Source organism: Acomys minous, assembly GCF_964271855.1.
Source record: "Acomys minous genome assembly, chromosome: 15".
NCBI classification, from domain to species: Eukaryota; Metazoa; Chordata; class Mammalia; order Rodentia; family Muridae; genus Acomys; species Acomys minous.
Window position 1 is genome coordinate 73,403,973 of NC_140497.1, and position 288,358 is coordinate 73,692,330.

At 43.4% G+C, this 288,358-nt stretch overlaps 1 protein-coding gene and 2 long non-coding RNA genes across 3 annotated transcripts; 2 read left to right on the top strand and 1 right to left on the bottom strand.

The window, feature by feature from the left end:
* Positions 1-10,742: 10,742 nt before the first annotated feature.
* On the top strand, positions 10,743-16,503 carry LOC311584471. The gene is made up of 3 exons (XR_014774899.1): positions 10,743-10,819; positions 10,958-11,117; positions 15,618-16,503. It is a non-coding gene; the product is annotated as an uncharacterized lncRNA (long non-coding RNA).
* A 46,616-nt stretch (positions 16,504-63,119) lies between these two features.
* PARM1 (prostate androgen-regulated mucin-like protein 1) lies at positions 63,120-163,543 on the top strand. Its single transcript, XM_084760405.1, has 4 exons — positions 63,120-63,485; positions 128,322-129,017; positions 148,625-148,703; positions 159,687-163,543. Exons 1-4 carry the CDS (start codon positions 63,443-63,445, stop codon positions 159,769-159,771), a joined length of 903 nt encoding a protein of 300 aa, XP_084616531.1. The 5' UTR covers positions 63,120-63,442; the 3' UTR covers positions 159,772-163,543.
* Positions 163,544-223,859: 60,316 nt separating this feature from the next.
* On the bottom strand, positions 223,860-236,072 carry LOC311584867. Its single transcript, XR_014775022.1, has 3 exons — positions 235,771-236,072; positions 224,019-224,057; positions 223,860-223,905 (listed from the first exon to the last, which is right to left on the bottom strand). It is a non-coding gene; the product is annotated as an uncharacterized lncRNA (long non-coding RNA).
* Positions 236,073-288,358: the final 52,286 nt, after the last annotated feature.

Below are 288,358 nucleotides of genomic sequence, written 5' to 3' on the forward strand. Positions count from 1 at the left end.
TGTGGGAAGTGACTCATTTTAAGGCAACAACTAACTGGAGAGACTTCCTTCCTTCCTTTTTTTTCCTTCCTCCCTCCCTCCTTTCCCCTTCTTTCCTTCCTCCCTCCCTCCCTTCTTACCTCCCTTCCTTCCTTTGCATGCGTTTATTTATTTGGATGGGGTTACAGACATGCCATGGTGCTGGTGCTGTGAGGAGGCCTAGAACACTTGCAGCAGTCAGTTCTCTCCTTCCACACTGGATTCCAGGCCCAGAACTCACATCAGCAGCCTCAGTGGCACAGGCAGCCCTTTACCGCTAAGGCAACTCCTCAGTCTGGAGAAGCTGGGTTACTTGATTGTTTCCTCTTCACATGTCCTTCAAGTAGAAGGAAATGAGTGTTTCGGTTTTGAGAATCGTATCGGAAATTCACCTTAGGATAAAAGTTCTGGCCCATAGGTTCAGCAAATGTTGTCAAGGTTTCACCGGTTGGGGGGAAGAGAGAGGTCAGGGACTCTGAGGTAGAAGAAGAATAGGAACAAAATGAAACTGAGCGATCTTTGTCAGGTGCTTAGGAGCCTGCATTGCTGAGCACTAAATGAGGAGACAAGTGAAAAATTAAATGCCAAATGCAATTGTAGAATTTCAAGTGTAAGAGAGAATTTAAGTCTGGCTTAATAAAAATGGATGAAATCAGGAGAAAGTACAGACTTTGAGGGATAAAGACTTTAAGATTTACAGAATCTTACATTTTAAATTTTCTATTATTCCATTAAACTAACGTCACCTGCTTCTCTACGAGACTCTCTAAGGAATTAATGTAACTTTCCAATAAAACATACATAGTCGTGTGCGTGCACGTACAACACAAAGAAGGAAAGAAAGAAAGAAATGGAGGTGTGTATGCTTTAATCTTTAAACTTAAAAAAAAAAAAGTATGACCTTCCTGGAGAAAAAAAAAATCTTTCTCCCCACAAAAGAAAAGTAATTACTACTACTAGCCTAATTCACTGATCTATCCAGTGTGTATTTAGGTCTCATTTTGGGTCCCAGGATGCTCCACGGAATGAGACTACGGATATGGAGAAGAGCGGACAGCATATTGGAATGGGTATGTAAGGACACTACCATGTTTTAAAGGGAGATTCACTATGGAGAAAATGCAGCAAGATAGAGACTTGCCGGGCTGCTGGCCGTCTGTGGATGAGTAGGACAAGGAATTGCCCTCTCACAGGGGAATATCTGGATGCAATGAGGAAGTGAGGTCTGGTGAGACAGATGAAATTGCACTCACACATTCCTAAGCCTGGTGTTTGTGCCCCAGCTCTCTGCTCCTTCTCCATAATTTCAGTCTGGGCAGACATTACTCCTCCCACTAACTTCAGACTTGGCCATGTATCTTTCATTTGCCTTACTTCTCTGGAATCAGATATTCTAAGATCATATCCACCCAGAGTTTTTGGATCACTCTCATGTGTTTGTCATCTGCCATCAGAAGACATGCTCTGATGGCTGCTGTGCTCAGAACCAAAGGCACAAGGACCACGCATGAATCTGGGCTACAGTCTTTTGATGCAGGGATGCCTTGACCAGCCCACAAGAGTGAAGTTTTGGCTTCCGGCTATTACTTCATCAGAAACGTCATTGTTGCGGCAGACATTAGCTTCAGTGTTTGTGGAATAAGGAAAGGCCAGGGTATTTCAAGATCTGGGTCCAGAACAGAAAAAAAAAAAATGCTGAGTCTAAAGACAGGGAGAGTGAAAGGCCCCTTAGGCTACTTGAAGTTCAAGTTTGAAGCATCCTCTAAGTATGATGGGAAAGATTTTATGGCTTATGTTTCTCAAATATCCTTCTAGATGCTGTGTGAAGAATAGGATACAGAAACCAGCATGGGGAAACAGGCATCAGATGCTTCAAATTGTCCATGTGAGAGATGACAGGGATAGGAGCCAGGATGCAACAGCGGATGGGGTGAGAAGTGAGTTTCTATGACAGATACTGGAGAGTTCAGTTAGCAGGACTTGAGAACTTGTTGGCATTGACATGATATATACGTAATTAGATATAGGGACATTAATTCCCCAAGGTCTTGGCTCTAAAGTTTAAGTGTCGGTCTTAAAGGTTTTAAGTGTGGGTATCAAGAAAAATAGAGCGTCAAGAAGAGAGATTAAATTTGGGAGGAAAGTTATGTCAGGTCTTAGATGTGTCATTCATATGGTGATGGCAGGGTCTTTGTTGGGTGGAGTAACAGTACGAAGAGAGAAAGAACTAAAATAATAATCACCAACTAGCAGTCTGTGAGCCTTCCCAGTTGCTGGGCAGTATCTATACACTTCCATGCCCTACCTTAGCTGGATCACATGAAAAAAAAAACAATTAAAAAATAAAAAAGAAAAACTCTAACAACCAAATGTAGTGGGAGTTTTGCATTAGGTTTGTCCTAAATTCAACAATCTTTAATTGTATCTGAAAAGACACAGAACAAAACACTCTTCATCAGGAGCCACTGGTAGTGAGTAAACCCTGTCTAAACTGGGGCCTGGAAAAGTTGGAGCTCTTAGGACTGGCCACTCACGGGAAGCAGAAGCCCAGTCCAGCCATCACCTCTGCCTCTGTTGCTCATGCACTCTGGTCTATCTAGGTCACCAGTATTCTCTCCTGCCATGGACTAGGCTGTCAGTAAGACTAATGGCAGGGCCATGACAGCATCAACTCCTGTATCCTTCCATCTTCCTGGTCAGAAAAGAAATAATGTCGCTCCATTATTTTGGCCCTGGAAATCCTCAGACTGTGGTAAAGGGATCTTGGAAAGTGAGATATTGTAAATGTTCTCTTTAAAGACTCCATAAAGGAACCAAAAGGGCTGAAGTCATTACCAAGGTAAAGATTCAAACAGCACTGTTTGGACTTAGAATATTTCATATCTATTTATAAAAAGGAACTGTTGTTCTTTTGATAAGGGAACAATTTAAGACATCTTAAAGAATTAAGGCAAAAGTCAAAGGGAGCAATTAATTTGGCTGATGGGAAAACACAAGCTAGGCATCCATCTTGATGCCTAGGACAAACTAGAACTTAGCTTTTTAAACTGAAGTTCCCCGTGGGCTCTCCATTCTGAACTCCCTGCATTAGGGAATGAATAATAAGGGTTGGGTGATTTTTCTCTGGAGGTCAGACAGTGAGTATTTTAGGCTTTGTAGTTCAAGGGGCAAATATGAAGATATTATACATTATCATAATCATTTAAAATATGATAGTTTTAAAAAGATTATGAAAACTCTTTCTTAGCTCAAAGACTGAACTACAACAGCTGGCAGGCTGTATTTGCTTTGGAAACCCCAGCTTTCTAACATCTCGGCTATTCAAAGTCATCTTCTTAGTTGACTTGGGTTTTCTGTTCCTTTCTTTGTTTCAAGACGGGGTTTTTCTGTGTAGCTTTGGCTGTCCTAGACTCATGTTCTAGACCAGGCAAGCCTTGAACTCAGAGTTATCCACCTGCCTCTGCCTTCTAGTGATTATAGGCATGCACCAATACACCCGGCTGACTTGGGTTTCACAATCGCAATCAAATAACCTTTAACATGGTTATGGCGGTAGCAGTTATGCAGTTTTGCTTTCCCCTTTTATCCCTAAGGATACGGAGACTAAGGAGCAGCTGACATGCAGCTCCTTAGCTCTAGGCTGCATCAAACCCACAAAGAGGACACGGGTCCTGACCGCCAGCCCCAGCCCTGCACCTATTCCATGAAGACTTCCCAGAACCCTTCTTCCCAACTGAAGCCCAAGAGCCTCCGCCACATAGTGAGTCTCCCTCCAAAAATGATTAAGAACAATGTAACAAACTCAAACTTGAACTTGTCACAGTGATGACAAGAAGGGAGTTGGTATGTTGGAGAACACATTGGCATCCTCGAGGTAGCTGGTACTACAACTCCATCAACCTCCCAACACCCCCATAAATGGCAATAATACCATTAATGGTGACAACAAATAATAGGCAACATGTCCTCTGCACCCACACAATCCTAAAGCACCCAACCATCTAAAAATTTCCAAAGGAGAACGTGTGTGTGTGTGTGTGTGTGTGTGTGTGTGTGTGTGTGTGTGTGAAGGTTTGCTTTTACAGGAGACAGCATCTGAACATGTTACCAAGGCATATCACATGACCTAATTCACTCATCATTATTGAGGCTAAGGTTTAAAGCTTATAATTTATGGCTGCTGCCTGCCTCTATAAATTAAAATAGGGAGGGTGTCCAACCTAGCTCACAGGAATGGCGTTCCACCCATGAAGCCACACACTGAAAGATGGAGAGCAGCCAGCGTGGCATGGAAAAGCTTTTGTGTGATAATTTCTTGCGTTTCTTGGCATACAGTGCATTGATTCCACAGCTGACCCCTCTCCTCCATCCTCTCTAGAGGGTGATTCACTCTCCTGTTATGAATTTTGATGGTATTTCATCAAGGCCCTGCACCTGGTACCAGATGCTCACTGTGAGACCACCATGGAAACAGAAATCCTCGCTGAAGTGCTGCTGGCTGCCATGCTAGCAACAGGAGAAGGAGAAGGAGGAGGAAGATGAGAAAAAAAATTCATTTCAGACACTAAATATAAATAGTCCATTTTAACACATCTGAGCAAAATAAGCAGCATTGTTTTACTGACAGTAAAATAAGCATCAAAGTTGCCCCTGTGCTGTTCCAGTCTTACATTTTAGTCAGTTCAAAGTACTGTCCCTTCTTCTTAAAGTCCATGTCCAAAACTACATAATAAATAAAATATAATTAATAAAAGATTAATAAAATAGATAAATAAAAACATAATGAATAATAGAGTAATAAAATAATAAAGAAATATAAAGTATAATAAATTAATGAGAGAGGTGGGAAATCTCCTTCTTAGTTCAAAAGTCCGACCAAAACTGCAGCTGCCTCCACTTACTTTGGAGAGAGCTTTCTAACCTCTGGCAGAGGTCTTCTGTGAGAGAGCCTTCACAGCTGCCTGCTTTTACGTTTCATTTGTCTTTATCAAATTAAAATCTTGCTGAAGCTCCTCTCGTGGCAGAAGACTCTTCTAGCTGGCTATCACGCTCAGCAGTTCTTGACTTTCCCCTGACAGACTCATGGAAATGGCTCACGTTCATCCTGGAAAGCATATCTCCAAAAGAGCAGATGGCATTTGGACACATTTCCCGGACTGTGGGAAGGCTAGATAAACTCCATCTGGAGAATCTGTAGTCGGTGTCATTGTTTCTCAGCTCTACCTGTGCATCAGGGATCCCCAAGAAGCTAGTGGGGAGAGGGGTGCGCTATCAGTACCCAGCCCCAGGCAAAAGGAGCTCCCTCTGCGGGAATGCGAGCATGCTTCTCTGTTGTAAGAGCTCCGTGTGCGATTCCATAAGGAGTGAGAGCCACAGAGCTATGTTCTAAATTCTACCCCATCTCCTGTGACTCTCTAGACCCCAAGTAGAACACTACTGTATACTAACTTCTCTGAAGCCATGAGGACAGATGGGTCTCTTCAGAAATTGTGATTGTGTGTGTGTGTGTGTGTGTGTGTGTGTGTGTGTGTGTGTGTGTGTGTGTGTGTTTAAGTGTGTAACACCCCCGGAAGAGCCTAGAGCTCACCCTATAATCAAATGTATTAACATTCTGCAGCCAAACAAACACCTGTACGTTGAATAAACAATATCTATAAACAGCCTTATCTTAGCTGAGGTCATTTCCACTTCAGAGCATCACAATGTGAGTAAGACAGTCTGTATCTGGGCTATCCAGATAGCAGTAGCCAACCACAGCCAAGCCAGTTCTCGAAGAAGGCTCAGTGGCATACACGTTCCCAAGAACCTAACCAAATACTAATATGCTTAAACGAATAGAATGTGCTGAGTTACAGCAGTATCCCAGATAATTACATTGGCAGAGACAGTGACCATAGGCCTATTTTAAGTAGGTAATAATTTTAATGTAATCATGGAAAAAAAGGAAATACCATGAGAAGGGGGCAATCAAATTCACGTGCTAGCACTGATGTTAACTGCAAATGGGTTTGAAGTGTGTGCCGACCTAGCTTTGAATAGATGAGTAAGGAGTTGGAAGAAAGAGGAAGGCATTGAGAGCTGCGCCACAGTAAGAAACCATCGCTGAGACAGAGACACTAGAACTGCTTTTTAAAAGCTCCGGGTGCTGCTTCTTTCATCGGATCCATGCTTCTCCATCAGTGGGACTCACAGCTTAACCTTTTCTGAGTCCTCACCCGTGTCAGCCCCATACTCCAGCTCCCATCCCGACACCAACTAAACACAGTACCAGCTGCATCTAAATCTCTTGCTGATGTGACAACCCATCATAGACCATTTCGTAGCATTGGATTGATTGAGCTGTGCCATGCCACTTGCTGTGAATTAAGGCTTTCCCCACTTCTATGCTTCATCTTCTAATCAGATTATAAGCTAGTTTTATAACCCTCACGTTCCTTCCTCAGTCCCTACCACAATGCTTTATACAGTTGACACTTTCAGCAATTCAATTTCATTTGACGCCTTAACATAGCCTGTGAAAACTGGAAACAATATAAATCAAAGGAAGCAAGGAACATATAAATCACCATTTTTTTTTCTGATTTAAGATGATGAGTATGCACAGGACCTAAAAAGAGGATTGGGAAATATAAAATCCAAAGGTAAGCACCAATTCTAGAAATCAAGTACAAAAATATAAAGTCTAAAACACAGATGAGCTTTTTGAATGTCTTTTCCAAATCCAGATGAGCTATTTTATTTGATTCTTACAAAGGAAAACTGGATGAATGATCTCCAAGTAACAAAAGGAAAACTTGAAGTTATTTTAAAAAAGAAAGTCGTAATTAGACAAATAGTACAAAGGGGCATGTCACTGCCAGCTCAGCAAACAAAATCAGAAATGTGAACGTGTCTTTTTTTTTTTTTCAGAGTCTTAAAACATTTTATAGGGTTGAAATGATCCTTTCTTCCCCATGAGAGATCAATACCCTAAACACTTGCACTGAGGGGAAACTGGTCACAATCACATTAAAAGAAATCTTCAGGGGCTCAAGAAATGGCTGACCTGCTAAAGTGGAAACCATGTCAAGTGTTCTTTCTCTTAATCTGGACAGAAAGGACAACAGCTTCTAAAGGCGAGAGAGCCGAGACCTTGAGCTGCTGGTGTGGAACACAGCCATCACCACCTTCACAGAGCAGCTGTGAGGACAGGCAAGGGAGCCTCACAGAGGCCCAGTCTGTAGACTTCCCCTTGCTGAAGGAGAGGTTGGGGAGGTCATCAGAGCCTCACCTGGAATCCAGCTGCCCCCACCTCTAACCCTTTCCAGCTGTCTGCAATTCTGCTCCAGCCTCATGTGGTGTCTGAGGGGCTGGGGCATCTAGAAGGTGAAAGCTAGTAACAGGGAGACTATGCAGCTATAGGAAGTGGTGAGCACAGCCCATTTGCTGATGTGGTTGTTTGGGGACAACCAGTACTTAGGCTCTTGGAAGTAGTCCAAATAAATCCATTTATTCCTCAACCTAGACGTAGGTAGAATTGCTCACTTTGCTGCTGGTGCCCAGTGTAGGCCATCAGACATTTCTTTAGGCCTTTCCAGAAATGGCTCATATACTCACTCAAAAAACAGTCTCCTTGGGAGTCTCTGAACAGCTTCTGAGCTTGGCTTCCCTGGTGGACCCCAACCTGCCACCTGCTCACACTCCTTCTAGAATGATGTTCTCCTCTGCAGTTGTGTCCCCAAATACCTCTCAGGAGTAGGAGTAGGCCGAAGGAGAGCTTCCCTCAGTCCACTCCCTGAGCATTGGGCAAAGCATTTACCCAATCCAAACACAGGCAGAAGCAGTAACGAAAACAACAAGGGGCAAGAAACACACTCACCAAAACCAGAAAGACCAACCCCACAGTCAGACTCTTGTAGCCCTTGAATTGCCCCATGAACGGATCCAGGCAGCCTAGACTCTTGTTGAATTATGAATGCACGTACAGGCAGATCACATGGAATCTTAAGTTTAACAGGCTCTCCCAGATAAGAGGGTTGACGCACTCTGTTGCCTTCCAATTTCCATGAACACGGTCACATGATACAGCTACACAACGTCCAATAGAGGAATAGAGGAATAGATGTACTGCCCACCCTTGTTGCCGAACTGCAGCTGGCTCACAGGATTAATTTCTTACTTTCTTTACAATTATTTTTCTTATTGCCTCTACACCCACTAGAATTATGTGCCAAAAAGGTATTGAAGTTTATGCATGTTATAATTCTCTGCAATGATCTGTAACTTCTTATTTACAAAAAGGAAAGCAGAGACTTGAAAATGATGGAAAGTACAAATTTTAAACAACTTACTGGTAAAGAGCCTATAGAAATAATTGTGCCACTAAATAAAACTATATGGACTATATGTTCCACACGATACTAATTGGCAGGTGCATTAGCATGTTCCTCAAGATACATAGAGAATCATTATCCAAAATATTTTCTTTTAAGTTTTTTTATGATAACTCATACATATTGCCCACAATTACATCTAAATATAACCTAGAATTTGTTTACTATGATTTCACAGATGCCTTTTAAAAGGACAAGGAACATATGTTTTATATGAAATTCCACATGCTCACAAGAAAAGAGTACCCACTCCTAGTTGTACAGCTGAATGGTCTAAACCCAACACAATCAATCAATTTTTATTAAATGTTTCTCAACCATTGAATATTTTAACTCACCTCATATATGAACGTGTCTTGACATCAACAAAATGACACATCAAGAAAGATGGCATAAGCAGACTGTGCCCCACTTTTTTTTTACATAACATGAAAGAGATGACATAAGCAGCCTGTGCCCCCATTCTTTGCTGTACAGCTCACGAAGGCATCTGGCACAGAGAGAAACACGTTGGGTACTCACTCCGAGATTGACAGGGAGACAATGTAGATGCTTGCACGGCTCTGGTAACAGGGCATCCTAGGATTGCTTAGGGAAGCCAAACAGGGGTCTGATTAGAAGCAGAACACTAGAGAGAAAAGTAAACTAAGAATATGTTGTTATGTGGAAGAGAGTGAAAGAGACACAAGACTTTCTGTGGGACTCTGACTGGCTGTCAGAAATGCAAAAGGATGAAAGGGCCTGACAGGAAACACGAAATAGAATCCTGAACTAAGTACTTAGCCTAATCCTGCTGCAAATGTGGGGCTCTGTTCTTTACAGACACGATTGCTCTGAAGCAGGGTGCCCAGGATAACAAGTTGTTGCCTGTAACTCACCACAAATATGTGGTTCCCAGAAAGCTGCTCACCATATTTCCCTTGGATTCCATTCCTAGTAATTTATCCTAGTAAGTCACGAACTTCTTAAAATAAATAGAAGTGGAAACTGCACAGGTCAAAGACAGGAAACAAACTCTCCACTGGGCATTTTCTTTTGAAGCCTGCCTTTTCTGCAGGACTTGAAGGAAACTATTGAAACTTCTGGAAAGCCTCCCTAAATCGAGATACCACAGTCATGGTGTTTCTGTGCAGTCTAGGTAAATGTTAAGACTACATTAAGGTGGGGCAGCAGGAAGAACAGGTCTGAAAGGAGACGCTATTTCACCCTTAACGACCACAGGTATCTTGTGTGTTTGTGTAGCATGGGCATATACATGTGAAAAAAAACTCTGAGAACCAGGTTTTCTACAGCAGGGACCAACATACATGTTGGCTCTTTCATGTTATAAAGTGTTTACAAAACCCTTTGCCCATAAGCCCATGCCCCCCTCTGACTTTTAAAAGCCAAGGTGGCCTAGCCTTAACCTGCCACAGGGAACGCAGTGCTCAGCACTCCGTATGCCCATTATGTCATCATCTTCCACAAAAAGCCAATGAAACTATCAACACCTCTTTTAGCAGTGAAAAGAAAGGCTCGATAACTCCGCCCAAGTGCCTCTGATTCCACAGGATCTTGATAACTACTGCATTGCTCTACCTTCATTTGGCTCTGGTGAGCCTAGAATCTTCCTCGGCTTGCTAGTACCAGGCTTTACTTATGGGTGCAGCAACCTGTGAAGGACACCAGCTTCCATGATCATTGATTCTTCACAGTTGCTCCATGATCTGGGGATGACTATGAAGAAGGTAAGTGAGATCTCTGAACTTTCCATGGAGAACAAGAAGACAGTCGGGTTACTATAGTGAAGGGAAATGATTTGGATCCAAGAGTCCCACCACCTGCCGCATCTTTATTGTACTTATTCAGATTATCTCAAGCTCATGCGCTGACCCCCCTAGTTTCAAGGTGCTTTTTATCACTGGCCTTGGTGTCATTTCAAAAAAAAAAATCCTTCAGGCTCTTTTGGGTTGCTCAGTCAGTATACATTTGAGGATCAAGTTTGGGTTTTCTACACTTGACTCATCTTACTTTTAAAAACTTTGGTTGTTTCTCAACCTCCAACAGTAAATACACTCCTGATAACACATGCAAAACATTGCACATTGGCATCTGAGGGCTCTAGCCTTTCATCCTGCCCTTGTCCCTTTATAGGTCTGTTAGGACTCAAACCAGGATTGTCCCTGCCCAAGTACCAACTGCAGCCCAGCAAGAAAATGCCTAAGGCAAAATAGAGCAAATAAAGAGAATTATTTTACATTTGTGTCACTTATTTATAAGAGCATTTTAAATTTAGTCATGGGTACTGTTTCCATGTCAGAGCATCCATCACACCCAGTCATGTGTCTACTTTATATTTTGTTTCCATTACAACATCCGTGGAAAATGTCCATCTGCTCACATGTATAGAGTGAAGATAAGAGAACAAAGCTGACACTTGCCAGTATTTAGTAGGTTTCACATTGGGCCACTGAAATTAATCTTTGTGTTGTCATGAAAAACAAACTTCTTAATATAATTTATTAGTTCATTTTATCTTGTGTTATGTGTGCTTTGCCTACATGTGTGTGTACCTACTGTCTACACAGGCCAGAAAATGGTGCAGGGTTCCCTGGAACCAGAGTCACAGACACTTGTGTACGGCTGTTGAGAACTGAGCCCAGATCCTCTGTAAATGCAGCATCCCTCTTAACCACTGAGCCATCTCTCCAGCCACACCAAACTTCTTCTCTTCCAACAACCTAGCCGGTACAATTATTCACATTTCTTCAAGGATTGATTTGTTTATTTAAATCAACTGTAAAGGTCTTTATTTAACTCTTGTCTCTCGTGCATAGATCTCTAATTTATCTGTAGCATGAGGATGTGGGAAGATGGCTATCGTGTGCTGGGCAGCATAGGCCAGCACCACAAATGGACTGTGTACAATAACCTAATGATGCATTTGCAGTCCGACCCTGTGTCAGAGCACGCACCTTGCTCTAGGGTCCCTCCGTGTAACTTTTTAGGACTTTTTGACACATTTACTTTCTCTTTCTAAAACATACCATCTCAAAACTTACAAGAAAGCCTGCTTATTTCTTATTTATTTATTGTAAATGTGTTCTAGTCAAAACACATTTCTAGGGCCACGTTTCTGCCCATCTCAGCCATTTATAGCACCTCAAAGAGTACAAGACTCTGAAGTGGTTTCCACAGTCTGGGAAAGGCCAGTGTTGCCTTAAAACCTTACTAGTTGAGCATTTAAATGGCTGGGATAGTACATTAACTAAAAGCAAATAAAACAAGCTGTTGAGAAAGCTAACAACCAAACTTCATCATGGATCTCCACACGGCCATTAGTGCTGATCCAAGCAGAAGTTTCCATCTGTGGAGGGTAGTGTTTGAGGGCAGAGTCTGGCTGTCATTGTGGTTACAACCGGAGGACACACTGCAAGGGTCCTGACAGCCCTCCTCCCTGATGTCTCTCATGAGATGTATTCATGCTTAGCTCCTTGGAGCTTTTTAATGATGCTGTTCTTGCATGTTTGACATAGATAGTTTGGGCGCCTACTACATAGCAAGCACTCTTCTAGTTCATGAGAGTGTAGTTGTTGGGAATACAGATGCGGACCTTATACTGTGGTGAGGAAGAGAAGAGTAACAAGGAAACAAATGTAGAAGAGAAGTAAAGTGTCTGCAAGACGTTCTGTCACTGCCCTCGGCTTCCCTGTCACAGCTGCCACTGGCCAGAATGGTGATTTTAGTTGAAATTGAGGAAATTAAATAAAGTTTTTAAAAAGTTGTCCCATTAATTTCAGTAGCCCTATTTGAAGTCCTTGGTGTCTACACATGGCAAGTGGCTCTGCTGTGTTCGGTTACTCGGGTGCAAAGCTTTGCCATCACTGTTAAATGAACTACTATATAGCACTACTAAACAGAGCGAGGAGGAGCAGGCTCACAGGGCACAGACACTTTTAAGCAGTTAGCTCATGAAAAAAATGCTATAGTAGGGATTCAGCACATTGAACTATCATAGGAATATATATATATATATATATATATATATATATATATATATATTTCACTTTCTCCCCAATGTGTAGGTCCTGAGAGCCAAGTTCTTCAAATGTAACATTTTACTTTCTAATAGTGGCCTAATGATATTTGAAATTTTAGGTTACTATTTCCACCTCAAAATATATAAGTGAGGGAATTTTTTTCTTTCTTCCATGGTTTCTTGGTCCAAAGAGAAGAAGAAATACAACCTCTTAATTTTGAAAAAACAAAAACAAAAAACGATACCCTCAGAAAGTAAATACATAGAGTAACCAAGGCAGAAAGGATTGTGGGAACAATTTCTGAAGGCCAAATGTTTGATTTTAAGTCTGAATAAGAAAGGCTTAAAAAGAAGAACTTAAAAGATGCTTTCCTTTTAGTTTCCAGTAACTTGGGCACTGGTTTTCTCCGTCTTTCACATCTGTTGCACCCGCAGAGCCTGATACTAAATGATCGTCTCTATAATGTACATTATAAGTTAATATATAAGTTGATATTTATGCATGAGGTATATCTCCTGACGAGTGTTACTTCGAGAATGTGTTTTACATAGACAATACATTGAAAAACAGGTGAGTATGCATTGAGTTTTTAAAACATTTCCTATACGAAAAGAGGAAACACTCTATAGTTTTAATACACACTTAACAGTCTGCTGCTAAGAGTCACTTTATACGTCTTAAGAGATAGTAGGTAACTGGCCCACTTACATTTCCACACTGGCCTCAGAAGCACACAGCTAGTGTTCACCACTCGGATATTTTTATTTCTTCACAGATGGAAAGCAGTCACACTAGGTCTGCCACAGCTAAGAATTCACTCAACGCCAGCCTTGGAACGTGTGTTTCCAGCCAGAGCAGGAGATTCTTGTTTATCAGTCTCGGGGGCCACGGTGTAAATGCCTGTGCATGGGAATCATAAACTTCTCTGTAATAGACAGCCCAGTTGTGTTGACCAACCGACTAACAGATTAATCATGTCATCCAAACAAGTCCAAGGCGCTGACTAGGCTATCAGGGAATGATCTGCCTCTCAGAGCACACACCTGGTACTTGCAAGGTTGACCCAAGTGACCAGATAATCATTCTGTAGAAATCTTGTCTGAAAGTATTAAGCAAACCAATGTGAGAGCTAAAAGGCCTTATGAGGGCCCCTTCCAGGTAGGTCTGGCCAGCCACAAGGCTCCACCGGTGGTGGCTTCCAGGTCTTCGAAGAAAAACTGTGAGCGCCCTTTGCCTCTCTTTTTCAGGGCTACAGACCCAATGAGGCAGGCAAAGCAATCTATTTATGCATCTCTATTGTTTGAGATGCTCAAAGCCATGTCTCAAAACTACTTAGAGAGATGGACAGGCTTCCCTTCTAAGCTCTGCTTACTGGAATTGATGCACAGTGGTTGGTTGGTCACACATCTCCTTTCGCATCCCAACCAACACACGGAAGAAGAACCTACGCCAAATTAATGGAAGAAATTCACGGGAGTCCTTGGGGGCTGTGTAATAAGTAGCATGCTTTGGTGCAGCCATGAGACCCATTAGCTGCCTAAAGTGGCAGCTGTGCTCGTGTGAGCGCCCCTGATTACTTCTGCCTCCGAACAACGAAGCCATTGTTCATGACCTTTCGCACCAATATTCTATATTGGCACCGTCTGTGTGCCCAGTTTCAGGAGCAAGATTGCAGGAGACTCATTACTTTGAGAAAGAAAGGAGACCAAAGTCTCCCGAGCAGTTAACTATGCACTTAAAGTATTTATCATATTGGGTCCCTTTGTTTCTGCTTTCAGAATGGCTAGGTCTATGCCTTTGAAAGGGAGAAATATACAGAAGCCCCACAATGAGACTGTGAAGTCACTTGCTTTTTCATTAGCCGTGTGCACTTCATGGAAGCTATAAACATTTCCCTGTGCCATTATGCATTTTCTAAAGCAGAGAGTTAAGAAACACTGACTTTAAGAATCCCTATTTTTTGAGTATTTGGGGTGTTCCAAATTTGCTGGTATAAATAACACTGAGAAACATGCTTATACATAAATCTGTCTGCATGTTTCCTTGAGACACTTTTAGAAAAGCTGAAGCGCTCCATCAAAATGCTTTAAATGCTTTTAAAATCTTTTGAGAAGCATAGTAAAATCCCAGCAGCCACTCTGATTTATGTAACAACAGAAAATTAAAAATAGATAGCTATGCTTTGGAATAGGTACCGGCAAGAGCTGGATACAGATCTTTGCTTGGATAAAATTCTTCACTGTCCGGACAGTGGCTGATCATACGTGACCACCAGATGTCAGTCTAAAACAGAGGAAGCTGAACTGGACATAAGAGGAGGAAGTTTCTCTAAGATTCCCAGACCTGCACATCCTGGTTTCTACCACCACCACCACCCTGGGAAAGAGCTAATAGAGAGTTTGGAGCTTGTTTAAAAAAAACTCAAAACAAACAAACAAATAAGTAATAAATACCACCCACAGTCGCCCTCAGCTGGTTCTCAGGTTTGTAACTGATTATGAAATACCAAGGCAACAAAATGAAAGCCAAGGCTGCCGGAAAAGGGAATGGGCTCTCATGAAAGTCTCTAACGTCTTGAAACTTCATCTTGGCAAGAATATTATAAAGGAGGCTCTTGATCCAGGAAGAAGCCAATCCACAAAGGTCCTGGCAACTCTAAGGCTCGGGATGTCCTTCAAAACCAACCAGGGAATCCCAAACCTAAACTAGAACACCTTGGAAAACAGTTTTAGGTGACACTCTTAGGGAAACAGCCACACAGAGACAGCCAGAGATGCATCCGCGTGGATCTGCATCCCTGAGTCCCTGATGCAGTGGTGATGTTTAAAGTCAGTAGAGCTTCTGGAGTTGGGGATAAGAATGGGGAATCTCAGGCAGCGTTGATGAAGAGTGTTGCTTGGCGCTGAGAGCAGGAGTGAGCATGGTGAAGTCAGTTAATGGAAACAGAGTGTAAGAGCCAAGGATGTAGGGGAGTGTCAGACCATCTCCACTCCATGGTTCTAGAAACACCAGAGAAAGGCTGCGGGTGAGAGCATTCCTTCAAATAGCTTCTGGGTGCCCAGCTGGGGTAATGGAAGCCTTTACGAGGAGAGCGTCTACAGCTGCTTCAAAACTCTTCCCCCACCCCACCCCATGCCCCCACTTCTTTGTCTTGGCTACGCTGCTTTTTTTTCTGTTCTCTGACCTTTTCTCTCTACCACTTTCCTAGACTCCAACCACACAAGATGCCGGAAATTGCATGATGGAATGTGTTTGCCAGGATGCTGTACTGAAACGCCCTAACCGGCATGGCCTAAATCATAAAATGGTGTTTCCTTATTACTCCAGAGGCTGGAAGTCTAAGTTCAGGTGCTGATAGATCTGAGGCCTCCCTTCCTGGTCTGCAGGTGCCCACCTTCTCTACCACGCCCTCACGCGGTCCCTCTCCTAAGGACATTAGATTGAATGAGAGTCGAGCCTGACTCTCGTTTTAGTGCGGTCACCTCTTTAAATGCTTGATCTTCAAAGTCAGCCATGTTCTGAGGTCCTGGGGTGTGAGTTTTTAGGGGACACAAATCAGTCCATACATAACAGCAATCTCTACGCTTGCTACTTCCCCTGCTGGGAAAAAAGCTTGGTTAAGGAGAGCAGAGAAGACACGGGGCACTTTGTGGAAGGAGAGTGTCTGAGGGGGCAGATTGAGGACCGGAAACAACAGCAGCAGCGGGGAGTGGAAACGAACAACATGGCAGGTGAATACTGCTGAGCTCACCAGCTTGCTAAAATTAATGTCCTCCTCGGGAATGAACGGGATCTGCCTTTAACTGTAGCAAAGAGTGGCGAGAGGGGAGATCACCCTCATGAGTGAATGAAAAAATAACATTAAGTACGCAAGGCAGAAGCTTCTCTTGTGAAGACAAGTTTGTGACACAGAAGCAAGCCCCAATGCCAGCTGTGGCCTTAAGTCTGAAAAATGGAAGACACTGAAAAGTTCAAACTGTCACTGGGCATGATGGCGAACATCTTCAATCCCAGCATTTCAGAAGCAGAGGCTGGCAGATTTCTGAGTTTGAGGCCAGCATGGTCTACATAATGAGGTCCTGGTGTGTGTGTGTGTGTGTGTGTGTGTGTGTGTGTGTGTGTGTGTGTGTGTGTACACTATGTATATGTATATATACTATGTATATGTGTGTATATGCATATACTGTTGTGCTCAGTATGAAAGTTGTACCAAGTTGTCTTTGCTGAGGTGCATCTACTCAGCAACATAAGGGGAAGGAAATAGCTGTACACCTCCTCAGAGGGACAATAAATTAACTTTCAGAAGTCTTCTCAACCTCCTTTAAGTTATTGCTATTCTGTGAGGGAAATATAACTGATCAGATATGTTTATCTGTTCAGGACCAATACTAACAAGTTAATGAAAGTAAGTGTGGGCCAGGGCCATGACTCCTACAAGTTCCTTGTCATTGTTCTTATCAGCCTTTGCTAATATCTATTTTTAAATTTAAAAATATAATTAATTTTTTTCACACCAAATATTTTGACCATGTTTCCCCTCCCCCAGTTTCTCCCAGCTCCTACTGATTGCCCTAACCCACCCAAACCTCTGTCTCTCTCTCCTTCTGTGTCTCTCTTTCTCTGTTTCCTTGTCTCTCTGTCTCTCTGTCTCTGTCTATCTGTCTGTCTGTCTGTCTGTCTGTCTGTCTCTCTCTCTCTCTCTCTCTCTCTCTCTCTCTCTCTCTCTCTCACACACACACACACACACACACACACACACACACACACCCCTCAATAACAACAATAACATGAATGAAAATCAAAACAAACAAAAATTAAAACCAGAAAAAAAAAACAAAACAGAACAAAACAAAGCAAAAATCTTACAGATCAAACAAACAACAACAACAAAACCATTCAGTTCATTTTGTGTTGACCAGCTACTGCTGGGCATGGAGGCTGACCTGGAGTTAGGCTGACACACTCAGCAACACTTCATTGGAGAAAGCAGAGTTTCCCTTTGCCAGCAGGGATCGACTGTAAAGAGCTTCCTGGTTAGGAACTTGTGTCCACTTCCTTGTTAGGGGCCGGGGCGTGTGTCCACTTCCTCCAGTCAGTGCTTGGTTTGAACCTGTACAGCTTTTATGCATGTTGCCACAGTCTCTGTGAGTTCACATGTGCCCACTAGAACCTTTACCTCTCCCAGCTAGCATTCATGGCATTAGAAGGTTCTCTGCATGCTACTGAAGAAGAAAGTTAATCACCACTATCACCCTCCTACAAATCCTGTGACCCACAACAGTGACCTGCCTGCAAAATATACTAATGCAAAAGTGGCACAAATCTTATGGGAGCAGCCAATCACTTTCTGGTTGAATGTAACACGCACTCCATGAGATGGAAACCATATCTGACATTGCCGAGGTGGCCAAGGACCTGACACGAGATAGGTCATGGGCCTAGGGGAAATTATTGACCACTGCTATGATACCATCTGGCATTTGAATACATCATTCACACACATTGTGTTTCTTGAGGCTCATAACAATTAGGACAATTAAATCCTCAGGTTAATGCATACGTTAGAATAAAGTAAGAGCTTGGATGCATTTGTATGTAATCTGGAGTCAAAAACTTTAATAGGCATGCCTAAAATGACATTAATAAGTGGAGATAACAGCTGAGCTACATGTCTTACATGAAAACCTATTGTCCTTCTTACTCCATAATGTGTTTGCCCATTTATACATTTCTACAATGGCGTGACAGTCTTTATAGCTACTGTGGACACAAAGATGCACACAATTCCTAGCCACATTTTCTCTTCTCTTCTTCTACTCTTAAAACTAGAAAGCAAAATACCAACATTCCCATCTGAATGTTACCTCATCACACAGTTCTGGCCAATGATATGAAACTCTAAGTCTGGTTTTTGCCTTTCTGTGAAAAAGGAGCTGGTATGGAGAGTGTAGACCTATTTATTTCCTCCTGCTTCCTGCCTGCAAGCTCAACAGTATACTAACTCTCTGTCAAGTGTGAGGCAAAAACAGAAAAATCAAAATAATTAAGCTAAGGATGATAGAGAAGAAGGGTAGAACATACTGTGAGCCATGATGACATTAAGGTATAGTGTGGGGTTGAATTAGAGTTCTCAAAATCGTCTGTTGAAGTCCTGACCTCTAGGGCCTCACAAAGTTAACTTCTGTAGACATAGAGATTTAAAGTAGAAATAGGCAATCAAGGTTAAAAAGAATATCTTTAGGGGAATCTTAACCCAATTTGATAAGTTGCTCTTTAAAATTAGATATTTGACCAAACACACATATATACACAGAGAAAGAGACAGACCAACCGACAGACAGACAGATAATACAGAGACTAAGAGAGAAGCTATGCTGTACTATAGGAAGATAAAGGCAGAGACAACAGCTGAAGAATGTCAAAATGTCCAGAAATCCAATGGCAACTAAAAGGAAGATGGCGTATTTTTCCCCACCTAACTGTAGCACCATGACCTTGGATTTTCAATCTCTGTAATGATATGTATATTAATATAATATAATCATGCATGACATATACATAATACATATATGTGTGTATATAGTATGTATAACATAAGTCTGTAGTTAAGCCACTTGGATTTGTGGCACTTTATTGCAGCCTCCCTAGCCAACTAAATACAGAGTTTGTAAAACTCTCATAAAAACCTTCTACTTCTAAGATTTCTGACATAGGAGACAAAAAAACCCACTGTGGTTTCACCCAGTGGTGAAAATATACCACTAACTGAATTTTTTCTTATAATAAAGTAAAATCTGAATGGGGTATAAATTAAGTCAGGATTTCAGAAGTACAATTTCAGTGAAGTTTGGGTAAATGTAGAATTTCAGAGGTAGAACAGTTGCATGTGATGATATGGTCATGGGGAAACTGTTGTGGCCTATCACTAACTGTTGAAAACAAGGCTGTCAGGCAGCATGGAATCAGAACAGTAGACTGGAGCCACCCATGCTGATGAGATGAGAAGTGTCGTGGGAACCCTGAGACCACAGAGAAAGACACAGCCAACTTGAAGAACACCAAGGAAGCTGATGCTATTTGATATAAGGAATCTCAAAAATGGGAAGGATTTTGCTAGACTAAAAAAAAATGAGAAAAAAACTCATTGTTTGGAACCAGTGAAGATGCCTAACAATTGGTAGTACCCCAAAGCACCTCTGGGCTCCATGGAAGCTAAATCAGAACAGTGCCCTTCATGAAAGCCAGGCGTGGTGGCGCACACCTTTAATGCCAGCACTCGGGAGGCAGAGACAGGTGGATCTCTGTGAGTGCAAGGCCAGCCTGGTCTACAAAGCAAGTCTAGGACAGCCAAGGCTACACAGAGAAATCCTTTCTAGAAAAAAAAAAAGAAAGAAAGAAAGAAAGAAAAAAGAAAAAGCTACAGCAAGAGAATGGCCTTGACTTCAATTATGTACATACTATAAACATTATAATCCTGGCTACTGACGTAATTGAAGCCAAAAGAAAAATTGGAGGTTGACTTATTGGAATAAGTATGCCTCAGCTGTGGAGGGGAAATTAGAGATGTTAGTTAAATCTCATATCATAAAAGCCAACTCCTACGTTTTTACCTCAAATGGCAGATGTATACCCTGTGTTGAGGGTTAACCTGATCGCATAGAGCGGATGCAGGAACATTCCGAGGGATGATGGATGATGGGGCATTACTTCAAGAGTGTGGATCCAGCGATTGTTTTTAAATACACACACAAGTTAAACTCTTATTTTTGCTTCCTTCAGATTCCAGTACAAAGGGGCCTCTTTCCAAACAGCAAGCTCTTGTTACTATAAATATACACTGACTCGCTGCATACAGGACATCTTAGAAAATAGGTCAGAATACCAGAAAGCACATATGTCACCACATGAAAAAGACAAACAGTTGGATGTGTATGCATGCTTATACCCACAGCATTTGGGAGGTGGAGGCACAGAGTGCAAGGCCAGGCTGGGCTGCAAGAAACTCTTCTCTCAAGAAAACCATAACAATAAGTATGTGTTTATCACATGCCGCTTTGTTCTGTAACTTTGAAAATATTGCCATCTCCCTTTAAGATCAAAGGACGGGATAGTTCACCTTTAAAAATGAGGTCATCTTGCTTAGTCATTCAGAAATCTCCTAGCCCGGAGCAGTGAAGGGAATAGTATCACCCTGCATTGGGAAGAATGACTTAAAACCAAACAGACTGGGGAAAGGATGCTGCTGTCTCTTCCCCTCTCTCCCCTTCTTCTATTAGAAATCGGGGTAGAGGACGGCTAAAAGCAAAATGATTCTGAGAGTGCTCACTGTAGGGAGGAGACACCGCTCTGGCTTGGGCAGTCTATCACTCTGGTATTCTTTGACTGATGAGCATCAGCTAGATAAACTGCACCAACCACAGACTGACTATGACAGGTCTTTTCGGCTATTAATAGGAGAGCTCATAAACACAGGTTTTCACTGAGGTTAGATTTTTTTAAAGAATTAAAAATAAGATACTAATTAAGATCATGCTAATTATGTGATTGAGGGACATACCTGGGCTATAAATGCTTCATTTTTTTTTTAATTAGATAAGAAATGCTTACAGGGAAGTAACTAAGCCGCTGTGACTCCACTTGAAACAGAGGGTCGGTGATGTAAGGCAACCAAGTCTTAGTAACCAGCCTTTGCAGAGGATGCACTAAGTTTTCCTGAGGTCAAGAAAAACTAATCTACAGGTGACATTTAAAAAAAAATATGTGATTCCTAAGTGAACTGACATAACTAGGGAACACTAAACTGTCAGCTTCCTTTTCTTTTCTATATCTAAACTTGGTTTCCAAGCTCCAGTTTTCAGAAATATTTAATTGACCATTTTAAGACAATTCTCATGGTTTACTACTCTATCTCTCTTGGTTAAGTTCTCTTCAGTTCATAGTTTTCCTCTTCTCTTACTTTTATAGAATATTTCAATATCAGAGGAAACTGTTACACAACAGACCTCCACACATGTGTCATGGTACCTACATCTGAACACATACGCGTACATAGGTAAATATAAGAAAAACAAGCCTCCATGCATTTCTAGAGGGTTGTACTACTCTGGAGAGATGATGAAGAAAGTAAGACTATAAACCTGCCAAACTTTACCTCTTATGTGACAAGGGCACCCAAAAACCTCATGACCTGCCTAGAGTAAGGAGAAGAAAGAACAGACCACCTTCCCTCTTTTTCTTTTTTCTTTTTTCTTTTCCAGTTGACAGCATTACCATCTGGATTGGTAAATCTCTCAATATATGGATTGTTCTGAATAAATTCTGCTGTCTTCGTTTTTGGTTTTTTTTTTTTCTTACAGATGTGTGTATAGTATTACTTCATTCTAAAAGGAGGAAGTAGTTTCCTGGGCGTGGGTATAACTACCGTGCGCTGTCATCGGGTAAGGACGCGGAGAGCATGCGCCAAGGCCTCAGGGTATTTTTGAGCTCTGCTTTAGCTCTGCTCATGACAAGTGGATGATCCGGCTCAGAGTATTTCACCTCTGTCAATCTCCATTGCTCCTCCTGGCAAGGGATAGAGATCTGCATACATAAGCTGCTTTTTTGGTTGACTCTTGATGACTTTATTCCTGGAAGCTGGGCTCTCCAGCTTGAGCATGCGGACGTGTCTGAGCACATTTAGTCAACCTCGGTGGCAGTCAGCCTGTTGGAAGCTACAGGAGAACACAGGTGCTTCTTGGGAAAACATGACCCCGGAGAAGAGAGACTCTGACTCCTAGGGCAACGAAGTTCAAACATCTGAACGCATAAACATGTTTATTGTCCTTAATCACCTCCTGCTCTCATGTTTGAGTTCAATAGAGAGTTGAGTAATTATTTAAATTAGCTTAATTAAATGTAATTACTAAAACACGAGTGGGCTTATTAAAAAAACTATTAAAAATATGAAGTCAAACTATTTTGTGACCCTTCTGACAAAAAAAGGAAGGTGAGCATTTCTTCGCTTTCCCACATTCATGGCAGAATTTTGGCCCTGAGAGTCCTTTGCGCGGGGGCAGTGAGGCCACAGCTGCAAAGAGACAGATACGCCCTCAGAGGAGTAGTTGCACCAAGTAACACCAGACAATTAATCGCCAGTGGCTGTCACCAGGAGTAGGAGGTAATTGGCCTGGATGTAGTAGTTCTTGAATTCTGATGAGAATAACAGAGATTTGAGTGCCTATGAAAAACTATGTATCAGACCAACTAGTACAGAGAAGAGGAAAGCCATTGTGAAAACTATGCAAAACTCAGAGCTAAGGCAAACAAGCCTCTGAGGTTTACACATCCTCCCAGGAAGGCACTGGGATGAAGGCTGGCCAGGTCTGCCTGTGGAAACAAACTTGGCTTCTCTCTTGTCTGCAGCTAATGCAGATTCAAAAGCAAAGCACCATTATGAGAAAAACAATTTCTACCCAGTGGGAAGGATCATCCTAAAGGTTACAGTGAATAGCCCTGTCGGATATTAACCAGGTTGGGTTTTTTTTTTTCTTCCTCCAACTAGCAATTTTACCTTAGTGTGTCTTTATTAAGTTGCCTATAAATTCCTAGCTTCTCAAGAGATTTTTGAAAGTTATGCTGTCTTTTAGGTTTTCTCATTAATTGATGAAGGAAATAAAACCTTGGAAGTGCTTTCAGTTTGTATTTGCCTACAAGTAATGGTTTCCTTTTAATTATGCTTTACAATAAGAGATGAAGACTAAAAAGGACACATGGGAAAGGCCTTGATTCCTCACTTCATACTTGGGCCACACTAGCACTACTGCGGCATCTCTTGAGTTGATTTCCAATCCTTCATCAGTCTGTGTGAGCTAGGTTTCTATGTCCTGCATCCATAATAGCCATGGGGAGTATAGAGCCAAGGACAGGGCGCTTTGAGGACAGCCTGTGTGTATAGCCTAGTAGGGCTGAGCAAACGAGGAACTGAAAGGTCAAATAGATAGGTTTTTCATCTTCACTTCTGCTAATGCTCCCAAAACCACAGATACCACAGATTACACACACACATATACATACATACATAATACATACATACATACATACATACATACATACACACACAACACACACAGCATAACACCATCAGGACCACAAAAAGTCATTTCCAAAATGAAGTCTTGGTGGACCATGGTGGGCCAGTAGCACTAACCCATGAAAGGGAGTTCAAGTGGCTAAGAAGTTTTGTATATCAGACGATGGGGTGCTGTGGGACAGTGACACTCTACTGGGAGCCTTCATCTCGTGGATGACATTATCACCATGGTTGCCTTCTTCTATCTGGAGTTTGAAGGCACAGTCGAGGGCCATTGAGGCAAGGGGCACAGTCCTCGATGGCTACAGCTTTGGTAGAAAATTGGAAGTTCAGTGTCTGCACTGGGTTAGCCTATGTTCCTAGAGCTGTTGGGGTGAGGAAAGCACAGATAGATTTCTGGTGGTTTACTATGGAACACTACAGGAAAGCCGCTGTGAAGATTTTAAAGACTTTGACCCAAGGAAACTTCCTGACCTCAGAGAAAGCACTCAGAGGGTCTACTGGGTGCTCTTGGGAAAGCGAAAGGGATATGGCAGCCAGAGGGAAGGTTTCCTCTCTCTCTCTGGTAAGGGGCTTGTGATGATGTCACTGAATTCCTCAACTTCTGGCTGGACCTGGACAATGAAAAGCCTCATGAAATTGTATTTTGGAACAATGCAGGGTAACAGAATCCATGGGCCTTGGCTGAAGTTTAATTTAAGGGGAAGGGGGAAAGACACCAATATAACCTTCAAGGGGGTTTCAACTGCCTCCATTTTAGGGGGTACGGGTGCCTTTTCATGTGTTATGATGAGAATATAGGCAAACGTATTTGTGCCTTTCTACAATGTCGAATGTTACTGAACAATAATAATTCACAAGATATGCTTGGAGCTTTTTTGGCTGGTGAGCAATAATTTGCAAAGCTGTCCCAGCTTCCTTGATAGCCAGCTGAGGTAAATGTGGGCTTCTTTGTTTTTAGATCCATTTAAATTCCGAACCCCAAATCTCAAATCACACATGATAAATCATACAGTAAGAGTATGTGTGTGCGTGCATGTGTGTGTGTGTGTGTGTGTGTGTGTGTGTGTGTGTGTGTGTGAGAGAGAGAGAGAGAGAGAGAGAGAGAGAGAGAGAGAGAGATGGCAATAATGAATTGAAGAGGCCACATCAGAGTTCACGAAGCGTGAAAGACTGAGAGTCTGAAGCAGAAAGCAAATGGGGATACAGAATCAAGTCTGTGCAGGTCAGTTAATGAGCTCTGTTGGAGATGCTATTGGAAAGTCAAACCATAGGGCAATAGTTGAGGTTGGCGTCATGGTCAAGTTGAATTGGAGTAAGGTGAGAGGCTAACAGGGGTGTGGAGGTGAAGAGCGAAGTCCAAGACCAGAAGGGGTAAGCATGCAAATGGATGGATGCCAACTAGAGAAGACAAGGTCAAAGCAGGAGCAAGCTAGGACCATGCAGAGTTCTCTGCCTGGCAAGGGTCTTCATCATACACTGGGTGGTCTGACGACAGACCAGTGGGGACCATTGTCATCAGTGCTCTGTGGGCCCAGGTGAGGGCATTACAGTCTTCCCTCAATCCGGCTCTCAGGCCTGCTTTTCCTCCTATGATTTTCAGACTCCTACATGCTCACATGACCCTCCAGTCCCAATTCACTCCAGTAGAGCTATAAGGCAGCACACTTTCTACTCTGGGGTATGGTCACTATGAGTCTGTGCCTCTGGTGTTGGACATAGGCTGTTGTTCAGATTCGCAAGGTGCAGAACAGCCTACGTCTGCATTTACACGCAGGATGAAGTCAAATGCTGCTTGTGAAATGGAATCCCTTGGAGCAAGTAATAGTCCCTCCCCATCCCCTCCCCCCAAAACCCTCAAAACAGTAAACATTTTCACACCATATGGAATAACTTAGACCTGGACACATCTTGATCTCAGTATCATCAGTCCTGCCAGACCAACATAACCATTACGTATCCCCAAAGTCCTCCTATTTCCTTGATCACTAAATGAAGTGGGGACATACTTTTTGATCAATGAACACATTTGACATTATGGCGACAGTGACATTTTTCTTCCTAACAGTGCATTAACTAGCACCCTAAACAGACTTTATATTAAAAGCAATATGGTAATATGGACAGATGCTCTTTTTAACCCTTCATTCCCAACACCAGTTAGGACGTGCGCAGACTGCTGACAGCCTTGGTGAGGAGCAGTGGACGTTCCACCCTTAGTTGATTAACAACCACATCTGTAAAATCTTTTTTTTTTAAGTGGATTAATCCTTCTTTTTTTCTCCTTTATTAATTTATTCTTGTTACATCTCAATGGTTATCCCATCCCTTGTATCCTCCCATTCTTCCCTCTCTCCCATTTCCCCCTTATTCCCCTCCCCTATGACTGTGACTGAGGGGGATTACCTCCCCCTGTATATGCTCATAGGGTATCAAGTCTCTTCTTGGTAACCTGCTGTCCTTCCTCTGAGTGCCACCAGGTCTCCCCCTCCAGGGGACATGGTCAAAGGTGAAGCACCAAAGTATGTGAGAAAGTAATATCCCACTCTCCACTCTACTGTGGAGAGTGTTCTGTCCATTGGCTAGATCTGGGTAGGGGTTTAAGAAATCTTAGTAGCTACAGCAGCTGAAGAGCCACCTTGTGCTGAGCCAGGCTTTCCTGACAGAAGAGGCTCAGAGCCTGGCTCATTCCTTAAGCTCTGTTACTGATTCTGGCAACTTTACTGTGAGGGAACCCAAGGATCACTACCAGCTTCCTGTCATCAAGCTGAGGTGACAGGGCAGGGCAGAGCCATGGAAACTATCTGAGAAACTGTAGCGCTTTCTTCAAGCCACATAAATGGATCAACAGTGGCAGATGACCAGGAACTGCCCAAACAGAACAAATCAGCTTTATTAGATTTTGAAGGTAATGGCTGATTAAAAGTTATTACATTGCTGATTAAACTCTGAAAGAAACTCCTCTTTCATGAGTCAATGAAACAGTAAAGCAAGCTTTTGTGGGACTTTGTGTGCTACTCTGTCTCATCTCTCAGCTGAGCAGTTGAGAACCTATCTCTCCCCTCCTGCATTGGGCGTCATGAGAAGTAATAAAGAAGGGTCCAGAATTCTTCCCCTTCTGCCCCATCATACTTTGGCCTCCATGTCTTCCTCTACCTTTAAGCCACAGTTAGAAGCATCCCTTCTACTCTGACAAATGCCCAACTTTGAATCCAGGCTGAAAGAATTAGAATTCATCTGCTTTCTGTTAACATACCCTTCTAATCCTTTTGCAAATCTGTCAATCCCAGCCCAGGAAAAAAAAACTATATATAAGTAATAGTTTTGTCCTCTTGGTGGCAAGAAAACATTTGAGAGATGGAAACAGTCAGTTGAGAAAATGTCTCCACGAGATAGGGCTACAGGCAAGCCTGGAAGACATTTGAATTAGTGACTGAAGAAGAGCCAGCCCATTGCAGATGCTGCCATCCATAGTGGTCCTGGGTTCTATAAGAAATCAGAATGAGCAAGCCATGAGACGCAAGGCAATAACTGTAGCCCTCCACAGTTCTGCATCAGCTCCTGCCTCCAGCTTCCTTCCCTGTTCGAGTTCCTGTCCTGACGTCCCTCAGGGATGAATAGGGATGCGGAACTGTAAGCCGAATAAACCCATTCCTCCCCATGTTGCTTTGGTCATGAATATATTAAACCATCTTTTCTAGTTGCTGTGGTAAAATATTGACAGAAGCAATTTAAGGAAGAAAGAACTGACTCATAACTCCAGTCATGGCTGGGAAACGAAGGCAGCAGGAGCTTGAAGCATGTAGTCACAACATAGCGATCGTCCACTCTTTCAGATCCACACAGGCCCTGTGCACGATGCCTCCGTCTCTGTGAGTCCACATGCACGTTGATCCTATTGCATCTCAAAGGCTTTATTTCCTTAATGTTTTCCTTTCCCCCTCTGCTTCTTACACTTTCTTCCTCCTCTTCTGCAGGATTCCTTGAGCCCTGAAAGGAGGAATTTGATGGAGAGCCCATTTAGGGCTGAGTCTTCCAAGGCCTCTTACTCTCTGTATATTTTCTGGCTATGGGTCTCTGTATTTGTCCCCCAAATGCTGCAGGAGGAAACTTCTTTGATGAGGGGCTGGGCAAGGCGCTGATCTACGTTTATAGTAGAACGTCATTGCAAGTATTTTATTGCTATATTATTTTAGTAGAACAATAGTATTTGGGTTTTTTCCCTAAGTCCCTAGGCTATCTAGTCTCGGGTTCTTAGTCACCCAGGCAGTATCAGATATAGGTCCCATCTTGTGAAGTGGACCTTAAACTGCATCCATGTGGATCTGCATCCCTGAGTCCCTGATGCAGTGATGAAGTTTAAGTCAGCAGAGCTCCTGGAGTTGAGGATAAGGACGGGTAATCTCAGGCAGCTTTGATGAAGAGTGTTGCTTGGCACTGAAAGCAGGAATGACCATGGTGAAATCAATGGAATCAGAGTGTAAGAGCCAAGGATGTAGGGAAATATCAGCCCATCTCCACAACATGGTTCTAGAAACACCAGAGAAAGGCTGAGGATGAGAGCATTCCTTCAGATAGATATTGGTTGGTTATTCCCACAAGTTTTGTGACACCATTGCACTAGCGTATCTTGTAAGTAGGAAACTATTGTACATCAAAGGGTTTGTGACTGGGTTGGTGTCTAGGTTTCTCCTTTGGTAGTATGCAGATTACCTTCCTCTACCAAAGATGCTAGCCTGTAGGGGGTGAAGGCTCTAGAAAAGCATGTGCTTGACTTCTTCATAATCAATGATTCGTGTAGCTGTTGTATTCAGCAATAGGACCTCGCTATCAGTTTGTGGAGAGCAACAGTCATGGGAGCCATGAAGGTTCCCATGGGAGTCCTTTGGCCAACAACTAAGTTAGATATAACTCATTCCTGATACTAGATGCCTTTAGTTGGGGCTGTCTCTCCCTCATTATTTTATTTAGATCATCTTCATTTATGTATATGTTTTAGGAAGTTCTACTGTATTGGATTTCCATACTACCCCTTAAATGCCCCTTAATTTTAGCTGTCTCTCCTCATATTCCCTTGTTTTGTTCTCCTCTTTCCCACTTGATTCTCCTTTTCTAGGCCCCTTTCATCCATAACCATCTATTCTGCTTCCTTTTTCTCAGGAAATCTATCTACCCCTATTCTCCCCTTCCTTTATACCTAACCTCTGCAGTTCTACAGATAAAGGCCTGAATTGACTTATGAGCTAATATCCAGATATAAGCAAATATGTGCCATATTTGTCTTTCTTGGTCTGGACTACCCAACTCAGATTTTTTTCTAGTTCCATCCATTTTCCTACAAATTTCATGATTTCATTTTTAACTACTGAGTCACATTCCATCATGTATGTGTACCACATTTTCTTTATCCATTCTTCCACTGATAGGCATCTAGGTTGTTTCCAGTATCTGGCTATTATGAATAGAGCAACAATGAACATGGTCAAGCAAGTATCTATCTCTGTGGTAGGATGAAGTGTCCTTTGGGTATATAGCCAAGAACGGCATAGCTGGATCTTGAGGGAGTTTGATTCTCATCTTCCTGAGGGACTGCCACACTGATTTCCATACAGGCGGTACAAGTCCTACCAACAATGGATGAGTGCTCCCTTTGCTCCGCAACCTTGCCAGCATGAACTGTCATTTGTTTTATTGATCTTAGCCAATCATGTAGGAGTAAGATGGCATCTCAAAGTACTTTTGATTTGTATTTCCCCGATGACTAAGGATATTGAACACCTCTTTGGGTGTTTCACAGCCATTTGAGTTTCCTCTTTTGATAATTCTGTATTTAGACCTGTACTCCATTTTTAAATGGGTTGTTTATTTTCTTAGGTACTAGGCCTCTATCAGATGTCTACTTGGTAAAAATCTTTTCCTATTCTGTAGGCTGACACTTTGTCTGAATGACGGTGTCCTTTGCCTTACAGAAGCTTTTCAGTGTCATAAGGTCTGTTTATTAATTGTTCATCTTAGTGTCTGTGCTAATGGTGTTCTGGTTGGGAAGTCTTTTCCTGTGCCAAGGAGTTCAAGGATATCCCCATGTCTAGCAAAAGGCAGATTATAAGAGTTAATTTTTGAGCAGGGTGGTAGTGGTGCATGCCTTTAATCCCAGCACTTGGGAGGCAGAAGCAGGCGGATCGTGGTGTGTTCGAGGCCAGCCTAGTCTACAAAGTGAGTCCAGAACAGTCAAGGCTACACAAAGAAACCCTGTCTCGGAAAAAAATGTTAATTCTCTTCTTCTAGCATGGATCTTGGGTATTGAACTTGTTTTCCCCCTGCGCCATCTCACCAGCCCTGCTTTTGTCTTATTTCTGAGGAGTAAGTAAGAAATTAAGTTATTCAGTGTCGTTTAAAAGAGGCTGGAAAGTATGGGCAGCACAGAGCTTGTTCCCTTTGGTTGTCTCTGGGCAGTAACAATGGAACAGAACTAAGGGAAATCTGGTGATGTATCCAGTGTTAAGAACTGATACATTGTGAAAGATAATGGCGAAAGGGGGCAGAGTCAAGTTCAGTAAAAGGCTGGGTTGAAACAGTAGAGTCAGAGGCAGCACACAGATGAGGAGAAAAACACAGCAAAGGTCTGGAGAGGAGAGAGAGACAATGAAGGTTCAAAGAAGAGAAACACAGCAAAGGCAGAGAGCATGGACTAGCACCAAACAGAAGAACACTGAGAAAAGATGAAACCGTAAAAGCACAAGTACAGTATACTTAAGACATGAATCGTGAAAATTATATATTCTAGTTTAATTACAACTAATAGATTTCCTTCTTGTTACCAATATGTATGTAATAAGCTAGAATAAATTATTCTCTCTCTCTGTTTCCCCCCCCCCCCACATACACACACCAGCAATTTCCTGACAGGTAAATGCATCCTCCTGCTCTTAAACCAATTCAAATCATGTGCTGAAGCATTCCAGACTTCTCAGGCATCTTCTCTGAACTGTCAAAGCACACAGCACGCTCTGATGAGGTCTCCATAGTGACTGTTGGAGCAGGGTATCATTTACACATGTAATGGAGGGCAGGACTGCAGTGCTATTTAAAGTTGACATTGACTGGAGCCATGTCTCCACTTTCGGCCCAAAGAGAGAAGTAAAAATGTCTCTGGTGAGCACAAAGTCTTCTACTGAATAAAGCTGTTTTTAAGAGGAAAGAGGCCTCCAGAGAATGAATTTGAACAGTTCAGTGGAGCAAAAAGGGAATAAAGTTACTTTGCCTACAAAATAAGTAGGGATTTGGGAGACTGGACCCAGATAGATCAAAGGAAAAATAAAAGAGGAGAGTAGACATGGCCAATAACCAAACAGCTTCCCCAGCTAGGGATGAGAGGGGTAAAGCTGACCACGCCCAGCAATGGAGAAAGAGACTGGGTAACATCCACAGCTAATTCTTTCCTCTGTGGTCCTTTATCATCTGTTACTCACAGCTCTTTAATCACGTGAGTGCCATACACATGTTTGTCTGATAGGAAATCCAGGACAGGACGCCTTACCCCACACCTGGGTCTATGCAGACCATAGGAAATAGGAGAGTCATGAGAGGTAAGACTCAAAATCAAGAGTTTAGCATCACCAGGAAATAAGAGTGAGATGACTCTAAGACTACAAGCCCATAGAACCTAAAGTAAGAGCCATAACAAAACCTCGATGAGGACAATGGCCTCTCCTGGCCTGCCACACCCAATCATTTTTTTTAGTAATTTCACTTAAATGTTTAAGGAAAGAGCATCTGAACTGCCATTGATTTATGCATGTTGATCTCTACTAGTTCACCGTGAATTCTTCATGCTAAGAATAAGGCCATATCTCAAACAGTTTTGCACCCTTAGCACCTTATGTACACATAGCGAGTGACCAATAAGAACTTTTTAAAGATACATGGCTAAAATTTTGTGAACAAAAAGGTTCTATTTTATCAGAAAAAAATTAGACCTTTTCTTGGTTGTATTACAAAAGTATTAAGAAGAAAAACGTAAGTGGGGAACCAAGTGAGGCAATCTTGCATTTTACACTCCAAGACCTGTGACAGGGAAGGAACTCATATTTACATATCACATCTGGCTCTGAAAAGTGAGAGTAACAAATCGAGGTGTGTGACTAATGAGAGAAAGTAAAGCAGAGGGGAAATGAAGTGCTTTTGGAAAAATATAGGGATGTGCAGGGATTATCAAAGAACTGTCAGCCTGGCAGATGAGCTTAGTATGAGCAGCATACAGGGCACCTTAGGCAATTGATTTCTGTTTCTCTGATGGCAGACAGCAGCAGCACTCACACACAACAGAAACCCTAGAGGGAAAAAACATCAGAGACAATTCGTCTACAATATCCAACAAGCCAGCAGTGATCCCCAAGTCCTGTGTCCCGCTCCAGAGCTGTCACTTTGGAAAACAAGGCCATGAAGAAAAGGCCGGCTTAGGAGGACCCTCTGCCAAGCTTCTGGAATGTAAAGTCCTCGTGGTATTTTATTTTATTATACACGTCTTTGCCTTAAAACATATAAACAAAAACAACCTTAACAAATGTTTGCTATCGTTTTCAATATAAGGGGATATTAGCCCAACATAGATGTCCTCTGAGAGACTCTACCCAGCAGGAGAGCAGGAGAGATGCTGGGACTTGCTGCTGGACTCTGTGTGGAGCACTGAGAGTGGTATGGAAGAGTGGGGGGATGAATGGAAGGACCCAGTGGGTTCAGATGCCCCACAAGGAGCCCATCAAGGCTGGCAGATCTGGACCTGGGGCCTGGGTATGCACAAACTGTTGCACCAACCAAGGACAATGCATGCAGTAAACCTAGACCAGCTGTTTAGATCTAGCCAATGGACAGCTCATTCTCAATGGTTGTGGGGAGAGTGGGGACTGCCTCTGACATGAGCTCTGGTGCCCCCCAATTTGATCACTTCCCCTTCTGGGGGCACACAGAAGAAGAAGAAGAAGGAGGAGGAGGAGGAGGAGGAGGAGGAAGAGGAGGAGGAGGACAAGGAGGAGGAGGACGAGGAGGAGGAGGAGGAGGAGGAGGAGGAGGAGGAGGAGAAGAGAAGAAGAAGAAGAAGAAGAAGAAGAAGAAGAAGAAGAAGAAGAAGAAGAAGAAGGATGTCCAGAAGAGAACTGATAGGCTGTGGTCATGTGGTGGGGGAGGAGGTCCCTTTTAGTCAGAGGTCTGGGGGGCGGGGATAGGGGAGAAAAGGGAGGGAGGAAGGGTGGGAACAGGAAGATACAAGCGAGAGGATAACAATCTGGATGTAATCTGAATAAAATATAATAAATTTTTAAAAGAGAGAGGAAAGAAAAGGTCAGATCATCTACAGCAACTTGCATTTTTTTTATAGTCTTAGTGTTTTATTGTTCTAAAGAGACACCATGAACATGGCAACTCTTATAAAGGAAAACATTTAATTGGGGCTGACTTACAATTTCAGAGGTTTAATCTATTGTTATCACGGCAGAAAGCATGGCACCACTTAGACAGACATGGTGTAGGAGAAGGAGCTGAGAAGTTTACATTCAGATCCTCAGGCAGCAGGAAGAGGGAGACACTGGGACTGGCTTGGGCTTTTGGAACTCAAAAGCACAGCCCCAGTGACACACTTCCCTCAACAAGGCCACACCTACTCCAATAAGATCACCCCTTCTAATCCTTCTCAAGTAGTGTCACTCCATGATGACCATTCTTGTTCAAGTCACCACATACATATGGCGGTCTAAGTCACTTTTCACCAAAGGAGGAAAAAATTTTTCTGATGAAATCTAAAGCAAGAAACTTGGCTCCTAAGAATTAAAGGGCAGGTTTTAATATTAAAGCAATTCTTCCACACAACAGCAGATAAATGAAGACGATGACAATGATTCTTAGGTAGTGTTCCCTTGTAGAAACAAGGCAGAAAGAATAGCCCCAAGACAATAAAAAGCATTGCCCGTGGGCCAGGGGAGGAATTGCTCCCAGCCATAAAATCACACTATATAAACATGTAACTTAGCACCAGCATTCTGTGTGTAGTAGGAAGAGACACGTCCAATTTGGAAGCCAGTGACTCCTCACTGAGCTTTCTATTGTTAGGAGTTGGCATAGCATGAATAAATAATATATAGAAGACTGCCATACAGACTAGCCTCATTATACCAGAATAATTACTTCAATAGCTAATAGGGATGCACAAAAATAATTTATGTTATTCTCCTCGAAAGATTAACTGTACTCTCATTTTTTATTTTTGAAAAGGATTTTTTGATCCTTGACACTGGATGATTTTTTTCAAAGTGCTTTGAGAGCTCACAGATTGCTCTCAAACATAAAGTGGTGAGCATTTTTTCCCTCTTTCTTATTGTAAAAAATAAGGATTCTTCCCAGCCCATCAAATCACTTTATAAAGCCAAACGAATCACTTATTTTCCTCCCTTTCATATTTTCCAGAATACTTCTAGGCAATTTTTCAGAAGCTATTTGTTTTCTTTCACTTTAACAAAGAGGTCTTTCTTTACTATCTCAAGTCACCTTTCATGTTTGAGGGTGCTTTTATGATTTTTCCTGCCTTTATGTCTATTGTTAGGGACATCATAAAACAGGGCTAAGCCACTTCTGGAAGCTATAGAAATAAACAAAGACAGCTGAGACGGGGACTAATTGAGGCAAATCACTCACTGTTCTCACAGGGAAGAGCCACCAACACCTTCGGCCCATTTAGCAGAGGTTCAAAGATAGGCAGGGAAGTGGGAGCTCTTGATGGTGAGGTAGAATCTGGTTAAAACAGTTGGCACTGGGAGCCTGGAGGAGGGATGACTAAGCTCACGTCACCAGCATGCAATGAGTCTGTGTCTATCATTGCTTGATCCTGAATCGAAAGCAAAGAGGGAAAAAAGAGAGAAGCTTTTAGTATTGGATATCCTCTTCCCATTGTGGCACAATGACAGCAGAGGTTGTGGTTTGGTTTCCTTGGCTGCTGCCGCAGAGGCTGCGGCTCAGACCTCTCTTGCCTGGCTACAGTCTGGCTGCCTATTCAGTTCCTTGGTCTCCACTGTTTCCATCATTACTCTTCTTGTAAACTTTAACATAATCACAGACAGCTAGAGGTACAACTTCTATTGCTTTAGAGAGTGTACACTCTCCTTGTAGTCAGTGCCATGTGAAACCACTTTGAACTGTTTGTCATCACCACTGTGGAAATCTGAGGAGAGAAGAGCTCCTCAGAGCAAAGCATAAAGATGGAGATAATGACCAAAGTGACAAAACCAACAGGAAAAATAAAGCAGTTCCTATAAGATACATGGACCTAGGAAAGTCTAGTTAACAAACCCAGAATGATTTATTTGGGTGTTAGAGCTTGGAAATTGAATATCGCTTAAAGCCCATGCATTCTGTATGCTTGGTCCCCAGCCACTGGGCTTTTAGAAAATGGTAGAACCTTTAAGAGGTGGAGCCTGATGGAAGCATGTTAGGTCAGTGGGAGTATGGCCTAAAGGAGATGTTGATAAATATTTTTTTTTGTTAAAACTTAGAATAACTTGGGTTCTCTTCGCCCACCCTCCTCCTTCTCTTCCTCTTCCCCTTCTTCTCTTCCTCTCTTCCTCCTCTCCCCTTCCTTCTCTTCTCCCACCCTCCTCCTTCTCTTCCTCTACCCTCTCCTTCTCTTCCTCTCCCCCCTCCTTCTTCTTAGTACCACGATTGGACAGGTCTCTTCTGCAAAGCACACCAGCCATAGAGCACTACACTATGACCAACCTAAAGCAGGCTCAATCACTAGGAACTGAAACTTCTGAAACCATGAGCCAAATGGGTAATTCTTCATTTTCAGTTGATTATCTGAGTTATTTCGTCATAGTGATGAAGATCTAGGCCATGAGGACCAAGCTTTGAGAAGTGAGTTGCCTTTTTCTTGTGTATACAGCCTGTTCTACCTGGACTGTTTCATTGTTGTCAGTTAAACAACAACAACAACAAAATAATGCCACAGATACCGCCATGATCAGCCAGAAGAAATCGAGAGTGATCATTCACCAGTGTCCATGCCAAGGAGGTGAAACTGATCTGTGTTCTGCTGAAACAGAGGCGATGCCTTTAAAAATGTCTGCCAATGTTAGCGGAAGTGTTTACGGCGGTCTTTTCTAGTTGCATGATTCCCACAGGTGAGAACAAGGCTCCAATTGTTCGCATAAACAATGAGTCAGAAATGTCTACACATAAAAATGCTAACTAATCAAGGGGGATGTTGTGGAGCTGGTGACTGAGTCGGAATATCAAGTCCTGGTGTTTTACAGAACTCGGGCCTTTATGTTCAGACACGTCTCAGAATACTATTCCCAAGATGTAGGAAGGACTTGTCTGAGAAAAACAGACTCAAACACTGCATACAAAGGCAACGGTTTCTAGTAGAGGTACCGTGGGGAAGGAGGAAGAAAGGAGTCATTCATGGCTTAAGGTCAGAATCAAAACCTTACAGCAGATGTGTTACATGATTTGAGTCTTTATGACTTTTATAGGTTACAAGTCCTTGGCTCACTGCCTAAGTACTTGAACAACATACTAAGGTTATTAAAACTTGGAATAACTTAGGTTCTTATCATCCGTTAGACAGTCTCGTTTCAAGTCATGGGTCACATGGTACAGGTGGAAACACCATAAACTATAGTTCCCACGTTCCTACTTCATCAAACCAGAATTTGTGCCGGAAGTTTTCTGTGGGGACCCATGGTGGACTGTCCAGCAGTCAATCAATGGGGCAATGACTACTCTTTAGAACAGTGTCATAAAAGAGAATGACTGTGTTCTAATCATAAAAGTGTCCTTGGGAAGAAGGAAGGAAGGAAGGAAGGAGACAGTGTAAAAGAAATACAACAAAGGAGTAATGAACAATGGGGAAAAAAGAGTGACTATAAACAAGTTGTGAAAAACAAAGCAGAAATCCCTCAGGAATTCTGGCTCAGCTACACCACCTTTCCTACCCGTGTTGACTTAGGTATTGTAATCAGCTTGCTGTGGGGGTCAGTTAGTTAAAGTCATACTTCAGTTGGACAGAACAGCCTACCAGAACATTGACTTCATTGTCTCTTATGGCCATCGGTTCCTCAACCTTTTCAGTAGCCACATCTCTAGGAAGCAGTCATGCATTTGAAGTTCCTTACCTTGGTGCTCATTTTTTATGTGTGTGTGTGGGGGGGGGGACGGGATGTCAATGGTAGTGAGAAACCCTGTTTCTAAAGTAATCCCAAGTCACTGCTTCAAAAGCTGTATCTGATTTAGCTGTAGTCTATACTTTATATGTACCCATGTAAAGTCCAGAGTACAAATATGCATGGTACCTGCTTGGTACCACAGGGAGGTTATAGAGTCCTTAAGAGCCATGGCCCACTGTGAGTTCTTTGGGTTATTGAAAGTGTGCCCTTAAAAGAAATCAGTAATGGGACCCAGGTCCTTCTCCTCTCTCATCTCCTCCCTCTTCCTCTCTCTTCTTGGCTATGAGTTGAGCAATGGTGGGCAACCAGCCATGAACTGAAACCTTCCAGGCTATGAGCCAAAATAGCCCATTTTTCTTTGAAAGCTGATTGTCTTAGGTATTTGTGATTTATATATATATATATATATATATATATATATATATATATATATCACTATATATACACATATATAGTTATTGTTATATATAAACACACAATTTGTGCTTTATATATATATGGTGTGTTCATATATAACAAATTATATATAATTATATATACTGTAAAGCAATGAACACAGTATATTTACATTTAATGCATTTTTTCCTAGTCTTTCACTGATAATATATCTAAGAAGACACTTATCAGCAAATACGTACTCATGTGCATTTTGGATACAGTAGTTTAAGCACAAGGTCTAAGGAAATCTGAAGAATTTAAAAGAAATCTGGCTTTGCAAAGTGCAGTCTGGAATTGCCTGTGAGATTCTAATGAACAAGTATTTAAGCTTTGGGTTTAAAACTCCCCTTATCTTATGATTTAATATATATATATATATATATATATATATATATATATATATGAAATTAAAATGATTAAATTTTTAAAATAAGGTAGAAACAGAGGAATATACCTGCATTGTCAACTTATGTTTTTCACACAAGATATATATATATATATATATATGAACATGACACCTGAGTACAACATATATACAAAATAGCAAATTCAAATTTTAAAAATGAAAAAGGATGGTCAGGTCTACCAAAAATACAAAACAATTCAAAGTGAGTTTAAAAAAAACTATATATAAAATTTTGAATAAATATCTAAAGACAGAATGTAAAGAGTCCCAGACCTGATGTCAGCTTACAGAGCTGATGTGGACGTGCCAAACCATATAAGTTTCCAGGGACAGGAGCCTATGTGGGCACTGCACGTGGCTGAATGCTTGGTCCCCAGCACTGTAAAGTGCATGCTGTATCTCTTTGTGAAATGTCAAGGAAAACACATATGACCAAAGGCCATCCAGATACTGATGAACAGGAGGTACATACTCAAAGGAATGGACATTGTCACCTGCATTGGCTCAGCCCCACAGACAGGCCCAGCACTAGTGAGAAACAGAGAGAAAACTTCAGGTATGATCTTTCTGGAAGGCATCCGGTCAGGGAACCTTGAGAAAACCTAACTAGGTAGAAGGCATGCGTGTAATTTACTTAGGGATGCAAACTGGCTTTACTTGGTAGATGGTAACTTTGTGTTTGAGGCCAAACTAAAGTAGCTAACTCTAACTGATCAAATAGGTCTTCATTACTTTGGACTGGTTGCCACAGAGATCGGAGGTCAGAGCTCTGTTGTCATATATTATTTGGCCATTATTTCTGTGCTGCACATTCAGTGTGTGTGTGTGTGTGTATGTGTGTGTGTGTGTGTGTGTGTGTGTGTGTGTGTGTGTGTGTGTGTGTGTGTGTTTGTACAGCTCCTGACTTTCAGTAAAAAGTACTTTGTGGGTGGCATAAGTATCACATTTGAGCAGAGAAGCCAGTTTGTTGAGTGTTAGAACAGGAAGGAAATGGGATTTTTAAAGGAACATCCCAATCTTGACATATGTATAGCTAGTTGTTCTATTAAACAACAACAATAACAACAAAACCTATTTGTTGGTAGGAAATTATGTTTATCTGACATGATTTTTATCAAGTCAAGCTTCTAATTAAAAAAAAAAACTCTTGCTATGATTGCCAAAATTTGAGGTGGTTAGAACAAAAATAATTTTAATGTAATAAAACCTCATTAATATGCTTAAGTTTAAGGCATAATTCAGATTGGAACAATGCTGACATCATTTCTCATCTGCAGAAAAGTGTTTTTGATAAATGAATCATTTCTTGATGTCAGGCACAGTGCCACACGCCTTTTATCCCAGCACTCGGAAAGCACAGTCAGGCCAACCTCTGATTTCAAGGCTAGCCTGGCCTATAGAGAAAGTTCCAGGACAGCCAAGGCTACATGTAGATACCCTGTATCAAAAATACAAAAAAAATTATTTCTTTTCAAATGAACCATTAATGATGACTTTTGCTTATAACCAACCAGTTCTCCAAATAAATAGACTTATAAATATAAACATGACATCATGCCCTTAAATAACAGAAAGTTCCACTGTGAAGGTCTATGTGGTTTAAATAATTAAATATAGCAAGAGAAAATGTTCTATTGGGATGGAAGACCTGGTTTCAGTGTGAATGTTACATCCCAGGAGTTGTTGTATTGTTGGTCTACGTAACTCCTCAAAGTGAAATCTTTTTTCCCCTTTGGAAGTTATGGGTATTAAATCCTGGACCTCGGTACTCTGCCACTGAGATATAACTTCAGCTTGCTCTTTCTCCCTGCTCCCGCCTGCTCTGTCTGTCTCTCTGTCTCTCTGTCTCTATGTCTCTCTCTGTGTCTCTTTGTCTCTCTGTCTCTTTCTGTGTCTCTCTCTGTCTCTATCTCCTTCCCTCCCTCTCTCTGCCTCTCTCTCTTTATCTCTGTCCCTCTCTCTCTCTCTCTGTCTCTCTCTCTCTCTAACTTATTATATTGAGTCAGGGTATCACTGAGTTGCCTAAGCTAGCCTTGTGCTCATTGTATAATCCAGATAAGCCTTGTACTTCCAATTTTCCAGTCTTAGACCACCAAGTAGCTGTACTTACAACCTGTGCCACCTGGCCTCACGAGCAAGCAATCTTCTTTCTTCAAATACTGTTTTTCTCTGCACAAGTGGCTTAGCTGACATGTAGGTTCACTGCACACATGCATGCAGTGCCCATGGGGGCCAGAAGAAGACAGAGATACTCTGGATCTAGAGTTGTGGTCATGCTCTTTCATGTGGGCGTGGCGAGCTAAAGCCAGGTTCCCTGCAAAAGCAGCAAGTGCTTTAAACCAATGAGTCCTCTCTCCAGCCCCTACACATATAGGCCTTTTCTAACCATAGCTACTACATTAAAAGGAGAAGTATATACAAGTGTATACATAATGGAATTTGACTCAGCAATAAAAAGTATTATTGTTAAATAACAAAAGTGTTGTTATTATTATTACAGCAACACAGAGTGACCGAGAGAAGAGAATGTTAAGTGAATTAAACCAAGAATAGACAGACAAATCCTACAGCTTCTCACTTACATGCAAATACTGAAGACTTTGATCTCACAGAACTAGAGGGGAGATCAGTGGAGAGAATGTGGAGGAGATAAAGGTGGGAAGAGGATGGTTAATGGGCTCAGAGATGCAGCTGGACAGGGGGGACAACATCTCATGTTTTAGAACGCAGGACAACCATGATTGACAGCAGTCACTTGTGCATTTTGAAGTAATTAGTAAAGGAAGTTTGAATGTTATTCACACTGAGAGTGACACATGTTTAAGGTTCTATATGTGCTGATTAACCAGCTTTGCTTACTGCACATTCTTATACGTATTTTCAAATAGCACGCCATACCCCATAAATATAGACAACTAATCATGTACCAATTAAAAAGAAAACACATGCTTATGAAGCAAATCAAGTAAAAGATAAACAGAAGGCTGAAACCATATCTAAACAGGTGGTCTTCACCCATTTATAACAAAGGCAAGAGTTGAATATCGGTGGCATCAAAAGACTCCTAGCATCCAAAATTTGATTTGATAGTTTCCCCTTATGCAAGTTTATGATGAGTTTTAAAGCTCTCACGTGACCTAGTGCCCTCTAATGCTGTGCCCCCTCTCACACCTGGCAAGGTGTGTCCATTTGATGACGAAGGGAGCAGAAGTGAGGAGGAAAGATGTCTAAAGGGAAATATGCTAAATGTCTAACATGTCTAAAGGGGAATATTTCATTGTATGAGTTTCATTACGACATCTTCATGCATGTGTGTGTCATGTACCTGAAGATGTACTATTCACCTCCCCAACATGCCATATTGTTCCCTTCCACTTTCTGTTCCTCTTCCCCTGACAAATCTCTCTTCTACCATCAGGTTTTATTTTTGTTTTTAAATTTTAAATTCCACAAATGAGAGAAAGTGTGCTTGTCTGTCCAAGCTAGGTTTATTTCACTTAACATGATGGCCTTCAGTCTCATCTGTTTTCCTGCAAGTGATATCATTTCTTCAATTCTTTATGGCCAAATAGAATATATTGTGTACATATACCTCATTTTCTTAATGTTTATTCACTGATTCCCATCACTTGGCCATTGTGAGCAGTCCCAATAAACATGTACACACAAGTACCTATGTTGTATGCTGACTTAAATTTTAAAAGAATTTTTTAGTCTTCTCCCATATATTATATCCCAACTACAGTTTCCTCTTGCTCCACTCCTCCTAGACCCCCTTTCCTCCTCCCCTAGTTTCCCTCCTCTCTTTTCCTTCTGAAACGAGCAAGCCTTCCAGGTATGTCAACCAAACACAGTTACAATGAGACTAGATACATAACCATCATACGAAGGCTGGACAAGGCAACCCAGTAGGAGGAAAATGGTCCCAAGACCAGGCAACAGAGTCAGAGGCAAACCCCACCCCCACTGTTAGGAGTTCTACAAGAACACCAAACTATACAACTATAACACATATTCAGAAGTCCTAGAGCAGACCCATACAGACTCCCTGATTGTCCCTTCAATCTCTGTGAGCCCCTACAAGTCCTGCTTAGTTAAGTCTGTGGGCCATGTTCTTGTGGGGTCGTTGACCCCCTCTGGCTCCTACAATCTTAAGGAGAACATTTGCTTAGTACTAAATAATTCTACAACACAGCCATTCACAGATTCCCCCCCCCCAAATTATTGCTCATTATTTTTGTTTTTTTTACTATTCCCAATAAATGTATGATATAGTAATTCAACATATTTTTCCTATACTCATTTACTCTTAAAGAAACTCTGAAACTGTCTCTCAGAAGGTGAAGGGTAAAGAGAGAAAGAAAAGGAAGGGTGGGCAATGGGAAAGGGATGATGAATATAATCAAAATTTGGTCTCTGGTTTGGGTGTAAATTCGTGTAGAAAAAAACCAGAGGATGGAATGTGTAAAACTGATCCCATCAGAGACTCGGACATCAGCACTGCCACCCCAGTAAAGGGCAGATGCTACGCGTCTGCTCATTATTAGCTGGCTGCCGCCAGCCTGACAGGACTCTGGGATGGCTTTCAAAGAAAGGTGCAGCTAATCAGTCCATCTGAGCCCTCTCATTAGCCACATTCCAGAATGCACAGAAGACAAGGCCTGGGCTGGAAATGCCACTGTGCTGTATGCTTCTACAAATGGTAGTGTTCACATTTGCTTGTCCACTATAGGATGCTGCTGCAAAGGAGTTGGGACATTAGCCATTGCCTTGTGAATGCCCACACTGTCTGTAGTCCAGGGCTTCTACACACGCAGCTACCTCTCCTTCCCTCAGCCTTTCTCTGGCCCATATCTACTCAACTTGTAGTTTCAGCACAAGGGTCCTTTCACAGAAAGTGCTCTTGGTTGCCTAGAGTGAATGAAAATCCTTGTACTACTTTCACTCACCCACTGTCTTTCTTACCCGTAACTTCTCCTCATCCATTCCAATAAGCGGACCCCTTCCACTACAAAAACACAGAATATCCCCCATGTCTGTTCATTACTGTATGGGAATCATGGTGCCTGGCACATCGTAGATACTTTATTTATATTTGTCGAGTAAGTGGATGATAAAAAGGGGGATGGGTATAGATAAAGTTAGACTAAAAAAGAGGATTGTGTAAGTATTCTTTGGTAATATCTTACTTAGAGCTTCCACTGCTGTGATGAACCACCATGACCAAAAGCAACTTAGGGACGAAAGAGTTTATTTCATCTTCCAACTTTCAGGTCACGAGGCGTCATTATATCCTGGAGGAAGCCAGGGCAAAAACTCAAAGCAAGAACCCGGAGGCAGGAACCAAAGCAGAAGCCATGGAGAGTGCTGATTGCTGGCTGGAGTGCCCTGTTCTGCCTGCTCTCTTCTATAACCAAGAGCATCTGCTCAGGGGTGACCCTGCCCACAGTGAGCTGGGCCCCTTCCTCAAATACGTCAAAATTTGTGTCAGGTTTGACAAAAAAAATCAACCGGGAAATATTGATATTATATTAATCAGAGTACCGTTAGCTTCAATAACAAAATCTGATATTTCAGTGGCATAGTACAATAGACATTGGTTGCTTGGTCACATGGTAATTTAGTTCAGGTGTTCCCAGTGGAGAAGGGCTCTCCTCCACCCTCAGCTCAACTCCAGCCTTCTCTACCATGGGGAGGGAAAGGATGGCAGAAGATGATGCAAGCATCTTCTCAGGACCACCCTGGAAGGGATGCAGGTAATTTCTTACACATCATTTAAAAGGAAACATTTGGCATACTAGGAACAAGAGCAAGGTGATGAGAAATGGAATACTTATCTAGATACTGCCCCCCAAATGACAATATCACAAATACTACGAAGAGCCCAGACTTTTAGTAGACTGCTACCATAACTAGCCACAACATATAACAAGCCAATGCAGACAAAATAAACCCTCCACTGAAATGTACCAGTCTCACATGGCTCATTAATTAGACCGATTTCTGCTTCATTTCAACTAAGAACTCACGGACCTAATAAGGATGTTTGAATTATTAAGACTAATGTTCACAAAGCTCTTTTTAGCTTCCCGAAAGCTTCATAGATTTCCCATGTGTCATATGGCATTATTAAATAGTGTATAATATTTGCCTTGACTGGCAACATTCTTTTCTAAACCCCAAACCTGCCCTTACTTATTATCAGCATTGTAATAGAAGGTAGCATGAATGCATGCCTGTAAGTAGCCTTAAAATATTTTAAAATAGAAATAAAATAGAATGAAGGGACATCTCTATCTTTTTTATTAGCATCAAACAGTATAAATAATTTCAAGATCTTTAATTTGAGTGAATTCTTATTGCCTCTGTAAGCAAGGATCACTAACCAATCTCTCTGGATGTTTCATAAAAACAAAACACTATCGATATAATAGCAAGTGTATATCCAACTGACAAGTAATGAAAACAGAAAAATAATTGTACATAACCATTAAAATGAATGTATTAAAAATCATGGGCTCTTCTTTGATGTGTTACATGAGAGGAAATATTCCTACTTAATGAGAGTTACATTCTTAGAGAGGCACTTTGGTCTGGTGAGTGTGAGGTGCAGCTGGATCTGGGATGCTGGATCCTCTGCCGAATGCTTCTGCTCCCCTGAACAATCAGCGTGGTCCCATGTAATAGCTGCTGGTAGCCCAGGGCAGATGGGCTAACCCAATAACTGCATGGCTTTAGATTCCATACAGATAAATGACACAATACTAAGTTAGAGCCAAAGTGTTGTAGATTTTTTTTTCTGTAGAAAGACTATAGATTTTAGTTTTGTGCATGGCTATAAAGATAGGTCTAATTGTGTTTTTCTACATGTAGACATCGATTGGGACCAGTACCATTTGTTGAACATGCTATCCTTTTTGCATTGAATAGATTTGGCCTCTTTGTCAAAAATCAAGTGACTATATGTGCGTGGATTCATTTCTGGGTCTTCGATTCGATTCCATTGATCAACCACCCTATTGCTGTGCCAGTACCAAGTTGTTTTGATTACTATTGCTCTATAGTACAGCTTGAGATCAGGAATGGAGATTCCTCCTGAGGATCTTTTATTGTGTAAGATTGTTTTAGCTATTCTGGGTTTTCTTTGTTATTCCATATGAAGTACGTCCCCTGGATGGGGAGACCTGGTGGCACTCAGAGGAAGGATAGCAGGTTACCAAGAAGACACTTGATACCCTATGAGCATATACAGAGGGAGAAGGTCCCCCCCCCCAGTCACAGTCATGAGGGAGTGGAGTAGGGGATAAGTGGGAGGAAGGGAGGAATGGGAGGATACAAGGGATGGGATAACAACTGAGATGTAATATGAGTGAATTAATAAAAAATATATTAATAAAAAATTTAAAAAGACTATAGAGATGTAAGATCATGTGTTCTGTTTGGATGGTTGTTACTTCAAAGGAGGCTGCATCCTGAGGTTGGAGTGAACCACACTGATGGCATCTAGCTATTACTCACCAAGCTGCTTCTCTTTGGGTTGAAGGAAAGAGAGAGAAGTCTCAGTGAGTAAAAGTACTTCCCACCAAGCCTGACCGCTCAAGTTTAAACCGAGGACATAGATAGTAGAAAGACAGAACTGACTAGTCCACACTTACACTGTGGGATGAACACACACACACACACACACACACACACACACACACACACACACACACACTCACACACCACCACCACCACCACCACCACCACCACCACACCACACTAAATGTAATTTTTAAAATTATTTTTAAAAACAAAGCTAATTATATAACTTTTAAATTCTAATGACCCTCCTAATTAATAATGGATGGAGGGAGAGGATTCCTCTTTGACATCCTGTAGGGATGTTAAAGAAATGGTCCTTTAGTTTCTGTTACACTGGAACTCTGATATTTAACTTCTCTTGAGTTTTGAGTTACTTGCATCATCCAGAAGAATCCATTTCTTTGCTTGAATTAACTAGAATCAGTTCCTGTGGCTTGAAACATGAGAACCTAACAAAAGAAAAGACTTTAAAATTTCTGACCAAATAGTCAGCCAGACATGGGAATTCTAAGATACAATAATGTCATTTCTTTTACAGTTTTAATAGCTAAACGATTCTGCCAAACATGACTCTGAAAGCAGATCAGTCAAGTTTAAAGTCATGTTAAAAGACAAATAAATTTTCACTTTCATGAGGTCTGATTTATGAATTGTTGATCTTAGAGTCTGAGCTGTTGGTGTTCTGTTCAGGAAATTGTCTCCTATGCCAATGAGTTCAAGGCTCTTTCCCACTTTCTCTTCTAATAGAGTTAGTGTTTCTGGTTTTATGTTGAGGTCTTTGATCCACTTGGATTTGAATTTTGTGATAATTATGGATCATTTGCATTTTTCTACATGTAGACATCCAGTTAGACCAGCACATTGGTTGAAGATGCTTTCTTTTTTCCATTGTATGGTTTTGACTCCTTTGTCAAAAATCAAGTGTGCATAGATGTGTTGGTTTATTTCTGGGTCTTTGATTCAATTCCATTGATCAACCAGTCTATTTCTATGCCAGTGCCATGCAGTTTTTATTACTATTGCTCTGCAGTATATAGCTTGAAATCAGAAAGTTCTTTTATTGTATATGGTTGCTTTAGGTAGTCTAGGTTTTCTGATTTTCCATGTGAAGTTTAGAATTGTTCTTTCAAGGTCTATAAAGAATTGTTTGTGTTAGTATTTTGATGGGGATTGCACTGAATCTGTAGACTGCTTTTGGTAAGATGGCCATTTTTCCCATGTTAATCCTACTGATTCATGAACATGGGACATCTTTTCGTCTTCTGATATCTTCTTCAATTTATTTCTTTAGAGATTTGAAGCTCTTGTCATACATGTCTTTGACTTGCTTCATTAGAATTACACCAAGATATTTTATATTACTTGTGGCTATTGTAAAGGGTGTAGCTTCCCTAATTTCTCGGACTGTTTTTCATTTTTATACAGGAGGGTTACTGATTTTTTTAAAGTCAATCTTGTATCCAGCCACTTTGTCGAAGGTTTTTATCAGCTGTGGGAGTTCCTCAGTGGAATTTTGGGGGTCACTATCCTATCATCTGCAATTTGCAGGCAGGTGGATGGAACTAGAAAAGATTATCCTGAGTGAGGTAACCCAGATCCAACAGACACCCAAGGTATGCACTCATTTATAAGTGGATTTCAGCCATAGAATACAGGATAATCATATAACAATGCACAGACCCAAAGAAAATAAGTAACAAGGATGACCCAAGGAAGGATGCTTAAATCTCACTCAGAAGTGGAAATAGAACAGACAGTAGAAATAGTTAAAGAGAGGGAGCATGGAGAGAAATGAAAGTCAATATCAGGCCTGGGGTGAGTGTGAGCCGGACCACAGAGGTCTAACGGAGAGAAAAGAAGCTTTGGGCGGGCGCTTATTTGTGACAAGCTGGAGACCTTTAACAGGGTAGGCTCCAGGGAGTGTATAGGAATGACTCTAACTGAGATTCCTAGTAGCAGAGGTGGGTGTGGGTAGGGGGGATGGGGTGGAGATGTCATGGAGAATGAAGGGGACACCCTCTAACTAGACAGGATGCCTACTAGAAGGAGGGGAACACCAACCCACCCTCGGAAACTTCGACCCAGGACTTGCCCTGCTTACAAGATGTGCAGGGATGCAGGAAAGGAGATGGATCCGAAGAGTGAGGAAATATCCAGCTGGTGCCTGGCCCAACCTGAAGGCCACCCATGAGAGACAGCCAACCCCTGGCACTACTGACAATACTCTGCTGTGTTTGTGGATGGAAGCCTAGCATGGCTGCCCTCTGAGTGGCTCCACCCTGCAGGGGATGGAAGCATGTGTGGAGACCCACAGCCAAACGTGGGGTGAAGTGCAGGGAATCTCGGGGAAGAGTGGGGAAGAAGGATGGAGGACTCAGAGAGGACAGCAACTCCAAGGGAAGATCAACAAAGCCAACTAACCAGGGTCCAAAAGGGAAGCCTGTGGAGACGGGAGCTCTAGCCCAGGACCATGCGTGAGCTGGACCTGGGCCACCTGCACAGATGTATGGGCCGTACATGGGTACCCTAGTAAGTGGGGGCTGCCTGTGTCTTGGACTCTGCTGCCTGCTTTTGTCACTTTCCCCTGGCGGGGATGCCTCACTGAGCCACAGGGGAAGGGGATACCCTCAGTTCTGATGTGCCTTGATATGCTGGGGGTGGGGGTGTCCCCTTCTCTGGGGAGTAGTGGAAGGGGAGGGAGGAGACAGGGAGGGAGGATGGGAGCGGAGGGAGAGGAGCGGGGGAGCCTATGACCAGGATATAAAGTGAATAACGAATTTTTAAAATGTAAAGGTAATTTTTTTTAAAAAGCCAAAGCAATGTCCACTTCAGTCAAATTGCTTTGCAGAGGAACGGAGATTGTGTTAGATACTAGCAATGGGTAATAATCTTCAACCTGTAGACATTCTACCCATTGGAAGCCATGAGCCCATATACTCAAGTATGGAAATACTTGAATGTGAAAAGTTTTCCCAAAGCCACTATCTCTACAGAATGTCACTGCTCAATAAACCAAACCAACAGAAACCTGGAAGACACTTTCTCTAGCCTATGAGGACACACAGTGTCATCAGTTAACAATCCTGGTGATTTTGCTCGCAGAGAGTATCTGACATTCCGTTCCCTCCCCGCCTGATGCCCATTGCTCTGCAGACACTCTACCAACCTTTTGGAAACATCACCTTCCAAACATGTAGGAAGATACACTAAAGATATTTGTCTTTAAAAATAAAAAACAAACTGGCACATTACTAGGTTTCTTCCTGATTCATTTCTCCCTCAATTAGCAGCCTGAAGGAGAAAGAACAAGAGAGCAATACAGCAGGGGAAATGCTGAAAATGTCTGGCAGTCTTCCAGGTCTTTGTTTCTAAAGCCCTAATCCCTAAAGCCCTAAGACTAAGGGGGTAGACAGGGTATCTGTGCCAGAATCATAAGAAGAATATAATTTCCCAGGAAGGAGGATTCCCAGGTTAGGAGAGTAGGTTGAATAACAAACAGAGACCATCTATGGGTTTACATGCAGAGGAGCTCTGGGATCTGCTCCTCAGGCACGGTCCCTTCACTAGGTGAAGCCATTCGGTAAGGAAGTGACTCTCTTTGCAAGGATTTTGACACCATGACCTTTGCAGAGAGACCCTGGATCTGAAGACTCGTGTTGCCAACGATGGCCAATTTTTTGGGCTAACCTGGTTCAAGAAGAAGCAGATGACTCAACAGTTAAATGGGTTTCATTCACACTCAAAAGTTTAGCATCATACAAGATCCCGGGACCATTGTCTTTAAATTAAAAAAAAAAAAAATCCAGAAAGATAAAAGTAACTTACAGTGACAAATCTTAAAGTTTTGTGCCAGTCTAAAAAGAGGGGAAGCTTAAATTAGATGTGAGTTTGAGAAGGTAAAGAAAATAGTAGCAAACGGAAGAGAAAAAGAGGACATCCACTTCCTTAAATGCAGAATTTCTGAAAGCCCACCTGCTGCTACAAACTGTCCTTAACATGTTGGAAAACTATTACAATCTTTTCATGAATATACAGTCCTGGTATAAAGAAAGCAAAGAAAAACCACATGGGTCCAAAGAACTGGGAGAAAATGGCTCTTTAATTAGCGTGGTTAGCAGCTGTTAAAGCCGTTGACGCCCCGAGTGTAATGGCCACTTGGGGAACAAGAGATATGAAGTTGGCTTGTGTGCACTGGAGTGATGGATGAGGGTTCCTTGTCTAACACTGAGACCTATGCATTAAGAGAGCTTAAAGGAAAAGGCAGGCTACAAACATGTAAACATACTTTAGGTAAAATATGACACACAAAGTAATCTGTAAAAAAATCTCACCTCAGCTGCGTGTGAAAAACAAAATATATCAGCTGCAACAAAAAACCTGAATCTGGGCAATGCAGAAAAGAAGGTTTAAGCGGTCATAGTTTGGAAGGCCAGGAGTTCTGGCATGGGCAGTGCTATTTGTTCAGTGGCCCCTGATTGAGACGGCATCATGGTGGGACCCCACATGTGAGAAAGAGATGTCACAGTGAAACAGGGAAATCAGACCGACTCAGGCACATTCTGTTATAATGACTCAGTTTCATGGGATTTTAATCTTTTCTGAGGGTAGCCCCACCAGCAGCAGCAGCCTAGCCATCCCCCACTGGACCCCACTGTGCAATTTTTTTCCACCTGAGCACCCCCACACAGAGAGGCAAACCTTCAACACTTGAACCAGGCCAGGAAAATTACATCCAAACCTCAGAAGAGCACAGACAGAGAAAACAGGCTTTCCTCACAGAACCTCAGGACCCCAGCCCGAACTCCACACTCATCTGAAGGCAGCTGGAATTGGCTATTACCTACTTTAGAAAGCCCAGACTGATCACTGTAGTTACAGGTTTGAACAAATCCAGACAGAATCTAATGCAGTCCCCTTAGAGAAATGGGTTGGTAATCTATGGTAATTTATGCAAAATTTGTTGCATAAATTCTGTGATCTCAGAGTGGCTGAAAAGAGCCGAATCACTTTTCACGACACATTAAAATGATGTGAAATTCGTATTTCTGCTTGAAGTTTTATTGAAACATCCACTCACTTATGTGTCTATGGCTGATCTTGCCCGATAACAAAATATCAATGTGAAGTCATTGTGACAGGGCAACACACTTCCCATTACTTCTAGGGGCACGACACATCACAGTGATAAAGTCACAGCTTGGAAGCATCCTGAGTGCCACTTATCTTGCCGTATTGTCTTGGTCCAATTTTTGCCACTATCTCCCAAGTGCTAGGATTAAAGGTATGTGCCATCGTTTGGCTTTCTAAATTGAACCTACTCCCGCTGCCACAGAATTGATCACTCATTCTGCTCTCATGGCATAATCATATCTCACCCACTTTCACCTCTGAACATTGATGCACTGAGAACTGGCTTTGCAACAGACTCCCTTAAGGAGCACATTAAAACCATAGCACATCCCAATGCATCTTATTTCACGTGTTACTGTACGTTCATGTAAAGCCGGGATAAACAACAAAGAAAATTAATCAAAACTAGACTTTAACTACCATGCTTCTAAGGTAGAATGGAAAAATAGATCATCTGTCAACCAAACTGAAAAGCATTTTTTTTAAAAAAAATAAACTTTAAGGCATCACCGCTGTGTTAAAAAGAATAGAGTAGATATTCACAGAACAAGACTAAATGTCACATTCTGCATAATAGATAATGTTCTGAAAGAGTTATAAAATTTAGAAATTTAATCCCAAGAGGGAATAATTTATCCCGACGAAGCTTCAGCCAAATTAATTTTTCAAGTGGTTCAAGTTGTTAAGCAAGTGATTGACTATGAACTGGCCCCCCACAGGTTCATTATCTGAACACTTGGTCACCAGCCGGTGGCAGGCTTAGGAGGAGTACACAACTCTTTGGGCACGGGGCCTAGCTGGCAGATATAGCACCGTGGGAGTGGGGGCCTTAGGTTCTAGCTCAGGTTGCTTGCTGACCTGGTGGCATTTAACAAGCCATGTGGCAAACTCCTGCCGTCACTGAGAGAACGCCAGAAGCCAAGCCTCCTGGCTATGAAAGGATGAGCCAGAATAGAGCCCTCTCTTTCCTCAAGCTGTTCATTTCCAAGTGTTTGATTACAGCAACAAGAAAAGTAACTACCTAGACAGGACTCCTAGTGGAGAGAGGGAAACACCAACCCACCTACAAAAACTTAGACCCAAAGTTTACCACCCCCCCCCACACACACACACAAGATATGCAGGGATAAAGACAGAGCAGAGATTGAGGGAATGTCCAACCAAGGCCTGGCTCAACTTGAGACCCACCCCGTGGGAGAGAGCCAACCCCTGACATTATTAACGACACTCTGCTAGGCTTGCGGATGGGAGTCTAGCATAGCTGTCCTCTGAGAGGCTTCGTCCAGCAAAGGATTGGTCCAGATTCTGAGACTCACAGCCAAACAGTAGGCGGAGCGCAGGGAGCATAGTGGAAGAATGGGGGAAAGGATAGAAGAACCTGGAGGGACAGGAGCTTCACAAAACCAGCAGAGACAACTAACTTGGGCCCAGGGGGGTCCTGTGGAGACTGAAGCACTAACCAAGGACCATGGATTGACTGGACATAGGCCTCCAATGCATATGTACCTGACGGGCAGCTTGGTTCTCATGCAGGTCTCTAAGGGAGGCAACGGCTATCTCTGACATGGACTCTGTCACAGGCTTTTCAATCACTTCCCCCTGATGGAGCTGTCTTGCCAGGCCACTGGGGAAGAGGATGTGCTCAGTCCTGATGCAACTGGATGTTCTGGGGTGGGTTAGTAGAGGGGGACTCCCCTTCACTGAGGAGTAGGGGAGAGGGGATGGGGGAAAAGGGAGGGAGGGTAGGACCAGGAGGAGAGAAGGGAGGAGGTTATGATTGGGACGTAAAGTGCAAAACTAAATAAATAAATTCTTAAAATAAAAATAACTAATAAACCAAATAAGAAAATCTATTTATCATATGCAACTTAATTTAAATTTTACCTAATTACAGTGTCCAAAAAACAGGGATGCTCAGAGAAAGTAAATGTCATTTAGATAATTAGTCTCCCTACAAGAATAGTTGCCCAGTAAGTTAAGAAGATTAAAAAGGAATAAAATAGAAAAGAAAAAAAAAAAGAAACATCAATGAAATTAAGACACATACAATTAATTGGAAGTACTTTCCTTTGACTCTTGATAGGTCAATGACATTACCAATACTGTTTAGTTATTGTTTGTCTTCGTTCAGATTAGTGTTGCTGGGATGAAACACCATAACCAAAAGCAAGCCGGGGAAGAAAGAGCTTATTTTACTTACACTCTCCCATCACTGTTCATCATCCAAACAAGTCAGGACAGGAACTCAAATAGGGCAGGAACCTGGAGGCAAGAAGTAATACAGAGTTAATGGAGAGGTGCTGCTTACTGGCTTGTTCCCCACGGCTTACTCAGCCTGCTATCTTACAGAACCTAGGACCACCAGCCCAGGGATAGCCCCACCACAATAGGCTGGTTCTCATCCATCACCAAATAAAAAATAAATGCCCTATAGCCCTGGTGGAGGCAGACCTTATGGAGGCAAACAGATCTTGTGGGAGCATTTTCTTAGCTGATATTCCCTCCTCTCACATAACTTCAGCTTGTGTCGAGTTGACATAAAACTCTCCAGCACATTGTTGTTTGAGAACATAATGCTGAATGTTTTAAAAGATTGAAAAAAATCGGCCCCTGTGCATTTTCTGATTAATACTACAGTCAAGAGCACTTGGAAAGCTGGAGAAAACTTGAAGTCTGCACAGCTTGAAGTAGAATTTACCCAGATATGTATGCGTACCTTGTGGTTAAAATATACAAAACAGGACAAGATAAAAACAAGATGAAAAGAATGTGTCCAAGAGAGCTGACTCAGCAGGTAGAGGGGAATGGTCCAGGACCGAAATTCTTTCCCTGGATTCCGTCAGGTGAGAGGAGAGGGCCAAACCCTGAGAGGGGTCCTCTGACTTTCACATGCACCCAGATCATTCCTGACTTGTAAAATCAAAATGATTTTTACATTAATGCTAAGATGGTACTTAATATTTGTATACATGTTTTTCCAATCTCCAGTGCCTTAGGACAAATGAAAGCAATGAAATGACGCTATCCTAGCTATCACAGGCTTCCTAGCCACATAGTGTACCCAGTTTAAAGGGAAAAATGGCACGTTCCATGCATTAATGACCTCAGTTCAGAGATACAGGCCACTGATTTTTATTACATATTGAATATATGATTTTTTGATACTCTGTGTTAAAAATGGAGAAATATGAATATAAAGTATGCTTCTGAGATATCAAAATAAAATAGTCATTTAGGAAATACCTTCGTGTGAGGACCTTCAAGTTATAGTAATCACTGGGTGGTGTTTTGTTGTTTTTTTTTTTTCATGAAATATATTGGTTTTACTGGAAGAAAAGGTTATAGATAAACTATGATTACTATGATCTGTTGGACACTTCCTTGTGAACTTAGCTTGTCACATCAGGAAAAAGAGTTGGTAGTATTTGGTGGCACTGGTAAGAGTATTTCAGGGGGAAATTAAAACTTTAAAAGGCAATTTTCCTTTACTAGCAGCTTTCTAGCTTTCTTATACTTGAAGGATTTTTTGATAATGTGAGTTAAAATTTTACAAACACATTATAATTTTCAAATGTGTTGTTTTTGATGTTATATAATAAAATGCTTTAATTTTTTGGATAATTTGTAAAATTTGGTGAGCCAATGCTTTTCGCGTGGCCAAAATTTAATATTATATATAAAAAAAAATCCTGTGTGGATTAAAAGCAGATTCAAAGTATAGAACAGTCTAGTGGATTTTAATGTGACACAATATGAAAGTTACATTAACATGCTTTCAGATTCCACATTGTGGCTGACTTTTAAGAAACCATTCTTTGTTGAACGTGGATGCAGTATAAAAGAAGAAACTCTGCAAGAAGGAGAGGAGGAGGAGGAGGAAGAGGAGAAGAAGAAGAAGAAGAAGAAGAAGAAGAAGAAGAAGAAGAAGAAGAAGAAGAAGAAGAAGAAGAAATTCTGCAATTACAAAACATTTCAGGGTTCCTTCGGTTTGTTTGTTTCTTTGTTTGTTTTGTTGTTTTTCTTTGTTTTTCACAACAGGGTTTCTCTGTGTAGCCTTGGCTGTCCTGGATTCGCTTTGTAGACCAGGCTGACTTCGAACTCACAGCTATCCGCCTGCCTCTGCCTCCCAGAGTATTGGGATTACAGGCGTGCATCACCACACCCAGCCATTTCAGGGTTCTTAATAAGCTACAGCCATGCAGAGGAGTCCTGAGACATAACCCCTTTTGAGAAATACTGCTGTAAACTGAGCATATGACTAACGGTGCCAAAATACTGTCAGTGGCTCTGAGTAGTGAATCTAATCTATCTAACCATTGCAGTGATGTTTGTTATAATTTTACTATTAATTGTACTTTTTCTTTATCACCACCACCACCACCACCATGATCATCAAAACCACCATTGCCATCACCATCATTATCATTGTAATCATCGTTATCATCGTTACGACCACTACCGTTATCATGGTAATCATTATCACCATCACCACCACACTACCGCCACCATAATCATCATCAGTTTTACCCCCAAACAAGCAGCATTTGCTGAAATTCTTTGTCTAGGCTTAATAACAAACACTTTCTATACACTTACAGCAGCCATCTGAAGTAGGTCTTTGGAATCATTTTGGCAGGTGTTGGAGCCTACGTGCCTTGCTCTGACATCACAACGAAGCTTCTAACATGACATCAGTTGTGCTAAGGTCTTGGGTGCCCCCCCCCATTACACCAGTACCAGAGGGCTGAGGATTGAACCCGGGGCTTCAGATATCAACTGCTTTCCCACTGAGCTACACCCACAGCCCTCTTTTTACTTTCTGTTTTAAGACAGGATCATGCTAACCAAGGGTTCAGAAGATAAAGCCCTGCCCGTTGGCCATGCATCCTTCAGTGTTGTTCACAGCATTTCTCACTCCTCAGCTGTTCTGCGGCTGCACTGCCCATGATGGCACCTGCTGGCCTTATTTACTGAAAAGCAGCGAATCAACTAAAATGACCTTCATGGAAATCTACAGCGAGATTCAAAGGATTAAAAGAAAAAAATGTGAGCTAGCTCGATAGTTTTATGTTTGATACCTGTTGTTATGATAACTAAGATACATTGGACTATGTAAAATATATTCTTCAAAAAAATATGCCAGTTGTTTCTTTCCTTTTCAGAAGTGTGATGTGGGAGGGTGCTGAAGCTCAGAGGTATAGAGGCTGAGAGAGAGAGAGAGAGAGAGAGAGAGAGAGAGAGAGAGAGAGAGAGGGAGAATATTAAATGAAGCCACACAAAACGTGTAAGTTGTGTATGTGGCCAGTGTTTTATTTTTATTGGGCAGCACACAAGAGTCTAGAGGCATTAACTCAATTAAGTTTTCACTGGTTTGAATAAGTGGTTCCATTGTGTGCATCGTCTCCATGATGCCAGCTCCTTCCTTCTCCAGCTATTTAAAGAGTTTTAATCCTTAATTAAAAGTTACTGACACGTGACTTAACTGTTCTCAGAGTGCTCCTGCAGCTTCAAACACTGCTGCTTAAATCAGGTAAACAGTCTTGCTTCGTCATGCCCTCTCAAAACTGCCCAGTCCAAGCACGTATTTCTCAGCTAAGTTCTAAATTCACACTTCCACACGGTTTGGTGTAATTGCTTTTCATCTGCTTTGTCATTAGTATTAAATGTCAAAGAATTAGAGTTCAAAAGAGAAAAAGCAAAGCTACGGTGATGAGTGATGTGGACCCAAAAGAAATGTGTTTGCAACTCAGCCTGTGAAGAGTAAATGAAGCAGAGATTAAAATATATATATATATATCAAGGTCTTGAGGCTGCTGCGTTCCTGCCTTGGAAGAGCATGGGGGCAGGAAGGGGCTGTAAGAGGCAACGCAGTTTCCCATGCTGCTCATTGCCATAGCAACAATTGTCCCTCCCGCTCCCCACCCCCACCCCCGTCACGCAGCTGTATGTGCCAAGAACAGCTGCAGCAGGTAGCAGTGTGTCCTGCTGTCCATTGGCTCCCCGGATATACTCCAAATTTCCTTCCCTGGACTTTATTGGCCCTTAGATTGTGTCAAGTCTCCTACGTATATCACCTCGGGATGAGGCTGAGAGGAAACTCTCCCACAGACTTTCCCGTACTGTATTTTGGTTTCTCGATAATGGAGAAATCAGATTCAGAATGACTCATATCTTGGGTCTTACCCACACCTGATTTAGATGACAGATGAGAATTTTGGTGTAGGACTGGTGCTGCAATAGGTTAGGGCTCTTGGATCTGTCGGGATGTGGGGTAAATGTATTTTGCATGTAAGAGAAAAGGAATTTTGGGATCCAGAAGATGGAATTTATGGACTCAGTTAATGCTCCACACACATTTCAGATCCATATGTTGAAGCTATGACTTCCAATATTTGAAGACAGCACTTTAGAGAAGGTAATTAAAGATAAATTGGATCATAAGAGTGGCACCCCAATCCAATAGGGCTGGTGCCATTATAAAGTCCATGAATGGGCACCACACATTAAAAAGTCATATGACACTGTATCCAGAGACCCGGCATTGTCCAACCATCACTGACCACGAACTAACCCTGCAGTCAACCTCTGGACCTTTGAAAATTAAATTCTGTTGGACCTGATGGTGCAGGTCTGTAATCCCAGCTACTCAGAAAGCTGAGGTGGGAGGATGACAAGTTCAAGGCCACAGTAGGCTTCAGATAAGTTTAATCTCAGCCTGAGCAACTTAGCATGACCCTGTCTTAAAACAGAAAGTTAAAAGAGGGCTGTGGATGTAGCTCAGTGGGAGAGCAGTTGATATTCGAAGCCCCGGGTTCAATCCTCAGCCCTCTGGTACTGGTGTAACGGGGGGGGGGGGGGGGGGGGGCCGCGGTTGGTGTGGGGGGGGACCAAGACCTTAGCACAACTGATGTCATGTTAGAGGCTTCATTGTGACTTCAGAGCACGTAGGCCCAACACCTGCCAAAATAAGAACAAAGACCTAAGCTATGGAAAACCTAGTCCATAGCTCCAGGATCTGGGAAAGTCCCTAAATGTACTAAGCTTGCTTCTTGGCTTCTGAAGTCTTGCCACTCCCTAACTGCTCCTGCTGACCAAAGTGTGTCGACCAGGATGTGGTTTTTGTACATAAAAGGTGAGGCTCGGGGCTGCGTGACTTAGGGAAGTCCCCCATGCAATCGTCAGCCGGCAAGATATAGTTTTATTCCACTTTCAGAGTGTCCATGTGTTCTCTGCTGGAATTACCTTACAACACTGGAAATGATAAAAGAAAAAATGAATAAACTTTTAAAAAGAAAATAAAAGAAGGAAGGAAGGAAGAAAACACTTCTGCTCCTTAAGACATTCTGTGCCTAGAGTATTATTGTAGCAGCCTTAGAACACTAATGCAGAATCCAACAGGTGTCAAGGGAGTGAAGGCCTTTTTCAGTAGAGAGATGAGGACCACACCTCTAGTCACTGTTACATCACCTAACACAGCTCTATCATCCAAGCTGTTCTCTTTCACCAGTCATGTGACTAAAGGCCTAGAAATAATATTTCTGTGAGCTACGACATCTCTCACCTATCACTGTCCATGAAGTACAAGACATTCAGGATGTCAGGAACTAAGCCAGTCAAGGGCAATGCTTTCGTAAAATGTTGAAAGTCCATAACACTAGAAATTCATTTTAACAGTGATCAAAAAGGAACAAAGTCAGTAAAAGGCAGACTTTCCTCAGATTTTACCCACTGGAACACTACAAAAGGACCAAGAGAAATGTCTGAAGAGCAGCTCTCAATATAAAGGCATACATAAACAGTTACACGCAAGTTTTATCTCTGACCCCACTGAGGAGGACATGCTTTCTTCTATATTATATATCATAACATCCTTCAGGTTCCTTCAATGACAAGTATATTAGTTACTTTATTTTGAAATTTAGGATAGTAGTATCATAGAAGAGGGAAAGTAGTTTTGATTATATCATACAGAAAATCTTAGCTTGGATCCCTTGTAATGAAAGGCAGATTAACAAGAGAGAAAAAAAGTTTAAGAACATGCATAGACAATCTATACAAGGGAGATGCTTATGGAAGGAGTAACTCTCAAAGAGGAAGCATGAAGTTAGGCTTAGCAGGCATCTTCAACTGAATAAGAAAATCATAATCATAATCGCAACAACAGTTAATGTTAACAGGCGTTGGGAGAAGTAACCAGCAAAAAGCTTTGAAAAGCAGTATTAGGTTTGTTATACAGACTTAACCCACTGCTCTCCACACTGATTTATATGCCTAGTAATTTAGTTATCCCTTTATCTCTCTTAGCACTGAGATAGAGACATCCATACAAAGAGATGTTGCATTTGTAAATTCCTTTCTACAGAACAGTAATTTCTACTGTATTCTCAAAGCTTCTCCTGTTTCGTAAAGTAATTATTTATGCCAAAGAGGTGTATTTTGGGGTGGCATATTCTGGTCTCCTATAGTACCTACTTCATAAAGTGCAAACAGATGCATCTACTTAACAGATACACACACAGAGAGATACACACATACCTTAGAAACTTTCCTAACACACAGAAGATGTCAATAAACATTAGCTATTATTTATAACATTTAACCTAGAAGCCTTTATTATTGCACGTCTTTTGACTCACCATCACATGAGTAGAAGCCCGCTGGTGGCAGAGGCAACAAACTACTGTGACATATAGCATAACTCTTCCCCCACTAGACTTTCTCCTCTCTGTCTCATGATAGACTAAGCTTCATTGCTTTCTTGAAGTTGGGCATGGCCGTCGATTTGCTTTAACCCCCAACTAATTACAGCTAGTTGTGTAACTGGAGATGGAGTTGTAAACATATTTAAAGAGTTAATTAAGTCAAAGCCAAAAGTGGATACAAGGTGCTTGGGACTTGACTGTGTTACATCTAAAGACATCACTGCAACCTTGGTTCTGAACACAGAGCATGCGCATTTAGCACTGGGCATGCCGTCATACCACCTAAAGCCAGCCCACACTGCCTGAAACACCTCAGCTCATACTCAAGACTATTGTGCATCAAGAATTTTAGGGTTTTTTTTAATGTACACAAAAAGTTTTCTCCTCTTACAGCAACAATGGTTTAATTACAGAAAACAAAGACTTTCAATACTTTCCTACTGCTAATTCCTCAATATGCAAGCAGCAAATTGTATATCTTTGGCTTCTATTGTATTCAAATGTCTGGGGGGTTTTTTTTTGTTGTTGTTGTTGTTGCATTTTGAGTTGCTGGATAGTTTCATTAAAAATATATATTAAATGAATTTTGACTTGGAGTTAGGACAGAATCTCCGTGGGACCCTGCTATTAAGGTCAAAGTCTGGCATTTCTGGATAGCCTCTGAGCTCAGTGTAAGATGATGCTCTCCCTTTCTCAGCTTGGTCTCCTCTCCACCTGCTCTAGGGAGCCCCAGATACTCTTAGGGAAGTCACATAGCCCTCAGGAAGATTACAAGCCCAATCCATTCCTAGTAAGAAACCCTCATTCAGTGTGCACCTGGAGATTCCTGGGAAACATCCACTGTATGCTGAGATATCTTGATGGCTTAGCTTTCAGCAAATGACCTTTAACCTTACCTGGATTTCTTCCTCCACCTAGAGGATAAATAGGTACTGCTTTCCCCCTCTTATGATAGGGATGTGCTGTTACATGTAAATCAAATATCCCTGGTACCCCTAGTCCCAGCAAATCAAACACACTCACCCTCTAAACCCCTTCCACTGCCCAAAGTTTACAAGTCCCTGATTTCACCTGGGGGAAAAAAAAAAGCATGCTATGTGTTACCATCAGCTTTTCACCAGAACTATCTGAGAAATGTCATTTATTCTGGAGAAGAAAGGGCTTTCCTCTTCCCTGAAAATTTGCCACTGAACTCCTGATACTTGGCTGCCGGCCAGGCCATCATAGCTGCCTCAGTCACCTGCTGGAGCCTGCCGGACCACCTCGAGCTCAGTGCTGACCACCGGGGAAGCACCGACCTGCCTTCTACCCTGCCAGGCCTGAGTCTCAACAGACCTTTGTTTCAGCTGGGAGCCAACCAGAATCTGGCTTTTACCTGCACCCCTGCCATAAATATAGCAGCCTAACCAAAGGGCTGTAACACTGCGGCATCATCACAGGCCTTTGGATGTTTCACAGGCCCCGGAGTTTCCACTGCCATCTGATACAGGCAGTCTCATTTAAAAGAGCTAACTGTAACACCCAATGGAATACTCATTTTCCCCTCCCTGTGAGACCCCCGGGCCTTGTCTAGTGCACGGGCCATCCTCCGAGTGCTTCCTCTGAATGACAAGTCTCCAACAATGTTTCAAAAGACCCTATGCAGGCTTCTGCCATTTTGTGCTGTGTGTTTATGTTTAGGACGTTTTTACCTTTGAAACAAGAGTTTCAGAAGGAGAAGGAGGGGGTGAGCCAGGGAAATAGGGAGCAAAAAGGACTAAAATCCATTGCATATATGTTTGAAACCATCAGAGAATAAATGAGTTAAAAGACACTGGTTGTCTCTGAACTACTAGAAATGCTCTGTAACCAGTAGCAACCAAAGTTCAGTCATGGCTTGATTCTTAACAGAAAAAAATAAGCAAACACATCTATGTCATTTTTATGTAACCTTGCTTTCACTTTTAACAAATGGTGGAACTATAGATTTTAGCAAAAAAATTGTTTTTAATAAATGTACTCATGAATTGTGATCAGCAAAATGTTTGATTTACTTCACATGTCTATATATCTGGGACCACATAAACTTTTCTCTGGCAGAATAAAACAGTTTGGAGCCCTACTCTAGATAAATTAATATAGTGCCACTTCTGAGTAGATGGTTTAAATGGCGCACCTAATACTTAGATTTCTCTCTTCCCTTATCTTACTAATTATGGGAGCAGATAACTATATTGAGCTACAACACCAGGTCCCTCACAGTCCTGGCACAGAGTAGGGTCTTGGACGATAAATTACCTGTCACTGCCTAAGGGTTGGTCCTGGGGCTGACATAAAACAGAAATATAACTTGGCCTACCCAGGATACTGTAAACAATCTACTTCCATGGCCGACCTTAAGGTCTAGTGAAGAGTAAACGTGCTGTGGCTAAACTGATCAACTTCAAAGTGTAAGTCAGCAACTGCAATGAATGATGTCAATAAAAGGAAGGCTTTCCACTCAGTCTCACATACAACGAGAAGCCTTGGCGATCTTAACCGGTTGGTTGGTGTGTGAGGATCTGCATAAGCACCATCAGTAGCAAAGTTGGAGTGGCACACGCCTTGCACAGTAGAGGGAAGTTCCGTTGGATTTCAAACGGGAAAGTTGTTTTTTCCCCTGACACAATCTTCAAAAACCTTTATATCTGCCTAGAGTCACCTTCTTAAATCAGCCTGTATAAAGGAAACGGCACCAGCCAGTGCCTTTAACGAGTACCACGGCGAGGCTCCATCCCGGTGTGGTTGCAGACTCCGCGCCAATCAGAGCGCTTCACAATCACACCAGTTAGGCGGGCACCGGGAGGACTTCAGACCAGAAGGCTTTCAGGAACATGGTCAAGACCACACAAATTAGCCAGTTTTTCTTGCCAGGGAGGCAGGAAAGGGGGTTGTAGTATCTTTTGCTTCATAGTCCAACAGGGATCAATACCCTTATGAAGAAAAGCGACAGTGATGAGCGCGGTGTATCCCACTGTGGAGGTCCTACCAAGATCTGCACGCGGCGATGGCTGAGGTGAGGCACAGAACTGACCTGGCCGCAGCTGAAGTGACAACCTTGACTGAGAAAGAGAGGAGTCCCTGCATATGAGGAAAGGACAAAACAAACAAACAACGGAAAAGCCGTGGTGCCGAGCACACCAGCTCTTCAGCTCCTTAGGAAGGACCCTGTGCTCTTCTTACAACCCGCAGCTCTAGCTACTGACTAGGGGACCGCCAGGCTCAGACCGCACCAATCCGAGGAGGATGGGGCATGTAGCAGGCACGAGAACTAGACAAGTCTAATGCACAGGGCGCGAAAAGAATTAGGTGAAAGGTCAGTTTTGACCCCACGTTGGAGAAGCTCTCATCTTTGGAGAGGCGTTCAAGTACAGAGAATGAAGCCAGGGAGGCATCTAACTGCCAGGCCTGGAGACCCACTTAATCTGATTTCCTACCCAGAAAATGAGGATGCAATGTACGCACCTGGGATGATGGTATAGGAAGTAAATGACCTGGGTAGTGTGTGAATGTACATTGCCCAGAGTATAGTGTATTGCCATTTCTCAGGAAATAGCAACTGTTGTTGTTGTTGTTGTTGTTGTATTGTTACTATGGGTCTGGTGTATAAACCATTCTTACAAGCTATATGAACATAGCACATTCCTTAATTTTTTCACGCCGTCAGCTTCCTACCGATGAAATAATAGTAAGTTTTATGGCCCTGGGTTACTAGAAGGAACTTCAGCACAGTAATTAGTCAAACCTGGTTCAATTATCTAGCGATCGTGTCACCTGACAGTGGTATTTCTTCTGGTATGAAGTTTAATAGGGACCAGGAAATGCCGTGGGAGTTCAGTGCTGGTGAAAGGTTAATGTACACAGAAGGTTGTTCGCAGAAATGGAGGGAAAGGTCTTCATCCCATATTTGGCAAGAACTGTGTTGAATCTCTGGATTGACTTCTTGGTCACCTCGCTAAAGGTAGTGAGTTTTCGTAAGCGAAACTGAGTTGGATTCCTGAGGGCAGGAACCTATTAACACCTGGGCTTTGCTGCAGCTGAATTTACTGAAAGCTCTCTCGGACCTAGCGCCTACTGTCCAGCAGAGGCCGCCCTGGGCCGGGACTCCTGGGACCTGTGCACGGGGAGAGGGAAGTCCAGGGGGGTGGCCCTGTCCTCGCGGGAGGGCTGCGTGGGCGGGGTTTGGCGACCGCGCAGGCGGGCCCTGGGCTCCCGCAGCTGGGATGGAGCAGAAGTGCGCCTGGCGCCGCAGGGCACACAGCTGACTCTGCGCACCACCTCCGCTTCGCTTTGCGCCGTCAGACACCAAAGCTGCCACAGAAACTGCCTGGGCTGATCACTCCGGGCCATCAGCACCTCTCCGCTCCTCCCGCAGCCCACCAGGCGGAAGAGGAGCTGCTGGTGTCAGAAGCACTTGGTCAACCCCAGGAAACTTCCCTAGCCGTATCCAGCTCCGGTGTTGAGCATTGGAGTAACATGGTTTGCAAGGCGCTCATCGCTCTCTGCATCTTCACCGCAGGTACTTGGCGCGGTCTTTCGAAGAGCCGGGGATGGGGAAGCCGGACCCAGGCTCCCTCCGGCTGACGGGAAATAAATCCAAACTGGAGGGTGGTGGTGGGTCTATAGGGGTGTGCGGCCTCAGATTTGAGACGTGCGGTTTTGGCGGTGCTGGAGGGGAGGGACGACTGGGTCTTTGCTGTGGAAGCCCCCCTCAAATTAGGTCTCTGTGAAACAGGTGGCCGGCTAGCTTGCGCGTTCTAACACCGAACCCCGCACCGAGAAGCTCTTCGCCGCTTCTCTCCTTTGCTGGGGTCTCAAGGGCGCACCTGCCACAGTCCCAGACATCACTTCATGCTGTGGTTTGTCCTGCCATGGGATGCAGAGGCCGGGGAGTGGTTCGATAAAGCCGCTGCTAGGAGGGCTTCGGCACTGAGTGCGCTCAAGCGGGCTAGTTAATGCTCAGGACTTACGAGGTTTCAGAAACTCCCGCGTCCCCCTCTGCTTAGGCTTAGGGATGATGCGGCACAGTCTCAGGGGCGGTAGCCCAGGTTGGGGTCAAGCTTAAGATCATTGTTGGAGGATTGCAGGTCTACCTACTGTGGCCAAGAGCCTTACAAACTTGTGGCAACCCACCAACCCCGTAACCCCGTATGAAACTAGTAAATTGGCTAAAAGTAGGACACACACACACACCCTTCTCCCCATCCTCATCCCCATTTATCTTACCTCTTGCTCTAAGCTACCTCTGTGCATGCCCAGATGGTCTAAGGACTATTTGCAGCTGCGACCTTGGGCAGACAACCCAAGCCAGCCCGCAAACTGCAAAGAAAACAACAACAACAACAACAACAACAACAAATCAGACACCATCGTCTGGAGTTTGGGACCCAGGTTTTTGTCCAGAGAAACTGCAGCCCAATAAAGGACCATGGATAAGGGACAAGACAGGGTCTGGAGGGTGGGCGGTGGAGAGTAACCCAAGAGAGCAGCAGTCCTTGGTCTGTTTAAGAACAATCCAAAGCCACGTAGTATAAGCCAATTCGAGATTCAAGTTCATGTGTTCCCCCTCTTATCGCTTGGGTTCCTGTAAATGTGCCTCCCCAACCCCCACCATCCTCCACCCCCCCCCACCCCCACCCCCCCCCACCCCCGCAAACCAAAAGAAGTCACAACTACTTGAGAAGAAGCCCGGAAGCTTCCCTGTGGCTCTCCGAGGATAATATATTTTTAGGGGAAAGTTTCCCTGCTTGAGTCAATAGCATCGTATTTTGCCTACATGCTAAGGTCTGGGAGAGCCTTTCTGCTCCAGTAGCTGCAAGGTCTAGAGACCTGCCTGCAGATCTTTCCGGAACAGTCAGGCGGTTTCCGTGGCGCAGCCCTCTTGGGAGAGTAGCGCTTAGATATGAAAATGTATTAGCCTTCCCAGCTGGATTGCCTCCAAAGGTAATTCCCGGGTCCTCAAAGGAGAGATGTTTACTAAAGGAAGGGAACCCATTCAGGAAATGTAGGAAACCTGCAGTGGGCTAAAGGAGAGATTCTGTTGGCTAAATTGATTTTGCATATTTATTTATTTTTTATCTTTCTATGTGCTTGATATTTTTAAACAGCTCTTGCAGCGGGCAAAAACAAAAACAAAAACAAAAAACGGATCCCAACAAGGAGCTCAAATAAGGTTTACTGGTTGATTTGATGACTGGTTGATTTTGCTAGTCTTACTTACAGCTGTGCTCTGCTGAGAGAAAAACATTGCCCATTGCCCTCCCCAGCTCCCAGAGCCAGGTGGGCGCTGGTTCAGAGACCAGCTAAACAGCATCAGCTCTATGCCCCTCCAGGCTTCTACCTGGGATCAGAGCCATCAGGGTTAGAGGCTCCTCAGGCCCAGGTAGACATCATGACTCTTTCTCTTACTTGTTTCTTCATGTTGCTGTCCCCTCCTCCGGGAAGCCAAGGGGCTGAGGGCGGCTTTCTCTGGAGTTTGTAAATCTGAATGAATCTTTCCATGGACAGTTTGTTAATAAAGCTGCTTACCATAAATAAGCAGGCAAATAATGTCATAAATGATCATAAATACCTCATGGGGGTCTCCGCATTCCAAAGTAGAGCATTTTCAGATTGACATAGTTTTCTAGAAGGTTCTAGATAATGGCAGGCATGTTCCTGCAGTTTGTCTTGGCGCTTCCCTGGCAAGCTAGCTACCAAAGGATAGCTCCCTCCCTTCCCCCCATTTTATTTTCCCTTCAGTGTTAAAGGCTTCAGAAAAAGTTGAGCAAAACCCTTAAAGTGATACTTGACTGGGCCAGAGACAGCATTACAGCAGGACACCCTCCACAGGCACCGTGTACCATTCATTGGTCCTCTGGTAAGGAAGACCAAAAGAGCTAGAATTGCAGTCTGCCCACTAGTAAGGTAGAGGATGTGTGTGTGTGTGTGTGTGTGTGTGTGTGTGTGTGTGTGTGTGTGTGTGTGTTCTGGATCCATCTTCTCTCTCTTCTCTGGAAACCTAACACCAGACACTGCTCTTTGCCCACACAAGTTGTCATATGTGTCAGTTCAGTAGCTGGATCACAAATACATTGAAAACTAGCCACCTTTTCCAGGAAGGCTTATTGGAGCAACAAGCGAGAGTTGCCTGCGTTCCTTTCACGTGAAATCTGTGGTTACAGCGAAAGGCACAGCATCTTCCTTTGTACAAAGGCAAGGCCTCTATGTTGTCTGCTGGTGCATTCAGGGAGCCAAAGCATCTATGGGAAGCAGGTAGATTCTGCTGCTGCCTGACTACTTACAGTGCCTACCCTGGTTCAGGGCAAGGCCCTTAACCACCCTGCATTTTGTTATATTTAGAATTGGGGGAGTAAGGGGGGGTCACCTCATAAGGTGGGGAAAATGCTAACTGAATGAGCATACTTACAAATAGACTGTGCTGGGGACCTGGGAATGCTCAGTAATGCCATCTTGCACTGCCATTAACCTTAATATTCAGCACCGAATATACAGGTCACCCTTCCTGGACACAAACCCAGAGCAATGTGTGTTTGTGTTTGAAGTACGCAGACCAGACCACAGACTGCAGCTGACATGCCGAGAGGCTGACTGTTCCTGCAAACTCTGAGTGCAAATTTGGAAGATGGGCAGCTGAGCCACTGACTGCCTAATTGGAAAGGTTAAGAATGCGGTAGTTCAGACACAGCACAGTGATGGGGGAGGGGCGAGGCTCAGTGACAGAGGAAAACAAAGTCCTCAGCAAGGACTTTTGCAAATGGTGTATTTAGAAAGCCCAAGTCAGCTAAATCTTAAAGGTCGGATTCCCCAGAGCAACACATTTGGGGATAATTCGGATTAAATGGGTCATTTTATCTGATGGCTCCCAGTGACCCCTCCTCCAGAACCCAGAGCCTTCAGTAATGGCCAGATCTCTAATTGAACCTCAGCACTTGGGCCTGGTCTAATTGCGTTTTTATGAAGAAAACACTGGTCAAGTATTCATGATGTCTACGACAACTTTCTAAAACAGTAATTTTCACTCGGCGATTGGGAGAGGAGCGCGCACAACCCTTACAAGAAACGCAGAGTGGCATTTTCAAAACTGCTTATCACCTCAGGGAAACCCCGTGGCAAATGAAAGCTTCTTCGCAGAGCAGTTAGAGCTCTGTGCCTCCTTTTAAAAGCATCCGTCTCTAAATCAGCTGAGGAGACAACTATTTGCCTTGCTCATGAGCTAGCAAGTGTGAGGTTAATGTTTCCAGAGGAAGACAATGACAGCTCTAAGAAGAAGCAGTCGGTGGTTGTGTTCTCATTGGAAATGCGGGGTTAATAGGATATCAGTCAGTTAATGCGCAAACCGCTGACTACAAAGCCAGACACCCGCTGTATATGCAGGTTATTACCTCTTGCATTATTTAAATGACAGGGACTGATGTAACATTTTTCTGGCGTATGTACCTTTAAATATTTGTCCTAATCCTTTACTCAGCACAGCCCATTTCTTTCACTTATATGTTCTTAACACTGTTTACAGGCTGTGAAAGCTTTCTCATTTTTGTAAGCAATAAGGACCATTAAGTGAGGTACAGAAGCTTAGCATGCGGTCCATAGACATCTGCACTAGATGTGGGTATAATGTCCCTGCAAAGTGCACTATCTTACTGTTCCTTTGCCCGGTATTGCCACCTTTAGCAGATAAAAACCGGAGCTGTCCAAGTCATACCTGAAGTTCAAATAAGTAGGGATTCTAAATACAGCTCGTGTGATATTCAAGTTCACTGAATTCAAGTACTCTGGCGTTTCGTCTTCAGACCACCGATGCAATGGGCCTGTTGTGGGATGGCCTGCAGTTTGAACTTTGTTTCATGGGGCATTAGCTGACCAGCAGCATTTCAGCAAAAGTCTGATTGTGAGGAAAACCACAGAGATTTAGCAGCGGCTCTCTGGTTAACAGCTGTATGGATTAGGGTGCAAGGGTAGTTTGCACTCCAGTGAGTTATGTTGATTCGTCGACTCGGTATGGTTTTGTGCCTCTGGCCGGCTGGTGCCATTTCTGTGGCTCCTTTGACCCATCCTAATGAATCTTTCTGACCCTTCCTTTTTAAAAAGAAACAGTAGGTTTCTAATAGTAGCAATAGTTTTGCTTAGAGCTGGAAATTGATGTCTGGAATATAGCTGGCAGCTGATTTAAAGAGAAAGTTATAGAATAGCTTTGGATTTCAGCACTCATTTTCTTGCCAAGAGCTTAAGACATCTTACCAATATTAATTATATAAGTTTTGTTTAATTCCAGCTGGACAGGTTTACTGGTGTCACTTAAAAAAGCTGTGGCTATTTGGACCCCAGGGCAACACATTGGGTAGAACTTTAAGGCAGATATTGAAAAAAAATATTTTTAAGCTCTTTAACTTTGGAAGACATTTGCACTTTTTAGTCTCCAGGGGGAAAAAAAATCTGTGAATAGCTAATTGTTAAAGTCAGGGAAACCATGGAGAACCACCAGGTGCGATATTTGGAAAGCATGTCTATTTGATATGAATGGTAAATAACGGAATACAACTTCTACCTACATTCCCGGTTCTGGTTTCCTTTTGTGTAAGCAAGAAAAGGAACATGGGAACATTGAACATGATGTTCAATATGGGTGTTGAACATGAAAGGATTAGGTGGGCTAGGGAATTTTTGTTTGTTTGTTTGTTTGTTTTTGTTGTTGTTGTTGTTGTTGTTGGTTTTGCCCGTGGCTGTAAATTTGGGGCTGCCTTTGCTTAGATCACATTGTATTTCCTGATATATGATTAGTAAAATAATGTTGTGTTTCACTTTTGTGATATTCTTACCTGATGTGTATAGTCCCAAAGTGTAACAACCTCATTACTGAGTTTATTTACCTATCATTGTATCCTTGATGGAAAACGTCTAAGGGTGTGTTCACCTGTTAGGAGATGTTTAGAAAAACTCAGGAGATCTTCATCCACTCACTCTGTCTTAATAGCCAGGTCCACAAATTGGGCAACTTATGAACAACAAGCCTTTAGTTCTCAGAAACTCTAGAGGTTGTTGAGTTTACGATCAAGGTGCTAGTGGGTTCGGCTTCTGGGGAGAGAGAGAGTACTTTCTCATTAGTACACAGTGCCTTTTTTTTTTTTTTTTTTTTTTTTTTTTTTTTTTAGCTACACGGCAGAGGACTCAAGGCAGCTCCTGGGACTCTTTTACAAGTCACTGGGCATGATGGCCTCTCCATCATGATCAGCCTCTGCTTCATACTAACATGTTGGGAGTTAAGTTTTTAACACATAAATTGGGTGGACTAAAGGACCCGGGAGATAGGTCAGTAGGTTAGATCTTTGCCATGCAAGTGGGAGGACTTAGGATTCTTGGTCCCTGGGTACAGAGACACAGATCTGTAACAGAGACAAGGGCTAAGACAGAGAGCAAGAAGGCACCCCGCTGCCACTGGCTTGCCTGAGAATCCAAGAATCTTTACAAAGTCTGGGAAACTGAGGACCTCTTTCTTGGCCTGGTGCAGAGGCAAGGTCTGGGTGGTTTAGACACAGGTGTCGTGGGTGTTCTTGTGTCTGTGTGCACGTGAGAGTCAGCAACAAAGCACGCCAGGTGACAAGGAGTCCTGGGTGCATTGCTATAAAGACTGCTATGTTTATGGAGGAGACATTTAGAGGAAAGCCCCAAAAATTCTTCTTTGAAGTGCTGATCAAGCATATCTAAGCAGGGACAGAAGGTCAACTTCCAAGAACAAATGATCATTTATCATTTATATTCTAGGAAATGTTTCGGAGGGAAGTGTGACGTTAAATTACAAATGGACACAGGCTAAGAAGATGGGAAGAGCTAGTCAGACTTGCACTCGATGACTTGGGTACAGCAAGGGACACAGAGTTGAAGGGAAATGGGAAGATTTTTCAGACGTTTGAATGAAAGGAGTAGATAATGTAAACGTAAGGCTACTAAGGCTTTCTCCTTCTCAGCATCCTTCATTTGGTCCTTCAAGGCAATGTGCATCACTTCCCTTTAAGTATTATGCCAAGTCCAAACACACTCTAGCACTTCCGTTGCTCTGGTCCCCAGCAGCGCCACTGCCATCTTTTTTTCCTGGACTACTACAGTGACCTCCCAGATTCCTTATTTCTCAGACTTCTCCCCCTGAGATCTGCTTCGCAGAGGGACATGACATTGGGTCTGTTGGAAATGCATGGGGGTTGAGTATCACTGCTCTGGGTTAAGTCCTAAAGGCCTCCCATTGCGCTGGACTGAAGGTCAAGTCCTTAAAGAGACAATCAACAGCTGGTCCATTTGCTCTTTAGTCTTGTTGTCTTCTTAGGAGTCCACATGCTCACTTTGACATCCCCCACACACACCACCCCCCACCTTTCTGACAGCATGCTGTGGTTGATGTCCCTATCTGGAGCAGACTTTCTTCAAGTGTTCACATAGACAATTTCCTAACCTCCTCTTGACTGTCACTGTTGATCACCTTTTCAAAACTGTCCCAAACACTCAAGATAAGCAGGAAAGGGAAGGCTTGATTCCTTGTGACTCAGTTTGGCAGGTTTCAATTCCCAAACAGTCGCTTGGCTGCTTTGGGCCTGTGTTGGGAGAGTACTTCATGGTAAGAGCAAAAGGTGCCAGAAACTTGTTCTCCTGGACATAGGAGAATGAGAGGAAGAGAACACTGTCCCACAATCCCCTTGGGGGATGTTCTTCAAGTGGTCTAGAAGCTCTCACTAGGGTCACATCTTACAGGTTCCACCAACACTCACCAGCAAGGAACTGGGGACCAAAACTCTAAGAAAAGAACCATTGAGGGACACTGCAGAGGCAAAAGGTAGCACATTTGCCTGACTGTCACCTTCTATATAAGCTGTACCCTGGCCGACATATTTATATTGTGGCACAGTCTCCATGCCAAGTGTTATCCTGACTCTGGCCTGTGTCTCCTTCCCTGTCTGTCTCCTTCCGTCCCTCTCCACTGCCTCTTACTACAATACAGTTTCAAGAAGGCAGGGATTTTTGTCTCTCTTGCTTGTCTTGGCAGTCCTCAGGGGAAAGAATACTTTGTGGCACACAGTAGGTGCTCAAAAATATAATATTGGAAAAATACCTAATTCAAAACTTTCCATAAGGCATCCAAATATGAGACATTGTAAATTTACTGACTATCAGGTACTTATGTTTACTAGTGCTTGCACATAGCATCTTATAATAGTAGTCAGGCCATTGGTCCTCAATTTACAGAAAAGAAACAAAAAAAAAATCCACCTAAGTTTTAAAACCAGCAATTTTATGGATATACACATATGAAATTCTTCTTCTAAACTGTAGGGTTTCTCCCCGCCCCCCACTATGGGCATTATTTTAGAATAGTTGAAACTACCTAACTCTTTGGCCAATTAAGACAATGTCACCTTTGAGCTCAGCTAGGAAGGACAAAGGATAAAGTTACAAGACAGTGCCACAATTTGAACCATTTTGAGAATTTTCTCAGTAGCTAAAAATAGCTTGGTGATGAAAAGTGACTTGGGTCTAAAGGAAAGACAACTGGCAATTTCCCAGTAAAGCTTGAAAAAAGTTAAGTAAATTAAGACCCTGAGTGTTGAAAATGTAAGTCAGTCACTAACTTGCTCAAGGATATAATGAGTACTTTCTTGGCCTGAGACTCTGCATTACAGATTTCGTAATGAGTATGAAATATGAGCTATGCTCCAGTCCATGCAATAGCTAGAAACGATGCTGACGTTGCAGCTAAAATCAACCCTGCATCCTGGAGTAGAGAGGAAGGATGGGAGGGGACTTGTTATTTATCCTGCAGGTAGATAACACCTCTTGATACTGTTGCTGTTAAGTTACCCTGCGAGGCTCAGGCCTCATTCTTACCATGCTAAAGAAAAATTCTGGTGTTTTCTTGCGTTTTAAAAATAGTGGATGTTTGTTTATGTAGTAGCTTCCAGGAAGAACATGATCTGGGCAGGATACAAGGGATGGGATAACAATTTAGATGTAATATGAGTAAATTAATAAAATACATTATATAAAAAATAAAATAAAGGTTAAAAATAACATAAAGAGCATACTGATCTTGATGATATCAACTTGGAGAAGCCAGTGGGAAGTGAGGGAAAGATAATGCTTCATTTAAAACATGTGACTTGTTTGTTTCGTGAGTTCCTTTGTCCGTTCTTGAGAAGGGCAAACTTGACACCATCCAAGTTCAGCAGCCTTGCCTGCGAAGAGAGAGGTATCAAACCCAAGTGACCCCAGGCTTGCACTGTAGGGCTTGCAGAGAATGTGTGTAGAGTTGAGAGTGTGGCATTGCTGTTCAGGTGATCCACTCACCTGCCTTCCCACCCGCCTGTTCCAAGAGCAATGATGTGAGAAGCAGGTGAAATAAGTATGATGAGAAGACGGGCTAAATATCTTCTGGAAGGAAGAAGAGCACACAGCAACAAGAGATGGTTGTGGCACTCAAAATCAACTGTAGCAGCTGATGGAGCAAAGTTCTGTCATGCTGAGGACAGAGCTGGTCAACAAAGTCCCCTCCCCACCCCCACCCCCACCGCCCTTGCATTCACCAATCATCCCAGTAGCATTAGTAACTGATTTAAAGAATGGCACGGCCGGCCGTGTGACAGACCTAGACCCCCTACACAAATGTAACAGTCGTGCAGCTCGGTCCTCATGTGGGACTCCTAACAGCAGGAGCAGGGTCTGACTCTGACTCTGTTGCCTGCCTCTGGATCCCTTTCCCCCAGCTGGGCTGCCTTGTCTAACCACTACAGGAGAAAATGCACCTAGTCCTACTGCAACTAGATATGCCAAGGCAGGTTGATATCCATGGGAGGTCTCCCCTGCTCTGTGGAGAAAGGGAAGGGAGATGGAGGAAGGGGAGGGGAGAAGGAGAGGAAGCTCCAATCAGGGCATAATGTAAAAATTAATTAATTAATTAATGAGGAGTGGCATGGCCATGCTACTGTATAAACATGGCTACCAATGTATGGACAAAGAAAGCTATAGAATAAGTGTATGGCTGCATTAAAAGGGGCTGGAAGGAGACAGTCTCTCTTTCCATGCCCCCACCTTCTCTGAATTTTTCAATAACATATTGTGAATATTTCAAGTCCATTTTTTGCTATACTTCATGTGGCTATAGTAACTGCTGGATGGCTGTGGCAATTCTCAGCATATTGGCTTAAAAGTCATTCTGACAGAGCCTCAAAAATAAAATCCTAGAGAAACAAAGTTTACAGGGCAGCACTGATGTAATGGTCAGGGAGGGTCCTGGGGGAAGGAGGGATGACTTAACATAATAATGTTGCATTTTCTAAGACGCAAATGCTATATGAGGCATTGTTCAGGCATTGCTAGGGCTCTGAGCTATCAGATCAGTGCTTGGGGTGTGATGAGTCTCCTTTATCTAAAAACTAAAATCCCTTCAACATTTGTTACTATGGGATCTGCTTTTTCAAAAAACACCCTAAGTTTCTCAAAATGAAAGTTGTCAACTCAGATATCAAATAAGAAAATAGCCCTCGGAGGAATATATTATTTATTTATTTCCTTTGGCAACATTCAATCTATGATATCATCTTTTCAACAAAGTAATCAATAGAATGCGGTTTAAGAAGGCTCTGGAGAAGCCATTATTAGTCCTCTGCAGCATTTTCAGAGACTCACGTGGGTATGTTGGGGACACTGAGTAGGACAAGAGGAAGCTGAGGCCTGATTCTAGACAACTCCTTCAGTTTTGGCAAGACTGTACATTGCTGGGACCAGCTTGTTACGTCTTTAATGTTACTGGGTACCATCTAGCACTCTGTGTTTGTTTTCACTATGGCATCATCTGAGCCTCCAACAGCCTTAGGAAGGATGCAATGTTGAGGGCATGGAGCTTCAAAGGTTAGGTGATAAACTATTCACATGAAGTTGATAAGCTCGGATTTGAACCTACAACTTTCATCTTTACCCATCTTTCTTCTTACTACCTTGAAATGCCAAGATAGCTGCTAAGTCACTTCATGTTCCCAATTTTGATGCCCACAGTTACAGCCTCAGTTGAAAACCTGTTTTGCATCATCTCTTCCTAAGATCATCAGTTTTTGAGGACCCATTTAGGCCAGGCAGGATTGACTATTCCCCTACTAAGAAAGGAGAATAGATTCAAATAGGCTTAAGACTCTCCCAGGTGTTCGTATGATGGAGTCTAGGTTCCATTTTCACTAACAGAATGGCAGCTATTTATGGAAGTAGCTAATTCTAAGCAGCTCTGACTAGATGACTTCAGTGTTTTGTTAGATCAGGAAGTAAAGATCAAGATTTATCAGAAGGACTCGAAGATGCTTAATGGACCTAACTGAGCAAGGATGGTGCAATTTGATCATCACTAGGAATAATAATTGGAATAGACTGAGACTTACTAAGTGTGTTTGCTCATGAGTACAAAATTATCTTGAAATTGGAACAATGAGCTAATACACCAATTATTGATCTTCACTAGAGGATGCTAATAAAAACCAGAAAAATATTTTGAAAAATATTATATAACTACAGAGAATCAAGTATTGTATATTGATTGAATCCCAGACTTCAGTCTGCCTTTATTTTGTGAGTGCGCATACCCCTGTATGAAAGACATTTGATGATGAGGTGATAGGCTCTCTCTTTTTAGAAGTATTGGAAGCTGAGAAGTCTAGAAGATGCCATAGAAACAGTTACCTTAATGCATAGCCTCGTGAGTTGGTGGCTTTTGGTAATCAGTGCCTGCCTCCATCTTGAAGTGTGGCACAGCCATGTACTGCCCCTCCCGTGCCATCCCCTTTGACATAGTCCTGCCAACTCAAAGGGAAGCTGCATCCCATGAAGCTTCTTCAGCCAACTGGGAAAGGTGATAGTGAATACCACGGGAGTAAAGTCAGAAAGCAGGAGACTTGGTAGGACCAACAGCCCAGTGTCTTCAGTAAATAGATTATAAAGAACACAAGAAAGGGGTTGAGAGAAAGCTGTGCAGGGGAAGGGGGATCTGTAAATTGAATGGAAACTGAAGGACAGAGCAACCAATACCAATTATACAATTTATGCAGATTCTGAACCAACTCAAAACTCAATTAAGTGATGGCGTTTAGGACACAACTGTGAAAGAGAACATTGACCTGCTCTTCAACGAGTCTGATGTTTTGTTTATTCTCACCATGACAATGATATACACCATATTTTCCAACAACCTTATCATTGTAGTTACAGAAGAAATGCTATTGTCCCTAAGATTTGCTTCAAAATAATATGGGAGCAGGAGGATAGGTTGAGATACTATATGAAGAAATGGTTGTCAATCAGTAACGGTTGAAATTGAGTAAAGGAAATGGAGAGGTTCCTTACACTTTTCCATTTAGTGGATGGTTAAATTTTTGTTACAAAAAGTTTTGAGAAAGAAACTACATCCTTACTCAGAGCCTGTCTCCCGTTGACAATCACTCACAAAGGGAAAGTTAGTTTCTTCCAATGGAGTTTCACTGGGTACAGTCCACAGTGAGGGACAGTCCCCATAACCAGCAGTAGGTGGACAACACAAAAAGAGCTCAGTGGTATTTTTGGAGATTTTTTTTAACTTGTAACTCTTTTACATATATATTATGGCTTCCAGTTTTGTGGGGTTTTTTGTTTGTTTGTTTTTGGGGTTTGGGTTTTTTTTTTTTTTTTTTTTTTTTTTTTTTGGTCTCTCTATGTAGCCTTGGCTGTCCTAGACTCACTTTGTAGACCAGGCTGGTCTCGAACTCACAGAGATCCACCTGCCTCTGCCTCCCGAGTGCTAGAATTAAAGGCGTATGCCACCATGTCCGGCTTATGAGATTTCTAAGTGTAAAATTGTGTGTATATGTTAATTGTGTTTTTTCTTTCTTTTTTTTTTTCTGTTTGTTTTGTCTTATTCTGGCTTGTCTGTTCTAGTTGCCTGTTTGCTTTCTAATGAGGGAGGGAGAGAGACAGACAGACAGACAGACAGACAGACAGACAGAGAGGAGAGGAACTTGGACTGGTCAAGTGTGTGTGTGGGAGTGATCAGATTATATTATATGGAAAAATCTATTTTCAACTAAAAATTAAAATTATTTTTTAAAAAGCTTTTAGAAATGCATTGTTGGGTAGAGAGATAAGCCCTCACCCTTTTTTAACAAGTGCTTTGGGGTCCTGCTAGAGGACAAAGCAGTATGGGTAATAATGGCATAAGAGGTTAAGAGGCACAGCCTTGGTGAATGAGGCTCAAGAAGACCCTCCAGGACCCTTTGCCTTTGTCAGAGCCACTTCCTCACTCTGCACAGCACTCTCCACTGTCTCCTACTGACCAGACTTCTCCAGCTTGCTAGCTCAGATTTCTTTGAGTTTTGCAGTGTGCGAGGCTCTCGAGAGCAGGGGGCAAGTCTTAGGTTTATTCCCTCCAGCCTATGCCTGATCCCGTGGGGCAAATGCTCAGAGCTTGTTAAACTGAACTAAAGAAATTGACACTTAGGGATGTGGAGTCCAAAGTCTCACAGCAGACTCGTGTTTTCATGTAAACATTAAGTTCCCTGACTTCAGGGAATCCAAAGCCCTATCTACCTTGCCCTTTTCTCCTTTAGAGTTAAGACACGAAGGCGTCTAAGTCAGTTAGAGAAGTGACATATTAACACAGAATGACAGAAAGGCATCATCCACTGCTACTCACCGGAGTGTGGATGACCACAGAGCACCACAGGACGGACTTTTGGCAAAGTCATAGACCATGGAGGGAAACAGCCCCAGGACGTACAACATCCTGTGAATTGGAAGATGAACAGAAATGGGTTCTGTAGGACCTATAGGCAGCACAGAGGAGGAAGGAGACACTTGGCAGAGCCCAGTGGCCTGCTCCGTCTATGACAGAGGAGCAAATGAGATTTAGAAAGGAATTATAATTGCTTTCCAAAGAAGCTTGTTATGTTTGAGCAGTCACACCACCAGCACATTGTTATGAAAGAAAATTCCACTCTGTCTATTCATGTGAATACAGCAAGGACTGTTTTCTAGAGACTTCCATGAGTAGAGCTAGTGCTAATCTTTCTGGGGATTTTTTAGAGAAAGGAGGCAGTCCAAGAAGAGCCTCTGAAAAATACCTTTGTGGGGGAAAAGGAAATCAGGTATAGGTTGTGTCTTTGTAGAGGTGTGTGTTCTTGTTTAAACACCAGCTTAACCTTTGAAACGTGTCGTCAAAGCAGCCTATAAACACAGCATGACATTCCAGCACACAGGAGGTGAGTCAGGAGGGACAGGTGTGCAAGGCTCCTTAGCTACACAGTGAGTTCAAGACCAGCCTGGGGATCATGAGACTCTGTCTCAAAAGAAAATAAAACATAACAGACAGACAAAAGTCAGTTGATGAGATTGTTTTAAGAGACACAGTCATGTACATTTCTCCAAGATAAGTATAAAGGAAACTTCAAAAGCTAAAAATAAAACTCCCAGAACCTAGAGTGATGAGCAAAAGATAACTTTTGATAGCAAATACCTTTCCGAGAAAGATAGATGTCAAACCTAGTGATGGTCTACGGCTGACTCCATTCTTGCCGGCTTCACCTTTATCTGTAATATAAAAGATATATATTAGCCAGGCGTGGTGGCTCATGCCTTTAATCCCAGCACTTGGGAAGCAGAGGCTGGTGGATTGCTGTGAGTTCGAGGCCAGCCTGGTCTACAAAGTGAGTCCAGGACAGCCAAGGCTACGCAGAGACCCTGTCTCGAAAAACCAAAGAAAAATATATAGATAGATAGATAGATATCTATATATATATATATATAGAGAGAGAGAGAGAGAGATATCAGCTTTGCTTTCTGGGTTGTGGTTGTTGGTTTGTTGGTTTGTTTTGGTTTTTGTGGTGTGTGTGTGTGTGTGTGTGTGTGTGTGTGTGTGTGTTTTGTTTTGTTTCCTTTCTGGGTTTTTAATGTCATTAGAAAGACACTTCCTTCCTTTGGGACACCCGAGATCTATCCTGGAAAGATTCAGAAGGAAGTGCGCCCTCTTGGGACACATTTTCCTATTCTCTTCGTTATCCAGCGGCAGAGGTTGCCAAAAGCCCTCCTCATCCCTAAACATTACTCCCTGCGAACGGCTGGGAGCTTCTCGTCCTCCCTAACCATGCCAACCTGCCAAGCTTGGGGTAAATATAGATTAGCTATTGTCTCACTTTCCTAAGGCTCCATAATAAATGACCACAAAAACTATACAGCTTAAAACAACAGCCATTTGTTCTCTCACAGGTCTGAAAACTGAACGCCTGGAATCAAGGCTTCTGCTCTCTTGGAACCTCCCAAGGAGCTCGCTTTCTTTTCTCCTGCAGCTTCTTTCTGGTTAGCCCCGGGAATTCTGTGGTCCGTGGCAGCACTGCTTTAATCCTGGCCTCTGACGTCACGTGACCTTTCCCATCAGTCTCGTGACCTTTCTCTCTCTTCAATGCTGCCTGTGTGCATTCTCTCTGATAAGGACGTTGGCCAGTGGGTCCTACTGGACAAGCGTCATTCAGCGTAACTTCATTCTCACTTGACGGCATCTGCAGAGACCGTGTTTCGAAGCAGGCTCCCTCCCATTCACCATCCTAGGAGTTTGGGTTGCAGAATAGCTTTCCCTTGGATGGGTTTGTTTGTTTGTTTGTTTGTCTGTTTGTTGTTCTGTTTTGTTGTTATAATCAAAAGGTAGTAAATTTTTTTATGCTTATTTATTTATTCTCCTTGATGGGAAAAGACCTAGTCTGTTTAAATCAGATGTTTCTCAGTCTCAGTTCTGTAGGAACAGGAAGAAGATATTTCTTTCTTTTTTTAAAAGAAGATATTTCTTTACTACACGGAGACACCCTACCTAGTTCCTGACCGTTAAATAACAGTAGTAATACACTGTGCATTATGATGGACAAGAGAAAAATTAGGAAGAACCAGAAAGAAACAAGGAAGGAAATTCCATTATACACTTCTAAAATATGAAAACCAGCAGTCTAAATTAATCAGGTTTCAAAGCTCTCATAACAGCTCCACACAGAATGGAGTGTGCTAATCAACGGCAGCTCTCATTGGCTGGCCAGCCTGTCACGTGTAACAACAGCAGCTCTGATTGGCTGGCCAGCCTGCCACGTGTGAGAGGTTGTCAGGTAGTTCTGGAACTGTCTGATTTAGACAAGTCTATAGCCATAGCATGTGCGCTATTTTGGGTGGCTATGGGAAATTTTGAGCACCAATTCACTACTTCTCTGTGGCTTTTAATATCGCATTGCCATCTAAAGCTGAGAAAGGGGCTGCAGGAGATGAGATTAGCCTTCTGCTCCTTCTCGGTATAGCTCATTGCTGTGTACAAAATGGTGCCTGCACTCTGTGTGGGACAGGATCTACTTCTAAAAACATGCCTTTCTCAGTTCTTCATAGTGTAATATGAGATGTGGGAACATAAGAGGATGTGAGCGTCCTTTCTGGAAAATGCATAAGTTGTTATATTTTAGGAGAGCTGATAGCTGTTTGTCACTGTGAAGTGTGTGTGTGTGTGTGTGTGTGTGTGTGTGCATACATGTGAATGTGCGGGCATGCCTGTATGTGTATGGTTTGGGGTATGTAGGTTCACCTGTGAGTGTATGTATATATGCATGTGCACATATGCGTGTGTATGTATGCTTGTGTGTATAGGTGTGTCCTTGTGTGTGAATTTGTGTGTGTGTGTGTGTGTGTGTGTGTGTGTGTGTGTGTGTGTGTGTATGTGAGGGAGGGAGGGAGGGAGGGAGAGAGAAAGAGAGAGAGAGAGAGAGAGAGAGAGAGAGATGATGTCATGTGTTTCTTTTCGTCTCCCTCCTTACTAAAATAATTGGAATTTTCTAAAGGCTCTCTAGTAACATAAGATGTCTCATTAGAGAAAATTAATATTCAAAGGATCCATTTATTTCTAGAGAATCTAAAATTTACTTTCCCTCCCATAGACAAGTAAAATATTCTGTACTGTAAGACCCATAATCATGTCCCTCTCTTCTGAGTAACAACTAAGCTGTTATCCCACAAACAGAAGCATTTCTTTGGCTCTGAACTGCCACACTTCAGAACCTTTTTAAATTAGAGCTATTCAGAATGAATTATCAGTTGAAACTCCTTTCTCTGGAAAGAATATAATTTCATCTACAGGAGACGTAGTGACTTAAGCTGTTTGCCTTATGTAGGTGCAAGAAGAGAGGGGGTCAAGCTCTGAGTCTGTAAACACATCTCTTTGATGAGAACCAGGTTCGTGCTGAGATGAGAAATTGCAAAGCAAGAGAATCTTTATCATTATATTTCTAATATCTTGGAGGGAGTCATTGAGCTGCCAAAACAACATGTTAAGGGCCTGGTCTCCAGGACTGGATGGTGCCTGAGGGACCAGGAGTCAAGAGTTTTAGAAGCTTTCCGTGTGTTTTTTTTTTTCCTGAAGCAACTAAGATGAAAAGAGTTAATCAGGAGATCTGTGGTTATATAAGAGGTGATCAGGTCAGATGTCTCATATATCTGGTTTGGGGCACATATTTGGGGCGACCAAACTTTTCCATGGGAGATTGTACTGGGTGATAACTCTCAAAGAAGAGAAGAAACGACAAGAAACTTTAAAGTTGGAAAGTGAGCTTTTCTACTACTGACATCTGAGAACACCCTGGCCTCTCCATAGACATGTGACCGAGGGAGCCAAGGCGACTGGGGCCCTTCAACCCTGGAGGGCCTGAGGAGGCTGAAAGTGGGTCACATCTAGACAGGGAGGCTGCTGTCTCTTTGCAAACCAGGCTGACTTTGAGTTTACCAGTCCCCCCATGTTTGGGCTGGCTACCTTTCCAGAGGTGGCCATTACAAGATGAGGCATGACTTGAAACTTCTGAGGGTGGGTCCTAAATACAAAGCTCCAGGCTCAACAGCCACAAAAAAATCCCCCTGGAAATTACTGAGAAAGACACATCCCCTGTTCAAACAAGAGCTACGCAAGAACCAAGAGCCTTCTGACATGGTTGGGGTTCAGGGGGAAAAGACTAAGGACCCCTTGACAACGAGGCTTGGGTTTTGGGGCTTCTGAGAAGTTGTAGAAAGCTTGAACTGATGAGCTAAGGTTCACTGGCATGTGCCATTTACTAGGAAGAGTATTGATATTTCATGGGGTCTTTGTTTTGATCTGTTATCAATGCTGGTCAAGCTTTACCAACAGCAGCAGCTTGGGATTGGGAGTGTGCCTATATTCTTTGCTCTGTAACCAGTGTATCACAGACTGGCCTCAAACTGGCCATGTAGCCAAGGATAACTTTGAACTTCTGATCTTCTTGACTCTACCTTCTGAGTGTTATTGGGGTGATAGGTGTGTGTCATGTCACCATGTCCCGGTTACATGGTGCTGGGGTCCAACCCAGAGCTTTGTGCGTTCTAATCATGCTCTCCCCTGAGTCAGCTACACCCTCACCCCAACGTCAAGGTTTGTCACAACCCTAATCCGACCTGTGTTGGACTGCATGATGCCTCCTCCCAAATGCAGCTCCTGCCTTGGAACTACAAGAGCAATGCAAAGCTCTGCCCCTGTTATACACTGAGTTGTCCTATCTGCCTGTTTTCTTAATACTTCTGATGCAGGTGACCTTGTCTGGAAAGCACATACCATCCCTGCTGCTCCTGCAAGAGAGCAGTTGCCTCTAGCTGTCATCACAGAGGAAAGGAAAGGTCCTGGCTCCCATCTGCAAAGAAATGTTGGCACTCATTGTGTTCCTGAATGCACAGATTACACTGTTTATGTATTTTCTTGATTTTATTTTTATAAAATGAATTTTAAAAGACATTACACCTAAGTAGTGCTTTGGGCTTTCTGTTTTGTTTTGTTTTCTTGATTTTATTTTTATAAAAATGAATTTTTTAAAAAAAATTACACCTAAGTAATGCTTTGGGCTCTCTGTTTTGTTTTGTTTTGTGTGATAAGGAACTCTGCAGAACACAGGAAGTTAGCTGTGAGCTGGGTAACCTGCTTAATAGATCAAATTCCATCACAGAAATTTAGGCTGAAGTCTAAAGTTACCTTCTAAGTGTTAGGCCATGTGGCTTTCAAAAGAATATTGGGTTAACTCAGTCAGGGCTTTCTCCTTATATGGCATCATTTTGAAATAAAAATTCAGCTTATACTATGGAAAAAAGATTAATATCTGCATAGGTTTGATTTAACAGATTATAAAATGACATGTTCTGATAACTGAAGTAAAGTCCAACAAATGAACTTACTTATATATGTTTCAGGTTTTGAGAAGTGAGAAGAAAAGCCTTATTTCAGAAAATATTTCCTAGTCACTGAGAAGAACCATGCCTCCATTGTCCCAGTAAATAGAAGGATTAAGTGGTCATTTTTGACATACGTTGTTCGTGATAGAAAATGGCTTCTTAACCCGAGGCTTTCCCAGACTCAGTTGGATCATGCCTGAGCACCTGGAAGTCCAGGAATTATGTGAATCATATCGAGCATGCAGTGTATTCTGATGGACACGGTTTTCCTTGAGAGAAAACCTATAGATGCTATCCAATACCTAGATTCTGTTCTTCCAATGAAGTTAAGAATATCTGATATTCATTCTGTGATCAAATTTGACCGTTAAGTGGTTTCCACTTCTTAAAAACAAAACAACAACAACAACAACAACAACAACAAACCCCCCCCCAAAAAAACTCACAAACCTCTTCAGAATGTTTTAGTAATTACTCAAGTCTGCTTGGGCTTCACCTTCCACCATATCCACTCATTTTGTCCACAGATCACCCTCAAAGGCAGAGAGGGTGACCTTTCAAGTTGTGGATCAAGAAATTTAGGAGACAGCAAAATGGCTCAGAAACATGTCATTGTGCCCAGAAATCAGTCATGGTTGTTTTGACTTCTTGGTTGGTCTTGTGCCTTTCACCTGAGTCCAATATAAAGAGAATCACAAAAGACTCATTTAAAGGGTATAGAGAGTTCATTCCTCAACTCAAAAACAAACAAACAACAAAAACCCCCTCCTCTTTAATACACAAAGCTCAGCAGTTTAGAAACCACTTCGATGATAAAGATTTTCAGGCAGTGTCAGGGGGACATAAGCCAGACACACATGGCTGTACACTGCCTCCGACAGCAGCCTCTGGACCTCTTTTCAGAGTTCATTTCTACTCAGGTCAAGCCAAGATTCCTGATTTCACTGCAGAAAAGAATTTCAGAACAAGTCAGTATGAATCAAAGTTGGAGTATATTAAAAGGATTCCTTAACATAGGTTGTCTGGTTTTTTACTGCTACGACAAAAACACTGACCTAAGCCAACTTGGGGAGAAAAGGATCTCTTTGGCATAGAAGTTAGAAGCCATCGTCAAGAAAGTCAGGGCAAGAACTCAGGCAAAGACCATGAAGCAATACTGCTCACCCCAGGGCCAACTGTCCAAGGATAGCACTGCCTGCAATGGGCTGGGCGATTCCTCATCAATCATCAATCAAAAAAAGGCTCCACAGCCTGCCCTTCAGGCCAATTTGGTGAGGAGCATTTTCTCAACTTAGGTTCTCCTTTCTCAGAAGACTCAAATGTATGTCAGTTTGACAAAAAGCAAAAACAAAAACAAACAACAAAAAGAAACCTACCCAACAAACAGGTGCCTAGGAAAAGCAAAGTGTACACCCAAGATCATGAGTGTCAGTGTCTCAAGAGTGAGGCATCCTTTCTTGTCTTTACGATTGTCACACATACCATTTTGGTGGCTTCTGGAGTTGTATCTCCCAGGGTTGCTTACAAATGTGGATGAGATCACAGGTGGCTCCTACAGTGCAGTGGGTGAGGTAACAGCTGGTAAAGAAAAACTGCAGGTCACAAGATTTGCACAAGGATGCAATGGCACCTTGTTACTATAAACTAAGTTCGTAGTGTCATTTATGGGATGCCTGTGAAATTTCAGGCTCATATCTGAAACCAGGAGTAAGATCCTACTCGAAGCTCATCTATGCCCATGCCTTCAGCAGCCTCCTTGATGTTTTAATGACACTATTTGAAGTCTCTTGTCTTAGAGGGAGTATTCTCTCTAGGTATCTTCACAGAATCTCTTAGCTCTGCTGGTAAGCCTGACTCCCGACTAGAAAAAGACTTCAACCAGACTCTGGTCCTTGCCCTTCCCATGCCTCTTACTGTCCCCTGCCTTTTCATGGTGCCTTAAAATGAAAGAAGTCAGACTAGTGGAAAGCATGAATTATGTGTTTATAATTAGGAAGTGCTTCTCAACAGATGGCGTTCTTCAGGCTCTTGCTCTCTAAATTCTAATAAGGAAAAAAAAAATCATAAAACACTCTGAGCATTTGGGTACAATGTACCAGTCGGTCACAAGATTCTGCCTATGTACTAAGTGCTCCCGTTACAGACATGAGACATAGGACTGGAGCGACATGTACAACGGCTGCAAGGCTTGGCCAAGGACTCCATGTTGATCTTATGACCCTAGCTTGTCCCTGCTCACTGCGGGACAGCTGTCCTCCTGGTGCTCTGAGGGCATCAGACTGAGGTAAGGTAGAGTACACAGGTGGCCTTTATCCCATGGGACCATTTTTACAGACCTGTGTTGGAGAGGGAGCTGTTGACAAAAGAAATTCCAAGCTAAGGTAAACAGGCCATTCCCAAGAATCTAGATTAGAAGGATTTTTTTCCAAGAGTACAGACTGTTTCTCCACACCAAACAAACAGAGGCAAACCAGACCTATGACAGCAAGAAAAGTCCTGAGCTCCTGAGTATAACATCTTCTCTTCTTGGAAGTGCGGCCTTGACTTTTATGAGACAAGGAGAAGGGGGAGGGTGTGAGTGCTTACATGTTCAACTTAAAAAAAAAAGAAAAAGAAAAAGAAAGGACAGCAAGACAGATACAGTGTGGAAAAGGTATCCCTGTGTTCTCATTGGCATTTTGCAAAATCCCATAGTAATTGTAGCACAGTATTTATTACTATTATTTCTAATAGTAAAACTTTTTCTTAGATGGAGCTTTGCAAGTAAGTAAATGGAAGACATTTTCTTTTTTCTTTTTTTTTAAATTTAATTGTTTATTTTTTGTTTTTTGTTTTTTTTTTTTTTTTTTTTTTTGAGACAAGGTTTCTCTGTGTAATCCTGGCTGTCCTAGATCCCTCTATGTAAATCAAACCGACCTCTAATTTACAATGATCCGTGATCTGCCTGCCTCTGCTTCCTGAGTGCTTGGCCTAAAAGATATGTACCAACATGCCTAGTATGATTTTTAATGCTGTTTCTATTCATATATTTATCTTATTTTTATCTTAAAAACAACTATTTGGTTCTCTCACATTGTTTTTATTAGCAAACATTAGTTGTCCATAATAATTGGTTTCATTATGACATGTTCATTCATGTATATAATGTAGTATTTAATTGCTTTTAAAAGTTATTCTTTTATTTTTTTGAGGTTATAATTACATTCTTTACCCCTTCCCTTTCCTCCCTCCAAACTCTCCCTTATTTCAAATTCATAGCCTCTTTTTTCATTAATATTTGTTACATGATTTTTATATATACATATATATTTCTAAATATAACCTTGATTTGTATAACAATACCTGTATGTATGAACTCAATGCTGACCATTGGTATTGGGTAACCAGTTAGTGCACTCCTCCCTGGGGAGGACCATCCCTTCCACTCTGTCTGTAGTTATTTGCTTATGGTCAAGGACTTACACTTTTCCCCCTCTCCAACCCCCACGCACTTTATAGTGTTTCTTCTTGTTCTTGTTGAGCTCAGGGTTAGCCAGTCATGTTGGTGGAAACTTTATGGGTGTGGCTTCTAATCCTAGGAGAAATGGTCTCACAGCAAACTCCCTGCCCCTTTTGCTCTAGAAATCTTTCTCCCCCCTCTTTTGTAATGACCCCTGAGCTTTAGGTAAGGGAGCTGTAGTGTAGGTGCATCCCTTGGGACTGGGCACCACAGATCTGCATTTTGTTTTGTAATGGGTTTTTTTTTTTTGTAATAGTCCTTGCCTGTTGCAAAAAGAAGTTTCTTTGATGATGATGGAAGACTACACTGAAGATAAATATTTAGAAATGGCTAAGGATTATGCAGGTTTAGTAAAGTTTTAATTGTACATTCTCCTCCAGTATCCATGACTTCACTAGCCCTGGGTGACCAGGCTAGGTATGACTTCCCTCTTGTTGAAGGGGTCTTAAGACCAACTAGAGGCTGGTGGTAATCGTTAAAGTACGAGCACCATTATTACACATTTAATGTCCTCATGCCATACTAGTGGCTGTTGTGGTACACAGACATCATAGTTGGTTAACTAAACTACACCAAGAGCACTAAGAGGGCAAAAGAAAAAAAGAATAGGCTAGGCTTTTTAATGGATAAAGTACACTGCAGTAGTGGCAATCGTACTTTGGCAGTAACCAACAGCTCTCTGGTTGGACCTAAGACCAGTTCATCAAGAGGGGAGGACTGGGAAGCCAACCAGCTGTTGGCTACTTCCCTCCTTTTGAAGCTCGCTTGTCGAAGAGATATTTTTACAACTGGGCTCTACTGAAGCTTCACATCTTAAAATTCCCTGGGAAATACCTGGTCTGTGTGTCTCAGTTTTGACACCTGAGAGATTTACATCCGGGAGAGAGCACATAATGTGATATAGAATAGTCTGCTGACACAAAAGAATTGTTCAAGTCATCATTCTGACTGGGAGCTCCAGTGACAGAGGAAGCTCTCAGGCAAGGTCCTGTTACGGATGTCCAAAGGACGTGGGCTTGAGAGCTGTGGCTCGGCTTTGAATTCCAGCTCTTCTTTGTCACGGACACTTATTAAACCTAACAAAGTACCACTTGTTGTGTTGGGCACATTGCACACGTTTTCATATGTGAGGTTGGCACCACGGGTCTCTGTTTCCAGATGAGAAAATGGACTACATAAGGCCCAACAATCTGCCCACAGCTGCAACCAAGCACAGGGGATTCAGCCTTCGGTTAGTGCAGACTCGGTAAGCACAAGCAGGAAATGAAGAAAAATGAGACATTTTACAGGGAATGCCAGCGAGGTGATAATTTCTAAAGCAAAGTTTATTCTTCTCAAACAAAAGAAAGCAAAGGGCTGGTGTCATGGTGCATGCCTGCAAACCCAGTTCTGGGGAGACTGAGAGGCGGGACGGTCACCCGGGTTTCCCCTGGTGTGAATTGGAACTCTCGGCAGAGGACAGATACCTATGTTATACGTTCTACAAGGCTAACTAACCAGTTAGAACCTCTGTGGCTGAGGTGAGTGGGAATGGTGCAGATAGAGAGCAAATTACCATGCTGTCTTTAGCCCCTGGATAGGGGCCATTCATTGCCTATCACTGTCTGACCTGACATCAGTGTGAAAAGCATATGAAACCTTTCGGTGCTAACAGACCACTAGTGTCCACCAACCCCCAAGCTAAGACTGTTGTCAGATAGCATTTGAAACCTATTCCACTTTTCTGTAGGCCTAATGTTTCTACCAATGGGTTTTTTTTTAATGTATTAGGTGATGACTTTCTCTTGTTTTGTAACTATAGAAATTTTATGAAACTACTACCATGTTAGAAAAATGGTATTTTCAGTACCTGAATGTATGTTCCAAGACCATGACCACTCATATTTACTTCTAGAATTAAAAAAAAAATCTTACAGTGTTTGAGGTACAAGGCCTGTGTTTCTGCATTAACACTGACGGGTTCTAGGCCAGCCTAGGCTAGAAAGTGAGCAAAGAAGGAAGGAAACTGAAGGAAGAAAAAGGGGTTGTGTGAGAGAGGGGATGGGGGGGGGGGCGGGGAACACAAGGGTCATGCTGAGTCACATGAAAAAGGTTCATCATGACCCCAAAGATGGAAACATTTCTGAACATGCCCAGTTTACGAGTACGACTCTTCATAAACAACGGTCCTCTGGGCAGAGACTTAGCATTAATATAAAGCTATAACGACCATACTTTAGATCATGCACAAATGCGCATCAGTGATTTGGGGGTCATTTCTTGTGCTTTTCTCTGTAAGTCTTATATGAAACAAAACAAAGAATGAAAGACACCCTCCCCTAGCTCCCATATGCAAGCATAGGAACGTTCGGTCAAAAGCTGACGAAGCCACCAGGCTAGTGGTTACCATGTTTAAACTCGTCTCTCCGCCGTCAAGCCCATGCTTTCCCTATTTTTCCATATGAACTGTTAGATGATGGAAGATTAATTTACCCAAAGCAATCTTGGTATATGCAGTGGCACTTCCATAAAAAAGTCCTGGTGCCTCTTTCTTTCTTTCTTTTTTTTTTTCTTTTTTCTTTAATTTATTCAGATTGCAACTCAATTGTTATCCCATCACTTGTACCCTCCCGTTCCTCCCTCCCTCCCTCTTTCACCCTATTCCCCTCCCCTAGGTCTAAGACCGAGGGGGACCTCCTCCCCCACTATATGGTCATAGGCCATCAAGTCTCATCTTGGTAGCCTGCTTACTCTTTCTACACTCTACGTTGGTGGTAGCACAATTCTGCCACCTAACTTGCCCCCTAGGTTGATGGGTTAGGAGGCTTTTTCTTTTCTTTTTAATATGTGAGTCCACTCAGCTCTCTTTCTAAAATGCAGAAGTTCCAGTATGAGTGTGAGGACAGGGACGGATAGGATAACTTTGTCGTTCACTTGTTTGTCTCGAGTGAGGCTCTGCAGAGAGCTACGGCTCAGGGGAATGGAGTGGCACTGATCTCTCCCCGAGAGAATGAGTACGGATACCAGGTGTGCTTTGGACTGCATTCCAAAGTGTGGTGAGCAACTTTAATGTCCCTTCTTTAAGCAGCCGCAGTCCACTGCTTTGGAGGAAACGGAAGTAAGACAACAGCAAATGGGCCTGTAGGGCTTCCAAGGGCCTCGTTGTAAGCAGGAAGCCCAGAGTACTGTCCAAGCCTGGGGCCTGGTAGATACTATAGATAGAATGTCATCAGAATTGGTAGGCGATGACAGTATTTTATTGCTTTAAGTGGCAAACTACTTTCAAAAAAGCATAGAAAAAACTCTTTGGTTGTTGGTCTTGCTGCATAATTCAGAGATAGCGAGGGCTATCTAGGCCACATGGTATAAGAACAGCAGCAAGCATGCTGATGAGCTGGAGTGGTGGGAAAACGTTTCATAAAATGAGAAATAAGCCGGGTGTGGTGGCGCACACCTTTAATCCCATCACTTGGCAGGCAGAGGCAGACAGATCTCTGTGAGTTCGAGGCCAGCCTGGTCTACAAAGTGAGTCTAGGGCAGCCAAGGTTACACAGAGAAACCCTGTCTCAAAAAACAGAGAGAGAGAGAGAGAGAGAGAGAGAGAGAGAGAGAGAGAGAGAGAGATTCTACCTCAAAGGGATGTGAGGATGAAAGTAAAGCCACCTTTAACCCATTCTAATATGCAGTCGCACCCACAAAACGTCATCTCTCGGGAGCTTTCAGTCCAGCAAGAGTTACCTTTGCATGAAATCCACAGCAGTACATACACAAGCAGGATCCACACGAACCTTCCCAAGGTTTCTTTTAAAGGAAAGGTCTACAGCAGGTCTGGCCAATAAAACTGTGGCCTGTGCTGTTGGAAATCTTTCCTCACTATGTGGTCCTTCTCGGTAAGCTGTGGGCTGCACCTGACAACTGAGCATTTGAAATGCAGCCAGTGCAAGTGAAAAACACTAAATTCTCATCTTATCCAATTTACCTAGCTATACACGACAGGTCACTTTAATATCAGACAATAGAGATCTGGCATCATGAAATCATAAGACGTTTCTTTCACTTCTAAGAGACTCCAGCTGGGGCAGTGGTAGCACGCACCTTTCATCCCAAAATTTGGGAAGCAGAGGCAGGCAGATCTCTGCGAGTCCAAGGTCATCCTGGTCAACCAAGGCTACGCAGAGAAACCCTCTCTTGAAAAACCCTAGCACAGGTCTGCACCAGGCCCTCTGCATATATATTATAGCTTCTAGCTTAGTGTTTTTGTGGGATTCCTTAGTGTATGTGGGAGAGAGAGAGGGGGGGAAGAGAAGGAAGAGGAAGAGGAGGAAGAGGAGAAGGAGGAGGAAATACTTTAGTTAAAGCCTTCATTTTACTGTAAACATTTTATAGATGTGGCTGAGAAACTCAGTGGGAAATCAACTTGACCAAGGTCACATAGTAAGTAAAGGACTCAAGGACAAAGCTGGTACTCGAACCCAGTATTTCTGGGTCCTGAGAGAGAGTCATGTGGTTCTGAAATCAAGTTGGATTATCTTTTCCACCTCAGAAAGTGCCTGCTGCTCGAGCATCGTGAACTCCAGTGTCCCTCTCATTTCCTGACCCCTTCTAGTCTTGAGTCATCAATATCTCACTAAAAAGTATTTACTCGTTTCTTTTGACAGTAACTCATTGTAATATACTGTATCCTAACAGCTGGTCTCTTTCAAGGCTCTCAGCATCTTTGTTCTTACAACTAGACCTTTTCCGAGTGCAAAACTCATATCAGGAAATTCTTAGGTGTTTACAAAATATGAGATCAGAAACTTCATCCTTGGAAAGTTGAGGCTGTCGAACTATTTGATCAGATCATTGGTTGAGAATGGGCCCTCAGGGGAATCTAGGGTAATAGAGGAGAGAGAAATATCATGTGTAAGCTTTCTACTGATCTATGACATAGTAGAGGCCCCTGACTTATAAAATATAAGGCTTACTTTGGATCATGGTTCTAAAGGTTGAAACCCAACATCCAGTGTGTCTTTGTTTGGGGCCCCTCACAAGCACAAACCACTTATTTCACAAGCTACTGCACAGAGAAAAAGAGAAAGAGACAGCATCCTGCAATCCCTTGAGGGATGTAGTGGTCCAGGTTGTCCAGAGAAGGAGAGCTGATCAATGACTATGTATGTTAAAAGGAGATTTATTAGAATGCTTACAGGATGTAGTCCAGGTAATCCCACAATGGCTGCCTCACACTGGAAAAATCAGGAATCCAGTAACTGCTTGGTCCACAAGGCTGCATGTCTTAGCCATCCCAGTCTGTTGCTGAAGGACTGGAGGATTCCTGGAGATCTGATGGCCCCAAGTCCACAGTTTCAATCTAAAGAAGCTGACTCTAATAACAGCTACAGAACACTCCAGAAACAGGACACATGAACTGGCCAGCAAGAGTGGAGGCAAGCAACCAGGAGGCAAAATGCCCTTCCTCCGTGCCCCCTTTACCCAGGCTGCTACCAGAAGGCCCTGCCTTGTGTGTAGTGTGGCTCTTCCTGCTTCAGATAATCCATTCAAAGAGTCCCTCACAGAAGTGTCCAGTAGCTCCCATTTTATTTGATCCCAGATCCAGTCAAGTTGACAACTAAGATTAGCCATTACAGATCAAACCTCTAATTGCTTAAGGAGCTCTCAGAGGCCTTGCCCTTTAAAGACAGTGAGCAGTGCTGTCTTGAAGGCCAGCCTTCCAACACATTGTCCTTAGGACAGTGTTAAAAAGCTAAAATAACAGTAGCTAGTACTGTTGTACTTTTGGTTTGCAGCTCTAGATTTTGTCTGGCATTATGCAGATTGATGTTAAACTGTTCACCTCCCCACTTTGGACGTACAATTTTACAATATCGGTAACCAAAAAGGTGGGGATGGAGCTCTATAGGAATAAAGTCTTAGAACATTCCAGATTTTTTGCTTATAAGTATGCATTCAAATTGGAGTATAACATTAACATATTAAGTATAGTCCCCATAATAATAAAAAAGAAAAAAACTTCTAGAGTATACAAATTCATAGAAGGGCTTAAAACATCCTGGAAAAAAAAAATCAAGTAGGTACAAAAGAAGACATCACAGTAGGAAATAAAAGACAAAGACATTTGAGGCACAGAGAAAAGAAAAAGCAAAATGATGCAGCCCCTCCTTACCACTATTTATTTTTAATGTAAATGCACTAAGCCTTTCAACCACAATGCAAAATTTGGAGGAATGGATTCAATTATGTGCGGACTATAAGAAATTCCACTAGGTTGAAAGTGAAAAGATAAAAAAAAGAATAAAAAATGGTCACCAGGAAATGCAGAATTCTCCACCTATATGCAATATATGGACGAGTCAGATTCATAGAGGCAGAAAGACTGAAGGGCACTGGAAGTTAGGAAGCAAGAAGTTAGTTCTTCACTGATGAGTAACGAGTTCAGGTTTTGCAAGGTGAAAACAGATCTGGAAGTGGATGGTGTTGATGATTTTAACACTATGAACATGTTTAGCCACTGAGCTGTTCACTTTAAAACAATTAAGGTGATAGATTCCATGGTCTATGCACACCCATGCACGTTTCAGGTTTTTAAAAATGCTCATTAGCTCATACATAATTGTACATGCAACTTTTATGCCAGCCAGCATTCTTAGAAGCACTACTCACTCTAGTCAGACGATAGAGAACAACCCAAGTGTCCACTGACAGGATGATGAGCCAATGTCGTTTATCCACGCAATGGGAGATTATCTAGCCATAAATGGAATGAAGCTCAGATGCATGCTACAACCCAAATGTGCTTCTAAAAAATGTGTGCAGAGTGAAGGAAGCTCTAATATGAAAGATTCCATATTATATAATTCTGTTCATCTGAAATACCCAGAGTAGATGAACCCCCCCCCATAGACACAGTCAGTCCATCTGGCAGCGGGTGTGGGGGCCAGAAATCATGGGAAGGATTGCTCACTGGGTTCAGAGTTTTCTTTTGGAGTAATAGAAAAGTTTTTGAAACAGAGAGGATAGTTTAACAATACCATGAATGCAAGTAATGTCACGGAATTATAGACTGAAAATGGTATGACAAGTTTTACACTGTGTGTATTTATCGTCCCTCCAAACATATATTAGATATCTTTTCATGGGATTGAAAAGTAGGAGAGGGAAGGGGAAGGAGGAAAGGATACGAAGAAGGTAGGTGGGAGAGTCAGAGGCTGACACAAGTGTTCAGCATCCAGCTTAGTTGGTTATCTTTGAGTTAAAAGGCGGTGGGTTATGTCAGTGTTACAATATCTGAGCCACACAGGAGAAATTCCAGCCTCTCCTTTAAAAAAAAAAATTCCAGCCATGCCTGGTGATGCACACCTGTAATCCCAGCACTTGGCAGGCAGAGGCAAGTAGATCACTGTGAGTTCGAGGCCAGCCTGGTCTACAAGTGAGTCCAGGACAGCCAAGGCTACACAGAGAAAGCCTGTCTTGAAAAACAAAATAACAAAAACAAAATCTAGTCAGAAAATGGCAGGTGGTGTTGGGAGCAGACACTGTGTTTCTACTTCACTCTCCTACTTCCGGAGACACTGATGTGCAGAGAGACGGACCAAGGATTCATATTTAAGGAGAGAGATGCTGAGTCAACACTGTGTTCTTAGTAGAAATAGTTCTGTAACATTAAAGGTCTTACCTCTCAGTCTCCTGAAGTCTACCCCTGGGTCCCCTGCATAGAAGACAGCACTCACATCCGGGAGCTTGATCTTACGGTCACATCGGTCCCGCCACTCCCAAACCACTGTCGTCTGCAGCTCACAGCATATTCCAGCAGACTCCACTTTTAAGTCAGATCTGCACTTTGCCTCTTGGCTCCATAGACCAACTGTTACTCTTCAGGTCCTTGGCAAACATCCCCAGAGAAGTGTTGCCTGGCTCTTCATTTGTAAATCAAGCCACTCCTCCTCCTCCTCCAACCCCACTCACGGACACATTATGGCTATATTCTCTTTATTTGTTTTTGTTTGTTTGTTTGTTTGTTTTTGAGACAGGGTTTCTCTGTGTAGCCTTGGCTGTCCTGGACTCACTTTGTAGACCAGGCTGGCCTCGAACTCACAACGATCCGCCTACCTCTGCCTCCCGAGTGCTGGGATTAAAGGCGTGCGCCACCATGCCGGGCGGCTATATTCTCTTTAGACTACTGACCTTTTTTTTTTTTTTGGTTTGTTTGTTTGTTTTTGTTTTTTGAGACAAGGTTTCTCTACGTGGCCTTGGCTGTCCTAGACTCACTTTTGTAGTCCAGGCTGACTTCGAACTCGCAGCAATCCACCTGCCTCTGCCTCCCAAGTGTTGGGATTAAAAGCATGCGCCACCACACCCAGATAACTACTGCTTTTTTTTTTTATAAGTAGAGATTGATACTATTTAATTTACTATTGTATCACTAGAGATTGGTCCTTCCTTTCCTTCCAGTCCATGTGCTGAGGAAGAGCTTTATAACTGGAAATGCTATCACACTTTTTCAAGTCTTCCCTACTGTTCTTGAGAAATGAATATGAGCAGACTCTTCAGAAGCGTTGGTGTCAACAAGTGAAGCCTACTCTAAAATGGTTCTTAAACTACAGAAATCTTCCGGCTGAGAACCTTGAAGTTGTTGTCACGGCTATCTTTAAACCGGGAATAAATAAAGGGCTGGGGGGGGGGTGCGGGGGAAGCACACTGGACCATTCTTGAGGGCTGTTTTCAAAAATCCTAAACACATGTGACCTGGATGGACAGTAAAAGAGAGGACTCATTCCTTAAATAAAAATTTATTGACTTTAAAAAAAAAAAAAAAAGAGGAGCTTTATAAATACTTACTGAATTAAACCACGAAGAGTATAGTAGTGGGAAATGGCTAGCTGTTCAGCTTGTTGATGATAGACGGATGTTGATGAGTAGATGAACGAGTCACCTCGAAGAACTCCAGGCCAAGTTTTTCTTCTCTGGAGCACTTCGGAAGAGCTAGACTTACTGACAGTCTTCGCTAAAGACAACCTAAGACACAGAGAGGCAGAGTGAGGGGCAGACAGCTCAAGGGAAGTGACTGGTGCACGTGTGAGTCCTGGTGAAGGTCAGGGAAATTTGGCCCATGTAAGCTCTTACCACCCCATACTCCAGAAGCCAGGAGCAAAGTAGGTCGTCTCAGGTCCCCGGCTCATTGTGGTGAGTAGAAAAACTCTAATCCATTTTGTGTAAAAGAAAACAAATTATTTGTGATATATATATATATATATATATATATATATATATATATATATATATATATATACATATATATTATTCACTGTCCCTCTGTGCTCTCTGTGCAGGTGATCTCAGAAGGGCCATTGCTGAATCAGCTGACGTCTGTATAGATACATAAGAGGAAGGTTATGGGGGCAGTTCTGGGTGCAGATGGATTGGAACTAGAGGCTTCTGGAAGCTGTCTGGGCAAGTGAAAGATATGGGTAGCTGGTTCTTTATGACAGTGGTTCTCAACCTGTGGGTTGTGACCCCTCTGGGGGGGGTCAAATGATGTTTTCACAGGGGTCCTCTAAACCACTGAAAACACTTATATTACATTACAATTCGTAACCCGTAGCAAAACTACTATTATGAAACAGCAATGAAATAGTTTGATGGTTGGGGGGGTCACCACAGCATGAGGAGCTATATTAAAGGGTTGCAGCAATGGAAGCTTGAGAAACCCCTTTATGAAAACCCCTTTATCCTTTATGAAAAGGGAACTAAATATAAAACGGAACTGTGCTCTATTATAAACAATGTGCCTCTCTCCTCCTTTCCGATCCCCGACTTTCCACCTTGAAATCTTTGGTCAAATCTCTAATGCTTTGGAGGAGGAGTCAGCTGTGCTTTGGGTGGTGACAGAGCTTGAAGGGATGGCTGAGACCTAAAAGGGCTAGCTGCGATACTAGTGAGCAGGGCAGCCACGCTGGAAACAAGTGGAACAACCCAAACTAGGCACAAAAGGCAGTCCCGAGGTGTTGCCGGTCCGCTCTTTCCCGTGCTAAACCATGAACATAGCAATTTGCCCGGGCAATCTTCTGCAGAGAGCTGACTAGGAAGGCTGACTGACACAAACCTGAGAGGACTGATAATAGATGGCGACGGAAGGCCCTGTGATGCCTAGATCAAATCCTCGATCAGAGCGAGGACGTTAACAGGAAAAACAGATGAAATCCAAACACAACCTGGAATTCAGTGAGTAGTACTGATGCTGAAAAGAGGGCTGTCGGCGAGGTCAACAATGGGGCACAATGGTGAAAAGTGGATGGCAATTTTGTGTTATTGCTACAAAGTTTCTGCAAACCTAAAATTACTGCAAAACACATAGATAACTGATGGGTACCCTCAAAGCTTCGTTGGGATCCTCATTAGGTTAAGGGAGGGAAATAAATAGAGGAAGGGTTTAAACAGTTCAAACTGACCTGAAAGCAAGGGTTGAGGGGGTGCCAATGCGCAACTGACCTTCTCTTTCCCCCTTTTATTCAATTGAACCCCCACCCATGGGATAGAGACACCCACATTTAGAGTGGGTCTTTCCCTCTCAGTTATCCCTCTCTGCAAGCACCTCCTTAGACACCCCCAAAGGGGTGCTTCCTTAGCACCCAAGGTATTTCTTAAGATAATCAAAAACTGACAGTCAGAGTCAACCCCAGGTAGGGCAGCATGAAAGAGCAGGGATTTACAACCAGTGTGTGTGGGGAGGGGATGGACCAGTGTGTGGAGGGGAGCGGAACCAGTGTGTTGGGGGAGGGGTGGACCGGTGTATGGAGGGGAATGGAACCAGTGCGGGGGGAGGGGGGACCAGTGTACAAGGGATTTACAACCAGTGTGTGTGGGGAAGGGGTGGACCAGTATACGGAGGGGAGGGGAACCAGTAGGGGGTGGGTAGTGGGAAGGAAACCACTGGGGAGACACATCAAACATGGGGGGATCCCTGCCAAATCATTTTAACAGGATTTTCCTTCAAGGCTAGCCAAGGACTGGCCCAGCCAAGGTGGGGGACGAGGTCTGTGATCTGCTATACATGGCAGGGTTCTCACTAACCTGATGTAGGAAGGTTCTAAAGACTGGACCAAGCAGTCCAAAGATAAGACACGGGACAAAGTGAGGGCATGTTTGAGAGCATGGCTCAGAGGAGCCTCATGGAAGATTGGTGGGAGAGAGAAAGTGTGCCATCCCCAGGCACTGTAATGTCATTCGATTCCAATCTGAGCGGCTTCCTGCAGTGCCAGCGCTTGTCTAGTGGCTTGCCTCCTCTCTGGGTGGTTTCAGTTGTGTCTGTTGAGTTGGCAGGGAGCAGCCTGGGCAAGGATCCACCTGTGATTTCATGTCCAGCTTCTGGATCTTCGTCTTGGCATTGCGAGCATCGGCCAGTTTCAACTGGTTGGCATGTGGGTCTGCAGACAGCAAACTTTGCCATTTTGCATGTGATTCTGCAAATAACCTGGTACCTAGAATCCACCAGGCAGTTCTTTCTCACTCAAAGGCCTTGAAAGCATCTTTCTAGCCAAAAAAAAAAAAAAAGTTACACAGATGGACGGAGGAAAACATGAATTCCATGAGCTTGCCAATGGAGGTCAAGAAGATTAACAATAATAAAGTTTTATATCCATGTACATTCTAATACAGCATTAATATGCCCCGGTGTGGAGTGTTTCACAAAGCCAACAAGCCCAGTCTCTACTCTTGGTGCAAAATGTCACATGTGTTTGTCATTTGGGTTATTTCTGGAGTGATGCCTGCCACGCAAAGCCATCTCATGTAATGAGATAAACTTTAGATAGAGCGAGTTTGGGCCAAATTCTGGCCTAAAATGATCTGCACAATAGCCCCCCATTTCTCCAGGTATTGTCCGTGGAGACATCTTAGAATTCTGTCTGCAGGGGCACAGATTGTATCATGGCGAGTGTCAATAAGGAGGGCTTGTCATGAGGAGGCCAGCAGAAGTTGACATTGGCATGAAGGCTGAGCTGTTAAAAACTCAAGTTCAAAGCTTTCTGGGTTTTTTTTTAATGGCTTAGGTTCCAATGTTTTTTCCCATAGGCTAGCATATCCTGACTCTCCCAATTTCATAAATATCCTGAAGAGACATGAAAAGGGTCTTAAACCCTAACCAAACACATGTCTACCTGTACGGTCTTCCTGTTCTGTAGTCATTTAGCTTGTGACTTTTCCCTGGGGAATATTTTGATATATGGAGGAGGTAAAACCGTGGCTAGCATCTTGAGCAGAATGCAGCCATTATCCACAAATAGAGAGCAGACAGATTGTCAGCCAACACCCCGTGCTTAGATGGGTTACTTGATGAGGCTGCAAGCACAGAACTCTGTTGTCTGCCCAGAAATCACAATATGTGTTTCATTATTTCTGAAATATTGAAGGTTTTCTCCCTCCTTTCATTTTTGATCCTTACAAAGCCCTTTAATTTTAACACCATCTCCTAGCCAAAATTCACAATAAAATTAATGTATGCTATGACTTCATTTCTTTCAGCAGTTTATGATATTTAAGAGCAGGCCAACCATAATTTATTTATTGAGTTTGATCCTGTTTCTGCTCCTCTATTTCCTCTCCTGGAAAGCAGAGGGAAAGAACTGTAAATATATCAAAGAAATTAGACGTTGAACTTTACTTTCCCCCAGCTGCCACACGTAAAATTAAAGCATTTGTCTCAAGACAAAATTAAGAGAAAAGAACATTGTATCATCTGAAAATCAGATTACAAAAACATCAGGTCTAGATAATGATGTTTGTACAGGTCAGGAAATACAGAAGTTGATTTATTCTGGTTTTGAGCCCTATTAACTTTCTGTAGCTAATGTATTCCATGATAAGCCTTTTTCCCCTTCCTGGATTCTATACTGTGTCTCCAAATAAGATGTAAAAACTTTTACATTTCTCAGCCTGATTGTTTGTTACTGTGCACAGAAGGAGGAAGAAGGGAGAAAATAACACTGGAACCCTCATTAATTGAAACAGAAACTAAGCACAGTTAGCCTCAGTCCTGTTGACTGCAGAGAGAGACAAAGTGACTCCACTGTATATTGTGCATTATTTTACATTAATCATCTTTCTGTGCGTCACCCATCCATCCCTCCATCCTTCCATCCATCCATCCTTCCATGCATCCATCCTTCCCTGCATCCATCCTTTCATCCATCCATCCATTCTTCTATCATCCATCCATCCTTCCATCCATCCATCCATTCTTCTATCATCCATCCATCCATCCATCCTTCCATCCATCCATGCTTCCATCCATCCATCCTTTCATCCATCCATCCATTCTTCTATCATCCATCCATTCATCCTTCCATCCATCCTTCTATCCATCCATCATCCATCCATCCATCACATCATCCATCCATCCTTCCATCCATCATCCATCCTTCCATCCTTCCATCCATCATCCATCCTTCCATGCATCCTTCCATGCATCCATCCATCCATCCATTTTTACATCCATCCATCCATCATCCATCCATCCATCCTTATATCCATCATCCATTCTTCCTTCTATCCATCTATCCATCTTCCATCCATCCATCCATCCTTCCATCCATCCATCCATCTTTCCATCCATCCTTACATCCATCCATCCTTACATCCATCCATCCTTACATCCATCCATCCATCCATCCATCCTTACATCCATCCATCCATCCACAGGAAGGAACTTTTTCTTTTCATAATTACTTCTATTTCCCTTTTCCCCCAAAGTTCCGAAGTACATAATATGGTATCTTTAGAAATAATAAAATCTCTAGGCTCTTTGGTTTCTGGTCATTTTGAGAGTAGTGGTTTTTTCCCATAATGAAATTTTTCAAGAGACGAAAGTAAATTGTGAGCTGCTACTTATGATCAAAATTTAAAATGTTTGACAGAGAAACCATCAAACTGTACTTAAGAGAAGCAGGTAGGAAGCCAGGTTTGGGCTGTCAGTCACACCTTCCTAGTGGCTATTGGGAAGGTGGCCACGGTGCACACCTAGGGCTTCTCCTGAAGTTGAGGAGAGGGTAGGTAAGAACTACTGAGCTCTTCCTGATGTTCCCTCTTCCCTCCCAATTCCAGAAAGTTCCTGGCTCGCAGAACTTTGGCAATCTGCCTTAGTTACTTTTCTATTGCTGTGAAGAGACACCATGACCAAGGCGGCTTGTGAAGAAAGCATTTAATTGGGACTGGCTTAGTTTTAGAGAGTGAGTCAATGACTGGGATGGCAGGGGACATGGCACCAGGCAGAAACACATGGCACTGAAGCTGTAGCTAAGAGCTTTCCTCTGATCCAAAAGTGGCGGGGAGGGGGGGGAGGGCAAGGTGCGGTAGAATGAGCTGGGAATGCCTTGGGATTTTGAAACCTAGAAGACCACGCCCAGTGATATAGTTTCTTCAGCAAGGCCACACCTCCTAATCCTAATCCTTCACCAACCAGGAACTAAGTATTCACATATACAAGATTTTTATTCAAACTACCACACAGGTATATTGGGGGAATCTAACCCCTTTCCTGGCTACATTGTAGTACAATCTGTTACTTTTATCGTTGGTATAACCAAATATTTGACAGAAGCAAATTAAAAGAAAGACAGTTTTTAACCTTGGTTCACATGAGTGTGACAGCAGGAGCTGGTGGCAGAAGCTAGCTGCTCAGTTCATAGCCGATAGGAAGTAGAAAGTAGAGAGAATAAATACAGAAAGAAGCCAGGGACACATCTTCAGTGACCTACTTCCTCCAAGCTGGCCCACCTCCTGCCTCAGTGCAACTCCCTATAAATTACTATAGTGTTATCAACTAATGGGGGCGGGGATCCATTCATTAGCTCAGGTCCCAGGGGGAATAAAAGCTTCTTAGAGACCCATCACAGACACACCCAGAGGTGTGGCTATTTTAATCATACAGGCACTGCTCAACACAATCAACTTGACAGCTCATCTTAACCATCACAGACAATCTAAACTTTAGCTTCTGAAGCATTTACAAACTTTAGCAGCTGTACCAGGGCTCCAGTGCCGGGGAGCCTAGAGCCACTCCCAGAATGCCATATTGCTCAGGCTGAGTGCAATTACTACCACTGTTTTATTTAGCATGGCATATGTATCTTTCCTCCAGGATCCACACAGCGGCCCCTGAGCAGCCAGAGGAAAGCAGTGACAGTGCACAGGGTCTCATATTTCATCACAATAGTTAAAGTGTCCATCTGGCTGTAAAAAAAAAAAAACAACCGTGCCTTCAAAGGAATAGGGTGTGTTGAAAGCACTTGGCCAGAAGGCACAGCTTTGGCCGTTCCTTCTTGTTCCTGGCAGTAAAAGCAAAGAAAGGAAAGGGCAGCAGACTGAGCTTGGTGTGACAGAACCCTTGGGAGAGTGGGGTACCTGACACCTCTTTCACCTACTCTTCTATCTTGCTATCATCCCCCAGGCAACAATGAAGTGTAGTGCCTAGCCAGCAGCCAGAGCTTTGTTTCCCACTGTTTTCTGTGAGATCATAGAAATTGATCCTTTACTTGTGCTTTCATCTTAAGATCTGTCAGCCGAGCTTCTGGGCCTCCCAGGGGCCCAGGGAGCCTGGGTGTGCCTTCGGATACCGTCAAAGTCTTTGGCTCACTCAGAAAAGCAAGACAGTTCATAGCCAGATGCCCAGCCTGGGTCCAGGGATAATGATTGGAATATCTTCACTCTCCTGTAGCCCAGCCCCTGTCTGGGTTGTAGAGTTCAAGCCAAAGGAAGCTGCTCTCCATCTGAGGCGGTTTCTGAGGCCTCAACCATACTAGACATCCCAGAAGATCCTTTTCCAAACCCTACTCATGCCTGGATACACTACTAAGGAGCCATCCGACTGTGGCCCTGCCTCTCTTACCGAGTCGTTCGGAGCTTCTGGGTGCTAGGGGACAGAGCTTCACATGTGAGTCACTAGAGAAGGTAGATTCTGCTGTGGCAGCCCTGCTTTCTAAGCAGAGCACAACTGCTATAAAAGCATCCCAGTGTTCCCACTGAGCAGTGGAGCAAGACCAGGAAAAAGAACAAGTCTCACCCCTGCCCCTGATTCCAGGAGGTTAAGATCCAGTAGGCACCCAGTCTAACCGTGATGGAGCTATTATTCAGTTGCCTGGCCGGTGGACTTACCACTATGGAGATTCACAGAGCGTTTTCATTCTGGAGATACTCTCTCACCCATGGGCAGATGTCTAGCTGTGCTGCTTCCAGCCCGCCCGCAGGTATCAGGACAGTAATTGAATTTCTGGGTTATCGTAAGTAAAACCTGATCAGGAGCCAAATGCTCTGCCTCATAATTCGCTTCTATTTCCCAGAGCCAGAGATAAAGCCTTGGAGTGAGAGGCCAAAGGAAGCCTTAGGAGGTAGTGTTCGGGGACCAGGACCCTGTTACTAGCCTCCCTCTGTTTTCAATCCTTCGCTCTGTGACTGGAGTAGGTCGCTCAACCGCTGGATTTGAGGTTTTGCATCTGCAGTGAACAGTGGGATAGAGAGATCTCAGAATTGAGTCCCGGGCATTTTGGGGACAAGTTGATTATGTTTATCAATTCTAAAATAGTCTTTCAAAACTTCTTTAATCTTTGTTTTCACATTTACCACATATGAAGGATGCGTCTCGGTTAACATATCATATTTTCTCATCAACTTTTTGTCTCTCCTTTTTTATTATATTTTAATTACAATATATCACCCCCTTCTTTTTCTCCTATCCAAACCTTCTGACTTATGGCCCTTTCAGATGGATGGTCTCTTTTTCTTTCATTGTTGTAATGCGTGCATGTGTATACACATATATCTTAAGCACATAAATACAACTTGCTCATCTGAATGATGTCACTTGCATGTATATCTTTAGGGCTGATCATTTGGTATTAGATAACCAATTCCGTGCTCTTCCATGGAGTAGACTATTTCTCACGCTCTGAGCATTCTTTAATTGCCTGTCCTTTGTATGGGTTGCCGTCTCCTGAGCACTCCCCGTTCCATATCAGCATGGTCTGTCGGTGTCCTTATTGGTCTTCTTGGTGAGACTTAGGGGTGTAGCTTCTCTGACATTTTTAGGAGACATAGTCTCAGAGCCAACCTCCAGTTCCTCTGGCTCTCACAATCTTTCCATCCCCTCTTCTGGAATGATCTCTGAGCCTTGGGTGTAGGACTTATGTTGTAGATGCGTCATCAGTCAGGACCGGGCTTCACACCTCTGCATTTTGATTGGTTGCAGTTTTCTGTAATGGTCTCCATCTGTTACAGACACACATTTCCTTGATGTTGTCTCTCATCTGAGACCTGTGTTTTCTAGATTTGGTTCCTAGACTGGGAGATCTTACTGGAAAACATCCCAAGCCAGCTAGGCCAGTTCTCATGCTTCCTTCTCAGAGGTTCTGAGTTCTGTTTTGTGGGATAGTCTATGCCATACCATCCTCTGTGGTGGGGTAAATGAGGAACTGGATTGACCTCCGAGTACACTTGCCTCTCTGATCCTGCTCTTCACCCAGCCTAGCCTAGACTCTTCTATTTAGGAGATAATCCTCCAGGTTCCTGAGGAGTCTTAGCTGTTACAACACGTTCACTGGATGGTGTCCGCCCTCCCAGAGCCATAGGACACCTTGTCCAGCCACAGCATGATGATGTTATATCACTGGTATTTTTCTATTCCCAGAGTCCCTTGAGGTCACAGTCCTAATAGTGATGGTGTCTCTGTCGGTTGCGTAAGGATGAGCAAGAATATGGAATGAGTATCCTATCTCTGAGCGGGGCAGAGGTGAAAACAGGCATCTCTGAGTCATGCCTGGTGGGGCAGTGCTGATGGTTCCTTGTGGACTACCAGAGGCAGAGAGAGCAGTCACTCAAGCATCTACAAGACCTTGTTATGCCTTTTTTGCATTAAGCAGTGGATGGATTTAATTTTGCTTTTAACACTGTTATACAAAACAAAACAAAACAAAACAAAACAAAAAAACAGAAAAACAAAAACAACTAATCAGTGACAGCATTTTCCCAGTCAACCATATTCATTCGCTTGATTTAGAAGCTTCTTTGAGTTGCCCCCATCATTTCTCTGTTTACCATGGAGATGTGTATCTGTATGTGGCGTAGCAAGAAGGTAACTTCAGAAGGAACCACAAGTCTATGTTTAAGCATTTCCAACCGCTTTGCCTTTCACACATTCACTGATGCACCTATGTGTTCTCAGAAAGTCTGCCCCCAGTCACACTGTAATCCTCGGCATTCTGTAAGGAGCCTCTCGGAATCCAGAGTTATCTTTGGGAGGCCTGTCATTTATTTCACACCTTTGTAAAAAGTTTTCCAGCTAATGTACAGTGTGGCACTCCCCTGCCTCCTTCCCTTGATCTGCAGAGCCCCAAGAAAGCAGCAAAGGCTCCACCTAAGAATAAGTACAATCTCTGCTTCCTTTGACTTGAATGTGAAGTCTTTGACAGTGTAATCTGGATGACTCTCTCCTGAGTCCAGACAGGGTGACAAAATGAAGACCAACAATTTTAGGGACAAGGCCTCAAGGACAGCTAGAAGGTGGCTCAGTGGCTACAAGCAGGAGCTTCAACAGAATGGCAGTTGAAATTATTGATGCTGCTGCATAGCGTCTGCCATATGAGTGTATTAGTTCTTGGGACCATATTTTCCTCACTTGCAGATCATAAGGGCATCACACCTGTTCTGTGACTTTTCCAGAGGAGAAACTCAGGTGACTATGACTCACCCCACATAGGGCCCTGACAACCGACCAAAGAAACTAAGTCCAACTTGATGAGCCAATTGGTTTATTGGGTTTGCTTACAGGGGTGTGGGGCCACTTGCAGATATTTACAGGAGCAGTGGTGAGTCAAAGTCAGCTGTAGCACTGAAAAGTCCAGCCCAGCCTGAGTGATGCTCATCAGAGCTGCCTCCCTGAACTGCCTGTCCTCCTCCACCCCCCAACCCCCATGATTTGTAGACAGCTGGAAAGGTCAGAGGGTCTCCTGCCAGAAGTTGATACTGCTTGCATAACCTTGGAGAGGAGCCTTGGGGATGTGTTATATTTCAGTCGCTTCCTGATATTTGGGGTTGTTCCTGAGCCTTGTAAGATTTCTGTATTTCCTGAATTGGGAAAAGCCTCTCTCTTCCCTCTAAGAGAGAGTATTGCAATTCAGAGGCAGTTTCTATACAGCAGTACTGCACAGTGTTATTCTGAATATTAAGCAAGACAGTGAAAGAATGTATACTCTATAATTACATCACATTTTAGGTATTTAAAATCATCACTTCCTATTTCCATGTTGCTTTTTAAACCTTGTTTAACATTTTTCTTTTTTTTTTATTTCAATGTTTGCTTTTAATCAGTGATTAGTTTCACAAACCTACATTGTATGGATCAGAAACTTAAGCTTTTTTTTAAAAAAAATTAAACTTTTTGTTTTAGGGTTTTATTGCTGCAAAGAGACACCATGACCACAGAAACTCTTTTAAAGGAAAACATTCCATTGGGGCTGGCTTACAGTTTCAGAGATTTAGTCCATATTGTCATGGTGGGAAGGAAGTGTGGCAGTGTGCAGGCAGACATGGTGGTGGACAAAGAGCTGAGAGTTTTACATCTGAATCTGCAGGCAGCAGGAAAGGAACTGGCTTGAGCTAAGCCCACCCCTACTCACAAACCTCCTCCAACAGAGCCACACGTACTCCAAGGCCATACCTCCAACCTCCTCATAGTGACACGCCCTATGGGCTTATGGGGGCCATTTTCTTTCAAACTACCTCACCTGCTTAATGCGGAAGAACATGCTGAAGAAAGTCACATTTCCCCCTACTAAATATGAACAACCTTTCAATTTATTTCCTCCATAAATATATTTCCTCCATAAAGGGCCCAGCATCTTGAAAACAACCAAGGGCCACAGAGAGAGGAGTGAGAAAGAGACACAGACTTAGAGAGACAGACAGAGTGACAGAGACAGAGAGAGGGAGGTAGGGAGAGAGACAGAGGGGGAGGGGCGGGAGAAGAATAAAGAGCCCAGGGGTAAAGTTGAGGATTCTGACAGAGTCTGCTTCTTCAACTATATCCTTGCCTTTAAAAAAAGTACAAGATGAGCAAGAAGTCCTGTCCCCAAGGATCTAGACAACCTACACCCTCCTTTACTGTCTGGTGATAGTACAGAATTCAGGACAGCCATGAAAGTACGAGGAAGAAAATCCAGGCTGTCTACAAGGTGAAGATTCTGGGCATCTAGTTTAATGGTTTAACTTTTGCTCAGTTAATGAACAAACTGAAGGCATGTTTCTGGGCCTTAGACTGTTTCCAAGGTGTGCACCGCCTAGGCTTCTCAGTCCCACAGGGCCAAAGGGAAGGATCCAGGTTCTGAATCTATGACTTTGGGTTGGGGTCTAGGTCTCACTGGGACCTCCAAATGCTAATCCCAAAGATGGGAGGAGAAAGACCACTGGCCCAAATCGTCATGGCTAAATTAATTAAAGCAAGCAAGCAATTAATTTGGGAAAGCTTTTTTATTCATGTATCTGAGCTGCCTCCCCCTAAGGAAAGGGTTCAAGAGGTCATCCCTGGATGTGAGAAAGACAAGGCATTTATAGAGCTCAGGGGCAAGAGGTTTGCAAATGGGGGATTTGGCAGGCAAAACAGGCAAGAGTTCCAGGAACAGGACATAAGCATAGCAAGTTAGTAGCTCCTGAAACAAATACACTGTTGCAGGATGGGAAGAAGATGGAAGTCATCAGTGGTCTTAGACCCCTTTGTAACAAAGATAGGGCTGCAAGATGCTTATAAACAACTTTAAAAAAATGTCATGATTGCTATTTTTGGAACGTGCACTACAGAACCATTTGTAGTTAAGGTTACAGGGTAGGGCCTAGACCAACCCTTGAGAAACAGAGATTTAATCATAAATGGGATTGAACCTAGATCATCTTTACTATAGAGTAGAGGCAGGCTTGCTCCTCAGTGGCAACCATGAGCCATCCAGCCTCCTTCCCCTGCGGAGTGAGTAGGCCTATGGTCATCTTCTTGTGTCGCTGTGACGGGCTTCATTGGCTATGTGAGTACTTCTGTGAGTAGCTACAGAAATGGCTAAGCTTCAGAAGACAGTGGGGCACACCCAGCAAAGGTGCACAAAGACACTTGGTCCATGATCGACCCCCATTGCCAACAATGAGTTGTCTTTTTCATCCTCTGCACAACCCTGTGATGGAGGTACTGTTGTTATCCCATCTTACAGCTGAGGAGGCTAAGGCTGTGGAAGAGAAAAGCAAAGTGACTTTACCCAAGGTCAAAAGCAATGCTCCTGAGGCTCAGAACCAGCATGGGCATTTTACCCCCCTCTGTCTAAATGCAGCACTGCATGTCATCTCCTATAGTTCAGCAGGAGCCAAAGCCACAGAGAATAAACCCAAGAAAACCCTCTTTTGTTTTTTGTTTCTTTTTTTTTAATAACAATAATGCTTGAAACATGGCATTTTTACAATACATAGGACCTGCAACGCATAATAACCCATTTTAAGATTTATGTGTGTTTGGATGCCAGCAAAGCCTGCCAAAAATACTTTCCTGGTTTAAAAATAAATAAATGGATTTGGCAAGCTTGCACCTTTCCCAATGGTTTTGAAAGTTTCTTTTGCAGTTTGAAAGACAAAATGCAGATTTAATTATCTTTTTCTAGATAACGTTCTAACTGCCTAATTGCACTAAAAGCATTAATTGTAGAAATTATGAACAGTGCTGCACAATAAAACATTTCCTCATAATTTAACCAGGCTCACCAATTAAATAAAGTCCTGATCATCTTTCCCTAAACCCTTATCAGCGCTACATTTTCACAAACAAGTAGCTCATTTGCATGGAACCTGCAGGTGCAAGATGTGCTGTACATGTGTGTGGGAGACTGGCAGAAACAGGAGCGGAAGATGCTAAAAGGGGGGATGTAAGTGTATATCTGCACACAAAGGCCAATGTCAATGGCTATTTGTGCTTGTGTGTGTGGATGCACACATACAGCCTGAGGTGAAAGGGTCAGAACAGTTGCAGGTGACTTGAGATTGTGGGTAACTAAGACCTCTGAAGGTGTTAAGCAGAGGGAGAGAAACTTGGTGAAAGCTCTTGATCCCTGCCCTAATATCTACAAACAGAAACAGTGGGGCTGTGGTGTGAGACAGCTCTCATCACTTACTTCCATTTCCCTGACTATAAATGCTTGGGATTGTTGAGTCCTGCATGAAAAAGAGCCCTCTGCTCATCACATGCCCAGGTGGGCTTCCTTTCTTGTCTGCTTGACTCTTTTCCATCCACAAGTTAATTTTCCTTTGTTCTTTCCTCAGAATTCAAATATTAATTCTGACAGGCTCTCCAGAGTTTCAATCCCCAGCACAGTTACTTAAAAAGGAGAAATCTAATTGGCCCAACTTGAGTAAGGTCTACCCTGTTCACCTGCTGTGATCAACGAGTAGGAGGAGCTCTGCATCTGGGTATGGCCACAAGGCCCAGTCCTTTGTAGGTTGAGGGTGTGAGATTTTAGGAAAGAGGTACAGTACTATCATAACACTTTGGAAATAATTATAAACATCAATAATTGAAAATAAGTTACACTGAAGTACTTCTTGCTATAAATGGTACTTACTTTAAAGAAAGAGAGTGTAAGCCAAGCTCTGTTGTAAGTGGCACACAATAAGTTCATAAAGTAAAGTCATTTGAAAGACTCCTGTTTAATTTGAAATAGCAGATACACTGGATATTTGTTTTCTCATACAATGGAAACCTTTGAAGTTATTATCATCTAGTACAAGTTGTGTTGATGTCCAGGGATAGGATTAACTGAGAGGCTGCAAAGTTTGCTACTCTGCCTCTTCGATTAGCTCTTGAAGAAACTAACCTTGGTGTATTCTGAGGTGCTTTCTGATGGCTGCTCATGCAGGACAGCTTTGCTTTCTGTTTTGAAAAGGATTACAGTCCAGAGAAATGAGCCAGCCCCTCGTGGGGGCAATAACTAACATTATTAGTCTTCCTTTCAATTATGAAAACAGAAGCATGCGTTTGGAATGCCCTTCGCGTCTCGTTTGATTGTGCTGCGTCCGTAAATCAGAGGAGAACCCCACTTTTGTTCAACTCTCCATTTACTGCTTGCCTCCTGAGGCTGTGGGATAGACCTGTGAGTGAACTTAGCAGGGATGAGATGTGGTTGGTCCCTTGAAAGACTTCATCATAGGAGAGATAGCTGTGGATATACCAGATGTGTTTACCCAGTGGCGAAACAGATGACAAGAGCATAGTATATGTGTTTATGCCGTGGGACAAATGCTTACGTATATAGTATACAGGACACATTCTAGTGTGGGTGAGCTGGCCACGTACACATTGACATGACCATGGGAGAGATGACTGTGCGAACGATGGTCATGTTCAAGTTTAGGCAAAACCGCTTATAGTGAGGATACTAACACAACTGTGGAAGACGTGTACAAGTATACAACAGATACACTTGAATGACTGTGGAAGAGATACGCACACACGCAGTGCAGAACAACTATGGGCAGCCGGCCAGGCAGGCACGGATACATGAACAGCACGGTAGGATCAATGGCTCGGGGTGTGAGCCATGGAGGAGTCTATTAACTCAAACACGTAGACTCTTGCACGTTGCTCAGCTCCTGTTGAACTAATGAACTAATGGTGCATTTAAGCAGGACAGTAAAAGTGTACCAAATTCTATCTGACAAATATTAAATCCTACAAAAATATATAAGAACAAAAGTCGTTTGATCACTAGTGAAATACTTCCTGTGGGCCTACTGTTTATACCAGCATCTGTTCTAAACAAAACCATATGGTGGGGACTTCTGATTTGAAAAAACAAAATAGCATGGACGAGATGGCCTATGTGCTGCTTCTCAGGGTTGAGGTTTCTGGCTGTAAGCAGGCTAACTTGAGTTTGAAGGGACTTCAAGAGAAGCTAAAAGCTCAGTTTGGTATGCAAGGAAGAATGAGAGGTAAACTGGTAAATGCAGACTAATCTAAAGTCACCAAGAAAAGGGTCTTCAATGCCGGAGGACTGGCGTGGGCTCGGTGTCTTAGTTCTTTTGCTATGATGAGAAACCACGACCCAAGGCAACTTATAAAGGAAAGCATTTAATTGGGGGCTTGCTTACAGTTTTAGGGCCTTAGTTCATGACTATCATGGTAGGCAGTGTGGCAGCAGGCAGGCAAGCATGGCGCTCGATCAGTAGCTAAGAACATACATCCTAATCTGCAGGGAGCAGACAGAGAGAGACAGACTGGGCCTGGTGTAGGCTTTTGAAACCTCAGAGCCCATGCCCAGTGATACACTTCCTCCAACAATGCCACGCCTTCTAATCCTTCCCAAGCATTTCCACCAACTAGGAAGCAAATGTTCAAATACAGGAGCCTATGGGGGCCATTCCAACCCAAACCACCACACTTGGCTTTGGAGACAGTGAGAAGGTGTTAAAACTTTTGATGTCCTATTAACAGGTTGCTTTTTGGAAGGTATAGAGCAGAGAACAAAGTGTTTTTCTTTCTCCTTTATTGCTCAGTTTAATGCTTGCAAGGATCTGTGGGTATTTCTCCAGCCCACCCCACCAGCAACTAACTAGTCTTCCTCAGGAGCTGGCTGATACTAGCTGGGCATCCTCTCAATTCAATCCGGTTCAGTTCTGACACCATCGACTTGGAAGACGTTCCGGGTTCCACAAGTCCCAAGAGCTCAGTCACACAAGACTGCCTTCTATTTCAGGTGCCGGCTGTAAACATAGGTTGTCACGCTCTGACAAACTGCTCCAAGTTGGGGTCTCCACAGCCACCTCCTCAGATCTGGTTAACTTGTTAGCACTTCTTACGAGACTTGGAAATACATTTACTAGTTTGCTTTAAGGGTTATTACAAAGAATACAAATAGACGACGGAACAGATTCGTGGAACAAGGCATTGAAGAAGGGGCACAGAGCCCCCCAGAACTCTTTAGGCACACCTACCCTTTTGGTGAGGGCTTCATTCTGTGAGCATGATCAATTAAATCACCTCCCACTGGTAGTCAACTTGTTTGGCTCAGGTTAAAGGTCAGCTAACATGGCTGGAGGTCCCACCACCCTAACCACTTTCTGGTGCCAATGCTCACCCTTTAGCTATTTGCGGTGTCCAACCAGCAATCACTTCACTAATGTTAGAAAGATGATCACATGACTTTGGAGATTGCCCGAGGTTTAGACACTGTAATCCAGAAAAGACCAGCTGTACTTTTCCTAATGTCACAGGGCTCTTACCTAGTAATGGATGGATCAGTGACGCTAGAAGCAATGGCATCGAGGACAGAGCCTTGGTAGCAATCGAGTGATAATGGGAACACTCAGAAAAAGGAGGAGTCGGAAGGATATTAGAGGATTAGAATTTGTAGCAAGCAAGAGACCTTGAGCACACGCAGCCATTACAGGACAGCAGTGGAAGGTGTCTGTTAGAAACACACTATATGCAAACACTAGAAAACCAAGATATCAAAGATGGCTTCCGAATTCCAATTTTACCACTTAGGAGATTGAAGGTACCAACCAACTGGCAACTGTCCCTAATGAAAATCAACCACAGGAGAAAGATCAAAGGAAAAACACATTTTGGACATGCTGGCCTTGAAGTGCACACAGAGCTTACTGCCAAAATGTGCAGGAAGCCCACCTGATGGGACTTCCCATTTAAGCAAACAGGACCCAGGAGCCGCTGCAATGTGTCCAGACAGCAGGCTCTCTCCTGTGTGATAATTCCTTTAATATCTTCCTCTATAGGACCAGTTTTTCCAGTTGGAAAGACGAAGAGTTTTGCAGCTGAGGTATGAATAGGGATTATGACTTTCTTCAGAATGCCTTTGGTCTCAACACAACACAGATCTGACCAGACATGAAATTCAGATGTTCTGGGGCAATCTCAGAGACAGTGGGGGCGGGGGAGGGGAACTCTAGTGTCTGTCTATGATCCAAGAGTCATGAATTGAAGTCATCTAGGCAAAGTCTTGAAAACTTGCACGTCAGCACTGGCCACGTTAGAGACACAGATGATCCCAGCAGAGAATGGAAGGCTAAGGTCAGAAGTGGGGGAGGAGGGAGGACAAAGCCACGACTGCCAACCAAGCTTGCTACTATAATTAAGCAATCAAGCTAATTTATCTACATGGCAGAAATTTTCACCTGAATTCACTTTTTGAAGTGCTTGGCCTATAAATGACAGTTGAAGACCCTCTCGTATTGTCAGGTGGCCACTAGTACTTGACAAACAGCTGGGGCCATTAGATCAGGTGACAAAGCAAATGGAACCCCTGTGTTGTGGAGTTGCTCCAGGAGCTACAGAGATAACAGCCCAATCAGATGCACTATTTCAGAAGCCACAGGAACAGGCTTCATAGCCAACTTTTCTGAAATACCATATATATACCATATACCATATATATGAATACATATACATATATGCACATCCAGAGGTATGTTTCATGCACATAGGGGCTAGATGAAATATTATTGAACTATTGCAGGTTATTAAATTTAATATGTCAGGTTTCCACTTTTAACACACACCTGAATATCTCTCTCTCTCTCTCTCTCTCTCTCTCTCTCTCTCTCTCTCTCTCTCTCTCTCTCTCTCTCTCTCTCACACACACACACACACACACACACACACACACACATTACATATACATACCAAACACATCACACACACCTACACACACCTACACATGTGCAATTACACATCATCATGTAGGCTTTGAGGACCTGGGTTTAATCCCTAGTACCATTATGAAATGAAAGGTGTGGTAGCATACACTTGTAGTCCCAGTACTAGTGAGGTATAGACTGATGGAGTCTCTGGCTGCCAACCCAGCTAAATCAGTAAGCCCCAGGTCAGTGAGAGAGCCTACTTAAAAAAATAAGAAAGATAGCTCCTGAGGAAAGACACCTAAGGCAGACCCCTGACATCCACAAGCACATGTGCCACACCACATATATCCATGCACACCAGCACACGTGCTCACACACGTAAGAAAGATAGAAGTACAAAGAATAGACACAGAATCTTAAAGGAGAGAACTTTCAAAGACATCAAGAGGACTGGGAGTCAGTCCTTGCTCACGTGGCAGGAGACACACAGGGAAGTACTTGGGCGGAAGTCCAGAGTGCTAGGAAGCTCAGCGCAGAGAAAACAGGCTTCCTCCATCTTCATGGGGTTTTTCTTCTTGAAACCCTGATGAAGCAAATTCCTAAAACATCATCACTGCTCAGTTCAAGAGATGCCAGTGTATCCTCAAAGCCAGAATTAAACCACTGATGCCAAAAGAACACCGGATCGCTTTTGGACAGTATCGTGTCAGTAGACAACACCCATCATGTAGTCATCGTGGTGTGTCCTTCCAGGCCAATTTTCTGCACTAATTATTCTGCAACAAGATTGAATGTGTTAGTTTAGTTTGTTCGTGACAACTGAGTACCATGTACTTAAGCCACTTTAGCCCTGACTCTCTGCCAATAGGAAATAACTCCATTTTTAAAAAGCAATGCACCTAATGCATAGATAGCCACTTGCAAGGCAGAAATGCAGCCCTGGGAAGATGACCTCACAAGGCCAATTGTTTCCTGAAGATAGAGCAGCGGTTTCCTGGGGATAGGCTGGGCATGCAGGGTGAGATTGGGAAGGGGCACAAAAAGTCTCTAATGGACAGTCTGCTCAACATAGCTCCCAAGAAAATACACACAATCCCAGGCAGCCCCTGAAGAAAGGAATAAGCCACGTCACACACCAACACAGACAGCGCATGAAAAATTGAAAAGCTAAATTCTTGAAATCCAAAAGGCCATTTGGGAGGTGAGCTAACGGGAAAGTAAGCGAGGGCAGTTAGGGGAGACATTCGAGTGATAGGTTTGGGGCTTGAAGTTAATCGGGAAACTTACTAGATCTAGAAACGTAGAGTGACCTTGTGCGAGATGTCTTGAGTAACCAAGAAGCCGTGTGCAAAGGATGGATGACATGGGAAGCCTATTCAAGATGTCATCATGGGGCCGAACAAAAGGATGCCAATACAATTCCCAGCACATCTAATACAAATAGGCAATATGCCATACACACGGGGTGCTTCTCATGTCCCTACCATAATGCATATTAGCTATCATATTTATTACAGAATCTGCAGCATTGCTATCCATGGCTCATGTCTGAGGAAACAGAGGAAGCAAGAGAGTCAATATGACTTTGGCCTCAAGAGCTGGTGAAGTACCGAGTTGAGGTTCCAATGGGTCAGTGTGGCTGCAGACGCCCATAGATCTCCGCTGCCCGCCAACACTTGCTTGACAGAACCATGTCATGTTCTGTCTGGGGATGTCCCTAAAGGAGCCAAGCCCAAGTGAATACTGAGAGTGTTCACTTCTCTCTGCTGTCGGTGCTATTGCCCAGGATAATTTCCAGGGATGCTACCTCCTCCCACGTCATTCAGTTCCTCAGGCGCATCTCTCCCCTCACCAGAGTGCTTTCAGAAGCAGGACCGCATAGCCCTTCACTCAAAGCCCTCCATGGCCTGGCCCCTCCAACCGTGTCTCATAGCTCTTTTGCGTTTTATGCTCCCGACATAAGGCTCCATGCTCTCACATTCCTGCGGCTACAGTGCTCTTTCTGTTGGGAATGTTCTTTTCCCTCTGTCTGACCGGTCCCCCCCCCCTCCCCCGTTCCCAAAACTCACTTCAGCAAGGACACCTATTCAAGGAAATATGCTGTACTCTGACCACCATTTGCTGCAAGCTCCCTCCAATGCATGTGGACACCACAAGTCGCCTCCACAGTGCCACCATCAATTGCGCTGCATTCTACACTCAAGCTTAGCAAGTAGCCACTCAACACAACACAATGTGAGGGGCCTGGGTGGATTCTTCCAGTTGAAATGTACGTGACTGTTGGGTTTCACAGAATATAGAAAACAACGTAGACCTGGCTGGTGCTGTTGGCAGAATCAGGGGGCATTTAGGGAACTTGTTTTTAGAGATGATTAGCAGGGATGTACTCGGTTTATGTGTTGAATTTGGTGATAAAATGCCATCCAAAAAGAAATGTCCTCCTTGCAGCTGGCGTGGCAAGACCTGGGCTCACTTGGGGATGAGGCTGGAGGGCTGGCCTTACCCATTATCCTTTTAGAGAATTCTCTGTTCATCACCTTGCTTAGTCGTCTTCTCCTAGGCTGAGTATTGCTTTATTACAGTGAAACAAAAGCCAAATTAATACCAAGCGCATCAAGGGAGAACCGATCTCCTCTGTATCCTTAAGAAAATTTGTTCCTGTCTTATGTACTTTGCTATTTCTCGCTTGGGTAGAGAGGCAGAGAGTGGGTTTAAGAGATAGGAGCCAAAACTGAAGTGCTCTTGATTCAATTACACAGCAAATAGAAATGCTATTTCTGATCTTGCAAAGAATAATTTTGGCTCTTCTATACATCATTATTTGATAAGGACTTGGGAAAAGGTAGATTTTTCTGGATGAAGATCTGTGACTGGGATAACAGCCTCAACTGTGCCCAGGCACAGCGCTCCGGCCTCAGCCTGCACAGGCCTGACTGAGGATCGGGAAGTACTTTTAGCACGAGATGTGGATCTGTTGTACTGAAACAGCCTCCGAACGTGTTAATAACTCCCTATCAATAGAAAGAGAATCCTCTTTATTAAAGACTTGAAGACGTCATATACCTCTGGATACAAACCCCAGCTTTGCCTCTGGCAAACTATTTGACTTTGGATTAGAACTTGAATAAAGATAATGCCTGAAATAAAGGGGAGCTCAGGGAATCTGGGTTCAGTGTCCACACAGAACCCTGGAAGGCAGGGAATGCAAGCTGGGGACTTAAGCTTGGAATTACTTCCCACATAAAGCCACCTCAGATTCATGTGAGACTCTGCCTCAGATTGCACACAGGTTGGGGTGTCCCCCCTCCAATCCTAACAGTGCCAGGGGGAGTATGAAAATACATGCAGCGACGTGGTGCAGAAGGCCAAACAAATATAGGCAGTTGGTTTTATTTTAGCATTTTTGTTTTGTTTTGTTTTTGTGGGTTATTTTTTCCCCTAAGCTGCAGTACTTAGAAATTCTAAGTATACCCAAAGCAAAATTATTCTTTGGATTGCGATATGGACAGAGCCAATTTTTATACAGCTTTCCGCAATTTTCCCAACTTAGCTCATATTGCCAGAATCTGTACTTGCAGACTGATGTGTCTAATAGCATGTGTCAGGCACGGATGCAGAGAAACACAGTGACGGGGGCCAGAGGATTTTCGTCAGAGTACGCTGTGCTCCAACAGCAGCGCCGTGACACCTCCCAGCTGGCAGTGCTAAGGTTCTCATTAGCAGAGGGGGCCCTGCTACAGGCGCTTGAGAGACACTGAGGGTGGGAGCAGTTGGAGGCTAGTTAACAAGTGGGGTGTAGGGGAGGGGCTGAGGTGATTGCTCACAAGGTAAAGTCTGTAAGAACCATGAAGACTTCCGTTCAGTACCTAGAACCTACGTGAAAATGCGGGCTGCAGTGGTATGTGCCTGTAACTCCAGAGTTCAGGAGGCAGAAACCAGTGAATATCTGGGGCTTACTGGCCAGGTAGCGTTGGCTAATAGGCAAGTCCCATAGTCACTGGGTGACCTTGTCTCAAAAAAATCATACTAGTTTATCTCCTGGATAATGATACTTTATGTTGACTTCTAGCATATTCCCCACACATGTGTACACTCACATGCACATGCACACACAGGTGGAGCACACAAGATGTGGTGTGTATAGTTGTGTGTGCCCAAGTAGTGACTCAAGTTATTTTAAGCCAACAAGCAAACTCTGAGGAAGGAGCTGTTTTCTTTCTGGAACCACGAGCGTGTTCAGTAACAAAGGAAGAAGAGAGGCAGGGGTTTGAAGGAAATTAAAAATCTGAACACTTCTGCCACAGGTAACAAATTGGGAGGTAATTAACCACATTAAATGAGAATTTGTCACAGAGTTTCTTCAAGCAGCCCATTTCCCTCGTCACCTCAAGTATTTGATGAAAATTCATTACCCGCAGCGTCTCTTGCATAAAGCGTGATCTTGCCTATTGATCGCAGCTGATTTACTTCATCATGGGCAATGTTCCTCACCCCTACGATATTAATAGGCTACCTTATCGTCATCTGCTTTGTGCCACTTCAGCAGGACCACAGCCTGGGGTCATTTATAAAGAGCTGAGGCTTTGCTCAGGAGGCTGGAGAGGCCACAGCGAAAGGGCTGGCATCTGAGGGAGGGTCTCCCCCGTGATGGAGGGGGACGGGGTGATAGAGAATGGACACATCTGCATGTGTGTGCAGGTGCATGCTAGAGGGGTCACGATGGGACTAGAGCCAAACTCATTTACTCATCCGAAACCCACTCCTACCACCGCTAACCCATCCCCCCCAAAATAGCAACATCAAAGATCCCACCTCCCAATCCTGCTGCAGCACAGATTAATTCCCTAGCGCATGGGCTTTAGGAGGCACAGTGAAAGCATAGCACAGCTGGAAGTAAGAGTTGTCTACCCTTCGGTTTTCTGCTAGTCACAACTTTGGGTGACTAGCTGTAAGCATGCACGTGTTTTCGTAGCCTTGCCATGACTGGGTTTCTATTCTTTATCCAGGGACGGAACAGTAGCATGGCTCCTGCTTCCTTTGGGTGGCCTGCATATCTGTGACAACCTGTAGGGACATAAAAAGTTTTTGTGGTGGTGCTGGGGGAGAGCGGGGTGTGGGGATAAAACACAAGGCCTCTCCTGGACCCCTGGTGACAAGCCGAGTTGCGCTATATACTGTGGTTCAGTCCACAACCTCCCACCTCCCATCGCCTACTTTGGAAAACACTGGCTGTCATCACAGGTGCAAGGCTGAGGATCCCTGGTCAGAGAGAAGGTTAGTATTGAGGGGAGCTGAGTCTCAGTGAGGAGCTTCGCCTTATGCAGGAGCCTGGCCTTGAGGTTCACACAGGCAAGTTCCTCTGATCTCCAAATGCTGCTTCATTACTTCAGCCTGGAACACACAAGCCAGGAACAAGGCTGGTTGTCATGTAGATGTCTTTAGAGAGTGTGGCTCTTCTGGTTCTAAGCACAGCAGACTGATGCTCTCTTAAAGCCTGGAGCTTAGGAGACAGTTTCCGAGGCAGGAGGGAAAACTAAAGGATGATATCTTAATGCTCTGGAGAGCTAGAGGCAGGCAGATTTTTGTGAGTTCGAGGCTAGCTTGGTCTATGTTGTTTCAGGCCAAGCCAGGGCTACATAGTGAGACTCTATCTAGATGATGATGATGATGATGATGATGATGATGATGATGATGATGATGATAAGTATCTTGTCTCAGCATTTTACTTGTCCCTTCTCTAAATGATTTGGCCTGCTTGCCTACCACAGGCTACAACATATTGGCAAATAGGTACTTCATATGAAGCAAAGCTGGCTGTCCCAATAGCAGAGAGGTTTGGGCACAGCAAGGCCAAGAGGAGACATTAACCATCTGCATACAGGAGGGGAAAAAAAAAGCTGGATTGTAGCAGTCCCTGGAAAGGCTTCTTGGATGTGAGGCGTTCCCCTTCCCCTCAGTCTCCTCCTCCATATTGTTTTGATACCTGGTTGCCCTGCTAATAGCAGGCACCCCCAAAACCATTTCTGAATTAGACAAGCCAAAAGTAATCTGCTAAATGAAGCTCACAATTGGCAACAGATGCCAAGATGATGGTGAATTTTAATTGCCAATTTGATTGGCTTAAGAAATGACAAGGACGTGGGTGAGGCACACCTTTTTGGGGAATGAGAGAGCATCTCTAGAGAGGATTAGTTGAGGGCAGAAGATGTGGATAGCATCATATCATGGGCTGGGATCCCGGATGGAATAAAAGAAGAAGGAAAAACTGAACTAAGTACCAAGACGCATCTCTCTGCATCCTGATCTGCCCAGATGTAAGCAAGAATTGTCCCTTGCTTCAGCCACCACAGATCCAGCTGCCTCTGTGCCTTGTCTGTGTCTTGGCAGTGATGGGCCATATTTCCTCACCCTGAGCCAAATCAAACAGCTCCCTTCTCACATTGCTTCTTGTCAGGTATTTGGTCCCTGTGACAACAACTGGCAAACAGAAATGCCAATCCACCAAGTGTGTTCTAGCGTGCACCTCATTGCATTGATAAAGACAGCCTAAAAATAACAAGGTGTGGGGCCCTGGGCTGCTGGGGAGCGCTATTTCCTGGCCTGATGTATGTATCAAGACTCTTTGAAAAGTGCCTTTTAAGTTTCCCAATGTTTTAATAAGGCAAAAAGACACAGGTCACATTTAACTTTTTTTCCTTCCCTCTCTTTTTCTCTACACCTTTCCTTTCTTCCGTCTTTCCTTCCCTTCTCTTTTTCTGATATGTTGTTTTGGATATGTGGGGACAGTTTGCACTCCATGAGGCTTCTGCCCAGAGAGCACCTCCTGGACTTGTGGACGAGCAGCCATCCATTGCTTTGTTGAAGGGCACAGGGAGCACATCACCCCGAGGCTTCTAGCTAAGGCCACAGGGAAGAGACAGCTCCCTCAGCTAGTTCTGAAAGGCAGCTCTTGGAAATCACTGCCAGATTAAAAAAGTGGAAGCATTCGGACCCAGGCTGCAGGCAGAGATGTCAACATAATAGCTTAATGTTTATAGAGCTATTGTTTGATGCCAGGTACTGTGAAAAACATTTTATAATGATCTGCTGGTTTCAGTACACACAACAGAAACTCTGACCAACAGAGCCGTCATCCTCAAGCTCTGTATCTTTCTTGAACAGGAAGTCTAAGCTGTGTATTTTTTAATTAACAGGAAGTCTAGAGACAGCCATCCCAGGCCTGGCTTGGCGGCTCAGTAATATCATCAAGGAGAAAATCCCTTTTCTTCACTTACATAGCTCTTAGTGGGTTGACTTTAACCCTTGACCTTCACAAGATGTCTACCACTGTGTCAGATACTGCATCTGTGTTAAAGGCAAGAGTGGAGAAAAAGTAATAGTAGCTGAGATCATTGCCCCTTCTTGCATATTCCTCCCACAAGGAGGCAGGAATTTTCTGACAGTCCCTTAGCCTCTGTTCCATTGACCAGCACTGGAATGCAATGATAACCATTAGCAGTTCAGGAGACTAGGGAGGCAATGGGCATTATCATCTTTGGGAAGACAGGCGATAAGGGGATTGAGACTAGCTGTTGGATTAGCCAAGCAGAGGTGTCTACCGCCCATGAAGTATCAGTTTAATCCTGACTTTGGCTACAAGAGCTGGTGGCGTCGCTAGTTTGTAATGCAAAGATGGGAGGAGTAAGACAGTTTTACACCGTGACAGCAAAGAAGGGGCTTGGCTTAGAGTTTGAACCATTGCACACAGCTGTACAGCATGGTCCTTGCAAGAGCAAGAGGCATGAAGATAGTTTTCTCAGGGCCGAACACAAGGTGTGCTGCTGCCTAGCTAAGAGAGCACACTAATAGCACAGCTGAGTCTCACTGGGCATGAATGCATTCAAGCATAAAAGTTTGCCCACAGCATGACTCCATTGGTATGATGCTCAAAGGCAATCAAAGTGAGTCTAAAGAGCACAAAGTGGGATAGGGACTCTCTCGAGGGAGTCTATGATGAGAGGACATAAGGGAAGTTCCCACAAGCTGGAAGAGCTCAGGTGCTTTTTGGCTATGCAAACAGTGACATAACTGCTTCTGGTAGGCCCAGGCATTGAGGACAGTGCACACCTGACAGGTTGCCTCTGAAGAAAGGTTCACTCTTGAGGCAGGACAATGTTATTTATGGGCCTTGATAGCTTCTGTGCTGATTGTTTGCAGGCCCACAGGAACAGGAAATGGCTTGTTTGTGGTTTGAGCCCATTGGAGGTGTGAAAGAAACACTGGGCCAACCCTTAGCCAGGAGAGAGAACTTTGCATTATATACACACAGAGACCAAAACAAAACAAAACAAAAACCTTCTTTTTAATCCATTAACAGGAGATGGTCAGAGAGCTGGACTTAGCTTGTAAGCCCAAGCCAGCACAAGATGAGAGTACATACAGAAAATCCCAGGCTCAGTTCCAGGAACCCTGTCTCTACTAAAGGCCCTGAAGTGGTGCCTACAAGTTCTTCTTGCCCTCTGCTTAGGAATGTCTGGGAGATGCCAGAAACGTGAGGTATGCAAAAAAAAAAAAAAAAAGATACTGCCTACAAAGGCTGCCTGGGCACTACATGCAAGTCAGGCTCTATCCCAGGTATTATCTCAGAACATCTAAATTCCATTTATTTAGGGATTCTTTAGGAGTCCCTAAAGGAGGAAATGCAGGCTGGCCACAGAGACATCTTCGTTTCTAACACTGGGACATTTTACATCAGCATTTTCTGTATGGAAATGTGACATGCTTGCCCAGAGCCCCACAAATGGTAGGGCTGAGCCTATGGAAGGAAAGTGCCAGGGAACATGACACTTCCCCTAAAAACACCCCCTGATAGCCAAAAGAGACCTTAGAGCTCTGTTTCTCCTTTGATCCTACCTACTGTGCGGTGGCTGATGGCCACATTCAACCCAAAGTGAGGCAAGAGAAGGTACCCCACCTCCTGTGTCCATGTTGCTTCTTTCCACCATCCTCAGAAGAACACCACGATGATGCCTTTAACATTTGAAACATCTGTCAATCATCTGATGGTGTCCTTTCTCAGTAGCGCCTCCTAGGACTGGGCACTTTCAGGCCTTCTCAACCCAGAGGAGATGAGTTTTGGCAGAGCCTTGACTTAGAAAGTCAGATGTTAATAAAGAAAATAGGATTTTTTCCCCAAGCAGTACAACATTCTTTATAAATTTATTTTCTTATTAGCATATTAGCATGCATAGCAGAGACACAGAGCTAATGACATTAGTAATGACGATAGTGTGGATGGAGAAGTTGACTCACTCAGTATGTCTGTAGACTCTGATTTAATGTTGATGGAGCAGGCACTCTCTGCCCCACTTTTTGGACCAAATGGTTCCATAAGCAATGCACTGAAGGTAATGTGGTTTTTCTACTGAAAACAAGTGTCTTCTAAAACAGAGTTCAATGGTTTAGGGGCACACACATTCTGTTTAGACATATGACAGTTTTAAAATAACATATGGTTGGATCACACTCCAATTAGCAATGGGCTTCCGGATGCTACATGAAATTTCTAGAGCATTGGGTTCCCTGAGCATCCCAAACAAAGATAACATGGGTAGCATTTTTGGGCTAGTTTTACTCACTCTAAAGAATATAAAGACCCTGCTTGGATATCTTCCCATCCCCTGGTATCTCCTGATGTTCAGCCTCTTTAATATCGTGCTATTGAGACAGGGTTGGCATTGAGCCAAGTCATAAGAGAGTATTTCAAGAGCCAACAACTCTGACCTACGTCATTATGGCACAGAAGAAATCCTGGACTGGAGAGGCATGCGGCTCAGTTGAGAGAATGTTTACCTCACAGGTACAAGGGCCTGGGTTCAGGCCCTACCACTACAGAAAACCATAAAACTGGGCATGGTGGCTCATGTCTAAAATCCCAGAACTCAGGAAGTAGAGGCAGAAGGATCAGATGTTCGAGGTCACCCTTGGGGACATTAAGAATGCAAGGCCAGCCTGGGCTACAAGAGAACTTCCTTTAAAAAAAAAAGCCTTAAACCTCCCAAAATAAGTCAGATTAAGTAATAAGTGTCTGTTTAAAGCCCAGCTGATATTTCATTTTAGCTATTCATTTTTATGGAACCTATAAACAAACCAGATGGAGATATGGAAGGGTATATTTCTATCATGACCCAGTACTTAAATCAGAAAGCAGTTAAATGCCTGGTTTTTTTTTTTTTTTCACTCTTTATTGAGCAATTTCCCTGTATCAGGCATTAACACATCAAGGATGAGATTCAGTCCTGTCAGCTCGATAGGAGAAAGCAAAGAAGTGACTGCACAGTAGAGTATGCACCTCAGTTTGTGCCTATGTGAAGCCTGAACAAAGGCTGCCTGAAGCTATAGTAGATTTCCCAGAGGAGGTCAGGCTCCCTTTCTTAGAACTGGGGTGGTAAAACTAGGATCAGAGAGGATGGAGCAGAATAGGGAGACAAGGAGCCAAAGACTGGAAGCAGGTGGGCAGTCCTGGAACATGCCAGAAACTCATGGTGCTTCAGATTGACGGACAAGGCTCTCATGGCCCATAAGGAGACAACAAAAGGTGGGGCACACTGTGCCACAGACTCCAGGATCTATACTGAAGACATAGTGGGGACTGTGCATTAAAGTTAAGGAGAAGGGATCACATAACCAGATGCCATTTTATTTAAGAGCATCCTAATAGCCCACACTCAACTGGGGAGGTATGAAGAAATCTTTTCTTTCAAACATGGCCTCCACAATTCACAAATGCTTCCCCCCCACCCCACCCCCCCGCATTTTCCAGTTAGCAGGTCAGGCTTAAGCAAGAATGGTGTAGGTTCAAGCTTCAGCTTAGAAAACTTAACTTTACTTCTTTTCTCAGTCTCACTCTGATCACTTGTGAAACTTGAGGTGGAAGCTGCCGACCCTGTGAAGGTTACACTGAAGTCAAAATATATGATGCATAGAAAGTGCTCAGCCCAGGCCCTGCATACAGCACTCACACATTCTGCTGGTGTGTGTGTGTGTGTGTGTGTGTGTGTGTGTGTGTGTGTATGTATGTGTGCGCGCGCGTACATGTTACCAGCTCCTCAGAGGCTGAGCTAGTGCTATGTAAAGCTTTCTGCAGCCCAGGCCTCTGCCGAAAGGCCACAGCAGGCGACCTAACTTGACAGCAGCAGAGGAGGGCAGACTGCCCTTTTATAAAGTTTCACCAAATTTTCCAAAGCTTTGTTATGTCTTTTCTTAGGTACCTGACAATCTGAGGACAAGGAGGGACAAGGAGAAAACAAGGAATGGGCAGTCATGAAACCGAGCGGCCTGAGACTCTGACACCAGTCTAGACTGCTGCTTGTGGACTCTAGGGACAGGGGACAGAGGTTAGGGCAGTGAAGCACGGCTGTGGCAGGAGGCTGAGAACAGACTTCTAGCCTACAGTGCCTCATGACCTCTCCTCAGTGGGAGAATGTGCCTGAATGTCCCCTCCATCGATCCCAGCCCATCTTCTGCACAAGGGAGGGAACAAGGGATGAAACCAAATGCCTGGTCTTTTCAAATACAAAAGAGGTATAAACAGGGATGCTGATATCCCGGAAAATGCACATGGGAACAAGTAATTTTCTCTCCAGTGAGGAATCTGCATTTTTGTTTCCATGACTGCAATATGTCAGGTCTTCTTGCAAAGTGGAAGCTTGAGTCTGATCAAGCCACGATCAGCCACCACTTGTAAATACTCATAGAATAACTCAAGACTTTGTGTCCTTTGGCTACACATCTGATCCAAGATCTGCTCCCCCTGGGGTCAGTCCATTTGACACAAGTGACTGGCACCGTTCAGGCAGAGCACACTATGTCTGCTAATTCCAGTCTGTCTTAAAGTAATGCTGACTCGTCTCTAAGTTAGAGGTAACTGAGTTTAATGTCTTCATTCTAATACTTTCCAGTTTTCTCAAGGAAATACAAGAACTGCTTTGGTTTTCCAGAGTAAAATAGCTCTGCTGTGGAGGGAAATCGGATGGAGTGTCATGTTTTTATTAACCTTCTCTGGTGTCTCTCGGAGGCTCTTGCTTGCTTACTCTGTAATGGCAGCTAGTAGAGTTAGGTCTTCCAGGCACATTGAGACTGTGGCACAGTGGGCCTGGAAGGGTCAGGCATCAAGTGTTCAGGCTCTATCTTCGCAGACACCATTCCCTGAACAGCAAAGAGTATCCTCGCCAGAAACTGACTTGCCTAGCACAGTGCTATTGTCTGGGGTACAATGTGTTAAGCAGCCAGTCTGTGGTATTTAGTTATAGCCACCACCACCCTACCCTCCTCATCCCAAGAAGACAAATGCAGGTGGCATTCTCTAAGACAGTCATAGTATGTCCACAAGGGATGTCTTAATGCTAGAAGATCTACTTTAAGCAGCCAGGGCAGTTGGGTACAGACAATCACTTACCTTAAATCTGAGGTTTTAAAATGCCTCATCCAAGTGATGGTAACCAACATTGTCACACATTGTCCATCACACACACACACACACACACACACACACACACACACACACACACGTCCATGCATTGTTGCTGGGTTGAGAGTAGACATCACCTGAGCTAGACTGTAAAGTACTTTAAATAAGTGCACAGTAGGAGCCAGAGGAAGAAAATGGCCACCTCCAGTCCTCTTTGGAAGCAAGCAATGTGGGAGCAGAAAAGTATATTAGGAAGAATTGCACCAAAAAAGTTGAAATGTCCAGCAATAAACCAATACTTGGAGCAGTCATTTTTAAATCTATACCAACAGAATAGGACAGCTTTTGGCTCAGCTGGATATAACAATGCAAGTGTCGTCCTGAACAACACATATCTTAGGTGCCCTCGTGTGCGTTCCTATCCTTTTAGAAACAGCTCAAATGTCATCTCTTCCATGTCTTTTCTAAATGTCGATCGAAAATGACATATCCTGTAATGCAGAATTTATTCATCTTTCTCTAAGGCTTCAAATGAAACTTGGTTTTACTTTTATAAAGTGCTTACCACATCATCTTTCGGGACATTTGGGTATGGTTTCTGTCCTGCTAAACAAACCTGAACTCTGAAGCCAAAACTGTAGACAGAAAACAAAAAACAGAGAAACTACTCAACAAACATTGGAATGAATGAGTGCGTGAATGGTGAATGAATGAGGTGAATTATGGAGGGAAGGATGAATGATGAATTAATGAATGAGGTGAGTTATGGAGGGAAGGATGAATGATGAATTAATGAATGAGGTGAGTTATGGATGGAAGGATGACTGATGAATTAATGAATGAATGATGAATGGATTTGTGCTCTTTGGTGAGTCCTCATTTATCTCAGACTTCTAAAGACCCTCTGACCCCACTTCCAGGCTGAGGCTGACTGGCTCCATCCGCCCATGTTGAAGCTCTGAAATGTGCCTGTGCCACCATGTTTCCCTCTCAGAGTACTCAGTCAGCAGTGGGAGCTGCCAGGATGCTGAGGTAGTAAACCTCAGAGCAGCATACAAAGATTCGACGCTTTACTAATATCTGCCCTACTGTTGTTTTACCACATTTTAAAGATTCTTCTCCACTAAAAGGCACCATAACACCATAAAAAGCCTGCACTACCATGTAGCCTAAGTTTAGAGATCTGTCCTCTTGTTTCCTAAGGAAGTAATTATCTCACTGTCCGCACTCATAACCAACTCCTTAAAAGATATATTTCCTTGCCCGTTGCTGAACATGAGGCTTCATGCATACGAGGCAAGTGCCTCTGACACTCAACCTAGCCTCTGATCAGTACTTTTAAAATCAATTTTTAAAAGCATTAAAAATTTTAAAGCATTAAAATTAAAAGAAAGTTTCTTAAAGAAAATCCAAATGTTAAAGTTCAGAGTAGGCTTTGTAACGCATGTGCCATTAACCCCTGAATCTGACATATAGCATCCGACAAAGTGGCAAATTCTACCTTGATACCTGGAATGCCTCCCCACTGGTCTTTTCTCTGCTAGTATCTGGACCATGTTCTGTTCTTTCTAAACACTGCTTAGGCCTGGCCTTTACCTCTGTGTATTCTCAAGAGAAGACTGCGCATGGGTGAAAGATTAGTTGAGGATCTAACAAGACATGAGTTGTAGGCATATGTTAAGATGAAAAGAGAGAAAGACTGAAGCAAAGATGTTGTCCTCAAACATACCAGGCAGGCAGTTGCCCTGAGGAAGCTGTGGTGAACACAGCTATGGGCAAATGACATACAGAATAGTTGAGGAAGATCTCAGAGTAGTCAGGACTAACGGTTTTTATTTTGTCTTTCTTTTTCTTAATGGATATGAATGTTTTGCCTGCATGTATGTCTGTGCACCACATGCATACAGCACCTGTGGAGTCTAGATTTCCTTGAAATTGAATTTACAGTTGTGAGCTGCCATTTGGGTGCTGGGAATCGATCCTAGGTCCTCTGGAAGATTTTAAGATTTGTCACTTAAAAGATATTCTTGGAGCCAGGCATGATGATGGTGCACAACCTATAATCACAGCACTGGAGAAGCAGAGGCAGGTGGATCTCTGTGAGTTCAAGGCCAGCCTGGTCCACAAAGTGAGTTCAGGATAGCCAAGGCTACACAGAAAACCCCTGCTGCAAAACAAACAAACCAACCAAAAAGATTTTCTTGGTTGTTCATGAAAAGCACACAGGGGTTCTTCTGGGAGAAACCCAAAAGTCAGAAGGTCATTTCAGAGACTCCTGCCATCACCTGACTAGTTACCTCAGGGATGTTGAGAAGATGATGGTGACGGTGATGGTGATGATGACGATGAGTGAGGTGGATCAAGTTATAGATTAAGGGAGTGACTAATGAAGGACCTTGATTTGGCGTGGGAGAGACAAAGGATAGCATCTGTCCTTTTAGCCAAGAACTTTGCAAATAGGAGTTCCACATACTGAGATGGGAAATACCAGAGGCAAAGCAGGTTGGAGGAGGAGGATGGTAGGGAGAGGCAATCAAGAGATAAGTGACACAGTGAGAGGATGGGCCCAGCGTCTTCTAGAGCACTGATTCAAAGAAGCCATTGGTTAAACAATGAGTAAATAATAAAAGTGAACGAATCAATGGAGGCTAGGAGCGAGGGAGAGGAAAGACGGAAGAACCGGAACTAAACTTCACAAAATGGAAGCCAGATACGATTTAGCAAAATCATGATTATAGAAACACCAGGCTAGAATTTCAGGGACACTCCCAGGCCACAGATGAGGGCTTTCTTCTGAAACACCTCTCCCTTCCGCAGGAAATGTGTTTATAAAGCCACCAAGCCCTGCCTTGCGGTGCACAAATGCAGAAGGGACCGAGGCAGGGCTCAGGCTCTGCGTGGCCCTTCTGGCTCGGAAGTAGGAGCAGAGCCACCGAGCCTCCTCTGAGACTACCCCATGTCTGCCAGTGACCAGGCAGCAGTTTCACTGTGCACTCTACACATACACACACACACACACACACACACACACACACACACACACACACACACACACACACACACACACACACCCTGCAAGGTGTTATGATGTGACACTCAATCATGCAAGCAAATGCTGGGAGTCTCTGTAGAAAGCCTCACCCTCCAAGGACACTGATTTAAACCAGCAAGAGATGAGAGTATTTCATTCCACCTGTTGCTGGTCTTGAGTTGGCTGGTCCACTAGCTCTTATGGAGCCTCAGGCTTCTTCCTACTGGGAGTCACAAATCAAGGCAAGCAATCAGTGAGAAGATGAATTTTTAAGAGTCACTTTCACAATTCAATGTCATCTCACAGTGATAAAAATGAGAAACACCTGGAACCACTCTGTAAAACAACTGTGCAATTGACTACCTCTGTTTCATATATGTTTATGTATGTATGTGTGAACATATATAGTAAAGCTGAATATGTAAATATTATACACACACACACACACAGTGCTTTTTGTGCAATTAACTGTGTTTGTCCTGACTTTCTTTTTTTGTAGGACTGAGGGTACAGGGTTCACCAACATCAGCTCCCTCACCTGTTGCTCTTATGACAAAAATTACCCCACCTACGGCCACCTGGACTACCTCTGCACAGGACACTGCTATGGCCACCACCCCTGTGGCCAGTGGCACACACAATGCCTCAGTTCTCCACACTACTGCTGCATCCCTGACATCTCAGCTCCCCAAGAATATTTCCGCCGACTCCAGAGAAAAGGCTGGAGCCACCAGCCCAGCTCTGAAGAAAGATGGCAAAAGCACAGACCCCTCACCTACCGAGCTCTCCTCAACAAGCAGTGAGGTCCACGTGACATCCACACCTGAGGAACACAGTCTTGGCAATCCTGAAGCAAGTGTGCCAGCGACTGGGTCACACTCACCCGTGCTCACGTCTTCTCGGGCTCCAACCTCCACATCCCGGGCAACTTCCCCACCTACGTCTCTTTCTGCCTCCATTACCTCTAGCCACAGCTCTACTGTGCCCAACACCCAGCCCACAGACGCTCCAATGGCACCATCGTCCCCAGCAGAGGGGCACAGCTCCAGTCACACACCTACTTCCCATGTCACAGCAGAGCCGGAGCCCAAGGATAAATCACCCCAAGATGCTGAGCCTGGCAAAGTGACCTGTGAGTCTGAGACTACTACCCCCTTCCTCATCATGCAAGAAGTGGAGAATGCCTTAAGTTCAGGTGAGATCAGTGTTCTTGGTTATGCTAAGGTGGAGAACTTGCTCAATGTGGTGGCGGGGGGTGGGGTGGGGAGGGCAGGTGGAGTCTACAACACCTAAGGGTAATTATAAGGCTCAATAGTTTGAACAAGTTTTCAGTCAGTTAGTATTTGACATTCTTTATAGCCAGTTGTCATCTGTCTGATGTTGTCTTTACAAAGGGGACTGCGCAGAAGAGAGACCACAGAGCAAAAGAATTGGGTCAAGGTCTGCTTGTCTAAATTTTGCTTCCGACAGCTCCCTAGCCCCCTTCTCAAAATGGGGATGACTTCCCCCAAAGCAGGATCTTTTTCCTTTCAGTGTCACTAAGCCAAACAGAAAAGCAAATGAGCACATGGGGTCCATGTCTGTTTATGGCAGAGAACAGAGAGCCAGGAGTCTAGGCTCAGAAAAAATCCATCGTTTGCCCTGTCTCAGGTGGGCATGTCATACATAGAGGGGTTTAAAAAAAAATAATGAGGCTGATAAAGAGGAGGAAAAGTCATGACTTTTCCTTTAACAGGGGAAGATTCCCCTTTCTCTCCTTTTATGGTATAGCACTTCTTGCCATGAGGCCTTGGGCACAGGCCTCAGAGACAACGCTAAAATGCAGCGAAGTCCATGGGTGACAGTGTTAGCTCCGACTCCTGACCCTGGACCACATTATTTTCCACTGTGCCCTTCTTTTTCCTTATCTGGAAATGGTTTCACCACATCCTGTCCTCGTGGAGATCCCATGACAGGCATGGTGCTCAGGAAACCTCACCTTCGCTCCAAGTTCTAATGAAATGTTAACCTAAGAAGCTGGTCACTATCAGGCCAAGGTGGAGAAGGCTTCTTTACTAACACTTCTGTTCCTCGTGGAAAATATCATAAATTCTTATAGAACACCACATCTGTTTTTATTCTCTCAGAAACCCGGTAAAGTTAATGTCATTTTTGGCCTCATTTTTCTGTCTTGGAAATTATAGAAGACAGATATTTGGGGTCTTTTCTAAAGCCACACATATCAGATACCAATGTGAGACTATAAACCTCTGGACACTGGGCGGGAAGAGCACCCGTGGAAATGGCTGTCCATGTGGCGAAGATCCAGTGAGGCGAGAACGACCAGAATGTGAGGCAGAAGTGGATCCAAATCCTCTCCCCGGGTGCTCGTGGGACAGTCACGCATGGAGAAGAGAATATTCCAGTCAGATCATGTACGACAAGCTAGAGCCAAGGGAAAGCTGTCAGTGGTGAGAAATAAACATCTTTTAATAAGAACAGACGCTGTGAATGGAAATCGTGCTAGAGAGAGGTAGAAAAGAGAAATCGAAGACGAACAAAGGTGTAACCTCTACAGAAGAGCCCACAGGCTAGTGAGGCAAGCAGTCCTAGAGAACTGTGACCAGTAGATAAAGACTCCTGATGATAAAAAAATCATATTTATTTATGTTTATTATATAAATATGAATACAAATAATATCAAATTTATATGTTTATATGTATTGCTTCATAGAATAATTTCCTAACATATATGTATGTGTGTATATACATATGTATACATATATATATATACATATATATATATATATTAATCTTATTTCAAAAGGCTGGGACATACCAGTGAAGGGAACAAAAATGAAAGAAACATTCCAGCTGGAGTAAAGGCGCCCGCTACAGAGGCCTGGCTGAGGTACAGGAGGCATACTAGGGGCCAGGCCTGAGACAGGAGAGAGCAGACAGCAGAACTCAGCATCAAGGCCTGTGTGGAAGACCACCTCCATGATAGCAGAGCCTCTCACCTGAGGGGAAATGCTCTGCCCTGCTAGCCAAGCTCACTTCTGACATGCAGCCAGAAACCAAGACAAGTGAAGCCCAGTGGGCAGGCCTGCAGAGGGGGGAGGGGAAGCCTATTCATAGCCCGTTGGCACCCTGTTCACAACTCCAGGCCAGTTCAACATACTGTTCTTAGATATGGGCCTCTGTTGCTATCTCACTCTGGCTTCCTGCCCTAGTAGAGAGGAGGTACCCAAAGGAGAGTGGGTTTTGTAAAAAATCCATCTCTCATAAAGGGACCATCCAAGAACAGGTTGTTGGCATGGTCCTATCCACCTTTTCCTTCCCAGTTTGGGCGCTTAGTACCATTTCCTGCGTGTACTGCCTCCCTTTATGCTTTTCCATAGAAGTGACAGATTAATACTCCGGAGTACAAAGTCTACACCTGGCGAAAATGACTCTCCGTGATCTGATATAGTTTCTAAACTTTCAGGAATATCCTAGTACTTTGGCTTGGTCTTTACATCACGTATCTTCTTCTCTTGAGCCCAACAGGACCAAAGGCTCAAAATTAGTGGCACAGTTGGGATGTGACCCTTTGTAATTCAAGGGAATGTGCACACACGGGACCGCTGAGGCAGGTTTGGATGATGGAGATGAGAGAGGAATGGCAGGGGAGGGTGGTTATCAAGTCCAGGCCATTAAAACACAGAAGACTGGTCCCTTAAGATCCCCTTAATTCAAAATACCTGCTGTGCATCCGCCAGGACACTGTCTGTCCTCTGAGATTCAAGCAGAGAGAAAGAACAGAAGTTAACCCTTAATTCTACTCCTAGTCTCTAACCCAAGAACAAACCAAGATGGCGGCCTGAGTATGGCACAGTGAGCTTCACTCTGTTCGCTGCATGGGCGAAGGGACTATTCTGTCTCTGGAGGAGTGATATGCCTCGCTGAAGGTCGTGCCTTTCTCAGGAGCACAGCTGGGCCCAGAGTGATCTGGCTATGGGCCAGCCCAGCACTGCCTCCAGGGAGCTGTGCGGGGACACTCTGGTTGAGAGGCTGTATGCTACCTTCAGATGTGACAGTGATGAGGCCACACTTTGCTATGACAGTTGGTCTTATTCTGGCTGAGTTTACACAGCATACCTCTTCTATTAATCTATCTGTTCAACAACTACATAAGCCCAGTCCAGTGATTAATTCTGAAATAAAGCTGATGTTAGGGAGCTGGGAGCTGCAGGAAATGAAGGGAGTCTGAGCAAATGGGGTCTGGGAAGAACGTGCCGAGTGAGGGTCCAGAATCCACTGCAGCTGTAAGGCCACCTGCTCTTCTTAGTGAGGAGCCCAGCGTCTTCCCTCCCACCAGCGCCTTTGACCAACTCTCAGGTCTGGGTTGAACTAACCACTACACAGCTGTTGACCTTGATGACCATGGTGAGTGCCCTCATCTCCAAGGCTTGAGCTACAGGAAGTTTTCTCTCTCGTTTCTCTGCTTGTTCCGCCGGTGACTCCCTCCCTCGCCTCTCACTGACCACTGGCATTCCAGGTTATATTGAACACAGCAAGGCCTCCCCATTTTATGGAACTGAACATGTAGCTATCCTGCTGCTAACCAATTGGAGATCTCCCCAAGGGCAACCCACGAGCATCTTACACTACGGATGTCTGCGGGGGATTATTCACTTCCTTAACTCATGATCTGCACCTTCCTCAGCCATACCCTCTCTTCTTTGGAGTTTTCTTTGGCTCTTCTTTCTCCCATCTTCCACATCCAGTCAATCCATCAATTGAGCCTGGTGTCCTCTCATCTGCCCCACCCCCTCTCAGATTGCTGCATTATTCCTGAAAGTGGCCTGACCACTCACCACACCCTGGATAGAGAGCCTCTCTTAGCACTGGAGTCTTGGGCCCTTTGGGTTGTGTTGTCCCAGTTGGTTCAGCCCTGATGGCCAATGTCTACCTAGTCACATGAGAATCTCAGAACCAAACACTCCTTAGACCTGGCCCTTTTCTGTGGATGGATATAAGCTGGCAGTTCTATCAGCCCTTACCTCTGATGTTGATGAGATCATAGGTAAAGCAAGGATTATCTTGTTAGGCTGGTCCTCATCCTTCTAATACGGTAGACAGTAGCTAAATGGGGCTCCTAAGCCCTGGAACTGTGGCTGTTCCAAACATACAAAGTCTATAGCTGGAAAAGTTTTCACTGAGTTTCAAAGATCCAGTGCAAAAGAGAAAATTTTAAATTATAAGTAATTTTATATCGTTTGCAGGCTAAGATGGTAATATTTTGGATATATTGAGTTAAATTAAAAAAATAATTTTTTTTTTAATGAAGCAGCACCAGCTCCAAGCAAATCCCATGTTGATGTGGCTCTGGCAGCCTAATCGCTTCCCCTCTAAGAGGCCAGGCTTTAGGGCATGCGCACAAAGCTCGGCATGCCCTGAGCTTGTGCAGACTCCCAGCTCTCATTCTCTTATGCCCTCAAGCTCCCTGGCAACTTTCCTACTAGCTGAACACACAGAATCCTCCTGCCTCAGGGCCTTTGCACTCACTGTTCCCCCTGCCTGAAACAGTCACCCTCCTTCTTTTTAATGGACCGGTCCTCTTCCCTGTCTGGACGCGATTTAACTGTCATCCCTTTGGCGGACCTCTGCTCTGCTAAGTGGAATGACAGCCACCATCACTGGACCCCTTTACCAGGCTTCACTTGTCTGGTCATCGCTTGCCGTTAGCTGACAGCATCTCCTTTATCGGGAGAATACCTGCTTTCTACTGCTAAGCTAAAGGAAGGAACTTGGCCACAGAGAATTTGGGAGGAGGTTACGTCAGCTCTCTGATGTGGCAGACCCTGAGACCTGTTTTATCAGTAAGATGGAATAAGGGTAGCCTCTGTAGGATGGGGCTCTTATAAGGTTTAGGTAACACAATTCACTTGGCTATTGAACAGTGTCCCCAACAATGGCTTTGATTGATATTTTGCTATTAGTTGTTGTTGTTGTTATCATTATCATTATTACCTTTTCAAAGTTGCAACTATCATCTTCTTTATTATCCTACTTGCCGTAATGAAGAAGATCCATACTCTTCAACAAGCATTGATTAAGCTAGCTATCTGGCTTTCTAATAAGGATACATGTAGCTGTGAATAATACACACTAGGGAAATTTACCATGTAGCATGCATATGGCCTAGAGAATAATAGAATCTCAGGCTACCTGGGCAGGAACATCATAAATGAAGAAAGAAGGAATTCAGGGTGGATGTCAGAGGCCTAGGTCATGAGATAAGGTTGTTGTCTGTACCTGGTAGCCCATTGGTAGTCACTGATTAACCGGAAGAATAGTCTAAGAATTATACTTAAATAGTATTTAACAGCCGGAGAAATGTGGATGGTAAATTGTAAGCAGTTGTTATCCCTGGCTTGCTTAATCATTTTCCCCAATTCTTTGCAGGGTGGGAGGGGCCTTCAAAGTTATTATTCGCCCTAAATCAGCCTGAAGAAACCTTAAGAGAATGATGTCCTATTTCATCTAAGGGAGGTTGGGCAGGTTTCTGTTTGCTCTCTTGGTCTATAGGTGCTTCTTTTCATTGGGAGTTGGTTATAAGTTATTATTGGTCTTATACAGAGAGAAAACTAGATTGGACTCAGGGATGTCTCTCTTTTCCTATCTTTATTTTGTAGGTAAGGAGATAGACACTGAAAAGAAAGAAAGGGGGATATAGAAATATAGAGGGAGGATAGAAATATTCGTAGATTATTTACTCTACTCCTCAATTCAAGGCCTTAAATGTTACTCACAAATAAGGTTATTTTTAATTCATTGGTATAGAATTTTGTATATAGATGCAAAATACATGTAATTCTGATACATTGGTATAGAATTCAAATCTAAGAGCTGGGTGGTGGTGGTGCCCACCTTTAATCCCAGCACTCAAGAGGCAGAGGCAGGTGGATCTCTGTGAGTTCAAGGCCAGCCTAGTCTGCAAAGCAAGTCCAGGACAGTCAAGGCTACACAGAGAAACCCTGTCTCCAAAAACCAAAAAAAAAAAAAAAATTCAAATTTAAGATTATTCTTCACACACACTATATATATATATGTGTGTGTGTGTGTGTGTGTGTGTGTGTGTGTATGTGTGTGTGTGTATTATATATACATACACTCTAATATGAGGTATTATACCCATCCAGCTCAATTATAATACAAGGTTTACGTCCAATACTTTGAAAGGGGTACTGCAGCCTACTTAGGATAATTAAATAATACAAGCTAATTCTTAGTTGAACAAATCCTGGTCATTTCAAATACTAGTCTAATTTTATCACAAGAATATATATCCTAGGTCTAAAAGATAGATATGATTCTATAGATATAGAAGGTAAAACAGTTAAATAAGGTCTTCAAAAGCCTCAGAGACTAAAGGATATGGCATTTAAAGATGTTTTTACTATTCTAAAGATTCTTTGACAACAAGACCAGTTAACTCCTGGCAACACACAGCCTACCTCAAAGAAGATGATGAACATCAGAGAACCTCCTAATGGAGTTGGCTTCTAATATGGCAAACCAGCCACTGGGCAAAATGTCCTCATTTCTGCCATAGACAGAGTTCTGCCTAAAAATGGGCAAGCTTAGATGCAGGCAGAGTCAACAGCCGAACTCCGCCAAGACAGGGTAAGCAAGTCCTCAATAATTCCTGCCTCACAAATATGTCTGTCAGATATATTGGGCTAGAAGGCCAACAATGACGCTCCAACATTATGGAAAGTGTTGGGTGACTTTTTAGGCAGTAAATTGTCTCAGTCATGTTTTCATTTTGGAAGCTGCTAACCTGCACTTCTGGTTCACTCAGGTATTTAAGTTTTATTCCTTCTCCAGTCTCTGATGGGGTTGAACACCAGATAGTTTAGTCTTACAGTTAAGCTTAATTGGTTAGGGGTTAAGGTGTTTTTAGATCAAGATAGTTAAATTAATAGAGATGAGATATAATAGATATTGATTTACATTCAGAATTTAGACTCACCAAGATAGGAAAGATATTTTCTTCAAGGCTGCCAAATACAAATAGCCAAATCACTATGAATGTAATATTTATATAATTCCTGATTGTCTCATGGTTCTTCCTGCTGTTTGTAGTTTATTTTATTCATGTGTAATAATATAAATATATATGTTAAAAAAGAAACAATTAAAAAAAACTGGGAAAAAATTATAAGCAGTTGAGGACCAAAAATACACACTAGTTCATAGCTGGTTTCTAGTTGTTCATCATCAATGACATATGGGTGATGTTGTTTAACCACTTTACTGTCAGGGCTCTTCACTATAAGCTGAATCCAGGACAGGCTATCTTTACACCCTTTGTGCTTATCATACTATGGCAATTGTTTACTGCACTAACCCAATGCTTAAGCAATGAGGTCTTATTCATGAGATGCTTGTTAGAGACCAGGCTTCACCAGCACAAGCTCCCCTCACTCAGTCCTCAGAACACACCAATAAGGCCGCCTCAGCTGTTTCTGTCCTAAAGGTGAAAAAATACGTGCATAGAGACTGACTTACACAAGTCCTCACGTGAGTGACAGAGCCAGGGTTCAAACTCCGTTCCAAGCCGCTGAACCTATTCTGTCTGACGTAATGGAAACGCAGAGTCAGGAGAGCTAACAGCTGCCAGCGCACTTGAATAGATTTCATGGGATATTGTCTGGTCTCACCACCTGGGTCACCAGCAGGAGGAGAAGCAGGTGGCCTTGGCAGCCATCGCCAGTCAGCCACACAGAAGACAAGTGTTCTGATTTGAATCTTTCGTTTAGCTAGTCAGAGAAGAGAAGGTGCGATGTGTGAAATTTGGGTCATAGCATTATTAAGCCAGATCTCATCGTGTGTAAACACTGTGGCATGTTTTTCATTCCCTGAGCAAAGTCGTACAACGCACAGCTCAGGACACAATGTGTGTGGGGAGAGAGGCTGAAGTGCAGAGCGAGTTCATGCACTCACAGTGTTCACCAGGCGACGCGTGCACACGCACATGCATTCTGTTACAATGAGGAGGACACTGCTGTGAAAATTGGTAGCATCTTTGGGACTGTAAATTACTAGTTTGAACTCTAGTTTGTGTTCAGTAGGAACTGGGCTAATAAATAATAAACCTCCGTAAGGGGCAGTAGTGCAGACACATCTGGACGTCTCTGTGTCTCCACCTCCAGGAACTTTCTGTGTAGAAGATATCCATACCTTGGAGATAAATGTAGACTTGAAAAAAAGAATTAACTGATAGGAAAGATAAAAGAATCATTTAAAATATACCCAGGAAAGTTATAGGAGTGGGGAAAAATGTGTATAGTAACAAGTAAACAACCATACTTCAAAAAAGTTCTAAAAATTGGTTAAAGAACTTAACATTGATTTAATATAAAAATGTATATATGATAAGACCATGAAAAAAGAATATTAATTCCTCTCTTAACATATTTTTAGAATGCTCAGAATATATCAGAAAGCGATACTCCTGAAAAGTAAATCATACGGCACTCAGTTTTACAAATACATCATACACGGTCAAAACTGGACCTCTTCCGTGAATGCACTGCCTATCTTTCTAGTCTCTTCCTTCCTCTTCCTCTGTCTTTACCAAGCATTGTTTGTCTGTTTGTTTGTTTTTATGTTCATGAGTGTTTTGCCTTCACCTAAGTCTGCATATCATTTGTATGCATGCCCACATCCCCTAGAAGAGGGAATTGGATCTTCTGGGATTGGAGTTACTGACAGTTGTGAGCTTCCCTGTGGATGCTGGGAACAGAACTCGGTTCCTCTGAAAGAACGGCCAGAGCTCTTAGTCCCCAAGACGTCTCTCCAGCATCACCAAGTAGTATAGACACTGAACTCATCCACAGCCCCACTCTTTCTCATCAGAGCTCTCAAAATCCCCCAGCGGACTCCCAACCAGTCTCTCCGCTGCTGCGTTTCCCTGATCGTGTTTGTTTCTCGAAAAGCAGCCAGAGCGGTGCATAACCGTAAACCAGATAGAAGGCACATCACCGGCTTCCATCAGCCTCAGCCTTCGATATGAAGGCCCCAGGTCTGCACTTTAGGTGGCCTCTACTGGCCCCTCACTCTCAGCACCTCTTCAAGCCCTGGCTGACGAGCAGTTCATAAGTCTGCTGCTCTTCCTCGTGACTTAGGGCCATCATCCACGTGATGCTTCTTGCTGGAACCTTCTCCAGTACCTCTTTGGTTATTTCCAATTCAGTCCTCGAATCTCAGCTCAAACATTGCTTGTTCGGGATGTTCCCTGTGTGGCTCTCACACCCGTTCTTATTTTTCAGTTACGATTTATCACAGCTCAGTTGTACCCGCTCTCCACAGTAGGATGATGAATGTACCGGGGTGGCTCTTTGCTTATTGCAGTCAGTTTCTCAAGACAGATGGGGGTAGGGAGAAACTGTTTTGACTCAAAACTATATTCCTAGCACCTACTTGTGCCTGATTCAGTGTGTTTTAAAAATACTCAATAAATGAAAATTTTTAGTTTTATATAGAAGCCCACACATTTTATTAACTCTAAATTCAGGGCTTTTGGAATTGAAAATTAAAACAAAACAACAACAGAAACCCAGTAAGTATTAAACACCCTCACCTGTGTATGTAATACCTCTGATACCCTCTGAAGACCACAGACCATTTCAAGAGCTTTCTGCTGTCATGAAGGGTCTCCCCCTGCCCCTGACAGCCCTATCTCTGCCCACATCCTGATGCCTGCTTTGGGTCTTACCAGGAACACTGTGGCTGCTAGGACTGTTCTTATGAACTGTCATTCACACTTTCTTTTTATAGGCCAAATTCTTTAAACTTATGCTAACCTTCAAACCTTGCTGATTTCCATAGGAACTCTGGCTATTAGATGCCATTTCAGTTAAAACATAATCTTCTCTTTCTCCTTTGACTTACCTTCATTATTTAAGCCTTAATCTAATTTTGAAGACTTTCTAAGATACCCTTTGAAAAATATATGTCAAGGTAATAAAATCAGCTATTTACCATTTATATTGCCACCCAGTAGCAAGACAACCATTGTATATTTTAATCGTCCTAATGCTGTCTTTTATTATATTTGGAGAATTTCTGTCTCCGTGGAGCAATTTTTCTTTTCTGTTTCAGATTTGACTTTCACTGGTGATAGGTGAAAGGTGGTTTTGAAAAAAATGCTTTACTGAGGAAATGAGAGTCAGTATAGAAACACAGAGAATGCTGTTAAGGAACCTACAGCCTGGGGCTCAGAGAGAGAGAGAGAGAGAGAGAGAGAGAGAGAGAGAGAGAGAGAGAGAGAAAGAAGAAGAAGAAGGAGGAGGAGGAGAAGGAGAAGGAGGAGGAGGAGGAGGAGAAGAAGAAGAAAAAGAAGAAGAAGAAGAAGAAGAAGAAGAAGAAGAAGAAGAAGAAGAAGAAGAAGAAGAAGAAGAAGGGAAGGAAGGAAGAGGAAGAGGAGAAGGAGGAGGAGGATAAGCCTGACCTCATCTCCACCCTGGACCACGGGAAGATTCCAATGCAGGACAGCATGTCTTTTTTAGCTGTAGAGTAACTAGTCAGGAAATAGAGGGTGGTCCATCACCAACCCATCAACTTGGCTGGAAAAGAGTCTGAAATCTCATAACAGGGTGTCGAGTTGGGACTTTTGTGTTAAAAAAAAAAAAAAAACACATGAGTGTCACTGAATTGATATTGGCTGATTGCTCAGCCCTAGGAAAAAGAACATTGGCCCTGACAGACAGCATTTTTTGCAGTGTCTCACACTCACGGCTAGATAAATGACCTTCAAGGAGGAGACCATTGGCCTGAAGATAAAGATGAATGTTAGGCTACAATGAAAACATCCCACTGTGTCAGAAGTGGGCTGTCAGACACTCTGTAGCATGTTTCCATCCGGAGACAGAAAGCAGGAACTTCAAAGGCAGGCTGCAAGAAGGAAGACAAGGGTGCAGGCGAGGGTACAAACTGCCATCAGACTGTCTGCCTCAGCTCTCTCCAGTGCCCTTTGCCACATTAGAGACTCTGGGCTAAATTTCCCTCTCACTGAACATCATCTTCAAGATGGAGGCACACACGGAACTACTTGTTCTGCGAGACTCTGATTAGGATTGAATAAGATGACTGAACACAGCTCTTCTAATAAGATGGCAGTAAGTGATGTTAGCTGTTATTACCACAGTTGGACCCTTAACTTGGGGGGTGGCTACAGCTAGCTCAGACTCTTGTAGACTAGTTTTCTTAACTTGAAAACTTAGACTGTTTGTAAGACACTTAGAGGTTCCCAGAGGGACACTTACGGTGAGTGCTGGGTAATAAAAGCCCTGGCAAGTACCTGCCTTCAGTACAGTATAGAAAAAGGAACAGCCTCAGGGTGCTAAAGAGAAGCAAACAGTGAGGTTAAAGGTGATATGGGTGGTCCCAGGGGGCGGGGTTCCTGGGGCAGAGCAGCAAGGAGCTCTGGCCTCCCCTGCCTTGCATCATGGCTGGGAAATTCGTTCTCTTTCCAGCATTTTTAACTGGAAAACCTCGGAGGCTGGAGGCTGGAAAATTTTAAACTTGGGAAATACAGTGACTAAAAGCAGGCCCCTATGGGACCTTGGTGATTAATTCCATGGGGACAAGGCTGAATTTAACTAATGGATCTTAGGAGATCCCGGATTCCTTGGGATTACTGTAACTAGGCTGATGTCACTGCCCTCAAAGTTGTTAAGACAAGTGACCTGGGACAAATGACCTGAAACAGTAATATTTAGAAAACAATAAACAAGCGCATTACTCGGCAAAAGAGGCGCTCTGACATTGGCCATGTCGTCTTACTTATGTCCTCTGAACAGGGAGAATATTGGGGTGGAAGGTTGTGTGAATCCTGGGATGCTCTAAAGGGAGAGCGACCTTCACCTGCCAGAGTGGATGAGTCTAACTGGACTCTGCCAACCCTTCCATCTTATTATTTCCCTCTGTATTCTTTTATCCATCGCCGGGCTTCATGCTTATTATTAAGCTACTAAAGAGAGTAGAGATAAAACTATGGTGCCACCCTCAATGCTCCTGGAGACAAAGTAGCCTTGTCCATCTGTCCCCCACCCCCTGTGATATAGCATCACCCCACCCCCAACCCAGGCAGTATTCACAAAGAGGGCCTGGGAGTTTAAGGTAGCCCAGCTGGTCCTTGATAACCCTCATGCCCTGCCGTCTGGGTGTGGAGCTCGCCCTCTGGCTAACTGGATGGGAGCTGTGTTTCCCCCGACAGCCCCAGGGTTGCTGTTTGACAATCAGCTGAGCACTAAACTGTGAGAAAGCGGACAAGCGAGTCCATTGCTACTATTGGAAACTCCAAGTAGCTCCTGTTACAAATGTCAAAGAAGAGCTGAGGCTGAGCAGTCTAAGCAGGTAGTTAAGATAAATTCCAAGCGAGAAGGAGGTCTCGTTTGAGTTGGAGAAGACTGTAATTGTCAGTGAAGTGAATGAGCTTTAAAGCCACAGTAACACAGACCCGCCCAGGAGGGTCTCATTAATTGCAAGCCTGTGCTCCGAGCTTCCTTACAGTGAGGGCTGGGGGGGGGGGGTCGGGTCCCCAGGAGAGGATGAAGCTGAGAGGGAACAGCACCTGAATCTGTGGTTCATGCCATTTATTATCTTAACCAAGATTAACATTTCCACTGTTCATTTTTACCTGTATGCTTTATGCAGGAAAGGGTTTACTTATTATTTATCTGTTCAGTGTGTGTGTGTGTGTGTGTGTGTGTGTGTGTGTGTGTGTGTGTGTGTGTGTGTGTACTCGAGGTCATAGTCAGGCATCTTTCTCAGTCACTCTCCACCTTAGTTTTCAAGGCAGGGTTTCTCACTGAAGCGGAAGGTCACCTATTTTGGATGCAGAGGTTTGAATTGAACCCAAGGTCCCATCCATCTTCTGCTTCCCCAGCACTGAGTTTGTAGCTATGCCCAGATTTTTTTTTTTTTAATATGGGTGCTCGGGATCCAAACTCGAGTCTTCATACTTGTGCGGCAAGGCCTTAGCTGATTGAGCTGATCTCCCTGCACAGAACAGCAGTTTTAGGTCAGAGTTTTAGTCTCCAACCCAGGTCTTCAAATGATGTGAAGTGTAAAAGTACAGATGTTCTCCTGGCCCAAGTCCAAAGCCGACCTGCCTTCTCGCCCAGTTTGCTCAGCTATTAGAGAAGAGCAGAAAAGAGGGGAGACACTAAGTGGATAATAGTTGCCTAATTTTAGACAGTTGGCTTCTTACCCTCTGCTTGAGGAAATGACTATATAATAAATCAATGCCGTAAAGATTTAGGAAGAGTTCAGTACAGAAAAGAGAGAATGTTCAGAGGCAAGTTTAGGTTGTGTCCACTAAAAAACACTTCTGTAGATTTGCATGCAAATCATATGATGCTAAAGAGCTTTCTTCCTTACATCATAAGTACTAACAAAGTGTGATTCAAACCATCTCTGAGGCTGTGGAGATGGCTCAGTTGGCAAAGTGCTTGTGTACAAGCATGAGGATCTGAGTTCAAGTCCAAGCACTCACCTAGTACAATGGGGCAAGTTTGTAATCTCGGTGCTAGGGAGCACGAGACACACAGGTCCCTGGGGCTCACTGGCCAGCTAACCTCATCTCATTCATGCACCCCAGATCCAAGTGAGAGATACTGTCTCACAAAACCAGGTAGACACCTCTTGAGGAGCCATAGCCAAAGCTGTCCTCTGACTTCCACGTGCACACACATATACACACGAACGTGCATGCGTCCCCATACATAGTCTGAAATTTATCAATGTTTTATTAATTAATAGGCAATTAGCTGTATTTCAGAAGAAATCAGAGTTATTTTTTATGAATTACTTACCTTAGGCAGAGGCACATAAAGAAACATGGTTTGGTAGTCCTGGCTTTCAGAGACTTCCAATCAACAGCAGGCACGACCTGCAATACTTGAATCATCAATGCAACAGTACGTCTCATGTCTTAATCTTGGGTGTAAACATATGTAACTGCACAGCTGCAGATGTCAGTATCAGTGTACGGCAGAGTAAAAGAAGCCATCTAGAAAAAACAGGCCTCAGGGTAGTACTTCCGGTAAAGATTATACTTAAGAAGTTTCTTGAAAAACAAACAAGTAACAAAGCTGCCTACCTCTTCCCAGAATGCTCCTCGGGCTCCCACACTTGTCCCACACTGTTAAGATCAAAGACCGTCCCTGACCTTCAGAGTTCTCTGTGACACGGTCCTGAGTACATAGACCCCTTCCCGGCCCCTTTTAGTTTCCACTGTGCCTTCTTAGGCAGACATGGGTTCATTTCTGTGAATCATGTGACCTTGGGAAAGTCACCACTGTCTCCTAATTCGCGAAGTGAACAGACTGGCTACAAAGATCTCAGTCTAGCCCTTTGTGCTAGTTCACCAAACACGCCCTCCTGTCTGTTCTTCCCAGTGGCTCTAGAGGCAGAAGGCAAGCTTTCGCTCCTTTTTAGATAAGGCATTCAGTCAGGGCTCTTCTGTCTCCAGCCTGGTGCTGTCCCACAAATGCTCGGTGTCTGCTCTCTGTCTACACACATTTCTGATCATACACCTTCATTCCTGTCTGTCCAAATCCTGCCCACCCAGAGAAATGAGTCACTCTCGCCTCTTCTCAAGACATGCCCCAGCTTTTCCAGACCCACCTCTCCGTTACAGGTAGAGATGCCAAGTTTGGCATAGCCTACTTCCCTATCTGCCAGGCCAAAGCTGGACGCTCCTGTGCAGTTCCCAGACACAGCTGCTTGTCTCTGCAAGCTGCTGGCTCAATGTTCGCTATATTTCACATTCCTAGATCAAGAGGAAATCAGGAGTCAATCTCAAGCAGCCTTATGAGACCGGGGAGTTCATTCCGATACAGCCTTGCGAGACTCGTAAAAGCAGGGCCAGGGTTGCTCTTATCTTAACTCATTGTCCTGTGATTTTTGCAGTCGGCCCTCTTTCCAGGGTCTAGATATTACTGAGTTTTGAGTCATCTTCACAGTGCCTGAAGGACTACTACACAGCCCTGAGACCCTAGGCAGAGATATCCGGAACAAAGGTGTTACCTAATGCCCCGCCCACTCCTAACGCTACAGCCAAGGCAGGCAGGAGCTGTTAATAGAGACCAGTGAGGACTCCAAGCCAGCATGTCCTTGTAGCTACCAAGACAGTCTAGGGCTTTACACCCCTGTCCTCAGTTTCTCCACCTGTAAAATGGAGATATCAAAAGTACTAAGCTTGCAGAGTTCTTACAAGGGGTAGGTGTATTGAAATGCTAAAGCTTACGGTGGCACTAAGAGCAGTTAATCCCTGTTGTCCTTTGTGACTATTGTTGTCGTTGTTATGAGGAGGAAGGACATCACTAATGTAAAGATGGAAGAGCCTACGATGATGGGTGGAAATCCAGGCACATGCTGTTCTGGCCCTCAGCCCCTCCCCCAGCACATCCACAGACAGACACTTTGAAAGGGAGCGATCTCAAGGCAAAGTGTCCCTTTCCTCCCAATGGCCTTGCCTGCAGGAGCTGTTCCACACTCTCAAGTGGCCGCCTGCTCCTTTCCCTTTCCCCATGACTTTTTATGAGCCAGGAAGAAGGGGAAAAAAATGCGAGCATCCTACAGAGCAGCTGAGAGAGTTGGCAGTGAGCCTTCTTAAAGACAGCGCACGTATGCGTGCATACCCAGGGCCTCTCTCAAGTGCTCACACACATGAACCAAACACCCCAACTGTGTGGCTCACGTGTCAAATGGACAGGGGCTAAGCACACACATTCTCCTTGTCCTTGGTCTCACCTCCTTTGCCTGCTCCACCCCTTGTAAGAGCACTAGTCAAGTTTACACACAGGATGTTCATATCCACCCTATTGGGTCCTAGCATTTTCATTCTGGGTGCATTGGGTAAACATTCCCACCAAAAAGCTCAAATGAAAGGCATCTTTCCTGTTTATTGGGGTGGGGGTCCTCTCAATGAGAAGATTCTAGAAGCAGGCACTTTGGGATCTAGTGACACAGGAGGTAGCAAGGACGTAGGCAGGGCCCTTGAATTTGAGACAACAGCCCACACATCTGTGGGTTAGAGGCAATCATGGGAGGAAGGGATGGCCCTTGAAATGTTTATCCCAGGACTGCCTCTGGGCATTGACAAATGGAGCAGTGGCTGGCCAGATCTGATCAAGTGCATGTCCTTTTAGGAATTTGCTACACAGCTATGGCACAGGTCTAATGTGACTCTAGTCAGTTATCACTGAATTCGCTCTCTTCCAGCCAACCCCGATGGCCATCCATGGAGAGTCATCAATAAATCGTGTGGCAAGTGAAGGTCTATGGTAGTAGGGCAGAGACGGAGTCCTAGAGGCAGGCATGTGGACAAGACCTAGGCCAGAGGATGCCAGGACGGATAGGTGCAAAGCCTGTGTTCAAGAACACTCAATGACTGGGGTCAAAACTTCTGTTGTCATGTTTCCTGCCAATAGTCCGACTAGTGGTTCAACACTGAAGGAGAGCATTAGGTAATCAGCATGGCCGAGAGATTGTGCCTGGTGCTAAAGCCATGCAAAGGATGGGAGGAGATGCCAGGTGGTTATGATCAGAATCTGCCTAAGGAAGCTCCAAAACACAGTGTTTAAAACTGGAAACACGGAGAAACAAGAACATCCATATATACTCTCAGCCCGTCACTGGGAGGAAAGAACAGAAAAAGGGAGGAAAGAACAGAAAACGAATGAAGCAAGAGGACAAGTCCGTGGAATGGGCTCTAGTAGCAACTAGCATAGTAATGAGAAAATCCACAAGGCAGGTGATACACACAGGTCTGGGCTCGGATGATAGCGCCATGATTCATCAAATGCAAAACTTTGATCAAGACCTCAACTGTTCTTGGCCTCAACTTCCTCGTCTACGAAATGGGAGTGAGTCCATTCAGCTCATAAAGAGAATCAAATGAAAGGTGTAACCTTCTTGGGCTGGGCCTAAGTAATCACCTGCAAAAGATAGGAGATTCAATCTCATTCTGGGCCTTTACGAAAAGTGACCAAAAAAAAAAAAAAAACAGTGCTCTGAGAAATCCCAGACTTTGGGGTAGCATGAAATTCAAAGAGGCTTTGGTTTCCTGCTCTTCGAGAGCCCGTAGGGTAGGCAGAACATGTTAGCACAGTACACTGTGCTGGCACAGGGGGGTGTCTTGTATATTGGCTTACACAATATAGAAGTAAGTGTCCTCCAATTCTCTCTTACTGTCTGCCCATCCCAGAGATTTACAGCATGAGTCACACCTGGTCTGTAAATAATGGATCCTGAGGAGGAGGAGGAGGAAGAGGAGGAGGAGGAACTAAACTGCCAGCAAACTTCCCTCACACCCTTTCCCAGCACATAGCCCATGAGGTCCAGCACCCCCAGCCACATCTCCCTCCTTTTTGTTTTTCTCCCTTCCCATCTTGAAAATAGAAAAAACTGAGACTAAAATGACAAGGGGAATTCCAGATTAGTTTAAACAAAAGTCGGGGGCGGGGTGGGGGGAGGAAGATGGGGTTTGTTTTCAGAAGGAAAAAAATACCAAAGCTTTTTGGTTGCCACAGAAAGCAGTACTCCTGGGGGGGCTTAAAGGCGCGTGTGCGCGCGCGCACACACACACACACACACACACACACACACACACACACACACACACACACACACACACACACACACCACGAGAGACAGACAGACAAATGAAACAAAGCAATCACTGGGCCCTCCAAATGCTGCTTCTCTGACCAGATATGACTGGAACCCGAGGCAACAGCTGTTGAGGGAAGGCTCAGAACACAGGATCTCTTGGGCTCTTGCTGGTAGCGATCTTCCAGAAGACTCAGGCTCCTGGGGCCAGAGGTGGAGATGGGGTGGGGAGGGGTGTAGCACTCCCTTTGAACAGATCCCAAACTCCAGCACAAACTATCTTCACCTCATACCCTTTGCCTCATCTTGGTGAAACCAACTCTTTAAAGAGCCCTTTAGCCAGGAGACCACCAGGTAAAATGCCCTTGTATAATCCCCAGCTCTAGTAATAAGGAGGATGTCACCTGTGGCCGTGGAAGGAGAGCCTTGAAGATGCCCATTTGAAGGCTGGAACTGCTCCTGGAGCTGGGCAGCCACGGTGACGTGGAGAAGGAGCAGGGCACTCTGTCCCTTGTCTCCGCACAAAAAAGAACAGCACTTGAGTTGGGGAAACTACCTGGTTTATTTTCAAAAGAACTAGTGTATAAATAAACTGAGTAAATAGCAGAGTTGGAGGAGAGCCAGTCGCAAGAAAATCTGAAGGCCAGCCATGCAACTTCCTGTACTGAACTATCCTTAGTGTTGGGGGGGTCCTTTAGGGCTGATTGCTATGTTCCTTTCCTTTGGTTAGGGGTTGGGGGCATTACATTAAGAGGTCAGTTTATAAACTGCTCCCAGTGGCAATGGCTGTAGCTCTCTGAATCTCCAATTGCCCCTCCCCCTCAGTTTACCTTGTGGCTAAACCCTCCCCTGAAAGCTCCTAGTTCTTAAGAAGCATCGGTGAACTTTGAACTGTTGTAATTTCAGCCCAGTTTGGAGGCCAGAAGCTAAGAGCCACCTTTCAAACTAGGAGTGGAGGTTTTTCATGCAAGGCTCTGACCTCGGGGCTCTCTCTGCTTGACCAGAGCCTCGCATTTCAGCAATCAGTCCCACGATCTATCTAATACTGTACAAAGGGAAAGATAACTACTCTGTTAATTACACTCGTCTGCCTCCAAAGCCTTCTAGAAGCAAAGAAGTGGATTTGCAAGTTGTCCCGGAGTATACAAACTCTGAAATGGTTGACTGTGACCAGTTTCTATGGAAATAGCAAGCTCTTCTCATTGCCTTCGTGTTAGCAATGGCCCTTGGCTGTCTCCTGTGATCATGTGGGTGCCTGTTGTAGCCTTTCATCTAAAACGTCAGGGGACTTACTAAAGAGTTAAGAAGTAGCTTTGCCTTTTGGCTATGCCCTACTTCTTTTGGCAGAAGAGATGATGGGGAAAACAAGAAGCACCACGTGGAAGGGGTGGGGCGGGAATATGAAAGAGATGCCAAGTGACTGACAATTGATAGATCTTTAAGAATGTGAGAAAGATTCATGACAGGAAATGGTCCGTGATCATGCATTTGGACAGTCTTCAGATTGGTGTGCGTGACATCCCATTTACCTGTATCAGAATCAGGTGAGATGAGCAGAACCTACGCATCAAGCCAGTTAAATAAATAGCTCAGGGTCGCACTGTCAATCATGCACATCTCCAACCAAAGTGACTTCTTTGAAGTAGACAGTACTGATACAGCCGTGTACTTCTGGTTTATTAAAAACTCGGCTGCTTTATTCCTCATGGCACTTGAATAGGACAACTTTCTCCCAATATTTCACAGGGGACCCTATAAAACATGAAAAGAAAACACTGGGAGATTTAAAATCTTCCTCCCCTGCTGACAGCAGTGTTGGCAACTGCCCGCCATCATTCTCCAAAGGACCATGAGATATTACTGTGTGCTGCCCTTTGCATTCGAGAACATCCGCAGCCCATGGTAAATGCTAAAAGAAATGCTGACCACTTACTGAACCGTTTTTTGTTTATTTGTTGTTTTTGTTTTGTTTTTTGTTTTTAAGTACAGTAACAGAATTGAAATCCTGGGTTTTGCTCTAGTTCTGACTTCCATGGTCTGAGGCAAATAGCTTTTTCCTCTTTCCTAGGAGACATGGGTAGGTACTGTGTACTCCAGAATCACTGAACTCGCTACCTCATCGTCTTTTTCTGGATCTTTTCTCCTTTGCAGGCAGCATCGCCGCCATCACCGTGACAGTCATCGCTGTGGTGTTGCTGGTGTTTGGGGCTGCGGCATATCTAAAGATCAGGTAAGACTCCTTCCTCTGTGAAAAGAGCAGCGTTCCATCTGTTGGGCTCCATGCTGTAGGCTGCCTTGCCGCCGGCCTCTCATCCTCCGGAAGAAATATTGGCAGGGAAGTGAATGTGGCCAGTAAACTAGCCCTACTCTAGACAGGGGCAGAGGGTTTGAAGAAGAAAGAGCTGAATGTGTGGTATGGTGACGTCACGTGACAAGGTTCGCCTAGAGCCTGGAAGCTCTACGCTGAAATCACTTCCTTGCTCTGGGGAAGCCACACACCCCTGGGGACTAGGGCTTCCTCCTCTGCGGGCCTGGGGCAGAAGGCAGGAGCAGCAGTTACTAAGCCCTGATGTTGATTGCCAGTCCATCTATCTATTCAAGGAATGGTTATCATCCCTCGCAACGTATATGCAGCATAAAATGAAAATGTGACATTTTCTAGAAAACTGAGCTTTGGCACCCATTATGTCCCTGTACTGTTTGTTTTTTAAAAAACAAAAAACAAAAAACAAAAACGCTCTTCTCCTATAAGGAGAAGCTGAGCATAGGGACTAGCTGAGAGTTTACATTCCTTAGCCAGGTAGAGAACGGCGCTGCTCTTCAGAGCTCTGTCCTTGTATCCGTCACTCTGTAAAATCCAAAAGCCCTCAAAGTCACTTTACTCACGCCGAGTGTCCTTGCCGCTGTAAATGCCAGATGGCGCGTGGCAGTCTCACTTACCAGCCTGCATAGTGCAGTAACACAGGACAGCAGGTCGTGTTCTGCCGTGGTGAACATGGCCTCCTTGACCTCCAGTGCGTGGACTTTAGAGCAGCTGGTACCATCTCTTCAGAAACTGCTTCAACCCCATCACCCCGTCCCTCAGTACTCCTTCCTTCTGTGTTTGAATTAAATTCTAGCTCCTCGGGCTTGCCTGGAAGTCCTTCAGACCTAGCCCTTGGCCTCTGCATGTCACCATCGCATCTCTGTCGCCCTCCACTGCTGAGCTCCAGACTCCGCTGCCCTCCTGTTCCCAGAGCGTGTTAGTTCTTGGTCTCCCAGGCCACGCCCCAGCTGCCACAGCTTTGTCTGAAGTTCTTCCCTGTGCCCAGTCTGTGGATACGCATCTCTTTCTTCAGAGAGATTTTTTTCCTTCCTGTTTGGGGCCCTGTCATTTATCCTTTTTCTTTCATCCTCGAGGCCATCGATGTTTATCATATTTTTTATATATTTGCTTACTTGTTTATTCTCTCTCTTTTCACGAATATTTGAGCATCATCAACTAGATCTCATGGAAAAGCTCAATAATAGACACAGAAGTGGCACTTTGTAAAGTAAGTGACAAAGATAAGATTACACCATCAAATGTCACTGTGTGCATACACTCACGCACACACACCAAACTCAAATAAACACACACATATCATACACAGACACACACATACACCATACATATACACAAGGACACACACACATACATCAGACATGCACACACCAGACACAGATGTACACATCATACATATATGCATACCATATACACACACATCAGACATACATATACACATACATCAGACACAGAGACATACACATATAGAATACACACACACATATACCATAGAGAGAGAGAGAGAGAGAGAGAGAGAGAGAGAGAGAGAGAGAGAGAGAGAGAGAGAGAGAGAGAGAAATTCCTGTCTTACTTCTTTTTGTCAAAGCTGTGTTCCTTCCTCATAAAGCATCTCCTGCTCCCACCTCATGCCCTGTGTTTGTTCACTATAAGGGGCACATCCTCTCAGCAGCACCCCCATCTCCTTTGGCCACCCTAGCTCAGCACCCCTCAGGGAAAGTGGCCCTCCTCCTTTCCTTCCATTACCCCATCTTTTGCTATCACTTGACATCAAATCAACCTAATAATGGTACCCCCAATGAGAGTGGGTTGTAACACTGCCTCTGTCTAGGTACAAAGAACAGAAAGGGACAGTTGTCAAAAGAAAAAAATGGAAACAATAAAAAGGCCTGAGTGACTCATGTCCAAAGCTTTCATCAAAACACACAGACATTTCCTTCAGACGTAAGAACAGAAAGTCTTTGTCTTCATCAAATTTGAATTTGTTTGAACATCAAACTTCGTTTTATAAGTCACATGGTTATGAATTGCACCTTCCCCTCTAGTTGACATACTAGTTTCCTGCTATTGCTATCTTCTGTTTATGAGTTAAGTGGCTTCATCCCTACTTTGTAACAAAGGATGTGCTGAAGATATGTATTCCTGCCCCAGCCAAAGGAACTTAAAGATAAATTATAATCATTTTTCAAATCACCAATGGTGATATTCTTCGGAACCATAATACCAAAAAGAAAACATGACCTGGATGTGAGTGCCTTCCTACTTGCTCTATTCTCCTCTCACACACACAAAACAAGAGGTGTTAAGATCAGCTAAAGGACTCTTTGTCTTGAATTCAAGTTTATCACCTCAGAAAAATGCTGCCTGTTGGCAGGCATGCTTGAACAGTAATTAAGTATTCAGATTCTAGATGCTGGGAGATGTTAGTTCAAGTCCCAACCCCACCACCACTTCATAGCAGCCTGGGCATGTCATGGGACATCATTGGCCTCTCACTTGAGAAGAGCAGTGAGTTTAGCTACCTGCTGGGTATATTGGGAGAGTGAATTGGAATTGTGTGCCAAGAGTGAGCCCTTCTGCTATCGTCATCAAAATGGTAAGCTACAAAGACTCTCAGGAACCCTACCTACATACATACATACATACATACATACATACATACATATGTGCATATGTACATACAACACCACACACACCCATGCACACACACACACACACACACACACACACACACACACATGTACTCCATAAGCAATGAGACCACTTGAATGATGCCACAGAGTCCTGCCATCATAGAATGTACCACACATAGAAAGCTAGCATATCATCACAATTTGTTCTGTGCACTGATGAAAATTGTGTAAAATACTATTTTTAAAGTATATTGCTCCACAGCCTTAACACCAGATAAATTCAGGGGTAAAATTGAATGACTTTCTGCTTTTGTCCCCCATGTCTCTCTTTTTCCACAGTGGTGCCACTTATAGGGCACTACTTGTCTATTAAGCTGCCGCATTTGGCACTGTAAACTTAAGGATAAAGGCGATCACACCCACATTAGAAACTCCCTAAGGAAAGCCCCTTTCTACTTCTCCATTACATTTGGGGGAGTGGGAATGGTGAGTATAAGGAGGTTAATTGTTTTCACGAGTCTTAGACCATGATGCTAAAAACCCCTTCAAATGTTATTTTGCCAGATTCTTGGGGAATACCTCTAATTAATCCTTCATCAAAAACATAGCTCCATTGCTGTCTGTCCCTACCTTTATGAGTGTGTGTGTGTGTGTGTGTGTGTGTGTGTGTGTGTGTGTGTGTATGTGTGTGTATGTGTGTATATAGGCGTATATATGTGTGTCTTTGTGTGTGTGTAAGTGTGTGCATGTGTAATATTAGGCATGTGTAGCAAGTTTCACCTTGGCTAGAAATACATGCTTCTCTCACCCCACATTTCTAAGAACAGTAGCATGAAACTCTTCTCTTATCTGATAGGCTCTTACCACGTGGCTAACTGAAATCCCAGATCAGAAGGGAGCTGTTAGCTTATGGCCTGTATCCACAGAATGAAACCCTGGCTCAGCAATGTCCCTGTGAGTGTGAAGCCACTGGAAAAGGCACCGTCGCCTCCCAAACACAGTGCACCTTGCAAGTTCTGCTGACAGGGCTGCCTAGTGTCTTCACTTTTCTCCCCAAGTTTCCTCCAAAGGCATTGGTAAACTCATTAGCCATCTGTCTTTCCACACTCTGTTCTCCAGTGGCTTATGACCTCTAGTTTTTGCCACAGTGGCTGCTGCCTGGAGAACTGTACCTTTTAATAACCCGAGCCGTCATAGGACATGGAGCTACCCTGAGCTTCTTAGACCTCTCCTGGCATGGACCCGTCTTGACCACAGAAGTCCCATGTAAAAAGGGGAAACAGGAGCTCTGCACTTAAGTTCAACACCGTAGGGAGCTTTTTTTAGTTGTAACTGTCAAAATTGGTTTGAGGATGAAAAGATGAGAGTGTAGAGTCCCCAAGGAGACCGCAGCATGGTGATGAGTGGGTAAGTGTCTCAGTCAGTCTACACTGTCTTCCTTTGTTTTGGGTTCGTTGGTTGGTTTTTGTTTTGTTTTGTTGTTTTTGGTTTTTGTTTTGTTCTTCGAGACATGGTTTCTCTGTGTAGCCTTGGCTATTCTGGACTTGTTTTGTAGACCAGGCTGGCCTCGAACTTACAACAATCTGCCTGCCTCTGCCTCCCAAGTGCTGGGATTAAAGGCATGCACCACTATGCCCGGCTTGTCTTCCTTTGTAAAATGGGACTATGATAAAACAATTAAGTCCAGAGTGTAGTGAGGATTAAGTTAGGATACCAGACCACGTTCAATGGGGAGGCTGAGGGGAGCTGCTAGGAGACGTTGCTTGCTGTGTCATCCATCGGTTTCAGAGCTGTGCATGTCGTGTGTGATGCTTAGCGAGATGGCAGTCTCCAACATGAGGCTGGAGAGACAACTGTGTCCTTCCTTGATGTTCCTGCTTGGTGGACACAAAGAACTCACAGGAGAAAGAGAAGATGAGGAGAGGAGGATGGTTCATGGGCTCGGTGCTGTCACTGTGTGCTAAGTGGAAGCTTCCTCGTGGTCCTGTTCATAAATGAGGTTGCATTTGTGCTAGACAGTTTCCAGTAGTCTCTATGCCAAGGCTCATTTGCGAAGTTAACGGAAGCAAACCCCAACCCTACCCCTTGCAAAAGGGCGTCTTTAATTAGTGGTGAGTGGGGTGGGGCATGTTCTGTTTTGTTTAAATTGCTCAAATCTGTTGAGGGGGAGGAGATAACTGTGCCACACACATGCCTGTGTCTGCAGGAGTAGATGAAGCTATGATTAGGTAGCCCCTCACACAAAATAAATGAATGTGACCTTGATTTTTAGACACACCGAGGATGTCTTGCTTAGAAGTTGTTTGTCTTACTTTGTGCCTCATGGTGAGTGCAGATCGCTTCGGCTTGTTGTTGGGTTGAATGACTAGATCCAGCCAGCTGTGAAGGGCAGGATTTTTTTTAGATTTTTGTGTTCTATGAGCTGAGTATTTTCAGGTTGGCCTTTGGAGTTCCAAGTGTCTACTTTGCTTGATTCCCACCTCTGTGGCTCTCTGGCCTCTGCTGTGTAAAAGTACGGGTTGGGGAGCATATTATAAACAGTTCCCAGGGGTTCTGATCCTGATTCTGATTCAGGAGGTCCCAACCTGGCCTTTACATCTGCATCCTCAGCCAGCTCATCGATGATACCGCAGCCAATGGTCCAGGAACCATACTTTGAATCCTTCTGCTTTATCCTATGCCTTGACACTTCTAAGAGACTCTTGGCTGTGGAGGTCCCCGCCCCCCTCCCATCATACAGCACTGTCTCATTGGGCTTCGGGGACTTTGAACAAGCTAAGCTGTTTGGCTCATCCCTTCTTAAATTCCAAAGTGTCTGGCTCTAAAAAGGCCCCCTCTTAGAGTCTCCTGCATACACTCTCTGTACCAAGTTCCCAGATGCACCTCCCTGCTCTGTTTCACTTGCTTTCCAGGAAGTGACCATGTGTTCCCAGCCCCTTGCAATGGAGCCACAAAAAGCCTCTGGTCTACCATACCTGACACATTATAGTTCCATTAGGACATTTACAAAAAAAAAATGATGTGGGTGAGAAAGTTGGGGTACGACAGACAGCAATGTTTATTTCAAATAGGGAAGAACTAAGGGAGAAAGTGAGGGCCACTCGTGTCTGGTAAGCCACACAGACATTCACTCATCTCTTTATGCTGAATCTGTTGAGTGAGGCAGAGGCCTCCAGGCCCCTTCTGTGGCAATGGCCTGACAATGCTAAGGTGTCTCATGGCCAGCTAACTTTTTTTTAAAAAGGTGCATGCCTTTAATCCCAGCACTCAGGGAGGCAGAGGCTGGTGGATCTCTGTGAGTTCAAGGCCAGCCTGGTCTACCAAGCAAGTCCAAGGCTACACAGAGAAATTAATTCATTCATTAATTAATAAAAGCAAACGTGAAAGTATGAAGGTGATTGATTATGGAAAGATATGTTTGAAAAGATAGCCTTGGAAAAAATGGATGATGAAGGATTTTGAAAATAATGTTTGGAAATGGGCCCATCACTGGGATTTTGGTAGAAAAAGGCAGAACTGCTAAGACCTGAGTTGTCTCAGCCACTGACTTGCCATAGCAACTGCTGCTGAGTAAGCCTGTGGCCTCAACTTTCCTAGCTTTAAAACCATGCCCCGGAGTGCTATAGTCCTAACTTGGGCAGATAGTTATGCAAAGTGCTGACCTTAGACAATACTGTGTGAGGGATCGGTGGAAGCCAATGTCGGTCACTGTTGCCTGCAACCTCCCTGTGGGTCGAAACCTTAAATATGAAAAGTTGACTTTATTTTTGTTAGGTACCTGGTAGATGTCACATAGATGTGGTGTGTGTATTCCTGTCCCCAAGGCCTTTGCCCTTGTTGTCACCTCTGTCTTTAGGATGTGTTCAGACACCTGCAGGGCTTATCCCTTATCACCTCAAGAGTCTGTTCAAATAATGCTCTCATAAGACGTTCTCTGGGCACCATTTAGAACTGAAATCCCCACCTCCCACTGGGAATCTGTCATGTCTTCCTTCATTTTTCCCCACTGGACCTACCACATAACTATATGTAACATAGCCATTATGCCCCGTCCCAGAACGTAAGGTCCCTAAGGACAGGCATTTGAGCGTGTTCAGTCAATCAAGGTGTCCCCCAGTTTCCAAAATAGGGTCCCTTAGACTAAGTCTTCAGTGATGAGTTCAATGAAAGGGGCCAGGCAGCAAAGTGACAGTTAGCAAAAGGGAGGCACCGGTGGAAACGGGACGAGGAGAGAGTGACAGCTGCAGAGACATCTTTGCTACTGGAAGATTAACAGTCCGATGCTTAATTACAGACGGATAATAACTACAGCATTTTCCCAGAACTAAGTCCTGTCTTAATATCTGTGTTTCCTTCCTGCTCAGCTCATAATAAACAGTAATGATTGAAAAGCGGGGTCTCCCCTGCCAAAAGAGAAGGCTCGGGGTGCACTAGTCAATGTGGGTGGAAGCTTTGCCAAGAGCTGAGATGTACCCTGGGAAAACAGCAGGTGTTCTCCAAGATATGTTTTGTTTAAACGAAAAGAAAGTGCAACACCTCACTCACCTTCAAGGACAGTTAAGCACTGATCAAAAGAGAAGAGGAGAAACTCCTTATTCCCTAATCTGGTTCTTGTAGCTAACTAATCCACACAGTACAGGGGGAGTACAGATGGGAAATGTGGTGCCATTGATCAGGGCTCTGTGGACACTGAGCTAAGTGCTGTAAAGCCACAGCATGACACCGGGTCTGGCCTTAATTTTGCTCCTCCTTCCTCTCTTTTAATCAAGTGGAGGCTTTGACTCCAGAGTTGTTTACTGGGTTTTTTTTTTTCTCACTTTGCCAACTTTGTACAATGTTGCCTCCAACCATAAGAACCCTCTCTAATATTGAGCAAGTTAATCTGTACAATGTATACAATGTATATGTTCCTACATGTAAACATCACCTGCAGATATTTACACTATAACCATGGCACCAAAGTCAACGCTGTAAGCATGCAGATAGTTACAAAGTAACATATCGGCTGCTGCCCCCAGGAAGTTAATTTAAGAGGAGACAATTCCCAACAAGTGGAAAACATAGTGAGGTAGGGCATCTGTATCAAGAAATCACATGAGCAGAATTTCCTTGACCCAACAATGGCATGGCTCATACCAACTGCTCTTCAGATTGAAATCAGATAAAGCAGTGTTGTCTTACAGAGTCAAGACTTGGTTTTATTGTTGGGTGTCCCACTAAATAATATTGCCAAAGCCATCCAGGTTCCTTTAGGCCTCCTCTCCTAATAGTGGGGGGATTTCCTTTCTTACATCTTAAGACTCTCCTTACACAAGCCCATATGGAAGCATCCCCATGTCCAGTCACAATGTGCCACAGTTTAAGAAATGCTGGCCCAGCAGGCAAATCGCTGTGAGTTCGAGGCCAGCCTGGTCTACAAAGTGAGTCCAGGACAACCAAGGCTACACAGAGAAACCCTGTCTCGAAAAACAAAAAAATAAAATTAAATTAAATTAAATTAAAAAAAAAAAAAAGAAAAAGAAACGCTGGCCCAGAGACAAAGGTTTAAATGCTCACTAACTATTCTCCCCTTCTCACAGACCCACAACTGGTTTTTTTCCCCCTCTGTCCACAACAACATCCAACTTCCCCAAGCCCAGCTTGAACCGCAGCATATCCACTTCTCGCTCCTGCCCTGAATGTATTAGCAGCCGTCCCTGCAGGTTTAATGCACTTCCCATCTTTTTCTCTTTTCCTCCCGCCATTTTGGTTTGTCCATCTCCCTTACATCTCTTTCCTCACTCCTTGCTCACTCAGCAGTACTTCCTGTTCAAATGTAAAGACAAAGACAAATGAAAGCCAAGATCAATGCTTTTCTTCCTTCTCCTCGTGTTTGGACAGTAGACGCCTCTTTCGGTGCAGCAGACTCAGGTGCAGCATTGACCCAAGTGCCTACAACAACCACAGATTGGAAAGCCCGGTGGCCAGAGTTTTGATCCTTTGACCTCACTTTGCTATAGTAATATTTTATAAGATTCAAATAATAGCATCAGAACCTGGATTTATTACAATGCCTGGAGCATAGCTTTAGTAGTTCAGTGTTCTGTTTTACCGTTTGCAGATTTAGCACGGGCATATATAAGTTTCATTATAATAAAGTTACAAAGCAGGGTTGGCCAATATTTATCGTGTGCCAAGCCTTTAAAATGCATTACCTCACTGAATCCTTCTAACAGCGCTAATGCTTTTTTTTTTAACACACCATTTTATAAATGAAGGAACAAAGGGGGGTCAAAAACCTACTCCAGACATACATCCATTGGCCAAACTGACAGTTTATGAGATTAAAATTATATGAAAGAGCTTGAAATGCCACAAGAAGTGAAATTCCTTTCAAAGGTGAAGCCAGGGGCTGGCTACCTCTCACTGAAGGCATTGGGGTTATTACGAGCATGGCTGCCAAACTTACAGCAGTAAAGAAATGCTGAAGTAGAGGGTGGATATCAGGCTTGTAATGCTGGGGGTTTTATTTTCCCACACGGTAGCTCCCACTTCCCAGCCATCCTATTAGTGTTTGGTTAGAACTGGTGGCTTTTAAATAAATGGGTCCATGAGTCCATTTGCAGGAGCCACAACAGAACTCTGAAACAAGGACAGCAGAGGCCTGGTTCTTGCCACATGCCATTTCTTTGCCAATCCCTGACTGATGTCAGTAAGCTGCGGGAGGGCAAGAGTACTTGTTTTAGCAGCTGATATAAGGGGAGCAAATGCTTTCTGTGTCCCTCGGGTTGGGTTTCTATACTGCTTACTGTTCCCATCTGGCTGAGAGAAGGCTATGGGGGAGTGGGCATGTTTTTACGCACTGTATTCAGCATCCATGATTTCTAGTCCAGTCTTAGCCCCCTGGATCTAAACTCAGCTAGAATGCCTCAAGTTCCCAGGGTCTGACTGGCACCTTAGCCCAGCAAGAGCACAGTCTAAAACAGGCCCTGACGGGCACTGGCACTGTGGGAGTTCATCTACTAGCATGGACCTCAGGCACTGCATGCTCACTTCTGTTGCACCTCCAGTCCTGTCATTCATCTTAGTCTTTAACTGATCATGTCATTCCCAGGGAAGCTCCCAATCTTTGAGAACAGATTGGCTTTTGTGAGAACTCAAAATACATCTTCTTCCATCACTGTGACTTCCACAGACAATTATGGATGACTTAGTGCACGCATATTCTGGATGCTAGAAATAGAACCATGAATAAACATAACAGGCGAATTATCTCTACCCTCATGAAACATACAGTCTAGCTGAAGAAGGGAAGATATTACAAAACAATTATATAAATCATATAGTATTTTTGGAACATGCCTGAGCTAGGAATCAGTAGGTATAAAGGCCCTAAGGCAAGGGTACTAGCCACAGGACATAGAAAAAGAGCAATACCCTTGGAGCTGAGAAAGCAGGGTCTTTGGTAGCAATTAATTTTTCTCAGGAAAGCAGAACAGTCCAGAGCCTTTATGACTTCGTGAACCATCATAAGACTCTGGCTTAGGAGCTTCCATGAGCAGCCATTCGGAGGTCTTAAAGGAAAACGTAGTGGTGGTCTGGCTTGAGTTTCTTACAGAAATCCTAAGTGAGCTGCAGCCTCTTAGAATGCCCAGCACAGCCTGGTTAGACCATGTTGCCATTGAACTAATGGACTAATCAGATGCAGGGAATCTGAGCTCTGAGAACTCCATTTCTAGACACACAGCTCGGTTGGATGGGTTTGGTCATATTAAACCTCCCGAGTGGCGTTTTCCTCAACAGAGAAACACTTTTTCTCCTACCCTTGATTTTGAAGAGCTAGTAAAATTTAACACAGGCACACTTTACAAATGACAACCAAACACCGAGAGCACTGTTACCACAATAGCAGCTGGAGTTATGTGGATATTACTTCAGGGAAAATTAGACCCGGGACCCACATCAAGACACTGGGCCCCAAGCGTCCCCTTCCCTTCCTTTCTTACTGGGCAGCTGTGGAAATGCGCCCTTTCTCTCTTCTCTTGCACTGAGGGGAAGAAGAAAGATACTCAACAGAGCTCAACAGAAAGGGACAGGCAGGTGCCTAGGCAGACGCTGGTAACTAAGGCGTATATAGTCCACGATCATCTTTCTGGGGGGTGATCGTACCCGTCTCTCCCATGGACATGTGCGCATCCTGGGTTCCAGCTGCAGGGCAGTAACTTGTCTCCTGGGATAGCACATCTTCCTGTAACCTCACCCTCTTCTTCCTTCACAGGCATTCCTCCTATGGAAGGCTGCTGGACGACCATGACTACGGGTCCTGGGGAAACTACAACAACCCGCTCTACGATGACTCTTAACAAAGGAAGGTGGCTGGGGACAAGAGAACCAACTGTCCTTTATTTATAAGTGCTTATCCAGTAGAATTTGTAACAAGCACCTGATGCGCACTGAATGACAATCGCAAGCCCTGTTTTGTTGGTATGGTCGTTTTGTTTTCCTCTCTCCCCTCTGGCTGCTGCTACTACAGCATCCCCCTTTTGGTACAAAAGAACCATTGCATAAGGGCCCCATGGAGTCTTTCTTTGCAGCCTACACGGGCCATCTTTGCACCGACCAAGCCAGATACATACCGTGAGGTGGAGGCCGTAGCCCTCACCACAGGACCCACTTTGGAAGGACTGAGGAAAAGGGCTCGGAGGAGTTGCTTTGTTTGGGATTTAATTTTAGGGGATCCTTTGGTTTGGGTTATTTCTTAAACCTCTCCATAGGAAATCATCACATTACATATTGGTGAGGAAAAAAAAAAAAAAGAAAGTAAATTCCCAGAGGCTACCACTCTGTGTGGAGGAAAGCAGGGGCTGTCTTGATTCCTTTTTAATCCCCGTTTGCCTGGTCGTATCTCATAGGAAGCCTACTTAGTCCTGTAAGCAGATAGACAATTCTCAGCTGCCTAGTTAATGAGAGGTGAAACAGGGCTGTGCCCAAGAGGAGAGCAGCCGGTGAGGGCAGAGTAGCACAGCAGGCTGGTGTCGACCTGCTCTGAACCTGCTCTCCCTGTCTAGGCCACCTGAAGACAGCGGGAATCCCAGCCCTCCAGCTTTCTGGGAAGTTAGAGCTCCAAAAGTGAGACCGGGAGGTGAGCTTGAAGAAGGGAAAGAGAGAGGCGTACAGCGTATAAGGGATGGGGGAAGATGGGAGGACAGAGCTTACATGCACCATGGGCCTTCTAGAAGCCAATAGGAGCCAACTCTCCATGGTAGCAGCAGGTGTGCAAATCTTGGAGGAGCCCATAGAAGTCTCACTTCACACCCATAAAGCAATTGGTTCACTGCCTTACTATCTATATCGGAAAAAAAAGAAGTGTTGAAAGAGGCATTAGTCCAGCGGCAGTTACTCTTCCATAGGAGGGAGACACCAATGCCTACTTACTCTTTCTTCCTGTTAATAAGTGAACCCCTCTGGGTCTCCAGTCTCAAAATCCTACACAACGAATTTTGAGAAATAGTCATTCTTCTTTGACGCCATCCACTTGTTTCACTTATGACCCACCAGGAGGTGATTTGTGTGCCCCCCACCCCCACATCCCCACCCCCGCCAAGGGGCCATTTGAAAATGTCTAGTAGCAAGACTAGTTAGTTGGGAGTGCTACTAAGGGGTAGAGACCATGAATCCTGCTGAACACCCCACCAGGCACAGGACAACCTTTCACCCCAAAGAATCTCTTAGCCAGAAGCACCGAAGGCTGATATTGAGACAATTCATTGTAATGCCCTTGTGACATTAAAAAAACAAACAACAACAACAAAAAAAAACCCACTCACACGTTAGTAAGACCTTTTCATTTTTAACAAAGTGAAACAACAGGTTTTTGCCTCCAAAGTGTTGAGTTTGTTGACTGACAGGTTGATTTCTGGCATGTGCAGCTGCCTTATATATTTGTCTGTCTCTAGAGAACTTGATCCCAGGGCTACACAGCTGTTCTGAAACCTCTGATAATGACACCCAGCACCCCAGATCCTGATTCCATGTAGTAGAAAGCATACATCTTAAGATATGTCACACTGTCCTATGATGTCACAGGAAACAAATTATCCATTTTAATTCCTCAGAGAGATCCTGCTCCGTGACTCTATGAAGAAAAACATTCTCATAGTGCTGTTCTGAACCCCTCTGGTGTGGAGCCCACACCATCCCAGGCTCTGAAGAAAATTCTTCCTAAATTTCACATGTGCCAAAGGAGAGAGCAATCCTCAGAGGCAGCCTGTGAACAAAGTAGGGAGCAAGGAATGGGTTTACAGAAATTAAAACATCCCTGAATATGAATTACCAGACAGACAGACAGACACAGACACAGACACACACATGCACACACACACACACACAGACTTCTTCTAAAAACCGCAAGGGTATGCCCTATGGCCACACTTGGCCTAAACAAATGTCCCTCTTTCCTAGTCTGACCCTTTCACAGTCTCCAGTAAGACAAAGGACAAGCCAATACACATACCCAGGGCACTCTGCATGTCGTTTTCCTCCCTCAGCCAAAAACAAACAACAACAACAAAAAAATAAAACCATTTTTGCACATGACACAAAGCTCTCCATGAAACACCTTAGGGGAAGCATACTTCAGCAATGGCTTCTGGGTAAGTCCTGAGCCAAAGGAATCAGCCTCCTCCCAAGCCCCCTTGCCGATTAGATACGGGGGACACAGCAAGAACTGTTTCACACTGATGGATGCCATTGTGCGTGAGCTTTCTGTTGCCCTGATCAGCTTCTAATTGTTTCCAGCAAAACATAAAGTAGTCATACCCAACAAGGTGACTGACAGTGTCCCCTCAAAACTAAAAAGTGGCTCTAGCTGTGTTTATTACTATAAGATGCGTGAGTGTAAGAACTTACTTTGCCAAATGTATTTTTCTGCTTTTGGATTGACCAAAATGTTTCAGCCTTTTAATTCTACAAATACTGTTTTACACACACACACACACACACACACACACACACGCACGCACGCACGCACGCACGCACGCACGCACGCACATCTGAAATATATGCCAATAATTGATGTCCTTTACCTCAGGGAGAGTTAGTTTAAGTCTACACAAGGGAAACTGGTGGTCCTCGTAGATCTAAATGGTCACATCGTGGATTGGACTGGCCAGGATGTTTTGGAGAGAAAATCAGAGCAGAAAGAAAGCTGGGAGCTTCTCCTCAGTGGACTGCAAATGATCAAGGATGGTATGCCACTCCGCTTTCTTTTCCCATGACCCTGGTGGGACCCTCTCTCCTCCCCATACAGCTGTGTCTTCATTTATATAACAGGGGTGATATTTCCATAGTGCCCTCACCCCTTCCTACCTCACAGACATGTTGTGAGGATTAATGAAATTGTGTCTACAGTGTTTTCAGTTTCACGAGAAAAACTACTTATGGCCATTTCGAGTATTACATAAATAAATAAGTGATCTCAGTTTCTTATTTGCTGCTGTACCGCTGTGTTGTTTTTACTTATTCAATAAAAGTACAGTTAAAGTCGTCATGGCTGCTTCAGATGGCTATCAGAGCTCTGAGCTCCCCACCTGCACAACTGAACTGATGCAGGGTTAACTGTGCCTGGAACCACAAAGAGCGATTTCCCCTCTGACTGAAAAAGATGGCCCAGGACACAGGTCTCACAGATGTGCATCAGGATCCAGGTTAGGAGGACACGCAATGGATCCCTGGGCACCAATGGCAGGAGACCTCTGACGTCCACACCCTGAGGTACCAGAGGACTAGATTATGGTCTAGTGTAATCTATTTGCCTTTCATGCTGCTTGCAAGGGTGCATGGTTTTATCCCATGCATCTTCTGAATGGTCCAGATGCTTATTTGCGCATTGATTCACCTTCTTTGCCTTTAACCATTTGAGGGCAAATGGGCGCATCATTTCAACTTTGATCTTGGAAGTATTGACTGACACTGACTCATGGCCACATTTCTCTTCTGGAGTAGAGAAGCTGACAATGTTTAAAGATGGGAAGGTGTGCAATGAACGCCTTGGATGTTTGATGATGTCATATCTACACTTGTAAGACACACCGCATACCGATTATAACTCTACCAATTAAAGTGGTTAAAAGCTTGTGTCTGGCTGTGGTGACTCACATTTTGAGATGTTTTGCTATCCGTGTCACGTTAAGTAGCTCCGACTTGTTCCCAAAGAACTTGTATCCCCCATCAATAAGTAATATTTTCCATAGCACAGGAAGGTCGCGCTGATCTTGAAACAGGCTGGGAAAGTGTCGGTGTTGAACAAACCTTCCGAGCAGTGCTTTGACTCCGGCAGAGGTAGAAGTAAACTCACTGACTCAATGAGTGAGACGGTAAGCTTAATCAAGTCACATTAGAGCACTCTGACATTAGCAATCCGTGTGCTGTTTGCTCCACTCCACTTCAAAAAAAAATTAAATTTAGCATATTCATCCTTATTTGACAGCTAATTAGCAGGCAATTTCAACCACCCAGAGTATAATTTCAACCCTGAGATGCTAACCAAATATTATTTTGATTTTGAAGAAAAGAGCCATAGCAAATCCCATGCATTTTGCTCCATGGGTGGGGGCAGGAGAAGGGAACCAGCTGAAAACTAAAAGGAAAATCATTTATTTCCTCTTTCTTCCCTCCCCCCTTGAGACACAACCTAATCTCATCCTGGCAGGCTCTGAACTTACTATGTAGCCCAAGGTGGCCTAGAGCTCCTGGTCCCTCTACCCTCACCTCAGAAGGGCTGGGATCACAGGCACACCACCACAAGGACCACCCAGACATTACTGACTTGATGATGAATGTATATTTAAAGTCAGGTTTGGTTCATTTAATTGCCTAGCTACCAGTAACACAACATCAGAGACTTGCTAGGACATCATAAAGAATGGGGACCAAACCTGGGACAAGCCCCTTCTATTGGTTGTTTTCTGGGAAGGAGGAAGAGAGAGAGAGAGAGAGAGAGAGAGAGAGAGAGAGAGAGAGAGAGAGAGAGAGAGAGAGAGAGAGAGAGAGACCTTGTCTCCAAAAGTAAGATGGAGAGTGATAAAGACACCTGATAAGAACCTCTGCCTGGCCTCATGCATTGAAACACACGTGAACCCACACATAAATACATGCACATTCATATGCAGTCACACGCAGAGAGTTTGTAGCATAACTACATTTTAGGTTCTTAGGTCCAAATCAATGTCTTTCCTTATGTGATAATTTGTCCACATCAAATCATGATATTTTCAGGTGTTTAGTATCCAGGCTGGAACACTTTGCTCATCTACAATTAGATAGCTAATGTTTTGAGCTTTGTCAGGAAGCACTGAGTCAAAACAAACTATTGAAAGTACTGATCTCGTTGAAGGAAAGCTCTAAGCGGTGACATCGCTTTCCTTAGAGGGTCTTATCGTTGGCTAGTGCAGAAGAGTTCACTGCATGAAAACACCATCGGTTTACATCAACAAATGCACTCACTCTCTATGTTAGCCAATAAATTGAGTGTTTACAGTAAATGGGAAGGGATCATAACTTACTGAGGAATTCAGATGCCAGTGTATTAGAGGTCATCCTCCTCCCTCTCACAGATGGGAGACTCGGGGTCTAAGATAAGAAGCTCACTCATCAATACACTCAATCTGTCCACATACCCAGTAATGAGTAAGATGAACTAGCTCACCCAGTAGTATAAATTTAGTTAGTGGCAGGGTTGGGACTCAAACCAATTCTCTGTCATCAGAGAGCTCCCTCCACCCAAGAGACTGCTATTCATAAGCCTAACCCTGCCACTGCCTGCTAGCATGGGACTTTCCGCCCCTTGCACAGGGCCCCCTCAGCTATTTCGAGCAATCTCCAGGGTGTCTGGCACATAGCCAACAGCAAGTCCAGTCAGCTCCCCAGCACATGTTCCCTGCCCAGCACTGTCACCTTTGTGCTAACTCCTGCTGTCTGCCAAGCCATGTTCTCTAGGGGGAGAACTGCCTGCCCTCCCCTGAGAGGACACAAGCACAGGACCATGGGATCTCGGAACTTCTATATAAACCTTTATCATTTCCCTGATATCCACAGGAATCATATTTGAGTCCTCAACAGAGTGGAGCAGGGATGCTACTACTCCAAGGGTACAACATTGAGCATTGAGTCAGCTTGTTTTCCCCTGGGCTAGGAATGATGGTATCTTTTCTTCCTTTAGCACTCACTATGAACCATGTACTGTTTTGAGCTCTTGACATGGCTTAACATCTCTGTAAAGCAGATGTTATTAATACCCGCATAGCAAAGATGAAGAAGCTATGGGCCAAAGATGTGTTTTAAAAAAAAAAAAAAAAGTAGCCTACGGTCCCCAGAGGTAGTGGGGCAGAGATGAAATGTTGACCAATGGTGCTCAGAATCCATGCTCGGGACCACTTCTAAGGAGAATCCTCATTTAACACCAGAATTTCCTAATACTTGTACTCTGCCAGCCATCAGACAGGCCTACCCATGTCGGACAACCCACACTAGAGTTGGGTGCCCAGCACAGAAGCGGGGTCCTCCCTACAGAGAGGGTTCTGAAGTGGCCCACCCATGCCTGAACACCTACATGGTAATGCTTGTTCTTAGTAATGCTTTGGGTCTTCTGCAGGCAGCACGGTCCCAGGCCTGGTCACTTGATAATCTCTACACTGTGTCTGTCTACATCTGACTCTTCTGCTCAAGGTCACTATGGTGTTTCTACTTTGTTTTCTTCTGGTAACACAACACTTCAGACTAGGTGAGGAATGGGGGCAGCAGGTTCATTTTCACTCACACTTTTAGAGGTCACATGCTCAAGGGGCCACATTTACTGATAATCTTTTTGCTCAGTCTCACAGTGATACAAGGCATCTTATGCCAAGAGACCAGGAGTGTGTGTGTGTGTGTGTGTGTGTGTGTGTGTGTGTGTGTGTGTGTTATAGTCTCTTCTTAAAGAAAAGCCGGTGGGGGGAGGGGGAAGAAAATCCAGGGCTATTCAGTTATGAGGGCTCTACATGAATGATTTCCACTAATCCCAATCACCTCTCACAACCCCTACCTTGAAACATCATAGGCAGATTGCTTCTACCGTCTCTATGCACCATTAACACCATCATGGAGAGTAAATCTCGTCGTGGGTTCTAAAGGGTTGGGTACAGTGGCTGGGATGTCAAGTGTTCTGCAAATGCTTGTCTACTAAAGCTTGGCCCCTAAAACGGCACTATAAGGAAATGGTAGGACTTTCAGGAGGCAGGGCCTGCAGAGGCTAATGGGTCATTAGGAGACACGTTTGAAGGGGGTCATGGTACTTCCTCCTCATTCTCATTTGGTTCCTGGCCGTGGGGTGAGCAGTTTTGTTCCACCATGTGTTCCTATCACGGTGTGTTGCCTCACCACAGGCATAAAGGAAGGAGACCAACCAGCCACGCTGGAACCTTCAAACTGTAAGCCAGGGGAAAATTTTTTCTTTATGGGTTAATTTTCACAGATATGACACTGAAGTGATGGACAGCCAGCTAATATGGACATAATATGAAGACTAAGCCATAGCAGTCACCCCTTTAATCACCATCATCAACTCAACATTAGGAATCTCTAGGCTTCAGATGCACAAAACCATTAATGACAAAGTCCAGAACTCCATCCTGTCTCGCTACTATTTTCCCCTTGGCACGTGGACAGAATTCTCTTTGACAAACACCGCTGGGTGGAGTGTTGAAAAGTTCAACTAGTCATAAAGCCAGGCTTTGTCGGGAAGTGTGCGAAACAGAAGTTCAGTGCCAGCCCCTGGGGCCAGGACAGTCAGTCCTGCTACAGACATAGTCAGGAAATGCAAAACCAAGACCACTGCTCTGCATACTCCAGTGGGAGCATATGTTAAAGTGTTAACGCCAAGTTAAGTATTTCATGAAGACTAAAAAAACCTTGCTCCCCAATTTAAGGTTGATTGGCTAATAAAAAAAACAGCTAGAATCCTGCAACCAGGCAGAAGAAAAGTAGGCAGATCTTAGGTCCCTGGGCTAGCAGGGGAATGAGGAGGTGTCTCGGGAGGGACCACAAGGCCAGGAGAGAAGAGAAGTGGGAGAAAAAGCTAGAGAGAAGGAAGTCACCACAGGGAATATGGCCCATGAACACATGGCATTGAGGGCTGGCCCGATGGAGCAGAAGCAACCCAGGCAGGAACAACCATGGCAAGTAACTTGAAGTGTGAGGCTAGCAAATAGCAAAATAGCTTTGAGAGTTGATACCCGCTCAGCCAGTCACTGTGCCTCTGTAAATCCAAAAGGTCTCTGTGACTTGAGTATTTGGGAACTGGATGGGGGCAGAGAAGCCCTCCTGAGTCTAATATTTTATTCCACAATAGATCAGGATGAAGAGCATGGTGAAGGAAGGCACCGCCGGGTCACCGCTCGCATTCTAAGGTTTCAGACTGCAAGAAGGAAGCAAGGCCTCTCAGGAGCTCACTGGAGCTGCAGCTGGGAGCGATGCTTCTGAAGAAAAAGAATGGGTCACCTTTTTTAAATATCTTTCATTTCTTGCCAGAAAAGCTGGCATAGAAAAATGTGAGCTAGAACCACATAAGAGAAGAGACCCCAAGAACTGTCCTTCTGTCCTCTGTACATTAGGAAGGAGGTCTTAGGAAAGGTGACCATTCCAAGCCCAAAACAACCATGGTCCAGCATGCTTCCTCTGTAAGGAGCAAGGCAGGAGTCATTTCCTCTCTAGGTAGTCACATTCCATCCCTAGTTAACATGCGTTCTTCCTCTGGTGCCAAAATATAGCACTTTAAGTCCCTTTACAGTGGGTAGATGAAGAATAGAAAATGATCTGAGGTGGGTGGGTGTGTACACAGGTACATATTAAAGCAAGGGGGAGGGACATTTTACAGATACTAAAACTTCCTCTTCACCTGCCACATGGCCATGTTACAATCTGTACCTTTCACCTCCCACTAGCTGTGGCATGTCCCCAGTGTCTCGATGCCACGTTTCACCTGCCCATGACTTTTTGGGGAAGAGTGACTCAACCTCGCTGTCAAAATATCAATAAAACCTGAGGCCTGGAAGGAAGAAAGAGAACTACCCAGCTGGATAATGTTTCTGCCACTTAAACATCTTCAAAAGACAAATGAACTAAGAAGAGGAGACAAATAAGGAAAGAATGGGAGAAACAGGATGCCACATGATGTGGCAAGCCCTCTCCCGTCCTATGATCTCCGTTCTTTCCTCTCCCATCCTTACAGACCCCCCTCATCTTCATCACTTGAGAAGAGAAAGAAAATGTACAGAGAGAAACTGGAGGATGTGTTCAAAGCCATGCTGAGCACTTAGCTTGCTGCACTCAAAGCCACAGACCATCCCACATGCCATATACCCAACTCCTATCAACTTCTATCCACCTCCATCTGTGGGTATCTGAAAATTATCCATTCCTCAGAAAGACTAAAGGTGGCGTGAGAATAAAGAACTAAAAGACACAGACACAGACAGGAAGACAGGAAGAAACATAGATAGCAGCGTTTACCTTGGCAGTGCCATTACAAAGGCACAAATGTCTCTCAAAACCCAAACCGAAAGAAAGATCTTTATACACAGTGTTCAATAAACATGTATCCTTGCCTCTTCTTTCTTTTCTCTGTTCCAAGAAGAAGTGAGAAACGGCAAATGCCACTGATAAGCATAACAGTAGGAGTAAGCTACCAGACAGCCAGAGAACCCGAAGGTTAACCATGATGCAATCTGTTACATAACTGGTTTTTGACAGAATGCCACTTCTGTGCAAGGGCCTTCACCTGGCTCTTTCTCCCCACTTCTGCCAGCGTGCTTATGTCTGTCTGCTTTCATGTGTACCTGTGCCCACCTAGGGGTGGCCCATGTGGCTCCAAGTAGGCCTTGGTGCTTGTTGGCAAGCTCTCTGCCTAGTGACCTTTGCCTAGAGCGAATAGAGCATCATGGTTTATCTGCCCTGGAGGCCTGGAGCTCTTTTCAACACCCCATCACTGACACACCCTACCCATACCCCTATGACTCTGCTCCCTCTCTGGCATCAGAACATGGACCTCACATGGGGTCTTGGGGATCAGAAAGGGAACTTTTCATTGTGCTGCAGGTCTGGATATACTCAACCTCTGTGTCACTGGAATTGAAGTTTTCCACTGCTGAGCTCATGTGCAGGACTCACTCTCATGAGTCAGAGATGGCCTCCCTGCCGGTGGACAATTGCTCCCTTCCCAAGAACACCAAACACCTATCAGGAGCCTTCCGCCTTTCCCATTAAAGTCTTCAGCTACCTGAAGGACTGTCCCTTGAGTGCACATCAGCTTTTCAGCCTCCCTCCAAAGTCGGTTTACCAGTTCTCTTTGTGGAAGTCCACCCTTGGATCCACAGCCCATCTTTACTTCATGGACCTTCCCAGGCTTTATTTGTAAGAGGTTCTAAAACAGTCAAGAATCCCTTTACCAAAATACATCCTTTAGGACCATGGGCAGGCATTGTGTTTGGCCATGCTTGGGCCCTCATCATCACATTTACACCTCGCCCTCCAGCATGTCACATTATCTTAGGACTGCTTTGTACTGGCTTCTAAGGACGCATTGGTTTCTTCTGTGGGACAAGGGTAGTTGCAAAGATGCTTCATCCATCGCAGCTAAGGTCCTGCTATAAGAAGCCTTTGTAAGAATGATGATCCCAACTTAGCCATCTTAAGTAAAGCGGTGCCTGTTTCCACATATACCATCAATCATGGATGATATCTTTGCTTAAAATGGGGATTCCTGCCTATTAACTAATTATACTGACATCAATTCCCTCGGAGCTAGAAAAAGATTGCAAGTCTCAGGTGAGTTATTTTTGGCAGAGGTAATTCCATGTCCCGGAGATAAAGTACTTTGCTTAATCAGGTCTCAACATGTCAGTAGCAATTTGGAGTGATATTAAAGTGTTTTCTGACTTTTGAAGGGCTTCCAAATGTCCTTAAGTCTGTTTAGTGTTGTCCAAGAGGGAAAATAAAAACTGAACGTTTTGTCAAGTTAAAGAGTATATTGATATAGGGGCATAGATGATGCTGAGACCCATGCTTGGACATTCAGTCCTGAAATATGCAACCCTGTGTCCAAAGGCAAGAGTCAACCCAGAAAGGCTAGAGTCACAAGCTTGAAATGCTTAAACACTTGAGCAACCAATGAGGAGTCATGGAGTATGTTGAGAGCCCATTAATTAAGAAGAGTTATATTTAGCTCATTCACAACTCAATACTCAATTTCATTAATTGGCCCCTTCTAGGAATTTGGGACACTGGAAGTCAAGAATAGTGTCTGAAATATTGACAGCAAACTAAAGCAACATTCTTCAAAAGGTTCATGTGAAATAAATAGAGAAGGTAAGAAAAGAAATAGCCATTGATCTAAAAGAAAAAAAAAACCATTGGCCGGATTTAAAAATACCCATGTCCAGGGGAGGAGAAGGGGAGAAAACTGGGATCAGGATATACTACGTGAGAGAATAAAAATTAATTAGTTAATTTAGAAATAGCAGTCTCCTTGGTGCTCCACAGTACTCATTGTTGGCAGTTACATTGTGCTGTGGGCACTGACATTTTTGAGGGTTCATTCCCTACCCTCTAGAGTACACGATCTTCATTTTCCATTGTTATATTAAAAGTTACCCCAAATTTAGCTTCAAACAATGCCCATATATACCTCACAGTTCTATCGGTCAGAAGTCCAAGGAGGTTAATCAGGATTCTCCGTTTAAAACCTCACAAGGCTGCAAGGTGTCACCTGCACGTCATCGAGTTTGCCACCAAAGATACATCGCGCCACCACCTACCACCGTCCAGCTTCCATGCCCCAGCAGGTGATTTTATTGCTGCTAAGTTTTTAAAATAATGTTTGAAGACAAAATGCTGTCACGCCAGCTGTGCTTACGGCCCTCGCTATTTCTTCTCAGTCAAAACCCATGGGCCATGTGCCCACCAGCTGTTCCATATAACTGCCTCTACTGCCTGAAATTCATGACTTCAGCACAGCTTAGTTGAGATGTTGTGTGTGTGTGTGTGTGTGTGTGTGTGTGTGTGTGTGTGTGTGTGTGTATTCCTGTCTATACCATTCACTACATGAACAAAGATTTCCTGTGACAAGGGGCTTTGGGAGTGATTTTTTTTTAAGTTGTCAAGCAATTATAAACAGATATAACCCAATAACTATCAGAATCCAGTTTAAACTGAATCACACTGGCCTGTCACTCCGCAAAGCACTGGATTCCCTATGACCCTGAGCTTGTGGTAGTAACTGTCCCCATCACATCGTATTTCCCTGATATTGGATAATACACAAAAGAGCCATTTCACAGGAGATTTGACTAACTACCTCTAAACGTGATGTTTGTCATTCACTCTGTGATTAATCTATGAGATTGTTATGACGTCTGTATCCTTTTGCCATGGGTAGTGATACTTCAAATGTTTCATCTTCCACATTGATAACTTCCTTACTGGTGCCAACAGAATCTCTTACTATACGGAAAGTACCATAGTTTCCTTTTAGAAGATGGATTTGTTCTCTATGGAGTTTACCTGTGGATCAAATTGCTACTTGCCTGTATCCAATTTCCCTTCCATTTCGAACTTGCTGTTTTTTGAGGGACATTGTGATACTCAGATAAGTATCTCAGATAAGGACTGCCCTGTGTCTTCTGTCACACGAGAACCATCTTATGACTTACTTCTGGTCAATGAGATATAAACTGCTCTGTCTGTGACACACCACTATGAAGTCTTCTCGGGAGAATGATATGGTCACCTTTCCCTGTCCCTGCTGGCGGAATGAGACCGTGACAGCTGCTACGCAAGCAGCCATCTTTTCTATGAAGTGACTGTAAAGACGAAAGTGTTAAGATGACTTCATAATGAGAAAGGACTCTGTAGTGGTTATGGCACCATGGATCCCTTGCCAACCCCAGCTAGACTGCCTGTTCCCAGACTTGAGAAAAAACAAAAAAGGACCTATTGCTTATTCAAGCTACAGGTGCTTGAAGGTTAGTCTCTTCTGTGTAACTGAAGTTGTTAGCAAGAACTTTGTAAAAATATTGTAATTAGTTAAAGGGCCGAGAGCTGCAGTGGTCTCATGCCCATAGTTGACAGAATTTGTAGTGGCTTGAATAAAAATGGCCCCCATAGGCCCATAGGCAGTGGCAGTATTAGAAGGCCTTATTGCAATAGGTACGGCCTTGTTGGAGGAAGCGCTTCACTAGGGGAGTGGTTTTGAGGTCTAAAATGCTCGAGCCGGGTCTAGCATGACATTCACTTCCTGCTGCTGGCAGATTCTGATGTAGAGCTCTCAGCTCCTTCTCCAGCACCAGGCATGCCTGTGTGCTGCCATGTTCTCACCATGAAGATAATGGACTAACTCCCTGAAACTGTACGCCAGCCCCAATTAAGTGATTTACTTAGGAACAGTTGGCCATGGTTATGGCCTTTTCATAGTAATAAGTGTTTTACAACAGGCAGCAAAGCAGAGAAATTTGTTGGTCCAGTAACACTCAAAGTTCTATTATTTATTGTCTCGTCTATTATTTCTTGTCTAGTATTTCTAATGCTGCCTTTATATATGTGTGCAGTCCCATCAAATTCAAAGAGTTACTTGCCCAAACTCATGTAAACTCATAGTGTACATTGTGCCGACAGTCTATGTTCATTGTACCGACAGTCTGTGTTCATTGTACCGACAGTCTGTGTTCATTGTACCGACAGTCTGTGTTCATTGTACGGACAGTCTGTGTTCATTGTACCGACAGTCTACGTTCATTGTACTGACAGTCTACATTCATTGTACCGACAGTCTGTGTTCATTGTACCGACAGTCTGTGTTCATTGTACCGACAGTCTATGTTCATTGTACCGACAGTCTACATTCATTGTACCGACAGTCTATGTTCATTGTACCGACAGTCTATGTTCATTGTACCGACAGTCTACGTTCATTGTACCGACAGTCTATGTTCATTGTACCGACAGTCTATGTTCATTGTACTAACAGTCTATGTTCACTGTACTGACAGTCTATGTTCATTGTACCGACAGTCTATGTTCATTGTACCGACAGTCTGTGTTCATTGTACCGACAGTCTGTGTTCATTGTACGGACAGTCTGTGTTCATTGTACTGACAGTCTGTGTTCATTGTACCGACAGTCTATGTTCATTGTACCGACAGTCTGTGTTCATTGTACCGACAGTCTGTGTTCATTGTACGGACAGTCTGTGTTCATTGTACTGACAGTCTGTGTTCATTGTACCGACAGTCTATGTTCATTGTACCGACAGTCTACGTTCATTGTACCGACAGTCTATGTTCATTGTACTGACAGTCTGTGTTCATTGTACGGACAGTCTATGTTCATTGTACTGACAGTCTATGTTCATTGTACCGACAGTCTATGTTCATTGTACGGACAGTCTGTGTTCATTGTACTGACAGTCTATGTTCATTGTACTGACAGTCTATGTTCATTGTACGGACAGTCTGTGTTCATTGTACGGACAGTCTGTGTTCATTGTACGGACAGTCTGTGTTCATTGTACCGACAGTCTACGTTCATTGTACGGACAGTCTACGTTCATTGTACTGACAGTCTATGTTCATTGTACTGACAGTCTGTGTTATGGAATTTTGCTCATGTAGTCTGAGTTACAAGATTTATATCATCATTGTCATTACATTTGCATTTCAACAAATCTGTTAAGTCTTGGAATCATTTTAGTGAAATTGGAATCACATGTCATGACTAAAATAAATATATATAAACATACATTTATCTCAACACATACATATAGGTATGTAATAAAATTTAAAAAACAAATGAGGCTGTGAGTTTGAATGAGAGCAAGTGGGGGGGGCATGGTATATGAAAGAGTTTGAAGGGGGAAAAGAGAAGAGGGAAATGGTGTAATTATACTATAATTTCAAAAAATGAAAGAAGACATTAAGAAATAACAAATGTAAATCACAACACCAGGAAAGTAGCAAAGAGTTATAGAAATGTATTTAAGTTAAATTTAAATTACAAGGCTTTTTATGTAGTCTATAATGGCTTCACCCCCAGTGTAGCTGGATGGAGATATGAGGTAGATGGAGAGCCTGTAAGTCTTAGAACTGGAAAGAAAAATAACTAAGTATCCAAGGGTATATATGCACAGAGGCCAAGCTGGCCTGTAGACCACCTAGAACTATGACAAAGAATAACTATAAAGTGTTTACCACAAACCCGGGCCAAAATAACATACACATACATGCATGTGTAAAAGAAGCAGAAAGTACTTGCTAAATTTTTGCAGGAATTGAATGCAAAAGTCCAGTTGAAATACAATATCATATATAGAAAGAGAAGGAGAGAAAGGTCATTTTGAAGAGGAATTAATAGCTGAGACTGGAAGGTGGGACTCCTATAACCTATCATATATATACATATATATATGAGGAGAGAGAGAGAGGGAGAGAGAGAGAGAGAGAGAGAGAGAGAGAGAGAGAGAGAGAGAGAGAGAGTACTGTGGGAAGGAAGGAATATCTAAGTATTTAAAGGGATCTTGCCTCTGCCCTTCTACCTCATTCCTTAGTTACCCTAGAGGGAAATCTGTCATCATCTGCAGCGGTGACTGAGCTCTCTGAGGTCCAAAGCAGATTTGAGCACGGTAGTGGAGAAGGCCAAACAGCTCTCCCAAGTGGTCCTTTAAGACACAAATACCTTGAGAACATTGGGTTTGTTAGGAGCTAATGAAAATATGTAAATATCTATTTGCAAAATGGTTGTTTCTTTTCTTGCATTGTACACATGTATGAAATTGTCAAGAGAATAAAAATAATATTTTAAAAAGATATTTTTAAAGATATTTGAGAAGTAATTAGGTCACAGGATGAACCCTCGGGAACTGGATTGGTGCTCTTAGGAAAGCATCCCAGAGAAAATCCCAGAGAGGTTTCTGGCACGAACAGGACCACTGTCTTTGAGGAAGGCTTTCACGAGAAGCTAAATTTGCTTTAGCCTTGAACTTAGACTTCACAGCTTTGCAGAACTGTGAAGAACAAATTTCAATTATTAATGATCCATCAGTCTATTGACCTTTGCTCTACTAGCCTGAGTGAATGAAGACTCCAGCTAATGTTCAAAAGGAAAAGAGACTCCCGGTAAGCCGAGGCATGGCATTAAAGTAGGGCAGTGACCATGAGTACCATTGGGTCACTGCTATCCTAAGTGTGAAGGTTATCAGAGTGCATGGAGATGCTAACAATATTCATCTCCCTGAATGGCTTACCCTTGTGTACTCACAGAGATCACTTTGTTTTGTTTGCTTTCTATGTTCATCAACATCTTATCCTGTTGGCAATTTCAGCTTGGTAAAGTGAGAGCTAAGCTTCTCTGTTCTGTGAACGGGGACTGTTAGAAGCCTGAGTAAATGTTCAGATTCCCTTGAGTCTCCTCTACTGCAAGCAAACACCCACCCACTTCCCTGGCCCAATGAAATTTTAGCAGGCTGACAAGTGGAGACATCTCCACAAGTTTGCCTTCCTGGGGTTTTGCCTTTTCCCCAAGAATAAGCCATGGTTTTCTCCAGAGTCCAAAAGTATTGATCAGTGTTGTCACCCATTGCCCCTGACTTGTCCTGCTTTAAATCCCTGAGGAGTAGAGCCTGCACATGGCTTCTTCCCTTCCCCAGGGATTGGAAAGATGATCAATGTGATGGCCCCTGCAATCTGATGTAGGCCCTGCCAGGGCTGTGCTGTAAGCCTTGGGAAGGGAAACCAGATTCATAAAGAAAGTGATAAGGACTTTAACATTCCAAAAACCTTAACACATAACTTCTCCTAAATAATTTAGATGCTGTGCTTATTAGTTGAATTTTTTCCACAGCACTCCAGGACCGCTGAAAAGATGCCTCAGACCTAAAAGGGACCAGACTTCAAAAGATTCTGTCATCAGTATCCTAAAGGGCTCAAGGAACAGATGACAATAGAAACATCTAGGGGAAACGGAAACTAACCAACAGATTAATAAAGTATGGTACGTGCTAGTGTATGCTTGTATTTAAGTATTGCTCATGACATGTAAAGGTTCTCCTTCCTGTTTGTAAGGAAAGTGGACATTTGGTCCCATTACAAGACCTTCCCTTTAGAGTCTAAGGCACCAGACCCCTTTAGAATATTATTTTTTATAATTCTGAAAAATTTAAAAGCATAATTAGAAGTTCATCTTTGGCATTTCTCAGAAGGTAGGGAGTAGATTAAATCAAAGCCAAATTGAGCCAACTATAAAATAGGAAATTTTGGTATGGTTGCCTGTTCTATCAATTTGATAATACTTAAATATTCTCTTGAATTTTTGGGACAAAATGTATTATATTAAAAAAAACAATAAAATGGAATTTGTGGCATTGAACATGGCTGAGCAAGTATCTTTGGAGGAGGATGTTGAGTCTTTTGGGTATATGCCAAGGAGTGCTATAGCTGGGTCGTACAATAGATTGATTTTTAGTTTTTGAGGGTGTTTCAAACTGATTTCCAGAGTGCTGGCCCTGTTTGGAATCCTACCAACCACAGATAAAGGTTCTCTTTTCTCCATATCCTCTCCAGCATTGCTGTCTGTTGTTTTGCTGCTTTAGCATTCTGGCTAGGGTAAGACCAAATTGCACTTCCCTAATTGCTAGGGATATTGAACTCTTTTTTATTTTATTTTTAGATATTTCTCAGACATTTTTATCCCTTCTTTTGAGAACTCTATTAGTTCTGTAGCCCATTTTCTGAATGAATTGGGTTTTTTTAGAGGGTATTTTTGGGGGGGGGTCTTGATTCTTTGTTTTTTCAGTTCTTTAGTTTTTATTTTTGGATGTTAATCCTCTGCCAGATGTATTGCAGGCAAAGATTCCTTCCCATTCTGTGAGCTGATTCTTTAGTTGATTGATTGTTTGTTTTAAATTATATGAGGTCTCAATTGTCAATTGTTGGCCTTAATTTGTAAGCAAATCAAGTCCTATTCAACTTCCCTACAACTATACGATGTAGGACACAGTTTGTGTTTTCTTCTAGCAGGTTCAGGGTTTCAGGTTTTGGGTTTAGGTCTTTGATCCATTTGGAGTGTGCAAGGTGATACATGTGGGCCTAATTTTATTCTTCTACGTGTGGCCATTCAGTTTTTCTAGCATCATTTGTTGAAGCTGCTTTCTTTTCTCTAGCATATGTTTTTGGCATGATTGTCGATATGAAATAGTACATGACTGTAGCTATGTATACTCATGTTTGGCTGTTCTACTCACAATAGCTGGGAAATGGAATCAACCTAAATGACAACCTTCAAGTGACAAATAAATAATGAAAACATGGTATATTTATAGTATGGAATACCATTTAGGTATACAAAGAAAAAAAAAGGAAATTTGCAGATAAATGACTAGACCTAGAGAAGATTATGTTGAGTGAGGTAAACCATATCCAGAAAGACAAATATCATTCATTCTCTCTCACCTGTGGCTACTAACTCCAAATCTTCGGGTATGAGTAGATATGGTACTGTCTTGGGGTTTCCATTGCTGTGAAGAGACACCATGACCAAGGCAACTCTTATAAAGAAAAACATTTATGGGCCTGGCTTACAGTTTCAGAGGTTTAGTCCATTGTCATAATGGTAGGAAGCATGGCGGCGTGTAGGCAGACGTGGTGCTGGAGGAGCCGAGAGTTCTACATCTTGATCCCCAGCCAGCAGCAGGAGACTCTGTGCCACACTGGGTGGAGCTCAAAGGCACGCCCACAGTGACACACTTCCTCCAACAAGGCCACGCCTCCTTATAGTGCTACTCCCTATGGGCCAAGCATTCAACACATGAGTCTATGGGGGCTGTTCGTATTCAAATCACCACAGGGACCCTAGACAAACAACTACAGGCAACCAAAGACTGCTGAGAACGAACAAAATAGCCTTCCCCAGGGGAGAGTCCATCAGCTGGTTAGCCAACCAAGTGGTGAGCCCTGAAGTCATATACAGTCAGTAACATTATATGGACTGAACAGATTGTATTTATATATCTAATAATATAACATATAAAAAATTTTAATAAAACCATAAATTTGAGAGAGAGAGAGAGAGAGAGAGAGAGAGAGAGAGAGAGAGAGAGAGAAGGTGTTGAAGTGAAGAAAAGGAGGGGAGGAAATGATGTAATTTTAATTAAAAAAAATAAAATAAAATATTTAAAAAGTAGAATGTGCATAGAAGATAGAGAGGAAGTAGCAGCTTCTACTCTGTCAGTCATTGTGCTTGGATGGGTTGACAGGTGCAGGGCCAGCAGGATCCATATTGCCACTCACTGCTGCCCAAGGTCAAGCTCACCTTCCTGGCTGCTTCTTCTGTTCCTTATCAGAGATCCCAGACCCTCCAGTGGACCCGTAGCTGGGAATCCAAGCAGGTGACGGTTTTCCACTGACTCTCAGCTCCCCCGTCATTCTCACTTGGGTGGTTAGACATGCCAGGCTTTCAGATCAACTGCTTTCAACTCACCCTTCCATTTCCCCAGATTCTCACAGTGAACAGAGTTTAATTCTTATTAAAAAAAAAAAAAAAACAACAACACCATAACCACAGGGAGGTCCGCTTCCTGGTTTACTTGTGATGTTATAGTTTATTGCAAATGGTAATTCTGGGGCTAGAGAGATGGTTTAGACATTAAGAACACAGACTGCTCTTCCAGAGGACCTAGGTTTGGTTCCCAGCACCCATGTCAGTAGGTTCACAACCACTTTTAACTCCAGCCCCATCCAGGGACCTTAACACTCTCTTCTGGAATCCTTGAGCACCTGAACTCATGTGCACATACCCACACACAAACATACTTGCATATGTATATAACTAAAAAGAAATGTAAAGTTTTAAGAGGTCTCCTTCTGTTGTAGACCTAGGGGAAGGGAATAGGGTGAAAGAGGGAGGGAGGGAGGAATGGGAAGATACAAGTGAGGGGATAACAACTGAGATGTAATCTGAATAAATTAATTTTTAAAAAAACATTAAAGAGGTCATCCCATTCCACTATTGGACCACATACTTTCCCCATATTCTGTCCTAATTTTATCTTCATACTATCAATGTAAGATTGACATCATAACCCCTGCTGGCAAACAGGAAAACAAAATCTGAAAGAAATGACCCAGCTTACATAAGAAAATTCAAATCAATGAGGAAGTTTGGGGAGATGCAAAGTGTTTCTCTTGAACAGCTGCCTCCACCCCATCACATGGTACATACGTGCACACCCAGCAAAGAGGCCGCTCCATGGGTACAATTGCAAGATCAGTAAGAAAAGTAAAGAGAAAATGTAACAGCTAGGGAAATTAATCAAATAGTCAATGGAGTCAGTCGAGGCTAAATTCATTCAAAGCAAGAAGGAGCAAAAGTCAGAGACACCCCACAAATTCTCACAGCCACACAAGGTAAGTACCACGCTAGCCTTCTTTCCTTGGCTAGAAAACAAAGGGAGCATCATACTCTCGAGTGAGTAAATCAAGATGAAGCCGGTTTTTAAACACCCTAGCTCTTCAGCTGCAGAATTTATAAGCATATGACTCACAGTTAGTTTCTATTGCTGCAATAAAGTAGACCTGAGGTAATTAAGTAAGGAAAGGGGTTACTTTAGATCATAGTTTTGGAGGGTTTTAGCCTTGATGGTTGGCGTAGTGCCCTGTTGTGAAGCATCATGGCAGGAAAGAACTGGCCGCCTCATGGGCAGGAAAACAAAAGAAACAGTAAAGCGTTAGGTGCTAGTGTCCAAAACCCAAAGGCGCTCCTACGAAGCCCCACTTCTCAAAAGCTCCAGCCACCCCCAGTAGATCCACAGTAGTCTGTGGATGGAATCTGTAGCACATGACCTTTGATAGGGCTTCCACATCCAAACCACAGAACTGAACCAATAAGAAGAAGGAAGGGATAGGGATGGCAGACCTAGGAGGCAAAGGATGAAGTAGGAATGAAGTGGGAAAAGATAACAGATGAGGCTCATGCAACCAAAACTGGCTCCCGGCCCCGTGCTGAAGTTCTGCATCTGTACAGATTGTGGGAATATTATGGGATATGTTAAAATTCCCATAATATGGGAATATTATGAATGTCCCTCTCTCGTCCTCCTGCAGCTTGCATTCCAAGAAGTCAGACAGACATTAATCTGCGATTCTAACGACTACTATATTATCTGCAATTTATTTTAAATTACTATATATAACATGCGGTGTTTGGGTGGGCGTTCTAATTTATACTCTAGAGGAGAGGGTATAAATTAATCTCTGAACTACCATAATCAGAGAAACACAATAAATCCTCTGAGGTAGCTAGTTAGCACTTTAAAGCTGATCGAAACGCAGCTAGCCTATGCCTATCACCGCCTTAATATCAGACCAATAGCAAGTCTGCTAATTAGTGGAATGGATGCCATAGATGAATTTTCTTTGGTCAAATAAATAATCTTCTATTTGATTAAATACCATCATACCCGTTCCGGCAAGGATAAATGTGGGAATCAGAAAGCCTAATGCGCTAATGCCCTTTGGTTAGTGCCCTAGCCTGAGTAGTTTGTGTGGGTGGATATCCTACCTTGACCCTGCTTATAAAGTCAGCTGAATCCTCCTACCGTGTGTGTGTGTGTGTGTGTGTGTGTGTGTGTGTGTGTGTGTGTGTATGTGTGTGTGTGTGTGTGCCTCCACTGAGCCCTTTAATTAATGGCTTTTCTGGGTGGATACAAAGACAAGCAGCTGGGATTAACAGAAGTAACAGAACAGGCTTCAGGGCAGTTTGTACCTGTTTAATGGTATCTGTTACACAGACCTGAAGTTTGCCTTCGGTATAATATCCCTGCTGGTTGCGATTTCTGAGTTACATATAATTCCAAATGACCGCGGTGATTTAGTTCATTTTACAATAGCAATTTAATTTCAAGTATCAGTGCCTCAGGAGCATCAGCGTGCAGGGCAGTGTGGAAATGCATGGCATCTATTCCTGCCCTAGCCTTATAACTCAGAATTAGAGCTTCTCTGATGAGCGGATGTAGGGATACACTGTAAGCAAAAGATCCACAAATTCTGGACTCTTCAGAGATGAAAAAAAACCACCTGTGTACAAGTACTAGCTCAGTAGAGGTGACATTGCCTAATACAAGAAGGTGCCAATTTACACGTTGGCTGTGTAGGTAAAGTTATTAATTAGCTGGAATTCAAACAGGACACACAAACAAATGAATGAATGATACATACCAAAGGAAACTCTGGAGAAGAGAATACCAAGTTCCAATATACAAACCTCCTTTTGGAAACAAAGAAAGCCAAACTAAAACAGTGATGTGTGTGGGAAAGAAGTTTGGTCTTGATCAATTCAGATGAGACTTCAATCCAACTGAGGAAGAACTCGGTCAAGGCTGATTTACTCAGGTATATTAGCTAAATACTGTGCTTTAAGTATCTCTGGCGTGTATGACCTTAGTAGGGGGCTTGGTGAACTTCTTTTTGGCATGACTGTGTTTGGCACTGCCAGCTTTTGTACCAATTAGCCCACAATCCTCAGTGAAGAACAAACCTCATTCATTTGCATGATTGTTTCCTTTGCCACTTCCTTTATAAAAAAAATAATGAGCCATTATGCACATAATTAAAGCAACCTTAATGAACGAGGGCCTGGCTGACAGGAATCCCATGAGAAGGTCAAGAGAAATTAGCTTCAAGGCTGGTCTGCTAAGCAGAAGGCCAATCCGATATGCACCGTCTCTGGGAAGCAGGACTGCCTCAGGGCCACCACCTTCAGAGTTCAGCCTTCCTGGAGGAAGCATGGTTCACTCTTTATCCAGCTCCTTCCCCCTCTCCTTTTCCTCCTGGCTCACCCCCTCACCCCAAGTCATTTCCCCAATGAACTTGACACAAATAACAATAAAATATTCATGCAAGTAAGCGAGGTTCTCCAATCCCAAGGAGGAGGTCCAAGGTGAGCGTTATGGAGGCTATTTCCCTTTGGGTCTCCTAAAGGCTGGAGCATGGTGGAAGTTAAGCATCACTTCCCAAGTTAAGTGTGTGTGTGTGTGTGTGTGTGTGTGTGTGTGTGTGTGTGTGTAGGTACTCACATCAGGAGTCAGTTCTCTCCTTTCTCCAAAGGTTCTGAGAATCAAATTTAGGTTTTCTGGTTTGTGCAGTAAGTGCTTTTACTTACTGGCCCATTTCATTGGGCATTTTCTTCGAAGCATTGTCTCCCTTATGGTACTAATGGATCTTTCGACCTAGACATCTTACACACTTGGTCCATTTTTTTTCTCCCTCAGACTCAATGGCCCAGTTCCTAGAGGAAGGAATAAGGGGCAGGGCTCTTGGAAATGCAGAGTCTCAGGCCTCCACTCCAGAGGTACAAGTCTGAATGGACAATTTTAACAAGATCCCAGGCTGCTGTTTTCCACTTTAAAGTGTGAAAAGCAGCCATCTAGGGAACTCCTTCTGTTTGGTTTCTTCCTCTGTGGTGTCTGGCCACCTCCTACTGCACAGCATTGATTAAAGGATTCCTGTCCTAGAAAACCCTGGACAGGTAGGATCACAGCAGCTTACCGGCCACACATCTTCCCTCTGGGGAAAGAGTGCACTGCACACCTCGCAGGCCCCGTGGTGTTGTGTTCAAGACAGGGTGAATAACTAAGGTTTGTAGAATGCTGCGTTAGTAGAGAGAGTAGGCTGTTTCCTGCAGATGGGTCTGACCAGATCTCTTGAATAAAGCTGCAGGCTATTATAGGCTGGGACAAAAGGACTGCTCCTGACTTGTTATAGAGGGGTCTTTGGTTTGTGGGGTCTTGTCAACAGGAACCACAAAGGGAAGAAAACTTAGAATATCTGTGGCCACTCAGCCTCCAGTTTCACCAGATGTCAAGGCCACATTCAGTATTAAAATTTAGCTTTAGGCCTTATGTCACATAGCAAAGCCATATTGTAAAAATATATACTGAAGCCATGATATAAAATTGTAGGCATGTTTAGGCTGAATTAGAATGCTTCATTTTCTACCTTTGCTCTGTCCCTTGCTTATCATACTGTCCCCTATCATCTAACATGTGACAGGCACTAAAACAAATATTTATTGAATTCATGAAGAAGAAAAAAACCACAGGTATATATATCTACCAAGCATGGTGTCTAGACTATGAGCAATACTTGTAAGCATTTTTAATCCTCATCTCTGATTTACCTTCGTCTTAGTTATATAATAACCAGAATCAAATAAATAAAACAACATATTTATTACATGAATATTTATAAAAAGAATTTAGACTATGGTAAATGAACTATTTTATTCATTAAGAAATAACATAATATTTGATTGTTCAATAAAGGTTGGAAGACCTTAATTCAGCCCAAATTATTTGAATGCCATGTACACGCCAGACACTACTAATTGCTCTCCCATACATGATCTAATTTTATCCCAACCCTATGTGGCCATTGTTCTCATCCTTATTTTACAGGCCAGGAAACTGAGTAGGTTTTTTACCCACTCAAAACTGTCCCTTCTTATTATATTGAATCATGGCATTCACCGAGGTGACCCATGATCTGTTAGGATAAAAAATGATAACCCAGCAATACAATAGGGCCTTCATAGCAACAGAGGTACCAGTCACAATTTGGGAGATGTCAATCGAAGGAAAATGTTGAATTTATCGGGCTAGCTAATAAGAAGAACCGGGATGAAGATGGACGGGTATAAAATGCTTCAGACTTGGCTTGCTAGGCTGATGCAGATAAAATCTGGCAGTAGCTGGAAGATCATTGAAGAAGCTGACAACAGGAAGAGACAGGCTGGGGTACACAGCAACTATCAGTTTTTCCAGGCTAAGTTCTACATGATTAATTCATACCATCCAGAGCCATGCACTGGGGCTGTATTTTTCAGTCTCCAGAAGAAGTGTTCTAACCCTGACTCTCACAAACTCTGGTGCCCCTTTTCTGACCACGTCCCCTGGATGGGGAGGCCTGGCGGCACTCAGAGGAAGGATAGCAAGTTACGAAGAAGAGACTAGATACTCTAAGAGCATATATAGGGGGAAGAGGTCTCCCTCAATCACAGACATAGGGGAGGGGAGAAGGGGGGAAGTGGGAGGGAGGGAGGAATAGGAGGAAACAAGGGAAGGGCTAACAATCGAGATGTAATATGAATAAATTAATTTTTAAAAGTTAGAAATTTTTTTAAAAAGAAGTGTTCTTGCTGCCTCGTGTTCTCAAACATACAGCAGAATAGCCAAAAGTACAGACTCTGACTCCAGCATCTTAAAGCTCAGATCTGAGCTTGTTTGCTTTCCGGCCATGGATCTGGGCTGGTTATTTAATTTATCTCTGCTTCAGTTTCCATCTGCACAACATAGATAATAAGACCTTCTATTCATAGCACTATGGGGATGGAATTAGTTAATATGCATGAATTACCTAGAACAGTGCCTGGGACTGCGTAGCCCGTGTAAATGAGAGGCAGTTATCGTTATGAGTCAGTGTCATCTGACTTACACAAAAAGGTCAATAAAATAAAGTGATCGTGTGATACTTATCCAAATGAACAGAGCAGTGTGTCCCAGAAACTATATTTAGTGTTTAAAAGAATGTAGTTTATGATAAAGGACAATAAAAATAGTATTTGGTTGTCCAATAAGTTAGGATACTGAGATAACCTGATACCACATCATCTTCCCTTCTACCGGCAAGTCTGTCCAATGCTGCCCTTGGTAACACTTTGAGTAATCACTGCAGCAGTCCATATCATAATTAATAACATCTTCTTCTCCCTAACAAGACAGAAAAGAAATGAGTCACATGTTCATCATGTGAGAAGTTCAGACTCAGAATGCCATTTCCATACTTGTGTGTCTCCATTTGAATTGTTTCTTTGGTTTGAGGTTCTGAGACGATGTCTTCTTTATGCCGTCCTGGATGGCCTGAGACTTAAGGTCTTTCTCCCACAGCCTCTTAAGTGCTGACTCAAGTGTGTGTCACAGTGACTCCATTCGAATCCCTTTTTGTTTTTCGAGACAGTGTTTCTCTGTTTAACAGCCCTGCTGTCCTGGAACTCTCTTTGTAGATGAGGCTAGCCTTGAACTCATAGAGATCTGCCTGCCTCTCCCTCCCAAGTATTGGGATTGACGTCATGTGCTAAAATCCTTTTTCAAAGCCCCCTTCCTAGCTTCACCTCTAGGTGACACTCATATGGTCTCATGACGTAGCAGGATACAGGAAGCTCATTCAAATAAAGTAATAAGCAGTTTAGTTAAGAAATTATTGATGACATGTTGGGAAAACTAAAAGTGAGAGTGATCAGCAGGAGGTCTTACATCTTAAGAAGGTCTGAAGGGATTGATTCCTTATCAGAAGGCAGGGGGACCTGTAGCAGACATTTGGGATTCTTTTAAAACTCAGTTATAGTATGTAAACAGGTTTTTGTTTTAATTCCAAATATGGGAGGGGTATGGATCTACTTTCAGTTTGTCCACAGATGATAATTGCCTCATGAGACTTAGAGAGGGACATGGTCTTTGCCAGCTGGAGTTAGGGGAATTCTGAGGACTCGGAGAGGGTATAAATATCAGAGCCCCGGGAGAGGAAAAGGACTCTCCAGGAGAGAGAAGGATGCTTAGAGGAGATGCTGGGGGGGGGGGGCAAGCAGGGGGTGGGTAAAATGCTTCAAAGGGGCTAGAGCAGCTGCTGAGTAGGAGGCTGCTGTGGTGGAAACCAGGAGAGAAAGGACAATCTCCTAGAAAGAAGGCTGCTGCTCCCCGCTGCCCCTGGTTGCTGTTGATGCTGTTGGACAAGAAGTTAGAGACATCTTGAAACAGATTGGTATTTCCTCCAAAGAACCCAATAATCCTAAACAGCAGGAAGTAGCTAAAGACAACTCTACCCCCTCTCCCCACTAACCTTTCTCTCCTACCTAGTGTTGGGGGGGTTGGTGGAAGGGAGCAAGAGGCATAAAATAACCCATAAAGAACAGAGTTTAAAAATGGCACCCACGGGCCGGGCGTGGTGGTGCATGCCTTTAATCCCAGCACTCGGGAGGCAGAGGCAGGCGGATCGCTGTGAGTTCAAGGCCAGCCTGGTCTACAAAGTGAGTCCAGGACAGTCAAGGCTACACAGAGAAACCCTGTCTCGAAAAACCAAAAAAAAAAAAAAAAAAAAAGGCACCCACAGAGACCTGTGACTATCAGATGGTTACCTGGCAGGGTCCATGGCCAGGTACGAACAATGTTAACCCGAGGCTAGAGTGAGGGAAACAGAGAGCTAAGTACCTCACCTCTCTCTATTCTCTGACCCTCTGAACTTCTGAAAGACCCCAACCACACTCTTCACTGTGAGTCACCTTCCCAAAGGATACAGGAGGATGGAGAGGGGAGAGCTGTGCACCTTAGTACTAAGTAAGCAGAGAACGAGGACCCTAGCCACAGGTAGTAAGAAAGGAAGTAGCTATCTGAAATAACTGAAAGTGAGGGGAGGCATCAGCTTGCTGCAGTTTCCTAAGGACCAGGGGCATCCATCTCAGATAAAACCCGATCCTGCGACATTGTTGAGGAGAGTTTTACTCATGGGTCCCTATCCCTGGTCAACGGTTCCTAACTTTAAAAGAGCTCATAAAGTCTATAATGCCATAGACATGGGTATGAGAAGCCATTGAAGTTTCCTGGTTCTTGCGCCCCATGACAAAGGATTGTACCAGGGACACCGTGGTAAAGTAATAGTAATAGAGAAACTATTGTTAGGAAAGGGAAAGGGAGTGAGCTAGTGAGCTGGTGGGCTGAGGACAGGCCTGCGCCCCAAAGCACTGGACCACAGGCTTCAAGATCCTGTACAGGTCATTTACATGGCTCCTGCATCCCTTCCAATATGGTCCGATTGTTACTTGTAGGCCAGGTGAGAGAGGGTTTCCGGTCTTTGCCAACTGGTTTATGTCATCTCTAGTTAACTCCTGTGACTCTCTCCAGTCCCTAATTTCCAACAGTATGACTCTTTCAGATTGACTACAACAAGTCTGGAAAAGCCCATCTGGGGCCATTTTAAGTCCTGCCTGCATGTTTGCTCAGAAAGGGAAGCCTGGGGCTTCAAGAAAGGCCTGGAGATGGTTAATGGGCTGTCGGTTTGGCTAGGTTTTGGTCCCTAGTTGTTTTAGTCAAACACTAGTCTAGATGCTGCTGTGAAGATATTTCTCCGATGTGATTAACTATGGAAAACATGAACCAGGTTCATTTTACTTCATGACATTAACTCAGGGCCACATCTAACTCACTGAAGCCTACAGAGCAAAGACTGGGCTTTTTTTTTTTCCAAAGGAGCAGAAATTCTGTCTTTATGCCATAAGATGAAAACTCTGTTGATCCTCAACTGTTTGCATTTCAGGCACAATACTCATCTCCCCTCTGAACTGCCATCCTGCTGGCCTCCTCCACTTTTGGATAAGTCACTCCCTCACAATCATGCTAAATGATTCTTTGAAACAATCCTCTCAGAAATGTGTGTGGGTGCACATATGCGCGCGCACACACACACATACACAAAAGCATTCATACACACGGGTATGTATTGTTTCTTTGGAGAACCCTGACTAGTCTATTCTGTATCAAGATAATCATTGAAAATCAAAGACTGAGCTGGGCATGGTGACACACACCTTTGATCCCAGCACTCGGGAGGCAGAGGCAGGCAGACTTCTGAGTTCAAGGCCATCCTGGTCTACAAAGCAAGTCCAGAACAGCCAGGGCTATTACAAAGAGAAACCCTGTCTCGAAAAACCAGAAACATAAAAAATTTTTAGAAAACCAAAGACTGAAGAGGACATATATCCAAGAAGTCTCAGAAGGAAGTGGGACTGTATGAGGGAGGGGTGTGAGGAAAGTCTTATTAAATAACCACACAGCCCCAGGCAAGGAGTACACCAATATCTAACAAACAGTAAGATAAATGGAACATGGAAGGTTAACCTGAGGAAGAAGGGGGGACAGCAATATCACCCCATCCCATCCTGCCTTGAGAAAACTACCAAGGAGATGGGCGGGACAGCACTTGAAATCAAGTTCAGACTACCACTGAGCAAGGTATCTTAATTTCTGAACTGAAATTAAGATTTTTTAATGCTATTTTTAGTGTCAGTGAATAAAAATAAACAAGAGTGGGAGTTATGCGTGTATTTTAAATTTATGTGTTTGTTTGTGTGTCTGTGCCTGTTTGACTGTGTGCACCACATGCTTGTAATACCAAGGGAGGCCAGGAGGGGGTGTTGGATTCCCTGGAACTGGAGTCACAGGTGCCCATGAGCTGCTGGTGTGCGTGGTGGGAACTCAAAGTCCTTTACAAGAGTAGCAAGAGCTCTCTGTCATTGAACCATCTCTCCCATCCCTCTGTCAAGTATATTTTAAACTAATAATAGGAGACTTAAAATTTAATATAAACACACCCTAAGAGTTCTACTTGTTCAGAGTATCAATTAGGCAAGCATTACTTTTTATGATTAAAAGCATCAATATTAAATTTTTAATATAGAAATTAATGAGTATTTTCATATCTGTTATAAATCCTAGCTGAGTGCATTATCCGCAGTACTGCCAAACGGTGTCTTTTATTTAAGGATTTATGTGATAAATATTTCTAATAATAAACTTGGCACCCTTAAAATTTTCATGTTCCAGAAAAAATTAAAATTTACAACTAAAATAATATTACTTTTACTCTGACAAATATTGATTACCAGCCAACTATATGCTACCCATGAGCAGATAAGAACAAAGTAGATTGTGTTCTTGTCTAGGGAGCACACTATCTGGTGAGCAGTTATTACACAAATACATGTAGAGACCCAAATTTTAAGAAGCATTCTCTAGGAAGAACAAAAGTTTAGATCAATAATTTTCACAAGTATCGCTCTCAGGAAGTGACACTGAAGACTGCAGTGGGGAGCTAGGAAAAATTAATTGGCTTAGAGAATCAGAGACCGCGAGAACTGTGGGCAAAGAGAAAATAGTTCTCCAAAGACATGAGAGAGAAAGCTCTTAGAATACTCAGGAAAACATGTTTGGCTGTAACGAGGAAAAGATAAACGTGGCCAAGGTAGCTGGTAGCTGAATGCCGTGGCAGCACATTCTCAGAAGGATGTTTCTGTGCTAAACCACCAAAGGGTTTCAAGAAAAGACAAGACATAGTATAATTTATACGGACATTGCCTGTGGTGTGAAAAATGGGCTAAAAGTGAGAAAGGGGAACTGAGGCCCTAGACAGCTGCTACGATGGTGAGAGACAGGGGACAGCAGCTTAGGTGGGTGGGGAGGACCAGGTGGGCTGGAGCCTGGCTTTGCTAGGCTGATGCGATGACGTGGTGAGAGGCCAAGGGTGGGAAGTGAAGAGGACAACTCCTAAAACACAAAACTTTTCATTCCCTTTCCTTTCCCCACCGATCCGCTCCGGCCTGCCATTCACCTAACAGAGACGGCATGAGATAAAAAGGACAGGGTTTGGCCAGATAGGCACTGGCAGGGTGAAAAGCCAAAGATGAAAAGTTTGGAAATGTCATGGAAAGTGCTAATGAAGATCTCAACCCCTCAACCTGGGCTATATTGACAAACCACGATTACAAAACGTAATGACAGCTTTTATCAAGGCACCATTTTTTTTGACATCATAACGCATTTACTATAAGAATTCATCATTGAAACATTAGCATAATATTAAATTTTAAGCAATATTGAAATGCTGATGACTCTAATTTATCATCCAACCATGAAATACTAACAAAAGCATTTGTCTTAGAATCCCTGAGGTCTTTATACTGTTTCTGCTTATTTTCTTCCTGTCTCGTGAGCATAGCTCACAATGCCCTCCCTAGTGCCAAAAAATGGCACAGAAATCAAAATTAGATGGACAAGGACAACAGAATTTCTTAGCAACAGGCTCCAAAGCATGCCAAAGAAACCACATCACAGCAGAAATAAATCTCACATTATTGTTTTAAAAGAGGAAAGGAGAAAAGAAGAACAAGCACTGAGGGTACAGAGAGGCAGCCAGGTTTAGCATTGATTAAGATAGCAGGGACCAGAGGCGCCATTTGAAGGAGAGAACCGAGCGTCAAGCATGCTGACCTTGGGTGGCCGGCCATGTCAGGTGGGACTGTCAAGTCAGCAGTTGTATGCATGGATCTGAGACTTAAAAGAGAGATCTAAGGTAGAGGTAGAAAAAGGGGGCAGAGGACCTAACCTGTTAGAATACAAATGACCATTCCAACTTTATAGAGGATGACATATACTAGTAAAGCAAGGGTGAACTGAAAAGGAAGACCAGGCCACTGCAGAGAGAATATCTGGTGTATTGTATGGATCCATCGCTTGTCAATTAAAAACAAACAAACAAACAAACAAAAACCTATGGCCTATAGGAAAGGGTAGAATAGAAGGCAGGACATCTGTCAGGCGGAGAAGATTCTAGAATAGAGCCAGACGAGGGTGCTATGTCTGGGAAAATGTAGGGAGGACAGATACATGGTACCTGAACTGAGGGAACCAGCCACCCAGCAAAATGTAGGTTAGTATAAGTGGGTCACTTTAAGTTATAAGCTAAGAGCCTAGCTATATGGCCTAGGTATTTGTAAATATATTTTGAGTCTCATGAGTCATTATTCTGGAAGCTTGGGGCCAGGAGGAAAAAAAATACTATAATAGGGCACAGTCCTAAATGAAGCAGGATAAAAAGACAGAAAATTTGGAGGATGTGTGAAAATAAGGCCTTCTCCCAGGAACCCAGTAGAAGCTACTGGCCAGCAAAAAAGTAAGAGTCCCCACACAGCTAACAAGGGCTTCGGGCTCTTCTCCTTTCACAACTGAGGATCTGTAGCTTTAACAATCCCTCAGAGGTCTAGGGGAGGGGACTAGGGCAGAAGAGGGAGGGAGGGTGGGAATGGGAAAAAAAGAGCAAGGGGATAACAATTGGGGTAATATGAATAAATCATAATGACATTTTAAAAAGAAAAAATAATCTCTCAGAAACCCATTCAGAGAGAAAACGCATGTGCAAACCCTTTGTGCATCCCCCGTGGCTCCTGGTTTTGCTTTATGGGATTACAATTCCATCCAAGGCATCACCAAAGCCACCTTTAACCTCAGGTATCAAAACAGACAAAAGGGGGAGAGGGTTTCTTAGCACCATCTGAGACATAACCAAGAGCCACAACAAGGGTGTATATGCCTAATGCTAAGGCACTTGATTGTGACCCTCCCCCATTGAAGGGCCTGTGCCTCACTTAAGATTAATTTTCATTTTGATCACCCCTCCCCCCCATACACACTTTCACTATTAGAGTCTATATGTACCTTTAATAAAATCCCCACCTCTCCCCCATACTGCCTACTCCAAAAATTCTCTTCTGTATTAAAGCCACAAATCCCAGTTTGGCTTGTGTTAAGACCCCTGTAAAAATCAGGGAAACTCTCTGGACTGCTGGGGGTGACAAAGAGGAGATGGCCTATGTCCCCTCACCACTGACATGATGTTCTAGATTTAGACATCAGAGTCCAGAACATTTAAATTAGGGTCTGAGGATGAGATTTTTTTAAAAAATTGAAACTGTTTCTCAGGAGCTTCAAGGAATGTATTTATCTTCATCGTGACCAATATCTGAAAAGAAGCAACTTAGTGGAAGAGTTTATTGGACTCACAGTTTCGGAGGGTGTAATCCATCATGGTTAGAAAGATACTGGTACGGCTGCTCCATCTGTACCCGCAGAATTTTGAGATAGTGGGTGGATCAGGGAGCAGAGGGTTTGAGCTGGAACCAAAAGTGCACATCAGCGTCAAGGTTCACCATGATGCTCAGCTTCTAGTGAGGCCAGAACCCCAAAGTTCTCCAGCTTCCCAAAAAAAGCACCATCAGCTGGCACCAGGTGGTCAAATGCATGGGCCTTGGGGGGGGGCGGTTGTGACTTCCCATCCAAACTATAAGAAGGAATGTTCCTGCTCTCAATATGGCACCTGGTCTGTCCCACATTTTTATATTCTAGGCATTACTCTTTCCTTATTCTCTGTTGCCCTATAAATCTTCATCTTTCCCTAATTTTGCCTACTTGTTTCTTGGTAAGGTTGAAGGCAACATAAATTATGTTAGACAGTCTCTCAAGAGAGCATAAGACGCTTCAAGGGGCTGCCATTAAAATGCACCTTAGCATACTGTCTACACCCAGACCTCCGACTGTAATTTATGTCACTTCCTTGAATGTAGGAGAAGGACTGGAGGGGCTATGTTAAAAAACAAACAAACAAACAAACAAACAAACAACCACCACCACCACCACCCAAAAAAAAACCTTGTGGTTTCTATTGAAGAGCGGGAACAGGACAACAAGACAGGAGCCTGTCATAGAGGTCCTCTGAAAGACTCCACCCAGCAAGGGGTCGATGCAGAAGCTAAGGCTCACAACCAAAGTTTGGGCAGAGTGCAGGGTGTCTTATGGAAGAGTGGAGGGATAAAAGGACCCAGAGGGGATAGGAGCTTCACAAGGAGACCACCAGAGCCAACAGATCTGGGGCCAGGGTGGCCCGCAGAGACTGATTCATCAACCAAGGATCATGCATGGAGAGGACTTGGAAACCCTGCTCAGTTGTAGTTGATAGGAAGCTCAGTCTCCAGTGTGAATCTCCTAATATGGGGAGCAGGGGCTGCTCTGACCTGCGCTCTGTTGCCTCTCATTGGCCACGCCCCCCTGACAGGGCAGCCTTATCAGGCCACAGAGGAAGAGGATGCAGGCAGTCCAGATGAAACTTGATAGGCTGGGGTCAGATGGTAGGGGAGGAAGGCTCCCCCCTTTTTGACGACTAGGGGAAGTGGGGGGACGTGAGGAAGGGTGGGAATAGGAGGAGACAAAGGAGGGGGCGACAATATGGATGTAAAGTGGATAAATATTTTAAAGTGTGTTGTTGGCTTTTTTTCCCCCAATAAGCCCTATTTACTAAATCCTCATCATTAAGATCTTTAGCCAGACAGCCAAGCCTTTAGAATCTCAAAAGCAATTATGGTTTAGAATAATCTCAGTTTAGAGCAGTATCTAAGGACAAGAAAATAATTTAGAAGGCTTTCACTTGATACAGAGGAATTTATAGAACAAAGAAGAAAGTATCAACTCAAAAATTCCCTAATTTACTGTTGAAAAGGAAGCTCAACCAATCCATTCATTTCCAAAAAGGCCTTTTAGTCTCTTTAAAGGCAAGCAAACTCATTGTGAATCAAATGTAAAGAGACAGGCAGTGTATCAGTGGGTCGGCAACAATTCAAATACATTGTTCAAATATAGAGTTCATTAGGAGGTGGCTTATATATCATTAGTATGTAGGAGACTTATGTGTACTATTTTTATAAAACAAAACTGAGACGAAAGCAGCATTTTTAATATTTTAGATAGCCTTCTTTTTTGTTTTCATTTTTTTAACCGTCAAGATTGTATCTGTGACTTTAAGGTTTTGTTGTAAATCTTAAGAGATCATGGCACTATGACTCTACTAAAAAGTAGTTAAGTAATACAGACTTTAGAATTAAGTGTATAATTAAGACTTTATATGCCCTTGAACCAAATGCCCAGCCTTTCTAAGCCTTCAGTGTGTGTCTATCAAATGGGGACATGAGAGTCACTGCCGCATAGAGATGTTGTAAAGAGTAGACAAGGCAGGGAGTATGGCTCGTCCATGTGCTCAGCGTATGTCCCTCACTGCCTTTCCAGGCCACCATTAGAAAGCAGACCTCCACACATTGTGTTACCAGAAAACTTCACAATGGGCTAAGCAAAGATGTCACTGTTGACAGAGAGGAATATTCTGATGGTAGCAAGTGGAGGGTAAGTCGGCAAAGAGGCAAGAAGGCCCATGGACTCCTTCACCTCTCTAGGTATAAACATGGTGGTGACCCTGCCAACGGTTCCCTCTATCCAAGTTTACATTATCAGCTACTGCATAACTGGAGGGAAATCCCACCTCATTCTCTTTTCCTTTATTTATTTTTATTTGGCCATGAGCATATCTTTATGAAGTGATAGACAGTCTTGAGAATCACAGAGGGGGAATTTGATGATTGCAGACATAATATTCAGAAAAAGACAAAGAAGAGAGATAGCTAAGTTAACGTAAACCCCGGGAGTTTTTATTATCCGGGTTTCGGAGACGAGTAAACGGAGATTTGGTGAGACTCTGCTTAAGAACCTCTCTAAAGTAATTAGTGAAGTTATACAAAGTCTTTGCCATGGTTGCCCAGTGAGGCACAGTGCTCACACACCTCCGTGCCCCTCTCTCCCCTGACTCCACATTTTTTTGCATGGACCTGCAAGTGCTCTTACTGCACAACCAAAGTACATGTGCCTCTTCTGCTATAGTGTAAAGCGAATGTCCCCTAAGGAACCATGTGGCAAAGGTTCTGTCCCCAGCCTGTGGTGCCAAAAGAAATTGTAGGACTCTTTAAAAAGCAGAGCCTGGTGGTGGGAAATTCTATGGACAGATTTGCTGTCAGGTTCCTATAAAGGACCAGGACCAATGGAATGCAAGTCTGTTTCATGGTGGGGAATTGAATGAACTGGCTTACAGGGAAGGGGCTAGGTAACTCAACGATGGTAAACTGTATGCTGCAAAGGGAACAAACCAGGTGGCTTCTCATTCAAGGAAATGAGATGCCTCAGCTGTCCCAACCCAGCACTGAAAGCCTGGAAGGTTCCGGAGACTCACTACTGTCAAATCCATGTTGAAAGGCTAAAGAAGCTGGAGTCAGGGGGCAGCAGATGCTAGAGCAGCAATACACACACTCAAAAAAAGAAAGGGACATGCACACGGCCACCTTCTGAGTTCCCATCTGGACCACCAGCCCAAGGGAAAGTACCAAACACATCCGAGCTCCCCTCCCAAGACACTGTCCTGCAGGTCCATCCTCTCTGGAAACATCGTCACAGACAGACATGGGTTCTGCCAGACTTCAACAGCTCTTCATTCAGGCGTGCCGATGCCAGGACCAACCATCACACGGGAAGGCCGGCCTTGAGAGGGAAGCTGAGACTTCAGCCACTGCCTTTCTCACTTCTGCTCCTTGGCTGCTGTAAGGTGAGCAGCATCCTTCACCGTGTACACCGCGACCACGATGCATTGCTTTACCACAGACCTAAAGGCGATGAGTCCAAGTAACCACTGGCTGAAACTTCTGACACGATGAGGCATCAACTTTCCTCCATTCCAGTTTGTCACAGTGATAGAAACCTAACTAACATTTTACATCCGGCCCCCGAAGGAGCCAGTTAGAATAACAGATGTTAAGTTTTAAAAAATAATAATAATTTTCTTCTTTCCTAATCAACTCTATTGGCTTTTTTTTTAACCCAATTGATCCCATTGAATGTAAATGTGTTACCAGGTCTTAACAGAAGAGCACTTTGTTTCACTTATCAGAAAGCCACTTTTGTGTTTTCTGCATGAAAACAAAAGGTACATGTTTCTCGCCTACTCCTGATTTCCCCAGCCTGGGTTTGCCGTTGTTTTTCCAGCCATAGCCTTAGCTTTCTGTAGCATTACATGCTACCCAGCCAGCCCACCCACTCTGGCTTTCTTGAATTTTTAGCAACTTATAATCATATTGCAATTATCCTGATATAGAACAGGTCTTCATTATTTATTGAAACCAGTTATTTATGAAGCAATTTCATGAACATTGATGTCACCTTCAAAATATTAAATGATAATTGTGGTGGCTTTCCACCAGTAGCAATCTGTGCCAAAAGCAAAGCCATTCATTCAAAGTGAAGGCTCTCCCATTCATCAAGTCCCCCAAGTGGCTGCCTCCTTCTCCTACATCATCCCTTGACTGATGTATTTTCTCAACTCTTCAATAAACGATAATGAAAAACGAGGACAATGATCTTGGGGACAGAGAGAAACACTGGGTCTTCAGAAGCACTGTCACAAGATGGTCTATAATTCATCATTAGGTTGTGATTGATATTGTCTGTTCATCAAACTTGCAGTGCAGTGTAGATGAGTATATGTATTTGTTTTATTTGCGTCTAATTGATCATGACTTTCATAGGATAAACACTATGGTTTTTCCTTCTCCATAGTTTTAGCATCCATCACCCATCATTATAATATATGCTCATTAAACATTTGGAAAATGAATAAATAAATACCCCTTCATTTCAATGAGAGTAATCTTATGGGCAGATGTCTCTTGTTTTAATTATTTTCAGTTGTGAACTAATTAGCATGTTTAAAAGTACCCAGCACAGTGCCTGCAGGGCTCATGGGTCTGCTTTGTTTTAGTGTTCCTCACTTTGAGGACACTAAAGTACTCCCATGATGGTAAGAGACAATGGTTACCTTAAAGTTATTAATCTTCAAACAAAATAATCAGAGAACATTTCTTCAAATGTCTTTCTGAATTTCAAGATCAGCAACATCAAGAGAGTGAAAGCCCATTCTTTTGTCTTTTTTTCTAGTCCTATTTTTTTCACCCATACACAAAATATATAACACACACAAGAAAGAAAGAAAAAAAGAAAGAAAGAAAGAAAGAAAGGAAGGAAGGAAGAAAAGGAGGAAGGAAGGAAGGCAAATCCGACCACGTCTGAGGTTGATATCTGGGGAGGATTGTTTCCTCCCTCCTTTGGAAGCTCCTATGGCGCCTTCCAGTACCATCCACCTCAGGGATGTCTGGGTCCTGTTTCTGAAGTGCAGGGAGTGAAGCACAGGAATTTATCTTCTGTTTCTGAGGTGTAACCAAGGGCAACACCAAAAGGCTGTATTGTATCAGCCTTGATCAACAGCCCAAAAGAGGGCTTTTTGTTTTGGAATTTTGTTAGGTGGTTCTTTGCCTCTTATAGGAGGCATAGTCAGCCCAGATGAGGAAAGTTCATTAAAACTATCTACATATATTTATACACAGAATGACATGTATTATAGGGTGGATTTTTTTTTTGTAGATAGTTAATAGTATGATACTTTGTAGCTTTTGAAGACATCCTTATTGTGATTTTACCCACCTTCCTCCTTCTGTATTTACATTCCTCCCCTGTCCTCAAAGGCCCCTCCTTCTCAATTTCCGCTATCAGATCACTTGTATCCTGCTATTCCCTTCTCCCCAGCTGTGACGCCTATGAACCACAGCAACCACTAGCATGGCGTGATAACTTTAATGGTACAGTGGTGGCATGCATACACTGGCAGTAACCAAAAGCTCTCTAATTGGACTTGAGCCTTGCTCAGCAAGAGGAAAATGATGCCTGGTACTGGAAACCTAACTAAGTACTTGGTGCTGGTGAGGTCATAGCTGCTGGAGAAGAATCCACAACCCCTAATGTACTAACCCAGCATAAATCCTAACAATGATATATATATATATATATATATTTGTTCTTATACCTTCAGATAAGTGTAGTCTTCACTCTTCATCAAGGAAGCTTCTCTTTGCAACGGATGGAGACCACCGCAGAAGACCACAACTCACCACGGTGTAGAGTTGTAGAGCCCAGTCCCAAAGGACACGTCTACAAAACATCCCCACACCTGTGGTTCAGGGAATGTTGTAGGAAAGATAGGAAGAGCCGGAGGACCCGGAAGTTGGTTATGGGGTGGTGTCTACTAGGAAGAGCAGAATGCACACCTGTAAATTCTCACTGGCAGGACTGCCCCAGACGTGAGATGAACAAGTATGACACCAATGGATGTGGCAAACTGGACTGGGGAAACCCCATGGGGTCTCAAGCCTAATCAAAGAACTGTAACTAACTAGAAGCAACTGAGGAACGCTGAGAGAGTAAAAGGTAGCCTTCACCAGGGAAGAACACACCAATTTGTTGTCTAGGACCAACAGGCCTGAAAATACAAATGACATTACACAGATTGAACAGGTGTGTGTGTGTGTGTGTGTGTGTGCATGTGTCGCATGTGTATATATGCACATGTGTATAATGTATTAGAAAATAAATATCACATATGTACATATTTGCATACAATAACAATAAAAAAAGAGGCCATGAATTTGAAAGAGAGTAGGGATAGGTGTGTGGGAGAGTTTAAAGGGAGGAAAGGGAAGAGAACAATGTGATTATGTTATAACCTCAAAAATAAAAACAAAATTTATAAAGATCAAAGTACAGGTAGAAAATAAGCAGTTCACAGGTTGTAGCATACACAGTGTTCTTTAATTTTTCCAGGTTTAAGTTTCAAAATAGTGGCTAATGATGGCAAGGAGTAAAAGAATATAGGATGAAGCACCGATTGCATATAATATTGTAAAAAGATGGTGTGAGGAAAATGTAATCTTGCCTTAGTCTGGGCCCAAGGTGAAAATAGTCTTGGGATGCTTGACCCTACTGAGACTTTATCTCTACAAACTGATAAACATCTTAGCATAGACTCAGAGGAAGGACGTATCAGCCCAAGCCAAAAGGCAGGTGTGGGAGATCCGGGCCAGGGTGTTATATTGCGAAAATGATCGTTGTTTTGGAGGAGGAAGTGGGGGAGAGTTCGGGAGAGAGAGATCAGAGGTTCCGGCCCACCACGCCCAGAGCTTCCGGTCTCAATGGATTGCTCCAAGTTCCATCCACGGACGGTGCTGCTTCTTCTGTCAGATAGCTGATCTGCTAGACTCCTGAGAATTACGCCAGGGGAATTGCCCCCCCAAGGAACTTATATCCAGAAGGTTTCATTTTTGTGCTCCTTAATCTCCTTTCCCTCCTATTTAGGGTTGTAAGGAAGGGACATTCCTTTAATAAATCCCTAATAAAGTAGAATCCTTAAGGAATCGGAGCCAACGAGCTGCAGTTGTTGGATAGTCTCATTGCACACTGCTCTTTCTGCTCCTCAGGGAGTACATGAAGAGAATTGGCCTTCGTTCCGTTACTTAAGTCCATGCTCACCCTGGAAGAACGGCCCTCAAAAACGTAACTGAGGTGCTTTCTCTGGGCTTACTTCAGTCGCCTCCTGGTTTCTCTCTGCCATGTTGTCCTCACCCTGCTCCCCTTCTCTTACTGCACCAAGGTGATAATTATAAAATGCTGTCGCTTCCCTTTGGGGGAACCAAATAGTTCCTGCTACTAAGAGAGGCAGTCTTCAGCTTTTTATGGAGGGCTCTCCCCTTCCTCCCACCAACTCTATATGTATGTGAAGTCTTTAAGCATTACACACAACTCTACATATCCCCTGGACTGTGGGCTAAGACTTCATAGTCCATGAAGAAGTTTCTACTCCTGTATCTAACATCTTCTCATCTCCACAACCTCCGAAACTATGCTTCCAAACCATCCATTGAACTGCTCAAAAGTCCAAATACATTGAAATCACCAGGACTTGCTTTTGCAGGTTTTGTTGTTGTTGTTGTTGTTGTTGTTGTTGTTGTTGTTGTTAATGTCTCCTCTATAGATAGTCCCTGTATCATCTGACACTCACTGTGTGGATTGGGTTAGCCTCGTCTCAAGTTTCTGCAATCTTCTTTTATCTCCCCAACCCTGAGGGCTAGGATTGGACGCATGTGCTCCCATGTCCAGTGCAAGTAAAGGATCATAGGGTGTCACTTTGTAATGAATTTGATATGATCCTGTTCCTAAAAGAGTTATGTGTTGAATACTTGGTCCCCTGCAAGCAGTAGTTAGATGTGGGCTTTCAAGAGGTGCCTGGATCATGATAGCTCTGCTTTCATTGATGCTCTAAACCACTAATGGGTTTGATTTTCAATAGATATAAGAGGTGGTAGAACTGTGAAAGGGGGTAGCTAGTTGGGAAACTGAGTTACTGGACATGTGTTCTGGAAAGATCAACCTTGTTCCCAGCCCCTTCCTGTCACTCTACTTCCACGTCACCATGAGGTAAGCATCATCTGTCACACATGTCCAACATGAGATGCTGCCTCCCTCAGACCCCAAAACAATGAATCCAGCTGACCCTGGACTGTCGGTTTCTTCCTAAGGTTGTTTTGCTCCGGTGTTTGTCACAACAACAGAAAAGTCCAGCTAATACGCACTTGCAGTGTCTGAAGATCAGTTTCTGCAAGTACAGTAGATGTAACTGAGTGAGCACGGAGTTCCCCGCCATATCATCTGCCAACAATAAGTTTAGGTTGTTCACAATCTCTTTCTCTTTATTTTAAAGACCATGTTTTTGTTTCAGTGTGGCTCAGAATAGTACACGCCACACCACCTCTGATAGAGTCTGCGTGACAATGCTGTTCTGTAGACCAGAAGCGAAGATCCCAAAAGGGAGAGTCTCCTGGAAAAGGCCATGGTGTTCTTTCCCTTGGGGTGTTGATAGCAACCTGCTTCCTGGTATTCCTTCTTCTTTGCTCTATTATTCTTCTCACTCATAGTCAAGGCAACAACAAGGTGACCACAGATACGGTGCCAAGAGGCAAACTGGACAAAGCACCAGCCTAGAAACCACAGAATGAGACGCCTCCTCCGAATGCGCCTAATCTATTATTAGTCATCCTACAAGTTCTTAAGAATAATAAAACAATGGAGAACTTTTTCAATGAATTACAGCAAAGGGAGGTGGTTAAAAAAATCCCCTCAATTAAATGAAGGGTCTTTACCAAAGGTAGAGCCCATTCAAGGAAAAGGTAACTCGGACAAGAGTGAAAGTAAAAGCAGAATTTTAATTCCTACAATACAAAACTCCATATGGCGTGACATATGTATTGAAGGGCAGTCTCTGGTGTCCTCCTAGATATAGAGGACCCTATAGATTGGCTACTACACCTCATCCAGCTCTCCTCTATACAGGAGTGTGTGAGGGAGGGGATGGATGTGTAGCCATCAATGGGAGAAAGGTGTCAGACATTGACTAACAGCAAAAGTTAATCTTACTGAGGACTGTCTCCAGCCCCTGGCTCAACCTGAGAATGTAATATCTGCCTGTGCCAAGTTAATGTCTTAGAAACAATGATGTTATTACTATGTACTTTGTACTGTGTATTCTATATGCCTGATTGCTTCACTGACCCCCTTGAATCTACTGCATGGAAAATGTAACCACAACACACTCCCTGTTTCAAAATGTGTATAAAAATCTAGACTGCTTGCCTGCAAAATATACTCAGATTCAAACTGCCTCTGTGTTTGTCAATGCTGAATCCTTGCCTACTAAGTCTTTGAGGACTCTCATCCCAGGGACCCCCCCAAACCCAACTGGGGTGGTCCATAGCAAGCACAATTTGTAAATTTCATGTTTTAAAATTTAAAAGTATAAATGCATATGGCATATCTGAACAATATACTTTGTGATGTTATTATAAATTGTAGAGGAATTTTAATCCAGTAACATGGCTGCTCTGGTCAGTGAGTACATCCACATGACCCAGTTGGAATGCAGACATGTCCTAGATTACACACCTTCAATCCCTCTGCCTAGAATACAGGACCTTTAGTGCAAAAAAAAAAAAAAAAAAGACTTCTCATTGAGGGGCAGACAAAGTAATGAAACAGAGAAAGATTTGACAGAGGTAGGATTTGACAGAGAGTCAGAGATAGGATATGCCCAACTCTCACAAGAACAGATAGGAGAGAGAGCCTACTTAAGAGCAGTGCAGGGGCAGAGAGAGTGGATTTGGTGCAGTTCAGTTGAATGCAGTGGAGTTCAGTTGATTTTCTTTTTAACTGTTCCAGTTACTACAGTCAGTGCAGTTCAGTTCGTGGAGTTAAGGGACAGTTTTACCAGTCAGAGCAATTCAGTGAGAAGGCCAGGGAAGCCAGTTTGAATCAGTCAACTTGGGGAGAAGTTTTGAGCCAGAACACATAAGTTGAACCAGTCAGCAAGATCTCCGAAAGAAATAGAAAGGTTTATTGAGCAGTAAGTCTCAGAGGCTGAAAACATTCTAGGCCTGGGTTATCAGATGGAGGGTGATATTGAAGGTCTAGGTTTGCAGAATATTAGATTGTACAAATGCTAGAAGCTTCCAGGCCTCTGCCTAGGGATAATTAGATAAAAAATGCTCTGGGCTCAGTAGTATGGCTCTCATTTCATCCATTCATCTGAGGAAATGAAAACAACATTTACAATAAAGCATGAAAATTAAATTGTTCTAAAATATGCTTGAATATATATTTAAGTAAATAATAGGTGGTAAAAATGACTAGCAGGGGCATATGAAAATTAGAAAACTGAGAGGCACTGGACCCACTGTTCTCCAAGGTCTTATCTCAGCACTGGGTACCAGAAGTACTGAGTTCACGCTCTCTGTAAAAGGAGATTTTTTTTTCCAGAGTTTAATGAACATAAACCCCTCCAGAGTCAATAATGAAGGAGCTTGAAGATACTTCCTCACTCTCAAGGAGGGGAAGTGGTAAGTTTTTCTCCGTTTTTCAGATGGAGACAAAGAAAAGAGAGTTTATATGAGAGGCTAATACCCACCAAGAAGGCTTTTCTAAAAGCAAAATCAGATTTGCTCCATTGAGGTTGACATTGACAGTCTGGTTAGGGCCAACTGATGGTGTAGCTCTGATTCAGAACATAAAAGAACACACGTGTTTCACTGGATAATGATCACGTACACATTTGGATCAAGAGAGGAACTGTAGCTGCTCCCTCCAGTGAGGCCAAGGTTGACGAACAGATGGCAGGCTTCCTCTGGGAACAGGGAAGATTTAGGGCTGCTTTGCACAAATTGCATCAAGTTAGAACCACAGGAGAAGTGGGTGTTGTAACTACACCTGCATATGAGAGTTGCCACGTGGCCTGGATGCTGCATGCCTGACAGGAGCTATCGCTGTTTTGCATTTAAAATGTTGATGATTCAGAAACCAAAAGACACTAGATGGATGAATCTGAAGATACTATTGTCTAGATTGGCTTCTCTTCCTAAATTTTAATATCAACACCCTAAACATCCTTGTCTTTATATAACATAGGTGCTTGGAATTAGGATCCATGTCCTTTCCTGATGGACATCCAAAGAAGTATCTTGCCATATATTGTAATCTCTGGTGTAAAATCAAGCCCAGACAGGGCAAAGGGGATAGTTTAACAGGTAGAATACCTCAGTTTGTAAGCTCCTAAGGTCTGAGGCACATCTGTGTGAGTCTACCTACCAACGTTTACACCACACACTTCACACTGGGAGTAGCCTTGTCCACTCTGACAAGCATGGGATCTCCATCTGTAGATCCTTTGGCAATCTTGAATTGAGATTAAGTCCTAAGCAAGGCTATAAAGGACACAGCACACATTCAGACACGTGTCCAACAACTGCCCTCGGGAGTTAGAAACCACTAGAAGGAGTGTAAATGAGCTCACACTGAGCATGAGGAATAGACCCTGTCAGGAATCCAAAAGGGACCCTCTACACCACATGTGGAAGTGTGATACACTGAGTCACTTATTTCACAAAGAGTTTGTGAAAGCAGACTCTAGACCAAAGCACAGTGGGTGTGATGGAGGGCTGGTGAAGAAGACAGTATATAGGATAACTTCGTAACTGATAGGTACCTCATCAGGAGACCTCTTTGGGTCCCTGTTAGTTCCTACTTCTTCTCCACCGAGGCTTCCTGGAATTTCCATCTTGATGAGAGAAAAACTAAAGTGCAACTTTAAATGCACAGTCGGAAGACTTAAACTAACAGCTGATTTCTTGGAAAACTGTCCTCGTCTCTAAAGCAAGAGCCGGGGACCCAGGACCTAGGGACTCTCCCTGAATCAATAGGCTTTGTGCTTGCAGAAAGGGGCATCTGGAGAGTTTGACATGATCTATGGTACTAGGCTGTGCCGTCCCCAGCTTCATAGCATGCTACCTGACACGTCACAGGAAGGGCATCCTAACACAGGTCAGCCTGTCAGGTTGTCCTGCCACCTCTGTGGCCTAGCTTTTAGGTACTGAGGAAGGAAAAGAAAAAAAAAGAAGAAGAGAATGCACGCTGGACCTTATGGATATGATCATGAGGGAACAAGAGGAGAGAGACAAAACAGAGGAAGGCAGCTACGGGGCGGCTCTGTAATAAAGAGCCACATTCTTTAACAGAAGTGTTAAGAGTAGACGTACAAGCCGGGCGTGGTGGCGCACGCCTTTAGTCCCAGAACTCGGGAGGCAGAGGCAGGTGGATCGATGTGAGTTCAAGGCCAGCCTGGTCTGCAAAGCAAGTCCAGGACAGCCAGCCACGGCTACACAGCTACACAGAGAAACCCTGTCTCAAAAAAACAAAAACAAAACAAAAAAACCCAAAAACAAAACCAAAAAAAAATAAAATAAAAAGAGTAGACGTACTATGTTAGCTTAAAGTAATCCAAAAAGGGAAGAGAGCAACTTAGGAAAATCTGTTATTTCTTAGGAAGTTAAAGCAAATTTATTTTAAAACACTATCTTGCCGCATCTTACACATTTCAAGACACGAAATCAGCAAGGCCACTACGAGTCATGATACTATCTGCTGTCTTTTTTATTGGAATTTCGCTGTGCTCTCAAATTTGACAATTTTAAGGACTTTAATTACTTTTGGCTTGTGAGAGGATGTACGTAAACTGTTTGCTCCCCCGCAGGGAGCTCATTTCAGAACCTCCTCTTTGTAGCTCCATGTTCTTCACTTCCGTGTTTCCAGTTGTTTCCTGTTCAATTGGTGCCTGTAGTCAAGGAAGTTTTATAAGGAGGCCATGGCAGTGAGGCAACGCTGGAGTCCTCTCACGCAGATGCCACTGGTTGTTCTCAAATGTAAAAGATACCCTAGCTCGGTGTGCCCTTCGACTCACAGTACTCTCCCTAAGACCTCTGCCCATGCCTTCCTGCCACTCGGAACTTCCCCTTTCTCCAAGGAGATGAATCAGGAAAAGGTGATCACTAATTTCTAATAGCATCATTCACATGTTGCCTCCCTTGTTGCTTGGAGATTTTCCCTTTGCCCTTAGAATGCATGGAGACTAAGGGAATCAGACACTAGTCTACTTTGATACCCTGAATAGCTAGAGTGCTCTGAAGATAACAAGATCTGGGATACGGCACTTGGTCTTTTTTCCTCACTCCCTAGTTGTACTCCAAGGGACCACAGTCCTCAAGATTCTGTACATTGGCTTAATCCCCTTTCGTACCCTACTTTGGTCCTTCCCACGAGTTCCAGGTTCTGAACTGTGCTAGCTGGATATTGTAAACTGGACGCAAACCTAGCCATATCTGGGAAGAGGGAATCTTAACTGAGGAAATGTCACTGTAAGAGTGTTCTGTAGGCAAGTCTGTCAGGCATTTACTTGATTCATAATGTGTGTGGGTGGGGCAGCTCACTGGAAGAATTACTATGCCTGGGCATCTTATGTGCCAGGTGGTCCTGGATGATATAAGAAAGCAGACCGAGCAAGCCATGGGGAGCAAGCCAGGATGCAGGGTTCCTCCATGGCCTCTGCTCAGTCCCTGCTCTCAAGTTCCTGCTTCGAACTCTTGCTCTGAATTCCCTTTGTGTTGCCCTACAGCTGCCAATAAACTGAAATAAACTATTTCCTCTCCAAGTTGCTTCTGGTTATGATGATGTTTTATCACAGCAGCAGGAAGCCTAGCTTAGACAAAATGGATCCAGAAAGAACAAGACATATGTAAAGGAGGAGGAGGAGGAGGAGGAGGAGGAGGAGGAAGAAGAAGAGGAGGAAGAAGAAGAAGAGGAAGAAGAAGAAGAAAAAGAAGAGGAGGAGGAAGAAGAAGAAGAGGAAGAGGAAGAAGAAGAGGAGGAAGAGGAGGAGGAAGAAGAAGAGGAGGACGAAGAAGAGGAAGAAGAAGAAGAAGAGGAGGAGGAGGAGGAGGAGGAGGAGGAGGAGGAGGAAGAAGAAGAAGAAGAAGAAGAAGAAGAAGAAGAAGAAGAAGAAGAAGAAGAAGAAGAAGAAGAAGAAGATAGTGCACATGCTCTTCCTAAAGCAAAATCAGCAAATGGGTGGGGGAGAGGGTTGAGGAGGGAGAGGTGGGGATAGCTATCTTTCCTAATAAGCTCTGGAGCTTCCATTCAGTGATCAGTTAAACAGATAAGACATCTTCGCTTCCAGATAGCAGAGATCTCACAAGATAAAATCCAAACAGGTTGTTCTAGTTTCCTTTCTGTTGCTGTGATTAAACAAATAAACCAACAAACCACTCTGGCCAAAAGCAACTTAGGAGAAGAAAGGGTTTAACTCACCTTTCAGGGTCACTTTCCATCATTGAGGGAGGTTATGGCAGGAACTTAATGCATGAAGTGTAAGGCAGGATCACTTGCTATTCTAGACAGCATTACCTCCTACCATAGAAATCACTGATGCCCAGGAAGTAGATTAGGAACCACAGGGGGCAGGGCAGGGGAGGGAGGTTGGGGGCGGGTTGATGTTGCTTGCTAACCAGCTTACTTACAGGCTCATTCTGGGCTGGTTTTCTTCTATGGTCCAGGACCAGTTACCTAGGGATGCTGTCGTCCACAGTGAGCTAAGCCAATCAACTAAGATCAAGAAAGTCCTTCACAGATACGCCCACAGACCAATCTAATTTAGGAAATACTCAATGAAGTCTTTCCTCTCAGATGACTCTAGGCTACGTCAAGTTGCCAATTAAAGCTAACTAGACACTCCATCCCTTGTCTATTTGACATACAAGGAAGAACATCACTTTAAACCACAGCCTTTCAGCTCTCCTCATGTTGATACCATAGGAAACAACGTACAACTTTAAAAGTCTCTCAGCCTTAAAAATCCCATCACTTTAAAAACCCAAAGTCTATTACCTCTGGACTCCTGTAAATGTCAAAAACAAGTTACATAATTTCTTATTGTAAAAGGGAAGAGCAAGGGCATGGGACCAACCAGATCAAAGCAAAACCAAGTCCTATAGCTCTGTCCAACATCTGGAATTCAGTTCTGGTCTTCTATGCTCCAAAGAGCTTAAGGAACCTCACAGCTCCAGCTGTGCTATTATCCACAGTACACACAGTTTGTCTCACAGTCTCAAACCAGCTCTACACCTACCACTGTCCTTGGAGGCCATCTCATGCTTCCAGCTTCTCCAATGCATTTGGGTCTCCACTGCAACTTCACCAATGGCATCTCCTGTTCTCTGTGACCTCTAAATGGTGACAGGCTTCAGCTACTGTCTGTGTCCCCTCAATCTTGCATCTTTCATTTCTTTAAAAACCAGTACCATGCAAGGGACTTTTCCACATTGCCTCGTTTGGCTGCCTTGGCCCCATCAAACCAACAGTGCACTGACCCTGATGAAATATTTTCCTGTTCCCACAACAAAGCACAAGATTTTTGCCTCGGTGAGCTAATTCTTCAGTCCAAGCCCCCTTCAGACACTCCCATACCTTCCCCCACGATCTCTTTTTCTTTAATCATTATTGTTTTACACACACACACACACACACACACACACACACACACACACACACACACACACTTGCCCATAAAAATCCAACCTGCTGAGTCCATTCAGTGTTGCTTGGATGTATATGATTTCAGAACACAGCACTTGGTGTTGGATAACCAACTGGGGAGGCTTGATCCTGGGGCAGAACGGACTCTCCCTTCCTCCTCAGTTGTTAACTGTCTATAGCTCTTTGTCTAGAGGTGGGCCCTGAGAGATTTTTCCCTTTCTGTGTCAGCATGTCTTTTGGCTCTGCCACTGTTGAGATTGCATGCATGTAGCTACCCTGTCATTGAAACAGACACAATCTTAAAGCAGACCTCCTGTTCCCCTACCCGCCACCCGCCAGTTCTTAAAGCTTTCCACCACCACCACCCTCTTCTGTGATGTTCCCTGAGCCTTAGATGCAACCACAGGTTATTAATCCAAAGTATGACACAAACAGTGCTGGTCAAGCTGGGGCTGAAAGACCTGAGGGGTGCCAGCCACACGTACCCAATGGGTCCCTAGCAGGGCTGGGATCATCAGCACTTTTTCTTGATTTTCTTTTACTTCTTCACCTGTGCATGCTGCTTCTCAGTTAAACTACATCCTTATTTGGGGTTTCTACAGTTTATTGAAAATCAAGAAGCAGAAGAAAAAAACTTCATATAGATGTCTACATTGTTTCCCACACACAAAATTGAAACATGATCCCCCTTTTGTCAACTGATAGAATGAAGCCACAGTGGTTGCAAGACCAGAGAGACCAGTTTCTTCGGTTCACTGTAGCAGGGATGGACATGTGCCTGTGCCTGTGCCTGTGCCTGTGCCTGTGCCTGTGCCTGTGCCTGTGCCTGTGCCTGTGCCTGTGCCTGTGCCTGTGCCTGTGCCTGTGCCTGAAGACAGAACTAGAATGTACATCTGCAGGACACTCCATGATTCCCTACAGTCGATACTGCTAACATGCATCAGAACAGACTTGTATATCAGTGTTTATAAATAACCTTTAGGAACAGGTTCACAGCTTACGCATTTAAAAATACATTAGATTATTCCAGTTCTCATGAGCTGTGGACCCCGTGTGCCTCTCTGCTCTGGCATGCTCCCTGGAGCTAGACAACGCCAGTCAGAGTCCAGCCTCACCCAAATACATTACTTTACCCAGGTGTTTATTCCCAGGGTTGCTTTGAGTGAATAGCAATGCATATGTACAAAAAAATATTATGCAGTTGATCTGTGCTCTGGTTTAGTTTTTTTTTCATTGTTTTTATTCATTGTTAGTGTGTGTGGAAGGGCAGAGGTGATGTGTGTGCTGGTATACATGAGCCATGGTGTGTGTGTATGTGTGTATGTGTGTGTGTGTGTGTGTGTGTGTGTGTGTGTGTGTGTGTGTGTGTGTATGTGTATGTGTATAAGGGAGGTCAGAGGACAACTTTCAGGAACTGGTCCAATTCTTTCCACTGTGGGTTCTGGGGGAATCAATCATAGGTCATTAGTCTTGTGTAGCAAGAATTTTCTCCTGCTGTGCTGTCTCTCCAGCAACTCGGTGATAGTGTGCTTGCCTACTTGTGCAGGTTTGATCTCCCGTATCGAGAGAGAAGAGACGGGAAGAGGGAGAGGGAAGAGAGAGTTTCAGCGGAGGTGACAGCCGCATGGTATCAATCTTCAGATGGCAATGCTGCCTCGTACGGTACACATGTTTTTTTTTTATTTTGCTACCTGTTTCCCCCTCATCCTTTGTTGGTCTGAGAGTATGAATTAATTAAAATCATCCCTTTACCCACAATCTCCTCTGATCTCCCTTACCCTGCTGCAGCAGTAGTTCTTCCCAGAATGCCTCTCAGAGCTGCTAACAGATGACTCCAGACCTTGAGACTGGCTGACTGGGAAGTCTGCAGGTCTGGGTTTTTACTTTTATTCTCTCACTACATATTGATGTCAACTCCATACACTCTGTCCACAAGGATATAAGTGCTGTGATCCACTAACCTACCATAATGTTTAACCCAGAGATTTTTCTAACCTAGTATCTACGTCAAGAGGACCCTGTGTAAGCTAGGGAAACCCCAGGCAAAGTCACACAGTGCAGAATGATTCCCGCAGAGGCAATGCAAACCTCTTAGGACTCATGTCACATGTTAGGACTGCTCTGAAGTTTTCAGTGAGCGTGGTTATCCTCTTTCAGAGTTGCATAGATTCTTTATAAGAAAGAAGAACAAGACCTATTATTATTATTATTATCATTATCATCATCATCACTATTATTATTATTAAAGTGGAAAGGAAAAGAGGATTTTGCAGGATCTGTCAGGCACATCTGGAGAACACTGCTTGCAGTTGGCTGGAGCTCAAGCCTTGCTGCTGCTGCTGCTGCTGCTGCTGCTGCTGCTGCTGCTGCGTTTGGCCTGGGAAGAAGCTGGTGGCTTACAAGAATCCTTTCCTTACATTTCATTTGCTTGCAATAAAAGCCCCAAAGCTCTGGCTTTAGGCCGCCTTTTTCATCACTAAGCTACTTGATCCACTTGCCTTTGAGGTTAATGTTCAAATGAGGGTCACTCCGAAGTCAACATACCAGCTTCCCGAGATGTCCATGAGGCCATTGGCCTCGGGGGGCTTTCAACCTCAGAGGGACCCTGTCCAGTGCCAAGGAACATTTACTCACTTTTATCTGAAGTGTGTAAGCCTCAGTGACCATGAGAATGGGGCTTTAGTCAGCACCTCTTCTAGAGTTCAGTTACGTGGGACGACTGTACAGGCATATGGCTGAATAGAGCTGGACTGAAATCATATGAGCAGATGACCCAGATATATTCCCTAGTGTGCCCTACATTCCTTCCTCAGATTGGAGGTACTCCCTCTCACAGCCTTAGGCACAACTATGCCATAACACAATTAAAAGGGAAGAAATATGCCAGAGCTCTCCTCAAACATTCTCACTTTTAACTTGGCAGGCTGTTGATCCGATAGCTGATAGCTAATACTAAGTGCTCAACATGTGCCATATTCTTTAGAGTGTGTGCATACTGTAGCACTGTGTGAAATATACCTCATCCCATGGTCTCTTATTGTACAGTGATGGTGATGCTTTCCTTATTGAGTGGTAGCATTTGTAATTTGTTTTCCCTTTAGTGATAACAGATCTTTGTACATGCTTCAGCCAATATCATATGACAGAAGTATGTCATGTGATTTCTCAGGCTGGTTCGTAAAAATGATATGACTTGCACATCACTGTATTAAAGCAATAGTTCCCAGAGCCCGGTCTCATACTGTGAGGAATCCCAGGTCATACACCCCACACTGGGGTATTCCAAACAACAGCGTAGCTTTGATCAAGACCATCTCAGCCTCAGGGTTGGGGGAATCCCATTCTTTTGAAAACATGGCAGCCAGCATCTCACAATCAGCTTTAGCCTCTCACTCAGTCCCTCCCTTATTTGCGAGCCTGGACAAGTACAGACGCCTGCAGTGCTAGAAGCTGGTGCTGGAGACAGCCCAAGCATCATTCAGTTCACATCCTTGTTTCTTCCCTTATCCCATTACTCATCCTGTCTGAGCCTGAGCACTTCCCTAGAGAACACAGATTTCTCTTGAGTGCTTGGGCAAACTTCACTGTAAAACTCTGAAGCCAGAAGACAAAAGTTGTATGATTATGTAGCTCTGGTGTCACAGTAGCCAGCTAGGGTACCCTAAAGTGAGCCCCCACACTTAAGGCAGGATAAGAAAAGGGCGATGGGGGTATGCTCTCAAGAGTGGCATCAAATCACATGGTGACACTTACTGCATAGTGTGGAGATTTTACACATCTTACTGAAAGCATGACACCTGATTGCCAGATTCAAGAAGCCTCCTAGGTGTGTGGAGACTGCTACTGTTACAACCTTGCTATACAGAGGGGCTGCCGCTTTACAACAAGCCTCTTGTGTATGAAGCACCAGAAACAGGCACATGTTCCATAAAAACCAAGCTTAAGTATTTGTGAGCAAAATCTGCAGCCTGCTTGCATTACAGGCAGGGCAAGCTGAGAGAGGAGAAATTCCGGGGGGGGGGGGGGGGAATGTGGTGAGGGGGATCAACCTGGCTTTCCAAAGAATGATAAATTATTTCTAACCTCAAACGTTAAAGGAATGACTCTCCGAAGTGTGTTTAGCGCCTCTCTGATCTCCCTCGGCTTCACAGTGAGTTTCACAGCCCTGGAAGGAAAACCAATCAGGGCTGAAATAAATAAAAGCAGAATTGCTGCGTGTCAGTCAGTCAGCCTCAGCCTCAAACGGCTGCTGTGAACATGAAAGTCAGAAGAGTCACTCCATTCCTTCTGGTTCTGTCTGGTCCCTTCTGTTGAGAGTCTTCCATCCTATTTAGCCTTAAGAGTCTCTCGTGTTCCCACACAAGTCTCCCCAGATTCTGGCTCCCAAGCCTTCTGGGGTTGATGCTGTATGAAGGCCTCCTCACATTAAGAAGCCTGCCTCTAAGTTGCCTATTGAACTCTGTATGGTATGTTCGGTCCCTCTCTTAATTGCCCAAGGCTTCATCTTCTTATCTAATAGCCTTTTATGTAAGTGAGTTTCCCCTTCCTAGTACCCCTACCACAGTTCAAAGCTATTTCTCTCTCTCCTCCTCTACACACTCAAGGAGTCCTCATGGTAAACAACACACAAGTACACTAGGGGGCATGCCTTGGCTACCTCATCTCCTAACTGACAGTTGTGAAAGGCTGCTAATTTTTTTAACACTAAACTTGCCCACAGATGGCCACAGAGCAGCTGTCATGTGTCAACCTGTGATAAAAACCCAAACTGAACTCAAGAATCCACGCACATGCGTCGTCTCGCAGCAGTCTGCCTTGGGTGGGTGTGTTTTGTTGGTGGTAGGGTTCTTGTTTTGTTTTGTTCAAGACAGGGCTTCTTTGGTGTCGCAGTGGCTGTCCTGGAACTTGCTCTGTAGACCAGGCTGGCCTTGAACTCACAGAGATCTGCCTGCCTCTGCCTCCTGAGTGTTGGGATTAAAGGCAGTCTACCTTCTTAATGAGTCAGTATTTAGGGTTTAATACGGGGGCAAATCTCTGCTATTCCAGGCCACCCAAACCGGAAGCACATTAGTAGTGGGTGGGTGCGGACTTGTGTCCTCCGGCCACGTTGCTTCAGTAATGACAACCAGCAGCTGTTAGTCCTCTTTGTGACACATGGATGTGGTCTGCTCATCAGCTGGCATGCTAGCTCCCTGGAGAGGTTCCCCCACAGACTCATGGTACACAGGCCCCTCCACTTACAATAAAGCTATTGGAAACTGAAATACCATGGAGTCAAAAATTGTACCAAATATGCCCAGACGGGCGAGTATCAAAGCTTAACACTCTATGGTAAGAACAACACTGCTTTTCATTGTGAGAGACTACAGTGCTACACGTCATGGGCATAAGGAAAAGCCAAAACATGCATTTTAAGCCCAGTGTCTACTGAGTATGTATTGCTTTTACGCTAGTATAAAAGCCATGCATGGCACCATGGTAAATCCAGAACTGTCTATGTCTAGCAGAATGCTCTTCTGTTCACAGCCCTCCGGAAACACTTAGCCACACGTCGTGCAGCATCCAGAAGTCCACTCCTCTCTCCTCACAGACAGAACAGGAGGAGCTCAGCCAATAAACATGATTGTCATACAGCCTGGATCTCCAAGTCACTTTCAAATATGAACTGGAGATTGCTAGAGTCAAAGCCCTCTCTTCGGAACTGTGCTCCTAAAACTCTCAATGTGGAAAGAACCAACAGGTAACCAAGATTAGATTAGAACCACTCTGTGAAGGACAGCCTTGGCGTAATGGTTCCTACTACTCAGCCACAGAAATGACAGCGTGATGTCATGCACGGCAGGCTCGGTGAACCCACACAAGCCTTTAGAGCGGTGCCTCTCGCCCTTTCTAATCCTGTGAGCCTTTAATACAGTTCCTCATGTTGTGGTGAACACCTCACCACCACCACCACCACCATAAAGTCATGTTCGTTCCTACTTCACAACTGTAACTTTGCTACTGTTATGAACCGTAAATAGCTGTGTTTTCTGATGGGCTTAAGCAACCTTCATGAAAAGGACACTTGGCATCCCCTCCCCACAGGGGGTCACGACCCACAGGTTGAGAATCATGGCTTTCACCATCACGCTGAGAAAGAAAGCCTTCCTTGAGGTTATATATACAGCATGGTGCCATTTAGTTAACATGGAGCAACAAAACTATAGAAATAGATAGTAAACAATGTGGTACCAGGAGTTAAAGAGGCAATGTGTGAGCGGGATGTTGGCACTTGTAAATGAGACATCTTTAGTTGATGAAGATGTGTGCCTTCATGACACCAAAACCAATGCCTTAGTTAAGACGGTGCCACTTGGGAAAAAGTAACGCCTACAGGGGATTGCCTTATGAGTTACTTCAAAACAGAAATTCAATTAAAAACAATAAAAGCAAAAGCGTTGTCATACAACTAACAAGGGTAGACCCTATTCAGGCTCCACCAACAGAAAGAAGCATTCAACCCCTTTTATCATCAGTGTTTCCCACTGGGAATGGATTGGGGTGAGTTCACCTGCTGACTCTCAACAAGCGGTCCAGCTGAGTCATCTGAGAACTGCTCTCCAGCTATGGCGGCCTTTGACACAGAAGGAGCTGTTAGAAATGGGGTAGTTTACATAAGCATCTCTACAAAGACCATTTTAGGCCTGGTTTCCAGTAAACATAACATGCAATGGCAAGAAAAAAAAAAGATTGAAAGGAAAAAAAAAAACCTCTAGCGTGATCACATCAACTGAGTCATGACCAATAAAACCCTAAAATAACATAATTAAACAGGATATTTTGTTTACTGAAAACAAGAAAGCTAAGACGTACTGCTGCCCCCTTGCTTGTCTTTCGGTATTAAACTTTTCTTGTCCTTGACGTTCTATCTCCTGAGGACCCACAAGAAGCCCTTGAATATCACTTATAACTTTACAAGGGAAAAACCCAAGCAACTGCTTAAGACATCAAAAGCTCAGCCAAATGACTGTGTGCTTTTCATGTCATCAAACGACCAGCGTTCTTTTTTTATCCAGCAGATAAACCGAATTTAGTATTTGACATCAGATATAAAAAAAAAGCAGCGTCAAAGTATCAGCAAACCTGAGCCGTCTGTCACATCAAATTAGGAAACTTCACTACTTTCTGAAAAGGATTTATGGCTCCTCGTTCATACGCATTTGTTCTCAAAGCCATGAAGATGGTTCTTAAAGCCACATAGAGTGAACAATAACAAAATAACAGGCAGTCACTATTTATTACCTGTGGTATTTGGGAAATGGGAGAGGGTGTCAATTATGACGGAGCTACCTCCCATGTCCGCCATGTTGTAATGAAATTACCCATATAGATATAGATATAGATATATATTACTACCACTAAAACCACACAATATCATTCATCTTTTTAATTATTTAATGGCCACCATAAATGTGACCATGTCTTGGAGTATGGACAGGGCCTCATCTGGCCCTGCAGAGAACTAAAATTCATGGACTTGGATAAATGAAAAGGGCCTATTTTTACCTTTTTACCACAGGAAAAGCAAGGTGACAACTAAAGAAAAAAACAAACAAACAAACAAAAACCCAACCAGTCTCCCTTCTATTTAACTACTTTTAATTACTAACTTGTTAGTTACATTTACTCTTTCTATATGAATACTTAGGCCAAGAAATGCCCTTCTTGGTCATTTTTGGGTAAATATTTCCCATGCTAAAATCTCCCCAGGTGCTGCCTTTGTTAATTTCTCAAGACCCCAAGCTCCTCCACTGTTGTATTTGGAAACTTTACCCACCAGCTTCATAAAAGCATTGCCATATGCTTATTCTATTTTTTTAAAATCATATACAAGGTTTCATTCATTTGTGCCATATAAGTCAAAAAGTCTGTCCACAACCATTGGTACTGTCCTCACTGTGGGTAAGGCGCATTATCTTTTCTGCCTTGGTCATATAAATAAGATGGCCCAGACTTAAGTATTTCAAGAATTGATATTTATCTCCTACTATAAGATTTATTCTAAAAAGAGCATTCCAACGCTTTTTCGTCATGAGAAATTTTACAAAAATGGTGCTTGATGAATGATTTCTTTTCTAAGATGTCATTGAAGGGTCACTCTTGACATAATTTCAAGTGCAAACAATAACAGAACTCTGAGCACAGCATTTTAATGACATCCATCCTTTCCACCACCAGATAAATCTAGCTCCCAGATGTCAGTTTTGCAGATAGGAAAGTAACCTTTCCTATAAAGCATGTGACTCACTTGATGGTGTTTGCTGGGAAAAGACCATGAATTCAGAAAGATCACAGATCAAAGATGGAGGCTTTTCGCAGTGGTTTGGTGGGAAATGTTTACAAAGGGCTCTGTTTAACTGTGGGCCTTTAGGCATATATAACTGAGGAACACAGAAAAGCATTCTTCTGTTTGTAACTATAGAAAAAGGTTTTATAGAATCTCTTTTTTGATTGATTGGCACAAGATAATAAAACACATTGCTGCTTTTTCTAATCTAGTTTCTCCTTCAGTTCCATGAAATACTCCCCAAATGTTCATTAGCTCAGCATATGAACAGGGAGCGAGATGAACACTGTGCAGCAGGTCTCCAATCACAATCGCCTAAGGCACTTCTCGCAACTCAGAGTCCTGACCCAAAGCAACTCGGCTATGAACAGTTGCCACGGGGGCTTGGTCAGAGTCAGGCACCTCTGTCAGCTGACTGTAGGTCAAAGCTGGCATCCTCTAGCTTCTCTGACAACAAATCTCACATTGAATCTTGATATGCCCCCCCCCCTGCTTTATGCTCACAAGAGATGAGATGAAGAAACTTTCATGTGCTCCCACAGCCATAATGCTGCCCAAGTGTGTGGAGCTAAGTGACCATGGACCGACCTCTCTGACAGTTCTGAAGAAAAATGGACTCTCCCTTCCTTTAACTTTTGCTGGCATGTATCATTGAGGCCTTCTCCTTTTGGGTAGCATAACTATATTTTTTTTTGTCTTTATTTTTTTTATTTCGGGCCCACTGGCCACATCATTTTAGCTCATTGCTGACATAAAGGAACCTTTGTGAAAGGTCAGGTTGACCATAAACTATGTTTATGCTAAAAGAGAAACAGGGTGGCTTTGTTATTCCCAGAAATCCCTCAACCATAAGCCCAGCTGCCCCGCCCCCCAATTGCTAGGCGCACTTTCAAGGTTAGCTAGAACCACTTGTTAGCAAAATAACTTGAGTCAGAGCTGACTACCCTGTTCCACCATCCACACTCTTGTATGAGCTGTTTTTGCCTTTATAAACTGACTCAGGAAAACAGGTCGATGTCACACTTAGGCTCCCAAGTCTGTTCTGTGGTCCTGATTGCAATCGCCTTGGGAAAGGCATTCAATAAGCAATCAGTACCACACTGAAATAGGTGCTCAAGTAGTTTGTGTGGCAATGCTTGTACTAAAACATTGTGTAGTTGGAGCAATGATAAACTGGCAAATATAACCATTAATGTCACAAAGAAGGGCTCAAGTCCAGCATCCATTACTCAAATTGTAAAACAAAAAAACAAACAAACAAACAAACAAAAACAAAACAAAACAAAAAAAAGTCTGGTGTCGTTACAAGTATAATTAAAGGTCTCTTGGTTTCAGCATATAGAGCAAATGCTAACTCACCAGCTTGGGTTGTATTGCTTGTTAAGACAGTTAGCCACAGTAGAGATACAGAATAAAGCTAACGTAAACATTCACACTCATAACAACACCTTATATGTGAGATGTTCTTAAGAAAGTTTCCAATGACCTTCTGTGTCAGAACATCTGGACCTGAAAAATCTCTTTTTAATATGTTTTTCACATGGTGGCTATAAAAATTAGGAGTTTGTGAACCATATCATAGGTGTTAAGAAGGTTTCATTGTTGTCCACAGGCTTTACAGTTTAGTGGGACTCTTGGTAAGTTTTTTATCCCCTAACAGGCTTCCATAGCACCTTCCAATGTTATGTATGTGAGCTAGCCCTCAGGGAACAAGCTTTCAAGTCAGTTCCAGCTACATCCCTCCACGTTCTGTGTCCAAAGTATGTGCTCTCTTTAGCAATGGGGTCTTCCTGCCTAGTGTTGGGAAGCAACCAAGGGCAGTGGCAAGAGCACATATCGTTTTGGGGGGTCGCTTGTCTGACAACGGTTTTTCTTAATTATATACCTATGGCTCCTAGGAAAGGATTCACCCTGTGTGGGTTAACTCCAGTTAAATTGCATATATAATGTTCAAAACTGTGAACTATAATGCAACTTAGCTATACAGCATATTCGGTGTTTTGGTAAATGTCAGATACTTGCATGGGCCAGTTGTAGGTCAAGGATATATATATAGGCTGTCACTTTGTAGACTCTTTAAAAGCAAAGAATTAATACTGGTACATCCTTTGCATACATATATCTGTCAAGATATCCCCAATGGTGCCGTAGTGGCTCTTATATACTGGAGTTAAACAGCAGTTGTGTAAATGGACTTAAGGGCCACTCCATAAGAAGGAGCTCATGGCTGGTACTGTAAACACAGCCAACAACTCATGGCTGCAGGGGTCATAGGTCCTAAAGGAAAACTGTTACTGCCGTATCTCCATAAGTTAATATGGCTTCCAACTATATTCTAAATGGATATCCTATAGATAAAAATACTTCCTAGCCCTTCACCAAAGAAGCCTCTTCGGAAAACAGAGGTACTACAGAGATCTACCACTGATCAAAATACGGAAAGTGACTGTGGGGTATGCAGCCCCAACTGAGACATTTATTACATGAGTCCTGTATGTAAGGCTGTAAGGCTCCAGGAACACTAAGAAGAGTGTAAGCACTGGGCAGCCAAGACAACTGCTGTGAGGTGGTACCATCCTCTAGGTGGGATAAGGACATACATCTGTGGATTCTCAATAATAATCTGGCCTGAGCAAGACTCCGTCGGTCAACGTGACAGCATGAGCCACTTCTAGAAAAAGAGCTAACAGCCAGTCACTGGCTTCTGAAGAAGGGAGAAGTAGTTTTCTCCATAGGAGAGCACCCTAAAATAGGCTTCCCGATCATAAGTTCCCCCCCAAAGCACATACACATATAGGCAATATTAAGCAAACTCAGTAGATTTTTATATACACAAATGTGTGTCTGTGTCTATGGGGGGGGAGGGGCGATGCGTAACAATGATAATTATAGAAGAATTAGCTAATGAATTAGAGAAAGGATTAGGCATATGGACATAGGAGAAGATGAAGAAAGAAGAAGGGAGGATAAAAATGATGTAAATACAGTATACTCAGCTATGAAATTCTCAGAAAGTCAAATTAAAATGAGACTAAGAGTTTAGGGGTTGGAAAGAGCTCAGTCGATAAAGTGCCGGCCATGTGAGCACAAGAGCCTGAGTCTATCTGAGTCCCAGAATCCACATAAAAGCTGGGGTGCTGTGGCTCATGCTTCTAATCTCAACACTGCAGAAGAAGGCAAAAGCAGATCTCTGGGCCTCACTACTCATTCAGCTTTGCCTACAAGACATGCTCCAAGCTCATGAAAGACCCTGTCTTAAAAAAAAAAAAAAAAAAAAAAAGTAGACAACCTGTAAGGAACTACACCTGAAATTGTCCTCTGGCCTCCAATATGCAAATGCTTACATGCATATGCATGCATACATGCATGAATTCACACAGTACCGGATGCAAACATGGAGGCAAGGGAGGAAGAAAAATGCACTGGGAGACAAATTGAATTAGGCTAGAATCCTGGCTCTTCCATTCTAAGCAATATATCCCTGCCTCCCAAAAAAACAACATCAACAACAACAACAACAACAAAAGACTATCAACACTGTGATTCAGCGCCCTCACATATAAATGGTCATAAAAATACATAACTTATAGCATTAATGTAAGACTTAGTTTGTCATATAAGTAATGTTCTTAGCATAATCCTTTGTGCAAATTATGGCCTATATTCTTGTGACCTACTGCTTTCCCTTCCCAGGGGAATACAAATCTTAGACAATGCTCTAATTTTTTAAAATATCCTTTGTGCTCACCAACTGCATGAGCACTCAACACTGCATCTCAGCTGTGGCCTGAACAAAGGACGACAGACCAGAACTAACACCTCCCTTATTCTAGAAAGAACTACCCATGCTAAGGTTACGACTTCCTCTCTCTTTCTTTTTGTAGACCTTATCAAATGGTTGGTGTGATCTTAATAGTCATTAAAGTGGAAGAACCTTATTTACATATGCTGTTGCAAAGTCAAGTCCATACGCTCTGTGCTGCTTTTGTGAAAGAAATATTACTGTATTGAATTCCCTCTTGCTGGATATAATAGATGAAGATATTTTTGGACTGCTTGTCATGGCAACCTGTCTGCTCTCTTCCAATCCCATGTCATGTATAGATAGGATTGGTACCCTTAGTATTTTCAGAGTTTGAACACACCAAATATTCAACAACCAAGAATGTCTCAACCGAGTCGGAGTCATTAGGGCTTGTCATGCCAGAGGCTAATCTCTTCCCCTGCCATTCAACTAGTCATCTCACACCTTCCCTGATGGCAGAGCCAAGAATGTGACAAATTCCTTAACACGTGCAGAATTGTATTTACATACACACGGCAGAGTTTCTTGCTCTGTCAACTTTTACAGAAACAATGGTGAGCTTAGTGCGACACAATTTGTTTATTCCTGAAATTATTTTAAGAACAGGAAAGATTATTTTTGTCATAAATAAGGAACAAATTTGGCTCATGGCAACCATAAAAAGTAATTGGTGGTAAATTTTTAAAGCCCGGTTTGAACAGGAATTCCATGTGCTGAGGAGACTTACCCATCCAAATGCCCAAACCTGACTACTTAGCATGGTCTGCCATGGATGCCCAAGATAAGAAAGTGGCAGCACAAGTCTAACACACGATTGTGTCATTTTCACCTTCACTTTTTAAAATCCAGGTCCTAACTTACTGGACTTCAGAATTTTATTTGGCTTGCCACTTATAAAGGTGATATTTTTATAATAACTTTTCAGTTATAATGTCCAATCATTTCTCATTTCACTATCCTCCCTCCAACTACTTTCATTAGCCCCCCCATTCTGTCAAATTGTATGTATATTGAATATGCACATATATATTCATATATACAAGTATATATTCCTAAGTATATAAATGCAGCCTGCCCGATCTGTACTATGTTACTTGCGTGCATGTGATGATTTCAGGGCTGATCACTTGGTACTGGATAACCAACTGGCATGTTCTTCCCTGAGGAAACTGAGTTCTTCCCCTCTTAGTACTCTTTAGTTCCTGTCACTCTTTGTCTAAGGCTGGGGTCTCCTGAATTCTCCCTCTTCTATGTTAGTGGGCCTACTGATATTGTCCTTGTTCAGGTCTTGTTTAGACAGTCCTGGTTATGAAATGTGACAGCTGTAGCTTCTCTGTAGGAGATACAGTCTCATGACACACTTCCTGATCCTCTGGCTTTTACAGTCTTTCTGCTCCCTGGTCCACTTTGGCCTTAGGTGCAGGAGCTGTGTTGTAGATGTGTCAGTGGGGCCGGGCCATATGATTTCTTATTCTCTCTATTTTGATCAATTGTGCTTTTCTGTAATGATCTCTGTCCATTGCAAAGAGAAGTTTCTTTGATGAGGGATGAAGGAAGACTACATTTCCCTGTGGTTATAAAGATAAATGCTGAGAATTTTGCTGGGGATAATTATGGCTTTGTAAAGTGGCAGTCTGTTTTAGTTAGGGTTTCATTGCTGTGCAGAAATACCACGACCAAGGCAACTCTTATAAAGGAAAACATTTAATTGGGGCTGGCTTACACTTCCAGGGATTTAATTCATTATCACCATGGCAGGAAGCATGGCAGCATCTAGGCAGATATGGTACTGGAGAAGGAGCTGAGAGTTCTACATCTTGATTTGCAGGCAGCAGAAGGAGACTGTGTGCCATACTGGGCATAGCTTGAGCATATATGAGACATCAAAGCCCCCCTACCACAATGATACACATCTTCCAATAAAGCCATGCCCACTCCAGCAATGCCACACCTCCTAATAGTGCCACTCCCTATGGCCAAGCACTCATACACATGAGTCTGTGGAGGCCATACCTATTCAAACCACCACATGATCCATGACTTCTCTAGCCCTGGCTAGTTGGCTGGGTTTCTGCTACCAGTATGATTTTCCTAGGCAGGGGCCTGTCTTCCCAGAGAGGTAAGCAGCCCATAGTCTTCCCTAGCTATGATTCCTATAAACTACAACAATAACCAACACAGCACAATAACTCTAAGGGAATAACAGTGACATGCCTGCCTTTCTGAAAGTCTACAGCTTTTTAATTCATCTCTTTTTGTCCTTGAGACACAATGATATGTACCAATTTCTCAGTTATCAATGTCACCTATAGCCATATTTCAAGGTTGGTGAAGCACATTAGGGATGTGATTTGTGCATTTTCTTAGCACCAATGAGACATAATTCATCTGGGTGTTGAAGTGTTAAGCATTCATTACAGCAAGAAAAAAGAGTGCTCTTAGACTTTCAGCCATTTATGAGTTATAATTAACTTTGTTTTTAAATGGGTAGTTTTCAGTTAAGCTTGAAAGAGAAATGCCACCCATTGGCTCATGCATTTGAACACTTGGTTCCCAGTTGATGTCATTTTGGAAAGGTTAAGAAACTTCTAGAATGTGGACCCTTGTTGGAAGATGTCACTGGGGCAGGCTTTAGGAGTCTGTAACCTCACTCCACTTCCATCTCCTTGCTTTCTTCATGCAGTTGGAATGTGATGTCTCAGCATCCTACTCTGGCCACCTGCTGCTGCCCTGCCACCACTGCCATTGCGGAATCTCCCTCTGGAGCCTGATTTTCTTATTAAGTGACCTCGACAGTCCATAAGCCTGGACAGAGGCAGTGATGACCTTGACTGATGCCAAAGGTGATGACATGTGGCCTCCAAGCTAGGTTATAGAAATGGCACACACTCCTATTTTGAGCTTTTGATGCACTCGCTCTTGGAATTCAGCTTCTGTCCTATGAAGAAGTCCAAGCCTCCCCCATGGGAAAAGACACAGAGAGAGATCACCACATACAGGCATTATAGCCTAAAGCCCAGCAGAAGTCTTATCCATAGCCGTCAACAACTGCCAGACATGTGAATAAAGAAATCCAAATGATTCTATCCAAAAGCACCTTCAGCCTTCAAGTCTTAGTACCAGTAACTCTAGGCATCACAGACAGAAAAGTTATCTTTGCTGTGCCCCGCTTGAGTTAATGACACAAAAATCCATGAGCATAATAAAGTAGCTATTTTATCTACTGCCTGTCCAGTTGCACAGCAATCACGATTAAAACAATCTCCTTTATAAAATAAGCAAACATCAAAAAGGGGGCTAGGGACATGGCTCGGTCAGTAAAGTGCTCACTAGGCAAGCATGGAAACCTGAGTTCAGACTCGCAGCGCCCACATAAAAAGCTACTTGGGGTGGTACATACATAGAATCCCATCCTTGGGGAGGCAGAAGAATTTGGGGCTTGCTGTCTAGTTAGTATAGTTGAACTGGTGAGCTCCAAGTAAGGTAGAGGGGCCTTAGAGATGGCTCAGTGGATAATGGTGCCGGCAGTACAAGTATGGGGATCTGAGTTTGAATACTAAGCACCTAGTGAAAGTCTAGATGTGAAAGAACAGCCAGTAATACAAGAAGTGGGGAGCCAGGGACAGGAAGATCCCTTGGGTTTGCTGGCCAACCAGTCCAACCAAATCAATGAGTTCTGGATTCAATGAAATATCCTGTCTAAAAGAAAAATAGGTATAGAATGATTGGGAAAGGCACTCGACACTGACCTCTGACCTCCATGTGCATGCACACCCATGTGTGCACATACCTACATTGTACATGTACAAATACACATGCACACACATGCACACACATACAAACACACGCGCGCGCGCGCACACACACACACACCAGTCCTATAGTAGCTTACAGTAGCTATACCTTGCACCAAGATGAATCCTGAGAAAGGCCTGTGTCACGTGTTGGGTGTGTTGAGCTCTCTCCATGCTAGCACAACCTGAGGATAGATTTAGAAAAGCTTGTTTCATGTCTACTCCAGAAATTATTGGGTTTGCTTCAAAAGTCGCAAGTTCAAATGTTTTATTATTGAACCAGATTTCCAAAACATACCAGGGTCAGTTGAACACTTTTTAAACGTCATTTTTCAATCTGAAAAAGATGAAGAATGAAAATTTTTTTAAGTTGAACAAGACTACAGTAACATCATCCTTACTGTCAGGTTGACCTGTGTACCCTGGGCATGCTCCTGATCACCCAACGCTCCTGAGGGAAGGAACTGTCCAGCATTTCTGCCTTCTGAATAAAAGAAATCCTAGTTCATCCTACAGCACGTGTTAAGGGCTGAACTCCTCCCATGTTTAGACCTCAAGACCCTCCATAATGAAAGAGGTCTCACCTACTCAACATGCATCAGTTTCATCTAGCCAACATGCACGAATGCCCACTGAAAGTACAGTCAAACCACAAGGCAGACCTGAGCCAATCCAGTCCATTGATCCATCACTAACTAAAATTTCCATAATCCCAGAAGCATATAGGACTTCTCATTTATCCTTTTAGGATCTCTTCCTGCTTGTTAAGATTTAAAAATAAACCAACACTGGACCTTATGATATATCACAATACGCAGCTTTGTTATGAAAGCAGAGCCCACACACTAATAGGCAGGGCATATGTGAAAGAGACGGGGATGCATTCAAATGTTTTTTTTTTTAACAAATAAACTCAGTTGAATTTTTATATTAAAATATTTTCCTGAAATTTAATCACTAAAAGTCATTTTGCTAGGATAAGGAATCCTGATTTGGGTCCCCAGTATCATAACCTGAGACGCTAGGGCTGGATGAATGCTTGCAGAACGGATTTGTGTTTCGGAGAGTTTTGGATATTTAAAGTCAGGTTTGTAGCTTTTAATCAAGATTCGTTTTATTCAACTGCAAGCAAGATCTTTTCAATAAGGAATACTAAGGACATACAATGCCAGTGCAGATAGCTACTCGTTAACAAAGCAATGGTGGGCACTACAGAACATGCTTTCAGTGCAGCAAAGACGCAGGTAAAATGCATTCTGAATGGCCACTTTCTGGACACCTTGGGAGTGCCGCGTTTATCGTCATATTTTTATCTCCACCAGGAAGCTCTGCAGCCTACATCCCTACAACAAACTTTAAAGACACGAGTATTTCTATTTTCTGCCAAAATATATCTTTGTTCTTTTTCATTCTACAAGCATTTTTTTTTTTTTGCCTTCTAGTCCATACATGGCTCATATAAAAAAAAAAACAATGCAATTAGTATATTTTGATGCCTGCCTGGTAGAAATGCTATTTTTGATCTCTCCCTGCTCCCCTTGGATTCCAACTATGCAAGTTGGGGTGCTCAAGGAGGAACCATATGCCGCAAGGCAGGGTTCACATCTTAGAAAGGTCACGTCATTCTTTCCCACAGTTCAGACCTCACATACTAAGACTAATCCAGAATCTAAAAATACACCGAGGACAGCTCCTGTTGCCATTTATGGCAAAATATGACTGAGTCGGCTAACTAATTTCCCTGCGGCATAGAAAGAATCCCTGGTTGATAAAACAAGAGATCTCAGCTTTAGGAGGACAAAAATGGGAAAGAGACGAGCAAGGGGAACATCTCCTGTTTAGTAGATTGATTTTCTGAACCTGAGAAAATAGTAGGAGGGAAGAACCAGGCCCAAGGAAAAGACTCTGTAGAAATCAAGAGAGATGCTGGTAAAAACGATTGCCCCTGATACTGCCTGTGCTGCGTCAGCACATGCGATGCCAACCAGGCACCACGGCATTCCTCCAAAGGAAAGTGTCCCTAAACAGGCTAGCCCCTGCCCAACTCTGGCCCTGCAACTGCATGAGATGCAGGGGTAGTGACCTCAGTCACACCAGAGAGTCTGGCTTAGCGGCTGCCCCTGTTCATGGTTCTCTCTGCTCCTGGTCACCCTAGTTAAAAGGGAGAGCCCAGTTCAAGGTTTCCCTTAGGCCACGCATTGAAGTCTACAGCAAGAGTCTCTGTTTGATTTCATCTTCAGACTTTAGATGAATTCTGAATACCAAAAATGGCAACTAGAGAGGCAGGATGTTTAACAAAAAAAAAAAGAAAAAAAAAAGAAAAAGAAAAAAGCTGAATTGGGGGGTGGGGGGGTTGCTACTGAGTATGTGGTATGGTTCTATAAACCAGCTTGGCAGAATGAGCTTTTCAGTAGGGGCCTCACTCATTTATTATTTTATGTTTCAACCCAGGCTGCAACATATATTACTTTTTTTTTTTTTTTTTTTTTTTTTTTTAGCTAAACCCCTTAGACATCCCACCACCAGTTCTTCTCATGTTCCCACTCTGGGAGTGAGCAAAAATGGCTTGTCGCTCAGCTTCGCTGCATATGGAGAGGGTATCCATTTGGTTCCTAGGCCTTCCTTTCGAGCTTAGGCCATTCATCTCCAGGTAACAACATTTACCCAGATTCCCACTGCCAAAGACCTCGCTCCTCCCTTTCTGATATATCACCTGATTCTGGTCTCTATGACTCCTTATAATGTGTAAATTTTTGCAAGAGGCTTTGTGGACACAGGCTAAGATGGATATATTGTGAACACACCACACACACAAACACAGAGGGGTAGGGGAGGCAAAGGGAGAAGGAAAGGGAGAGGGAGAGAGAGAGAGTGAGAGAGAGAGAGAGAGAGAGAGAGAGAGATGATGATGATGATGATGATGATGATGATGATGATGATGATGATGATGGAGACAGGGTTTGCCTATGGATACATTTGACAGGTCAGAGCATTTCTCTTGTGCACAAGCCTGACTTGATGGTCTAGAAGTAAATAAGACAGACTCTTTTGGTCAATTCTAGAAGAAGGGCTATGGGGGTTGGGGGAAGAGTGGGGTGGCTATAATTGAATAACTAGAAAAGATGATGTAGCGGCCTTGAAATAAAGATAGCAAGCTCATTTAATGCGCATATAATCCATCTTCCTGAAAATAGTATGTACCCTGAGATGTTTCACAGAACAGAAAGTTGTTTTGGGGTCTATCCAGCTTACCAAATGAGAACAATTATGAGAAACAGAGATAATAAGGAAATGTGTTCTCAAAATCGTCATCTCCGGGAGAGAAGCTTTGGGAAACAGAAACTGCAGCAGGAAAGCTAGGTATCAGGAAACTAGGGGCCTCTGTGTGGGAGGCCAGGGCGCAGCCCCAGGTCCTACTGTAAATCTCTTTAGAAGAATGCCAGTATTTAAAGTTGCTGAGCTTGAAGCCAAAGCTGTGTCTGTACTCACGGATGAAGCCGGAAGGCACAGCTTTTGTCATTTAATACAGCACCGACAGCCAAGGTACAGGACAAGGAGAGAGAGGGGTGCCTTGGAGAGAGCCAGGGCAGCTCTCCAGGGAGCCTGGCTCTGAAGGCCTTCCTGTGTGAGCACAGCTGCTCTGCCCCATGGTATTGTCCACAACGGCCCAGCACACATGCCTGAGACTGTCTGTTCCCCTTCAGTTACCCAGTCATGCCAGGCAGCGTCTTTGCCTTGACCAGGAGGACTTGGTGCAAGGCTGTTGATAAGAAGCTTAAAACTGGGGGAGATAAATGATTTAGAGAAATTTCAGCACAGATTTAAAACACTTTATTCGCTACACAAAACAATGTTAAATAATAATCAAATGCTGCCAGTTCTAGGTCTTTTTGTTTTGGGGGGTGGTTTTGTTCTGTTTGGTTGGTTGGTTTTGTTTGTTTGTTTTGGATTTTTTTAAGAGGGGTGGCTCTGAGGTGGTGAAATTTCTTTCTTTGAATTATTTCTAAAGGCTGAATCATGAAAGCCACTCCACTGTATCAGCAGTGTTAGATCAGGAGAGGTTCATCCGTTGGCACATTCTATGGCTTTAACCTGCTCTCTTCTGTCTTCCAGAGTGTACTAAATATAAGTGGAAATAGCCAAAGTCTTAACCACAATTCTTATTTTCTCAGGAAGAGCCCTGAGAGGTAAGAGGTAGACATTTTTTTCCTCTATTATCCAGAAACAGTAAGTAGCAGCAAGTAGCATGACACGAGGCAAGAGGTCAAAAGTATGAAGACGAAGCAGGCATGGTGACGCTTGCCTTTAATCCCTGCCCTGGGGAGAGAGTCGGGCAGATCTCTGTGAGTTCAAGGCCAGCCAGAGCTACACAGTAAAACTCCACCTTCAAAAGGGAAAGTGTATGACTTTGCCGTGGCTTCTTGTCTCTTTGCTCACTGTTAGTTCTCCTAAAGCCCAGTGCACCAGGCTGACTATGAGAGTTTATTAATTCCATATAGTTTTCAGATAGGAGGATTTATTCAAACCAGTAGGAGATTTAGATGCCTCAGATGAGGTTGTCCATGGCCTCCCAGCTTTCAATTATGGATGTAGTAACAGGAGCGCGAATTCAGTCACTAGAGTAGTCTGGGTTTTTCCCAGCTGTGTAACAGAGCTTGGTACCACTACCAAACGTGGCATGGGTGTCCTTTCCTCCCACCAGCCAGTCTCCTTTGAAGCAGTTTGGAAGCTTTGATCAGGCCATCTGCACCAAAGTTCGTGTATGCAAGAAAAAAAGACTGTAGTGTTTATAGAAGGTTCGGGGTGAATTTATTTCTGATAGTCTACCCAAACTCAGCAAATTCACACACACACACAAAATAGTTTACAATTTTAGTTATTACACAAGATGATATTTTTTGATATCTGTATGTGACAAATTCACTTAAATTTCAAATCTGAGTACTTCCAGTTTATTTTTAGGAACCCGAGTTGAAATGAGCCCCCAAAATGATTTTGGGTAGGTTGCTTAACCCTATCCTTTTAATTTCTAGATAAGTAAAATGTAGTTAACAATACATATTTTATAAAGTTGTTTGGGTGATTAAATGAATTCATGTATTTGTATGTATGTGTGGTGTGTGTGTGTGTGTGTGTGTGTGTGTGTGTATGTACATAATAACTTAACAAATGTTACTTTTGTTTTGTCATGACACCTTGGTCCTAAAGTGTCAAGACTTTCGGGTGGTAAAAGGGGAATGGTGCTGCCTGGTTAACGTCAGGGTTTCATCACACTGAAATGGCAGTCTGGTGACAGCAACGAGGGCCGTGTTCGTGGCGGTAGTAGGATATATATCTATGCAAGAGTCCATCATAAATCAGGTGTAATCTTGCTGAAAACTGATTCTTAGCACAAGGCCAGCTGTATCTTGTTTCGGTTTCCTGCTTTTCTTTGAGTGGCAGGTGCTCTGGAGGACCATTTGCTGGACACAGTCAGCAAACTTTTCATCCTCCAAAAAATAAAGATGGACCAGCCAGGCTAACTTCACAGCTGTTGTGCAATCCAAAGTTATGTTTTAATTTTTCATTACTGTGCCTGAAATCCAAACAACAACAACAACAACAACAGCAATATAATGCCTCTAACCTGTAAGCCTCTTGCCTAAGAATAAATACTTCCTGAAATGCTAAAGGCTATCGTTTATGGAAGATAACAAGGCACAAGTTTTCATTCCCCTAAACAAGTTTCTTTGACCCAACTGCACCAAATGTGCTTGATCATAGAAAGGCTGGAGATATGTAGGGGCAGGCAGTACATCAAGATACATGCTTGCCCCTGATTGGACCTGGTAGGAAATGCACGGCCTTATGAGTTTGCCTTTGAAGGCTAGTGGAAAGAATCTCTGTATTGCATGGATGCAATACCTGTCAATTAAAAAAAAAAAAAACTATGGCCCATGGCTGAGGCAAGAAATAGGTGGGATATGTGGCAGGCAGAAGGGATTCTGGGATGGATCCAGGCTCATGGGATTCAGCTGGTAAGGTGCAAGGAGGATAGGACTCATGGTGCCTGAGCTCAGGTAACCAGCCACGTGGCAGAATATAAATTAGTATACAATTTATTATTTTAAGTTAAGAGCTAGTCATAGAAGAGCTTAGCTATAAGGCCTAGGAATTTGTATAAAAAATAAATAAATAAATGAGTCTCATGAGTTGTTATTTCCAGGGAGCTATGGGGAGGGGATGATAAACCCCCTAAAATGTAAGTCTCTGCGAAATGTGGCCATTTTCTGGCAACCCTGAAATGGTCCTGCCAGAGCCCATCGTCCTGGCCAGCATTTAATTAAAGCTTGCTTTGTTTTCCGTTCAGAAATTGTGGTAGTGGTCTTTTTTCAACTAGTGGGTTTCATACTGTGAACAGCATCAGTCAACGAAAGAAAGTGCAGCCCAGGTCATCGCTCCCTGAAGGCCCAGACCCAGATTATATAAACCCAGGTAACTCAAAGGAAGCAGTAAAGCCTTTGCCTAACAAACACTGAGCTCGCCTGCTTGCCGTGATCTCACACTAACTGGTGGAACCAACCAGCCCCTGTTGACCCCTCCAGGCAGATTTCCACCGAGAAGGTAACACAGGCTCTTGGGATGCACAAACAAGGCAGGCACACTCCCCCCAGTACAAGGCATTAGTGGAAGGACAAATTGATACCGTCAGCTGGTATTTCTTTAATCCTTAAAAGAAAAATTTAAAGGCCACGTATGCCAGAAACATACTGTGTGTGGGAGGGAGGAAGGTAAAGATTGCTTATGGAAAGGAGCCTCATACCTCAGAGAAGGCACCATCTGGAAACCCCATGTGAGTGACTGGGGCAGACTAGGGAGCTGGAAAAGAGGAAGTGGAATCAGATTGAGCCACAGAGGATTGAGTAATGGTCTGTCAAAAAAAAAAAAAAAAAAAAAAAAAAAAAAAAAAAAAAACCAGAACGAGTGAAATAGTTAAGGGCTCCATCTTGGGTCTGAGGCCAGCCTTGTGAGCAACCTGAGGCTGTTAAGACCACACAAGAAATTCTAGGGATGCAAAGGACCCTGCTGTTCTCTCATACCTGCAAAAGCTCCCATCCAAAAAGAACCATGTGGCCTTTGCCTTTAAAAGCTCCCCTCCCCTTTAAGGCCTCAGGCCTTGGGAAGGGAAGATGGTGGGACCTCTAGGTGTTTTCTAACTCCACAGCACAAGATCATTCCTCTCTCTCCTTTCAGAAACAATTTGTGGATCTCAGTCTCTGCTCTTCTCTCCCTCTCAGTTTTTCAATATAATCAGCAAACAGTACAAGAGCGAGGAACCACACTTTCTCAGGCAGGTGATTCGAAAGCCTGCGCTGCGAGCAGAAGAACAAACAGAGCCGCCCTGGCTGCCGTGCGTTCGTAACTTCCCTTGTTGGGAGAAGGCTGCGAATCGTTATGAAGCGGAATTTCAAAAGCTTGCCTCCGTTCTTTAAAGGTCGCAGAGTCATTGATAATTCCACGCGAGACAGTGTAGGTCGTTAACTGTGGCCTCCTTTGACAAAGGGGGAAAAGACAGGTCCCCAGACCATAAGCAATCAGAGTTTTAGTGACAGAATCAGGGCTAAACCCAGCTCTCCTCACTTGTAGCCGTTGCACATTTTTGTCTCGGGGCATAGCCGAAAGTAAGCAATTTAGGTTTTGTCACATCTGATTGCATACGCATATGAAATTCATATTTCTAAATTTAAATGTAACCGTTGCAATTTTTTGTTGGTAAACACAGCTGGGAACGTCACAGCTTGTAAAAGACAGGTGGACGTGAGTGGCACACACATGTGAAAGGTGCAGTTACACAAATGTCCGTGTCTATCGTAGCACGCCAATGCCAGGCTCCATTCCACATGATTGCTTTAGTCAGCAGGCACTGGCTGAGCTCTTAGAGCATTCTAGATGCCATTGTGCTAGATACTTGAAAAGAGTCTGTAAGAAAGACATAAGAAAAAGTGCTTCAAGTTTTATTCCCAAAAGATGACTCCCTTCCTTCAAGAGAGACAGATCCTAAAAGAGACATGGGGGGGGGGGAAAGGAGCAGCAGAGTAGAAGAGAGAGCCACTTGGGGCAAAGGGGGAGGGGGGAGGGGGCCGAAAAATCCCTGACCCCGATGAGAACTGTTTTGTGCACAATTTCACATCTGAGAACCCCAACCAATAAACATACTGCAGATGATCAAATGACCACGTGACATCATCATGAGCCGAAGACAAGCTGAGCCTCAAGACTTGAAGCTAAACATTCACCATTTACATTGTCTGAAGAAGACTGACTGGAACTGATAGCATTGTCCTGGCCAAAAAAAAATAATATGAAATTTTATTGTCTTGTATATGACATCTCCTTACCGGGGTTGTAAAGCACCAGGTAAGCAAATTCTAATGTTAGTATCACCCCCAAGGATCTAATAATGATCCTAAAAAATATTAGGAGGGGTATGGCTCAGTGGTTAGACGGTTTGCCTAAGAGCACAGCCCTAAGAAAGGTAATCTTTATTCTCCTTAGCTGGGATCCTCCACATTCCAAAAGGGCAGCTGGATAACTTATCATCCTTCCATCTCCTGTAGTCACAGCACTGTGACGACAAAAGGGATGGACTTGAAAGGCAGTGGGGACACACCTGCCTTAGAAGAGTGTCTAACCAGATTTCTGTGATAAACGCTGCCAGGAAAGAGTGGCTGGGAAATCCGACTAACGCAGCTCTGGAAGAACACAGCTCTGGCTCCCTGTGGAGGACACCTCAGAACTGCCACCACAGAGAACATTGTCCAAGACCCCTGGAGTCACCATGGTCCCTGGGCCTCATCAGCTCCCACCTGACACAGGAGACAGGACAGGATCGCACAGACAGGAAGAGACTTTGTCACGGCACTTGAATCAAGATGAGATGGGTGACAGGCTGGGGAAGGCTGCAGGTAGGTGTGAAAACCTAGTATTTGAATCTCTTGGATTTAAAGCAGCACTCTCAGAACTGCAAGAAGATTCCTGTAGTGCAGAAACAAAATCCCGCTTTTATCCAAAATACTACTGGGACCAGTTCTCAGAAAACGCCAATCGGACTTTGCTCATGCTACAGTGTCAATTTGATAAAGTACATCCATCTTAAGTAACAATGTCTCTGGTGCCCTACAAAGAGTAGGTGCTACAGAGTAGAACCCCGAATATCCTCAGGATGGCAAGGCACTTAAGAAAGAAACTCAGAGAAAAACAGAACTGAATACCAGTCAGGGCATCAGAGATAAATATGTGGGGCACACGTGGCTTACGTGTTTAGATAAGTCACAAGTGTGGCGAGGAAGTAGGACCCAGAAAAGGTGTGTTACTAAACAGGCCACCAGTGTGGGGAATGGAAGCAGGTTCCTACTGGACACCCTCTGAGCAACACTATGAATATACGTGAGGATTGCTCTAATCCAAGGTGAGACTGGAAAGTGCAAAGTCATTGCATGCCGATAGTAGAAGTAAGATTGGCTGCCCATTACCAATGAACGAGGTGTAGATGTTTTTATTAGGACTTAACCTCAAGCAGCTGAACTCCTCTGGAGCCCAAGGAAAACACTAAGGGTGAGGAAGGGGAGCAAACTGTGGGACTAGGGAGAAACACAAACTTCCCTTGATGTTCTGGGATGGGCTGACGTATGGTGATTGTCTATTGGTCACGGGCACAGTTTTAAAAGATGCTTTTGCAGGCTAGTGAAATGGCTGAGCAGGTAGAGGTACTTGTGACCAAGCCTGGGGACCTGGGCTCAGTCCCTGGGACCCCACATGGTATAAGGAGAAAACAGATTCTCTCAAGTTGTCCTCTGACGTCCCCACACATGCGCTATGGCATGGGTGCTTCCCCACCAAAACCACCGTAGAAATAAATGTAATCTTGTTTCTTTCAAAATTAAGAGAAAATTTCCATCTCGAGTACAACCATCCTGGGCTTGAGGTTTGGAGGTTCCCAGAAGGCCAACTGACATCAGGAATTTATATGAATGTTCTGGCTCCACAGTTTGGTCTGTGCCTTACGACAAGGCTAAGAGACCACAGATGCCTGATCTGTGAATACTACATCCAATGGGCAGTGGGCAAGGCTAATCTCATGCTATAGTCTTGGAAGTAAATTTAATATCATCTATTCTATCTGTAATGCTGAGTAGAATCTGGCCCAAGGGTTAAGACAGCAAAGAGTACAGACACAGAGAGACAGCAAGCCTTTTATCTACGTGTAGTTATCAGATATCTGTAGGCTTAAGTCAAAACTAGGTGTTGAGAGAGAGAGAGAGAGAGAGAGAGAGAGAGAGAGAGAGAGAGAGAGAGAGAGGGAGAGAGAGAGGTCCTGAAATCTCTGAAAATAACCTGGGCAACTGTTAGAACCCACACATCAGAGTGTTACCTACATCAAGGCTAATGAGAAGCTGTTTAGGTATTGCCCAGCTATGTGATCTCCCTCATGGGTAGTTCATAGGCTAACAGAGATGCAGTGACGGCGGAGGCTTACTTCTAGTTTGTTCTCTTTCTTACAACATCCATGTATGGATTTATTCTGAAGTGAGCACGAACCTGCTAATTCCTGGCTTTATTCTGGGCCACTTTTCAGGGATATTTTATGAGACAGGCTCTTTCTGGGTAATAATTTCCCCTTGCCTTTAAAAAAATGATATTGTTTGTTTACTTATTTGTTGGCAACTTCATACGTGTATGCAATGTATCCTGGTCAAACCTAACACGGCTCCTCCTCCTTCCTCTCTGAAGCTGCCCAGTCCTTCATCCTCCTGTCTTCATGTCTTTAGTATGGCCCACTAATCTACCTAGATCTGCCTCACCTGGACATGGCTGTGAGACCATTCAGTAGAGGGTTGGCAACCTACCAGCAGACACACCCCTGAGGACACTGTCTCCTCCTCCCCAAACAGCCAATGAATGGGTCCCCAGCCAGGGGTGGGCGGGTCCTCAGGCAGGGCTGGGCTTCATGAGCACCTTTCACATCCATGCTAGAATTTTAACTGCCCTTAGTTTGTGCACTAATTGCAGATTCTGTGAATCTATGTGTCAAGAGCCATGTCATGCATGTCCAGAAGACAGCATTTCACAACACTCCCTACCCCATCCTCCAGCTTTTATGATATTTCCATTTCTTCTCCCAAGATGTCCACTGAGTCTTGGGTAAGTTGATACGCATGTTCCATTTATTTGCTGAACACTCAACACTTAGTCTCAGCTCCCTGACCAGTAATGAGGCTCCGCACTGACTGCTGCCCACTGTGAAAAGAATCTCCCCTCGCCAAGGCTGAGAGCAGCACTAATCTATGGCTTTAGGTATTAGTATTTAAAAGGCAATTTGGCAACATGTCCACTTAGCAAAATAGCAGTAGTAGGTTATAACCTAGGCCCTATGATCTCCCCAGTCACAGGTTTGGACAAAGTTTATGGTCCCAAGCATGAATTTCTTCCTATGGAGAAACCCTCATATCTAATCAGAAAGCTGTTACCCCTCATAACAGCCATGCCACTATGACAGCAACGGTCACATCTTGCCTGGCAGGTCAGTGTTGTGACACACAGGGACTGTTATAAGGTTATTGTTTCTTCCCTAACAGCCTTTGTATCAGCTTCTGGAACTATGGAAACTAGCTAGGAGGGAGGAAGTTTCCAGGTCAGGTCTTGCTTGATTATCCTATGTCCTATAACCAAAATGAGCTGTGTCTGCAGCAATGGGGTCGTACCATCCAGTTGTGATGAGCAACCAAGAACCAGGGCAAAAGCTTTTGTTTGGGGATGAAGGAAATGGAGCTTTCCTGACTAATAGGGAGTTAGCTCCTTCCAGGCACTGATATTCTCCCTTAACAACCCATTTCTTCTAGGGAAAGCATTGCCTACCTCTATTCAACTTCTCTTCTTTCCTCTCATGTGCATCTCCTAGCTTCCTGACCTTGGCAGACATTCCAAGTCAAATGAACAAATGCAAAAGGTTGAAGTTAGTATCCACACACAACTAGACTATGTGGCATTCGTCCTTCTGAGTCAGAGCTTACCTTTATTTCTGTTTGTCATGTGTGTAGACCCATAGCTCCATTAGTTGTAGCTTGGTCTAACCGCTGGGGAACTTCTAGTCTACAAATATTCTGGCCTTATGGACGAAGCTCTAGAAAGCACGTTTCTCCATGCTAATCAATTATGGGCCCAGAGTTTATTTGCTTTACTGTGGTCTGTCTCAGAAGTGAGCAGCTGTAGTATTCATTAACTCCAATGTCCCACTTAGTGAGAGTGGCTCTTAGGACATAAATCCTCCAGCATGTCCAAGCTATCTTGGGCATGGACCAGTGAACAGCCCCTCCTGCACAAGAAGATGAGAATGCCATCAGCATGCAAATGATCTGGATCCTGAGCCAGATGAAGAGCTGTAGACAAGTGACATTATCTGTTCCAGAGTGCCTGGTGGACCAGGGCAGCCATACTTAGAGGAAGGATGCATGGCGTTGGACAAACAAATTCAAGACATGCTCTCATCTAGGCACTTAAGGACACACAGGTTTTGGGCAGGTTGGCAGTCTTGAGGCTCTTTTTCTGTTCCTGGTATTCTTTCTAATAATGAACACTTCACCAACATACTTGAAAAGCTTTAAAAGTAAATGCCATTTTTCATTCAAAGAAAATATAAAGAAAAAAATCTAAAACTCTCTACAACCCCCATCCCTCCCCATCCCTCCCCATCCCTCCCCATCCCTCAGTTTAGCTTTGCTCCCAGATACTTTCCTGACTATATTTCTTCTAATGTGGAAAAGTTCTAGAACATTCCTCTAAATATATCCTCATCTAAGGCTGATTTATGTCCATACTGTGATTCAGCAAAAGTTCTCACACTGTAAAGTCACATATATGCTTAGTTTAACAACAACAAAAACAATTTTGCACATTTATAAAAACTTGGCTCTAGACTGTCATGCCACTGCTCAAGAGCAGACATGTGACATGGAGGTTGTGGAATACCCAGATGGGAGGAAGGGTCCCTAAGCAGAGGGAAGCCATGATGTGCCAGAAAATCTTAGCAAGCACCTGACATGAATGAAGGGCCCAGACCAAGGAGAACGGGAGTTCAGGCTACAGAGAGGAGGTCACAGACCAGGCCCCAGAAGGTTCTATGTGACCCTGGCATCGTGTCAAGCTTCAAATGAAGAGGAGATGAGGCAGAAGCTGTTTGAGGAGGAGAATAATAAAACAGATGGGAAGCAACAGGTTGACACAAAGCTGAAGACAAGATGGCGCTTGTGAGGTCATTTACTAATTTACGCATGAGTTTTTGTACCTCACTTATAATTCATGAGTGATATGCTAGGGCATACAGTTGCACAGATTTTGTGAAAAAGAGACCCATTGAGATGGCAAATAGGGGGCATGGGAACTCTTTCTCACTTGTCCACCAGTTGAGGCACCTTTTTCTAATTCCTGCAAAGAAAATAAATGTGCCAGGTGAAGTCCTGTTTGAAATTAATACAGAAAGGAAAACTATACACCCGGAAAGAAGAGTGTGACTAAGTAGACAGTGATGAAGCTGGGAGAAACTACACTGAGGGAAACATCTACATTGGCCATACCAACACTTGCCCCATGACAATGTGGCGAAGAAAAAAGTTTGAATGTGAAAACATGGGTTGACATTGCTATCATTTGTGGCTTAGTAAGTCCCACTTCATGTTTTAAGTACTATAATGGATTCATCTGTTTTATAATATTCTTGTTCATAATATACATGGTGTATAATATATATATACCATATATATAATTGTTATAATTTAGATGTAAGAGCTTTTTCACTCCCTCTCAGATAAATTAGAAAGCTCAGAGGTTCTCAGCACCTTGGGCAACTGGTCGACCAGTCAGAGAACAACTGCACAGTATTAGGAAAAAGAGCTGCCCACTGTTTTCCTTGTCTGAATGCTTCATCTTTTCATTTACCATTTCACTTACAATTGAAGAAATGTGCATACATACATATGTATACATGCGTGCATACACACACACACACACATGTATACCTACAAATACCATCCCCAGCACTTTTGTAATACTGTTTTCAGATGTGACCTTTTCAAACAGCTTATTCAACCAAATGAAATCAGAAAGAATTCTGAAGGAGCCTCCTCCATCCTTTTTTTTTTTCTTTTAAATTGGCTAGGAGCAAACTCTTCAATATTTATGACCACTCTCTGAAAATGCATGATTGTTCTACTGGAAAATAAGATTGCCTTGAGCAGAGTTGCAGGAAATGTCATTTGAAAATCCAAGTCAATGTCCACAACACGAATAGGCAATGTTGTAAATGAAACCAGAGTTAGTAAGTACAGCAAATGAATGACATAAGGGGCTCTAGCTAGAGTAGAACGTCAAGGAGAGGAGCCAGGGGCTCTGGCCAGAGTTACAGGGAGTGGCTATAGCTTGTGCCATGACCAGGAAACAACATTAAAAGGTAAATAAGAGCTAATAATTCATTTCTGGATTGTTTCTTAGGATCTGAAATATTCAATATTATTGAGGGCTTGAATAATTCTCAAAAGAAATACAAAGTGTTGAAAGTGGCTAGGACATTGCTTAAATATCCAAGGAACCAGTGGTCAGCTCTGCTATGCACTTGTCAACAAACAGAGCTAGTTGCTGGTGTTTCTTAGGCACCAAACCTCTTACCTAAAAACTGGTTCTGATGTAGTCTAGGCTCAGAGTAGACACGAGCTCCAAGCATGGCTAGCACAGGCTCACATAAACAGTGCACAGTTAACTTTTCCATGTCTGCCTCCTCCCTACCCCTAGACATATGCTAACTGTTGGGGCGAGAAGAGGAACTGCTGATGGGTTACTTCATTCGGGAAAGGAGCAGATACAAAACTATCCTTTAGGAGCAGATTTCCCAGGAGACCGGGTATCCTGATCACAGGAGCCCTGATCAGGCCTTGAGGCAGAAGAGCACTAGAAAGGGACTGTACGCCACACAGAAGTAGCATGACTGCAGCCTCAAAGAACAGCTTTCCCTTTAACACCTGGAAAGGAGCTTCTTTAAGAAAAAAAAATGCTTGGCACAATGTGGTGGTGCATGCCTTTAATCTCAGCACTTGGGAGGCAGGGCCAGGCCAACCTCTGTGAGTTTCCAGGCCAGCCTGGGCTACTGCGATACATAGTGAGACACTGGTTTTTCTGTTTTGTTTGTTTTTGTGCGAAAAATAAGAGAGCATAAAAGTAAAAGTAAAAGATACCTGACATGGGCAGGAATTCCTTCACAGGAAAACCCCTGAACAAAAGTAAATAATCTGCCTTCCATATCCTTTTGGGGTGTTGCAGTAGAAAGTTTTATGCCTTGTGTTTAATATAGCCTCTGTGACAAGAGCATGGAAGAGCCAGGTACTGTTTATGGGTTGTGAAACTCTAGCACAGATGGAAAGAGAGAGAGATAGAGGGGGGAGAGAGAGAGAGAGAGAGAGAGAGAGAGAGAGAGAGAGAATCTCTTCATGTTGTGAGATCCAAACAACTTAGAGTGTCTCAAAGTGAGCAAACAACAGTCCTAGAACCTTTCCCAGTGCCTGAAATATGAACACACTGAACAGCCCTCAGAAGTAACACGTATTAGTTATTTATCTGCTGCTGAGACAAAACACCAAGATCAAGGCAACATACAAAAGAAAAGCTTTCCTTGGCCTTATGATACGTTCCAGAGGGACGGCAGTTCTTGGTGCAGAGTGGAGGCAGCAGACAGCAGACATGGTGGCTAGAGCAGGAAGCTAAGAGTTTATATCTGGACCCACTAGAATAAGTAGAAAAAGGTTTTAGAAACCCTTAAAGCCTGCCACCAACGACACACTTTCTCTGACAAGGCCATGCCTCCTGACCTTAGCACCAGGGAGGGATCAAGTGTTCAGACATCTGAGTCTGCAGACATTATGATGTGAGCCACCACATAACTGATCGATTTTGGCAGGATTGTTGTAACATTCTCTTGGTGGACAACTGAAGTGTGAAGACAAGGGTCCCATATGTCAGTCTTTTATACACAGTTTTACACGGTGTTGTGTGCACAGTTTTACACGGTGTTGTGTACACAGTTTTACAGTGTTGTGTACAGTTTTACATGGTGTTGTGAACACAGATTCTAAGGCTGGACTTGAGACTGCCATTTAACTTGGAAGCTTTTGTTTGATTGCTCTGTTCTAGGTTTCCTACATAGAAAATGTCAAGAGAAGAAGAAGAAGAAGAAGAAGAAGAAGAAGAAGAAGAAGAAGAAGAAGAAGAAGAAGAAGAAGAAGAAGAAGAAGAGTATTAATAAACATAATTTTGCAGTTACAGGAACTAAATAATTCAATCTGTGGAAGGAAATAGTGCTACACACACATGACTTTCACTGACGGCTATAACATTACTTCAAAAATTTCAACCCTGGGCTGGGTGTGGTGACACAAACCTTTAATCCCAGCACTGGGGAAGCAGAGGCAGGTAGATCTCTATGTGTTCAAGGCCAGCCTAGCCTATACAGTGAGTTTCAGGACAGCCTGGGCTACATGTAGAGGGGCCCTGTCTCAAAGGAACAGGAAAAAAAAATTCAACCATGGAAGAAAGAGGAGAGAGGTGAATTTTCCCAAGAGAAAATGAACATTACTAGAGCCTTCCATTGTGATTTCTCCAACAAGAGAAGAGGCCTGGAGTGTAGATGGGGAGGGTACCTGGGGGTCGAGGGGCTGTATTCTGTGTACACGGAAATCACGTGGGAGCTCTAAAGTCTGGCAAGGCCCTAGGATAATGAGTTCTCATAATTTGGAAAGCCACCACCCAGAAACACACCACATGACCCATCTCACCTAAATATTCACAAAAGGTCTACAGTTGGGTTAAGTTTTTTATGTTACTGTCAACTAACGTCAATATGGAATGAGTCCCTTCTGGAGACTACATGAAGTAGGTAAGTCAGAGAACAAGGAAACAATCACATTCATGAGTGGGTTTCCCTGCTGGAGTCAATCCTTAGGGGGTGTAAACAGGGCCCTTCTAGCTTAGATTCAGGGAAGGCTAACATGTGATTCAACCAGCCACCGCACTTTCAAGTTATCATAACATCCGAGATGTTTTGCCTTTACGCCTACATGCTACAAAGGCTGCAAACCAGAGAACACAGAACGTGTACCCTCTATGTCTGGGGGAAGGCGAGTCCATCACCTACAGCATTCCACCTTCAGAAAAGTGAAAACTCATTTTTGCCTTTGAATTCTGGCAAACACTAAAGAGCTGTGTGTGCCCTGCCTGTGCTGCAGTTTCATTTCCACGGCTTCATCACCCCCTTTCCCCATCATGAGGTAGGAAGAGCACACGTCCCGTGGCTGTTTCACCAGTAGTGAAGCCATTAGCTCACTGCTCCAAATCCATTTTGCTCTGCCAGCCTAGGCTGTTCCCAGCTAGATCCTTCCACTGTGGGCACTACAGGATTCTGGAAGGCTCGAGGAAATGCTCTGGTCCCTCCATCTTTTTTTTTAATATTTCATTAATTTATTCATATTATATCTCAATTGTTATCCCCTCCTTTGTACCCTCCCATTCCTCCTTCCCCTCCCCCCTCCATCTTTTCTTATTGTTTGGGTCAGTGTCTCTCGGCAATGACTTCTACCTTGAAAGAGGCAATTGATCCCTGACTCAGTGTCCTTTTTGTGGCACTCTCAAAACAAGACTCACCTGGCCCTTTCAGTGTTGCCTGCACTTTTAAGATAAAGGTCTCAGCTCTGGCATTCCCAGCCAGGTGGCCTTGGCTACAAAGCTTCTATATACCAGGGAGAGATAATAGTGAAGAGCCAGGGAGTAAGGGGCAAGGAAATTTGGTCACATTAAAGGAAAAGCTACCAAAGGGGCCTACTGAGCCCCAGTCTATTTGGGGGACACTGAAATGAAGCTTAGGTTTAAATAAAGTGAAGGGGAACGTGAGGCCAAAGGGAACTGGCTCATTGTTGGAACATCACTGTCTACAGTCTTTCTTGCTGAGTGGCCTGATAAGTTATGAGGTTTCTTCCCAGCCTTTCCTGTCTCCCAGCATGGTATTCCTAGGGCAATGTCAATTTGTGGGAGTCCATTGTTTCTAGGGTGTGAGAGTATAAAGATGGGAACGAGCGACTCTTTAGACTGTCTCCCCATCTGACTGAGCAGTTAGCACCTCAGCACCCACAATATCAGAGCTGTCTTCCCCCGAGGTCTGCGTGCAGCCGTTCTCCCTTGTCAACTTCTGTGTTCCCGCTGACCCTCCTCCTTCAGTTCAGCCAGCGGGAGAGATGGGACTACTTTCTGCAGCCCCTCCCTCTGAGATACTACTCTACTGTGCTTCTGTCGCTGTTTCAGCGTTTCCAATTTTCACGGCCTAGTCTCTCTGTTGAAATAGCTAATGATTTCCTATGGGTTTTTTTTTCTAATACCTTTTTATCTCATCTAAGAGACTGTGCAAATGGAAACAACAAGGTGGAATGAGATTCATTTGCTTTCATCCTCCACAACGTTATCTAGGCCATCCTTTTTCTACATGAATGCTCAAGCAACCCTGTAAGAGGGCTGACGTTTAATCACGTTTGCCTGCTGAGAATGGCTTACATACATACTGCCAGTTTTGAAAAGCTTTGGCCGTTTTCTTTTGTTTTTTATGAAAAAAAAAATGTTTCTTTCTGTAGCTGTCTGGGACTGAATTCGATCCTAGCAAGAGGATGGCTCTTAGGATGAGATACTGTCCCTGCCCTCACGGAAGTGTGGGGAAGTGAAGGCAAACCAATGTGTAAGGGCAACATATAGAAACAGTACAAGTGGGGTTAGTGATAGAAAGAGAAATACATTTAGAGGTGACAAGTAGAAGAGTCACCAAGGGTCACAGTGTCTGGGGAGGATTTCATAATAAAACACGAGTAGGTTTTGGAAGACTCGAATGTGGAAAAAGAGTGGGGCTGAAACTTTCCAGACGTCCATTCGAAAAACCAGTTTGAACAAATAAATGCATGAGAAATGGACGATTAGGCTTCATTGTGCACAGCTGCTGATTACAGCCACCGTGAGCTCACCACGGTGCAGATTCTCCTGGCTGTGCCCCAAGTAGAGCCACAGTGCGTTTATAAATAGCTGAACCAACTGGAATTCCATATGCCACTGACGGGGACCCTCTGGATATCAGGTCAAGGGACACTGCCCTGTGGTGAGTTAGAAACACAGCAGATGCGTTCTCACCAACAGCTGGGGATTCGATAGTTGGAGTCAATAACTAGGAAACGCTTTTGATTGATTTAGACAGTTATCCAAGAAGCCTCAATCCTCCTGAAATTATACACATGCAAATTCCAACCCAAACACAATTGCTACATGCAGAAACGTCCTAGAATTAGCCGTAGTCAAATAGTCAGATCTGAGTAAATCATGATGGAGGTGGTAAGAAATTCCTAAGTATGAAAACAGATGCTATGCAATTTTGGCTGCTAGAAACCTGTTACAGCTATGGATTCTAGATGCCTTTTGTGAAAATTACTTCAGGAACCAAGTAGATGATGGGACAACTTTCACTAAGAACCTTTGTTAAGTCAGTGAATTCAAGCGGGGACAGAATCCCCCAAATTACAAAGGAGACAATAATCAATCATAGAATTAAATACTGGCCTTCCCATAAAAGCAGCTACCCTTTCCCCTACCTCCAATTTACAGTAATTTAATCCACATGGAAGAAGTCGGTTGTGTGCATCTGAGAAGCAAATCCTACACTTTCTTTTCCATCACAAAAAGCCAATTGTTCCTCAGCAGGGTCTGTCAGGATCCTATCACTGCTCTGAAGCATTAAAAAGGGGCCTGCGCTCAGGCCTCCTGCTGAAAAGTTAAGTTGTCAGTTGTTAGGCAGAAAATCAATCAGAAACGCATTTGAGACAATGTGTGCCTGGAATTACACCGAGCTGAGGAGAAAAAAAAAAAATCAACCTCGAGGTAGAAGAATGCTAAGGACTGGAGATACCCACACCAATTTAGACAGGGTGGATCAATTTATTTAGACACATCTGCTAAGTGAAAATATGCTGGTGTCGAATCTCAGGTTTACATATAATTACAGGAAAAAAAAAAAACACTTACAGAATGTTTGCAGAAATGTTGTGGTACTTTATCCTTCTGTATAAACTAGGAACTCCAAAACTGTAAGGAATTAGTGTATGTAACTCATGTTCCTACCTCAAGGCCTTGCCATAGGTACACAGCTACACAGATGCAAATGTCTGGACAACTTATTATATGCCTTTATAACAGGCTTTTTTTTTTTCCTAAACAGCACTTACTCTTCACTTGAGACCACAGAAAAATGAAAAGCAAAATGACAGCCTGGCATCTCTGCCAGCATTTTGTGCCTGCCTTAAGTCAGATTCTCTGCGTAGGCATCTGAGTCGCCAGTGCAGTGTCTGTCCACCTAAGGTATGTCATGCTAATCAGGGCTGATAGTAAGTCTTGACCTTGAGCCTGCAGTTACCTTGGATTTGAGGAATGACTAACTCCCACCCCCACCCCCACCCCCACCCCCACCCCAATAAAGGTAATTATCCCTAAGAGTGAGGCTGCACCATGGAACGGGAGGACCAGCTTCCCAAGCAAAAAGGACTTCATCAGACTCCCTTGTAGAGCAGGAGTGGAGCCGATGATAGAACAGAGCACATCTTGCCGGGGACTGCTTAGTTAGCTGTACTTTCTGTCCTCCTGCCCCACCCCCCACATCCCCCAACCCTCTACCCCCCCCACACACACCCAGTCTTCAGGGCTTCAGTCTTCCTCTGCTTAAACCTAAATGTTGTGTCAATACCCTCAGAATGGACTTAGGTCACTAGAGCCAGTTAACTGTTCTTTCTTATGTAACCACTTTGATTAAATCTCTTTTCTCTGGTTTTTTTTTTAAACCGTTACTGAGTTCTTTCCTTGACATTGGCTTATTCCCTAAAACTGCAGTTGCAAATTTTACTAAGCAACCCAAGAGAAAAGACGTGCTGGAGGCATCAGCCACTCTAGCAAGTTGACCCAGGAAGGACAAGAAAAAAAAACGGAATAATCTCAAACAGCTTTTACAATAATTCAGGGTTTGGTTGGTTTTTTTTTTTTCACTTAAAACAATATTTATCTACTGTGTCTGACAGATCTGCCTGCATGTATATGTGCGCTATACGCATGCAATGCTCATGGAGTGGTTTGTGAGCTGCCATGTGAGTGCTGGGCACCAAACTCAGGTCCTCTGGAAGAACAGCCCATGCTCTTAACATCTGAGCCGTCTCTCCAGCCCCTGAATTCACTTTGTAACATTGAAATTAGCTTTTTCCCCCATGCATATTGTCTGATCATGTATGTCTTCACCTCCAACTCCTCCATCTCCCTAACTCACCCACACCCTTCCTTTCTCTCTCCCATTAGAAAACAAACAAGAATATAAAATTAAATTAATAAAATAAGTGGCACAGGACAAAACAAGCAGAAAAGAAACAAGTCAAAGAAGAAGCACAAGAAATACATAGAGATGTAAATAAACATACAGATTTGCACACTCAGAAATTCCATAAAGACACATAATTGCAAATCATAATTTTAAAAAAGTAAAAGCCTTGCAGGGGGGTGGGGAGGGGAGTCCAGACAAAGCATTATGAGACCAAAAAGGAAAAGAAAATTGTCGTTGAGTTTCTTTTGTGTTGGCCATCTATTGCTGGGCACAAGCCTGCCCCGAAGTGTGGTTTGTATAGCCAGTGAGAGTCCACCGGAAAAAACTAATTCTCACTTTGTGAGTAGCTATCAGTTGGAGATAGCTTCTGAATTAGGGACAGGGTTCACTCTTATTCCAAGGATGTTTTCCCTTATGTTTTCACTTTGGCCTGTGTTAGGTGCTTTGACTATCTAGTAGGGTTGAGAAACAAATATTCGGATTCCTTGGGCCCTGACTTTTGACCCTTGGTATGTTTTCTGCAACCAGTACAAGCTGGACCTCACCTTCTATTTCCGTAGCTGCCTGGAGGCCTCTTTGAGCTGTTTGGGTTCTTTTTGAACTAATTTAAGTTTCTGACATTTGTTTGACAGGAAGTCTGAGTTCCTTGTCTTTCGGGGCCCTTTTGAGTCATGAGCATTCTTTAGAACTGTTTATCTGCGGGTAAGCAGACCAATGTGAGCTCTCTACATTTGTGTTAGTGATTAGCAGGGGAAGTGTGTGACGTGCCCAGAGAAACAAGGGTGTTGGCAAAAGAAGGGTCCATTGTGCTTTCTGTACCCATGGGACATAGTAAGTGTGCTATCTCAGTGCCCATTGCAGAGTTTCTGCCTGACTGTTGCTGCTATAATTATGAGCCTATGACTAGAGCGGGGCGAAGGGCTGATTGCTCTAACAGCCCACTCTGAAATTCATGCATTAAACAATCACTTCATGTGTCATGTTGTGCACTATTCTATTGGTCTGTGTCTACGCTGATCAGCAGGATAGAAACTGAAAAGTCTACTGGCCAGGGCAACAGTCCTATTAGACATTTGTCTACATGAGAGTTGCCAGGACTCTGAAGAGACAAATCCCTGCCTCTGACTTACTCTGGGTGACTATATGTGACTAAGGTCTTAGAGATATTGTAGGAAATCTGTCCCCCCAATGCAAAGTGGTCTCTTAGTGAAACAGTGGTAAAATATACCCCCTTCCATCGCAAGGAACTCTAATGATTCATTCAGGAGTTGTGCATCAGGCTTGGTCACTATGTACACTTTGTACCACTATGTACCTCATAATTTTTGATACTGGGCCACCCTGAGACATGTAAGAGGGGATATCTGGCCCACTGGTGACACTCTAGGAAAATGTTTCCATTAAGTAATATCCATTCCTAGCTGGGTGAGGTGGCGCACACTTTTAATCCCAGCACTTGGGGAAGCAGAGGCAGGAGGATCTCTGTGAGCTCGAGGCCAGCCTGCTCTACAAAATGAGTCCAGGACAGCCAAACCTACACAGAGAAACCCTGTGTCGAGGAGGGGAAAAAAATAGTAATACCCATTACTAACCCAAAAGGCTTTCTTAGCATTGACTCTAGCCACAGCTACCCAAATGAGCCTAATGTAGAACACATTTGCAAAGGCTCATGTAAGATACATAGGTAGCAATTTTACCACCAACACACCGTGCTTCTAGCCCAGTAGTTATCAAGCTATGGGTGGAGACCCCTTGTGAGGGCTGAATGACCTTTTCCCAGGGGTCACCCGAGACCACCTGAAAACTCGGACATTTGCATTACAATTCATAACAGTGGAAAAATGATTATGAGCTAGCAACAAAAAATAATGTTATGGCTGGGGGTCACCACAACATGAGAAAGTGCATCAAAGGGTTACGGTGTTAGGAAGGTTGAGGTCCACCGCTCTAGCTGAAGGGGGTGGGAAGCCGGCATAAATCCCTGAGCCACATGCACTCTTCAGACTTCCAACCCTTAAATTCCTGTGCTACATTCTCTGTGTTGTCTCTGAAGTGGTGACACAGTTGGTTAGAATCTAGCGTCAATGAAATCAACCCTTGATCTCCTAGGAGTGATAATCTTAAAACTAACACCTAACACTTTGAGTCCGTTGATGTGTTCTTCACTTTATTTGTTCCCGTAGCCCTCAGAGCAAGAGGGAGAGGCTCTTAGTCTCAGTTGATAGACAGGGAAACTGGAGCATAGAGCAGATGTCAAGGTCATATGGCTCATAGCAGTATGAACTAAAGTTCTCTGACGAAGCCATATTTATATTACACATCATCCAGGCTGTTTAACATTAACAGCTAAATAGTCTTGGGCTATTTTAGGCCCAGTAATAGACATTTACCTTACCTTTTGTATCTGATTTAATGTTCTCATGATTATTATGTAAATAAATTGCTAAGGAGGCTCTGAGCCTCCACCAACCCAAAGCTAAGACTGTTATAATATTTGAAGCCTATTGAAGATTTCTGCCCATTTTTCCTGTAGCCCATCCACTACACACCTGCTCTATGTTTAGTTTTGATTTATGACTTCCTTTGCTTGTGACTATGTTGGGTATTTAGACAGTAGAAAGATCAAAGGGCACTGGGGCTGAACTCCTTCCTCATACTCAATGGCCTGTAAAACAAAAGACTGAAACAGCAGGACTTTAATTGCTGGTCAGAAGAATGCGACCTCAGTCATATCTCTGGTCTAGAAGGTGTGAAATCTTGAGGCGCCTGCACAATCAATAATGGATAACTACTAAGTGTGGCTCCTGTGGCTCCTGGAGCCTTAAACCTTGTGAGACTACTGTGTAACCAGGGACTTTCTAGTAAGAAACAAAGATACAGGCCAGGTGTGGTGGTATACGCCTTTAATCCCAGCACTCTGGAGGCAGAGGCAGGCAGATTGTTGTGAGTTTGAGGCCAGCCTGAGTCTAGGAAAGCCAAGGCTACATAGGGAAACCCTGTCTCAAAAAACAAAACAAAAAACAAAAGAAAGAAAGAAAGAAAGATACAGCATTGTTTCCTCCTATAGAGACAATCCAAAATGGCCTGTCAATCACCTAAACAGGACAGATTTCCTCAGGAAGCCACACAATATAGTATAATGTAGGGGACGGGCTATATGGCCAATGTTCAGCCATCTTGTCAGAGCCTAGGTTCCTATTTCTCCAGCAGTCTGCCATTTACCAGACACCAGCTGACCCTGTCATGGTTCAGCAGTTAGACTAAAGATAAGATTTAGACGGAGTCACCCTGCTGTAGTTCAACAGTTAGATTAGATAAACATAGCAAAATATTCGGTGTGGCAGGATGTTGTGACCTGCTTGGAATTCCTCACATCTTGAGATAGCCTACAGCTGGGTTGCCACAGCAATATGCTTCCCTGCACCTTGCCTTATAAAAACTCTGTGAATTTTCTTAATAAACAGGGTTTGATCAGAATGCAGACTTGCCCCCTTCTTGTCTAGTGTTCTGTCTCTATACAGGAAAATTCTCTTCCCCGAGCGTTAGTTGAACCCGGTGGGCCGGGGCAGTATAAAGCCTGCCCACAGTGCAGCTCTAGACTGTGGTCTCTTTGAGTCCCTGTCCGCTCTCATGCCCCAAGCATATGTTCTACTTTATTCTGTAGACAAACTTGTCTTATCTCTCAAACCAAACTATTGTTGGAATTGTTTTAGATTGAATTTTTTTAAGATTATTTTATTTTATGTGTATAAATGGTTTGCCTGCATGCATTTTACATACCCCCTACACACAGTGCCTGCAGAGGCCAGAAAAGGGCATCAGATCCAGTAGGACTGGAGTTATAGATGGTTCTGAGCCACCACATAGGTGTCAGCAATAGAATCTGGGTCCCCTGCAAGAGCTCCTAACTGCTGAGCCATCTCTCCAGCCCCTCTGAATTATTTTGAAGGTGTTCACAAGCACCAGGAAGAGAAGTCCAGACTGAGATCCATGAGGCAATGCAAGTTAATATTACTTCCTCCATAGTGGACGGTGCCATTCATGGTCACTTGAATCTGTGTTTTCAGGTCACAATCTCTCATAGTTCGCGCAAAATAAACCATTTTCTTATCAGAGTCATTGCATATTTCAAGGGAATGAACAAATCAAACTTGAACTGAATGACTTAAGAGCCCCATCCTTACTGTCTGCAATTCTCCTACGTAACTGTATCTTGAAGCACAGTCTCCAGGCAGACCAACCTAAGCATGGAATTCTCCCTTAATCCCAAACCAACTACTTCTCAGGGTGCCTGTGCCAATGGACTCAAGAAAATCAGAGAGTCACACCCAGAAACTCAGCGAGTGGGAGCCATGGCATCTTCGCACTTATGGTTTAAGCGTCTAGATGAGCTGGTGTGATCAGCAATCTCAGAAAGTCTGAGCCCAAGTCTGGACCTCATGAGACAGTCACTAAAGCCAGTACCAGCCTCCGTAAAATGCGTGGGTCTCCAGTTCCTCACAGTCTTCTCACCATGGTGTCACACTTCGGTCTGGTCCTCTGGAGCTTAAGGAAGACCTGAGTGCTTCTTTGAGCAATTATTTCCTTCCCACTAAGCTAATGTAACTACCTGGACTGATGCTTTAAATGCTACAATTAAATTTTCCAAAGGCTGTAGTCATTTGTTTATATTAAATTGTAGCCATGGAAGCCAACCATGGATGGGGGGGGGGGTTCCACATGGGGCCCTAATCCTCCCAGCAGAAGTCTTGGTTGCTAATGGATTCTTGGGGAGGACATAATCCTTGCCTTTACTTGTGTACCCAAGAGTGAGCCTGCTGGGTAGTTACAAACTTGTTACCACACAGAAACTCCTGGCTAAAATCAGTGGGTCACAAAACAAAACAAAAAGAGATGTAGGGACCTACTATATAGATCCATGAAGTTGCTAAAAAAAACAAACTTAATCAGAAAAAAAAAAAAGAAAGAAAAGAAAACCTTGAAAGATTCATACCTGGCTATGGAGAGAAGAGGATTCAGTTTAACAGATACAAAGAGAAGGCGCAGGAAAGTTACATGAGTAGAAAGTTCCTGCCCCTTAGCCAAGGGCCCACCCAGGTTGAGCACATATTTATACAGAAGTAGGACATGACAGAAGCATCTGGTTAGACCAGTTAGTCCGAACTCTCTGAACTCTGGTGTGATGCGCTTTGCTGCAGGTCACTCCGTTCGTCACCAGCGATGGTGGGCTGTTCCTTTCCCCAGTCCCTGCACGCCCTGGGTAACTCATGTTTCAGTTCTTACTGTGCCCTGGGCTTTAAATGGGACAAGCATGTACCCTGACTTTGAACTATGTGTGCGCGTGCGCACACAAACACACACACACACACAAACACACAGAGAGAGACAGACAGACAGACAGACCCACACATATATACACAAATAGATATAATACACCTTTATGGGATTAACACAAGGCCAGGCTCCCTCTTTAGAAAAATGTCCCTGAGGTACCACAGCACGCTAGTTAAACACAGACACTTCAGCCTGAATATCTAGCTTCCAAGCCCAACTTCAACTGTGTGTTACGTGTGTGGGCAAATTAATAACACTGTGCCTCACTTACCTGTCTAAAAGGTGGAAATAATACAACTGCCCAATTCATAGTTGTAAAGAGAATTAATTGCGTTCATGAAGAGTTTCCACACACTTATTAAATCTATATGAACTCTTTGCTTCTTTCCTTACATCCATAGGGATGACTGCTCTGTGCTGAGACAGCCCTATATCCTGCAGTCAGTGAAACAAGACTCAGCACCTGCTTGACCTATCCCTACCCCCACTCTCCTCACACTCAGAACACCACCCAGCACCTACCCCAAGGCTGCTGCATCCCACCCAGCCCCACAAGGAGGCTGTGCAGCAATTTGTCTCAAAGTCCGGCTTCCCTCTAGGCAGAGATGCTTGTGAATTTCTAGAAATTACTTTCCCAATAGATACTACTACTCAGATAAAACTAAAGCCCATTCCGTCTCTAAGAGCTTTTGACGTATGTGGCCTGTGTGGTATCATGGAACCTGCCTCTCTCTCCCATCTCAGTACTGCGCCCTCACTGACCACACCCAACAGCGTTCAGCAGTCTCGAGAATGCATAAGAACCTCCTTCTGTATGGTTATTTTGGTTTGCTTTTTGTTTGTTTGTTTTTTCTGTTAAGTTTCAGGCTCTCCCTCAGTCCCTTCCTGCTACGGGATATGGCTGGCAAACCCCACCCACTACGCTGAACTCTCCAGCCCAGGGGCTGGGTTGGCATTCCCCCTTGAGGCTTTTCCCTACATAATCCAGACATTTGGGTTACCCCCACCCTCCTTTTGTACCTGTGGCCTCCTGGATGCTGTACTTGGTTTCCCTCTCTCCCTTCCCCTCCCCCACGTGGTTCAGAGTCCTGTCCACTCGGAACTCTCCCAGATGTGTCTGCCTCTGGCTCTGCTCTCCCACGTATCGACAATAAACCTTCTCCTCCGCCATGCCTAGAAGCAGTCATGTCCTTTCCTTTCCCTTTTATCTCCTTTTCCTTTTTTCTTTCATTCACTTCGATCTCAGCTTCCTCATAGTAACAGGCACTGCTGATTGGTTCCTGGGACCGTCCTTCCTTTCTTCCTTTGAACTGAAGTCTTAGAGGGGTACATTCCCCCCAAAAAAAGATTCTACTTCCCAATCTTTCTTCCAGTAGTCACATGACTTAGTTCTAGCCAATGGGATGCAAGGACCAGCTGGGCATCCCATTTAATTTAGGATGTGTCCTTAAAGCAAGAGCCCCCCTTTGCTGATCTCCTCTGACCTGGTGCTTAAAATGTGAATGCGGAAGGGTAGAAACAGAAGTAACGAAAAGGCCACCGGGCCAGCTTCTTTGTCACTACTGTAGTTCTGTCTCTTTTACACTCCGCTGAAGCTACCTCCTAATTTATATGTTTAAACAATTCGGGTGTATTTTTTAACTGAGTTCCATCCTTAACATTGTTTTAGTTTCATGTAAGTGTTCTTACAAATTATTTTTCCTAACCTCCTTTTTTTTCCTTTTTAAAAATGCATGTAAGTTTTAGCTCAAGCTACATTGTTACATCACTAGGTGAGTGTGCGTGCGTGCGTGCGTGCGTCACTATGACACCATCCTTGGCAGAAGCAACTTATGAGAGAAGGATTCGTTTGGGCTCATGGTTTCCTCCAAGGGCTCCTTAGCCCCTCGTGGTGAGGGAGGCATGTCAGAGTCCTTGGCAGCGGAAGCATGCAGCAAACGGGAAGCAGAAGTGGGTAGGTAGGTATAACCTTTGAGGGCTACCCTAGTGGTGGCCTGCTTCTGCTATAAAGTCCCCAAGCCCCAGAGATTTCTCAACTCTGCAAAACAGCACCATCAGCCAGAGGCCAAGTGTTCATATACATGAGCCTGTGAGGGACATTTTACATTCAACCCACGGCATTGTGAAAATTTAATTTTTCTTCAGATACTATATATTAATCTTTGGACTTACTTGGACTTACCTGGTATCCATTTGATTGACTTTTTCATATGGCTAGTCTATTCTAGAATTCCATATTTCTTTGTGATAATGATCTATATTATTTCTATTTTATGCTCTCACTTTTTCTTATTCTAAATGATATGAATACTTGAAGACAAAACCTAGTCTCAGAAAAGGAAAGATATATTCACATAGATTTGCTATGTATTAGTAACGTGTTTTAACAAAAGCAATTTTCAGGGAAGCATTTAGTATGTAAAGTGTGTCATTTAATATCCTACTGGCTGCTTTTGTTCATTAATATTGCATTTTGTCTATAATTTCATTTTCTTTTTCAAAGATAAAGTTCCTTAAACACAGCTGATTTTTTTTGTAGGTACCAATATATTTTTGTTATTGTGTTTGAGTTTCTGCTTCATTTCAGCAGCTTGCTCCTAATTAATACTCAATTCATTGAAAGTCACTGAGTCAAGGCTTCCTTAACTTTTAATTTCAATTTGTAACTATTATTACATGTGTAAACACTATCAAATTTTAACAATTACATTCAAGAACTCCAGCTAAGTAGTTCATTCACATTTTCATTTGTTTATTTTGGTTTGATTTGGTTTTTTTGAATCAGGGTCTCATGAAAGCCAAGCTAGCCTCAGGCCTGCATGTAGCTAAGGCTGACCTTAGCTTCCTCATCCTCCAGCTGCTGTCTCTCAAATGCTGGGATTATAGGCTTGTGCCACCACACACAGATTGATTAACGCTTTTAATCCTTTGATGATTTCACACATGCATACAAAGTACTTTGATCATAGTCACCTCTCCAGTCCTCCTCTAAGATTCCACACCCACCTACCCTCAACTTCAGATCCCCTCCTTTTTAAAAAATAACCCATTGAGTCCAATTTGCTGCCCATGTACTCATGGTATAGGGTGATCCAATGGCACTTGGATGACCTGCCAGAAACCACACCTTTAATGCAGACACACACACACACACACACACACACACACACACGCACGCACACACACACACACGTACCCACGCACGCACGCACGCAAGCACAGGTATAGGCACATGCACGCACACCTGCCCTGAAGCCATCACCTGTCATCACCTCAGCTAGGGTAAAGACTCATGAACACCTCCTCCATGTTGGGTTGCTATGTGGCTGAATCTTGGCCAGCCCCATGCAGACAACCATAGCAGCTCAGAGTTCATGAGAGAGTGATCCTGTCACGCCTAAAAGATACTGTTTCACTCCAGTGACCCCTAACTACTGCCTCTTAAAATCTTTCTTCGCCCTCTTCTGAGATGGTCCCTGAACCTTGGGGTAAAAAGGGATGATGTAAATGTCCCATTGGTAGCTGAGTGCCCCACAGACATTTCCTTTCTATATTTTGGCTAGTCATAAGTCTTTGCATTAAGTATTATCTGTTGCCGAAGGAACTTCCCTGATGAGGTCTGAGAGCTGCACTGACCTATAGATAAGGAGATATGAATTCGGAAAGCAGTCCGATGCTCTGTTCATCTCACAAAACAGTAGAAGAAGGTTTATACCTGGAGCATATAGGAACTCAACCATGAGTTCTTGGTCAGATTTACAACACCAGGTATGTGCTTCCTTCTGTGGAGCAAGCCTTAAATTCAACCAGAAAATGACTTGTTACTCCCAAAACATCCATGTATCCATGGTATGTCCTGTCACACTGGACAGTATTGTAGCTCACAGAATTCACAGTTAGATAAGCAGCCCGCATAGCATCTTCCAAAGCTAGCCAACAAGGCAGAAGCTCCCTGGACGGTACCAGCTTGGTTTCTCTGTACAACAGCACATCATGTCTTCAGTGATGGGGTCTTTACCGTCAAGTTCTGGCAGGAAAGCAAGTTCAATGGCAATCACCTCTCTTATAGGGATCTTCAGGACGCTCCTGAGCAACCAGTCACTCAAGGGAAGGTAGCCCATACCTGGGGCCGGGCTTTTATTAGTAGCCTATGGCTTCTGGGAGAAGCATTATCTATGTGTAAGGTAACCTTAATTAAACTCTTCTATATGGTGTGTGTGTGTATGTGTGTGTGTGTGTGTGTGTGTGTGTGTGTGTGTGTGTAGCTTATAAAATAGTAGATTTCTATAGCATACATATTAATTAATCTTTAGTTTCTTTTTTGGTTTCTTTCATAAACGTAAGATCACTACCATAAGAAATTTTTTTTCCTCAAGCACTTAAATATTTAGCAAATTCAACATATTAAAATATAATAAACACTAGAGCTGGAGACGTTGCTCAGTGCTTAGCAGTGCATTGCTGATGCTGCAGAGGATCTGATTTCAGTGTCCAGAACCTATGTTAGGCAGCTCACAACTGTCTGTACCTCCAGCTCCTCTGACCTTCTCGGGTACCTGCATTCACTTGTGTGCATATACCTGCACATCCACACACATAATTAAAAATAAAAGCAAATCATTTTTAAAAATAAACGCTAAGCTGTCCTAAAAATCAATGATATCTCTCAATATAGTAAAATACATATTTCAGCTTAAGAATTGCAAGCCAAATCAGTTGCTGATTTACATAGTTCAATTCGGATCCCAAGGCTAGTATTCCTTTAAATCCAAATGTGTACCAAGGCTAGTTAGTATTCCTTTACATCCAAATGTGTATCTGTTACATTAAGTAAACATAAAAAACTGTTATTATCATTTAGTGCTATGTCATTATTGCTAAGATCAGTCTATGTTTCCCCTTCATTAAAGAAAGTTTGCGTCCTTCAATAAAGAAGCTAGAGTTTGTCATCCCTGGTTAAGTCCACAAGGACAAGCTTGGGATGGTAAGACAGCATATTAAGCAGTAACAGTGGCTAGGATGGTTCTCAGGCCACAGCCGACAAGATGAATCTCACAGAGGCACCCTGCATTGCGACCTCCAAGTCTAGGCCACCAGATAGGTTGGCTATGACTCCCGGAATTCAAGACTTCTGTCTTCTACTTCCTCAATCTGATTTGAGTGTACAGTATCCCCAGCAAGCCTGTTGCAGCACTTGATTAGATTTCACTAATCTGCTTACTGCCTGATTCCATTCTGAACACTTTTTATACCCTTGCTGTAGGCTCCCACCACAAATGTCACAGATATTTTAATGACATCTGATTGAATTTTCCATATTTCTCATCTTTGACTCTCCAGTCCCCAGATAACATCACAGTAATAACAGCAAGGATGCACACACATCTGGTCATCATTATTAGACTCACTGAGAATACATATTTGCCTTCCAACTCTTCCCATAGCTTAAAACCATTTTCACCCATATTCATATTGCTAAACCTAATATTGTTGCTGGTAAATTTGATACTATCCCTCGACCAGTTGATTTTTTTCATTATAAAGACAATACAATCTTTCCTAGGCTCAAAAGCTTGGCCTCCGTCCCCAGACCTTTCTGCAAACCTCAGTCAGTTATGACATTAACTGAGAGCTGACATACACTATTAAAATTGTCTTTCTCAAGTCTTTATAAGCTAACTATAAAAGTTATAAATTTTGTAATTTCAGATTTCAATAAAGTTGAAAAGAATTCAAATAATTCCCATGTGTGGGAATTCCTCAAGCCTTATCATTTATCGTATTTCCTTTATCATGCTCATGTACAAAGATATATAAGCTGTTTCTGAAACCTTTGAAAGCAAGTTTCAGACAGGATATCCCTTTAGCTTTGCATTCTCCGGTTATCATGTCTAAAAACCAAGACATAGCAAGAGCAGGAAATTAAGATCGATGAAATTTTATTACAACCACCAGTGCCAGTATCACTTTTTTTTGCCTCTGACCTAGAGTCAGAACTAACCAAATATTTTTTCTGGAAAAGAAGCCAAGATCGAAATTCTAGTTAGTGGAACATGTATAAGTGAATTGCTTAATGTTCTTGCAATTATAATCTCCCAGCCATACGGTCACAGTTAGACCCCCTTCACTCCTGGCTGTTTGCTTAGGCATGCCACAGCTGTTCTCGGTTTTCCGAGGCTAGGCTAGTTCAGGATGTCACTGATCTCCATCCCAGGAACAAGACACACAGAAGTGGGTTCCCATCCCTCACCTCCATCCCCAGTGCGGACCATACAGCCTCCTCGGTGCCTTAGAAATCTCAGTTCCTCCTCTTGGTGACCCCTTTCCTCATGAAGATTCCCTTGGCTTCGTACCCTAGCCTTCTTGGAAGTGATTTATTTTCACAGTGCTTCCTTACTGGACTCTTTGAGAGATTCTACAGTTCGAGGAAGCAAAGAAAAAGAAGTAACATAAATATCAACTCTTTCTCTTTCTCTTCTCCTCTTCTCTGAACCTAAAATTCAGTCACATCTATTCCAGGAAGCCAGGGAAGTAGACACCAATCGGACCCTGATGACTTTAGGACTTCTGCCTTGACACCGTTAGAATTAGATCATTTATGACAATGAATAACTGCCAAAGAAAACAATGGGAAAACGAACATTTTTAAAAAAATAAAATGAAATGAAAAAAAAAAAAAGACTATTTGAGATGTAGTAGAGTAAGGAGAAATGCAACTGAGTTAGCACACATAGAATATTCAGAGGCTAGGGCTAGCCAGCAGGACGTATCAAGAAGTCGGCTCTCTGTTCAGGGTTCAGAGGTCAGGCTTTAGACCAACATGGGGAAGTCCTACGGGGATCTTGCTGAGGGTAGTACGGCAGGTCCTATGAGCATAAGGATTTCTGTGTAACTTTAATGTGTCACGCACATCTGGACATATTAAAAAACATTGGACAGCCGGGCAGTGGTGGCGCACTCCTTTAATCCCAGCACTCGGGAGGCAGAGGCAGGCAGATCGCTGTGAGTTCGAGGCCAGCCTGGTCTACAGAGTGAGTCCAGGACAGCCAAGGATACACAGAGAAATCTTGTCTTGAAAAAAACAAAACAAAAAACAAACAAACAAAAAAAACAAAAACAAAAAGCAATGGAGAGTTACAGAAAACATGTGTGAGAAGCATAGAGGTTCTTGTGCTCACAAATAAACTCTAAAGGGAACCAGGAATGCTAAGCACACAGAGTTGTTCCTTCGAAGGAAAGGATGCATGACCTATGTCATCTTCCCAGAAGCCTGGGAGTGGACACGGTTAACAGCCTGATGACCTTGGCACTATCTGTGTGGCTGAGTCCACACCGGACCCTCCTCCAGACCCTCGTCATGAGCTTGTCCGTGTAAAAGTCCCATCTTCATGGAAGGTGTCGCATGTACTTTACAAAGCATTTAGAGGTAGTCATGTCTTAAGCTTTATTGTGTACCTGGGATTGAGTTAATTACCTCCAGGAATGTTTGCACCAAATCGTGCTGTGCTTCAATGTGCCTAAAATAGACTACTCAAAGTCAGACTCTTGAAGTTTGAGCCAGCACCAGCCACTTGGCCGTGCTGAACTGAACTGCCTCCTATTCTCTTAGGCGCATTTCTCAGTTGGCCATGGTGGCTGCAGAGACCCCAAAGACTCGCATAGTTAACCTGACCATTATTTGCCATCCAATTCACAAAACATTTCTCTTTCTCCTATTTATATAGATAAATATCAACGTATGTTCTCTACTTAAAAGCAATCTACTCTAAGAAAATAATAGAGCCCAATAAGGTAAAGAATCTAAAAGATGCTGGAAACAAACATACATATTTATACATGTAGATATATTACTAGTTAAAAACAATTTTACTTATATTATTTTTATATCGAGTAATTTAAGAACTCAGCTTATTTCCTTCATGAGATTTATAACTCTTATTGCACACCTAAGCCTAGCCCAGTCAGTTTCCTACATGACTATCACCTACTGTGTGGTCTGCTCTGTGCCTGGCTCACTGCCCAGGCTAAAATTTCTACCATCCAGTCAAGACAGAAGAGAAGTGAGAATTAGGATATATTCCTTCCTGCTCCTTCTAGCCCATGGAGGTAAAGTTCCAAATCCTCTGTTCAAAGATAAGAAAACCCCTTCATGACCCCTGCATAGCTGGGCGTTGAGAGTGGAATTTCTCTCTCCCACCAGCACGTCTGCCTCCTCACAGTACAAGAGGACTGCAAATGTCTTCCCAGCTAGAGCCTTCTGTTCTTGGTAAGTTCTCATTGGGGCTTAGTCCCCTAGGGGACTTTTCACTTTGTGCCCTTCTGGTTTTTTTTTTGTTTCAGTTTAGATTGTCATGAAGCACGCATTGCTTCTTTAAACTTTGTATACCCGACTTCACCCAGCCACACACCTGATTCCGACCTTGCTTTGGTGTCCCCCTATACACACACCCCTGCTCTAAGAGTAAACTTCACCCAAATGGGCATCTCGCCAAGACCTGAGGAATCTTACTGTTTGCATTCCACGATGCGTTGAGAGGAGGCTGTTAAAAGATTGAGACGGTGCAGAGCAAATAGACTGGCGTAAGTCTTGGCTGCATGTTTCTGCATCGTGGCATCACAGCTCTTGTCCACGATCCTAAAGGCAAGGGCGCACACCCTTCCACTCTTTGAGATAAGGCAACACTTATTTCAAAAGTCTACACAAGAAAAAGGGCTTGGGTTAGGCTCCTAGTGAATTCGTATTTTCTTCACTGCCCTTGTTCACACATTAGCCCTCTCTATCTTCCATAATAAGTGAACTCTACTCAAAGCCCAGGCCTCCAGCCAAGGGTCGGGGTCAGGTCATGACACAGATGAGATTCACTCTGGGAACAGAGGCTCTTGTCTGTCACTGATTCTCTCTCCCTTACCATGGTGTCCCTGAGGGAAGATTCTCTTCCAGGGCTTAACAATAAATAATAAATAAAAAGATTCAAGCCATACTCCCTACCCTGGAAATCTGGAAACGAAATGAACACTAAAGAAGAAAGGGACCTTGGACTTTTCATTATATAGTACTTGAAATAAGTTGCTTCCCGTGAAAGCCAGGGGCATGCACGTGCCTTTGCTCATTTACAGCCCTAACCTGCAGAGCAATCAAGGACAAAGGACACAGAGGTAGATCATGATATCACTCTTAGCCCAGTTTCTCTCCTTTTAGGAGCTGCCGTCAGTAGGACAGAGTAGTGTTCCCTCTTAAGCCTTTCCTCCAATCCTGCCCAAAATCAGGAAGAGAAGGCTTCTACCGCCATCTGTCAAAGCTGGAGTATGAACGGCCCATGAGCAGACCACTTCCTCCAGCCCCTTCTCAGCCCCTGAAAGCAGACAGTGAGCTGTGGCCCTGCCAGGGAAGAGCAGGGTGTTTTCTCTCCCACACCATGTACTGTTGTCACCAAAATGTAACCTCCACCCTTACGTTCTGCAGGTGGCCTCCAGGTGGGGTCGCTGCAAGGATGGCAACATGAAGGTGGAAAGTTCCTTCTTTTGCCGACTTGGAGTTCTAGCAGCCACAGAATGTGCTGTAACAGGCCTTGCGGTGTAGCAGGCGGAGATCCTCAGGCATGTGTCACAGCGCACACAACATGCCTCGTCTCCAAGTGTAAAGCTTCCCCCAGAATGTCAGCCACCTTTTCAACGTAAACGGATGCAAGAGGAAGTATTAGTGCTAATAAACACTAAAGAGAATGGAACATAGGTGCAAAACTAAGATTGTCTTTAAATGGAAACATATGTTTCCAAAAAGAAAGATTCTACTCTGTCTTTGAAAGGTCATATTATTCAGACTGTTGCTTGTCACAGTTTTTTTTTTTTAAGCGTTAATCTGTTTGGGTGTGCGCATGTGCACTGAGATGGTGCATGCAGTAAAAAGGCGGTGTGTGGTCCCTCAGAGCTGGACTTAACAGGCATTTGCAGGACACCTGGTTTGTTTTATGAGTGCTGGGATCCAAACTCCGGTCCTTATGATTGTTCATCTAGTGCTTTTAAACACCAAAACACTTCTCTGCCCCTGTCATTCATACACACACACACACACACAAGTATATCTGTATATATGTAATATATATGTATGTGTGTGTGTGTGTGTGTGTGTGTATTCATTGATTATTTCTGCAAAGAAGGCTTCAAGATGTTCCTAACCTTTTACCTAACTCTGTTCCTCACTAAAAAGAGAGAAATCATGCAGTCTTCTGGTTCCACAAGTCTGTTCACCTCAAAAATTCTCTTACTCCTTCCCGCTCCTGTCACAATCCCTGCTGCCTGTTGTCCCCAGTGTCACAGTGGGTCCAGAAAGCCCATAATAATCTACCTTCTGTGTGAAATCTGGGAGGGAGGGAGGTGTGCAAATATGAAACCTGACGAGACATGGGGTCTTAACTTGTGCAGCAAGAGCTTCCCCCCTCCTTCCTTCACCACAGATCTGGACTGTCCCCCAATACCTTCTCCTCCACAGTAGTGTCAACCCAGAAGGATGTAACAAGAGTGTACTCCCCAATTCTGTGTGAATTTTAAAGACAAGTAAAGATATACGTTAAGCATGGACTTACCAGGTTTTCCCTTATTCTTCTAAAGAGGTGTCATTGGCATGAGTGTACACTTCACTTCTTTACCACCCTGCTTACAGACAGTGAGTGTGTGTTGGCTGTGTGTGTGAAGCATTTATAAATACAAGCTCTGTTGGCGTATAAGAGCTCGTGCGTGCGTGCGTGCGTGCGTGCGTGCGTGCGTGTTTGCAGATCGCCTGACGCTGGAGTTATAGGTGGCAGTGAGCTACCCAACACAGGCTCTGGGGACCAAACTCTACCCCTCTAATAGCGCAGCAAGCACTCTTAACTGCTGTAACTCTGAGTTCCTAAGTTGTACCAGAGGAAGAGTGAAATCAATCTGGTAAAAATCTCTCACCTCCCCTGCAAGTGAATTTCCCTGCCCGCAACAATAAGCAACAGGGCTTTCCAAACTCTGCCCTCTCCTAGCATCATCTCTAGATCCAAGTTGCCGCCTATTCGTTATGATCAGAGCCTGGATTCTGGGGTCCTGACAAGCTAGGCTGAGCCACCCGTCGCACTATGCCGGCTAAAGAGAAAGGAATAGCAAATAGCAGAGAATCATATACTCAGTGTGGTCACATTTGTTCTGAAGACGAAGAAATACATGGGCCCAGTGTCCCTCACCAAGTCTTTCTTTGAGATATGAACATGACCTTCAGTAAAGAGCAAGGGGCATGCATAGTTAACCAGAGCTGTTCGTCACTGTCCAGGCTTCAAGTCTGTATCCAAGTAGCCAACACTTGTGTGAGATTTCTTCCTGGGAGGCAAGTCCCTCCTCTGAGTCAGCCTTTCACTTGCCCAAGCACGAGGTTCCTGGAGAAATTTTACCTCTGTGGGATGCATTGTTTCAATTACCTAGTAACCCAGTGCTCTCTTTAAGATGCGGTCTCTCCTGCCCAGGATGATTACACTGTTGCATAAACTGTGCTCCCCAAAAATTATTTACTCAAGTCCTAACATGAAAATCTCAAAATGTGACTGTACTGGACATAAGGCCTTCAAAGAGGCCGTTAACATGAAGCGAAGCCAGGCGGGTGGGTCCTAATCCAACATACTAGGATCCTTATGAGAAAGGATGAATCAGGAAGCCGAATCACCGAGGAAAGGTCATGTGAAGACGCAGGGAGGAGAGGACCATCTACAGGTGAAAGGGAGAAGCCTCAGACGAGACCATCACCAACAGAGCCGGGATCTTCGACATGTAGTCTCAGACAGTGAGAAGACGGTGGTTTCTCCTGCGTAGGATGCTCGGATGGGAGCATTTCATTAGCTGGCAATCCTAGCTAACTAACCCAGCCCCCTCAGGAACATAATCTTACCTCTTCCATCCGCTCCTGCCACAGTCTTGGCACCTACCCTGCCTTGACTCCTCAGAGAGTTGTCTGAATAAGGTTCCGTGGAAAATATACAAAACCTGTAACAGGCAAGGCAGGCCACGCCTTCCCCAGTTGCTGGGTTCCCTCTCTCCCTTCTGCGCTAGGAGAGGGGAGCAAGACTTTAGGAAAACAGAATATCAGAACTATTTTACTGCTATGATACACATGGGGATCCTGGGTAAGAGGAACAGGAAAGACCCAGGCAGCCAGGGACACAAGCATGGAAACCCAAAGCATTGGCTCCAGCCAGAGACACACTGATACTGACCTTTGAACTCACTGTGCTATTGGTATCTTCTTTCTTCTCTGTGACCTACTGGGTACATACAAGCTAGACACCCACCCCACCTGAGAAATAGTTCCATGCGCCATTAAAAAGACAAGAGCAACCAGACACTGTACTTAAAAATCAGTATTTTGATTAGACTTACAAAGAATTTTTATTTAACTGTATTGGGTGGGTACCAATATGAGTTTTTTTGAGTTCTTACTTGAGCATTGAAGCTCAATTAAGGAGCCCAGTTGTCTGTCCATAGGTTAGAGGTCAGAGGTGGATATGTCCCAAGCTAGTGAAATGTGATCACCCCCTAGGTGGGAGTCTCCAAGGGAAAGTGACCTTCCATAGCAATGAAGACAGTCTGGGTCAGATTAAATAGCTCAGGGTAAGTTAAGAGTTCATAACTGTCAAAACAATGAAATGCTAACTTTTCTCGAAACATAGCATATATATATATGGATATATATATATATATATATATATATATATATATATATATATATATATATATATATCCAAATGCCTAAACATATAAAAATACACCAACTTGAATCCTAATACAGAAACACTACTTGTCTGCAACCTGACTTCAAGAAAGATAACGTAGACGCCTTCCTTTCCTAAAGAGGCAGCAGGGACAAAGAGCTGGCACAATTACGAGCTGCCCGCCTTCGGCTCCCACACTTGTGCTCCAGCCCTAGCCAAGTTCTGAGAATGACCTCCCCCTGCTGCAGTTCTCTGCCAGCACTGGGGTCAGAAGTCACCTCCCCCCCAGCTCCGACCAAGGATTGGTGACCCTTTCACATCACTGGTCTTACGCTGTTCTACCCTAGAGGGAAGCTGTCCCCTTTCCCCTCCTGGCTCTGCGGAGTGATCCCAATTGCTGTCCTCTATCCTTCTTCAGTCTCTGGCTCCCTGGCAGGGAAGGGGGAGGCAGACACGCCCTTCCCCAGCTCTCCCCCTTTCTAACATTGTTTTACCCTTAAAAGAGTCCTGCTGTCCAAGAATATGATGCCAAACTGTGGTCCGGTTAATAAAGACCTTGCTGCCCAAGCATAAGGACTTGAGAGTGATCCATAAAACCCCATGAAAAATTAAGTCATGGTGACACATACATATAATCCCAGTGCTGAGAGGACAAAACGAACAGATCCTTGGGGCTCAACAGCAAGCCAGCCTTTACTGGAAGATCCAGGCCAGTGAGAGATGCTCTCTCCAACAAACAACAAAAACAGTAAACAAGGAACAACCTCTGAGTTTGACCTGTATCAGCTTCCATACATGCACATAAATACATATGCATCTGTACACACACACACACACACACACACACACACACACACACACACACCGGGGGGGGGGGGGGGCAGGAAGATTAAAGAAAAGTCTAAATAGTTCACAGGACATTCATCTGTGTTACCTCCTCAATCCTACCTACTACAATCTATATTGCGAGTCTTGGTGTAAGCAGGACACATGAAGGTGAGCCTGAAAAACAACTTGTCAATTCTAAAATAAAAACTGTTCTGAAACTGGCTTCTTCTCACACAAGAAATGCCTACTCCCCTGGTGTCCACAACCTCCTTTGGCCTTCCAGTGTGGGGCAGGCCCTGCCTTCCTCTCCTTGGTGTAACTTCTCCTATGCCTACTCAGCTGCTTAGCTTCTTTTTTTTTTTTAATTAATTTATTCATATTACATCTCAATGGTTATCCCATCCCTTGTATCCTCCCATTCCTCCTTCCCTCCCATTTTCCCCTTATTCCCCTCCCCTATGACTGTGACTGAGGGGGACTTCCTCCCCCTGTATATGCTCATAGGGTATCAAGTCTCTTCTTGGTAGCTTGCTATCCTTCCTCTGAGTGCCACCAGGTCTCCCCCTCTAGGGGACGTGGTCAAATATGAGGCACCAGAGTACGTATGAAAGTCAGACCCCACTCTCCACCCAACTGTGGAGAATGTCCTGTCCATTGGCTAGATCTGGGTAGGAGTTTGAAGTTTACAACCTGTATTGTTCTTGGCTGATGTCATAGTTTGAGTGGGACCCCTGGGCCCAAATCTGCCTATCATAATGTTCTTCTTGTAGGTTTCTAGGACCCTCTGGATCCTTCAACTTTGCCATTCTCCCATGCTTCTCTCAGCTAGAGTCCCAATAGGATGTCCTCCCCTCTGTCCCAGTTTCCTGGTTAGTGAAAACTTTCATGGGACATGCCCCTTGGGCTAGTATGCAGATATAAGTGAGTATATACCATTTGACTCTTTCTGCTTCTGGGTTAAATCACTCATTGTTTTTGACAAAGAAGCCAAATCAATTCAATGGAAAAAGGATAGCATCTTCAACAAATGGTGCTGGTCTAACTGGATGTCTATGTGTAAAAAAATGCAACTGGACCCATATTTGTCACCTTGCACAAAACTTAAATCCAAGTGGATCAAAGACCTCAACATAAAACCAGAGACACTAAGGCAGATAGAAGAAAAAGTGGGGAAGAGCCTGGAACATATTGACACAGGAAACAACTTCCTGAACAGAACACCAACAGCCCAGGCCTTAAGGTCAACAATTAATAAATGGGACCTTAGGAGGCTGAGAAGCTTCTGTAAGGCAGGAGACACTGTCAACAGAACAAAGCGACAGCTGCCTAGCTTCTTGGTGCTCAGGCTTCATTAGGCACAGACAGGCACGGATCATGGGACAACTAGAGAGAGATTTTAATGTTAAAGAAACAGAGGTACATAAATAGAAGTAGGAACTCAAACTAAAACAAGATAAGCTTTCTTTTCTTTTATATATAGTTCAAAGTTCTAATTCTAGGGGAAAAAAATCCAAAGCCCTGATCTGGCCACTTCTCCCTGCAGAGTGAGACATGACACCTTTTACCCATCTGTTCTCGCATGTTGCCCACCTTTCCGTCGGAATCCTTAGCATTTCCGTCACATTTAAGTGTGTCTTTGGCCATTCCAAAGTCTTTGCAACGTCTGTGATTCTAATACTTGCTCTGTCTATTTGAATTGGGGTAGTGGGGCAGGGAAGCTAGAGGGTGGATGTTTCCGACTTTAGGAGAATTTTTTTGTTAATTTTGTTGTTGTTGTTCGTTCATTCGTTTTTACCTTTTAGTATGCCTTGAACGTTTTTGGCTGGAAGCCAGACATGTACTGGGTTAAAGGAACTACACAGAGTAAGCAGACCTTCAGTGTGACATTTTGCTTATCTGCCTAGAGGCCAGATTGTGTTTACTGTTTGCAGCAGCTGTCGGTGTCAGAACTGGAGTCTCTTCTAGCCTTTTAGGACTCCTACTGTCTTCGGCCTTTCCTGGGGACTTTGTTAAATAAGGCCTGAGGTGTAAAACTGTAGTTCCTGTTATTATAAAGGGATCCTATTGATATGGTCCAATGATTAGTCTGCATTTAGTGAGACTGTGCCCATGCCCCAGAATCTCTACAAGTGCCAACACCCCTCCACTCCCAACTCACACTCACTCAAACACACACACACACATACATATACATACTCACACACACATACTCACATGCACACACACATACACACACTCACACACACTCGCATGCACACATACATGCACACACATACACACACACACACACACACACACTCCTCCACTCAGGTGGCCCACCAGACTAGAGAGAGCTAAAATTGTTCTTTTCCTGCCAGGTGCTTTAGGCGCCTGTGAAACTTTGTTTAATTAGACTCTCATCAAATAGAGCCAACGAAACAAGGTTTGTTACAGAGAAGGGAATCCTCCAGACAAGTTTGAAAATGGCCTGCCTTCAGGGCCTAAGCACAAATTTGATGGTGATTTTACAAAGCCCTCCCTAACCTCCAGTACAACAGACGAAAAGGGGCAGAGGCAGGAACATTTGAACCATGCACTGTGCTTTCAAAAACACCAGGATGAATGATACAGCACTTTCAGAAAACACTGTAAACCAAGTTACCCTTTTCTTAGAATCCCTAAGGAAAAAAAAAAAAAACAGAAAGAGTCAGTGAGACTTCCAAGTGTAGGGAGAAAAGACATCCCCACAAATTGATACTAGGGCAAAAGAGAGGGTTCCAAACATCTAGTTAGAAGCAAGCGTTTTATGAAGTCCAACTGAGGTTATATGGATTTAAAACATCTCTTCCTAATTTGGCCTTTATTTAATTTGTACCTGGGCTGCACATGACAGAAGAGTCTCTTTCAGACCCCTTAAAGAATTCACATAGGTTATCCCAAAACAGGGGTTGTCTTGAGCTTTGGGGACATTAGGGACAGTTACACTAAAAGATGGAGACTCTCAGTTTAAAAGAACCATCAAGGCATCCTGGAAACACTCTCCACAGTGGTGTCCAGGGGCAGGAAGCGGCTATTTCTAATTTTAAATGAAATAACCAAGGAATTTTCTTTTAGTTATATTTTAAAACTGCTTCAGTTACACTGAAAGAGTAGAACTACACAGACCCAGGGAAAAAGATGGGAAGGACATTGGCCTCTCATGGAAAACACACAGTTCTTTCAAAATCACATCATGCGCATATGGACAACCTCAACCCCATGCATTGGTTGTTTATAAGATGAAAGTACTTTCTGTGGGGGCATCATCATCATCATCATCATCATCATCATCTTATAACCAAATTATTTTTAGGAAGCAAGTTGTTTCTTCCTAAGCTAGAGGTGAAGTTTGAGAAGACTTGGGAAATTCATGGTGGTCAGAAGCCACCAATTCTGTCTGTCTGTCTGTCTGTCTGTCTGTCTGTCTGTCTGCTCTTCTTTTCTTCTAGACTTCTTTAGGCTGTTCAAGATTGTATACTGCACCACAAAGAAAATCAAAATCAATAGCACATGCTAAAATCATTAGGTTGTAATGTTTTTTATTACATGTACATTGGTGTTTTGCCTGTATATATGTCTGTGTGAGGGTGTTGGATCCCCCTGGAACTACAGTTAAATGCAGGTATGAGATGTTCTGTGGGTGCTGGGAATTGAACCGGGGTCCTCGTGAAGAGTAGCCAGTGCTCTTAACCACTGAGCCGTCTCTCCAGCCCCACATAATTCGGGTTTCAAACAGTCAACATAAATTTACCAATAAAGAGAGCCCTTGACTCCACTGTGCTATTGTCCTCTCTGCTGAAATTAAGTGGGATCTCAATTTTACTTTTGTAGTTGATACTTTAACTTACACATGTGAGGGGTCCTGTGAGATGCTTTGATGTGCATGTATGGTGTGCAGTGCACACAGCACAATGTCAACACCTGGAGCATTCTCACCTTTCTGTGGTAAGAATAGTGCAAATGCTTTCTCCTAATGTGTTTTGATATACAGGACATTATCTTTACCTATAATTCCTCCCTGTACAATATAACAAGCTTATTTCTCTTATCAGTTGGTGTGTGAGTGAGGTGAGGGATCGGGGATTCAAACCTTCTAGCTGATAATCTCAATTTGAAGAAAAACAGAAACTAAATATGGAAGATGGGTAATGACTTTGCACACCCAAATTTCAGTTCTAATAACACCCCAGCTCGTTCAAGGGAAAACTGCCCAAACCAGGATATAAAGATAAGAAAAGCACATTGCCTGTCGCCCAGCACATTGAAAGAGATCAGTTGCTACTGTTTTCCCAAAAGAGGCCCAGGAGGAGCCTGCAATGCTCTATGCTACCTCCCCTGTTTATTTTTATCCTTGTAATCCTTCTTAAGCCCAGTAGAGGTGATAATCATTTTATACACACACTTGAACATATTCTAACCATTACTTCTACTCTCTCCAAAAGTAAAGGCTTTCTGGGTTTCCTTTTTCCTGGCTTCATCTCGGACTCTCTGCCCATGGCAGATATGGGTTCCGTCCACACAGGATGTTTCAGACTCAGTCCTCTATGGGAATTCTCAAGCACAGGTTTTGGTGGTGGTGGTGGTTTGGTTTGGTTCTGGTTTTTTTTTTTTTTTTTTGAGATAAAGTTTCTCTGTGTTTCAAGCTCTGGTTCTGTAGACCAGGCTGGCCTCAAACTCACAGCGATCAGTCTGCCTCTGCTTCCCAAGTGTTGGGACTAAAGGTGTTATGCCAAGATTACCCAGATCGTGAGACACCCCCCCAAAAAAGACCACCAGGACTCAATACCAATGCAATATACACAGGGTCCTGTATTACCAGCTCAGAGCTTCGGGTCACAATCCTTCCTCACACAGCAGGATAGGAGAGTGATACCGAAGCTTCAAGGGTAATGAGTTTATAAGGAAAAACTGTAATTAGGGGTTGGGGTCACAGGGAAGTAAGGAAAAAACCATAAGCAGCGGTCGTGAGTCTCAGGATGTAGACCTTCAGGCAGGTTGGGTGGAGGCTGGATCTCCAGGGAAAGTTGTGAGTCTCAGGAATGTGGACCTTCAGGCAGGTTGGGTCCAGGAGGCTGAATCTTCAGGGAAGTTGTTTTATCTCAGAGGATCATTGGGTGTTAATTGTATCTAATGGTTCCGGTGGAGTTTCTGGAGAGTGCTGGCAGAATGCTAGCAGGCCCAGTTTATGACAGTGTGCAGTCATTCCCGAAACACAGGAAGGAGTGGAGTCACTTGGAGGACAACTTCTCACAGACCACGGCATTAATTGTAGAATATACATTACATATAAAATATGGCATTAATTTTGCCCTTACAAAGGATACTGTTATCATTAAGAAATCCTCCACATAACAGGTGAGGTATGAGGAAGTTTATTATTGTGAGAAGGTCAAAGGAAAGAGAGAGAGAAGATATAGTCTGAGTGAGCCATGAAAGAGGCTAACATACAAAATGGAAGGAAGATAGACAGAGAATTAGAGGGACAGGCAGAGAGTGCACACACACACACACACACACACACACACACACACACACACACACACACACACACTCGGTGGCAGGTTTGTCCTTTTATTGTCTGGCATACACCCAGTGGCAGGTGATGATGTCAGAGGTTGTTAGGCAACCTAGAGGCAATCTAGCTGGGCTGCCAGATGATAACAGGCACCGCCATGCCCAGCTCAACCACACGGTTTTAAACTCCAAAGTGCCAAAGGAGAAAAGGAAAGAATTGGCAGACAATGTGTGCCGCAAATCAAACTTTGTTCAAGAAAGTGTGGGGGTACTCTTCCTGATAACCAGGGGGTTACTGACCTGATTCCATAACTAGGAGAGCCAGGAAATCCTGGATTCTAAAAAGAATACAATGGTTTAGGAGGTAGGACGCTTAATTCATAGAAAATTGTAGTTAAAACAGGAGTATTCTAGAATTCTCCCTGGAGGGCAACTGCTGGGAGACAAACAAGTAGAAATGTTTAACCAGCCATAAGACCTCGATCCAATTCACTGTGCAGTCTTAAATATTCATGAGGAGAAAAATCTCAGGACAGTAGAAGGTTTAAGGTTGAAAAAAAAAAAAAAGGAAACATTGGGGACTCCGTGGTGGAGAAGAAAAAGACATTCATTTCTCCTGTTAATAACAGTGTTTTCCAAATTCCTGAGGAATTCCTCAGCCTGGGGGCAGGCTCCGCAGGCTTCCCTCCCAGTAGGAGCTACAGAGCTTGACCTTCCAAAGAGCAGGGAGTTGGGGCTGTGGCTGCAGGAGACCCTTGTTTTGTACTCAGGGAAAAGAAATGAGAGGTGGGAGTTAAATCCGCATGGGCACGCATGCGCGCACACACTCCTTCCCTCCTCCACTCAGCAACATAGAGGAAGTAGCTGTCCTAATTCCAGATCAGTGTCTTCCTCAAGACGAGAAAGGCTTGTTACAGCTGGGGCTCAGAGTCCATGGACCGTCCGTCCTGAGATACCTCAGGACAAGGAACTGCACTAAAACAACACATACTCATAAAAATAATGTTCCTTAGGAAAGAGGAAGAAACGTGTGAGAATAGGAAGGGGAGGGTGACCAAGGAAAAGGAATATGCTCCAAAGTATGACGCAGAATCTCAAGACTCCTTAGAGGTCACATACACAGGACCCGCCCCCATCTCCATTTTTATAGCACAGGCTTTTCTGGAACATTCTTAGTTTATTACTCGCCGCCCAGATGGGGAAATATTCCTGGTCCTTTTCTGTCAACTGGCCTCTTTCATGTGCTAAACCTTCTTGTTTGTTTTTCGAGACTGGGTTTCTCTGTGTAGCCTTGTTCTGGAACTCTATAGACCAAGCTGGCCTTGAACTCAGAGATCTGCCTGCTTCCGCCTCCCAAATGCTGGGATTAAAGGTGTGCACCACCACTGGCCCACTCGGGTGTTAATCTTGATGACTCTCTCTCTCTCTGCAAATAACTACTCTCCAGTCAAAGCTACAATTAAACCCATGTGAGCATCGAAATTTTGAGTGATAAGAAGTCAAGTTTTGTCATCTTTGGCAAAGGAAGAAACTGTATCCTTGACCATAAAATCAATTTTGCTGTCAGATACCAAATATTAATTTGTTCACCATTTCTTGCTTTCTAAAAGGAAAGCCAACTAATAAAGAAATCATTATAAGCCAGGTGTGCTATCAAGTGCCTTTATTCTTCCCAGCACTTGGAAGACAGAGGCAGGCAGATTCCTATGAGTTCAAGGCCAGTCTGGTCTATACAGTAAATTCCAAACCAGGCCAGCAAGGGCTACAAAGTGAGATCGTGGTTCGAAAAAGTAAACAAACAAACAAAAAGAAAAAGAAAAGAGTTCATATTAGATTCCATTTCCCACCTGATAACAACAGGTTAAGAACCAAAGTTGACTTGGTATAAAATACTTGAAAGAGGTTCTAGTTAGAGCACAGACAGAAGAGGAAAACTGGGAATTGATCTTTCACAATAGATAAGTAAAACTGTCAGGGCCATGTGTGAGGACCTATAAGGCCTCTGGGTGCCTGGCCCAGAAGGTAGACACTGCTGAAACCACTGAGGGAGCTGGGGGAACTTCACAAGATCACTGCAGCTCAGTTAAGTGCGGTCAGCTGCTCAAGCCACAGTTTCTAGAGGGCAGTGACTCACCTCTGGGAACCAGAAAGGAAAAAAATCTACCTGCCAGATTCTCAGAGGACAGTTCTGGGTTACGGATGACCAAAGGACTCTAGTTTGGAGACCTGCAAAGGGCATGCTTTACTAATGAATGCCTGGTTTAAGCATTAATGGGTGTAATTGCAGGGTGTTGTGAATTGCTCGTTGTACATAAGTGTAGACCTAGGGCCTTCAAGATGGCTCAGCTACAGAAGCAGCCAGTTGCCCTCCAAGCCTGAGCGACAACCTGAGCTTGGTACCCACATGGTAGAAGGAGAAAACGGACACCCAAAAGTCATTCTCTGACTCACATGACACATGTTGTGCTGATCACGTGTGCATACTCTCACACACAAAAATCAACTTTTTTTTTTTTAAATTAGAAGCAGAGCTGAATTTCCTGTGGTAAGAAAGTTTAAGTCCCACTCCTATTTTTGTCTGTTCCTTTTGTTTTTTGTTTGTTTGCACCCCACCCCCACCCCTCCATCCTTCTCACGTCAGCAATCCTGGACTTAGAGGTTAAGAGCACTTGTCGTTCTTGCAGAGGATTCAGGTTCAGTTTTCAGCATCCACATGATGACTCACAACTACCCATCAGTCCTGTTCCAGGGTCCAATGCTCTCTTCTGACTGCTATAGGTGCCAGGTATGCCTGTGGTAAATATACATACATGCAGGCAAAACACTCGTACACATAAAATATAAATAAATACAATTTTAAATGTATATGTAATAAACGTTTGAGATTTTTTGTTGTTATTCCCTAAGTAAATTAACATATTATCCATACATAGATAGATAGATAGATAGATGATAGATAAATAGATAGATACAAAAATAGTTATGTAACCTAAACATGAATTAAAAAACATAGCCGTTATAGATGTTATATAAGAGACTTGAACATCCAAAATATTTGGTATCCTCTGATGGTCTTAGAACCAACACCCTGAGGGTACTGAGAAGTGACCACATAATACCAAGACTTTCTTTTGTTCAGATGGCCTTTTAAACATCTGTGAACACATTAGATCAGCCTTTTATAAGACATTGCAAAAATGGCTTTCAGGACATGTCCCAAGAAGAATGTTGACAGTGGCCCAATAGCCCACCCTACTGCTGAGTGATTCTGCTATGGTTACCTGTGCAATAATTACACAGAACTAACAGGTGTGAGAGAAACATTGGTTGTACATCCTAAATCACACATAGCCTTCATCATATCTGTCCCATTATCAGTGTCAGTCGCATGACTTGTTCTTTTACAGTTTCCTAGTCCTTGAATATTCCTTTACTTAGATTCACTGTGCCGTCGGCTGTGAGAGATCCAACACCTTTTAGCAAGCTAGTGAACAGCAATAGAATTGAATTTATCATTATTCCACAAGGCCGTCAAACCTTTAAAAGGACATCTGGTTGTCTCTGCAGGCTCAGATTTTTGATATACGTTTTGCAAAAGGCTTACTTTTAACGATGCTCCTGCTTCGGTTCAAAGCAGAATGTAATTAAGGCTGAGGTATTTTGGTATGTGTCTTCTAGAAGAAACTTTTATCTAAGATTCATGTGCATGCCTCAAAAATCTTTCATCTTTAAATGTTGGAAATTACAGACAGGCTACAACAAATGTCTTCAGTCTTGTTTTATTTAAATGTTCAGCCCAATAGACTCATCTTTTGAAAGGATTCCAACAGAGTCTGTATATTTAAGCCAGTTACTAAGAATATATTTTCCTTGGATTCTCTGCTGTGACTTTATTGAAGAGTCTTCATGACTATTATTTAGAATGAGTGTGGGATCTGTGACTTCTACACAATTTAGAGGGAGCGTGTTTTAGCATATACCGTTAGTCTGCTTTTAGCCTATTCTCCTAAGGTGTGAGGAAATCCCAAACAAAACACTCATGATCTAAAAGGAATTATACACAACTTAAGTACAGGTTTGAACAACTATTCGCTTAAAGCCAAGACTCCCAGTAGGGAATTTACAAACTGGTAAGTCCTAAGGATCGTCATTTGACTCCTCTTACTTCATGAGCTACGTAATCATAAAGTTCCTGTGGAGATCTACAGTCTTCAAAATCTATTAGAACAAAGTACACAACTACTCTACCTAAAAGTATGGAGATCAATCAGACAGCCTTTCTTGTCATTTGTTTTTGTGGTGCTGGGGGTGGCAAACAAATGGCACACGCCCTGTACCCCTGAGCTGCACCCCAGCAGCCTTCCTGTCCTTGGGGTGAACTAGTACCCACTTCCCCAGCAGAGCATTTGACGTTCTCAGTGTTTGCTTCTTTCTGTAACAAACAACTTTGGCCATCATGGCTGACTGCTGCAGTGTCTTCCTCAAAGTACATGTACATTACATTGACACCTCAGCCAAGTGCTAGAATTTCAACATAGAAAGCACATAGTAAAAATTTCTCAGCCGGGCACAGTGGCACACGCCTGTAATCCTAGCACTCGGGAGGCAGAGGCAGGTGGATCTTTGTGAGTTTGAGGTCAGGCTGGACTACAAAGGAGTTCCAGAACATCCAAGGCTACATAGAAAAACCTTGTCTCAAAAAAAAATTCTCTACCAAAATCCTTTGCCAATATTTGATGATTTTTATGTATAAATAGTAAACCTATATTCATAACTTCTTGGGTTACTCAACCTAATTTGCCTGGGAAGACATTACGGAATAAGCTATTATCACAGAATGTTGATCACACAAAAGTCAGATGTCAGAAATGATGGTGATATAGACCCCAGCTATATGTCTGGATGGCAGAACTCATGGGAAAGAGTGGGACCTTGATTGCATGCTGTAGGGTAATGTTGTCTACACCCCTTGAATTGCATGTTGTGAGGCAACCTTGGCTGTACCCCTTGAATTGCATGTTGTGGGGTAACCTTGGCTGCAGCCCTACATGGGTGTTTGCCTTTGTACATTATTAGGCGCCATCCCCCACAATCAGCTAGGATGTAAAATTCATGAATCCACAAAGTTTACTCTTGTGTATCACAGTATCTTGAGGCATAGCAAAGTCAGCCTGGTAAAAAAACAATAAATATTTGCTGAATGAAACAATGGATATCATACAGCTGCTATAAAAAAATAAAATAAAATCTACCAACCATGGTGCCACACATCTATAATCTCAGCACTTGAGAGGCCAAAGAAGGAGAATTGTGAGTTTAAGATCAGCCTGAGCTACAGAATAAGTCTGAGGCCACCTTGGGCTACATAGCAAGAACTGTCTCAAGAAAAAGAAAAAAAGATTAAAATTCATATACTCAGAGTGACATGGATAGATGTCTACAACGTACCTAAGCCTGGGCTGCCTTTTACATAGTGAGCCACCTTGCTCCCCATATTAACTCAAATGTTTGGTGTATATATAAGAACTTAAATAGATGCTAAGTGAACCAAATGACTACACTACGTGCCTTAACGTTATATTTCCTGCCTCCAGTATGTTGGCCCTGACCATACAAAGTAACTAAACACAGAGGGTTGATACCCGAGAAGAGCAGCCATCTCCTGACTATCTGTGACAATGTGATTCTTGAGCTTTAGGTCCAGTTTGTGGAAGGAATTGAAAACCTTTTTAGCAGCAGGCCAGGAAGAGCCTAGAACGCTGAAAGCAGAGCTTAAGGATCAAGTGTGGTAAGAGCTCAAAGTCTAGGTTTTTCATGGAAATGAAGACTTTGTAAGAAATTGAACTAGAGGCAGAGAATCAGTCTATATTTTACCAGTGGTCTGATGTTTTGAGAAAGGCTGATTTAAAAGTAATGGGCTAATTAATCTGGTAAAGTAAATTTTAAGGAAGCATGGTATTCATGATATGGCATGGATATTGCTAGCTGCGTTTAATCAAGTTTATATTGATTATTGGTAATAAAAGGCAGAGTAGAAGGAATTTTCTAAAATGTGTAGTTTGACCAGAAAAAAAAATTGTTTAAAGCTATAGACAGGGAAGACATGGTTGTTAATGAGATTGGTACCACTAAAAAGAAATCAAGTACTTTCACTAAGACAAGAAAGAGTCCCCAAAGGCACCTCAAAGTGTCTAGCTCTATCCATCCTAGGACAAAATCGTATCGCTTGACACATATAGAAAACAGTGCCTTGACGAAGAAGTTCTGGGACATTCTGCCCCTACATGATCACCTAGATGAGTATTTTTTCTGGTTTTAGTCATGCATGTACTCATAGTGGCTGCTGCATCCATGACCTAAGGAACAGGGTGGATGGCTACCAGTCAAATCATGGTAGACCTTGACATTGTCTGCATGAAGCTCACGTCACAGATGTGAGTAATAGGCTTATCAAAGCTTCATACAGACTTCAAAAGAAGGCAGTGTGTGGCAGGGTAAGGGCCACTGCAGGCATCTCTAAGAGGAAATGCATAGAGCTGTGACCTTGGCATGCCAGAGATGCTAGCAATATGCAACATTGTAGAGGAATTTTAAGGCAACAACATGGCTACTCTGGCAAAGGATCACATCCGAAGACCTAGGTCTGTATGATCCAGCTGGAATACAGACACAATCTCCGTATACACCTTTAATCCATCTGGCTGATTTACAGACATACCTTTAGCACACACCTTTAATCCCAAACAATGAGATCCAACTGAGGGGCAGACAAAGTGGGGGATCAGGGAAAAATTTGACAGAGTGAATCAGAGATAGGATACACAAAGCTCTCATGAGAACAGACAGGAAAGAGCGGCCACTTGAGAGCAGCGCAGAAGGAGTTCAGGGAAGTTCTGTTCATCCAGTCAGGATAGTGCAGTTCAGTGCAGTTCAGTCCGTGGAGCTCAGAGGCAGCTTTTCCAAGCACAGCAATTCAGTGAGAAACCGAAAGGAGTCCATTTAAAGCAGTCAACTTGGAGTGGACTTTGAGCAAGAACATCAGAGTTGAACCATCCAGCCAGAGTTCAAAACAAACTGGAAAGTGTGAGCTTATTCAGGAGTAAGCCTCAGAGACTAAAAACAGTCTAGCGCTGGGTTAGCGGACAGAAGCCAGAAGCTGAAGCCTTCAAGGTCCAGGCTTGCAAAAAAATTAGATTGTATGGAGGCTAGAAGATACCAGGTCTAAGCCTAGGATAGTTATACAGAAACACTCTGGGCTCAGTCCAAGCCATGTATTTGGTAAAGCTTGGTTACTGCTCTCATCTCATCCCCAAACTGAGGAAGTAAAAACAACATTTACAGACTATCTCCTGAGGATAGCTTCAGGTGGTGAGTATAAGCCAAGAACAAGGCTATGTAAGTTACAAAGAGCAAGGCTATGGGGATAGGAGTGCTTGTAAGTCAGCTGGAGCTCACATCACAAGACTACATGCCCTAGACACGAGAGACAGAGAGACAGGATTTAGTGTTTACTGCTGATGAGTTCTGGTCTTCCTTTGGTCAAACGCTTCCTAATTTTCCCCTGTTCCTTCCTTTTAGTATTGAAATACTTAATTTGTCCCACTGTGTGTGTTAATATGTATCTTCCTTTGTTTCTGATAAGGATTCACAGGTATAGGTTGAGTTTGAGTTTTCAGGAGAGACTTTAAACTTGGCCTTTTGAAGAACATCAGAACTGTTTAAATGATGGGACTCAAGAAAATAAGCGAAATACATTTTGCTTTATGAGACAGCCATGAGCCAGGGACCAGGGGCAGTGTTACAGTTTTGATGTGAAATGCCTCCCATACTCATTCAATAGAGGTCTGTTTCATAACTGGTGGTACTCTTTTGGAGTTTGTGGAAACTTTAGGAGGCGGGACTTGACTAGAGGAAGTAAGTCGCAAGGAACATGGTGCTGAAGCCTATACTTGTCCCCAGTTCCTTCCTAGCTCTTTGCTTTCTGTTGGCCATCATGAGGTAGCCAATGTCTTTCTCTATAAGCCTCTGCTGCTACTGTGGTATTCACCATGAATCCGTAAACAATGGAGCCAAGGACTGTGGAGTGAGATCCCTGAAGCCAGGAGCCAAAATAGGTCTTCTGTCCCTGTTGTTTATGTCTCTTCTTTTTAGACAGGGTTTCTCTGCGTAACAAACCTGGCTGTCCTGGAACTTGCTTTGTAGACCAGTCTAGCCTCAAACTCTCATAGATCTGCCTGCCTCTGCCACTCAAGTGCTGGGATTGCAGACATACATCACCACAGCTGGCCATTGTCTATGTCATTTTACCAGTAAACTAGAAAACTATCACAGGCACCTTAGACTTCAATCATCTGACTCAGCCAACCTTTGCCTATCCACTTAACTCGCCCCCATGCCTCAAGTGCTCACAGTATTGTTTACCTATGATTCCCTACACATCCCAAGACTAGTTTGCTGACAAAAAAAAAGTGTCTATCTTACTAAGACCTTTATTCCTCTGCATTTCATGTGTCTTTTTGTAGGTAGCATTTAAGATTTAAGATTTACCATTGGTTTCAAGCAATTTGATTATATGTGCCTTGGTGACACTCCCTTCATGTTTCTTGTGCTTACATTTTATTTACAACTTCATTTTCAGCAATTATTTCTTCTAGTACATTTTCTGCCCCCTCTAGCCTAACACTTCCTCTCCCCTGGGATGCCAATTCCTTGCATATTAGTCAGTTTCACTTCTCCCACAACTCATTAATACTCTTTCACAAAGCATACTTTTTCTAACTTCATTTGGACATTTCTATTGTGATATCTTCAAATTTGCATCTTATTAGAATAAAAGAATAGTTTTTATTCTAATGTATAATCTGTCATTAGTGTGATATATTATATATTGTGTTTTTTAATCTCTAAAAGTTCAATGTGGGTCTTTTAATATCTTACCTTTTTTAACTTTTTTAAAAAATATGAAATATAATTGTACACATTTATTTGCCTTCTAATTAAAATATGCACTCCAGTTTCAGTTATTTTTATCCTTATGGGTCATGTTTTCCTGTTTCCTTATATAACGAGTAATCTTTGTTTTAATGATAAGGATCGTGAACTTTCACTTGCTGGGTGATGGGCAACTTCTACTCTTATTTGTGATCTGTATCTTGGGGTGAAGTTTAGTCACCTGGAAAGAGTTATATCTTACCAGGCATTACACTTATTATTTTCTAGGCAGGTAGGTCCCTTTTAAGGGACCTTATTGCATTACCCCTTGGGGAAAACTTTCTAAGTGTTTACTTTATGCTATGTGAAGTAACAATCCTCCTGTTTGACATTTTGAAATCGGCAGCATTCCTGGACCCGTGTAAGGAACTAGGGGCTCTGTTTTTAAACAATTTTTAGTTAAGTTCCTCTATGGGTAGTTCCTTGAACAAACACATTCTCATCAGAGAGCGAAGTTCTCGGGGGAGACGCTCCCACTGGCAGCCATGGTTCTCCCTCCAGGCCACTCTTGTTCTTTGTTACTTAGTCTTATAAACTCTAACCTGCCTCCCCCACCCCGCCCTGCCCCATACTTTCAGTACCAGTCTCCTTGACTCACAGAGTCTGTCACGTTCTGTCTAGTTACCTCTGCTACACTTTCAGTGTTCATATTTATTAGCTTTGCCTCTAATGCACTTGGAAATGTTTAGATCAGACATATTCTTATACTCACAGCAAGATCAGCAGTCAGAAGAGCATCTGAGCATCGTTCCCCAGTGTCCCCAGAGTGACATAACGAGAACCAGATGTGAGAAATTGTTCCTTGTGAGTGACAGGTAAAGGATGCAGAAGCATTAATTCTCTTTGCTTGTGTACAAAAGACAGAGGCAGTTGTCCTTTTTTCTTCCTTCTAAGAGAACCTCCTTGAAAATGCCTTAGTGTAACCTCTTGGAATGTAAATAAATCTGCCCCAGAGAAAAGATAATCCCAAATGTCTCCAATTTTACAACTCAGAGATGCCTCTAAGACCTAGGATTCCTCCCCTCTTAGGACATAAACACATATCTCTGGGGTTAGGCAAATCCCTCTGGAGTTCCCATTATTTATTGAATTGTAAATTAACGTCTAAGAAATGTTTCCCCAAATTAGATCCAAGGTTCCATCCAGTTTATTCAGGAAGCCCTAAGTGTAAAAAACCAAAACCAAACCAAAAAAACAACAAAAATCTTTCTTTTAAGTCTCACAATCATCCCTGGGCTCTGGCCTAGAAACTCTCAAAAGAAACTAAAGTGATTGGGTCTCAGCTGGTGAGTTTTCCACTGCTTGGGGATCATAGTCCTTCCTCGCCTCATGTCCAGGGTCTTAAATGTTGGTTTTTTCCTTTTTCATTGGTTTTATTGGTTACCCATGGCAAGAGAAAAATCTATTTCCTATTACTCCATCATGGGTGGAAGCCAAAGTCCCCCACTGCGTCACTTCCGTTTGCCCTGGTTTCCCCCTTCTTTAACTCAGCCTTCACCACCAACAGCCATGTCCTCTGATACCTACCTGTCCAGGTATACGCATCTGTCACAGTTCAGGTTGCTAACATGTCTGTCTTTGCTGACGTTCCCATACACACTGCTGGGTGCAGGGGTCCTGCCTGGTAAATACCCTGAATCCTACTTCTCCTAGAAACTTGTCCTGCCTCGGTTTTCTTCTTAGTGGCGATTGGTCCAGAAGAGATGCATAACCCATGGAGAGCCCAAGAGGTGAGGAAATCAGTGCTGGATCTTTAACAAACATTTCTTCACTCCTATAAAGGAAGAGGGGGGGGGGAACTTTCTCTTTCTCTTCGTCTTCTGAACCTGGCATTTTAATATTTTAATACTAGGCCTCTAAAGCCTAGTAACAGCCTGTAAGCCACTACAGTTAGAGCAAGGAGTTGGAAAGAACATGGGTCCTTGGTGGCATCACTGTGTATCAGAAACTCAACCCTCTGTCATACTCAATGAAAAGGGGAAAAAGGTGAGTTGGTGTTTTAGCCAGAACATCCTACCTGCTGAGTAGTCTGTGTCCCAAGCTCCTGCACCAACTTGTACAGATGTATTTGTCAGCTCAAGTTAGAGGCATGTGTGTCTTCCCTATACATGTAAAGCCTCTTTAGACCCAAGAGTACCAGGCCTGATACATGGCAGCCTTGTTTCAAGAGAGTGGTTTTCATCTCCCCCAGAAAGCTATCACATTTTTGTTCATATTATTTTTGTTTGTTTGATTGCTTTTCTTTCTTTCTTTTTCTCTCCTTCTTTGAGACAGTATGTCATAAGTTAAGACTGTCCATGAACTTCCAACCCTCCTGCCTCTACCTTACAAGTGCTAGGACCACAGGCAAGCACTACCACACTTTATCCTTTATTGCTACAATTAATAGTGGTTAATATTGATTCAAATATGAACTATATATCAGCTAATAAATGATAGGTTGAAAGATAGATAGATAGATAGATAGATAGATAGATAGATAGATAGATAATATAATCTTCTCTAAAAAGCCACAGTGTTGCAGGATATTTGATCACATTGTGAACCCAAAGATTATGAACTGAAAACAAAAACTAAAAAAATCTTGTTGTGGTGTGGCCCATCCCTAGCACACACCTTAATCTAAGAGCTAAATAAAGTCAACCAAAAGCCAAAAGGTAGAGCAAGCAACTGTTGAAAAGAAGTGAACGTAAATAAACAGAAAGGAGGGACATTCAGTTTGGAAGGTATTTAAGACAGTGTGAAGACAGAGAAGGGCTTTTTCCTTCTGAGATGTCAGCTAAGTAGGAAAGTAAGTTGGGTCCTTTCTCTGCCTCTCTGTACTAGGTAGGCTTTTACTGTTGCATCTGGCTCCTGAGTCTTTGTTGTTGTTGTTTTGCTTTTTTGTTTGTGGTTTTGTTTGTTTGTTTTGGTTTTTTGGGGGGGGTTTTTGTTTTTTGGGTTTTTTTTGTTTGGTTTTTTTTTTGAGACAAGGTTTTCCTGTGTAGCCTTGGCTGTCCAGGGCTCACATTATAGGCCATGCTGGCCTCAAACTCACAGAGATCATCTGCCTTTGCCTCCCTAGTGCTGAGATTACAAGCATACGCCACCATGCCCAGCTTGGCTCCTAAGTCTTCATCAATAAAATCAAATGTTTGGGATTCTGATTTTTAAAAAAACCACTATAGGAAGCAGCTACTGATGCAGTATTACATTTATTTTATAGTAGAAAAGTTACTCCTGGAAAAGTACAGTACCCTATCCAAGCTCACCTGTTCAGGGGTTGCAAAGGTGAGAATAAGAACCATAATTCATGAGTAGATTTTTTTTAAGGAAATCATCTTATTTGACTAATTTATATCTCCTCCACAAAAGCCTACCACCTCTGTGTTATTTTATCTGTATGCAATAAAGTTGATTCAAAATAAATTAAATTGAATAGAGTTGAATTGAATTGAATTCACTTATAGAAAGGGTTATTGCTGGCATTCCAACAATGAAGGTATTGGTGTGGCTTAGCTATAATTTCTTCATGGAGAAGTGAAACTGAAATGTGTATCTGCATAGTGATTCTCAGGATGATATTAGTGAAACTAACTTCCAAATTTCCTCAGGTAACTCACATCACACTCAATGGCCCATGTATTCCCTCTTCTGACTTGCCACTGAGCTCACAAGTATTTCATTGATGGTCACATAGTTCCAGATTTGTCTCCTTTTGAAAAGCCCAGCAAGAGGCTCCCAATAAATATTGACTAATGACTGTGATGGAGGTGGCTGGATAGTTTTCTTCCACCTAATTGCTATAAGAGACCCTTGGCCCTTACAGCAAGGGCCCAGACTGAAAGTCTTGGGAAAAAACACTTCAAATCTCCATGTGGATAATCAGCATTGCCAGGTGTTAACATCGTGCTCTGTTAGGGAGGTGGTGCAATCATTACCACATATTTAGGGTCACAGGGAAAGATACAGTTTCATCTGTGAATGCCCGGCTGAAATGAGACGAGCCACAACAGCACTGCCCTGGGCCACCCTCCTGGCCTCCATTTCCATCCGATGGAAAAGGAGAGCAGGCTCATATAGATGAACTTCCAGTGCCAAAGTTAGAAAATGTCTCTTCCGATGCAGAACAACAATTATGTCAAGACAAAGGAAGACCCACATATCGTGTCTGGTTTCTCATTCTCCACACATGAACACACAGTCCTAAGGAGAGAGACTACATGCTGTTAAAGGAATTGATGGATAAGTCTTTGCACATGCATCTTAAAGTGCCTTGTCTCTGTAGAAGAGAGGTACCTTTGGATGTGTGTTAGCTTTCCTGAATTGTCTCCTTGGCCAGACTTCCTTTTTTTTTTTTTTTTTTTTTTTTTTTTTTTTTTTTGAGACAGGGTCTCTCTGTGTTAGCCTTAGCTGTCCTGAACTCGCTTTGTAGACCAGGCTGGCATCGAACTCACATTGATCCACCTGCCTCTGCCTCCCAAGTGCTGGGATTAAAGGCGTGCGCCACCATGCCCGGCTACTTGGCCAGACTTCTATGGTCCTTTCCAATCACCACATGATTACTGACATCCAGACTACTACTTGCAGGCAGATACACGTACACACATGCAAACACATACACACATACACACACATACATGCACGCACACATGCACATACACACAACCATGCATACATGTACCCGCTTTTCCTCTTTAAACTGGAGCAGTCCTTCTTCCCCCAACACATTGCCTTCCACAGTGCTATGGATCACGGCTCTGTCACCTCATGATCACACAAACGGCCTGCAGATATGGCCTTTTTAACTCTCCTGGCAGGGCCAAAGTGATATTTTGAGCTATGAAAAAAAGGAAATTGGAAGCTGAAGGAAATGGTGCCTTCCAGTCTATGAAAGAGACCTGACTAGAATTTTTTTTTTCAATGGTGGGCTCTATAAGCTAGCTGGTTGACAAAAGTAAATCATGAACTGCAAAAGGATTTGAGTAAAGGAAAGATATAAAAATTACAACTAGACCACTACATTCAATTGGGGTAGATGAACTTCTGATCATAAATAAAATTAACTTCTTAGAAAAAGAAAACTCAAATTATCTTCCTCTTCTCTTCTCTTCTCTCCCTGGGCTGGGGTTTGCAGATTTTTTTTTACCTTTGGTTCTGGAGACCGCTCCTTCCTTTTCCCCAAAATTAATGGAGGAGGCATCCAAAAGCCGAGTTCTGAGTTATAGCCACTGTGGCTCTGGCAACGTAAATAGTCGACTAACCTTTCTGAGCTGTAGTTTCTCGTTTACAAAATGAAGATAATGATGCCTTTATTCATGAGGTGAGGTGCGCAGCCTTCTGTGAACTCTGAAAGGTTACATAAATACAAGGAGCCTTTAGTATGATGGTCCAGGCACATTTCCAAGCCACTAGAGTTAATGTCAAACTGTTAGGCACCACGTGCTAGTGAGCTATGGGGAGGGGGCGGGGGGAAATCCCTCTACCCTGTGGAAGAGTACATGTCAGCATCCTAAGTAGACAATGAGAAGAGCCCATGCGCACAGAGACACATCCTGATCGTGCCTGAGAACTGGTTTGAAGAGTATAATCCCTGGCATGAGTTATTGACTGGACTGAAGAAAATAATGACCCGATATGTAATAGAAATAAACTCTTTTTCAATAAATATAGTATTCAACCTTGCAGACATGCCTGGGGATGGGAGGGTGAGAATTGGGATAAGGAGGAGGAAAGAGGGAAGGAAAGGAAAGGACCAGGAAGTGCTTCCCTGAACCCTCTATGCTAAGTGCTTTACTCACCTCATCTAACTTAGCCCCGCCCCTGGGACATGGTTGTTTTCATTTTCCTGCCCGGCTTATGGTCTAAGGTGTGTACCCAAGGTGTTAATAACACGGACAGTAACCCAGACTTGAACTCACACTCCTAGCATGCCTTTTTCACTTCCTGCTTTCACTATCTGGATTAAACTAATCTTTCCAGCTGTGTGAGGAGTCTCCAATCTTTCCATGGGTTTCCTGGGATGTGGGAAGAAGGGAAGGGCACTGGAGCTCCTGCTGGCTCCGACCTGTTTATTAAGGAAACCCAGAGCGGAGCAGTGGTGGAAGAGGTAAAGCCACACTGCATTCAAAGACCATCTCAGCAGACACAAGTGAACAACACCACAGCCAAGGGACAGGCTACTGGGGTCAGTGTACGAAAGCTTGTGAGAAGAAACATTTGTACACAGCAGGGGGAGGGGGGGTTCTGGTTAAATCAAGTCACCACTCAGTGGGACTGGGCTTCAACCAGACAGCAAGGACGACACAAGCTCTGCCAAGACTCACTAAGGCTCATGTCAAAATCTGACTCCCAGGATCTAAAATCCCCAAGGCAGAGCCTAGTTGAAACCCCCAGCATGGACTGCTCCAGTTTGGTCAAGGAAAGCCTGTCACACTCCCAGCATCCCTCTTGGGACTTCCACCCTTAGAGTAGCCACAGCCTACCCAGAATTTCCAGTCGAAGAATTCTTTTTAGATTTCCAGAGAGATAGTTAGGATTGACCTAAGCTTAATTTTAAACATTCCTGTTTCCCAAGACCTTTGAGGGTTTCTCCACCTTCGGACCCTGCCCCCCACCACCACCATGTAGGCCAGCGCTGCTCTCTCCAGGTCCCCTTTCCCATCCCTTCTTCCCTGGTTACCACTCTCTTCTCAGCAGAAATGCTCCTGAAATCTGCTGCATCATTTATCGCTGTGGTCCATTTCATCCCTCTTGCAGAAGCTCACCTTGCCCCAGGGGGGGGGGCTCATCAAATAGAAGACTTTCCTAATCAAAGACAGTTTCCTCCCTAAGTGAAATTTGAGTACAAGCTCTTAAAATATGAACTCTCCCCATTGATATCCGAGCATGTAATAAATGTTTATTCCCGGGAGGTAAAGTGACAAGGTGGCGATGCACGAAGCTGCGGGGATGTTTCTGATGGCTTGAACTCTTGCACTGCTAAAGCACTCAAGAGCAATTAGCAGTGGAAATCACAAACCCAGTTCTGTGATTATTATCAGATTAGCATAACTCATCATAATCTACTAGAAATTCATTATAACAGGAGGTCTGTTCTTTCCCCCCAAAACATTAAAATATTCTGCTTCGGAGGAAAGAAAACAAGCTGGTGACAAAGACAGTGTGCGATGTTTATTAAAAACTACCTCCTTCCCCCAGATACTCCGACAGCTGCTCAGGCCGGAGATAACCAGCTCAGAGCTAATTCACTCCAAATGTCAGACCGGCTGCTTTATCAGAGCCTTGATGGTGCATAGATGTTTGTTTTGTATTTCCCATCAAGTCCTTGTTCCTAGTGCATTCCCCGCTCTGTGGACACATTTACAGAATCATAATCTATATTGGTACATTAACTCTTTCACTCCGTTTGCTTTCCCACTGCTTCAAACTTTGTGCATGAAACCCAGTCATTGAGCATCTATGGAGAGATTGTCATGGACAAGTTCACAGAGATGTAAGCAGAAAGCACAGCCCTTGTCCTCAGTCAGCACGGATGTCCTGCCTTCCAAGCATCCATAACGGAAAACAGTCCATGATGTCAACTGTTCATTGAACCAGTGCTCGGAGACTCACCTGTTGCTGAGCATCTGCGTTACGTGATCGCATATGCCCTTCCCAATGCCGCCACCTCCAGAGCACCACTACTGAGCTCCTCTGTAGCGGGTGGTCAGAGTAGTTAAGTAACTTGCCCATAGTCAGTAATACATAGCTAGTTAGTGGCAGCACCGAGATATCGACCCAAGTCTATCCAACTCTAAATGCAGGTAAGCAAGCCAGGGATGGGCTTGATTGATATGAGGACTTAGCCAAGCCAACCCACAAAGCCCTGGGTTTAATCCCCAGCACTTCTTAGAACTGGGTTATCATGGCCTCTCCTAAAATAGATGCTCCTCCTTTGTTCCATGCCCCAAACACTAGTGAAGAGAAGGATCATGTAGGCAGACATGCAATGACATGACACGCCCTGGGCCCCATCAACCTTATTAACTTACCATGGTAAAACAAGTGATTCACCGCGGCCAGCAACTCCATCTCTACTCATGCTGTGCACAGTGGACAAGATGCTCACCAAGCACAGGCGCCATGTCCTACTCATTGATGCTTCCACCCGAGCCCAGAACAATGACTTAGAGAGATAGTGACCAAATAGTATTTAGGGAAATGAGAGTGTGAAGTGAGAAGGATCAGAGGAAAGGAAGGAGTTGGTTTTAAAAAAATGTTATTAAGTTCTCAATACAGTGTTTACTTCCTAAACCAATAAGGCTATGTGCTTAGAGTCCTGACTGGACTCTCACTGTTCATGTGTAATCTGAGCAACAGAACCATGCTTTGTTATGACCTAGCAGTCACAGGCTTAGCTCGTGCGGCTCCCACGATGATACAAACAGCTTTGTGTTACAGTGCTGGCTAAGATGGCGGCAGCATGGTGGTCCATGGCATCCATCTTTGCTAATTATTAATTGGTGAAATAATAGTAACGATATCTTGCATATTTAGCAAGTTTACTCTCAAGGTCATTGTCCCTCTAGCTCTATAATGAGTCTCTGGGGATTTCTATAGTTTATGGAACCAACCCCCAGGTATCTAAGAGAATCCAAACCAGGCCCAAAGAGTTCCTGATCCAAAGTCCTTCCTTGCCATTTTTTTTCAGCTTCTTGTTGCAGGAATTAAAAACAGCTGGCTTGAGGAAATGCACTGTGTTTTCTTTAGTCCTTTCTATATTTCTGTTAATTCTTATTACTTTTATTCTCTTTCTTGTCTTCCATTCCTCCTCTTTTTTTCCTTCTCTCCTTTCTTGTCATCCCCCCTACCCCATTTTTTTTCCTCTCTCTCTCTCCAGTGCAGTGAATTTACTCCAGGGCACAACTGGAACCCTGATTGTATACTCTTCAGTGGGGATGGAAGGAAGTCCTGAGTGAGTGTGTATTACTGATGTGAGCGTGGCCACGTCAAGGGCCACAGTGTCTCAGACCCTGGGAATGGCAGCTTCCCCATCAGGCTCAGGAGGATGCCAGCGCCTTCCCCTGACCCAAAGTAGAAACGCTGATGAACCACTGACCTTGAGCTATAACCAGAGTATGCAGAAATTACCAACCACAGCTCCCTCCCCTAGGATGACTGCCACCTGAAACTGCTCCCGACGAAGACCTCCCACCATACAACAACTTCTCCTCATTGTTCAAAGGCATAGACTAAATTCACCGAGTTTCTAAGATGCCAGTTCATCTCTGTCAGAATGCACAACCCACTTGATCCCAGCATTTGTCTAAGTGTGTCTGCATGTCTGTCCTTTCTTCATTTTACCATTACTCCCGGCAGGTCAGGTAACTCCCCAAAGCCTTGCTGGTCACAGTACATTACCATTATGGCTTTGGGCTTAAAAAAAAAAACAAAAAAAACCAACCAAACAAACAAACAAAAAAACCTAGTTTGCATTCCCACCAGCAATGAAGGAGTATTCCTCTATCTGATGCTATATCAGAAAACTGGGAATAGGGTTTCCTCAAGACTCAGCTATTCCACTCCTTGGAATATACCCAGAAGATACTCCAGCACACAACAAGAACATTTGCTCAACCATGTTCATAGCATCCTTATTCATAATAACCAGAACATGGAAACAGCCTAAGTGTCCCTCAGTAGAAGAATGGATAAAGAAACTGTGGTACATTTACACTACAGAATACTACTCAACTATTAAAAACAAGAAATTTCTGAAATTTGTGGACAAATGGATTGAACTAGAAATGA

What these genes read in the sequence shown, in the direction of transcription:
- PARM1 (XM_084760405.1), top strand. Translation starts at nt 63,443, where the DNA reads ATGGTTTGCAAGGCGCTCATCGCTCTCTGCATCTTCACCGCAG. An exon ending in TCTCTGCATCTTCACCGCAG is followed by an intron (nt 63,486 to 128,321) that starts GTACTTGGCGCG and finishes CTTTTTTTGTAG; the next exon opens with GACTGAGGGTACAGGGTTCA. An exon ending in GCGGCATATCTAAAGATCAG is followed by an intron (nt 148,704 to 159,686) that starts GTAAGACTCCTT and finishes CTTCCTTCACAG; the next exon opens with GCATTCCTCCTATGGAAGGC.